General features: G+C 40.0%; 3 protein-coding genes and 3 pseudogenes across 3 annotated transcripts in view; 2 read left to right on the top strand and 4 right to left on the bottom strand.

Moving 5' to 3' along the window:
• Positions 1–31,702: 31,702 nt before the first annotated feature.
• On the top strand, positions 31,703–32,368 carry LOC119528737 (HIG1 domain family member 1A, mitochondrial-like). The gene has a single exon (XM_037829017.1). It carries the CDS (start codon positions 31,751–31,753, stop codon positions 32,030–32,032), a length of 282 nt encoding a protein of 93 aa, XP_037684945.1. The 5' UTR covers positions 31,703–31,750; the 3' UTR covers positions 32,033–32,368.
• A 37,037-nt stretch (positions 32,369–69,405) lies between these two features.
• Positions 69,406–246,123, top strand: TSPAN5 (tetraspanin 5). Its single transcript, XM_037830297.1, has 8 exons — positions 69,406–69,873; positions 206,047–206,097; positions 232,440–232,586; positions 237,474–237,644; positions 239,909–240,034; positions 241,913–241,960; positions 242,075–242,191; positions 243,936–246,123. The coding sequence occupies exons 1-8, from the start codon at positions 69,793–69,795 to the stop codon at positions 243,999–244,001; spliced, it is 807 nt and encodes a 268-aa protein (XP_037686225.1). The 5' UTR covers positions 69,406–69,792; the 3' UTR covers positions 244,002–246,123.
• LOC119529068 lies at positions 99,548–100,184 on the bottom strand (annotated as a pseudogene).
• Positions 169,969–170,553, bottom strand: LOC119529067 (annotated as a pseudogene).
• A 14,882-nt stretch (positions 246,124–261,005) lies between the features above and the next one.
• On the bottom strand, positions 261,006–261,575 carry LOC119528736 (annotated as a pseudogene).
• Positions 261,576–278,810: 17,235 nt separating this feature from the next.
• The window catches only part of RAP1GDS1 (Rap1 GTPase-GDP dissociation stimulator 1), a 205,973-nt gene continuing 196,425 nt past the window's right edge, over positions 278,811–288,358 (bottom strand). Inside the window, exons 15-16 of the mRNA XM_037831460.1 lie at positions 285,930–286,058; positions 278,811–280,708 (exon numbers count right to left, since the gene is read on the bottom strand). Of these exons, the coding sequence (XP_037687388.1) occupies positions 280,581–280,708; positions 285,930–286,058 (257 nt within the window). The 3' untranslated portion in view covers positions 278,811–280,580. The remainder of the gene's footprint in view (positions 280,709–285,929; positions 286,059–288,358) is intronic.

Genomic DNA, 288,358 nt, shown 5'->3' with positions numbered 1-288,358 from the left:
TGAGGGCCTGTTACATTCCTGGTCTTGTGCTAGATGAAAGGAGTAAAATGTTGAGATCACTGCCCTGGTTTTCAAGGAGCAACAATGCAAATATAACCAATTATAACACAATGTGATGAGAGAAGCATGGATAAGATATCATACAGAGGCACAGAGAAAGGGCATCCAACCAAGATTGGGGAAGGACATTTACAGAAGGTCCCTAAAGCAAGCGATAACTGAGCCAAGTCTTATAGAATGAGTTGAGGGAGGTGAAGGACATCTAAGCAAAAGAGGAGACCACATAAGTGAAAGCAAGGAGACAAGAAGTAGCATAGATAGAGTGTGCGAGGAGAACAAGATGCAGTTCAGGAATGCTAGGGCATTAAGTGTGGGGAGAGATGGCTGGAGAGACAGCTAGATCACAGAGGGCTTTGTAAAATAGGTTAAGGAACTTCAAGTTTACCCCCAAGGCAATGGTGAGCCACTAGAAGATTTCTAACAGTGGAATGCTCTATTCGAATATGAGTTTTAGATAGTGTATTCCATTGCATACATGGAAAATGTACGTAACTGGGAACTGAGTGAAAGAAAGGGTAATAGGTAGGAGGCAATCGCAGTAAACCAGGCAAGGAAGAGACAGTGTGAGTGTGAATTAGGACATTAGATGTAAGGATGGAGAAGATGAGGGAGATTTAAAAAATACATTTAGGAAATTAAATTGGCAGGAAATGGTGAGTTATGGGATGTGGAAGTGGTAAAGAATAGAGAGGAGACAAGGATGATTAGAATTATTAACTTGGGTGCCTGGGTGGATGGCAGTTACAGAAACCAGGAGGAGAGCTTGTAGTGGATGCTATGGTGCACAGCCTTTAAGACAGAAGCCTTCATTTCTCCAGCCTTCAGGAATGATGGCTGCTAACAGTTCAGAGCTGACTCATCTTTAGGACTTGTCCTTGGCCTAAGAGAAATGCTTTGCTTAAGGTTATGCCCCCTCACCAGGGGCAGCCCACATTCAGTAGCTGGTCAATGCAGGGGTACAAAGGCCAGACACCCTTTCCTCAGTTCAAGACACCTTTGAAGAGCCATTCCAACCACAGAGATCCCTGAGGAACTGTCTGAGGCTTATACTGTAGCTGCATCACAGTTCAACTTCTCATTCTTCTCAGTTCTGCTTTGTCTACTCTCTTCCTGGTTGTTCTAGTTTGCTAATGCTGCTGGAGTGCAAAACACCAGAAATGGATTGGCTTTTATAAAAAGGGGTTTATTTGGTTACAGAGTTACACTCTTAAGGCCATAAAGTGTCCATCAACAAAGGGTACCTTCACTGGAGGATGGCCAATGGCATCAGGAAAATCTCTGTTAGCTGCGAAGGCATGTGGCTGGCGTCTGCTTGATCCCAGGTTGCGTTTCAAAATGGCTTTCTCCCAGGACGTTCCTCTCTAGACTGCAGTTCCTCAAAAATGTCACTCTTAGTTGCCCTTGGGGCGTTTTTCCTCTCTTAGCTTCTCCAGAGCAAAAGTCTGCTTTCAAAGAACATCTCCAAAATGCCTCTCATCTGCAGCTACTCTATCAGCTTCCATGTATTCTTCAAAGTGTCCCTCTTGGCTGTAACAAGCTTGCTCCTTCTGTCTGAGTTTTTATAGGGCTCCAGTGAAACTAATCAAGGCCCATGCTGAAAGGGTGGGGCCATGCCTCCATGGAAATTATCTAATCAGAGTTGCATGGGTCACATCTCCATGGAAACACTCAAAGAATTACAATCTAATCAACACTGATAGGTCTGCCCATACAAGATTGCATCAAAGATAATGGCATATAGGGGGACATAATACATCCAAACCAGTGCACTGGTGGTGTTCTTGAGAGCCCTCCCCAGTAAATCTCTTGCACATAAATCTATTTCTCAGGAAATCAGACCTTAGAGAGAAAGACGTTCAGTTTTGGATGAGTTGAGCTTGATGTGTAAGACATCCAGGTGGAGATATCTAGCAGGCTTTTCAATATCAAAACCTATAGCTCCAAGGAAAACTGTGACTTGGGAGTTATCAGCATATCTGTGGTACCGATCTACAATTTCTTGCCTGCAAGTTCTAAATTCAAAAAGCACAATAAACAAAAACCTTTTAAAAAACAAAAATTTTTCAAAACTCATTTGGTGCCAACCTGACTTGATCTGAGATTTTATGACACCAAAACCTGACCTGAACTTACATGAGAACTATTGATAGTCTTTTTTTATCCTACTTAGTGTGAACATTTCTGTTTTGCTCAGAAATACTCATGTGTTTGAAGACAAGATGCTGTCCCAGGCTCATATCCAGTAATGCTTCTTATTACCTATTTAAACTCAGAAAAATCCTGAATTCTGAAGCAATCTGGCCCCAAGGGTTTCAAATAGGGGATAAGGAGCATGAAAGGGGGATAAGATCACCTAAGGAGACCAGTGTAGACAGAAAGGAAGCAATAAGCAGGGAAACAGCCATATTCAAGACTAAACAAAGGACCAATAACCAACAAAAGAGACAGAAGGAAGGTCACTCAGGAGAATGCAGAGTCACAAAGTCCAAGGGAGCAGAGAGCTTTAAGAAAGTGGAGAGTGATCTGCAGACTCAAATGCAGAAGTATAAGAGCTGGGAACTAAAACTTATCATCCAGATTTGGCAACTGGTGGTCAATTGATAACCTTTTGTGAGAACAGTTTCAGAAGACTGGTGTGGCCGAAGCTTAAATGCAAATGGAAAGTGAGGAGATTATGCAATTGCTAGATGGGTAAGGGCATGTTATTTTAGGCTGAAGAACGCCTTGGGCATGTTTACAGGGAGGTGGAGAGGAGCACAAAGTGAGTGAGAGGTTGAAGGTGTGTGTGCGTGTGTGTGTGTGTGTGTGTGTGTGTGTGCGTGTGTGTGTGTGTGTGTGTGTGTGTGTGCGTATGAGAGAGAGAGAGATGAACTGATGGAAAAAAGTTTAGGAGTAGCCAGGAAGAACTCAGGTGGAGTTTGTATATAGATAGAGAAGAGGGAGGCTGAGGATTGGTCTTGAATTGGAGGATGGATTCTCCATCTTCTGACATTAGAAGAAAGAAAAAGGAATTAGACGCAAAAAAATGGGTAGGTAGGAAAGAACAAAGTTGAGGGAGATCAACTTTGATAACTACCATTTTCTCATTGAAGCAGATTAGGTCATCTGCTGAGAGTAAATGGGCTGCAATTGAAAAGGGGTCTTGGTGAGAGAGGTTAAAAATTTGGTGTAATGAAAGGGAGGTGACCAAAGAAAATTAGAAAGTTCAAGACCATGTGGTGACATCCACTGACGTAATGATGTGTTTTTTTTCCTAGCCCTAACTTTTATGCACAAAGATGTTAATTAAACAAAACAAAACAAAAAATATTCGTGTAACTGTTAAAAATATGTCACAAAGAATATTTAATGACAAGAAAAATTGCTAAAGATGTATTGTACCAGATACTGTTGGTACCTTCCACAGATTGCTTGAGCTTTCATCTCTATACAAGGTCTCTTTTCCTGAAAGGCTGCGTGCTGTGAACACCTGAGACTCTGCCATAGGGCTTTCCTCTGGCCAAGGAGCATGCTCAGAAATCCACGTCAGAAGTCCTAAGAGAATTTGTGCTCCACCTCCCTAGTAGCCCTAAGCAATTGCAGGTGATGTGAAATTGATGGTGACATATATTAACACTCTCAGCCTTCCCTGGGGACACTTCTGAGATGTTTTCTACACTGTCTCCAAGAATTCTCTAGCAGAACTGAGTTCTAAGTGCCTATGGTGCCAAATGGGTTAGCATACAATTCATTGGCTCCTTTCTGTGGTGATTTTTTTTAAGGTCACAAGTTCTTTGGCACTATTCCCATCCGGTGCTGACGTCCCTGGAATCTGGGAGGGTATGTGATTGCTTTGACTAAAAGAGTATGGCAGAACTTAGCAAGTGAAATCACTGCCCTTCCTCCTATGTGGGATCTGACACCCAGGGGTGTAAATCTCCCTGGCAACACAGGATATGACTCCCGGGGAGGAATCTAGACCCGGCATCATGGGATGGAGAACATTTTCTTGACCAAAAGGGGGATATGAAAGGAAACAAAAGAAGCTTCAGAGGCAGAGAGATTCCAAAGGGAGCTGAGAGGTCACTCTGGTGGGCACTCTTACGCACAATATAGACAACTCTTTTCGGGTTCTAATGAATTGGAATAGCTAGCAGTAAATACCTCACACTATCAAACTACAACCCACAACCCATGAATCTTCAAGACGATTGTATAAAAATGTAGTTTATGAGGGGTGATAGTGTGATTGGGAAAGCCATATGGACCATACTCCCCTTTGTCCAGCCAGTGTATGGATGAATGAGTAGAAATGGAGGCAAAAAAAAAAAAAAAAAAAAAAAAAAGCATCCAGTACTCTTTTTTACTTTAATTGTTCTTTTTCACTTTAATTTTTATTCTTATTATTTTTGTGTGTGTGGTAATGAAAATGTTCAAAAATTAATTTTGGTGATGAATGCACAACTATATAATCGTACTGTGAACAATTGAATATACACTTTGTATGACTGCATAGTATGTGAATATATCTCAATAAAAATGAATCAAAAGAAAAAAAAGAGTATAGCAGAGGTCATACTCTAGGGTTTCCAAGGTTAGACCATAAAAGGCCATCAGCTTTGGTTTGGTTTTCTTGTATATCCACTCTTGTGGAAACCAGTGTGTGCTGGTTTGAAGCTGTTATGTACCCCAGAAAAGGCAATGTTCTTTTAATCCATCCTGTGGGTGTAGACCTATTGTGGGTGGGATCTTTTGGTTAGGTTGTTTCAATTTAGATGTGGGTCTTAATCCTTTACTGGAGTCCCTTATGAGAGGATAAAGGACAAAAAAGAGCCACCAATGCTCAGACAGAAACACCAACAGAAGCCAAAAGAACCACTGAAGCCAGAACATGAAAGCAACGAAACCAGGGAGGGAAGGACCAGCAGACGCCAGCCATGTGCCTTTCCATATGACAGAGGTGTCCCAGATACCAGCAGCCTTTCTTCAGAGAAGTTATCCTCTTGTTGACACATTAATTTGGACATTTTCAGAGCCTTAGAATTGTAAAATTGTAAGCTAGAAAACCCCCTTTGTAAAAGCCATAAATTGCATTTCGGCAGCTTTAGCAAACAAAACACCATATAAGCAGTCTGACCACACTGAATTCCTATGCCAGAGATACCACATGCAGATGCTCTGATCTACAGCCCCAGCTGACCCGCAGCATCAACTTCCAGTCATGTAAATGGGCCAGCTTCAGCACCCGGTCCTGTCACACATTCAAATGCATGCAGCCCCAGCTGACTTCTAACAGCTTAGCTCTTGCTGAATTCCTGATGTACAAAACTGTGAGCAAAATAAAATGGTTGTTATTTTACATCACTTTGTTACACAGCAATAGTAACCAAGATATTTCCCTTCCCTGCAACTCTTCCCCTCCTTTCTACTAGTGTTTCCTGGGATCACCTTCCAGATAAATTAAGTGCTCTTGAATTCTTGTTTCAGAATTTGTTCCTGGAGAACTCAAATCAAGAAAAACTACGTTACAAAATATTAACTATAATAAAACCTCAACCATGAAAAAATAATATAGAAATGTTAATCAGGTTAATCTTTAAGAGGCAAAATTGAAGTTGATTTTTCTAATATTCCTGTCATATGTTTTTCAAAAGTAACATGAGAAAATGTGTAATGTATCATGAAAATATTTTTCTATGAAAATTAAAATTTAAAAGTTTTCATAGTTAGAGGATAATTTATTTTCTGAAAAATTTTATTTATACAAGAACTCCTCCTTCTATCTTCATGGGTCCTACCCAGATCCCTTACACAGAGTGATTCCAGTATCATGTGACTCACACTCACCCATCATAGCAGACTGGAGCAGGGATGGTCATATCTGACCCCAAAAAAACCAATCCATAATAGGGCCTAATTTCAGTCAGCTTCTCTCTAGAATTTGTCTGAAGAAATGCAGTGCTTGTAGTCACATGGTGGTAGGAATTGGGACATTTAACATTCAGGAATTAGGACCAGAGTTGGCTCACAGGAACCTAATGCCGTGTGCAAGCTGAAATTGTATGTAGGGGCAGAAAGCATGAGAAAGACAGGAAGCTGATCTGCTGGGTGGAGAGTGGAGTAAATTGCAAAGAGAAAAACCAAGATGAAAATCACTCTCCCCCTCTCTCTCCCTCTCTCTCTTTCTCTCTCTCTCTTCCTGTCTGTGTAGAGAGAAACATAAAAAGAGAAATGACCTTCCAGTTTCCATGAGGCGAGGCTGTATTCTCCACACTACATTTCCCTGAGATTTTCTCAAATTTCTTCATAATTCCCTTTACTTGACCTTGTTTGATTGGTTTCGCTTCTTTGTAACCAGTAGAACTTGATCTGAATAAATTCATTTCCCGAAACCAAAGGGCTGAAACCATACTAAAGCTGATGGTAATACACACGAATTGCTTAACAAGGAAGTGTTATTCATATCCACATTTTACATATGAGGCAGGCTGTGGTATATGGACACCCAGCAAAGCCCAAGGTTCATGGCTAGCTGGTGGCACAGCAGGACTCAAGAATGGACAGTCTGGTCCACTCCCACATCCCTGTGGCTCTGCACCCTCTAGGTTAGGGGTCTGAGGTATGGCTCTTCATTAACGACTCATTACAGGGTTCTGAAGAGCTGAAGCTCCCAAAACTTTGTGGCGAGTTGGAGGCTGCCTTAGGGTCTTACATGCAAACAATGAAATTATTAGAAAAACAGCCTGAGCTGGCATTTCATATTCCAACCCCCACCCCCAAATTTACACTTTTCCACAGTGATTTTTCATTTTGTACCCATGATCTAACTGGCAAACACAAAATCACTCAACAATATTGAGATGAAGAGGGAATTGCACACTGTAAAATATCCTGGGCTGAGAGAAGGGCAGTCACCACCAGTTTAAACCTCGGGTCGGCTGAGGTGAACTTACTGCTTCTAGTTTAAGGGAGCTAGACGGGTTGAATCAGTGCTTTCAGTAGCATTCTTTCATTTGACCCTTACTACAATCCTGTGAGGTGAAAAGCACTAAACTCATTTTAGGGGTGAGCAAAATGAAGGCCAGAGAAGCTAAGTTATCTGTCAAAGGGTTTACGGTGAATAATGGCAGAGCTGAGATTCTAAATCCAGTGTAGTTTCCATTTCAGGACACGGGCTCTTCACCTGGTCTAATCTACCTTTGATTTTTCTCTATCTCTTCACCCTCAGATGAACAGCTTTGTGAGCTGAAACAGCAAATATGACCCTAACTGTATTAAAGCTCAGGTAGTTTGTTTCACTATGATCCTCAAATTATGCCAATTGCCTCACTCACTAACATATGAGGCTAACTTTGATCAGTTTCTTGCCTAAGAACATATTTTCTGAACGTAACTGCTATCAAATTTTAAATTTGTAAATTGAAAGCCACAGCTAACCAGATCAGATGTAACACAGCTTCATACTCGCTTCATGATTTATCCCCATGTACTGATTCCTACATACAGATACACGGACACCCCATAAAAGGACATTCTAGGCAAAGAGGTTGGTAAATTCATATCTGATAACACCTATTCTGTAACTAGTTAAAACGGTTCATTTTTTCTCAGGGTATCCATAATGCTCTTTCTGGGAGATCTATTTTTTTTTGAAAAGTATCAGAAATAGAGTGCCAAAAATATGTAACATTAAAGGGTGAGGGTGGAAATTCCTCTCCAAGTTTATAATGAGGCAATGGATAATCCACATAAATGATGAGCCCAGCATTTCTATAGACTGAAATGAGGTCAGTCATTTGTAAAAGATATGTCATTTCACATGTTGGCAGCTCTCTGGGACTTTAAAAATGCAGCACACGGCCATGAGTTGATGCTTGTACAGGACTGTACATCTTTTAATCCAGCCTGAAAGTCAGCTCTGAAAGCAGTGCATTTAGCAGGGGACATCAGTGGCTCATGAATGTTCAGGAAAAGAAGAGAAACTGCTGACATGAATGTTCAGGGAAAAAGGAGAATGCAAAAAGAGTTTTTCTAACTTTTGTTTTTGCAAACAAGGACAATAAAGGGAAAAGACAGGACAGAGGAATGATGGGGGAAGGGTGTCACCAGCACCTCAGAATATGGTTTCCACACTTCACTAGCTCCAATATGTTTTTTTTTTTTTTAATCATCATTTTATTGAGATATATTCACATACCACGCAGTCATACAAAACAAATTGTACTTTCGATTGTTTACAGTACCATTACATAGTTGTACATTCATCACCTAAATCAATCCCTGACACCTTCATTAGCACACACACAAAAATAACAAGAATAATAATTAGAGTGAAAAAGAGCAATTGAAGTAAAAAAGAACACTGGGTACCTTTGTCTGTTTGTTTCCTTCCCCTACTTTTCTACACATCCATCCATAAACTAGACAAAGTGGAGTTTGGTCCTTATGGCTTTCCCAATCCCATTGTCACCCCTCATAAGCTACATTTTTATACAACTGTCTTCGAGATTCATGGGTTCTGGGTTGTAGTTTGATAGTTTTAGGTATCCACCACCAGCTACCCCAATTCTTTAGAACCTAAAAAGGGTTGTCTAAAGTGTGCGTAAGAGTGCCCACCAGAGTGATCTCTCGGCTCCTTTTGGAATCTCTCTGCCACTGAAGCTTATTTCATTTCCTTTCACATCCCCCTTTTGGTCAAGAAGATGTTCTCCGTCCCACGATGCCGGGTCTACATTCCTCCCCGGGAGTCATATTCCACGTTGCCAGGGAGATTCACTCCCCTGGGTGTCTGATCCTACGTAGGGGGGAGGGCAGTGATTTCACCTTTCAAGTTGGCTTAGCCAGAGAGAGAGGGCCACATCTGAGCAACAAAGAGGCATTCAGGAGGAGACTCTTAGGCACAAATATAGGGAGGCCTAGCCTCTCCTTTGCAGCAACCGTCTTCCCAAGGGTAAAACTTATGGTAGAGGGCTCAACCCATCCAACCACCAGTCCCCTATGTCTGTGGTCATGTTAGCAACCATGGAGGTGGGGTAGGCGAATACCCCTGCATTCTCCACAGGCTCCTCAAGGGGGCACTACATCTTTTTTTTTTTTCCTTGTTTTTCTTTTTTTCTTTTTTTTTTTTTTTTTTAACTTTCCCTTCTTTTTTAAATCAACTGTATGAAAAAAAAAGTTAAAAACAAAACAAGCATACAATAAAAGAACATTTCAAAGAGACCATAACAAGGGAGTAAGAAAAAGACAACTAACCTAAGATAACTGCTTAACTTCCAACATGTTCCTACTTTACCCCAAGAAAGTTACATAATATAGCAACATTTCTGTGAACTTGTTCCTACTATATCCATCAGAAATTAACAGACCATAGTCATTTCTGGGCATCCCCAGAACATTAAATAGCTTATCTGTTCTTCTTGGATTATTGTTCCCCCTTCCTTAATTGCTCTCTACTGCTAGTTCCCCTACATTCTACATTATAAACCATTTGTTTTACATTTTTCAAAGTTCACATTAGTGGTAGCATATAATATTTCTCTTTTTGTGCCTGGCTTATTTCGCTCAGCATTATGTCTTCAAGGTTCATCCATGTTGTCATATGTTTCACCAGATCGTTCCTTCTTACTGCCGCGTAGTATTCCATCGTGTGTATATACCACATTTTATTTATCCACTCATCTGTTGAAGGACATTTGGGTTGTTTCCATCTCTTGGCAATTGTGAATAATGCTGCTATGAACATTGGCGTGCAGATATCTGTTCGTGTCACTGCTTTCCGATCTTCTGGGTATATACTGAGAAGTGCAATCGCTGGATCGAATGGTAGCTCTATATCTAGTTTTCTAAGGAACTGCCAGACTTACTTCCAGAGTGGCTGAACCATTCTACAGTCCCACCAACAATGAATAAGAGTTCCAATTTCTCCACAACCCCTCCAGCATTTGTAGTTTCCTGTTTGTTTAATGGCAGCCATTCTAACCGGTGTTAGATGGTATCACATTGTGGTCTTAATTTGCATCTCTCTAATAGCTAGTGAAGCTGAACATTTTTTCATGTGTTTCTTGGCCATTTGTATTTCCTCTTCAGAGAACTGTCTTTTCATATCTTTTGCCCATTTTATAATTGGGCTGCCTGTACTATTGTCATTGAGTTGTAGGATTTCTTTGTATATGCAAGATATCAGTCTTTTGTCAGATACATGGTTTCCAAAAATTTTTTCCCATTGAGTTGGCTGCCTCTTTACCTTTTTGAGAAATTCCTTTGAGGTGCAGAAACTTCTAAGCTTGAGGAGTTCCCATTTATCTATTTTCTCTTTTGTTGCTTGTGCTTTGGGTGTAAAGTCTAGGAAGTGGCCGCCTAATACAAGGTCTTGAAGATGTTTTCCTACATTATCTTCTAGGAGTTTTATGGTACTTTCTTTTATATTGAGATCTTTGGTCCATTTTGAGTTAATTTTTGTGTAGGGGGTGAGGTAGGGGTCCTCTTTCATTCTTTTGGATATGGATATCCAACTCTCCCAGCCCCATTTGTTGAAAAGACCATTATGGCTCAGTTCGGTGACTTTGGGGGCCTTATCAAAGACCAGTCGGCCATAGATCTGAGGGTCTATCTCTGAATTCTCAATTCGATTCCATTGATCTATATGTCTATCTTTGTGCCAGTACCATGCTGTTTTGGCAACTGTGGCTTTATAATAAGCTTCAAAGTCAGGGAGTGTAAGTCCTCCCACTTCGCTTTTCTTTTTTAGAGTGTCTTTAGCAATTCGAGGCATCTTCCCTTTCCAAATAAATTTGATAACTAGCTTTTCCAAGTCTGCAAAGTAGGTTGTTGGAATTTTGATTGGGATAGCATTGAATCTGTAGATGAGTTTGGGTAGAATTGACATCTTAATGACATTTAGCCTTCCTATCCATGAACATGGAATATTTTTCCATCTTTTAAGGTCCCCTTCTATTTCTTTTAGTAGAGTTATGTAGTTTTCTCTGTATAGGTCTTTTACATCTTTGGTTAAGTTTATTCCTAGGTACTTGATTTTTTAGTTGCTATTGAAAATGGTATCTTTTTCTTGAGTGTCTCTTCAGTTTGTTCATTTCTAGCGTATAGAAACATTACTGACTTATGTGCATTAATCTTGTATCCCGCTACTTTGCTAAATTTGTTTATTAGCTCTAGTAGGTGTATCGTTGATTTCTCAGGGTTTTCTAGATACAAGATCATATCATCTGCAAACAATGACAGTTTTACTTCTTCTTTTCCAATTTGGATGCCTTTTATTTCTTTGTCTTGCCGGACTTCCCTGGCTAGCACTTCCAGCACAATGTTGAATAACAGTGGTGACAGCGGGCATCCTTGTCTTGTTCCTGATCTTAGAGGGAAGGCTTTCAGTCTCTCACCATTGAGTACTATGCTGGCTGTGGGTTTTTCATATATGCTCTTTATCATGTTGAGGAAGTTTCCTTCAATTCCTACCTTTTGAAGTGTTTTTATCAAAAAGGGATGTTGGATTTTGTCAAATGCATTTTCAGCATCTATTGAGATGATCAATTGATTTTTCCCTTTCGAGTTTTTAATGTGTTGTAATACATTGATTGTTTTTCTTATGTTGAACCATCCTTGCATGCCTGGAATGAACCCCACTTGGTCACGGTGTATGATTTTTTTAATGTGTCTTTGGATTCGATTTGCAAGTATTTTGTTGAGGATTTTTGCATCTATATTCATTAGGGAGATTGGCCGGTAGTTTTCTTTTTTTGTAGCATCTTTGCCTGGTTTTGGTATTAGATTGATGTTAGCTTCATAAAATGAGTTAGGTAGTGTTCCATTTTTTTCAATGTTTTGAAAGATTTTGAGTAAGATTGGTGTCAGTTCTTTCTGGAAAGTTTGGTAGAATTCCCCTGTGAAGCCATCTGGCCCTGGGCATTTATTTGTGGGAAGATTTTTGATGACTGATTGGATCTCTTTGCTTGTGATGGGTTGGTTGAGGTCTTCTATTTCTTCTCTGGTCAGTCTAGGTTGTTCATATGTTTCCAGGAAATTGTCCATTTCTTCTACATTATCCAGTTTGTTGCCATACAGTTGTTCATAATATCCTCTTATAATTTTTTTAATTTCTTCAGGATCTGCAGTTATGTCACCTTTTTCATTCATTATTTTGTTTATATGGGTCTTCTCTCTTTTTGATTTTGTCAGTCTAGATAGGGGCTTGTCAATCTTGTTGATCTTCTCAAAGAACCAACTTTTGGTGATATTTATCCTCTCTATTGTTTTTTTGTTCTCTATGTCATTTATTTCTGCTTTAATCCTTGTTATTTCTTTTCTTGTACTTGGTTTAGGATTGGTTTGCTGTTCATTTTCTAGCTTCTTCAGTTGATCCATTAGTTCTTTGATTTTGGCTCTTTCTTCCTTTTTAATATATGCGTTTAGTGCTATAAATTTCCCCCTTAGCACTGCTTTTGCTGCATCCCATAGGTTTTGGTATGTTGTGTTCTCATTTTCATTCGTCTCTATATATTTAGCAATTTCTCTTGCTATTTCTTCTTTAACCCACTGATTGTTTAGGAGTGTGTTGTTTAACCTCCAGGTATTTGTGAATTTTCTAAGTCTCTGATGGTTATTGACTTCTAATTGTATTCCATTGTGGTCAGAGAATGTGCTTTGAATAATTTCAATCTTTTTAAATTTATTGAAGCTTGTTTTATGTCCCAGCATATGATCTATTCTGGAGAAAGTTCCATGAGCACTAGAAAAGTATGTGTATCCTGGTGATTTGGGATGTAATGTCCTGTATATGTCTGTTAAATCTAATTCATTTATCAGATTGTTTAGGTTTTCAATTTCCTTATTGGTCTTCTGTCTGGTTGATCTATCTATAGGAGAGAGTGATGTGTTGAAGTCTCCCACAATTATTGCGGAAACATCAATTGCTTCCTTTAGTTTTGCCAGTGTTTGTCTCATGTATTTTGTGGCACCTTGATTGGGTGCATAGACATTTACGATTGTTATTTCTTCTTGCTGAATTGCCCCTTTTATTAGTATGTAGTGGCCTTCTTTGTCTCTCAAAACATCCCTGCATTTGAAGTCTATTTTATCTGAGATTAATATTGCTACACCTGCTTTCTTTTGGCTGTAGCTCGCATGAAATATTTTTTTCCATCCTTTCACTTTCAGTTTCTTTGTGTCCCTGTGTCTAAGATGAGTCTCTTGTATGCAACATATTGATGGTTCATTTTTTTTGATCCATTCTGCGAATCTATATCTTTTAATTGGGGAGTTTAATCCATTTACATTCAATGTTAAAACCGTGAAGGCATTTCTTGAATTGGCCATCTTATCCTTTGGTTTATGTTTGCCATATTTTTCCCTCTCTCTATTAATATCCTTTATTGTACCCATACCGAATCTCTTTAGTACTGAACCTTTCTCCAAGTCTCTCTGTCCTTTCTTTGTTTCTCTGTGTGTAGGGCTCCCTTTAGTATCTCCAGTAGGGCAGGTCTCTTGTTAGCAAATTCTCTCAGCATTTGTTTGCCTGTGAAAAATTTAAGCTCTCCCTCAAATTTGAAGGAGAGCTTTGCTGGATAAAGTATTCTTGGCTGGAAATTTTTCTCACTCAGAAGTTTAAATATATCATGCCACTGCCTTCTTGCCTCCATGGTGGCTGCTGAGTAGTCACTACTTAGTCTTATGCTGTTTCCTTTGTATGTGGTGAATTGCTTTTCTCTTGCTGCTTTCAGAACTTGCTCCTTCTCTTCCGTGTTTGACAGTGTGATCAGTATATGTCTCGGAGTGGGTTTATTTGGATTTATTCTATTTGGAGTTCGCTGAGCATTTATGATTTGTGTATTTATGTTGTTTAGAAGATTTGGGAAGTTTTCCCCAACAATTTCTTTGAATACTCTTCCTAGACCTTTACCCTTTTCTTCCCCTTCTGGGACACCAATGAGTCTTATATTTGGACGTTTCATATTATCTATCATATCCCTGAGGTCCATTTTGATTTTTTCAATTTTTTTCCCCATTCTTTCTTTTATGCTTTCATTTTCCATTCTGTCATCTTCCAGGTCACTGATTCGTTGTTCAACTTCCTCTAGTCTTGTACTATGAGTGTCCAGAATCTTTTTAATTTGGTCAACAGTTTCTTTAATTTCCATAAGATCATCCATTTTTTTATTTAGTCTTGCAATGTCTTCTTTATGCTCTTCTAGAGTCTTCTTGATTTCCTTCATATCCCGTACTATGGTCTCATTGTTCATCTTTAGTTCTTTGAGTAGCTGCTCTAGGTGCTGTGTCTCTTCTGATCTTTTGATTTGGGTGCTTGGGCTTGGGTTATCCATATCGTCTGGTTTTTTCATATGCTTTATAATTTTCTGTTGTTTTTGGCCTCGTGGCATTTGCTGAACTTGATAGGGTTCTTTTAGGGTTTGTAGACCTATTGAAGTCCTTATCTCTAATTTATCAGATCTACAGGTTCGTGGAGTACACTTTCTCTAACTAACCAGCAGGTGGTGTCCACGAACCACCTGTTCTCCACAAGCCAGTTCTCCCCTGCTTAGCCTTTTTGGTGAGTGGGGGAGTGAGTCTTGTGGGGTCCAATTGGTGTACCAAGCTTGTGTGTGTAGTTGGTGTTGCCTGCCCTCTATGTGGGGCGTGTTTCTGGGCAGTCGGGGAGGGGTGGTGGCCCTAACAATCAAATCTCCCTGATGATCCTAGAGTTTTAAAGCTGCTGCAATAGTCTAATCCTTCAGTTCAGTCCTGCCACAGTTTGTCTCTGCCACTGACCCACAAGTCTTTGGTATTGGCGTATGGCTCCTGAGACTTGCAAGTGGGCCCCTCTTCCAGGCTGTGCACCCCGGGTCCTCTGTTGAGGGATGACTGTGCTATGTCACAGGTGAGTGCCGTCCCCCCAGGGCAGTTCTGGGCTGCTGGGCTGTGTAGGGAGGCTCCCAGTCTGCTCAAATGATGACTGAATGGGGCTTTGTTAATTCACACTGCTCCACCTTCCCAGCTCTGGGACAATCAGCTGAGGTTGCAGGGAAGGCTAATGTCCACGCCCAGTTTTGTGGTGTGTGCCTGTTATTTGAAGCACTTCCGTCACACTGGGTTGTCTGGGGCAGCTCTGGGCTATGGGGCTGGCGATGGGCAGGAGTGTTTCCTGTCCACCAGGATGGTGGCTGTGAGCGGACACCCCCCTTTTCTTGGGAAGTTGTGGTGTTTAGTGAATTTTCTCAGCCAGTGGATTATTGCCTTTTGTCTCAGAGCTCTCTTAGTTCTGCTCTTGACTTGACGTGCCCAAATTGCAATTCTTTGAAGCTTTCTGTATTGGGCTTCTTCGAGTAATTGTTTTAAAAAAAGAAAAAAGGCTTAAAAAAAAAAAAAAAAAAAAAAGGGCCCTCCTCAGAGATCTAATGGGTTATTGAAATGCTAATAGACAAAGCAACCAGGGCCATTAAGGAAAGGTCCACAGGGCAGAGAGATCAGCTTTTCTTCGGGATTTGCATATGCGCCTCAAGGCCTGAGCTCCGCCCTTCCCCTTTCTGTGTTCATCAGAACTCCAAAAATCCTCTGCTTTTATTTTGGAGTTTTTCGTGTTATTTTTTTTTTCTATGCCTGTCTCCTCTCTTCTGGGCTGGCAGCTCTCAGATTCTCTGGTGTCTGGTCTCCGTCTATCTGTGGTTGGAGTTTGGATCAGCAGAATGAGTTTCCGATAAGGGCTGCCACTGCAGTTCTCCCTTCTCCTTCCTGGAGCTGACAGCCCCTCCTCCCACGGGACTGAGCCTGGCAGGGAGGGGCGCGGGTCCCCTGGCCGCAAAAACTTACAGATTTCGCTGATCTCAGCAGTTCGACATTTTCATGAGTGTTGTATGAAGTATGCCCAAAGACAGATTGCTCTGTGGTGTCCAGTCCACGCAGTTCCTGGCTTTTTACCTACTTTCCTGGAGGAGTAACTAAAACTTACAGCTCACCAGTCCTCCATCTTGCCCCGCCTCCTCTCATGTACTTTTAAATCTTTGAATTTATACTCTATAGTTGGGGTTTTCTCAGTCAGTAATGATTTGGGGGTCTTCAGATCCCAGTGGATATGAAAGAGTGGTTTGGGGATGTTTTAGTGGCTTTTGGCTGAAGCACAGCTTCTCACCATAAGCACATCTTAGAAGACTCTTCTTCCTCACCGCTCCAATATGTTTTAAGACTAAAGAACTGAAGTTCTCTGAGGTCTGCAGTCAGTCCACATTTTGGCCCTGGGTAATGCAGCCCTGACCTCTGAACCCTGATTGGTCCTGAGGGGCACTCGAGATTGCTCCTCAGAATTCTAACAATATCGAGAAGTCTCCTGGGAAGGGGAAATTGTGCGGAGCAAGTACAAAATAGTGGAGAGACCATGGACTTAGCTCCAGAGAGACTTACATTTAAATCCTGAATGTACAACTTACCAGCTATGTGGTGGTGGGTAGGTCATTTAAACTCTCTGAGCCTCAGTATCCTCATCTATAAAATTCACTCAACAAATATTTATTTATACCCACTCTGTGCCACTATGAGCCACTCTAGGTTCTGGGGAGATGGCCCTGACCCCGTGGAGTGTCCCTCGTGATCTCAAATCCTCACAGGGAAGTTTCTTTGAAGAATTGTTGTGAGGATCTGAGCTGATGGGGTGGAGCCCAGGAGGCTAATATAGACAGCTCACAAAATGGCAGTCAACTTCCTTCCAGAACGAGCAGAGAGAAAAAGAGAACAAGATGGAAGTCAATCTTTTTGTAACCTAATCTCAGAAGTAACATCCTGTCTTTGTCACTGTATTCTATTCATCAGAAGTGTGTCAGGTCCAGCCCACATGCACAAGGAGGAAATTTCACAACCCCATGCACATCAGAAGGCAGGGGACCTTCCTAGGGGCTGCACTGTGGCATTTACTTTGTGCAAACATTGTCCAGTGTTGTTAAGGCCTGATTTTTCAATAAAATCTAGAAATCTAAATTTCTATGTGAAATTTTTCAATTAATATTGGCTATTGGTCAAAAATTTTTTTAATCCTATGGTTGAATAAAACATATCTGTCAAGCATGACTCATGGGACACCATTCTGAAACCTCCAGTATCAAGACCACAGTAGAAGGAGCAGGACTGGAGAGGAGTGGGTAGAAGTTAGGATGTGTCTCTCCTTTTATTCCAGAAAGGGGAGAAAACCAAGTCATTGTTAAAATGGTGGGAACTTGAGAGGCACAAATGTCAATCATTTGATCCAGATAACTGTATTCATATAAATTCTAAAGTCATATTGGTAAAAAATGACTTGTTTTCATTACTGGCAAGGCTTTGACCCCTGGTCTGACAGCTGCACATCTATATAAAATGAGACACTTTGACATCCAAAAGCTCTGATCTCAATTGGACAGGTGGTTTCCCACACACTAATGGAACAGAGGACAAGTGAGCATTATTAGACAGGAGAGAATGTTCTCACACACAGGAAAACAGCTTTTTCCTTTGAAAAAAACATAATAAAGAACAGAAAATGGCTGACATAATCAGAGCTTCCCAAATGTCAGAAGAGCTGTTTCAGTTATACTCTGGGTTCTGTTAAGGAAGATTAGGATAGTTTTTAGACAAGTATTGAACATACCTTAGTGTTAGCTGACTCAGAGAGGAATTTGCTAGTAAAAGAAGCCCATTCTTGGAGAGTGTCAAAGCACTAACATACAACTTAGGTTTTTTGTAGTAAAACAAAGCAAACACCTTGGTGAAGCCCAATTTATATACATTCACTGAAAAATTTAGTAAGCAGGAAAACTTCTGAGTGTAAAAACCTTCCTTGCTCCTTCCTTTAACAGATACTTATGGAGTGCACACATGCTAGATGCTGGGACACTGTGAGAAAAGACAGCTGTGGTCACTTTGCCCCAGCACTTTACAGAGTAGAGGACAGTATAGATATTAATCTAGTAACCATAATAAACTCTGACGCACATTGTGGTGGAGGAAGTTGGGGTGCTATGGGAGCTTCACCCCAAGGTGAGCTGAAGCCAGTGACTCAGGGAAGGCACTCAGGGAACCAAAAGATAAGTAAGAGTTTTCCAGTTCAAGGAAGTGGAATGGGGGGAGACTTTGGGCTGTTTATGATTTAAGTGGTAATATAGGAAATATTTTTCACAAATTTCATATCCAGCATAGGCTTTTTCCTTCATGAACCAAATTAGTATGCTGGGGAAAAACTAAAAAAACGTCAGCTCTCATTTGTAGTAGAACCACAAAGGAGAAAATAAGCATTTCTTAGAATACTAATAATAGTAGATTCTTTTTTCTGAAAAGCAACTCCTATATTTCATCTCACTTCTTTTGCCACATAGAAGAAGCTATCTGAAAAGAAAAGAAAGGAGCACATGACAGATGAGGATGTGGAGAAATTGGGACCCTCATGAACTTCTTGTGGAATGTAAAATGGTGCAGCCATCTTGGAAAACAGTCTGGCAGTTTCTCAGACTGTACTATATGACTCAGTAATTTCGTTTCTAGGTCCATTTCCAAGAGAAATGAAAACACAAGTCTGCACAAAAACTTGCAAATGAATGTTTATAATAGCATCATTCTTAGTAGCCAAAATGTGGAAACAATGGACAAATGGATAAACAAAATCGATATAATGGAATATTCCACGAATCCTGAATGAAACTTGAAAAGATTATGCTAAGTGAAAGTAGCCAGACACAAAAGAACACATATTGTATGATGCCATTTATATGAAATAGTCAGAATAAGCAAATCTATAGAGACGGAAAGTAGATTAGTGATTGCTTATCACCTTAAGGGTGACAGCTAAAGGGTGATTTTTTTTTTTTTGAGGTGATGAAAATGTTCTAAAATTTACTGCAAATGTACTAAGAACCATTGAATTGTACACTTTAACTGGGTGACTTTTATGGTATGTGAACTATATCTCAATAAAGTTCTTAGAAATAAAGAAAGGAAGGAAGGAAGGAAGGAAGGGAGGGAGGGAAAGAAAGAAGGGAGAGAGGGAGGGAAGGGAAGGGAAGGGAGGGGGAGGGGAGGAGACAGAAGGAAAAGAGCACATGACATGTACCCAGTTCTCCCTCACTGGGTGTCACAGGCAGCCCAAAGAGAATGGATGGAGATTCGGCTCATGATGAGGGGCAGGGTACTGCTCTTTCCAGTGAAATCTTTTTGTCCTTTGCCTTGTTTTTCTTCCATTCACTTTTTTCTTCTTCAATAAGCACCAGGAATACTTAAAGTATCAGCTTTTCTTCCTTTTAAATCTTTGTCCGCTAACCTCTGGTAATGCATGAGAAGTGCAATATCTTCGATTTGGTTTGGAATTTTGATGCCTTAACCTAGGATCATCATTTTCAAATTTCTGCCAACATTATTAACCATCTCCATGTATTTACATTTCGGCCTTTTCTCCATGGCTTTAGCCTTGCCATGTCTCCATTCATCTACAGAGCTCAGCTTCCTGGAGTGGCTGAAGTAAGACATGACTGATCTTTTGATCCCAACCAAGTCAGTGACAGCAAACATTTTAGATGTTTGAAAAGCTGTTGGATGAAAATTAAAATTGATATTTATATGTAGGCATGTGTGATTGTTTGGAGGTTTTATGGACCCCAGGAGACCATGTTCTTAAGTCTAATCCAGTCTTGTGGGTGTAGACCTATTGTGGGTGGGACCTTTTGATTAGGATATTTCAGTTCAGTCATGCCCCAGGTGAGTCTTAATCCTCTTACTGGAGTCCTTTATAAGAGATGAAATTCAGAGAAGCTGAGAGAGAAGCACAAGAAGACAGAGAGGACACAGAAGCTGAGAGAGAAGGACACATACAGAAGCTCAGAAAGAAAGCCACAGATGTAGAAGCCAGAAGCTGAAAGCAACGAAGCACGGGAGAGAAGGGAGAGACCAGCAGACCTGCCATGTGCCTTGCCATGTGACAGAGGAGTCCCGGAGGCCAGCAACCTGTCTTCAGAGCCCAGGTATCATTTTGATGATGCCTTGATTTGGACATTTTCATGGCCTCAGAACTGTAAACTTGTAAGTTAATAAACCCCCATTGTTAAAAGTTAACCCATATTTGGTATATTGCATTTTTGGCAACTTTAGCAAACTAAAACAACATGATCTAAGAGTTTAAGTTAAAAAAAAATAAAAATTTACAGAACCACACAATTATTTGGCCAGGCTATCCTATACCTCTGATTAATACAATGAAATTAAAATGTTTACATCTGGCTTATTCAGCAATCTTGGCAAGTAACTGCAAGTTAGAGAATCCAAATATTGATGAATGTTTGGTTTTTCAAATGTTTCCCATGTGTGACCACAGATTTACCTTCCTACTAATGTAATATATAACGTAATATTAAATGTTGGCATTCTAAAAACACACACAAGGTTGGTGGTGAGACGTCAGCCAAGAGTAAGCTAGGAGTTCATGGGAAAATCTGCTTAGTTTCAAAAATTTGCTGGAGCTAATATGCAAAGAGAATAGTCCCCATGTAGCTTATTAAAGTTTAGCTGTGCAATCCCTAAAGAGCAAAATATCAGTTAATGATTCCTATTAAGAGGAAGAGATTTACTGCCTGTTTCTATGTGTCAGGAATTTTATGTATATTATCTCAAATTCTTATGATACACTTGCAAGGTAGGTATTATTATCCACATTTTCTAGACTTGGAAACTGAGGTCCAGAAAAGCTAAGGGATGTGTCCAAAGCCACATAGGTATTAGTAAAGGAGCCAAGACTGGATAATCATGGGCTTATCTACCATACAACATTGTCTCACTTGTTCATTCATTCATTTATTCAATTATTATTGTAGTGTATAAAGAACTGCCTTGAGTGTGGGACAGTATCGAGGGGTAATAATTAACAAGACAATTCAAAGGAAGAACAGGTTAGAAGTTAGTGTTTTTATAGTACACAAGGTTAATGGAAAAACATAAAAGGAAAGGATTATGTAGTAGAGGCTGACATCTATAAAAAAACAGTAATTTTCTGAGATCAAGGATCTCCAGTCAATAGGTGATAGTCTGCTAGATCTCTGTTGGGTTTCCAAGTCATTTGCAGCTGTGACATCTCTCTCTCTCCAGGCATGCTGAGCTGCTTTAGAAGTAAGTCTAAAAAAGAGTGATTTCTCTTTGATATGTAAAGTTCAAAGGAACTTTGTTAGACTAGAGTTTACTTATCTACAAGATGAATAATAACATGCCGTTGAAAAGAATTCTGGGTTGACTGGTAAGCTGTGGTCCCCATCCAAATTTTGCAAATATTTGGGCAAAATCAGGAAAGCAAAAAATGGCACAATAACTTTGAAGGGAAATGGGCTGTCCAGGAATCTGGAAATGAACTTTGATGCTCTGGTTTTATTGTATAATCAGAAGTTTAAATCAAGCCAAGACAAATAATAACCAAAGTAGTATTATTTTATCTTTCAGTCTTATGTGCAGTCTAGATAGCCATTCAACTCATGTAAAATATAGCCCTCAGGGTTCTTCTTAAGAGTAGTGATTTCCCCAATACTTATAATTATTATTATTATTATTAATTGTTTAGGAGAAGAGCCATTCCCATCTACCCCATTTTTTTAAATTCATTTTTATTGAGATATATCCACATACCATGTAGTCATACAAAGCATCCATTCAATTGTTCACAGTACCATTATATAGTTGTGGGTTAATCATCAAAATTAATTTTTGAACATTTTCATTACCACACACACAAAAATAATAAGAATAAACATTAAAGGGAAAAAGAATAATTAAAGTAAAAAAGAACACTGGGTGCCTTTTTTTTTTTGCCCCCATTTTTCTACTCATCCATCCATAAACTAGACAAAGGGGAGTGTGGTCCATATGGCTTTCCCAATCACACTGTCACCCCTCATAAGCTACATTTTTATACAATCATCTTCAAGATTCATGGGTTCTGGGTTGTAGTTTGATAGTTTCAGGTATTTACTGAGAGCTATTCCAGTTCATTAGAACCTAAAAAGCGTTGTCTGTATTGTGCGTAAGAGTGCCCACCAGCATGACCTCTCAGATCCTTTTGGAATCTCTCTGCCACTGAAGCTTATTTCATTTCCTTTCACATCCCCCTTTTGGTCAAGAAGATGTTCTCCATCCCACGATGCCGGGTCTACATTCCTCCCAGGGAGTCATATTCCACATTGCCAGGGAGATTCACTCTCCTGTCTACCCCACTCTTATACCACAATCTTGGAAAACCTCTTGCTCTGGAGGGTTAAGAATGGGAATATTCAGCAAAAAGTCCTTTGCAGTAGTGTACGGAAGAACTGGGAAGGCTGCTGACCCCCACACTGTTCATTTGGATCTGGGGAAATGTGGTAGGCAGAATACTGGCCCCCCAAAATGTCCACATTTTAATCTTCAGAATCAGTAAATATGTTATTTTAATAGCAAAAGGGACTTTACAGATATGATTAAGTTAAGGGCCTTGAGATAGGGAGATTATCTTGAATTACCCAGGTGGGCCCATTCTAATCTCACGAGTACTTAAAAGTGGAGAACCTTTCCTAGATGTGGTCAGAAAGAGATATGACGATGGAAGAAGGATGAAAGAGATGCTACATCGTTGGCTTTGAAGATGGAGCAAAGGGACTATAAGCCAAGGAATGCAAGAGACCTCTAGAAGCTGGAAAAGTTAAGGGAACAGATTCTTTCTAGTGCCTCCAAAAAGGAACACGATTTTTGCCAGTGAGACCTGTGTTAGACTTCTGACCTACACAACTATAAGAGAGTATATTTGTGTCATTTATTCCAAGTTTATGATAATTTCTTATGGCAGCAATAGAAAACTAGCACAGGGAAGAAGAGAGCAAGGCAGTTAAAGGGAACCTGATCTCTTTTGTCAGCATGTCCTTCCACCATATTGCTCCACAGTTAAACCAGGAGCAAGACACTTCTTGTTTAGGAAGAACACACACATAATCTATAGCTTCTTAGCTGAAGTCAAAGCCTGTTAAAGTCTTGTTCCTTTTATTGTTCTCTTAGGTTATTTCTTTATTTTTAAACTCTCTAAAAGTTGGATTGCATTTTAGTGCCTTTACTTTGCCTTTACTCTATCTGAAGACAGGTAGCACAATTTAATTGTTAATTAAAAGAACACTCCCTTTATTATAAGGAAATCGCCAATGGCTACTCTTATACCATCACTGTTGGTTTCAGTTGAACCAAATAATACAAAACTATGCAGGATTCAGTGGACCCCACTAATATTATTATCATCACTATGACTAAATCTGGACATTTTCCAATTTATAATCACAATTACTAATAACAAACCTTGTGCATATGCATTTTTAAACATGTTTAGGAAAAGCATTTGGTCTTCAGTACATATGAAAAAGATAAACAGTAATAATTCAAATTAGCTTTCAGTGGCTAGGTCCTCATATTACAGAATCTCTGGATTGAACAAAACCAAGTTCACTGACTCTGTCTGTCTCTGGTTAAATAAATCAGGCTGACATCATACTGTCATTAAAGACCTTTTTGTTCTCCTTTATAAGAGAAGTAGAAGAGACAGAGAAAATGCTTATATTTTGCATTTATTACCTATTATTTCCATCAGTTACTAAATTCCAACTCTGCTAACCATTCCTTTCTTATTTATCTACTCTGTTTTCAACTCATTACAGCCTCCCCTTGCTCACCATAAGGATTGTCTAAACTTTATTCCCTACTGTCAAAGTCTACATGTTCAAAAATTAAATATATAAAGGACTATCTATGATGGAACTTCAGATCATTCATTTAACACCATAAGACGCAGGCATGCATGGGCTATAGATTTTTGTAAACTTTGCAAAAATAAAATATTTAATTGCAATTGGTTAAGACCATCATCATCTTTGACTTCCATCTATCACACTGCAGGCTGGTGGTATCACATGGACATGAACATTTAGGGGATCTGGTTAAGGGTAGTTGAGTTGGTTTCATTAAGTTTCATTTCAGTGGTATGTATTTCTGAGGTTTACAGTCACTTCCTTACATAGTAGAGCTATTACTAGTTGCGTTGGAATAAGAACCATTTCTGGATACAAATCCTACTCTTGAGTCAGTTCACTGGCATCATGACATGAAGAACCAGGGTCAGAGGTCCTATTAGGATGGGAATGCTTCCTGTTCCACCTAACACTGGAAGTATGTGGGAGTAGAGGAAAAACAAGGTTTCCAGTGTTTGGAGCCAGAAACAAGTCTATGGAAAATTCCTCCAAGCATCAGATGTGTCAAATTGTAAGCAGAGGATTCAGTTCTCATCAATGCCTCATCAGGACAGAAATTCTCTCCTATCAGAAATATAATTAATACATTGTATATAATTATAAATCTATAGTACATTTTTATGAGAATCATCTAAAATAGATTTTATTAGAATTCCTGAGTGTCTGGCACAGAATTCCACAACAGTGAGTACATCTATGGGTGAAATTGTAGGTTTCATGCATCTCATCTATCAATAATAAAACAAAAATCTTGACCAGTTTTACTAGAGGATGACAATTTTCTTTTCTCTCTATAGAAAGCCATGGTACAAACTTGGCATCATATGAAAATGTAATCAAAAGATATGTAGCCAAAAAATGTAGGAAAACAGTATTATCCAAGGAAGTCACCATAATTAAAAAGCAAAAATACATATTATTAGATATAAGGATGTTTGTAGTGTTCATCATATTTCTAAAATTTGAATTTGTTTTAATTTTTTTATTCTAAATAAATGTTTACTTTTGTATTTAATTTTGTATTTATAATTTTATGATCTTTCACTTAAAGAGAATAGTAAATAAATTTCAGGCCCCACATAACCTAAATCCACTCCCTATCTACTTCTAATCACTGATTACTCAAATTTGGCAATCCATGGTGGAGACCTTTATTGCCCATTGAAACCTTTAGTTTGCTTGGTTCTCTTTTGTAACTCAACCCACTGGGAAAATAAGAAAAAATAAACAAACACAACATTTTATACATCTGAAAGCAAGGTTTACATCCTGAGTGCAACTGTCAAACAATCACTAAATAGCTGTGCAGTCTTGGACAAGTTTCTTATCCTCTTCAAAAGTCAGGCTCCTCATGGGTAAAAGCATTGATACAAATCTCTGAGGGCAAGAAATGTGTACCATAGCTCATGACACTTGAAAATTAAAAATAAATAAAAATAACAATCCAGTAAGCAAATGTGTTGCAGAGCCTCACTACATACCCTAAGAGGTTGGCCCTAGGTTCTAATTGTCCAAAAAGAACAGATTTGTGTTGTTAAGTGAGGATGATTTGAAATGCTTCATTTCCAGAGGAAAAAAAAGATAACTGTTTTAAATTTTCTGCTTCTTGAGAGCTAAAATCAGTCTGTAGCTACTGGTGGTGTTTATTTTTTAAGAAGTTTTATTGAGATATATTCACACAGCATACAGTCCATCCAAATTGTACAATTACTGGTACTCAGTATAACCACAAAGTTATGCATTCATTACCACAGTCAATTTTAGAACATTGTCATTACTCCAAAAAGAAAAACCTCATGTCCCTTACATCCCCCTATTATTGACACTAAGCATTGGTGTGGAACCTTTTTTACAACTGATGACAAAATATTAAAGTATTACTGTTAACTATAGCCCATAGTTTGCTTTAGATGTATTTTTCCCATATACCACCTGTTCTAGTTTGCTAATGCTGCCAGAATGCAAAACACCAGAAATGGATTGGCTTTTATTAAAGAGGGTTTATTTGATTACACAGTTATAGTCTTAAGGCCATAAAGTGCCCAAGGTAATGCATCAGCAATCGGGTACCTTCACTGGAGGATGGCCAACGGAGTCCAGAAAACCTCTGTTAGCTGGGAAGGCACATGGCTGGTGTCTGCTCCAAAGTTCTGGTTTCAAAATGGCTTTCTCCCAGGACATTCCTTTCTAGGCTGCAGTTCCTCAAAAATGTCACTCTCAGTTGCTCTTGGGATGTTTATCTCTCTTAGCTTCTCTGGGGCAAGAGTCTGCTTTCAACGGCCATCTTCAAACTGTCCCTGTAAGCTGAGCTCCTCTCTGAGTTCCAGTCTGCAACAAAACATTCATCATTTCTGCTCAAGCCCTCATCAGAAGTGTCTTTAGAGTCCATATTTCCACAAATAGTCTCTTCAAAGCAGTTTAGGCCTTTTCTATCAAGCGCCTCACAATTCTTCCAGAATCTTCCCCTTATCCATTTAAAAAGCTGCTCCAACATGTTTGGTATTTGCAAACACAGCAGCATCCCACTTCTCTGGTACCAAAATCTATTCTAGTTTGCTAATGCTGCCAGAATGCAAAACACCAGAAATGGATTGGCTTTTATAAAAGGGGGTTTATTTGGTTACACAGTTAGTCTTAAGGCCATAAAGTGTCCAAGGTAACCCATCAGCAATCGGGTACCTTCACTGGAGGATGGCCAATGGTGTCCAGAAAACCTCTGTTAGCTGACAAAGCACATGGCTTATGTCTGCTCCAAAGTTCTTGGTTCAAAATGGCTTTCTCCCAGGATGTTCCTCTCTAGCTGCAGTTCCTCAAAAATGTCACTCTCAGCTGCTCTTGGGCATCTGTCCTCTCTTAGCTTCTCCAGAGCAAGAGTCTGCTTTCAACAGCTGTCTTCAAACTGTCTCTCAGGAACTAAGATGGAGGCTAGCTGAGACAGGGCGAAAAAAATGCCTCCATGAAAAACACTAGCTAAAAACCAGAAAGTGACCTATAATACTGGTTACAGTGATGCACCAACTGGATGAGGGCTCCTAGCTCCAGAGGGGCCGTATACTTGGTGAAACCGGGAGTCGGCATTCTGAAACAAGTGAGTAAGCTGGCTGGAAGACCCGCAGCCACGTGGCGGGCTGGGGAAGCCAGGGTTCAGCGTATGGAGACCAGCTGGCTGTTTAAAAAAAAAAAAAAAAAAAAGGAGCGGCTCCAGTAGCAATTGTGGGAACCACGCAGTAAAACACAGCAAGAGGGGGCTGGGCTGGCCTCTTGCTGTCTGGCCAGGAAGATAGCCCGCAGCAGATACCATTGGGTTCAGGGGAACGGAGGGGAGAGCCGGAAGCAGAAAGAAACCCCACGGCTAGCAGCTGGCCCCCAGAGGGCTGGATAAACTCCTGCCCGGGGCCGTGCCCACAGCCCAAAGCCCTGCCGGTTGTCCTGGAGCTGGGAAGGAGGAACAGTGCGAGGAGGAGGGGTCTGAGATGCCCCGCTCGGCCATTTTTGCTTCGGGCTGGGAGTGCACCGCGGCACGGCCCGGTGGCCCGGGGCTTCCCTTGTGGGACAGCGCGCACTGATGACGTAGCACAGCCTTCCCTTGGCTGAGCTACTGGAGGAGCGTGGCTGGGAGGGGGGATCCGCTCAGAGAACCCAGGGACGCTACACCAAGTCCAGTGGTTTATGGATCAGCGAGAGAGAGAGAGGCTGGGGCTGAACTGAAATGAAGGCTTAGACTTTTGCGGCGGCCTTGAATCTCCTGGATCCTGGGGATTTGAACATTAGAACTGCCCTTCCTCCCTGGTTACCCGTACACACGCCCCACATTCAGGGCGGACAGCTCCAGCAACACACCCAAACTGAGTTCTCCAACTGAACCCACAAGAATCATTTCCCCACACAAAGCGGAAAAAAGGTTGAGAACTGATTCGAGGGATATAGGTGACTCGCAGACGCCATCTGCTGGTTAGTTAGAGAAAGGGTACATCACTTAACTGTGTTCCTGAAAAATTAGATGGATATCCCTTTTTCTTTACAACTTGAAAGAGCCCTGTGAAGCAAAACAAATGCTAAGAGGCCGAAAACAACAGAAAATCTTAATGCGTATGATAAAACCAGAAGATATGGAGAATCCAACTCCAAACACACAAACCAAAATATTGGAAGATACAGTATACCTCGCAAAATTAATCAAAGATCTACAATCGAGGAACAAAAACATGGCAAAGGATTTAAAGGACATCAAGAAGACCATGGCCCAGGATATAAGCTACATAAAGAAGACCCTAGAAGAGCATAAAGAAGACATAGCAAGAGTAAATAAAAAAATGGAAGATCTTATGGAAATAAAAGAAACTGTTGGCCAAATTAAAAAGACTCTGGAAATTCACAATACAAGACTAGAGGAAGCTGAACAACATCTCAGTGTCCTAGATGCCCACAGAACAGAAAATGAAAGAACAAAAGAAAGAATGGAGAAAAAAAATCGAAATGGATCTCAGGGATACGATAGATAAAATAAAACATCCAAACTTAAGACTCATTGGTGTCCCAGAAGGGGAAGAGAAGGGTAAAGGTCTAGAAAGAGTATTCAAAGAAATTGTTGGGGAAAACTTCCCCAACCTTCTACACAATATAAATACACAAAGCATAAATGCCCAGTGAACTCCAAATAGAATAAATCTAAATAAACCCACTCCAAGACATATTCTGATCAGATTCTCAAATACTGAAGAGAAGGAGCAAGTTCTGAAAGCAGCAAGAGAAAAGCAATTCACCACATACAAAGGAAACAACATAAGATTAAGTAGTGACTACTCAGCAGCAAACATGGAGGCGAGAAGGCAGTGGCATGACATATTTAAAACTCTGAGAGAGAAAAATTTCCAACCAAGAATACTTTATCCAGCAAAACTCTCCTTCAAATTTGAGGGAGAGCTTAAATTTTTCACAGACAAACAAATGCTGAGAGACTTTGCCAATCAAAGACCTGCCCTACTTCAGATTCTGAGGGGAGCCCTGCTGGAGGAGAGACAGGGGAAGGAGAAAGAGATAGAGAGAATTTTAACAGACATATATAGTACCTTACATCCCAAATCACCAGGACACTCACTTTTCTCTAGTGATCACAGATCTTTCTCGAGAAGGGACTATAAGCTGGGACATAAAACAAGCCTCAAGAAATTAAAAAAAAAAAAAACATTGAATATACTCAAAGCACATTCTCCAACCACAATGGAATACAAATAGAAGTCAATTTTTGAACTGGAATTCCACTAGTCACTTCCTACATGATATAAAATACACAAACTCTAAGGACAAATCAGTGGTTTTGAGCTCAATGTAAAATATGTAATTTTAGACAACTATATAAAGGTGGGGGAATGAAGGAGTATAGGAACATAGTTTATGTGTCCTACTGAAGTGAAGGTGGTATCAAAGAAAAACAAGATTGATATGGATTTAAGAGGTTAATTTTAAGCCCCACAGTAAACACAAAGAAATTATCAGAGAATATAACCATAGAGATGAAAAGTAGAGTTTGGGTTAAGAGAAATGGGGGAAGGGGCAATGGGAAGTTAAGAAATGAGTGTAGGGTTGCTGTTTGAGATGAAGGGAAATTTCTAGTAATGGATGGTGGGAAAGAGCATTACAACATTCTAAACGTGATTAATCCCACTAATGAAAGGCTAGGGAGGGAGTGGAATGGGAAGATTAAGGCTGTATATATGTTTCCACAACTGAAAAAAAAAAAAAGTCAGTCTAACTAGATGACAATTGAATACTAAGGATGAACTTGGATGGGACAGGAGGATAGAGGACAAGTGGCTCAAAGGGACAAAGTTGAGACATAAGGAAAAGGAAATATAGAATGTAGGCTTTTTATCATTGTTGAATCTATTGTACTTCTTAGCTGCGCTTAATGGGATTGCATGAAAGAATGTTCTTGTTCATGGGAAGTGTATACTTGAATTATAGCAAATGCTCAAGGATGTGTGCAGCTAACTCTCATATGTTCAGACGACAGAGCAATAGATGATGGATGATAGGGAGAGAGGGAGGGATGGAGGGAAGGAAAGAAACAGCAATGTGACAGCAAGTTAAAGTTGGTGGATTGAGCTACCGGGGGAGGGGGGGTCAGGGTATGATGGAATTCTGTGTATGGGGCTAGTATTGCTTTTGCAATTGTTCATATAACTTTGAATTTATTTCAAAAAAATAAAAAAAAACACAAGCCAATTAAAAAAAAAAAAAAACTGTCTCTCCTCTGCAGTTACTCTCTCAGCTTCTGTGCATTCTTCAAATTGTCCCTCTTGGCTGTAGCAAGTCTGCTCCTTCTGTCTGAGCTTATATAGTGCTCCAGTATTTTAATTCAGACCCACCCTGAATGAGTGGGGCAACATCTCCATGGAAATTATCCAATCAGAGTTATCACCCATAGTTGGGTGGGGTGAATTTCCATGGAAACAACCTAATCCAAATGTCCCAGCTTAATCCCCACTAATATATCTGCCCCCACAAGATTGCATCAGAGAACATGGCTTTTTCTGGGGGACATAATATATACAAACTGGTACACCACCCTATTATTAACACCTTGTAATAGTGACATATATTTGTTCTAGTTCATGAAAGATCATTCTTAGAATTGTGCCATTAACCAAAGTCACCATCCACAACAGTGTTCACTGTGTTATATAGTCCCATGTTTAATCCTTCAGCTTTCCTTCTAGTGACATATAGGACCCTAAAGTTCCCCTTTCAACCTCGATCACACCCAAAATTCAGTGCAGTTAATTGCACTCATAATAATGAGCTACCTTCACCTCTATCCATTTCCAAACATTTACAATCAACCAAATTAAAAATTTTGCACAAAATAAGCATCAGCTCCCCATTCTCTACCCTCATTCTATCATTCTATCACCTGGTAACTTATATTCTAGATTCTAACTCTACAAGTTGCTTATTATAATTAGTTCATATTAGTGAGATCATACAATATTTGTCCTTGTGTGTCTCATTTATTTCACTCAACTTAATGTCCTCAGTGTTCATCTATGTTGTCACATGCATCAGGACTTCATTTCTTCTTATAGCTGAATAATATTCCATCTTATGTATATACCACATTTTGTTTTGTCCATTCATCAGTTGATGGACACTTGGGTTGCTTCCGTCTTTGGGCAATTGTGAATGATGCTATGAACATCAGTGTTTCAGTTTGCTAAAGCTGCTGAAATGCAATATACCAGAAAAGTGTTGGTTTTTAACAATGGGGATTTATTAACATTCAAGTTACAAGTCTAAGGCTGTAAAAATGTCCAAATTAAGGCAACAATAGGAAGATACCTTCTCTGAAGAAAGACTGCTGGCATCTGTGAAACCTCTCTAACATGGGAAAGCACATGGCTGGCTTCTGTTGGTCTTTCTCTCCTGAGTTTCACTGCCTTCAACTTCTGGTTTCAGTGGCTTCATCTCTCAGTGTGCCAGTTTGGACTTATTATGCCCCCCCAAAAGCCATATTCTTTAATGCAATCTTGTAGGGGCAGACATATTAGTGTTGATTAGGTTGGAAACATTTGATTAAATTATTTCCATGGAGATAATGGGCACTGCCCATTCAGGATGGGTCTTAATTTAACCCTGCTGTTTGGGGTACAATGATATATCTACTGGGTCTAGTTCATTCATCATGTTATTCAAGTTCTCTGTTTCCTTATTGATATTCAGTCTAGATGTTCTATCTATTGATGAGAGTGGTGTATTGAAGTCTCCAATTATTATTGTAGAGATGTATTATTCCCTTCAGTTTTGCCAGTACTTGTCTTATATATTTTAGGGCACCCTGGTTAGGTGCATAAATATTTATCATTATTATTGCTTCTTGGTGGATTGCCCCTTTTATTAAAATATAGTGTCCTGGGAAGCTCAAGACGTGTCTTCGGTAGTGGAAGATTCTTCAACCAGTCATGTCAACCGATACAGATGTTTCTCTGTCTTCATATGATGAAGATCAGGGATCTAAACTTATCCGAAAAGCTAAAGAGGCACCATTTGTCCCGATTGGGATGGCAGGTTTTGCAGCAATTGTTGCATATGGATTATACAAATTGAAGAGCAGGGGAAATACTAAAATGTCCGTTCACCTGATTCACACACGTGTGGCAGCCCAAGGCTTTGTTGTGGGAGCAATGACTCTTGGTATGGGCTATTCCTTGTATCGGGAATACTGGGCAAAACCTAAACTTTAGAAGAAGAGGTGCTGTCGTGCTATCTTGGTGTTGATGGTATTTGTTTTATTTAAACACCTCAAATTAAGGTTACACATATTTGCTGAAAATAAAACATTTGAGTAGGTTCAGATAACAACATGGTATTTTGAATATTGGCTTCCTTTCTTTCGGGCTTGATTTGCCTGGTGACCAAATTATTGGTGACAAGTTTACTAACTAGGTCATTCAGGGAAGTCAAGTTAGCACAAAAGAAACATGTCATCCAAATTCTCTTGATAATGGTAAAATGTCCACATTCTTAAAGTCTCATGATGAAATTAGTTCTAAAAAGTACCCTGAAGTACTTCGAGTTGCTGCTGGTTGTTATGTGCTATTTACCCCAATCAATTTTTTTCTGCCCACCTTCTAAACTTGTCTAGTGTCTTGGTGTATAGGGCTGGTTTAGTCTCAAAGAACTCAGAAAAGTGCATGGACTATAACATTGTAATGCCTCCTACAACTGAAAATGTGTGTGTGTGTGTGTATGTGTTTAAGCTAAACCTAAAAACCTGGTAACAGCTGCTTACAAGTAGTATTTGTTGTAGAATCGTATTTATAAATAAACATGAGGATAACTTAATTATGGATTCTAGTTTAGTTCTGTAAGATTCAAAAATGTTAAACAAAATATATTACCGGTGTTTCGTATTTATGAGCAAATTGGCTTGGCCAGGCATTATACACAAACGTGACATACTACAGAATGCTTTGTTGCACTTGTGAAATTCTCTTGTCTGACTTTACATTCCATGGTGATAACATGGTAAACATATTGTTATTAAAGTGAGTAAACCCCCCCCCCAAAAAAATATATATATAGTGTCCTTCTTTGTCTCATAGTATATTTGCATTTGCATTTAAAGTCTATTTTGTCTGGTATTAGTATAGCTACCCTTGTTCTTTTTTGGTTACAATTTGTATGGAATACCTTTTTCCAACCTTTCTCTTTCAACCTGCTTGTGCCCTTGGGTTTAACCTTGTAGACAGTGTATAGATGAAGCATACTTTTTTACCCATTCTGCCAATCTATGTCTTTTGATTGGGAGTTTAAGGCATTAACATTCAGTGTTATTACTGAAATAAGCAGTACTTACTTCAACCATTTTATCCTTTGGTTTCTATATGTTGTATCTTATTTTTGTCTTTCTTTTTACTCTTTTAGTCCCTTACTTATAGTCTTCATTTCTACATTCATTTGAAAACCTCTCCTCCTGTCTTTTCTTTTCAGCCTGCAGAATTCCCTTTAGTATTTCTTGTAGGGCAGATCTCTTGTTAATGAACTCTCTCAGTTTCTGTTTATCTGTGAATATGTTCAACTCTCCCTAATTTTTGATGGACAGTTTTGTCAGATAAAGAATTCAAGGATGGCAGTTTTTCTCTTTCAATACCTTAAATATATCATACCACTTCCTTCTCACCTCCATGGTTTCTGATAAGAAATCAGTACTTAATGTTTTTGCTGTTCCATTATATGTGATGGTTCGCTTTTCTCTTACTGCTTTCAGAATTCTTTCTGTATCTTTGGCATTTAACAGTGATTAGTATGTGTCTCAGAGTGGGTCCATTAAGATTTATTCTGTTTGGAGTATGTTGCTCTTCTTGGGCATGTATATTTATGTCTTTCATAAGAGTTGGGAAATTTTCAGCCTTTGTTTCCTCAAATATTTTTTTCTGCCCCTTTTCCCTTCTCTTCTCCTCTGGAACACCTGTGGCATGTATGTTTGTGTGCTTCTTGCTGTCATTCAGTTCCCTGATACCCTGCTCAATTTTTTTTCCATTCTTTTCTCTATCTGTTCTTCTGTCTGTAATATTTCACATGTCCTATCTTCTAATTCACCTATTCTTTCTTCTGCCTTTCAAATCTGCTGTTGTATGCCTCCAGTGTATTTTTAATCTCTTCTATTTTGCCTTTTATCCCCCAAATTTCTGTTATTTTCTTTTCACACTTTCAAATTCTTCTTTATGTTCACCCAGTGTCTTCTTAATATACTTATCTCTTCAGCCATATTTTCCTTCATTTTCTTGAATTGATTTAGGAGTTTTGTGTGTACATCTTTGATTAGTTGTTCCAAATTCTGTGTCTCCTCTGACTTTTTAATTTGTTCTTTTCACTGGACCATGTCTTCTTGTTTCTTAGTATGATTTGTAATTTTTTGCTGATGTGTAGGCATCTGATTATCTTGATGAGTGTACTCTGAAGGTCAGTTTCTCTCTTTTATTTATGGTTTTTTTTTTTTGTTAATTGGCTTTGCATTAAGGCTCTTCTCTTTGACACTTTGTTCAGCTCATTCTAGACCTTTAGAATTTCCCGTGTTTAACTATCCAGATATATTTAACTCTTCTACAACTGATTCTTGCCCTGGGTATGTAGTACAATTTTTAAAATTGCTCTGTTGGTGCAGTGGTTTCATCTCCAGGGGAAAGATTTCTGTCCTCTGCCCCTTCTCTGGGAATCCTGATATTTTTTTTTTTGCCTTTATTTATATTTTTTTAACTCTCCTTTCACTATCTCTAGCTGTTTTTGCCTGGAGGACAAATTCTGGGAAGAGGGTCACCCCGGAGGGGACTTCTCAAGTCATTATTTCCCAACCAAAACATGGCCAGAAACCCACAAAGGGCCCTGGGGAGAAGGTCAGGAAAGGGGCCCAAAAGTCTTTTTGTTGGCTCCCTAAGACTGTGCTTTCCTGGCCTGCCCAGCAGACGGTGCTCTTTGGCAGACTATTCTCCACAGCCCTAAGTAGGCCAAAGTAACCTCCCTTGGCTCCACCCTATCAGGAGCAGAGTTGAAACAATGGCCACTGTGGATCCTGTCCAGGGCAGGCTAAAAACACAGTTCAGGGCTGGGACCCAACAGTCTAAATTCACTGATCAATAGATGTGATCAGTACTTGACCATGCTCCCTCCCCCACCCCATTCTTGGGGAGGAGGACTTTCATGTCCCTCTTTGTCTACAGCAGCCAGCCAGGGACCAGATCCAAAGCAGTCGCCTCCATGGTATGGGATGAGCACTGGCTGCCACCTCGGAGTGAGTCACTCACAGTTTTTTGCCACAGTTTCTCAGTCTCTTCATTCCTCTTTTCCCTGGATGCTAACAATGCTCACCTGGCCTCCAGAGCCCCAAACAGTTGTTTCACCCAGTTTCTGCCTGCCCACCATCTGTTCTTGGAAGAGAGTGACCCCTGTAGCTTCCTACTCCACCTTCTCCCCAGAAGTCCAGGAGGACATTTTAGAGATTTGTACTTAATATTCATTCAAAATATTTTTTGAAATTTCACCTAAATATCACAATGCCAACATAGCTATTCTAATATTTTTATATTCCCTTCCAATCTCTCTACAGAAGAAGATTTTGCCTAATACAATTCTATTATGCTATACATTTCTTCAGTAAACCTTTCAATTTAAGTCAATAAATGTATCAGCTCCCACCACATCCTAGGCACTGGACACACAAATATAAATGAGACACAATCCTTGTCCTTAAGGAGCTCACAGTCCCACAGTGTAGTTGGGGAGGCAAACAGAAACTGCCACATCATGTGTAAGTGCTAGGACAGGCGAGAGTACCAGGGCCACTGGGAGCTGGCAAGAAGGGCAGAAAATTGATCCTAAAGGTTAAAATCTGGCTTGTAGAGTCAGACACTCTGTATTCCTGCCCTGGTTCTGTCACTTATTATCTGTGTGGTATCAAAACAGTTATTGAAACTCTTTGAGCCTGCATTTCTGCCTCTAGAAGATGGGTGTAGCAATAAAGACCAGCTCATAGGATTGTTTTGCTGATTAAATGAGACAGTACATTTTTAACATTTACCATCTTGTTTAGCTTAATAAATCATCCAATAAGCACTTAAAATGGAATTTTTTTTAAAATGTGAGAACCAAGGAAGGCTTTTTGGAAAAAGTGACTTCTAAAGTGACATTTGGAAAAATGAGTTGGGACTAAACAGGTGAAAGTGGGAGGCTTCAGAAAGGAGAGTCTTTCAGACAGAAAAGAATAAAAGCAAAAGAGAAAGAACATTATTAAACAAAATTTTCTCTGTTTTTAACATAGGGTTCATTTTTAATCATTTTAATGACTACATAATATACCCTTATATTGATATGCTACAGCACAGTGGTTGCCAAAGTGGGGTTCCTGGGGACTTGTGAAAAATGCAAGTTATTGGGCCTCACCTCAGATCTACTGATCAGAAACTCTGGGCATGGGATCCAGCAAACTTGATTTAACAACCCCTCAGGTGACTGTGGTAGACACTAACTTTGAGAAGCACCCTACTCCATGTTCCTGTGTCCCACTGTGGATTTCAGCAGCAGCCGTGTTGGACAATTCCAGGTACCCGACAGCATCCCAACTCAGAGATCCGCTGCGTGTCTTCTTGCTGCCTCAGGACCTCGGTAGAAGGGTCTAGAAGTGTGGAGGAATTAATACTCTTGGGGGTAGCTTCCAACCAATGGGGTTTGGAAATTGGTGGATAAACATCTTAGTCCCCTATCTTTTGGAGGGAAAATTCTCAGCTGTATTCTACCTGACCCCTTGGAAAAGCCCTAGTGAGACTGAGCCCCAGGTGCCCACAGTGGTAACCAGTTCCACAGTGTGTCTATTAGCTATTTCCCCTTCCCCAGAGTTACTTGCTCCTCTCCCTTATTCTTGTTTCCTGGGACAAACTCCAAGAAAAAAACTCTGCACCCAAGTCCTTTTCTTAATCACTGCTTTCAGGAGAACACAAATTAAAAAGCACATCCAAATTTTTTGTACTTTTTTTTTCATTAGAAAAGCAATGATAATACCCAATGCTGATGAGAATAAAGGCAAGTGCAGAGAAGCAGTCACTCCTGTATATTGCTATTGGGAATGTCAACTGGAAAATTTTAATTTTCTAAACTCTAGTTTACATTCTAGACAGGACCTGATATTTCTTGTTTTCCACTGTAGCCCCAGCTGCAAAAAACAGAGTTTAGCACACAATAGGCACTCTATGCAAACTTGTTTTGAATGAGTGACTTATCTTGAAAGCCTATATAAAGCTGTAAGAGTTAAAATATCCAGGCAGAAATAAGCACTGCTAAATACCAGAATCTTGACTAAATTGATGGAAGAGTTCACCCAGCCTGAGTATCTTCCAAAAGAATAATTTAGGTCTTTATAAAAATTATTGAATTTGCTCATTATCATGGAATTCATATAATGGAATAAAAACTATAACTATACTTAAGTTTGATGTATAAAAATATATGCATATTCTATATGTAGTAAACCACAAATAATTTAGTTTCCAATTCTTTCCCCACTGAGAAATTGGTAAAGATCCTTACAGTAGTTAAATCTTTTTCATCTTTCAAATTTCATTGAAAATTCAAGTCTCAAAAACCCCAAGAAAGGATTCTCTGAGCCTCTGACTTATGTTATGTTCTCCTGTCAATCACTCTCACAGTAGTCCAAACTTCCATTTGTGTTATTTTTTTTTTTGAGGCCTAGCTTTGCCACTATTATACTTTCTACAAAAGCAGACCTTCTTTGTCTTTTTCACTAAGGTAACCCCAATACTTGCTTAGTGCCTGGCATATATTTGCTGATCAATAAATATTTGCTGAATCAACTAATTAATTAGCAAAAGAATGAATGAATCTATTCCTGAGTTGTAATGGTTATTTCTAAATTCTGAGATGCTGAGCTCTTTGTGTATAACCTGGCCAGTCCCTGGAACTTTGGGTATATGTGTGACTCCTGCAACTCAGAGCTAGAGTTTGGCAGCTAATAATGTCAGCATTACCCCCATACAACAAATGTAAAAGAGGCTGAAAAAGAGATCAGACTTCAATTAGGGAAATGAATGAAATGGGCTTGATTAGGACTAAGGTAAACCAGATAAAAGGTAAAGGATAATGTTGGCAGTGTTTTAAAACTTCAACTTCTGTGTGACATCAAAGGAAGAGATGTTTATTCAGTGCAAAATCTATATCTATACAATTTAACTGGCCTGGTCATTTGGTTCAAACGCCATAATTACATGGAACTTTGAATAGGGAGTGAGATCTGCTTGGTTTGTACAGGTTAGTGTCAAGCCCCAAAACATGCTAGAGTAATTTGGGAAGAGAATAAAAATGTATTCACAAAGCCCCCTTGAGGGGCTGGGGAAAAAGGTGGAAATAGCACCCCCACACACACACCTCAGGAATTACTGATATTCTCATAAGCATTGGGGACTACCAATTTAAAAGGCCGAGCCCTTGATCTTGGGGCTTGCCCTTATAACTCTTATTACTGCAAAAGAGAGGCTAAGCCTACTTATAATTGTGCCTAAGAGTAACCTCCAGAGAACCTCTTTTGTTGCTCAGATGTGGCCTCTCTGTTTAAGCCAACTCAGCAGGTAAACTCACTGCCTTCCCCCCTATGTGGGACATGACTCCCAGGGGTATAAATCTCCCTGGCAACATGGGACATGACTCCTGGGGATGAGCCTGGACCTGGCATCATGGGATTGAGAAAGCCTTCTTGAATCAAAAGGGGGAAGTGAAATGAAACAAAATAAATTCAGTGGCTGAGAGGTTTCAAATGGAGTTGAGAGGTCATCCTGGCAGTTATTCTTATATAGTATATATATAACCCTTTGTAGTTTTTAGTGTATGGGAATAGCTAGAAGAAAATACCTGAAACTGTTGAACTGAAACCCTGTAGCCTGAGTCTTGAAGATGTTTGTATAATTATATAGCTTACACATTGTGACCATGTGATTGTGAAAACCTTGTGGCTCATACTCCCTTTTTCCAGTGTATGGACAGATGAATAAAAAAATGGGGACAAAACTTAAATGGACAATGAGGGTGGTGAAGAGTGGATGTAAAAAAATAGAGTGAATGTGTGAATTAATGAATGTATTCACAGAAGTGTGATGGAGTGAACAGTCTGTCTTATCATGTGGACCAGATTCCTCTACTTTGGACTTTACCTGCATTCTGCTGATGATCATCTTCTCATAATAGCCTTGTCCTATGCCAGTCTATACAGGAATGTCATTTTCTTTTATTGTGGCCATTATTTATCTGCACAAATTCCATCTTTGTTTTTGAGGTGCTCAAAAATTGGTAAAGAATAGCAGTCTTTATCAATTTTATTGCAAAGGAGTCTTTTATTTCTTCAATAAGCTCTATGAAAATGCCCATTGCTGCTTATTTATTATCAGAGGAAGCCTCCCTTTCTACATGCATGACCCTGTAGCTTTCTATCCATCTGGGTTCTCTGTGTTCCAGCAGCCTCTGTGTTCTGCCCACGTTGTGTGGATGGAAGCTAAATTCTTCTCTTTTAGTGGACAGAGTAATTTATTGATTGGGGTCAGAGCTATAATGGTATCCCCACTGGGCAAAAATGTGCACACTATGAAACTTCCTCTGTAACTTTATTAAGAATTCTTTCTGGCTGCAACAGGGAAGGCTTTTTTCTAATTTAACCATTTCAGGTCTACTGTATGTGCATAACTTTTAAGAGTCTTTCCATATGCAGCTATTATAAATAATGGCATATTGAAATACTTTGTAAAATGCTTTTCCCATGCAAGAATTATTTCTTTAAGATAGCCTAGAAGTGGAGATGCTGGGTTATCAATTGAGTATGGATATCTTTATGGATGTTGATACAAATCTATATTACTTTTCTAAATTTATGCCATGAGGATAAAAGAGGGCCCTCCTTACAGAACCCTTCCCAAGACTGTATATTCTGATTTTTAAAAATGAATCTTTAGTAATAGTATTAGTGAAGAATAATGACAACTTTTATGCTCTTTCTTTGATTATTATCAAGAATCAACATGCTTACATATCTGCTTTTCCATTTTAATATTTACCTTATAGATTTTTGTGCTTAGTATTTTTCATTTTTGTGTATTCAAATCTACTGATCTTTTGTTTGATAATTTCCTATTATTTCAAAGCCTAGGAAATATTCCCCTGATAGAAGTTTTTAAATAAATGTTGCCTGTATTTCTTTCAACTGTTTCTATAGTTAGAACTTTAAATATTTAAATTTTTAATCAAACTAGTATTTACTTTGGTGTGAGGAGTGAAGTGAGAAATCAACTTTGCTTTCATATTTTTAGACACTTGTCCTAACACCATTTATTGAGTAATTCTTCCCTGTCCAATGATTTTATATACTTTCTTATGCCATAATAGATTCTTATATAAAATATAATAAGGTCAATCTATGAGTGTCAAAAATAAAATTTCTTAAAAATTTTTCTCGAGCACATGCTACAGTTTATTAACTTGCTATAAGGACATCAGAAAGGTGACCAGAATAAATGTGCCAAAATGGAGGGCTTATATAGTGGGAAATGGAGTGCTTACATAAGCAGATAGTTTTTCTTTTTTCTTTTTAAAGTAAGAAGGATTTCATTTTCACTTTGCAATGTCATAAAAATATCATATCCATATCAGTTGTTATGAACAAAGTCTGTGGCAAGATGGTCCATTATTCTAGGTGTGCTTTATGTTTTTCTGATACATTTTAGAATCATTTTGTTAGTTAATAAAAATAATCCACTGGTACTTTGGGGGTTTTATTAATCCACTTACATGGTTTCTGCAACTCTCCTGGGTTTTCTCCTGTTTTATTAGGGGTCTCTGTTCTAGTTTGCTAATGCTGCCAGAATGCAAAACACCAGAGATGGATTGGCTTTTATAAAAGGGGGTTTATTTGGTTACACAGTTACAGTCTTATGGCCATCAAGTGTCCAAGGGAGCACATCAGCAATTGGGTACCTTCACTGGAGATGGCCAATGGTGTCTGGAAAACCTCTGTTAGCTGGGAAGGCATGTGGCTGGCGTCTGCTCCAAAGTTCTGGTTTCAAAATGGCTTTCTCCCAGGACGTTCCTCTCTAGGCTGCAGTTCCTCAAAAATGTCACTCTTAGTTGCACTTGGGATATTGGTCCTCTCTCAGCTTCTCCAGAGCAAGTCTGCTTTCAACAGCCGTGTTCAAACTGTCTCTCATCTGCAGCTCCTGTGTTTTCTTCAAAGTGTCCCTCTTGGCTGTAGCTCCTCTTCAAAATGTCACTCACAGCTGCACTGAGTTCTCTCTGCCTGTCAGCTCATTTATATAGCTCCACTGATCAAGGCCCACCCTGAGTGTGTGGGGCCACACCTCCATGGAAATATCTAATCAGAGTTATCACCTATAGTTGGGGTGGGGCACATTCCATGGAAACACTCAAAGAATTCCAATCCAATCAGCACTAAAATGTCTGCCCCACAAGATTGCATCAAAGATAATGGCATTTGGGGGACATAACACATTCAAACTAGCACAGTCTCCTTTAGTCTTCTCAGCTGGATCTTCTTCCTTGTCCCAAAACTTTAAATGTTGGTGAGTCCCAGGCATCCTCAGGCTACTTCTCTCTGTGCATTCCCTCCATCCATAATCTCATCTCACCTGCTGATGACCCCAGCAGTTTCCCCTGAATTTTAGACTCTTTTAGCAACTACCTACCCAATATTTCTAATTGGAGTCTAAGAGACCTTTCAAACTGAGTAGATTCAAAACACAACTTGGCTGCAATCCCCAGCTCCTGCCCTTTTCCCAGTCTCCCCCATCTCAATATATAGCACTAAGAGTCAACCAGTTCCTTCAAGACAAAGTCCTGGGGGCCAACCTTGATTCTCCTCTTTCTCTCTTCAGCAAATCTATGTCCACCTCCAAAATATATCTGAAATCTACTTCTGATTCTTTCCACCCTATTATCCTAGTACAACCCACCTTTTTCTATAGCCTGGATTACTGAAATAGCCTGCTAACTTCTTTTCCTGTTGTTCTAGTTTGCTAATGTTGCCAGAACACAAAACACCAGAAATGGATGGGCTTTTATAAAAGGAGGTTTATTTTGTTACACAGTTACAGTCTTAAGGCCATAAAGGGTCCAAGGTAACGCATCAACAAATGGGTACCATCACTAGAGGATGGCCAATGGCATCCAGAAAACCTCTGTTAACTGGGAAGGCACGTGGCTGGCATCTGCTCTGGAGTTCTGCCTTCAAAATGGCTTTCTTCTAGGATGTTCCTCTGTAGGCTTCAGCATCTCAAAAATGTCACTCTTAGTTGCTGTTGGGGTGTTTGTCCTCTCTTAGCTTCTTTGGAGCAAAAGTCTGCTTTCAAAAGCTGTCTCCAAAATGTCCCTGTAAGCTGAAGCTCCTCTCTCAGTTCCAGTGTGTTCTTCAAAAGCATTCCTCTTGGCTATAGCAAGCATGCTCCTTCTGTCTGAGCTTATATAGTGCTCCAGTAATTTAATTCAGACCAACCATGAATGGGTGGGCCAACACCTCCATGGAAATCATCCAACCAAAGGTCTTGTCCATAGTTGATTGAATCACATCTCCATGGAAACACCCAAAGGATTCCAACATCTAATCAACACTAATATGTCTGTCCACACAAGATTGCATCAAAGATAATGGCATTTGAGGGGACATAATATATTGAACTGGCACAACTGTTTTCACTCTTTCTCCCTTGTACTCCTTCTTATTCTATCCTTGGCAATAAGGCCTTACAAATCCTTTAAAAATATAGTTAGATCACATCCCTCACCTGGTTCCAACCTTCCAAGAGCTACCATCAGACTCAGGGCAAAACCCAAACCCAAAGTCCCTATCATGATCTATAAGGCCCTACATAATCTGTCCCATGTTACTTCTGGCCTTGCCTTCTACCAGTCTTATCTCACTCACTCTGTTCCAGGAACAACACTGGATCCCCTCATTGCTCCAAGGATACATCAAGTATAGTTCCACATCTGGGTCTTTGCCTTTACTGTTTTTTCTGAAGGAAACAGTGCTCTCCCAGAGAGTCATGTGGCTCTTTATTCCACTTTATTCAAATATTTGTTCAAATGTTACTTCCTTAGAGACATTGCCAAACACTCTATTCTAAACAGCACCCCTTTCCTGTCATTTTATTCAACAGACATATCACTACCTGAAATAATATACTAAGGTAGTGATATATTGACATACAAATATGTTGTCTCAACTCCACAAGAATCTAAGCACCATGAGGGCAGAGTGTATGTGTTGTTCACCACTGTACTCCCAGGATTTAGAATTTTGCTTGGCACATAATAGGTGTTCAATAATTACTTGTTCAACATCTTTATTAAACCTATATTATTTTGGAAATATTTAAGTATGTATAACAACATCTTCCAGCTCAGGAACTTAGTATTTTTTTTTTCATTTTCTCAACTTTAATAAATGTATCTCAATAAAATTTTGTTCTTTTTTTCAAATAGATCAAAGACATCACACATTAAGGTTACCTCTAGAAATCATATATATTTTTATTGCTACTCTGTATGGGCTCTCTGTTTTCATTTTTTTTTCTATTATCTCCAATGCTTTTTAGAAAAGGTGAACTGTACATAAATATATATAAATTAAAAATTTCTAGCTGATTATTACAACTATATTGGAATGCTATTGATTTCTGTCTGCTTTTCTTATATTTAGCCCTTATATTTAAATCTAATCAATTTTCAAATGATTTCTTTGGGTTTATAGTTGTACAATCACTTGTATCAAAATAAATATCCTTTATCTCTTCTTTATTAATAGCATATCTTTAATTTTGTGTCATCTTATTGCATTGGCCAATTTTTGGAAAAATATTAAACAATATTCCTTGTTTTGTGCCTATTTTTAATATGAACATCACTAATATTTTAATATTAAAAATAATGATGGCTGTTGGTTTTAATATGATACCTTTTCTTATATTAAAGAAATATTCTTCCTGTTACTCCTCTTATAATAATGTTATTAGGGATTGATGTTGAATCTTATCAAATCCATTTAAGCATCTGTAGAAGCAATTCTAATTTTTTGTACTTGATTTATTGATTTGATGTATTATATTAGATTTCCTATTAATGATTTCTACCTCCCTGAAATCAACTAGCTGTCTATGGTGGATTACTCTTTTACATACTGTATAATGCAACTAGACAATATTTATTTTGAAAAAGTTGTGAGCATTTTATATCTCTTGGTGATACTGCCAGATACTTTCATTCGGAGTTTCCTTGCTGCTCTTTTTTCCCCTTCCTGTCTGCCTGCCATTTCACTATTACTGCCAACTGTTATTGCCACTGGCCAATAGATAGTAGGGGGGGAAGTTATTAGTTCTCTCCTTCAGAGTCATGTCTCAAAAATAAAGATAGCCCTGTAAGTTTCTGATGAGTAAAAGGAGCAGATGGTGAATATCCATAGGAGATAATTCTATCAAGCTGGTTTACTAGGATGTCACCTTCTATTATAAATAAAAGCTTGTCAAGCTTCTATTTGACATTCAACAATGGAAACTGTTTGTTGAGACCACTTTATATGTCAGGCACCTTACCTGCAATATCTCACTCAGATTTTATACTAATCCTAGGAACTGGATATTCATGTTCCCATTTTATAGATCGGGAAACTAAGGAAATAATTTGAACCAACTGTCAGGTGGCAAAGCTAGAATTTAAATATAGGGTTTTCTGGCTCCACAGCCTACTTTCTTTCCATACAGCAACAAGACTCACAGATCTGGAGAGCCCTCGGGAAGGAAATGGCACAGAATGGGAGGAGAGTGTTTTAGGCCAAGGAGCAGTAAAGGGTAAAGGGGCCAGTGCCAGTTTGTATGTATTGTGTCCCCCAGAAAAAGCCATGTTCTTTGGTGCAGTCTTGTGGGGGCAGATGTATTGGTGTTGATTAGGTTGGAACCTTTGGATTGGGTTGTTTCCATGGAGATGCACCCACCTAACTGTGGGTGATAACTCTGGTTGGATGGTTTCCATGGAGGTGTGGCCCCACCCATTCAGTGTGGGCTTTGATTGGTTTATTAAAGCACTATATAAGCTCCGACAGAAGGAGTGAGTTTGCTACCGCCAAGAGGGACACTTTAAAGAATACACAGGAGCAGAGAGAGAGAAGCTGTAGCTGAGACAGACATTTTGAAGACTGCCATTGGAAGCTGATGCAGACATTTTGGAGAACGCCATTTTGAAACACAATCTGGGAGCAAGCAGATGCCAGCCATGTGCCTTCCCAGCTAAGAGAGGTTTTCCAGATGCCACTGGCCATCCTCCAGTGAAGGTACCCAATTGTTGATGCATTACCTTGGACATTTTATGACCTTAAGACTGTAACTGTGTAACCAAAAAAAAACCCCTTTTATAAAAGCCTATTCATTTCTGGTGTTGTGCATTCTGGCAGCATTAGCAAACCAGAACAGGGCCTACTTGGGAAAGCCTAAGACACCTTTACAAACCAAAGAACAATGCCTTTTGGTTGGTGGATTGTGTCCATGCTGTTGTGTAATCAGAGGTGAAACTGAAGCTTAGATTAGATTCCTATTGTGGAATCTAAAGGATAGATGAAGGGGATTATTTTTAAAGGGGAGTCAGTAGGGAGCCCTTGTAGCTATACAAACAAGGAGCTAACAAGGTTAGAGTAGCATGGATAATGGGGATAATAATGGGAGAATGAGAACCCCATTTGATGGCTGTAAACAGTATCGGCAAAAAATATAGGGAGCCTGGTATGATGAGTGGCAGTAGGAATGGAAAGCTGGGAGCTGATTTAGGATCAAATACAGGGGTAGATTTATTAAAGTTGGTGTAAATGGGATGTTGGAAGCAAAGGGAATAGCAGTCAAGGATACCTTCAAGTCACTGGGAGCCTGAGTCACTGTGGGCTGTACTGCTAACAGATAGGATGATATTGGAAGTCAAGGCTGGTTAGTGAGTGAAGAGCTGGTGAGACACTCAGATGGAGGGTGCTAGTGTCTAGAGATTTAGATTTGGAGTCATCTGCCTAAGAATGATAACTGATATTCTGGAAAGTCATTAATGTGTTTTAGGAGAGCAGTCTCAGTAAAGGTAGGATAGCTGAGGCTAAGCAGAGATTCTTGATCCTTGTTGCACATCCAACTATGCAGCTTAAAAAAATGGAAATAGCTGGAAAACCTCCATCCCCACATCTATGGAATCAGAATCCCCAGAGATTGAGCCCAGACCTCTATATTACTTAAAAGATTTAGAGGTGAATCTCTTGGGCAGCCAGAGTTGAGAGCCACTGGGTAAGGTATAGAAGTTTGTTGTGAGAGGGGAGGAAGTGATACAGCCCTTCTTTCTAGCTTAAAAGAGAGATGCACAATCTGGGTTTCTTAAGTTTCCTCTTTCACATCCTTCGAGTACCCCTTTATTTTTTTGGATTCTACCCATATCTCATTAATACTTTAGCAGGCATTGATCTCCTCTCATCATTGAATATTAAAGAATCAGAGGATATGAGTTGTGGAAGGAAACAATCATTTTATTCCAGGGGTTTGCAAACTTTCTTTAGAATCAGATACCTTTTGACAAATCTCATATGAAACCTCAGTGTATAAACAAAGAAAAGCAGAACTGTTTTGAGAGAACCACAGCCCAGAACCCACTTACTTCCGCCTTGCTCTAAGCGGGGACTTGGCAGGGTTCTTCCAGCTCCCAAGGGCTCTAACACCCAGGGACAGTCCAACTTCCTCTCTTTTAGGTAAGGAAACTATGGTTTCTGAGTTGTGAAGTAATTGATCTAAGGTGGCATAATTAGTTAGATTAAACATCCTAAATCTATACACAGTTTTCTTTCCTTCATAGGGTGTCTAACATTTCCCTAAAATCTACTTTCCATTCCAACAGAGAAAGGTGGACAGGGAATCAAATTACCCACGGCAGCTTTGGAACAAGGTTAAGTGAGGGAAGAGGCTGCAATTCCTGACTGCCCTGAATTATGTGGGTTATCTACAGGGATCTCGTTTATTTGTTCTGCTCCAATTTCAGCTCTCTCTGGTAATTCTGAGTGGCCTGTAAAATCGTTATCTGGCCAACTCAGGGAGATAAAAAGCCTTGTTAGTTTTAAAGAGAAAGTTTCAGTGATTGAAATTTTATCAGCAGGATGGGCATGGAAAAACTTTTTTTCTTATACATATCTGATGAAAAAGTAATATGATCTAAGGAATTATAATTGAAAATGAGAATTGTTAAGCTTCGTCAGCATATATTATGCGACCATCAAAGGAAGCTACTTTGAGGTATATTTGGCATCTCAAATGAGGTACTTTTGGCAACTAATATTCTCTCTAACTATCCCTAGCCATCTCCTGGCTGCAACCCACCTCCTTGGGAATGTTTGTCACATACAAAATACGCTAAAATAATTTTCTGACTTGAGGAGAGTTAACTTTGAATTCTTAACTCTTTTAAATTTATTCATAAACTTGAAGGATTCTCCCCAAACAATTACATCCAGGAGATTTAACTGCTGTAGTCATTCATGCTATTTAGCTGTACAACATATCTTTGCTAAACTGAGTTTCTATTTGGCTATATAGTCATGGGTCTAGATGAAATCATAAAAAGTCAGTCTGTTTCCCTATTACTATGCAGGAACATATTCAATCATAGAAAACTGAATTCATTTTTTTTTAGGGAGACTTGAAGCAAGGTTTTCTTTTCCTTAATGCCAGATGTTTCTGCAGGCTACTGTTTAATTCACATCTTGTTCAGGCCTCAAAGAGTGGGTGATTGTCATCTATAAGACATCTCCCAGTATCCTGCAAGTGATTTCCTTCATTTCTGGCATCATTGCAAGGTTTTCTTTGTCAGTATTGTAGGGAAGGGCCTGCTATTTGGGTCCATGCAGGAGACCACACTCTAACCACATCCATCTTTAATTTATGGTAAGTCAGCAGCAAAATTGCCAGCATGGGAAACTTTCCCCAGCTGTGGCAACCTCATGTGGGTGGGTACAACTCACAGGTACATCAGTTTGTGTGGCAGCCCAACATGCAGGTGCTTATGTTAGTACCTAGCTGTGTCTCAGAACCAAACACAGACCCATTTGCATAAGAGTGCTAAACAATAAAATTTGAAGTTCAACAAATGAATAATTCAGCTGATGTACTCAGTCTTAAATGTGTGAAGTTTCATATTTAACAGAGGTTTGAATTTACCCAGCTGTTTGCATTCTCTCCCTGCACCTCCTTCCTTCTTCCTTTGATTTATATCGGCAGCCAAACAGCTGTGGATTGAAATACATATGTAATAATTTCCAGATTCTCATTGCTCCAAACTGTTCCTCCCTCTCTCTTCTGCCTTTGGCCATTCCTCTTCTTCCCCATCTCCCAGGGTCTCAGGTACTGTGGCTGGTAACTTAGCCCTGAGTGGTGAGAACAGGCTCACCCTGGCTATACTTGAAGAATCATGATGATGACAGCATGCCTTGGATTTACATTGACTTCCCAGTGGACAAAGTGTGTTTGCCTTCATCATCTCAGTAGATGTCGGGGCTTGACTCCACGCAGGTCAACTCCCTACTATGGGGAGACTCAGGGTAGCACTCTGAAGAGACTTGGACCCAGTATTTTCCACCATCCCCTGGTGAAGGAAATCACCTGGGCACTTGCTAAAAACTCAGATTCCTAGATCCCAAACTAGACTCACAAAATCTGAATATCTAGGGGAAAGGTGTGGGAATTCATATTTATATCCACAACTCTAGATGACTGTTATCATGAGACAAGGCTAGAAAACACCGCTCTAGCAAGCCCCCTTTTGTTCTAGGCTCAATGCCTGCCTCCCTGAGAGCACCCAGAGACTAAAATGCTAGGCAGCTTAGGGTGTCAGGTTTATGCAACCAGAGGAGTGTCAATGACAGGGTGCAGGGGAAGGCCAGGAGCTAGAGATTCCACCCAAGTTACATCCTTGCTTCTAAGGAAGTACTCTGGTAGTAGCAAATCCTGAGGGACTAAGAGTTAAAAGGAAAGGACAAGAGTGTTTCTTAGTAATAGAGGTACAGTTGAACCCCCTGTTTATTGTCTTGACCCAGACCTGGTTTTGTAGTCTGATCTAGGTTTGCAGTTTGGCTGTGTTCTTCCTCCGAGGACTGTTGCCTGGTCCATGACTGTAACAGTATATTGGGTGACTCTTCTACCTCATAGTGGATTTTCCCTGCGCTGCATGGGGTCTTGGAGGTAAGAAGGGGGTGATGGATCAGCAGGCCGAAGAGGGGCAGGCAGGTAGAAGCTGAAGCTAAAGAAACCACGATTTGGAAGTTTGCACATTTCTGGTGTCATATAAGAGAGCATGGTGCTAAGGTTCAACATATAGTGCTTTCTTTAATCCTAATGCATTATACTGAAGGATAATAGTTCTCATGCTGCACCACCAATTTTAGTTTCCCATGGTGAATTTTGATATTAATAGAGCAAATCTGAACATAAAATTTTAGATTTTCAGGGTTCTTAAGGTTTTTTTTATTTTTAGAAGATACACGAACATTGAATTAAAATAAAACAAAAGTTAGCTTTTAGTTATAAATCATTACTGAGCATTTTATGCCTAATAACTTACTTACGTCACTCTAGAATTGAATTCATGAAGAAACATGGAAAATTACTTTGGCTATGGCTTGAATCTGGTGATGGGAAGATGGGAAGATATTTATGTATGCTAATTTGATTCATATGCAAGTCAAAACACGCATATTTTTAATCAGCAGATGGTTTAATATGCTTTCCACAGTTGTAAAAAATGAAAAGAACTGTGAGCTATGTTTTGCCTTGTCATTCACTCTCTCAACAGTATTTATTGGGAACTTAGTAAATGTGGTGCATTTGGGTACAAGGCAGTGTTAAAAATGTGGTAGAAAATATCTTCCCCTTTTATAGGGGAAAGTAGAATAAACTTAAACAAATTTTCCCAACTTTATGCTTTGTTTATGCAATGAGAAGTGTTTCTCTAAGGCTGTGCTGTCAATTGACTTTATGACTCAAGAGGGTTTCCTATATGTTAGAAATTCAGACCTGCTTTATAACCATTTCCGTTTGACCTTTCATCACTATTTTTTTCTTTATTAGAGAAGTTGTGGGTTTTCAGAACAATCACACATAAAATAAGGGATTCCCATATACTACCCTATTATTATCATCTTTTATTGGTATGGAACATTTGTTACAATTGATGATAGCACATTTTTATAATTGTACTATTAATTAAATCCGTGATTTAACTTGGGGTTCAGTTGTGTAGTTTAGTTCCATGGATTAAAAAAATTTTTTTTATTCTGTTACCATATATACAATCTATTTCCCCTTTTAATCACATTCAGATATGTGTATTTCAGTGCTGCTAATTGCATTCACAATGTCGTGCTACCATCATCAGTATCCATTACCAAAATACTTTGATCATTCCAAATAGGAACTCTGTGCATTTTAAGCCTTAACTTCCCATTCCCTATCCCACCCTGGTAACCCATATTCTAGATTCTATTCTATGAGTTTGCTTATTCTAATTGTTTTAAAGAAGAGAGATCACACAATATTTGTCCTTTTGCATCTGGCTTATTTCACTCAATGTGAGGACTTCAGGGTTCATCCATGTTGTCCCATGTATCGTGATTTCATTCCTTTTTACAGCTCAATAATATCCATTGTGTGTATGTACCACATTTTAGTTATAAATTTATCATTTAATGGACCCTTGGGTTGCTACCATCTTTTGGCAATTGTGAATAATGCCTCTATGAACCTCGGTGTGCAAATATCTGTTCAAATCTCTGCTTTCAGTTCTTTTGGGTATATACCTGGTAGTGGGATTGCCAAGTTATATGGTAGTTCTATACTTAGCTCTCTGATAATCTGCCAAGATGTCTTTGACAGGACTGCACTATTTTACGTTGCCAAAAGCAATGAATGAGTGTCCCTGTTTCTCTGCATTTTCAGCAACACTTGTTATTTTCTGTTTTTTAATGGCAGCCATTCTAATGGGTGTGAAATGGTATCATCTCATTGTGGTTTTCATTTGCATTTTCTTGATGACTAAGGATGGTGAGCATCTTTTCATGGACTTTCTGGCCATTTGTAGAATTTCTTTGGAGAGATGACTTTTGCCCATTTTTTAATTGGTTTGTTCATCTTTCTGTTGTTAAGTTGAAGGATTTCTTTATATATTCTGGATATTAAACCTTTATCAGATACATGGTTTCCAAACATTTTCTCCCATTGTGTAGGTTGTTATCTGACTTTTGTGGTAAAGTCCTTTGAGGCTAAAAAGTATTTAACTTTTATGAAGTCCCATTTATCTATTTTTTCTTTTGTTGCTTGTGCTTTTGATGTAAAGTCTAAGAAACCAATGCCTAACACAGGTCCTGAAAATGCTTCCCTGTGTTATCTTCCAGGAGTTTTATACTCCTGGCTCTTATATTTAGGTGTTTGATTCATTTTGAGTTGACATTTTTATAAGATGTGAGGTAAGGGCCCTCCTTCTTTTTTACAAATGGAGATCCAGTTTTCCCAATACCATTTTTGAAGAGATGATTCTTTCCCAATTTAGTGGTCTTTGCCACCTTGCCAGAAATCAGTTGGCCATAAACGTTAGGGTTGATTTCTGCATTCTCAATCTGATTCTGTTGATTTTTATGTCTGTTCCTGTGCCACTCCCACACTGTTTTGATAACTGTGTCTTTAGAATAAGTTTAAAGATTTGGAAGTGTGAGTCCTCTAATTTCTTTTTTATTTTTCAAGATGGCTTAAGCTATTTGGGTCCCCTTACCTTTCCATATCAGTTTGATGATTGTTTTGTCCATCAATGCAAAGAAGGTTGTTGGAACTTTGATTGGGATAGCATTGAATCTACAAGTTGCTTTGGGTAGTATTGACATCTGAATGATATTTAGTCTTTCAAGCCATGAATATGAATGTCCTTCCATTTATTTAGGTCTCCTTTAATTTCTTTTAACAATGTTTTGTAGTTTTCTGTATACAGGTCCTTTACATCTTTGGTTAGATTTATTCCTAGATATTTGATTCTTTTAGTTGCTATTGTGAATGGATTTTTTTTCTTGATTATTTCTTCCAGTTGTTCATTGCTTGTGTATATAAAACACTATTGATTTGGGGGTGTTGATCTTGTACCCCACCTCTTTGCTAATTCATTTATTAGCTCTAGGAAATTTGATGTGGATTTTTCAGGATTTTCTGAATATAGGATCATGTCATCTGCAAATAGGGAAAGTTTTACTTCTTCCTTTCCAATTTGGATGCCTTTTATTTCTTTTTCTTATGTAATTCCTCTGGTGAGAACATCCAGTACAATGTTGAGTAACAGTGGTAACAATGGCCATCCTTGACTTGTTCCTGAAATTAGAGGTGATGCTTTCAGTCTATCACCATAAAATAGAATGTTAGCTGTGGGTTTTTCATATATGCTCTTTATTATGTTGAGGAAGTTCCCTTCTATTCCTATCTTTCAAAGTGTTTTTATCAAGAAAGGATGCTGGATTTTGTCAAATGCCTTTTCTGTATCCATTGAGATGATCATGGGGTTTTTTTCCTTCATTATGTTAATGAGTTATAAATACATTAATTGCTTTTCTTATGTTGAAACAACCTTGAATACCAGTGGTGGGATAAATCCCACTTGATCGTGGTGTATAATTCTTTGATATGTTGTTAGATTTAGTTTGCTAGTATTTTGGTGAGGACTTTTTCATATATAATCATGAGAGATATTCGACTGTAGTTTTCCTTTCTTGCAGTTTCTTTGTCTGACTTTGGTATGAGGGTGATGTTGGCCTCATAGAATGAATTAGGCAATGTTCCCTCCTCTTCAATTTTTTTGGAAAAAGTGTGAGCAGAATTGGAGTTAAGTCTTCTTGTAATGTTTCGTAGAATTTCCCTGTGAAGCCTTCTGGTCCTGGGTTTTTCTTAGTTTGGAGGTTTTTGATTACTGATTCAATCTCTACTAGCAATTAGTTGAGATCTTCTACTTCTTGACTCAGTGTATGTACTTTGTGTGTTTCTAAGAATGTGTCCACTCCATTTGGCTATTTATTTTATTGGCATGTAATTGTTCATAGTACCCTTTTACAGTCCTTTATATTTCAGCAGGGTTGGTAATAATTGTCCCACTTTTCAATTTTGATTTTTTGTATTTGCATCCTCTTTTTTTCTTTATCAATCTGATGATAAGCTTATCAATTTTATTAATTTTTTCAAGGAACCAACTTTTGGTTTTGTTTATTCGCTTTTTTTTTTTTTTTTTTTTTGGTGTTTCATTTATCTCTACATAAATCTTTGTTATTTCCTTCCTTCTTATTTCTTTGGATTTAGTTTGCTCTTCTTTTTCTAGTGCTTCCAGTTTTGAGGTTAGTCCTCTGATTTGAAAACTTCCTTCTTTTCTAATTTAAGCATTTAGTGCTATAAATTTCCCTCTCAGCACTGCCTTTGCAACATCCCATAGGTTTTGGTATGTTGTATTTTCATTTCAATTTGTTTCAAGATACTTCCTAATTTTACTTCTGATTTTTTCTTTAACCCATTGGTTGTTTAAGAGTATGTTGCTTAATTTCCACATATTTGTAAAAGTTCCATTTCTCCCTCTTTCTAGCTTCATTCTTTGTGGTCTGAGAATACACACTGTATGATTTCAATATATTTGACCATATTGCATCATGTTTTGTGACATAACATCTGGTCTACCCTGGGAATGATCCATGAGCACTTAAGAAGATTGTGTAGTCTGTTTTTGTTGGGTGAAGTGTTCTAAATATATGTCTATTAGGTCTAGTTGTTCCAGCCTATCATTGAAGTCTTGCATTTCCTTATTGATCTTCTGACTAGATGTTCTAATCATTATTGAAAGTGGTTAAAGCCTCCAACAATTAATCTAGAACCATCTATTTCTCCCTTCCAGTGTGTCAGTAATTGTTCCCTATATTTGGGGCTCTGCTGTTAGGTGCATATATATTGATAATTGCTAAATTTTCTTGCTGAATTGTCTTCTTTATCAATATATAATGACCATTTTGTCCCTTTTAACTGTTTTTGACTTTAAGTATATTTTACTGATATTAGTTTAGCTATTCCAGCTCTCCATTGGTTACGACTTGCATGGTATATATTTTTTCCATCCTTTCACCCTCAACCTTCTATTATCTTTGAATTTAAGGTGATTCTCTTCCAGCAGCATATAGTTTGGTCCATATTTTTTCTCCATTCTGCCAGTCTCTGCCTTTTGACTGTAGAGTTCAGTTCATTTACATTTAGAGTCACTACTGGTAATGCAGGACTTTCTTCTGCCATATTAATATTTAGACTTCGTCCTTCTTTTTTGTCCCTCAATTCTTCCATTAACGACTACTTCTTTTATTTATTTGATTTTTTGTTTGTTTGTTTTATACTGTATTGAGTGTCTTCTCTTTTCTATCTGGATACATTTTTCATCTGTTTTCCTTATGGTTATCATGCGTTAAAATTTAACATCCTAAATATATAACAATTATATTTGATTTGATACCAGCTTAACTCCAATAGCATATGTATATCATTTTCCTTTAACCTTCTGCCCCCACCTTTTTTTGTACTTGTACCACTTAAATTTTTGTACATTGTATGTTGTAAACTATAGATTTATCATTATTTTTTTGTGCAGTTGCATTTTAGCACCTATAGGAAGTAAGAAGTGGAGTTACATACCACACAATACACTACAGTAATACTGGCATTTATAATTACCCAGATGGTTACCTTTACTGTAGGACTTTATTTATGCTGCTTTGAACCACTGTCTAGTGTCCTTTCCTTTCATTCTGAAAAACTCTCTTAAGCATTTGCTTGTAGGGCAGATCTAATGGTGATGAACTCCCTCAGCTTTTGTTTATTTGGAAATGTTTTAATCTCTCCCTCATTTATGAAAGGAAGTTTCTCTGGATACAAAATTCTTGGTTGGCAATTGTTTTTTTAGCACTTTAGATATTTCAACCCACTGCCTTCCTGCATCCATGGTTTCTGATGAGAAATCAGCATTCAATCTAACTGGGACTCCCTTGTACCTTTCACTTTGTTTTTTACTTGCAGCTTTCAGAACTCTCTCCTCCTTTGCATCCAACAGAATATTTGACAGGGTATGCCAGTTCAGAACTATTATGTCCCCCATAAAAGCCATGTTCTTTAATGCAATCTTGTGGGGGCAGACTTACTAATCTTTTTGATTAGGTTTTTTCCATGGAGACGCTACTCACCCAACTGTAGCTGAGACATTTTGATTTGATTATTTCCATGGAGGTGTGGCCCCGCCTATTCAAGATGGGTCTTGATTAGTTCACTGGAGTACTTAAGAGAACTCAAGAGCTGACACAGATGCTGACACTTGGAGATGCTTGGAAATGCAGACAGAAGGATGTTTGGAGATGCTAAGCTAAGATATGAAGCCTAGAGTTTGCCCTGAAAAAGCTAAGAAAGGACTCCCAGATGCTTAGAGAGAAATGCCCTGGGAGAAAGAAGCAAGGATGCATAGGAGCTGAGAGAGAGGAATGAAGACAGAAGCCCAGAGACATTTTGGAGAAAGCCATTTTGAAACACAACCCAGGAGCAAAGGACTAGCAGATGCCAGTCATGTGACTTCCCAGCTGACAGAGGTGTTCTGGACGCCATCGGCTATTCTTCAGTGAAGGTATCCTCTTGTTGATGCCTTAGTTTGGACACTTTTATGGCCTTAGAACTGTAAATGTGTAACTGAATAAATTCCCTTTATAAAAGTCAATCCATTTCTGGTATTTTGCATAATGGCAGCTCTAGCAAACTGGAACACAGGGAGTATTTTTCTTCTAGTTCATCCTGTTTGGTGTTCTCTGGGCTTCTTGAATGTCCAAAGTCACAACTTTTGCTAAGTTTGTGAAGTAAGTCTCTGTCATTATTTCCTTGAATATTCCTTCTGCCTGTTTCTCTCTTTCTTCTTTGCCTGGGATTCCTATGTTGCATATATTGGTATACTTAATGGTACCAATATATGCAACAGAGGAGTCTTAGGCTATTTTTGCTGTTTATAATTCTTTTTTTTTTTTTCCTCAGCCTGACTCATATCCAGTGTCTTCTTTTTGAGTTCACTGATTCTATTTTTTGCCACCTCCAATCTTCTCTTGAAATCCTTCTGGGGATTATTCTTTTCAGTTGTTACAGTCTTCAACTCCAGTTGTTCTGTTTGGTTCCTTTGTAAAAATTTCTATTTCTTTACTAAGATTCTAATATTGCTCATTCATTGTTTTCCTGATATCATTTAGTTCTTTCTCTGTATTTTAATTCATCTCCTTGAGCATTTTTAAGATCACTTTTCTTAAAGGCTTTGTTTGGTATGTTTATGTTCTGGTCTTTTTCATTGGTGTTTTCTGGACTTTAATCCTCTGCTTTTGAATGGGCCATTATTTCCTGTTTCTTTCTTTGTCTCTTGATCTTCTGTTGCATACTGTACATTTAAAAATGTTAACTCTGGGATTTATTTCCTGAGATGTCTGTTTCTTGATTTTTTAACCACCTGATGATAAGACAGAGATTCTCTTGAGCTTCTGCCCCCCTATCAGGAAGGTCTGCCCAAGATGAATTCAGTGTGCAGGGTTTTCTCTGTCTTCCTATATCTTGTCCTAGGCTTTTGCCTGTTAGTTGTTTTGAAGTTCCCATTGTTTATAGGAGTTTGTTGTCCCCTCTGTTTCCCAGGAGACAGACCTCCCTCACCTGACTGTTTGAAGCTGGCAATACTTGGCCACAGATTGCCCACAACTATAATTTCTTATACTTCGGTTTTCTCAGTTTTGGAAAGGGTCACACTGGGGAGGCATTTCCTAAGTCAGTCTTTCCCAGCCAAAGCAGGGCCAGGAACCCATGAAGGAGGTGCAGACTGGCTCCAAAGTGCCCTAGGGAGGGGACCAGGAAGGACTCTAAGAGCTTCTTCCACAGCTCCCCAAAGCTGATTCTCTTGGCCTGCCAAGCAAATGCAGCCCTTCAACTAACTGTCCCCTGAAACCTGAGAAAGCACTGCATCGTTACATCTTCATGACCTCTGCCCTTGTCTGGGGAGGGTTGAAAACATGGCTGCCACCTTTGTCAGGTGCGGGTTGAAACAATAGCCTCCCTCAGAGCCAGGACCCCAGTGATCTGAAGTCACGCATCAGAAGCTGTGATAAATGATTAGCCATGCCTACCTCTAGTTTTGGGGAAGAGGATTTTTATGTCTCTTTCTGTCTCCAGTGAGCTAGCCAGGGGCTGGACTCCAAAGTGGGTGTGAGAGATGGGCATCAGTAGCTGCTGCATGGAGTGAACAATTTACTGTTTTTTTTAACAAAATTTATTAGCCACTTCCTCCCACTCTTCCCTGGATGCTGTACAGTGTTCTTCTGGCCTCCACAGTTTCAAAAGAGTTGTTTCAGACCATCCTTCCTATTTAATAGTTGTTCTGATGGAAGGACTGAGTTCTGGAGCTTGCTATGTTGGCATTTTCCCACAATCCTCCCATCATTGCTATTTTTGATCGAAGTTATTAATTTATTCATTCATTCACTTATTCAGTAAATATTATCCACCGAACATGTGTGAATTTGCAAGCCAACACACTACAATGTAAACCCAGTCTCTGTCCTCAAGGAGTTTACAGTCTACTTGAAAAGGTAGGTGAGCTGCTGAAATTAAAACATATGTTATCAGCTTGGAAGTTTACTAATCTCTCACCACAACATCCCAATTCACTTCAGATGTGTAGGACTTCTTGTCAAAGGCACAAGAGTGGCCAGAGCCCACAGTAGGAGAGAAGCAGAGGAAATTGACTTTCTGTGGGAGCTTGGGTGTTAGGGAGGAAGCTCTGGTTGGACCTGCTCTAGAGCTTCTTGATATCTCCTTCCAGTGAATGTTTCTGCTCTCAAGAGCCTTTGTGGGGTTGTTAATGATCAGTTAGTCAACAATTAAATTTACTAGAGAAAATTTCTGCCTAAAGGAATGCTGTAAAACAGAGGATCTTTATATGGGGTAGGGGGGTAGAATCTTGGCTGAAACCACAGACTGGGAATTAGGACTGACATTGCTTCTAGACTGTTGGGCACTTTATCTGAACTAGTTTCTGGCATGGTGAATGAAAGCTCTAATAGGTTTAGGTTTTTCTCTGAAGAATGAGATCAATCATAAAAAAAGTTTATTAATGAAAAACTACCTTTAAATTTATTTTTACAATCTCTGTTTAGATTTCTAAAAGTGAAGACATGACTACTCATAACCCTAAAATGGATACATCTGACAGTTAATTTAAATCATAGACTTGTGAGATTAACTTGTCATTCCTATATTTTGAGCTATTCTTCAATTTGTCATTCATTATAAGTGTATATTATAAAATTTATTCTTTCAGAGTCTTGATCTCATTCAAACAATTGATTCAGTTTTGAGGCATTTAATCTTGATTAATTTAACCAGTTTTTGGTTCTAGTTATTGCACCTTAATGCTATTACTACAGAAATGAATAAAAAAGAAATTAAAAATAGTAGAATCAGAGGAGGCAACTTTTTTCAGGATTCCATTCTGATCATTCTCATACTATTATTGCACTTTGTTGCAATTGTAGCACTTAATCCATTCTGACCCATGTATTAATCTCTGTTTGTCTTTTTGTTTCAGTGCAGTCTTGGGACAAGAATCGTGAACAGGTTGTACTTTAAGAGGAGATTTACTCAATAAATATTTTTTGTTGAATCAATTCTGCATAACAAAACAAAAATGGATATCTGATGAATCTGCTAATATCCGTGTTTCTGGGCATTAAGTTCAATGTTCTACCAATCATAGTTCCATTGGAAAGGCAGACAAGCAAAGGTTTTAGAAGGTAAAAGAAACCAAATGGGTGAACAAGTGGATTATGGGATACGATTAGCACGCCTAGTGTTAAATGGGGCAGATTCATAAGGAGTTGAATGTGCTTCACTTTACAAAATAATTTGATTTGGTGATGGATGGAAGGGTAGAGTTTGTGGGGTGGGGATTTTTGGGAGGTGAGAGTGAAGTAGGAATGAGCATGCATTCACATTTGCCTTATAAGAATGGAAACACAGATGGGTTGTGAAAAAAGAAGACAGTAAAGGGCTAGAGATATAGGGCAGGGGGTTTATAATCTTCACTGAAACCACAGACTGGAAATTGAGATTAATATTGCTTCTATTCTGATGGGCATTTTATCTGAACTAGTTTCTGACACTGGTGAATGGAAGTATTTTCTCTACAGAATGAGATCAATCATAAAAAAGTTTATTGATGAAAAAATAACCCAAATATTGACAATAGTTTTCTCTGGTGAATGTTACCATGGGTGATTCTTTAAAAATATTTTCTGTGTTTTCTAAATATTGTATAATAAAAATATCTTACTTTTGAAATCAGGAAAAAAGTTAACATTTTTCTCTGAAAAGTACAGTTTTAAAAGTTCATAGAGTAGTGATTAGGATGTTTGGCTCTAAGTCATTGAAATAGGCTTTGTCTTATTTAAATAAAAAGGAAATTCACTGGAAAGAAATGGGATAGTTTATGGGGTCAGAGGGAGGGCTGAACAACCAGGAGTTTCCCCAGGATCTCCAGTTGAACTCCAGTTGGTTTTGGTCTTTCCTCTACTCTGCTCAAAATTCAAATATCAAGGAGGCAACTTCTGATTGCTGAACTCTGTCATGTGCCTGCCCCATTGAAAGGTAAGGCAGGGCGTGGCCCCTTGATTTGCAGGCCTAGCAGAGTATTTCCAAAGTGGGAGGAAAATGAGGTGCTATTACCAAAAGAAGGTGGAATGGGAGAGCTAAAAAAGGAAAAATCAGTGGCTGCTCTGTCATATTTTGTAAAGATAGAATACAGTTTATTGCACAAGCATTTATAATTGTTTCATAGTCTCTAGTTTGCATTGATTGTATTCCCCCCAATACCTCCCTATTTTTAACACCTGGCAAGGTTGACATTCATTTGTTCTGCCTCATGAAAAAACATACTTGTACATTTTATCACAATTGTTGAGTGCCCTAGATTTCACTGAGTTAAACAGTCCCAGTCTTTATCTTTACTCTTTCCTTCTGGTGTCCCACATGCTCTAAATCTTCCTCTTTCAACCATACTCACAGTCATCTTTGTTCAGTGTACTTACGTTGCTGTGCTACCATCACCCAAAATTGTGTTCCAAACCTCTCATTCCTGTCTTTTCCTATCTGTCTATAGTGCTCCCTTCAGTATTTCCTGTAGAGCAGGTATCTTGTTCACAAACTCTGTCATTGTCTGTTTGTCAGAGAATATTTTAAACTCTCCCTCATATTTGAGGGACAGTTTTGCCAGATATAGGATTCTTGGTTGGCAGTTTTTCTCTTCCTGTATCTTAAATATATCACCTCACTTCCTTCTTGCCTCCATGGTTTCTGCTGAGAGATCCACACATAGTGTTATCAAGCTTCCTTTTTATGTGATGGATCGCTTTTCTCTTGCTGCTTTCAGGATTCTCTCTTTGTCTTCGATGTTTGATAATCTGATTATTAAGTGTCTTGGCATAGGCCTATTCAGATCTATTCTGTTTGGGGTATGCTGTACTTTTTGGATCTGTAATTTTATGTCTTTCATAAAAGATGGGAAATTTCCATTGATTACTTCCTCTATTATTGCTTCTGCCCCCTTTCTCTTCTCTTCTCCTTCTGGGACGCCCATGGCACATACATTCATGCATTTCATGTTGTCATTCAGTTCCCTGAGATGTTGCTCATATTTTTCCATCTTTTCTCTATCTGTTCTTTTGTGTGTAGGATTTCAGGTGTCTTGTTCTCCTGTTCCTGAGTGTTTTCTTCTGCCTCTTGAGATCTGCTGTTGTATGTCGCCATTGTGTCTTTCATCTCTTTTGTTGTGCCTTTCATTTCCATAGATTCTGCCAGTTGTTTTTTCAAACTTTCGATTTCTACCTTACGTATGCCCAGTGTTTTCTTTATAGCCTTCATCTCTTTTACCATATCTTCCCTAAACTTTTTGAATTGATTTAGCATTAGTTGTTTCAGTTCCTGTATTCAGTTGAAGTGTAAGTTTGTTCCTTTGACTGGGCCATAACTTCATTTTTCTTAGTGTAGGTTGTAGTTTTCTGTTGTCTAGGCATCTGGTTTCCTTGGTTACCCCAATCAGATTTTCCCAGACCAGAACAGGCTCAGGTCCCAGAAGGAGGAAATATTCAGTATTAGGTTTCCCTGTGGATGTATCTTAGAAGATTGACACATGGTGCCAGATTGAATGTATTATGTCCCCCTAGATGCCGTTATCTTTGATGTAATCTTGTGTGGGCAGACATATCAGTGTTAATTAGATTTTAATTCTTTGCGCCCCACCCAACTGTGGGTGATGACTCTGATTGGATAATTTCCATGGAGGTGTTGGCCCGCCCATTCAGGGTGGGTCTGAATTAAATTACTAGAGCACTATATAAGATCAGACAGAAGGGGCAAGCTGCTATAGCCAAGAGGGACACTTTGAAGAAAGCATAGGAGCTGCAGATGAGAGATAGTTTGAAGATGGCTGTTGAAAGCAGACTCTTGCTCCGGAGAAGCTGAGAGAGGACAAATACCCCAAGAGCAACTAAGACTGACATTTTTGAGGAACTGCAGCCCAGCCTAGAGAGGAATGTCCTGGGAGAAAGCCATTTTGAAACCAGATCTTTGGAGCAGACACCAGCCACATGCTTTGAGCTATCAGAGGTTTTCTGGACACCACTGGCCACCCTCCAGTGAAGGTATCCAATTGCTGATTGTGTTAACTTGGACACTTTATGGCCTTGAGACTATAACTGTGTAACCAAATAAACCCCCTTTTATAAAGTCAGTCCATTTCTGGGGTTTTGCATTCCAGCAGCATTAGCAAACTAGAACACACACCCTGTGAGGCTTCAAGCTGCTGTGCTTTTTCTAACCTGCCCAGCAGGTGGTGCCTGTCAGCCTGTAGCTCCTGACTGGTGTAAGGACATGTGGCCCATGGCTGTTTTCCCCCAGGTTCTGGTGTCTGGTTCTGAATGGAAGACAGGTAGTAGAGCTTGGAACTACCTCTTTCCTCTTAGGGAAGATACACTCCTAGGGAGTTTTCATGTGCATTTAGATGGGTTCTTTGTCTCCCTGACTGTAGTATCTCCACCCTTGTCTGGGTCAGAGTGCTGCAAACTGAATATAGCTGAGGATTCCTCCACTGCAGAGTGCTGCAAAATGAAAATGGCTGAAGCTTTCTCCACTGAGCTGCTCAGGTTGAGAGAGAGAAAAAGGGACAGAAAGCACCCTTTCAGGGCCAGTCCATGGCCCCCAGTTTCACCCACCAGCCAGAGACAGCACCTGGTCCTCTGGGCTCCCCCTCCCAGCACAGAGAAATCCCCTGGCTCTTCAAGGTCAGTCATCACTAAAAGCCTCTGTCTGCTTGTTGGGGATTTGAAGCTTGCAGTGAGCAGTCCATGTTTGCCAATTAAAACCCTAGTTGGAGCTGGACTGAAGAATATTTGCTTGTTCAGAGAGTGCTATTCTTTATCACAGCAAGGCTTTGTAGTTTGAGCTGCCATGGGGGGAGGGGGCTCCTGGCTCATGTCCACAGTCTCTACTCATAGATTCCAAGCTGCGATCTCTGGCATTCCTCCCAATCCAGGTTGGTGTACAATGTGTGGACAGTCATGGTTGTCCCCCAGCAGTTATTCCAGATCATTTACTAGTTTTTTCTGGTTGTTTATTAGTTGCTCTGGGGGGGACTAACTAACTTCCACTCCTCTCTATGCCACCATTTTCTTCCATCCCTCTATAATTGGTTTTTTTTTTTATCTTCATTTTATTGAGATATATTCACATACCACGCAGTCATACAAAACAAATCATACATTCGATTGTTCACAGTACCATTAGATAGTTGTACATTCATCACCTAAATCAATCCCTGATACCTTTATTAGCACACACACAAAAATAACAAGAATAATAATTAGAGTGAAAAAGAGCAATTGAAGTAAAAAAGAACACTGGGTACCTTTGTCTGTTTGTTTCCTTCCCCTATTTTTCTACTCATCCATCCATAAACTAGACAAAGTGGAGTGTGGTCCTTATGGCTTTCCCAATCCCATTGTCACCCCTCATAAGCTACATTTTTATACAATTGTCTTCGAGATTCATGGGTTCTGGGTTGTAGTTTGATAGTTTCAGGTATCTACCACCAGCTACCCCAATTCTTTATAACCTAAAAAGGGTTGTCTAAAGTGTGCATAAGAGTGCCCACCAGAGTGATCTCTCGGCTCGTTTTGGAATCTCTCTGCCACTGAAGCTTATTTCATTTCCTTTCACATCCCCCTTTTGGTCAAGAAGATGTTCTCCGTCCCACGATGCCAGGTCTACATTCCTCCCCGGGAGTCATATTCCACGTTGCCAGGGAGATTCACTCCCCTGGGTGTCTGATCCCACGTAGGGGGGAAGGCAGTGATTTCACCTTTCAAGTTGGCTTAGCTAGAGAGAGAGGGCCACATCTGAGTAACAAAGAGGCATTCGGGAGGGGGCTCTTAGGCACAATTATAGGGAGGCCTAGCCTCTCTTTTACAGCAACTGTCTTCCCAAGGGCAAGTCCCATAGTAGAGGGCTCAGCCCATCAAACCACCAGTCCCCTATTGCAAGACAGCCCTTTAAAAGTAAAATAACTGTCTTTTACATATGCTTGTTCAATGATATTTATCAGACAGAATGTTCTCTTTTTTTGTTCTTCCTGGGGCCTTGGTCTTCTTTAATGGGTATGTGTAGCATGGGGCAAGAGGGGCCTGGGGGATGGTACTCATTGTGGGAGGTATCAATTAATTATTTTATAGAGAACTATAACATTTCATTTACTCAATTTTCAACTGAACAATAGAAGACATACTATTTAACTCATTAAATACAATAAGAATACACTTTAATTTTATATCATGTCTTGTTAACAAAATATTTTAAGTTGGTCTCATTTCACAAATAACTTGAGGTGGGATTACCAGTTGTTTTAACCAAAGCGCTTTGATTTGCAAATTTGCTACTTCAGTTTGGAGTAGCTAGAGCCAAAATGGAATGTGATAGAAGGATTCTATCTAAAAATCTCTAAACATCAAGGTCGGGGGCCTCTTGAAGAAATCCAGAAGTAGAAAGCCTTTTGCAGGGCTGGAAGCCTTTCAGAGTACAAAATACACAACCACTCCCTGCAGAGGCTTTCAGACACTGTTTCTCTCTGTGTTTAGGCTTCCTTCCTCTTTCTGCAAAGGGAGAGTGTTGGCTTCCTCCTGGTCATGCAGGCCCCCCAGCTCCTCTGTAATTATCTCCTCCATTTCAGCCACAGGAAGAGATTCCTTGTGACTGAACCACAATTGGAGAAAGACTCTAAGGTTGGCTCAGGTTGGATGTATCCTGGCCTGGTTAACTGTGAAGTACAAACGTGGTTGGGGGTGAGGGGAGCAACACCTGGTTGAGAATGTCTGAGAGAAAGGGGTGGATATTAGCCAACACCCCACAAGGTTTCCCCTGTATTGTTTAAGAGAGGCAAGAACAGGTGTGAAGAAAGGAGGGAAAAGTAGGAAAAGGATGGTAGTGTGAGAAAGATAGAAACACTTGTAGTGAGGAGACAGTTAAGGAAGAGGGAAACTACCTCAAAAGGAGAGTATTTAAATAAGGATACTTTCAGCCCTATAAAAATGAAAACCCCTTTCAAAGTGGCTTAATCAAGAAAGTTATCTCATCTGAAAAGAAGTCATGAGGTAGGATGAGCTTCAATTAAGTCAACCACGAAAACTATGTCCTGAAGTTCCAGGATCTTTTCATCTTTTCATTCCACCATCCTTGGTATGACTTTTGTCTTCAGGCTGTGCAGGATTAGGGAGTCACTTCCAAACACAACAAAGTCTGAGGGCAAAAAGAGACCCTCTCTTTGATGTAAGGAAACCCCAGCAGATTCCCCTCTTAACCCATTGGCCAGAATTGTGCCACACGCCTATTCCTGAACCAAGCACTGGCAAGAGGAATGGGCCACCAGGTTTGGCTTGGATCAGGACTTACACCCCGGAGCCAGGCTGGGGCTGGCTTTCCCAAAGCCTAGGGCTGTTTAAAGGAGGGAGAACACCGAATGGCCTCAGGGTTCCAAGAAAGAGGGAGTGGGGGTGGGTAGGCAACCAGCAGTGCTGGCTACAGAGAGAAGGAAAAGGAAAATACAGCAACAGAAGAGCAGAGAGATGGACAGTGAGAGAAAGGACGGAGACCAAGCATGGGTGGGAAGAGGGAAACACTTACAGACAGACAAGCTTGTTAAATTTGGTGTCTTGGGTTAAAATGCTGCTGTCATATCTTGCTGTCCAGCTAGGCAACTATTAGAACATGCTTTACCTGTTTTTACTTCCATTTGAAAGGTAGATTAACTTTGCAGTATCAACATTAACCATTATTTAAACCTCAGAATTATAACGAAGATGGTCATAGCAGACTCTGGGGAGAAAATTACTCTCCTTTTCTTTTAAAATAGACCAGAATTGTTACCTCTGCTTAAAAAAAGAGAAAAGAAAGAATAGACCAGAATTTATTGTGTCATGAAATGATTACTTAGTTTCCTGTTGATGACTTTATTTATAATTTTATCTTAATTGTAAAAGCAATAAAACCTCATTAAAAAATTGGAAACTAGAAACATGTAAACAAAATCACCCACAATCTAATATAAAAACTGCTATTATTTGGCAAAAATTAGCTCCTAATTTTTTTCTCATATAATGGCACACAATTTTGTAGAGTGCTTTATTTTTAAAAATAGGTATGTCATGTATGTAGCACAAATTTCAAAAACAAACAAGAGTTAAAAAGAAAAAGCAGGTCTCCTTCCTGCTAATGTCCTTTATCCTTCAGTCTGCCCCCTTCCCCTTCCCTAAACCACTGATATCAATTACTTTTATTTTCTTCTGGAGATAGCCTACCCATTAACAAAGAAATATGCTATATATATATATATATAATATATATATAATACTCCACTCTTCTTTGCCAACACACACTTTAATTTTTTTGCAAAAATGGTAGCTTACTGTATAAACTGTTTTGCACCTTCCTTTTTGTCATTTATCAATATTACTTGGAAATAATTTCAAATATAGTGCCTTTAAAATTTAACATTATACTGTGTTTGCACATTGCTACATACTCTTTATAATCATCGTCCTTAATGGTTGCAAAAGCTTTTGAATAAATGATTCATCCACTCCTTTAATACATATTTATCAAGCATCTCCCACATCTGCAGGGTGCTGGTGATCCCAGAATTAAAGAGATGGACCACACCCTTGAGGGAGTCACAGAAGAGTAGAGAAGAAAGGCAGGTAAACAAGTAATTACAGCAATTACAGGTATTCTCAAAGCACCAAAATAGAAGAATGTAGGAGATGTTGAGGGAACAAAGGAGGGGAGCCTTGTAGACAATGAGCTAAGTTAGACAAGGGGCAGAGACCTCACTCCCCCACCCACCACCCCTCAGCAACACCCCCATGACATGCACTAAGGCAGAAAAGTGCTAAGGGACTTTATGGTCCACGTGGCTACAAAGAGTAAGGTGAAGGTCCCAACTCCTGGATCTTTCAGTTGTGTCCAGGTCTTCAATAAAATAATGCTATGATATACAACTTCAGAATATAACTTTTTCCATATTTTGGAGTACTTCTTTGGCTGGATTCCCAGAAGTAGGATTGTTGAATCAAAATGTAGGAGCATGTTGTCCTGCTATATACACCCAAAATACTTTCCAAGTGGACTGTGCCATTTCATAAAGACACCAGCAATGTTTGTGCAAACCTGTGTCCATATCTTTACATATTCATCATTACTTTGGTTTACTGTATATTTCTTTGATTACTAGTAAGTTCAATTTTTCTCTGTATTTGTTACTATTTCAATTTCTTTTTGCACTCAATCGAGATTCTTAATTTTACTTTAGCTGTATGAGCTTTACTTATAATACAGATATTCAGAGTTTTTCTATTATGTTTGCTGCTAATATTTTTTTACGGCTTAGGTTGCCTTTTTTAAAAAAATGTTTGACACATAGAAATTTTAAGAGATTAACTAGTCGTAACTGTTAGGTTTCTCAGTCAAGAAGAGAAGAGACGAAAACTCGATCAAAAGGAGTTTTATTGTCCGGCTGTGCGCAGGCAGGCTGAAGCCTAAGAAAATGGTGACCGCCCCGAGCCAAGAGAATAGTACGGCTTATAAAGGATGGTTGGCGGGAAGTTCTTTGCTCAGGGAAGGGGAGGTGGGCAGGCCTAGGTATCAGTTTCTCAATGGCTACTTTGGAGAAAGGGGGTAGCTGGCAAGTATCCATTGGCCGGTTTGGAAGCGGGAAAGTTTAAAATTTTAACGTTCAGGATTCCCAAGGTGGGGGCGGAGGCCCACTGCAGACCTGCAGGGTTCCTAGGGCAGGGAGAGGCGGTGGCTCTATCGCAAAATTCCTAAGGGCAGGGGTGGGGTGGGGGCCCAGTACCTAAACCTAACAATAACCATTGGTCATTTTCTTCTTAGTTGAAAAATACTTCTATCCATAGGTTTAACATATATTCTATTTTCTTATGATTTCTTTTAAAATGATTTAAATCCTCCTAAAACTTACTTTTGATAAATTAAATAAGATGCATTCAACTAGTTTTCCCCCCTCTCCAAATTACTAATGGGTTAACTGAACTTTTTCTTCTCCATTGATTTTTATTTCAAAGGTAAATCATGGTTAGGGATCAACTCAGCTGACAATTGGATCTAATGCCTCCTTCTTTTCTGAAATGTGTCAGAACAACTTAAGAAACCTTTGGTCTGATTTATCCAGTATCCCTGCAGCAACTGTTCTATTTATATATAGAAAGAATAACAACATAGCACAAATAGGCTTAGGTGAAGCTTGTCACTGTCTCCTAGCTTATAGGGAAACGTGCTGCTGAAAGACCTTGCCTTTGAACTCTATCAGATTGGTGGTAGTATAGTGTGTGTTTTGGGTGGGTGGAGGACACTTTTGAGGGAAATGGTGATTTTATCCCAAGGGATGAAGTCACTGTTAACCAATGTCATGGCACCTGTGGTGTTGAATGGGTAGGATCTCCTGGCCCTTTCACCTTTGTGGTTCTCTGGCTCATACCTGTGACCTCAATATGTCCTCAGCCTTGCTGAAGACTAGATCTATCTCAATGTAGGTTTGTGTATTTTGTAGGAAAAAGCAGCCTCTTCCCCTCCAGAGCTGGAGACTCCAGGTTGTCAAATAGCTAGCCAATTTTTGAGACAAGCCAGAAGAGGTTAATTAGGGAAACCCTATTCCAGTGGTTCTCAAAATTCACCTGGCAAATTTATAAACAAGCCGATTTCTTTGCCCCAGCATATGGATACACAGGGTGGTGCTGTAACGTTTTCCCGATCTCATTTCTTTTAAAAAAAATTCCCATAGACATTTACATACAATTCTGAGCGGTTCTTCCTTCTATGAGACACTGGTACCTGCTTAGCCAGCACCTTCAGGAGGAAGGCAGATAAGCAACTAATGGGCACACCTCAGGGATGGCTCTAAAGCAATTTCCAGCCACACGTTCTGCAAAAGTCCGTTTGATCTTAATAGTTCGTGATCTATAAACCCAATTCGGATACCCTGAAAGACCGTCGTGGAACCCTAGAGTTAGGAACCACCCCGTCTGGAAGGCCTTTGCTGGCTCCAGTTCATATCGCTGCACACAGGCCTTATGGTAAGTCTCGTGCCCCGGGTCAGGACACCTTTTACCGTTTCTCCTCTCTTGTCCCCATTTCTAGGATGAAATTCGTTGGGAAGTCTCGGGGGATGCTACACGGGAATTCGACTTTCCTTTGCAAGCATCCCCATATCCCCGTCGCTCTTTCCCCACTCCTCGGCAAAGTCCACAGTTTCCTCTCGGCTCGATAGCACGGCGTTTTCTCTTGCAATATAACCGAGTGGTGGAAGAGGGGGCATGAGTTTGGTTACATCGGAAGGGGGCTCGTCCGTGCGTGGAAGGCTCGAAGGTTCCCACTCACCTCCCGCCCCAGAGCGATCTTCTCCCTTGCGTCCCTTCAGAAGCCGTCTGATGCTGTCGGTGGCAGAGGGACCCGCTGCTCATCAATCCCGGCCACTCCTCCAGGATGCTCCCAATCGGCGTGTCCTCCGCCTCCCTTCCGCCTGCGGTCCTCCCTAGCTAACCCGCTGCAGCGCCACGGGGCCCGCGGCGCTCGGGACAGGATTTAGAAGGGGAGGAGGAAAAGGGAGCGGGAAGAGCGGAGGCTAAGAGGCGGCCGTAGAGACTACGTGGTGCCAAAGCCGCTCGGGAGCTCCTGAGCCTGTGCGCGCGGGCGCCTAGCACCCGCTCAGGCTGCAGGCGCAGAGACGGCGGGAGGAGTTGCAGAAAAAGAAGGCGGAGCGGGCGGAGGAGCAGCCCGCGAGCGGCGGGCGGAGCGAGCGGTGGGCGGAGCAAGTGGTGGGAGGGTGCGCGCCAGCGAGCCGCGTCTTCGCCAGCATCTGCCGCCGCCGCGTTTTTGCGAAGCCCAGGGACGGACCCACGGACCGCCTGGCGGACGGACGAGGGCACTCGCTTTGTGCTCAGGTCCAGCTTCAGCGAGGCTCCGGGCTTGCAGCGCGCGGCTACCCTGCCCGCCTGCGGCCACCCGGCTCCGGCGGCCTCGGCACGCGTGGGGCTAGAGGTGCGGGAGCCGCTCTCTGCCGGTGGGTCCCCCGCACCGCTGAACCCGGGCCGCCGGCGCTGCGGCCCCGAGGGCTCTGCGAGCCCCCGCTCCCCGCCGGGCCGCTCCGAGCAACGGTGCTCCTGGGCTCCAAACTCGGGCTGCCGGGGCAAGTGTCTTCATGAACCCAGAGGATGTCCGGGAAGCACTACAAGGGTCCTGAAGTCAGTTGTTGCATCAAATATTTCATATTTGGCTTCAATGTCATATTTTGGGTAAGTTGGAGCGCTTCTGGGATTTCAACTATTGTGGCTGATCGATTCACGACGATTTCCCCACGTTGCTCGCTGCCTTTACTTTTCGCAGCCCCTGAGGCGCTTGCGGGAGCTGGGAGACGCATTTGCCTGCCGCTTTTCTAGCTTGTGCGTTGGAGAGATAAACATTTAATCCTTTCCAGGAATGAGAAGAGGCAAAAGAAAAAATGAGCTGGAAAGGTGGCACCCAGGCCTTGGGGTGTCTCTTTAAGGGGCGAATAGCAGGGATACAGATGAAAGGGTTCGGCAGTTTGAGAAATGAGCAACCACACGAATTCGATTTGCCTCCGGTGGGATATGGATACTGGGCAGAGCGTGGTGTCATAATAAGGAAGGCTAATCGGGCAGAGCCGACCCTGAGGTCCACCTTATAACAAGGATCTGATTGGACGAGGGCTTGCCTCCGTGTTGCCGCGGCTGGTCTGTGCCATGCACAGCGTGTATCTTCTTGCACCATCTCGGGCTTTGTGTAGGATGCAGATGCAGTGGTATATGGTTTTGTAATGTGCACGTAAATAACGCTTCCTGCACTCTCTTCCCTTTCAGCTGGAAAGTGCTCCTTTTGCATAACGGACTGGGGTGGAAGGATTTATTTCTTTATATATCGTTGTAAGGGTAAGAAGAAGTCAGCATTAACATATATTTCAATAGTATGTTCATGCCTCACGTCCTTTAAGACGTGACATAGAGTGGGTCGTTTTGGGGAAAAGCCTGGCGAAATGCAAAGGAGAAAGGTGTGCGAGACATGTTTTTATTGGAACCGAGACAGCAAATACTTGAACACAAGAGTCAAACCATGCTCTCCGGACGCTACGATGAACTGGGCATTTATTCTAATTAGGTTGGGACGCCTACTCTTTTGTTTTGTTTAGATTCTTTTTCTTGATCTTGCAGAGGTGTTCAGCAATCAGACAAAGAGTTCACCAGGACGAGGGGGAAACGTGAGCTCGGAGATCATGTAATTTTTTCCTCCCCATCCCATCCTACCCCCTTCTTCACTGGCCCCCCCCCCCCCACTCACTCCCTCCTATCCCTGCGAAAGTAAAGATGGTGGCTCTCTGGGAGAGGGTGTTTCTCCAAGTTGCTGTTCAGTGTGTAGGTTCATTGTAGGTTCAGTGTGAGGTAAACAGTGATCCAACTGCAGGATCAATAGTAATCCAGGGCAGCCCAAACATAGGGTGTATTTATTTTGAATCTCTTTTAGTATTGGCCATTTGCCGTAAATATACGTATCTGTGAGAATAGTTGTCAGTACAGCTCTTTGTATTCTTTTTTTCCACTACACATTTACTGGACTATTTTATTTTTATTGGTTCCCCCATTTTCTATGTGTGTCTTGCATTGGTCATTCATAATTTGCAAAAGGACCTGAAAGGGATTGGAGACCACTTTCTGTGTCCTCATGTCATCTGTCTTCAGGACTGATAATGTGGGGGGACACGTGAATAAATATCACATCCAGTCAATTACAGGCTTTTGTTTTTCTGCCATTGATTGTACATGTATCCCTAGTCACGACCTTCCAACCCCCAATCAAAAACTACCACATACAGGGGAGGAAGAAATTATTTTCTTTCTGTGCTTGTTTTTTTCCCCCTGCTGGAAATGTCTGAAACTGGTCACATTTCTGAGCGAGGTATTTTGATTTTATTGGAACTTGAAACTTTGTGACTTTGAGAGGCAGGGACTACAGTTCAGAATGGCCCTTGTTGGGGCAGTCTAGGCCTCTTGATTCTAATTGAACACTTCCAGAAGTTGCACATTTCAGCTACCAGGCAACAAAAAGCACCTATGGGCTTTCTCTGCTGTTTCATAGCAGGGACTGGAAAGGAAATAAAGGGATTTGCATCTGTTTCCCTGACAGTTTAGTGTAATTTCATGAATTTAACCCTTTCTGTGGATTAGGTTGCAACAAAACCCCCAGAATTGGGAGAGACCTTCCAAGAACTGAGGAATATTTTCAAAGAGTTCTAGAATAGAGCCATTTATTTTCTGATTTTGGAGGTCTTCATCTCTGGGGGGAGTTTTATGGGAAACCTGAAAGCAGATCTAGACTGGAACTAAACCAGCCACTGTGGGAAAAAATTAAGTACATGCCTTTGTTTTGACGGTTCTTCTCTTAGCCTGCTTTGTGCACACCCTCCTCCCTCCTTTCTATGCCCACAACCTTTCACTCAGATAAGCTCTTGCCACTTTCCTTTCCTGCTTCATGCTCCCAAGTAACGTCTGATTTAAACCTCCCAGTTTATCAGGACCATGGCCTCCTGTGAGGATCAACAGGAAGGCAACCATGTTATTTGACTAAAGTAATTTAGACTAAGATGTTAGTGACTAAAGAATTGGGGTCTGTAACTTGGCAGCCTGCTTCTGAGAAGTTGCAACCCTCTGTTCTCTACAGAGTCACCAACCTGTCTGTGATGGCCAGAAACAGCAGACTCGGTGCTATTCCTGTAAATAATGAAGGAGATGTTGATAACAGAGTGCATGGTTTCCCAATCTTTCATTTCACACTTGAAACCATGAGAATAAATGTGAAATAAATTACAGACACTTGGAGGTATATTTCTGATCAAATAAAATTGGACATATGGTAGCAACAGCACAGAGAATTTGTTTCTCCTATTAACCAACTGTTTGACTCCTTGCAAGTTAGTTGCCTCAGTTTCTCAGCTGTTAAAATGAAGGAGTTATATGAATTGTGAGATTTTTTTCTAGTTCTGACATAGAATGAGTCTATTGAGTTCCAATATGCTGGGGAATAAAAATACAAAAAATGGGTACTATGTAATGGAAATAGCATATATTGGCACACATGTTAAATTATAGATTTTTTTCTCACTGAAACATGTCTTAAGACCAATTTTATTACCTTCATTTCTTCCTCAAAGATCCTTTCTTTAAAGAAATAGCTTTCACTGTTTTTCTTCTTGGTTTGTTCAGTTATTAATATTGAATGCATGTTTTCCTTTACCCACCATGAATCACAAATGTAATCCTGAGTCATTAAATATATTTTCATTAGAGTTATAGTTTCATGTGTGAAAAATGAATCCTTTTATAAGACAGTTGTAATAGTATTCTGAGTAACAAAGTCAACATCTTGTACAGATTCTTTTCTCATTAGTTATCACAGGGTGGTGGTGAAAATCTTGTTTTCCCTATTTCATATTGGAAGAACTCAAGACAGAAGGGAATTGATATTATTGAGGGTGTCACCATACTTGGACTTTTCTTGGATATCCATGACGGGCTGCTGTGTCGCAGGGACATAGAGGAGAGGGGAGAAAAGGGAGAGTTTTTTAAAGTCACTTCTTTTGGGGATTGAAACCATACATCCCATTACCCACCATTAAGAGATGTTTTGTTCTGGACCCTTTTGGATTCTGGTGCTGATTCTTAACTGCTCTGTGTTCCTAGGCAAGTTCATGGATCTGAGTATTCTGGTTATCTATTGGTACCTAACGTAAAACCCCAAAACTTAGTGGTTTAAAACAAAACTTTATTATTGTATCTCACAGTTCTGTGATTCGACCTGGTTCTAGTGGGCAGTTCTCACTGGGCTCTTTTATGTAGTTACAGTCAAATGTGGCCGGGGAGGGAATTTTGTGAAGGTACAATGGAGCCAGGCGTCTGAAGTGGCTCGCTCGTGTGACAGGCAGTTGATGGTCATTGAGAGCTCAGCTAGGGCTGTTGACTGGAGCTCCTATGCATGACTTGGGAAGAGGAAGGTTCCAGCCAGTTAAGACCACACCCAGAACCAGCACGGTGTCCCTTCCACCTATCCATTGGTTAAAGCATGCAGAGAGCCTGCTCAGTTTCAAGGGAGTGAAGAAATAGACTCCACCTCTTGACAGGGGAGTGTCAAGGTCTCACTGAAGGAGGTCATGTTGAGGCCATCTTTAGAGAATAGGGTCTGTAGCACTGAGCTCTAATTTCTTGCTTATAACAGAAAGATAACATTATCTAATGGAGTTGTGGTTTCAGGGATTAATGAGACAATATATTACCCAGCGTAATACCTGAATATTCAACAAATGGTGAATGTTATTATTGGTACTGTCTCCAAATTTGATACTGGTTCTATCCTGGGCTACAGAAACTCTAGGATATCTTAGCCTAATAACCTTGGCATTATCACTACCAGATAAGGATACCCTTACAACCTGCCCAGTAGATTTTATTGCCCTTTATTAGGAAAAAGAAATCATGAGACCTGTGGAAGCTTTGAATGACTTGGGAGAACCAAGTCATTTTTCTTTTCTCTTTGCAGTACAAGGATTAAAACAGCCTTGGATACTGGGCAACATTTCTCTTTTGATGTACTTTCAAATATTACATTGTGATTTTAAGTGGAGGTTTATCCTGGTTTGATAGCAGAGTGTTGCATCTAATTTGTTTCCACAGGCCTTAAACTCAGAGAGGAGAGAGATTTAGGGAACCTTGGTGGGGGTTGTCAAGTAGGGAGCCTTACCTATGATTCACTGTAAATCCCAAGATGTTCTGGAATGATGATGCATCAGCATTTTATATGTCATAATTTTTGTTTTAATTTGCTAGACATCTGTTAGTTTCGATGGCAACCATATGGGAGTCTAAATTGCCTTCTGAATTACAGGGAGATGGTAGGAAGAAAGCTAAATATAATTTTGAAAGTGTCATATGGGAAAGTGTCATATGGGAAAAGGGTAAGAAAGGTATACAGACCTCTGTGGGGAAAGTAATTGACTACTGACTTGTTCGGTCAGGATGCTCACCCCGTGGGTCAACAAGAAGGTGCAGAAGCATTCTCACTTGATGATATGCTCTGAAGATTGAGATGAAACCAAGGGGAAAAGTTAGAAAACCAAATAATGTTCCACTCACCATAAAATTGCCAGGTGCGCTGTTTAGACTGATCATTCTGTCTTAACATGTCCACAGTAATAATCCCTAGCAAAAGGTGAGAGAAAGCAACTTGCATTTTTAACAGGGCTTTACAATTATGTCTTTCTTCCATGCATCTCAAAGCATTTTACCAGCATATTATGTTATCTTTGTGACAGAGAAAGAAATTGAAGTACAGAGGTGTGGAGTGACTTTTGAGGTCTTGAAGTGCATGTCAGGGTTCACTTCAGGAGTGTTAAGTGTCTTTCAGGAACTACCGTCCTAGCTTCTTGGTTTGAAACTTACTTTAGAAGATGCTTGTTAGTCTAAAAACATCTAATAAGTCATTTACATCTGTTCATAATTGAAAAGTGATAAAGTTTTTGTATATGCCTCCAATAACACCACCCACCAGCACAGAAAAACTTAGGTTGAAATGTTATGATATTTCTTATGCAGTCTATTGAAAATTTGTAAATGAAAATTGGGTATTAAAGACAGTGTCTCATGCTTCTTTCTACAGGTCATACTGATAACTTGTCTTTCAAATATTTGACTTCAGACTTCTGTCCAAAATCATCATATTTCAATGGACTGTAAGGGTCTCAAGTGTGGGAACTGGCTCAGTCATTTTCATAAACCCAGTGTTTAGCACATTGTCTGAAACATGGTAGGTGTTTAACAAATGTTTGTTGAATGAATGAATTATGAAATCATTGGAAGGTACATAGGAGTCATCTCTTCTAACCTCATATTCAGTGAAAATTTTCCTTTATAATACCCTGCCAATCCTTCTAAGGATGGATCTGTTTTTGGCCCACTTTCATCATTAAGAGAGTTTCATCTGTACTCAAAGTGGATGTAATCTGTCTCCCTATAACTTCAGTCATCCTAATGTAATGTACTTTATTTTTTATTTTTATTTTGAAGCAATCTCAAATTTACAGAATGATTGCAAGTAGTTCAAAGAGCTTGTTTTGTTACTGAGCCATTTGAGAATAAGTTGTCGGTATGAGGCCTATCACCCAGACACTTTTGGGGTGTATTTCCTGCAAACTAGAGTAGTCTACTAGATAACTACAGCTCAACCATTAAATTCAGGAAATTACCATTGATCCATTACTACCATGTAATCCTTTGCTCATTCAAGTTTTCCATTTGTTCCAACAATGTATTTTAAAGCAAAAGGTTCCAGTTCAGAACCACACATTGTATTTAATTATGTCATTTTATTCTCTTTCAGTCTTTCACAGCATGATTTTGACACTTTTGAAGATTATAAACCAGTTATTTTGCAGAATGTCCCTCTATTTGGGTTTGTCTGATGTTTCCTAATGCTTAGATTCAGGTTGTTCAACTTTGACAAGAATATGTTCTTCTCTTTGTATCCCATCAGGTGACAGTGATTTCTGTTTGTCCCGTTTCTGATAATGTTCACCTGATTGTCAAGGTGTTGTCTGCCAGGTGTCTCTACCATAAAGTTACTCTTTTCTCTTTTGTGGTTTATAAATATTTGGGGTCAAGTTACTTTGAAGCTACGTAAATAGCCCATTCTTCATCAGCTATTCAATCCATTAATTAATTTGTATTAGTAAGAACTTATGGTTTCCCATTTTGTTGTATGTTTTAATCTGTTACTCTCATTACACGTTTTGATTCTCTAATTGATCCCAGATTGGGCCAGTGCCCATCCCTTCGTGCTGGCTCCTGTGTCCTTTTACTCCCATCATCCTTTGAGCACGTCCTTGCTTTCTGGCAGAACCAGAGATGTTCATCTTATAATTCACCCGCATCATCTTTTGTATCAACCGTTTCTCCAAAGAGCCCTGGTTTCTTTGAGTTGAGAATAGTATTTAGAAGCCAAAATCTGGGTCCTAAGTGTGCTCATTGCTATTAGGTGGGTTCTCTCAGTGGGCAGAACTATGGAGAGAGTGTGTGTGCACACACACACATTTTCATCTCTGTTTATTTCTATGTTTTGAAAACCATGAGTTCATATCAATGCCTCACATTCCTGTTCAACACCATGGGGTTTATTCCAGTTTTCTCCTTTCTCAAATATAACTGTCTTCTTTGACAATGAGACCTGGCTCCCATTACTCTTACTATGTTTGATATTTGATAAATTTCTCTGTATGTAATCAATCCCCTGTTGCTGCCACCACCCCCTCACGTGGTTGCCCTCATTGCCTGTTGGTGCTCTAACATCCCATGCCACCCACCCTCTCCTGCCCTGTGAAGACCTCTCTTACCCCCTCAGGCTCTGATACCCTGGAGAGCTTCTGCAGCCAGCTTCTGCAATATCCCTCCACATGCCTGCCCCTGCCCAAGTGCATACTTTGTTTGGTCCCATTTAATAGCTTTGGGGCTGAATTTTTCAGAAAGGAGAAGGGGAAGCACTTAGGTTACTACTCTTGGGTGATACAAAGTAAGTCACCTCTCCCCCTCCCTGAGGCACTTCATTATTTAAAATGGCCATTATGTAATTTGTAAACCTTCTGTTTTCCACCTTTAAAAGCTCCTAGTCCCTCCATGTGTTCTTCATATGCTATTTCCAGATTTTTCCTTGCCCTGGTCATGGTGTTCTGCCTGTGGTCCCGTTTGAACACGTGTCTGTTAATGAAGCCACCAGAATGGAACACATTTTTCACACACTGTCCCAACCATCACGAGAGCAGTGAGCTCTTACTCTCAACCTGTCCCTTAAATTTCTAAGCAGTGCTGGACCTGGATTTGCCTTTAGGTTACTCTCACGAAATTATTTCCTCAGTTGCTCATCTAAAAAATGGGGAAAATAATTCTAATAGCTTAAAGAGAAGTTGTTTGGTATTAAATGGGACCATACATATGAACGTGCTTTATAAAAGGTAAGTCTCTCAGTACAAATATTAGTCAACACAGAGCAAATAGTATATGCTATTCCTGACAGTTCAGGGAGCATTGTTGGCTGAAGTTGAATGTCTAATGAAGTAAAACCTTCCCATTTTTTCCAGCCTATCCCCTTGGGCTAAGTCTAACCTAAAACCTAACCCACCAGTTAATTATTTGAATTTAGATCTAGTCCTTATTCTAGTTTGCTAATGCTGCCAGAATGCAAAACACCAGAGATGGATTGGCTTTTATAAAAGGGGGTTTATTTGGTTACAAAGTTACAGTCTTAAGGCCATAAAGTGTCCAAGGTAAGTCATCAACAATAGGGTACCTTCACTGGAGGATGGGCAGTGGTGTCAGGAAAAACTCTGTTACCTGGAAAGTCATGTGGCTAGTGTCTGCTCCAGAGTTCTGGTTTCAAAATGGCTTTCTCCCAGGACGTTCCTCTCTAGGCTGCAGCTTCTCTCCAAAATGTCACTCAGTTGCTCTTGGGGCATCTGTCCTCTCTTAGCTTCAGAGCAAAAGTCTGCTTTCAACGGCTGTCTTCAAACTGTCTCTCATCTGCAGCTCCTCTCTCAGCTCCTGTGCATTCTTCAAAGTGTCCCTCTTGGCTGTAGCTCCTCTTCAGAATGTCCCTCCTAGCTGCACTGAGTTCCCTCTGCCCGTCAGCTCATTTATATGGCTCCACTGATCAAGGCCCACCCTGAATGGGTGGGGCCATGCCTCCATGGAAATATCTCATCAGAGTTATCACCTACAGTTGGGTGGGGTGCATTTCCATGCAAATCTAATCAGCACCAAAATGTCTGCCCCACGAGACTGCATCAAAGAATATAGCTTTTTCTGGGGGACATAATACATTCAAACCGGCACAGTCCTGTATATTTATTGTATTTAAATTTCTTACTCTGGCCCAGAGGTTTTCAAACCATACTCCCTGCAGCCCTAGGGTTCATTGAGTTGTGCCATGGGTGTTGCTAGCTGACTGGGAGCATTTCTGACTTCTCTTTTCCCCATGAAGCTTGGCCATTTTGTTGGATATTTTGGGGTATCGTGAAAAAAGGGTCCACTGCTTAAAAGAAAAATGAAGACCACCTGTGCCAGTTTGAATGTATTATGTCCCCCGAAATGCCGTTATCTTTGATGCAATCTTGTGTGGGCAGATGTATCAGTGTTAATTAGATTGTAATTCTTTGAGTGTTTCCATGGAGATGCGACCCACCCAACTGTGGGTGATAACTCTGACTGGATAATTTCCATGGAGGTGTGGCCCTTCCCTTTCAGCATGGGCCTTGATTAGTTTACTGGAGCACTATATAAGCTCAGACAGAAGGAATGAGCTTGCTACAGCCGAGAGGGACACTTCGAAGAATGCACAGAAGCTGAGAGAGGAGCTGGAACATAACCCAGGATCAGCAGATGCCGGCCAATGCCTTCTCAGCTAACAGACGTTTTCCGGACACCATTGGCCTTCCTTCAGTGAAGGTATACTTATTGATGCCATAGCTTGAACACTTATATGGCCTTAAGACTATAACTTTGTAACCAAATAAACCCCCTTTATAAAAGCCAGTCCATTTCTGATATTTCCATAACAGGTAGCATTAGCAAATCGGAACACCACCCTTCTAGCCTTCGAATGTTTTTGAATCTTGATTGTCAAAGTATGTTTTAAAAGTATACATTCCTTGTATAGGTTTTTACCTCTAATTGTAGGTCCGAATCTCTTTATGCATTGGAAGTCCCTCTCACTAGCTAGGGGTGACTTCTGTAGGATTAGTTGATAACTCTCCCCCCTTTATAGATGTAGCAGCCTGATTACTAAGTTGTTAGTCAGAAAATTTCAGTCTCCCCACCAGGGTATCTGATTCAGTATGTTTGGGATGAGGCCCTGGAATTGGTTGTTTTTTTTAAGCCCTGCGGGTGATTCTGATGCACAGCTGAGGTTGAGAAGCTCTGGCTTATTTTTATTGGCAAGATGTGGCTTCTCCTTCCCATTGCTCTCTGGAGACGGGCGTGGGGGAGCTGGGAGTGGGTGGTGTAGAGTGTGACCAAAGGGTGACTGATTTCACCAGCACATGAAGCTAGTGGTTTCTCCTGATCAGAAAAAAAAAGTCTGGCTTATTTTATCCCTCATGGAATTTTTCATTAATCCTAAAATTGCCAGTTTATTTTTAAAACTGAAAGCCCTAAAAATAAAATGAGAAAAATCTCAGTTAAAGAGAACCTCTTATGCTGGAATTAGTATACTAAAAATTAGTGTCATATAGGGATAGAAGCAAGTTAGTTATTCTCCATTAACAATGCAGAAATAGACTTTTCGTTCTTTTGCTCTGGTAGTCTTGGAGTGCTGTGCATACTTCCAAGTCAGTGGACTTGATCTGATTATAGATGCTGTACTTAATTATAGCAAACCATCCTTTCCTTCCAAAATCAGACCCCCTGTCCACGGTTGTTCTGTTTTCCTGGACTTCCTTCTTTGCCTCTAGCCCTAGGTTTGGGCAGGAAGGAGGAGTTGCTTTCTATATCTAGGTCTGTACAGCTTAATCTATTTAGTTATCAAATTGACTCTGCTGTAATGCTGTGGAAAGGCCATTTCTTCTCCCATATCCAAATTTGCAGCACCATCACCAAGATGGTTGATACTAAAGCAAACACAGGAGACCTAAATATGATATTGTCAGCTTTCTCTAGATAGAAAAGTTAATTTTTTTAGAAGAATAGTTGTAAGTTTACAGAAAAGTCATGCAGAAGCTACAGGGTTTTTATATTATCCCCCTCCTCCAGTTTTCCCTATTATTAACATTTTGTATTAGTGTGGTACCTTTGTTACAATTGATGAAATGATGTTATTATAATGATATTATTAACTATAGTCCATAGTTTACATTAGGGTCTCATTCTTTGTGTTAAACAGTTCTATGGATTTTTAAAAATGTTTTTATTCTGGTAACATATATATAACCTAGAATTAATCATAAAACCACTTTTAAGTATACAATTCAGTGGCATTAAAATACATTCACAGTGTGGTGCTATCATTACCACTATCCATTACCAAACCTTTTCCATAACCCCAAACAAAACCTCTGTACAAATTAAGCATTAATTCCCCATTAGAAAGAAAAGTTTAAAAAGAGACTGTCCAGAGTGTGGATAATGGGTTTCTCCATTATTTTCTTGATTTCTTTCCGTCCCTGCCCCAACCCTTTTTAAAATGTAGGTATTTGACTGTGGCTGGGTCTGTAAAGTGGAAATCTTTTTAAATAAGTGAATAAGTAAAATTTTGAATAAAAATTGAATTGTTTCCCTGAGTGTTATCATCACTTCCACAAAATGTATATGAACCCTATGGTTAATATTGTGATATTAACTGTATGTACATAAAGGATTGCAATTCTGAAATGTATGGCACAACTTTTAAGTAATGTTATCACCAAGCTCAGTAACAAAATAGTATTTGAAAGTGGATGGCAAAACATTTTGCTTCCCTCATTGAAAAGGCATAGTGATGTTCTATACCTCTTCCAGCTACTATTTACTATTTAGATAAGTCTTGCAAGACATAGGGCTGTTTTTCCTTGTTGAAATTGTTTTCTAAATTATGCTTGGCATGAAGGCTAGAATTTCTAAAAATCTGGAGGGAACAGCTGTTGCTCTAATAAATATTCAGGCCAGCCATTTTAATGTTTTGTACTTAATTAAGTAGTCCCAATAAAAGAGGAATAGTTGACTTAAGCATTTCTTAAAGTATAGTTTTGCTTCCAACAAAAATTTGCCCCAACTGTTAATATTTCTCTCCAAGCATCCTTAAAACTTAGTTCTGCCAAATAAGTATTTCTAATTACGATGATGTGTTTAATGGCACAAGTTTAGTCTTCTGTTTGAAGGTACAGTCATGTCAGTAATGGCCCTGCCCTCTAACTGGTGAGGACTCCACCATTCATTGACCTCTTAGAAAAATTCTTTATATGGCATGATATTGGAGAGTGATTAAAGGTTTGTCCTGACTTGGGCTTTGGAAGGCAGGCAGAATAGTCCGATGCTAAGGGGTTTCGGCTTGGAGTCATACGTCTGGGTTTTCATTCAGCTTCAGACCTTCATTAACTTCCCTACCCGCCCTATGGTCAGGTTTCCTCCTCAACTGCAAAATGTCATTTTTAGTAGTTTTACTAATTGTTAGTAGCGTTGAGATCATCTGTCTCGGAGTCCTAGGATTAAAGGAACACTCTGCTTGGAATACTTAATAAATATTAGCAATTACTTTTTTTTCCTCTATACCCATAATTTCTTTTGGTGGTTTTTCTTCTTTTAGAACCATTTAAATAATCTTACATTGTAACATACATTTTTTGTTCTCAGTAGTGTTCTGCCCACATAAGTGCATTCTCAAAATAACTAAAGGAAAAAAGAGCTAACAAATAAATGTTCAGAATGTTCTTTTTATTGTAATGAATGGCATGCATTTCTTATTGTGGATATCAGACCATAAATTCACACTATTATTTATCGTAAATTTTCCTGTTTTTCTTTGTTCAATCAGATTCACTCTTTACTTTCTTTGCAAAACCGAACTGCCTCTTATTACTGTTTTATATTGGGAACTTGACTTTCTGTGTTTAGTTCTGGTGTTAAGACTAACACCTGGGGAGAAATAAAAACATTTTATTAGCATCTGCTAGAATCTGGATATTCTGGAAGTATCTAGATGGCTATAACTGTACACTTTTAGCTTTTATGCTGCATATGTTGTTCACTGTTTTACTCTGTATATTTCAGACACATTCTTGAGGTTGTGAAGACAGTACCCGAGTCGTGGTGCAGATAACTCAGGTTTTCCCCTTGTGTGTCCTCATAATTGACGCAGAGCTGGAATTCTGGCCTGAACCGTGTGGACATGGGCTAAATGGGCCACCCGTTTTGGGGAATGAGTGACCTATTGGCTTTTCCTCTAGGGGATAAATCGGATGCACTGGGAGCTTGTACTCTTTTGCTCCCAGAACTGTCACCTGACATGGAAGACACAGGCTTTGTACTTCCAAGCATCATCTTCCCTCTAACTGATTAATATCCAGGGAGGAAAAGGCAGGGGATGCCAAATGAGTAGGTGAAAGGAGCCTTGTCACTCATTTCCATCCAGAAGGTGTGCAGCAAACCTCAGTGCTTGGAAGGGGAAGGGGAGGGGGTGGGAGGGGGTTAAGTAGAATTTTTACTATAGTATTTGTTGGTTAAAAAAAAAAAAAGAATGATTTTATATAGCATGACAGGATTTTATAGAAGCATATTTAAAATAATTTGTGGCTTTCCAAAAACATTGCCCAAACTGCTAGTTTATGTTCATTTGTTCATCTCACAGTCCATTCATTGATGGGTTGTGACTCACCCTTGGGAAAACAGGAAAGTCACCTCCTTGACCTCTTGACCTCCACTAGGAATGTCAGGAAGATAGTCACCAGGTTATTTAAAGCCGCAATCCCAAAGTTCAGTCATTTGCAAACTGCCTGCATGATTCTTGACAAAATCTTGTGGCAACCCAACTGAGAGTTTCTCAGATTTTAATGTGCGTACAGTTCACGTGGGGAACTTGTTTAAAATGCAGATTCTGGTGGTTCAGGAGGTCTGAGAGGGGCCTGAGATAAGAAATCTTTAACAAGCTCTGTTGATGTCTATGGTCCTGATTCCACTGACATCTCACTTTGAGGACCTAAGGCAGTTTCAAACTTACTCTTTCTTTTAAGTTGTCTCAGTTTTAAACCTTAAATACATTTATTTAGAAGGGAAACTGAAAAAAAAAAAAAAAACAATCACTATTCGAATGAATACAAGGAAAATAATAAGGCTATTAACTTCTAGGTAGCTATTGGCGCCTGCTGGCAGGCTTGAATTGGAGGCTTATTTTCTTTTGTTGTGGTGGAGGTTAATAAGTGTAAAAAGTGTTTGGCATCCTGGGATCACATGGAGACTTTCTCCTGACTGGACCACAGTATTAAAAGTGAGTTGAAAAGCAAATGACTTTCTCATTCAAGGTTATTTAATGCTGTATTCTAAAATTGTCTCCTCTGGCACCTGGGATCACTGGGGAATCACACTTTGGGAAACACAGCTTCTAAGTAATTCACAGGAAGGCATGCATTTATAAGCTGAAGCCCATTAGCAAGATGTATGACTCTCTAGGGGTAAATAGTTGGGGGATGTGTTTAAAGATTTGGCTACCCCATGTTTTGTTTCCTATTAGGAAAAATACAGGGGCATCCCTCATTTCTGAAAAGTTGCTAACCCCAGGCCCAGTGAATAGTTATATTTTAGGTATCAAAAGGAAAACACTTTAGATTTGTATCTCAGGCTAACAGGAAGTCAACTTTAAATACTTTGGAAATCTGTCTTGCTGGGTTTCTCCTAGTCCAACTCCTCCTCCTCCAAGTTAATGCCAGTGCTTATGCTCAATTTTGGAATGAGTCCATTTATTTGATGCATATTTTAGAATAGGGCACTTCCTTTATGCTTTTCTATTGTAAAAACAACACAGCAACATTAATATACTTTTTTTTAAGAGAAAGAAATGTACCACAATCCTAATAATACTTCCGTTTGTTTCAACTATATTAAAAGTGGAGACTCTTAGTTAGATGCTCTGGGAGCAGCAAACACACACCAAAAATTAAAAAAAAAAAACATGAACTATTTTAGAGTTTAATTTTAGTCACCTATAAGGATTTGAATTTAGCAAACCTCAATTAACTTTGTACTTTTATACCACAAGCTTTTTAAAGCATTTCCTCTAATTTTTCTCCCCAGGATAACATTTAGAATAAGTGTTTTCAACATCTAGAACCAAATACCTTGTTAATAAACATTAATTTCACACAGCTAGAAAAAAAATAAAATCAATAAGTCTCCTTTAGGCATTTGAAAAACCGTGTACTTTTAAAGGAAAGAATCAGTGTTAAAACACTGAAAAACAAAAGCAAACTCAGAAAATCAGCTCTTAGCTTAAATGTTTTTCAACATGAGCTTTCTGTAGGCAGAAAACTGTAGCTGGGAACTTTTGAGCACCTGTTTTATTGTTGATGCCCTGCTTATCTTTGTTTGGGCAACAACTGCCCACATAACAACTCATGAGAAATGCTTCTTGGTATTTATTTTTTTAATCTCATAACTGGGATTCAGGAAAATATTGTGTGTTTTTTTTTGGTACTAGTTCTTTGAGTTCTTTTGTTTAGTAGTTTTCAAAGAATAAATTGAATAAAGAGATGGTTCGATGGTATAAGTAAAGGTGGCATTCTCAATTTTTTCCTGATTTTGTTAGGTTTAATAATCCCTAATATTTTCACTGCATGCTTTTGACAGTTTTAAAGTTGCTATATAGCAAGTATTTGAACCAATTGCATCAAAGTTTGAATAGATTGTTTTACTCATCTTTTTTTAAGACGCAAAATCAATGTTTTAGAAGTGAGGGCCCAGGGTTCACTAAAAAGAGGACTGAAATAGTTTTTCTATTTTGTGATACATACATTTTCCATTTAAATATTAGATATTTCATTGGAGTTTTATATACTATCAATATATATCAACATATCCTTGATGAGTATTAAATATTGATGTAAACCCTTAGATAGTTTTGTAAGTAGTCATGTGTTCTCTGTTTGGAGAAAAAAAATGAGAAACTACCTAAATGCCCATATGACTTCTAAACATTTTCATTTATAATACAAAACTAAAATTTCCTTATCACCACATACTGTAAATACACAAACTAAATGAAACATTGTTTTAAAGTTAAATATAAAAATCAGGGACCAGTTTTAGGATCTAAGACATAAGCAGAAAAAAAAGACCGTTATTATATTTTTGGTTCTTAGATGAAGAATAAAAAAGAAATTCTTTGAACTATGAAATTACTAAATCTTAGTTGGAGGCACTAACAGATCATTTGTCATTACTATGAACCTTTCAAAATGTATTTTTTTATTTTATTTTAAGTGTCCTTTCTGTTGAATTTCCCCCACCCCCTTATCCCTGTGATTTTAATTTCAGAATTGAGAAGACAGAGCTTTTTGCTTTTAGGGAAACTAAATCTCTTTCTCACTCTTTAAAAAAGGTTAACCTACTGAGAAAGGCCAGAAGGTTGAAATTATCTTGAACTGGAACGGCTGTCAAATATTTAATTCAATGTTCTTTTTTTTAGCACCTGAGTGTTTGGAGCTATCCTTTAAATGGCCTTTTGCAGTCCTGGCTGTATAATCTTTGGGATTATATGTAGAAAGAGACCTTAAAAATCATTTAGACCTCTAGTTGTTAACACTCTAACCTACCTTTTTTTTCCATTTTAGTGGTGGAATCCTTTGTTTTTCAGCAAAGTCTTAAGCAAAAGCCCCTGATTTATAAAAGTTGTTCTGGGAACTTGGCATTCTGGTGGGCTTTGACATTCTCTGCCTCAGTGTGCAGAGGGGACGGTGGGAACCCTTGCAGATTTTATCCATGAGTCATGTGTTTGCTGAGAGGGTGATAGAGAAGGCATCTGTTTACCATTTACACTGGAACCCAGATGAAGTCGGTGTTTGGCCTGTGCTTTTCATAGGATATGTGCATGCTGATCTCCCAAGTTTCCAAGTCAGAGTGCTTTGACTGCATTTGGTTCTACTAAGCAGTTTTGGCTCAGTCATCTTGATTAACATCAACTTTGCTTATGTTAAGTAAGCACTCAGGGTATTTATTATATTACTCTTGTGCTTTGGAATGAACAGACTCAAAAACTCGTGCTTCATATGGATTCCATATGTGGCTTTAAATTAGGAGAAAACACAAAGTCTTCCAATTAATTTGCACATAAAAGTGCATATTGAATAGATTAAGCTTGGTGGCATAGGTGTTATTTGAAATTCTTTGTCATCTCTAATATTGTTCATATTTCATTGAAACAAGCTATTAGGTGTTTGAAATTCTGTAGTGATGATCTCGATGTACAGATTCACATATGTGCTGTTTGTTTTTTCATTACTCAATGCAGATACCATGGAATTTATTTTGTTTGTTTTACACTGATGAGCTTCAGATAGTAAGAGATACAGGTTTTTTTTTAAAGTGGACATTTGCTCTTTATGTCTGTAATTAAATTTTTCCCCCCTTTTTCCTAATGCCAGGCAGAGAATATTGCAATGCTTAAGACAGTGGTTAAGAGTGAGACTGCTTGCATTCAAATGTAGGCCTTAGCACTTCCAAGCTGTGTGACCATCGACAATTACTGTATCACTCTAGATTGATCCTTTTAGGTCAGAAGGGGCTAATAAACCTACCCTTAGGATAATCATAAAAATTCAATGAGATGATGTACCCATAGGCTAGAACACAGTGCCCAACATGGGTGACCACTAGTGAAGGCTGGCACTGTAATAAGGTGCCAAATAGATGCCTCTTCAGGGCAGATGCAAGCTTTTAGTTCATTGTCACCTGGAAAAGGTGTTGTCAGTGTCCAGGAACCTCAGCTTTTCTTGTTTGGGAAGTGTACCCTGTATCATACAACTTTTCACTAATGGCAAGCTTTGTTTTCACTAATGGCAAGCTTTGTTTGTTTCCTTTTGTCTTCACCCACTGGTGGAGTTCCCATCTCCATGCTTTCCTTTGGCAACTGGATCTATATGAGCAATTTCGAGCCAGGGCAGCTGCTACTTCTCCTCCCTGCTGGACCCTAGTTTCTTCTCACATTTAGCTGCAGCTGTCCATGTCCATTCCTGGCATCGCTTTCTGTTTCTACTCCACAAGTGCCAGCATTTCTTATGTTTTACCTAGAGGGTCATTTTGAGGCCATGGACTTACCTGGGCATTTTTCTTTTTTTTGAAAAATGGTAATATATACAGAACATTATAGCTCCAGTAAAATAACATGTATATATATATATACATATATATATATATATATATATATATATATATATATATATATATATATACCTAGGAAACTACCTAAATATAGTAGGTATTCAATAATTGTTAATTGAAATAAGTTAGTTGAATGTAAAGTAATTTTGTTAGCGTAGGAACAAAATTAGCTTTCATTTGGGCCCCTCAGCAAAAATTCTGTAGGTATGTTTGTGAAACTATTTACTTTATTAATATATGATTTACTCTAATGGTAATTACAAATTTTCTAATTGAATTTATATTTACATGCTTATCATTTTTGTTACAAATGGTGTTTATGGGCTGCTGAAATTAAGGAATCTCATTTTAAATTATTTTTCATTGTATGAGAAGTAAATATTTAAGTCTAAATAATCATTGATGTTATAGTAGAAGAAAACTGTCCTCATCCCTGAAGATAGTGCCTTTTAGAGTGTGAGCATTTGCCAAGTGGAGTTTTATAAGATCATTTTCATTTTATGTGCTAGAATCAGTGATTTCTATTCTTTCAACTATACAGATGAAGAATCTGAAACTAAAGTTTATCCCAGATTGAGACCATCTTATATCCTATTCACTATTAGTTTATTTTTAAATTTCTTTTTCATTTCTAAACATAGATAAGTTTCCAAAGGTGGCAGAGTCTGAAGCCGGAAGGAGAAAGAGAAGCAAAGGCCGGTTTGGGCTACCCTATTGCGGGAAAGATATGTTTGGGGGATTACAAGACTGTGCTATTGGACTAAACACTTAAGTTATGGGATATTTCAAAGTACCTTTCTAATGAGGATTGTGTTGCCTTGGAATGTACCCCAGAAAAACGTGTTCTTAATCTTAACCCATTCCTGTGGGTATGAACCCATTAGATATAGAATCTTTTGATGAGGTTACTCAGTTAAGGTGTGGCTCAACTGAATCAGGATGGAGCTTAATCCTATTAGCGAAGGCCTTATGAAGAAAGCCACAGAGAGAGAAGCCATGGAGAGCAGCAAGAAGTTAACGGAACCTGGAAGAGATAGGAGAGTACCCCACCATGTGCAATTCCATGTGATGGAAAAGCCAAGGAATCCCAAAGATTGCTGGCCAGCCAGAAGCTACTGACCCTGGAGGAAGCAAGCCTTCTAACCTCTGAAACCATGAACCAGTAGATTCCTATTGTTAGGCCAGGAGACTCAAACAAGGATCATAGGTTGTTGCTTTTGTAATCCATGACATGAAGAGTATAGTAGAGGTTCATGTGGAGGAGATTTTGGGACCCTGAACTCCATAAGGATAGTATCTGAATTTAGGAATATTCGTAAGTTGTTGGGAGATACTCCTCCATGGGTCTTTCTTGCTGGTCATGCAAAGAATGCTCTTTACCCCCACCATTTCCCAGTGTTGTGTTTGTAGCAAGCAACCGTGAGGGCTGCGGTAATGCCTCTCTGGGACAAAGAGCGATCTTGCTTCCTGCTTACTACAAAGTGGCAGGTTCCCTAAGCTAAGTGTTCCTCAGCTGTGATGCACATCCCACTACATGTACCACTTCCATCCAGGCTCTTGCACACCACCACTATGGACTTTGGCAGCTAGTCCTATGGCAGAACTGACACAAGCTTGATGCTCTTACTGCCTGCCGTGCCGTGCTGTGGATAATAAAGTCCTTTGTCTCTGACCCAGAAGTCTCTTGTCTTCCTCCAGCTTCCATGAAACAGTAAGAAGCTAACTTATTGGTTCTTAAGTAAGGTAAAGGCAAGTCCAAAACTTGATACTGGTGTATTAATAGTTGATGTATCTGGTTAAATGTGTTCAGATGTGTCCTGTTTATGGTGGGCGGCTCCTCAGGCATATCAGATCTGTAGCCATTGGCCATGTGTCTCCAGGGGACCAAGGGAGACAAAGGATCTTTACAAAAAACTGTTGTATCCTGATAAGCCAGGTAAACTGGATAATCCGGGTATGGTTTAGCCAGGTAAACTGTAAAACTGTGATACATGTGAACACTTGATCTTACGGAAGCAGGACAATGCACCCCAGTATGATTGGTGGCAGGGGTGGGGCAGTACACAATGTCAGGAACCAAGGCAGCCCCAGGAGGCGCGAACTTTAGCTGGTTCAGGGGCAAGGGCAAGACGCAGAGATTGTCAGACATCTTGGCCTTGAAAGAAAATACAGTGATGGGAAAGTGCAGGCCAAGACATTGGGCCGAAGCTAAGAAGGGGCAGGGAGAGCCCCTGTCAGAAATGACCAGGTTTTGTTGAAATTGGACTGGTGAAGATAATTTTTAAGTTTGCTTTTTGATATTTGTGCAATGAATTGTTTTCAAGCAGTTAGCCAGCCTGTTAGAGAATGACACTGAGCTCACCTCTGAGCTGATTTAGGCAATTTAGAGCAGCATTTATAATTAACAGTTGTGCACCTTTGAAAGTAAAGAACATTTGTTTAGGACCTCATTTTAGGTGCTTTGTAATATGTCTTTATTTGTTTTCTACATGCCATAGGTTTTTGCTTCTTTCTCCATCAAAAGAATATTATGTCTATATGGTAATTAGACCTGAAATTAAGATTCTAGATGGAGAGAGGACTCCCAGGGCTCAAATCTATGAATTAAGATGTTGAAACTCTATTTCTGTTGTGTCTAAGGTGGATCTTTTTGACATTTAGTCAGAACCAAATTCTAAATAATATTTTTCATTCCTTTAATAGTATGTGAACATTACTGACTGCCAGCAGCCATCAATTGATGGCTGCCAGAATGTAGGGGATTCATGGATTAAGTAAAACATTCATGGATCTGGACGTGACTTGTAATGGGGAATTCTCTGTGCGGAGTGCATGAACTCTGATTTCCCTATCCTTGAGGGCTGCTGCATATGATTACACAGGTTGTGAACTACACAGCTCCCTAGGATATGCCTGGTGCTCCCTTGGAGTTGTGCAGTGTGTCAGCTCTGCATGCATTGGGGTGGGGCAAAGGCAGTCATTCAAAGGTTTAAGTAAGTGGCATATGATTGGGTGGACCTGTTAAGTTTTATGGGCTCAGATAGTTCTGTTAGGATAAGTACCATCCATACCTTTTACTCATAAAAAGAGGAACTTGATGGCATAGAAGTGGGATGGGGTGGAGTGAGGGGTTCTGTTGGGAGCTGGGGAGCTCCTGGCTGAAGAGATTGGGTTCCTCAGTCTGCTGAGGGCTGCTCAGATGCCTTGGGACCCTGCAGAGTGGGCCGAGAAACCTCAGACCAGAGTCCACTCTCGGCTGATCCCCATAGGCCCAGGGAGAACAAGAGAACAGCAGTTGCCTAACCTGTGTACTGTATTCTTGAAGCCAAGTAAGAATTTTTTTTTTCTGCTTATGATAATGAATGAATAAGCTTGATCATTCACATTCAAAACAATTAACCCTTGTTTATGAGGTAATAGTCTATCTTGACGCCAGTATATTTGTGTCAGAATGAAGAGTCTGCCAACCAATTTTTTTTTCCGTTTAATAGTTTTTAAATTAAAACTAGAGTAAATTCTCTTTTCAAATTTATATCTGAGAAGTGTTAGCAAGTTTAAAAACACAGATTAACAGATAATTTTTATATGTAAAGTTATTTTTATTGCATATTTCTGCAAGTAATTTTAGAGTTTAAAGACTGGGAATTAACATAAAAACTTCACCATTCTGAATTCATTCTCCTGTAAAACTTAACATTTTGCTGGTGGTTTAGGAAGGGACTAGTAGACAACTTGGGGTGAAGTCCTCCCCCCTGACCCCACCCCCCCATACAGATATACCACTGTTGCTTTCTAACAAAGCCTAGCTCTGTTTTACCATTCAATTTTTGAAACATACAGCACAAGAAGTTGTTCCACTATCTTTATAGCTAGGCTGAGTTACCAGCGTCTAGTATGTGCCTGGTTCCTTACCCAGGTGGGCCTGGCCAGACAAACTCTAGGAAAGGCTGGAGGAACTATGTATTATCATCCCCCTACCCCTGTACCATCAGCAGGAGTCACTATGATTTATGTATTGAAAAATAGTGGAAGGCACAGGGACCTGGCATCTAGAAGGTGTGGGTTTGAATCCCCCTTCTGTTACTTTCTAGCTATGCAACCTATGCTTCCTTGACTCATTTTAAGCTGTTGACCCTTAGTTCCCTCACAGGAAAAGTGAGTATGTTGGGAGATAGTTATCTAGGTCTCTCCTATTTCTGTGTGTCTTGCAAGCTGAGGTGTGGACTGTCTTTTTTCTGGACTGTCTTTTGAGCGATGTTTATATAGCCAAAAGCTTGGGAGATAGACATCCATTAAAAAGTACCCAGGTTCCCTAAGTTCAGAGGTACCTTCTTCAAGTTCGGACCTTCTTTGCTCTGTCCTGTGGAAATTGGATCTGCGGGAACTGGTGCAAATGCTGCTACTTGTTAGAAACAAGCATTATACCTTAAAAACACTCACCCGGTTGTGGAGGAGAAAAGAATTTATTCACAATCTTGCAAGAACGGACGCACAGCCAGACACATGGCAGGCATGCCAGAAAAAGAACATGGCGATAGTTATATCCTACCCAATACGCAGGTCCCTCCCGTTTCTCCATTGGCTGGGTTCTCCAGAGGTTATAGCCTATCCGAGAGAGCTAAGTAGCCTGCCTTCAAGATTTTGAATTGTACAGCCTATCCAAGTGAGCTCATCCAGTTTAAATTTCCTGCTGAGAGTTCCTGCCTTTGATTATAGCTAGCACCAACTCTGGGCTTACATCAGGGGCTCTCTCCTTCCCTTTAACCACGGAGCCTGTTTGAGCCAGTCTTTAGTTTCCATTTTCCCTACTCCAGGTTGCCTTTATGTGAAAGCTAAACTTAACCCTTCCTTACACTACTGCAGCTACTGCTATTGCTGTGAGTAATAAACTGTCCTTTGTCTCTGAGCCAGGAATCTCATGTCTTTGCCAGCATCCTTGAAACTGGTAGGCTAACTTAGCTAGCATGTAGGGTAAAAATCTCAGACCATGCCCAGTACTTGACAAATATAATAAAACTTGCTCAATCTTTACTTGGTTGGTGTGCTTTCTAATTCTCTTTTCCTCTACCTTTCCCTACCTTGGTTCAGGTCATTACCATTTCTCACTTGTATTATTGCAGTACTTCCCTTCCTTCTCTAATACTCCATTTTCCCACTCAACTGCAGGGAGATTTCTCTAGTGGTAAATCTGATCTTTTTGCAGTCCCCTGCTTTAATTATTTAAATGACTCTTAATTTGGACAGGATTACTTCACTATATGGACCGTGCCTATTTCTCACCTTTCATGCCCCAACATCCATATTTTGTGCCCCAGCTATACCCGCATGGAGCAAAGAGATAGGCATATATAATAAGCATTAATAAAATATTCAGGTCGCTCAAGATAGGGGTCCTGTCCTGTAATGCAGTTTACTGTGTATATGGGTGTCACCTGGTCCTCTTCCCATTGTCCTGTGGAAATTGGGGCTTGGGGAATTGGCTAACCCTGAATTTGTCTCCTGACTGTACCTTTGTGCATACAACTCCCTCTGCTTTTCAATTACTTTTCTACCTTTTCTGTCTACTCTCTACCAAAGGGCAGTATCTACTGTAGAAAGTTGTAAAGAATAAAGAGGTCATGAGTACAAAGCACTTATCTCAGGGCCTGGTTAGTTGCTGCTTCTGCTGTTGTTATTCTTTCAAGATATGGTTCCAGATTACAAGCTTTGGGAATTCTTTCCTAACATTCCTCAACCCCCCACCCCCACCCCATAATTTAGATATACCCCATTTAGCCTTTCAGTTCTTTAGTGTATATTTCTTATAGCTCTTTTTCAGAAATATTTTTTAATTAGCAAAAACATACCTACATCCACTGGAAACTGAAGAGAAGGAGTTTATATGTTTGCCTCCTGGCCAGTTGGATGACATATAGAAAGAGCACTGTAGCTTGCTCTTAGCTAAAGAGTGCCAGCCCTTTTCAGTTTGAGTGGCTCTGGGCAATCTGTTGTGTTTTTTTTTTTTTGTTTTTTTTTTTTACGGTCTCTTTTTCTTCTTCCCCTATTAACACTCGGTTTTCCACTCGATGGTGTTTGATTCACAGCAAATGGTTTTCCAAAGGATACACCAAAATGGGTTTAAATGGTTAAAATACAAGCCAGCTATTAAATTGTGAGTTTTACAAGTTGTCAAGTCTTGTGTGAAGGGTTGTGTTCGTCTAGCTAGGTCCACTCTTAGAGCCCATTGTAAACAACGGTGAGAAGATAAAGACCTCATCAATAAATCCCTGCCTCACATGTAGGGATTATGTTGTGATTGCACCTCTCCATATAGCCACTACCACAATAATCCCCTTCAATGCTGATTTGCTTAGGAGGCCTATTTCCAGGGAAGCTGTTTTTTCCCACTGGTCTTTTAGCTCCTTGTGGGACAGGACCTGAATGGGGTTTCATCCTGGGTCTTGACAGGGCCTGGCTCTTGAAAGGCATTCCATAAATTGTTTTGAATGCATGAATAACTAAATAAGAAAATGTGAGGGTGCTTATTTAACTGCAAAGCATTGATCAAATGTAAATTAGTATTTTTTTCCCTCGCTAATGGAAAGATGTGTTAGTGCAGGAATGAGGTGTTGAAAGTGGAGATTTGGGGCAGTGGAAAATGCCTGTTAAAGTTGGCTTTCTGTCTGCTTGTACTTCTGTCCTGTCCCCGCTCTCTTCCTGCAAGGCTGCAAGCCTCGTTGTGGAGGACTCCAAGTCCTAAATAGGCACCATCACGACTTCTGGGATCCATTTCCGTTCAAACCTAAAGGGGTTTCCAACATAAGGCATCTTTTATCTCATTCTCAGTCCCTCCAGTTGAGTTTATAGACCCTTTAATCATTTAATTATCTCCACCTGATTCTAACCTTTTCTGTTCTCCTGTTTATCTGTAGAGATTTATCTCTGTCACCGTTTTGCATATCCAAGGTGATATCTTTTCTCCCAGAGCCACAGATTCATCCTTTGTGTTTCCTGGATACTTTCTGGGATTCTCTTTTTGAGGGAGTTGGGTGTGTCTGGTAAGATGAGAGGGTGGAGACTATATATTTTTAAAAATTCAAAATGGAACAAAGCATCTAACAGGACTTTTTTTTTCCTACTTGCAGACTTATATAAAATGCTTTATAATAGCAAACAAATTAAACCACCTTTAGTGAATTGAATCTATTGAAAATAATAGTTACCTAAAAAGGTAGAAACAAAAACAGTTTGCTGTGAATCAAACACCATACATATCAGTTTATAGTGTTTGAATATGTGAAATGGAAACTTAGAAAATCTGAGTTGGTGTGATCTCAGGTAGAGAAACTTTATGTACTATAATCCAGGCTTTGGTCCCAGGTAGTTTTCCTTTGTGGTCATATGTAGGGTAAGGTAAAGGCCCCTTGTACACATCTGTCATAGAGACAGCACTCACTAATAGTCACTCACTAACAGTGGAGTCCTTTTGGCAGCTCTGGATACCCCTGTGTGTATTTGCCTGCTTGTGTTGTCAAGGTCACTGAAAAGTGTCAGTGCTTTTGAACCAGAGTATATGATACAAAGAGTTGTTAGTAATTTTTACTGTGGTTGATCATTTTACTTAAGTGCATGGAAATTCTTGGCTTGTCATGTAAAAGAGGCTGGACAGAGTTCCTTTTTCTATTTGTGATATATTTCATAAAAATTCAGTCTTTGAGGTAGTGTTACTGGGTGGTGTAGCCGTTGTAACCTAAACAATTCCTTTCTATTTATTAATTATATTGTCTCAAAGGGTGACTACCAATCATTTTGAATTCTGTTTAAAAACAAAATTGTTCACTGAAGAGATAGAATAATTGGGGACCTGATACGATTTTATAGATTTTCAGTCCTAGAAAGGATTTGAGATTTGGATATAGTCTCTGAAGATGAAAGGCAAACATCTTGTATCACTCAGAAGTCTAATAACCCCATCTTCAAATGTATTATTGAGTGACATATCTGAACAGGTCTCTACAAACACCGAGAATTGAGCTGTTTAGATGAATCTGCCTTGTTTAGATTGTTCAAAGATTCATTGGTTTGCAAGTGAGGGAAAACTGTGGTAGGGTACTCTTAGTGTTTGCATTTCTTTTTAAAATTATGTTGCTAGTGATTTTTGAGGTTGCATGAACAAAATTTTACAGAACATTTTAGGGCTGTATAAGGAAACAGCTTAGCTGTCTTTGAATCTTGTCACTTTTCACCCATCACCAAGGCCCATGGATGTGACCTTGCATCTCCCTCTCATCTTATCTCTTTATTCCATCTACATCATTGCCCTGGTCCAAGCCTCCATCCTCCCAACTGCTCTGGCCTCCTACTTTCCTTCCAATCCACTCTTCACCCTGTGCCAGAATGGTCTTGTCCCGTCTGTCTGATCATGATGCTGTCATGCTGCGAGTGACCCCCATGGCTTCCTCCTGCCCTTGGTATAACCTAAAACCCTCCCCGTCTGCTTCTCCCCCACCAGCTGGCCTGCGTCTTCCTCGCAGCCTCACTTTCTTCCTACTCTCCCACCCAAGACTTCTGGCCTTCTCTTCCTGGAATTTCTCCCCACTTCAGAGACTTTATGTATGCTGTTCTCTGAGCTGGGAAGACTATCTGTCCCTCCCTGTCCCAGTCCCCGCATCAGGTTAACCCTTGGAATATTTTGTCCTGCCACTCAAGACATTTCCTTCAGAGCACACATCATAATTAAATTAGATCGTTTTACTACACTTGGGTGACTCTTGTCTGTTTTCTGCACTAGACCATCAGCTTCAAGAGGGTAGGGACTCTCCACTTAACACAGCCTTGCTTGTAACTGCAGCACCCAGGGCAGTGTCTGTATTTTGCTTGTTTGGTCTTGGTCCGCCCATGACAGTATAGGTTTACACCTGCAGTCCCCATGTAATTATTAATAATAAATTTTCAAAGATACTCAAGTTGCCTGGAAGCAGTATATGGATATCTCATTTAAAACCCGAGGATGATAAGTCATTCAGGTAAAGGGTTCCATTGTCAGGCTCCTAGAGCAAGAGAATCAGGGGTGGTTGGGAGGAGGTTTGCAACATTCTGATTCTGGCTGAAGAGGAGTTATGTTCTTGCAACTCTGGAAGCATGGTTTTTTTGTTTTTGTTTTTGTTTTTTTTAAGTTTTAAGGCACTCTTTTTATGGGGTGCGTGTGTGTTTCTTTGCATAAGCATTTTACTTTCTTGAGCATTTTGTTTTTTTTCCTCCCATTTTTCTACTCATCCATCCCTACACTGGACAAAGGGGAGTGTGGTCCTTATGGCTTTCCCAATCCCATTGTCACCCCTCATAAGCTACATTTTTATACAACTGTCTTCGAGATTCATGGGTTCTGGGTTGTAGTTTGATAGTTCCAGGTACCCACCACCAGCTACCCCAATTCTTTAGAACCTAAAAAGGGTTGTCTGTATTGTGTGTAAGAGTGCCCACCAGAGTGACCTCTAGGCTCCTTTTGGAATCTCTCTGCCACTGAAGCTTACTTCATTTCCTTTCACATCCCCCTTTTGGTCAAGAAGATGTTCTCCATCCCATGATGCTAGGTCTACATTCCTCCCTGGGAGTCATATTCCACGTTGCCAGGGAGATTCACTCCCCTGGGTGTCTGATCCCATGTAGGGGGGAGGGCAGTGATTTTACCTGCCAAGCTGAGGCCTGCATGTTTTTAACATTCGGAAGAGGGAAGTACATTCCCTGAGTGCCTGGAGTGTTGGAATACTATAGTGGGAAGCATCAAGGCTGTTAGAGAGTGGAAAATAAACCCAGGGTGGCCGAGGGTAGGTTCCTCTTCCAGTCAAAACTGGCAGCCCTTTGATTGGAAGGGCTTGAGGATGCAAACATGGCCCTTGCTGTTCTCCTTATAGGGTAAGCTCGTCTCCAGTCAGCAGGGGACCGTGTGGAAGGTGCGCCAATGGGCCTTACTTCAATTTCTCTGTGCATCAAAGAGGGTGGTGCTGAGAATGCCAGGGTAATCTTGTTTAATAAAAAACAAAATAAAAGTCTTCAAAGGCAGCATGAGGCCCTGATTTCTAAGGCTTATGACAGCCCAGGCCCCTAAAGACTCACTGCCCTCCTCTGTGCCTTGGACACTTGCCTGCCTCAGGGAAAGGCTCTGAAGAATGGAGGGAGAACATGCTTTGCAGGCACTTTCAAATAGCTGGGTGCCGTCAGGGGAAAAGAACGTTTTTCTGACACTAGTCTGAAGATTTTTATCAGATTCCATAGCCTGAGGTCTCAAAACAGAACAACTCTTAAAATCCCGTCTCTGACCTGGCTTCTCTGCAGCAGGTGGACCAGACCTTGGTGTGGTAGCTTCCTTCATGTGGGCCCGGCAGTGTCTGGCATCTGCAGATGTCTCCAGGGGGCCCACATGGTCATGAAAGATGCCAGGCAATGGAGAGAGAAACACGGACGGGAGGACCATGATTGCACATGTGCAGGTGTGTTCAGTTCATGGGTTTAGGCACACATCCCAGGGTCAGGGATAGATGCATGTCTGAGGCTATGTGCTTCTGGGACATTAGGCTGGACTTACAGAATGCACTGATGGGCTCAGAGGAGTTGTCATAAAGCCCTCCTCACTTTCCGGCACCTTCAGATGAAGATTTTATGCAAGGGTCACTCTCTGTTTGCTGTGGCTTAGTCTAGTGCTGTGGAGAGCAGAGCCAGAACATTAGCATGTGGGAAACTCACAGGCCCCAACGAGGTTTTGCCAGCCAAATGATTCAGCAAAGGATTTGCAAGGTTTCTTTAACAGTTAAGTATCGACAACAAGCTGAGTGTGGATTGGCTGAAGAGAAGGGTGAAACGAGGTCACCGGAATTACGTGATTTTTTAAATATCCGGGAATCTTGTGTTCTCTCCCAACCAGAAATATTCTAGCAGAACCGTGATAATGCTTTTCATCTGCTAAGCCTTCCAGGTGGCAGTTTCTCAGCCAGTGAGCAAAAGAGGGAGTGTGTGAGATTTATGAGTTAAGTTAATTCCCTTCCTTGGTATGACCCAGTGAACCAGCTCTGCTAAGCATCACTGGTGCACCATCCTGAAATCCTTAGCTCTGAGTGCCTTTAAAAACCACTATGCCTCATTTTAAGGAGAGGAGGTCTTAGAATTCCCAGTAATAACTGTCTAAATAGAGCACTTAAAATGCTTTCTCAGAAAACTTTTTGCTCTCTAAGTGGATTCCAAGTTTCTTGAGGAAAGAGGCTCTCCTTTCTGCTGGGAAATACCAGTGTGTAGGGAAGCTTGGGGGTGGGTTCTAGGGGCTCTGCCATTTCTAGTTGTTGCACTACAGTCTCAGTTTCCTCAGCTGTATATAGAGACTCCTTCCCCTGGCTCAAGAGTCCTACCCAACACGCATTCAATCCTGGGATGCTTATTGAGTGCACCTGTGCCTGGGACTATGGTAAAAAAGGGTTTAAGATGATTCCCATACTTGGGGAGCTTTCAGCCCAGTGAAGGAAAGCCATATAAATAATTTTTTTTTTTTTTTTTTTTTTTTTTGGCTTTAACAACAGGAATTTATTGTCTCACAGTTCTGGAGGCTAGATATCTGAAATCAAGGTATTGGCAGGCCATGCTTTCTCAGAAATCTACTGTTTTCTGATGGTGGCTCATGTACCTCTGTCACATGGTGATCTTTTTTCATCTCCTACTGGGGCTTCTACTTTCATATCCAAATATCCTTTGCTTATAAAAACTCCAGTTGTATAGGATTAAGGCCCGCCCTGATTTAATTTGACCTTATCTTAATAGAATATTTGAAGATCCTATTCACAGATGAGTTCACACCCACAGGACCAGGGATTAGGATTTGAAAAGGTCTTTTAAGGGACATGATTCAATTCCCAACAGGCTGAATACCATGTGATATGTGGTCTTTTTAAAAAAATTATATTGTGGATCTATCCTAGGCTTAGTATCCTGAAAGCAGAGCTTGAGGATGAACTTTCTATTTGGGGATAATTTTTGATTTACAGGAAAGTTAAAATGCTGTTTAAGTTCTTTGTAGAGATGAAGAGACAAAAGAATTAGAATCTAAGCCTGGGGGAAGAATTTGGGATTCCAAAATGGGATAGAGGCAGTTTAGGGTAGGAATTTGGCAGCAGTCAAAATGGGCTATTTTGTGGCGAACGAAATAGTCTGTGTGTGCTCTAAAGTTGGGACATATGCTGGGTTGGAATGAGACTGAATTGTCTGTATAAACTAAGGAGACAGGACAAGCACCCTTAGGGGGTCTGTGTTGGAGTGTCCATACTTCTCTTAGAAGGACTGGTCTTAGCTCTGTCCTCAGGTAATTGCTGTTGTTGAGCTTCTTGTTGTTTTTGCTGAATATGCTTGTATTTTGCTTACAAGTGTTTTGCTCTGTGGTTCTTGAACCAAACTTGCAGTACTGCTGGAGGTATACCCATTTTAAAGACCATTTCTTTCTGAAGACTCAGGTTTTGTTAGCGGGTTCTTATTGAACAAGATCTTCAAATCCTCGAGTTGTTTTTTCAGTGAACATAGTTCGTTTCCTTTGTGGATGCCTCTGGTGCTTGCCTTTACAATGCCAAGATCTGGCAGTCAACACTTCGACTGAGTTAGGTTTAAAGTAGCATTACTGGCATCACCAGCAGGGAGATACCTGGCATGGTGCACCCCTTGATGTGATGGGAGAGGAGCACCTTTTGGAAGATCCTGAGTCCATCATCGTTACTCTTGGTCTATTCTGGTGTTCAGATCCAGTGACAAGACTCTCTTAGTTTTTTCTGTGAGGGTAGGGGCTTCATGAAGCACAAATGCAATCAGCACATAAGGCAAGCACATAGTGAAGGCTTTTTGCTTAGTCAAGTATTTTTATAGGTCATTATGACCTGATTATGTAAGTATGATGAGACAGTTCAGCAATGACTCTTACATATAAGCAGAATGTCTGCTTTTTCTGGAAAGCCCTAGTTTGTGGTCAGCAGGATGTTACCCATTTGATATTCATTCATCTGTTTATTCTTTCATTTATTCTTTCCCTAACAGACTCGATCTTTGAGAATAATACCAGTCTTTTCCCACATTGAGCTTTTTTAAATAATTTTTTTTATTAGAGAAATTGTGGGTTTACAGAAAAAGCATGCAGAAAATAGGGTTCCCTTGAACATATTGATAATCAGTTTTTAAAAGTCTTTGTCTGGCATGTCTGAAGTGTGGTCTTTGTTAATGTGCTCTGGATTTTTATCTTGTTCCTTTGGATGGGTCTTCATTTCCTGTTTCTTTATTTGTCGTGTAATCTTTTGTTGCACACTGTAAATTTTAATATTTTGAAGTATTAACTCTGGGATTTAATCCCTGAGCAGTCTCTTCCTTAAGTTTGCATCCAGCTGGTGATACAATAGGGCTTTCATTGTGCCCGATGCTAGCAAAGCAAACAAACTAATGCCCCACACACCTTTTTCAGTCTTTCCAATTGGCACTGTGTTGACTAGTGCTCTCCTTCAGAGTTTAGCACTCTTATCAAGAAGGTTATCCTGAGGTGAATGGGGGGTACTGAGTCCTCTCATTCTTTTCTGAGCCTATGTTTTATCCTGGATTTGTGCTTTCTTGTGGTGTTAGGAATTTGAATGCCCCCTCTACTCCCTATGAAATAGACTCCCTCTCCTGGATGCTTTATTGTATTGCTTAAAGCAGGGAATTCCTTGCCTCAGTTCACTTTGACTTAATAATTTCTGACACTGCTTGAGTGTCTGTGCGCTGTCTGTCTGCAGGACAGGTTCTGGGAGGCTGAGCCAGAGATGTGTTTTCAGGTTCGGTCTTTCACATGGGGTTGCTATGCTCCCTGGGGAACAAGGCCAGGGACCCACCAGGGAAATGCAGGCTGGCTCCACACTGCATCAGGGAGGGGATGGAGGAGGCGCCAGCAAGGGCTCTGTGAGCTTCTCTTACCTTTTTTTAAAGTGCTACGGTTATCCCTTCCACATTGCAGGGGTTAGGGGTGCGGCACCCCCACGATCTGGAAAATCCGTGCAAAATTTTTTGCCCCTTCCTTTGTACCAGAGAAGAAGTCTGAATTTTTCCCTTTTCTTTTATGGGGTGCTTACAGTACCTTATTGGTATTAAATATTACAGTATGTTGATATTATACAATACTATACATATATTTTATGTATTTCTTACTTTCTAAACTTTTCCTATGTCATCTGCTGGCCTTTGCATGTCGTCTGCAGCTTCCGCAAAACTCCCCCCAAATTCCCATTTAATTTCTTATGCTGCCCTGTGATATATCAAAACCATGATGTGGAAGGGATAACTGTATTTTCTTGATGTGGCACTTGCCCAGTTAGCGCAACCCTTGTTTTCTGGAATTTTGAAGAGGATGAAGCTGCTAGATTTTTCCTAATTGTTCAGTGATTCTGATGGGGACGGCACCCTGGAGTTTCTTAGGCTTCCAACTTGGCTTACTGGACGTCCCCACATTGACCTTTTTTGGATGCTGCATTTTTACTGCTCCAGAGATTTCATTCTTGAAACTTCATAATTGTTTTGATAAGTCTCTGTTACTTAGATACTGGGTTGGAGCTAATTGTTTATAATTAAGTACCTCTTTTAGTAGTTGGCCATAAACCATTTGAGAACTCATAGAATTTTATTAATAACTTTTGAGATTTAGCAGCAAGTTAGATTGATAATAATGGAATATTATTTGGGTAGAAGATGGTAAGACCAACAGGTTTTTGCTCTGCAAACCAGGGCCAGAGATGAGGATGTTTTAGTCACAAGAACTAATTAATCAGTAATTTAGGTCAGTGTACCAAATAATACAAGGCTTGGCGGTAGTGTTCATTTCTTTTTAATTCATGTATGGCATTTCTGACATGGTGGGCAATGTTCTATGCACTGCCTGTGTATTAGCCCATCATTTCTCTCAGTGACCCCATGATTTATAGGTGACATTATTCTTCTTCACATTGTACACATGAGGATACTGAGGCACAGACAGACTTGGTGATTTGCCCATGGTCATGGTCATCTGATCAAAAGCACCTAGTCCTTCTGGTTTTATATAATATCGTATGTAACTCAAAGATTGTGAAATAATAAGAAACAAAGTGTAATATTTATTTCTTTGTCAGTTTAGGGCAATACACTTGTTAATTATTTACATTACAGGATAATGTATGTGTGTTAATGTTGGTGAGGTTTGAACTCGTTTTAGGTTTCCAAAACAAATAACTTCACATTTTGATAAAGTAAGACACTTTAAAGCATATCAGTTTCCACAGCAAAGTGTTTTCAATTTAAGATTCTATACTTTACCTCTTTATCAGTGATTCTAGTGAGAATTGCCATTTGGAAAAATGTTAGTGTAATTTATCTTAATATTAACTTTCCCTCTTATGTCTTATTAGAGAAGAATGCATAAAATACGGCTCAGCTCTGGTATCCTACACATTGCTTTTATATTTGTTTCTTGTTTTTTTTTTTGCTTTAAAAGTAGAGTTGCGGATATCTGTGCTTACAGGGGCAAGGCAGAAAACAAGCCATGTGTGTTGGTGCTGGGAAGGTAATTAAGTGTCAGAGAGTGTGGACGCTGCTGTCCTCCACTGGCTGTGTGGACCAGTGTTGTCAGATCTAATGGTTTTCCAGAAGAAGCTGGAATTCCACAATTTTTAAATGAAAAATTTCTCAGCTTGAATATGCTGGAAGAAAGTTCAAATGAAAACAAAATCAGTAGGGACTAGGGAGATGCACTGCATCTATCCTTCGTTGTTTTCTGGAGTCTCATTGACGACATGCGTGCTTTCAGTTGCCTATTGACATTTTTTGTTGTACAGTATATAGATGAATTCCAGTAAAATTGCATGATAATTAATTTTGTTTCCCTTCTGTACTTTTTGAATAGTCTCGTGCTTTATGGGAGGTCAGGAAACTTCGGATGAATCCTTTGGTACAGTGAATAATCAGTGTATTTGGTTTGCATGTCCGTACTTTTATGTTTAAAGTGGGGAACACTGTTGACTGTTGAATATTACTTGAGATAAGGAGGTCATGAAGGAGGCACATTTTGGGTTATCCAGAGATTCTTATTGTTGTGGTATTTGTTGTAATGATCTTTGACCTGTCAGGGGAGCTGTACATGCTTGCAAGACTGTTTGGTTCTGAATACTGGTATCTGAATTCCAGGCATGTTGCCTGTAACTTCCAGTTTCAAAAAATCTATGTCAATCTGTTTCTTTATAACTCCATACCATTGCTTCCCTCCACCCCTCTTGTTTTATATTTAATCATTCTCTTTGGCTTACAACAGCAATCCAGCCAAAAGATTTACTTTTTCTATTTTCAAACTCATCATTATTTTTATGTAAAAAGTATGCTTTGAGTTATAGCAATTCATGGGGATCAGGTGTCTACTCCGTAGGGGAAAGAGAGACGTGATTTACTACAGATTTTGTATAGACAAATGTTCTGCTGAATGCTGCATTTCCACTGTAATCCAGGGGAGTTATTTGTACTACATTTAAGGAAAAATGACTGTGTTAGGCTGATTCTAAGCCAAGATATAGTCCCAAAGTTTTTCTTGAAGGAATGGGAGCAAGAGGAATAGAAACATTTGGAAGAAATAGTCCTCCCCCCCTCCCCATTTATTCATTGGGTGTTTTATTCACAGATTATTTGATGTATTACATTTGCTCCTAGTATTCAAGGTTCTTTTGTATTTTCCAGATCCTTCCTTTTCTTTTTCTCTTGAAACAATTTCAAACTTACAGAAAAGTTGCAAGAATACTAAAAAAGATCTCGCATATATCTTTACCTGTAGACTCCATTCAAATTTCTCCATTTATCCCAATAATGTTCTTTAGAGCAAAAGGATACAGTTCAGGATCACACATCACACCCAGTTGTCACATCTCTCTAGTCTCCATCAGTCTGGAAGAGTTCCTGGGTCATTCTTTGTCTCTTGTGACTTTGACATATTTGAAGATTATAGGCCAGTTGTTAGGTAGAATATCCCTCCATTTGGGTTTGTCTGATTGTTTTTCATGTTTAGACCCAGAGTATCAATTCTTGGTTGTACAGTCACACAAGCGACACTGTGATCTTCTCAGTGAATCCCATTGGGTAGCACATGATGTCGATTTTCGCCATCCCTAGCAGTGTGAACTTTTATCATATAATTAAGATAACTGCCAGGTTCCTCCAGTATAAAGTTACCATTTTCCCCCTTTGTAATTAATTAATATTGTATAGAGAGATACAAAAACATGAAGTTTTCTCACCCCGGTTTCACCTCCTAGTTTTGTATCTATTGAGGTGTTTTGCTTGAAGTTACCAAAAGTTGATTTTTAAAATTCTAGTATTCCTTCTACCTTTATTAGTTGTTGCTGTACTGTAAGAAAGGACTTTCTCCTCATTCATATATTCATTTATGTTTATGTTAGCATGGCTTCATGGATTCAATCAGGTTATAATCCATTTCTATCATTATTTATTTTGATGCTAAAATTATTTCAGTTTGGCCAGTGAAAGTCCCTTTAAACTCTCTTGTGTTTGCTTTTGACATCTCTATCATTCTTTGATATTTCCTTACTTTCTGGCACAGTAAGATGTTCCAGGCTCATCTTGTACATTTCTTGTCTGTGCCTTGAGATCAGCTATTTCTCCAGAAGCCAAGATCTGGATGCTGGGTGTGCTCATTCCTATCATGGTTTCAGTAGATAAAATTGTGAACTGTGTGTCTGTATATGTATGTGAGTGTGTATATGTGTGTATGTATATAAATATTTATGTAATACACATATATACCATATTTACATTTATATTTATTTGTGTGTCTATCTATATCTATATTGAAAGCCAGGGGTTTACACTGATACCTCCATTTCAATCCAGCACCACAGGTTTCCTGGATTTCTCCTTTCTTCTTCCACAGCGGGAAACCTGGCTGCCACTTTTCTCTGTCTGTTTACTTATTTGCTCATTTTCTCTATAGTTGGCCAAGTTTTCTACCCCATTTTGCTGCTGTCCCACTGTCTTTTTGCCCTGCTCTAATGTCCTTCTCATTGGGTCCAGGGCTGCCACCACCTAGCCCCCTTTTAGATAATAATATGGGATTTTATTTCCAAATAATGCTTTTGAATTCTTGATAAGAATATTTGAAGGGACTGAAAAATCCTGTTTACTTAAAATGAAAAGAAAACCCCTCAATTCCTAATTATAGTATTTGTGACATTTATGCATTCATTCAGCCAGCAAATATTTTTTTGCGCTTTTGTGTGCCAAGTGGGCTACATTTACAAACAAAACAGACACCCCTCAAAAAAGAAAAACAACCTCTGTTGTCATGGGGCTTACATTTAGTGGGGTAACAGACCATCAACAAGATAAATAAGTAAACTGGTGAGTATGTTAGATATGAGAAGTACTACAGAGGCTAAAATGAGGCAGAAAGGAGATGGGGATGGTGGTTCTTGGTAGGGTGGCCAGGGAAAGCCCCCCTGTTAAGGTGATTCTGGAGCAAGTCCCCCTACAAAATGCGGTAATGCACCTTTCAGATGTTTAGTGAAGAGTGGTCCTGGCAGAAGAAACCTAGAGCAAAAGCACTAAGGGAGGAGGCCCACGTGTGTGGAGGAGAGCAGGGCAGCCTGGTGGCTGGAACAGAGGGGAGACACGAGTGGTAGGAGGTGAGTCGGAAACATGGATGGGGGAGAACATTCAGGGCCTGCAGAGAGTTTTGAGCCAAGGAGGGACAAGATCTGACTTACACTTTTACAAGGATCCTTCTGCTGTTGTTGACAATATCAGGATGTGGGGGTGAGGGCCAGGGAGAAGCAGGGAGCCGGATTAAGGGGCTGTGATAAGCTCTTGCCACACTGTCCTACTTTGCACATAAAAGGGACTCAGTTAGTGGTTCTCAAACATTAGGATACATAAGATTTATATCTGGGCTTTTTGTGAATGAGGTGGATTTCCTCCCTCGGAGGACTGAGAAGGGCCTGGGGATATGAATTCACCAGGTGATTCTCATGTGGATGGTCCTTGAACCATATGTTGATAAATACAATGACAAGTGATTTTGGAATGAGTGAGTAATTGGTCTATGGAAGATCCTTTAGAGATACTTAGATCTGAAGGATTGTCACTCTTACTGCTTTATTTCTTATAAACAATATTATTCAACTTTTTGGTAGTATAAATTTTCTCTTAAAGCATGACTAGTACATAACTGAGGCAATTTATTTATTTTTCATGAGAAGAGTGTATTTTATGAAATAAACACAGTACTCTGACATCCTATTTTTCTGCCTGTGAACCTGTGGGTTTCAGAAGGAATGAATAAATGCTAATAGGATTCATTCACAAAGAAGCTATTAAATATATTCAAGAGGAAATTGGATTCAGGAGGTAGGTTGGATGAAGTCATTAAAAATAGGTAATAGCAAAGTGAGTAATCCAGAGCTGTAGTGGACCAGATCTGGCTTTGCATTTTATTGCACCAGAGATCCATAGGACATGGGTGAGGAGGAGTTTTGGCCCTCTGAGTGCAGATATGGGGTGCAGAGCAAAGCTTTCTGTGCTTCAGGGTCCTCGTAAGAGGGAAATAATAATACCTGTTTCACAAGCTCCTTGTGAAGCTTGAGTTAATGTCCAAATGGTGTCTGCATATTGTTGAGTAAATACTTAATTAACCTTTTCTCCCTCCTCCTCCTTCACCTTCTTCCTCTTCCTCTTCTTCTCCTCCTTTTCCTTTTTCTTCTATTTTGATGCTTTCGAATCATATCTTGCCTTTTGCAAATTTTCAATAACTGTCTTTTGGGGTTGAGTGCCATTATTGGTTGTGTCTAAATATATGCTCATTAATGCCTCTGCATGTACAAGGAATTGAAAGCTCTTAGTATACTCTTAGTCCTTTATATTTATGCTTAACACTTTTTGGAAGTAGGTTGCCATCACTTAGGTAACATAGGCTTTTTTTTTTTTTTTAATCTGTAAAAGAAGGATGCTCATACTTACTTCAGGAACATGTGATGAGAATTAATAAGTTAATGCTTGTGGCTCTACCCCCTTGAAGTACTATCATCAGTTACTGCTCTTATATTCTCTTCCAGCACTGGCATCAAATGATTCTCTGAACCAGGGGCATTGAGAAGACTTTTTCTAATGGACCTTGGGAAACAGCGTTTTGTAAACCATTTGCTGTTGCTTTAACTACATGAATATCACTCGCCATATCTAAACTTTTTATATCTCCCCAACTAAAAAGCTAAAAAAAAGTCAAAAAACAACTTTTGTAGAATTCTTAGTAACAATGTTATTTATTTTAATGGATAAATATTTTCCTACCATTTTTATTTTTTACTTTATTTTCTTACCGTACCTAACAATAGCATTTTGAAAATTCCCGTAACAGATCTGTGAAGGCATTGTGTGGTAGAGACATTTCCAGTATTGCGGTTTAAAAAAAAAAAAGTTTGTTTTCTAATTCTGTGTACTCACAGGCAAGATTTGGAGCTTCTGCACCTCAGGACCTTTGTAAACTGGGATAATAATATTTATCTTTTAGGGTACCAAGGAAAATTGGATTTCTGTCTGATGTAGATGTACCTTAAACATCTTAATTTCTTAACTTACTCTGGAAGGATACTTCTGTCAATTGGTAAAATTAAATTTTTCAAAGATTGTGAATATACAGTAAATATGGGATTGTGTATGTGTGTGTGTGTGTTATTCAAGTAAAATAATTCAGTGTAGTGTATTTTGCATTTCGCAATTTTGTATTAGTGTTGTATAGGCAAACCTAGGAATGAGTCTGTATTCAAAGAAGGCCAAGGGCCCTGGGCTAGGGTGGTTTCTGTACTCTTTTAAAGGCAATGTTTATTTAACCCTGATCGTCCTTTGTTCACATAATTACAAAGTTAAAATTCAGTTCCTTGAAAGGTAGGCCTGAAAGGATTAGCCACCCTCTTGATTGATATGTAAAGAGAGTTTTATAATCTCTACAACTATGGCTTTTGAGGAACAAGATAATCTAAACTGTAATTTTGAAATGGGACAAGAAGACATTATTATAGGTTTATTGTTAGGATTCTCATCTTTTGATTTGACTCTGTAATTAAATACCTACTTGTCAGAAGGTGTGGGGGGTAAACGTTATTCTCCATTGCCTGCTTTAATTGCTGTTCATTTTTCGTGATACTTTGAAGTCCAGCTGTCTTCTCCAGCTTTCGAATGCCTTGATGAAAAAATAGAAACTTGTGAAGTATATAACCAGTTTTTCACTCAGTTCTCTTAGGGGAGATCTATTTTAAGTTAGATATGTTTGCTGTCCAGACAGTGAGAGTCATTTAATCATCAGTTCTGATAAAAGGTCAAGTAGTTTAACCTCTTACACATAGGACTGAAGAAATGAAAACCATTCCTCCCCACGGCCTCTCCCCCACCCCCAAAAAGGGAAGAAAACAAAAAAGAAAAATGTAGAAAGAAGTAAAATGGGCCTTATCTTTTTTGTTTAAGTATCAGATGTGAGGCCTTTATCAGACCTCCTGTTTCTTATTATAATTTGGTGAATCTCTTTTGTCTTTGCTTAGTCTCCGTCCTCTTTCTTAATCCACTGATTTTGTAATTTTGTTAAATTCTAATTTACCACCTTTTTTTTTTTGCTCAAATGTGCAATGCAGATATATTCTCCATTTTACAGATGAGAAAACTGAGGCTCAGAGACATTAAATAACCTGACTAGAGCTATTCAGTACCACTCTCCTTTCTGCTGACTGATTTTTCTCTACCCCACCATTCAGTTTTGTAGCTCCTAAAAGTTCAGACCAAGCCTCTCTTTTTCTACACTGTGTACTGTCTCTTGAGGGAATCTCTTACATACCCATTTGAGGCTGCCGAGTCTCAGAGAGCCAACCTCTTTTCTAAGCCCCAAACTAACTGTCCTGACATTCCCACTTGGATGTTGTTTTTTTTTTTTAAATTCCATTTTATAGAGATATATTCACATATCATACAGTCATCTGTGGTGTACAATCAACTGTTCACAGTACCATCATATAGTTGTGCATTCATCTTCCCAATCTATTTTTTGAACATTTTCCTTATACCTGAAAAAGTAAAAATAAGAATAAAAAATAAAAGGAAAAAAGAACACCCAAATCACCCCTCCCACACACACCTTCTTTTTCATTTAGTTTTTGTCCTGATTTTCTACTCATCTATCCATACACCGGATAAAGGGAGTGTGATCCACAAGGCTTTCACAGTCACACTGTCACCCCTTGTAAGCTACATTGCTATACAATGGTCTTCAAGAGTCAAGACTACTGGGTTGCAGTTTAATAGTTTCAGGTATTTACTTCTAGCTATTCCAATGCATTAAAACCTAAAAAGGGTTATCTATATAGTGCATAAGAATGCCCACCAGAGTGGCCTCTCGACTCTGTTTGGAATCTCTCAGCCACTGAAGCTTTATTTCGTTTCATTTCGCATCTCCCTGTTGGTCAAGAAGATGTTCTCAATCCCACAATGTCAGGCCCAGAGTCATCCCCGGAGTCACATCCTGTGTTGCCAGGTAGATTCACACCCCTCGGAATCAGGTCGAATGTAGTGGGGAGGGCAGTGAGTTCACCTGCCGAGTTTGCTTAGTTAGAGAGACAAGGTCACATCTGAGCAACAAAGAGGCACTCAGGAGGAGACACTTAGGCACAGTTATAAGCAGGTTTAGCCTCTCCTTTGTGGTAATGAGCTTCATAAGGGCAGGTCCCAAGATAGAGGGCTCGGCAATGTTTGTCCCACTTGAATGTTTTAAAAGGCATGTCAAAGCCATCAATCCAAAACAGAACTCATGCACTTTCACAAAAAGCTGGTTCCTATGATTTTTTTTTTCAAAGTACAATTGCCATGTTTACCCCATTTGCTTGAAACCCTCCAGGGAACTCTCATGCATTGCTGGCGGGAATGTAAACTAGTGCAGCTGCTATGGCAAACAGTTTGGTGGCTCCGCAAGAAGTTAAACACAGAGTTACCGTATGACCCAACAATCCCACTTGTAGGTATATACCCACTTGAAAACCAGGGGTCAGAGAAAAACTTGTATGTGAATGTTCATAGCGACACTATTCATCATAACTAAAAGGAAGGGAAACAACCCAAATGTTGGTAAACAGAATGTGGTCTACCCATTAGAAGAAATAAAAAGGAACAAAGTACTGAAATGTTCTATAACATAGAGGTACTTTGAAGACGTTATGCTGGGTGAAAGAAGTCAGCCACAAAAGTCCACATATTCGACGATTCCATTTATATTAAATGGTCAGAATAGGTAAATCCATTGATACTGAAAGCAGATAGTGATTACCAAGGGCTGGGGGTGGAGGTGGGGTTAGGAGAGAATGGGAAGTGACTGCTGAATAGGTATGGAATTTCTTTTTGGGATGATGAAAATGTTTTGGAATTTGATAGTGTCAGTGGTTGTACAACGTTGTGAATGTAGTAAAAGCCACTTTAAATTGGTTAAAATGGTGAATTTTAGGTATGTGAATTTTACCTAGAACAACAATAACAAAAACTTCCAGGGCCTTCTAACTGCTCTCAAATAAGAGACCAAAGTCCCAAACATGGTCTGGCCCCTGCCTACTTCGTCAACGTTTTTACTCCTCTCACCTACACTCTGGCCAAGCTGGTTTTTATTCTGTGCCAGCCATTCTCCCTCTGACCACAGGGCTTGTGCCTACAACCTACTTAGGCTTGTTTGTTTATTTGTTTGTTTTGCTGCTTCCTTACCCTTCTGTTTGATGGAAGCCTTTTCATATTTCATACGTCAGCTCCAATGTTCATACAGAGAGGGCTTGCATGACTCTCCAGTGTAAACAGCTTCTTTATTGGATACAGTACCTTTGTTCTGGTTATCTACTGCTGTGTAACAAAACATCCCAGAACCTTGTGCTGTTAAATAGCAACCATTTTATTATGCTCATGCATTCTGTGGGTCAGGACTTTAGAAAGGGCAGAGTGAAGTGCCTGCTTCTGCTCCAGTGATGTCGAAAACTAGGGGCTGGAATCATCCCCCTGGCTCCTTCAGTCACGTGTTGGGTGCTTGGAGTGGGAGGACTCAGCATGCTCAGCTGAGACTGCTGACTGGAGTACTTGCCAGCTGAGTGGTTTCAGTATAGTTGGACTTGTTTTCAGAGCAGCTCAGGGCTCCAAGAGCCAGTATTCTGGCAAATATAAGGAAACAAGAAGCTGTATGTGACCTAGCTTTGGAAGTTAATAGCATCATTTCCACATACCCCATTGGTTGAAGCTGTCAAAAAATCCACCTGAATTCACATTGAAATTACAGAAACCTCACCTCTCAATGTGCAGAGAATCAGAATTTGTGGCCATGTTTAAAAACTGCTGTAATAAACTCTTTGTTCTTTCACAATTCTCCTTGGTCAATCACTCACTCCTTTGTGCCATAATTTGATTAATGTCTTTCTTCCTGACTAGACAGTAAGCTAGTTTTTGCTCACCATGTAATTCCCATGATCTAGCCCAGTGGCTGACACGTAGTAGGTGCTTGGTAAGAATCTATTAAATGACTATTGACTGAAGCATTAGAAGGGGTAGAGCAAGGAAATTCATTTGCTCATGTTGTAGACATCACAAGCTTGTGCAGCTGATCCAAGCATGATCAACAGAGAGTGTGCCCAGTGACTCGTGGCTTTATTATTTCATTCTCGTGATCTCAGTTATTCAGCAGTAGATATGCGGCTGCCCTGTGAACATTGGTGTTGTGCGAGACGTCTGAGAGCTTCAACCCGGGTCAGTCATTGATGCCTGCGATGAAACATAGCAACCTGGGTGGGTGTAAGTGAAGCCAAATGTTAGCTGAATGAATTTCCCAAAAGAGAATAACAAATTAAAAATTTAAGATTTAAATAGGGACATATTAATCAAGTTTGTGTGTGTGCTCATGGATTTCTGTGCTTCTTGGGTAAAGAAAGGAGGGTAGTAAAGGGTGCAATTTTTTATATCTTAATTTTGACAGACTTTATCAGAGCTGTATGAGGTTTGATCGTGTTTATTTACCACCCCCCTGTAGAATTTAGAATGAGAGTCTCCTGCCTTCCCATCCCCACAGCTCCTCATTTCTTTAAGAAATCGCAAGTCTTAGACCAACACACATAAGACACAATTCACTTGTTCCTTCTGCCCCCTGCACAGCTGCTTGACATCTGTGTTACAGACTGGTTAGATCAGCATCAGTTTCCCTTCCTTGACTATAAATTTTCAGGACATTTACACAGAACCTCTTAAAATGCAGGTCAAAGCAGTTCTAATAAATTAAAATGCAGTTTTAGTTTTTGCTCCTACACACTAGAGATAGCAAGCAGTGTAGTGTAATGTTAAGAACACTGGCTTGATGTCACATTGACCTCAGTTTGAACCCTGACCCTACATTTTTGATTGAGGTGACTTTAGGCAAGTTAATCTCCAGATGCCTCCTTTGCTGAAAAAAAAGGAAAGGATAATAATGAAGCTGTTAGGAGAATTCAGTGAGATAATACATACAAAGGCCCTAGTACAGTTTGGCACATAGTAAATGCTCAATTAATGTTTGGAGGCTAACGTCAAAGAGGACAGCTAAGCCTCTGCCACAAAACATTGCTTATTGCTCCATAGAAGCCACACCACTGGGCTGGTCAGCGTGACCTGGAGAGTATATACCTCTTTGTATCCCACATTCACACATTTCCATCCACATCAAAGGTGGCACAAGTCCTCCAAGGCACAGAAGCTGACACCCCTTTGAAAACAGGCCAACAGCTCCAAAGTGGTTTCATCCTTCTCAGTCTCAGGCTCAGTTTCCCACCTCACTGTTGTCACTGAACCACACACAATCGCCTTGCCAGACCACAGGAAGCCAATGCTACTGATTCCAGCCCACCAGCTGAGTGGCAGCAGCTGCCCCAAAGACATCACCCTAGGACCTCACTTCCTGTTCTGGCAGTGAAGCCTGTATCCGTGCCAGTGCAGGGTCTGGCCCATGGTTTGCAAAGCTCTGAGCTGGAGAAGCCCCAGATATCCAAGAAACCATCTGTTACAGAATCCTCTCTCCTCCAACTTCGCAACAGACCACAGCGTCTGCCAGTATCCCTGGTTACGTAAGCAAGTAGGAACCAACAAGAGCCTTCTGTCCCAGAATATGGACCGCATTCTGATCCTGCCTGGAAAGAGGAGAGCTAACAGCTTTAAATCAGACATCCTGAAACAAACATCCTGAAACATGTCTATCTGGCAGCATTAGCTACAGTAGATCTTAGAAAAATGTGAAAAGTACTCTCAATTTCTCCCTTTCAATTTATATTTATTTTTTATTAGACACTTTTTAAAGCAAAAGTCACAAATATGAAACAAAGACAAAGTAGGAAAAATGGGACTAATATACTAATATCCCCAACCTAAAGTGGCATAAACTAACTTTTCAATTAACTGCAAAACCAGAACAAGATTGAACATTCTTTCAAAGCCACTGCCTTATCACTATACTTAAATTCTAAGTAAACCCCAAACAATTACATTTTATAATAATAATCATAATAAACTCTTAGGAGCTTATCCCAGACTTTGCTAACACCCCTCTGATACCTTTTGGGAATAATTCAGTCCGTCTTGACTGGGTTCTAATATTTGGCCTGCCGCCGACTAGCTGGATGGCAAATCACTAAATCTCTCTACGCCTAACTTTCCTTATCTATAAAATGAAGAGGCCAGACCAGATGATGATGTCATAGGTATGAGATGATCTTTCATGTCAAACTCTGATTAAGTAATTTTTATGACTCTATTCATATATTTTCGTACTTGCTTCTTTGAATAGTGGCTTCCACAGATTTGCTTCTGTGTAAAGTGAGACATACTCCCTTTTTTTTATTCTTTCTTAAAGAATTTTCTTAAAGTTTCAAGTGGTGCTTCCCCATATCTGTAGAGTTTGGTAATTAGACTCTGTATTATTGTTTTATGGAGAGAGAGGGAGACCCAGATTTTATCTGCCTCTACTGCGTGCAAATGATCTTGTCCCATTTACTGGTGGAGAAGTGAAGTATGGAAACATGGAACAGAATTATAGGAGCATATTGTTGCAATGGCAGTGGAGGCCATCTGGTCAAACCCCTTTATGCTTAGGGGAGATTGAGACCCAGAGAGGTTTGACAATGTACCTGAGGCTGTGCATTGTAGACGCCTTAAAGGCCAAGGCTGTGCTTAGCTCATCTTGACCTCCACAGTGCCTCTTTAGCCTCAGACCCAGTATTTTTTTATCAACACTTGTCAGAATGACCTTAGGTAGAGATCTCAATCATGAACTCTCCCCCGTGACCCGTTAGGTGCTGAAATGCCAACTCCCCCATGTTCTGAAGAATAATTTCAAGACAGAACAAACTCTTAGAGCCTTGGGTTTACTCTTCAGAATAGATGTGTTGAAACATGAGCTGTTTCTCAGGAGCTGAGCCCAGGCCCTGGAAGTTTTCTTCATGGGAGGTCACTTACATGTATCCTCTCCAACGATTCCTTTTTGTCTGAGGTTTTTAATTTGCAAGAGGGAAATAAAGATACGATTTTGAGGAGTGTTACAGATTCTTTGGCATGTAAGGGAACCTAGCCTGAGTGGGTTGGGTTATTATGGGGCTAGAAAACTGTAGCAAGGGAAAAGTGCAACAAGAAAGGCTTTGCAAAGCTACCTGGTATATGGATAAGGTTCTTCTGCAGAGCTCTAGGAAACTGGAGGTTGTATGTGTGTTGTCTGAAATGAGTTCTAGCATCTTTGTTAACTTTTTTTTAAAATTCAGTTTTATTGAGATGTATTCACATACCATACAATCATCTGTGGCGTACAATCAGTTGTTCACAGTACGATCATACAGTTGTGCATTTGTCACCACAATCTATTTTTGAACATTTTCCTTACACCAGAAAGAATAAAAGTAAGAATAAAAGAAAAGTAAAAAGAACACCCAGATGATTCCCCCACATCCCACCCTATTTTTCATTTAGTTCTTATCCCCATTTTTCTACTTGTCTTGTTAACTTTCGATTCTTACTTGTTCTGTTTTTTACCTTGCTGTGGTTGCCACATGTCCTGTAAGATGTTTCCTAGGACTTTGCTGCCAGCCAGATTTGGCCTTTTCTGCTTAAATGCCACCTTTTCTCCTTACATTGTAAATGACACGCTTGGCTTATTTTCTTTGTTCTAAAACGTTAGCTTTTTAAAGCATGCCTGAAACTAGTGTGAGTCTGAGAATCAGTGTGTATATTTAATGTAGTGGTTTTCTTTTCCCCCAAACACTGTTATGAAATCTCTGCATCTAAGAATCCAGAAATAACAATAGTCAAATGCTGAGCTTTCTTAATAAAGAAAGAAGCTGAGGGATTAAGAGGAGAACAATTATAAAGAAAGGTCAATGAAAATCTAAACAGTGGGAACAATTTGCTAAGTCGGATAAAAAAGAATTATATTCCATTTGCTCCCTTAAGTTTTCAGGCTTCTATAAATTTTGTACAGGGGGACATCTCCCCCAAAATTGTCAGGGAAGTTGAGGCATTTGACTCTCCTGGTTCCAAGGCACAAAAACTGTGTAGCAGGGGTTAACATAGCAGGTTACATGGGGCAAGGGAGATGAGAATCTTGAGTATATGTGAGATACCAATTGTGTCCCTGTCCAGGCCTGCCATGTACGGATTGACAGCTTGTACTAGACCCAAGGCAGCATTTGGGGATGTCAGCAGCAGGAGTTTGTAACTACTTTTTCCGCCTTGAAATTCCGATGAGTCTGATGGGTCTAGCCAATCACCATCATTTCTATTAAGTAGAACTTTTGATTAAATACTCTGTCCTATGTCATGGGACAACAGAGCCGTGTGTGTGTGTGGTTGGGGAGGTTGCTGGAGGTGGTTGGCAACAAGTCCATTTAGCTTGTGCCTCACGTTCATGAAGGGCCTCAAATTTATTCTTTCAGTGTTATCTCCACATACGTGCAAACATTTGGTCACCAAGGCAAACTAGTAGGATTGAAAGAAGATGGCTTTCATCATCCAAATTTAAATTTGTTTGCCTGTAGTGCACTATGAATTAATGTTTTATAAATCCTGTAACTGTCTTATGAATAGCATAATTATCCGTTTGGGTATTAGAAATGTTAATTTGTTCGATGTAGGCACTAAAATATTTTGTCATTTCCTTTTTCTTTTTTAGCGTATCTGGGAGCCTTAAAAGATAAGTGGCTTAAGCCTCTTGACCTCTGAATGACCTCACCGAACTGTCTGCATTGGCTGTCTTAGGTCACATGATCACATCTGGTCCAATCAGTTGGGATTGGGGTGTGTCACATGACATGGAAGCCATTTCCCCGCTTGGTACAGGGAACAAACAGTCCTTGGCCTTTTTCTTCAGAAAGTGCTGTGGGTGTGGCAGGCCTGGGACTGAACTGAAAACGGGGAACCTGGGAGTCTGATTTAAAAGAGTAATGCCCTAAACAATAATCATGGGATTTCTAAAGTTTTAGGTGGCTCAGTTCATTTCTCTGCATCTACTCTTGTGAATGACAGATGAATGACACCGTTGATGTTTGAGAACTGTGAAACTCATTTGTGCTTTGGAATATCAAGCCACTGTTAAAGATAATTAGTTAAAAATGAAATAATTGTTTAGGCAGTTGCAGTTGTTTTGGTAAAAATTCAGAGGAAACAGCTCTATGAGAAAAACAGTCCCAGAACTAAGAAGAAGATAAAGAGATGCAAGAGGCCGTTTAGTCCACTAGATGAAAGCTGGAATTGATTTTTGGTTGTTCTTAGGGAGGGATAAAATTGCAATGTAAATGTGCAGGTTGAGTCATTTTTGGGGGGACCTTTGAAATGAAAAACCTGGTATTTAGTAGTAACAGTGAATGTGCATTTTAAATTCATAAACCTACCTCCCCACTCCCCCAATTTCTCTTCATCAACCTGCTGTAATTTATGCTGCAACTGCCATCAACAGATTATATGTCACCATTTTTGTTGTTTAGCCAAAGCTTTGTCTGCAGTAGGGACCAGACAATTTTCTGTGGGAAAGAATGGCACATTAACAGACATTGAAATAAGTAGTCAGGACCCCGTTGTGCTATGAGGGGAGGGATTTGGACCATTGTGTTTTGCAGAGGCCACGTTTGCATGATTGGAGAGCATGGAATCATTGTTAAAATGGTCGCAACTGGCAGATATTAATTGTTGTTCATCCACAAAGTACCTTTTCTTTGTGCTTGTTGAAGCTATAATAGCCTGGGTAGACTTTATTATAATCTTTTATGGTACAGAAAACATATCTGAAAATACTATAGGATAGTGTTTGCAAGCCTGCTTCTTTATGGAGAGACTGTGCTTATCAGAAATTGTAGCAATACTATAAATATTTCTTCAGACTTATTTCATGGAGAGAGACTTATTTGGTATTTCAGTATATTATTTTGCCAGGAAAATGTCAAGATAGTGCTCTACTTAATAGATCACTGAGCATCCAAATCACCTGTGGAACTTAAAAAAAACATAACAAAACCAAACCAAATGGATCTTGGGCTCAGCCTAGGGCTGGGGCCTGGGCACTGCACTTTTGATTGTAACGTCTCTTCCACCCTCCTTCCGTTCCTTCAATAAATACATACTGAACTTGGTAACTGTCCTTGTGCTGGGCATAAAATGGAACACACACAGTTCTTGACCTCTTGGTGTTTATATCTATGAAGGAACCAGGTAATAAATACATCAATACTGCAGGAAAAACACATAATTATAAATTGTAATAATTATAAGTTCTGTGGAGAAAACAGTAAAGCATAATGTGCAAATAAAGAGAATTACAGGAAGAGTCCAATTATGATGGGCAGGAAGGCATCTCTGAAGAAGTGATATTGAAGCTGAGAACTGAGGAATGGAAAGAGGAGTTAACCATGTGAGCCAAGAGTATTTCTGGCAAGAGGGGACAACATGGTGGAAGGTCCTGAAATGGGAAAGGTCTTATTGAGTTTAAAGAGCTTCAGTGAGAGATAACTGTGCTCCTGGAAGAGATGGCAGGGGTCAGAGCTGTGTCTATTCTGCATTCTCTTAGTATTGTTTATGAAATGACTTGCCTAAATGCCTTGTTAAAGGCAAAGGGGTCCTTGCCAGTTACAGCGATGTCACTGTTTAGGTCTGCTAAGCAAATTCTAGGGTGTGCGTCAGCTTTGTTTTCGGAGTTGTAAATGGTTTTCACTTGAGAACATTACAGGAACTGAAAGATTAGTTTGAGCAAAAGAATTTAATTGAAGCATGCATCACTGTTCTTGCAAATCCCTTGATGTTTGGCCATTGTCTTCTGGCCTTTTCATTCACTTTTCACTGTCAGCTGCTTGGGCTCCAGGTGCTGGGCTGTAAGTCTTTACCACCAACCTGTCTTTTTGTAATGCTTGGGGCTTTCCTTTTTTTCTTTCTTTTGATTAATTATTTGTTTATTTATTATTATTATTTTTTTTTTTGAGAGCATGGAAGGGAGGTGGGAAAGTTTATATAGGTGTTCTTTGGAATGGAATATACTTCAGTTTTTATGAAGGAATTTTGGTGGATATACTGATAGGTGGTGATTTTTCTCCAGAATTAGGACTCCTAGGTAACATTAGGTCCAACCACATTATTGATGATAGTGCCTGTATGTGTTTTAAATCTTGGACAGGGTCCTGTGTATATATTAGTATAGGTTGTTCCCTGCACAAGGGCCATTGGCTGAACAGCAAATAAGGACTGAATCCACAGAAGTGCAGCCCACTCTCTCCCCTCCAGGGTCCATGTCCTTGGCGTGTAGCTGAGTCAGCCCAGAGGAAGGGGGTGTCTTTGTTTCAGTTTCTCATGAAAGCAGCTATAATGGTTTAGAGCAGTAAGTACTCCAGAAAGACGTGTTCTTAACTTAATGCATTCCTGTGGGTGTGAACCCATTATAAGTAAGACCTATTGATGAGATTACTTCAGTTAAGGTGTTGCCCACCTCAGTCAGGATGGGTCTTAATCTTCTTCCTTGAGTCCTTTATAAGCAGAATGAAATTCAGACACAGAGAGAAAGCTACCAAGGGAACAACCAGCAGCTGAAAGTCAACAGAACCTGGAAGAGAAAGTAGAGGGCAGGAGAGGCCACCATGTGCATTATCACGTGTCAGAGGAGCCCAGGACCAAGGATCACCTGCAGCCAGCCCCAGAATGCCAGTCTTTGGGAGGAAGGTATCACCTTGATGATACCTTGATTTGGACTTTCCCTAGCCTCAAAACTGTGAGCCAATAAATTCCCATTGTTTAAGCCAAACCATTGCATGGTATTTTGCTTGAGCAGTCAAGGAAGCTAAAGCAGCAGCTCACCAAGCCACGCTCATTTCCAAAGGTGCCATGAGAGCTGGCAGTGGTCCAGCCTGGGAGTCACCTCAATGGGTCTTGGATCCAGCCTTGTAACCCAGGCATATCCTGCTCTCTAATGGGAAGACCATGGCTAGAACTGTGGTTTAATGCTCTTTACACCACAGTGGGCTGCCTCACTTTTTGTTTTCCTAGTGTATTACTAGTTTTAATGGTCATATTAGTACGGTAAGGACATGGAAATCTTATTTGTAAGCATTTGATATTTTTAAATATTTCTGTCGCCATACTTAACATTTAGTTTATCAAAAACAGTATTCTAAAGACAAATATATGATCTCACTGATAGGAAATAATTAGAATAAGCAAATTCTTAGAGTCAGAAACTAGAGTACAGGATACTGGGGGCTGGGGTAGATGTACGGAATGGGGATATAATGCTTAATTGGTACAGAGTTTCTGTTTGTGGTGATGGAAAAGTTTTAGTAATGGATGGTGGTGATGGTACAACAGCATTGTGAATGTAATTAACACCACTGAATTATATATTTGAATGTGGTTAAAAAGGGGAATTTGAGGTTGTATGTATGTTACTGGAATTAAAAAAATAATAGGACTGTACCACACAAACAGTGGGTGGAAGCTATGGACTATAGTTAATAGTACAATTATAAAAATGTTCTTTCATGAATTGTGTAACAATGCATCACACTAATGCAAAGTGTTAATAATAGGGTGGGGTAGGAGGGTTATTATGTATTTCCTGCATGATTTTTCTGTAAACCTACAACTTCTCTATTAAAAAATAAAGGCTTAAGTCGTATTCTGGTATAACTTAGATTTAGGCAAACTCAGATTCCTCTGCTGCAATAATTCCCACCAGTGTGTAGTGCCCAGATTATAGTTACATTTTCATTCATTCATAGAGGCTGCCATATGCAGCTTTTCAAAGCATTTTTATGCTATTTTACTTGATTTCTATTAATAAGATTGAGCAGTACTTTCATCCCTAATATATAAAGGAGGAGACTGAAGAATAGGGTGGTTAAGTGACTTGCCCTAAACAAATTAGAGGTTAAGTAACTTCCCCTAAACAAATTAGGAGTTGGGCTAGAAAACAGGTTCTTTGCTTCCTTCTTGAATTAGGGGATGGATTCTTCTCTTGTGATAAGGACACTCCGAGTACAGTGGCTCCTCAGACCATAGTCCAAGGGTGAGTGTCAGGGCTGGAGGGGCAGCTCCACCTTCCTCTACACCTGGCTGCCCAGGTGGCTCCATCTGTCACCATGTCTTAGCCAGTGGTGGAAGTGACTTTGTCTTTAAGAAGAGGACCCCAAAGTTGGACATATCACTTCAAGTCATATAACTTAGAGTTAATGACTTATGGTTTCACAGTTAAAACTGGGGGATATTAGTACTAAAAGGAGCAACAGAAGGATACTGGGGGCTGTACTTTTTTTTACCCATTTATTAGGGTTGGGTGAGTAATAAGGATGTATAATGAAGGGTTGCAACATAACATTTTATGATGTTTCCACTGTAGCTATAAGTTAATCAGATGGCTTTTCATACATACACTTGATTATGCTTCTGGATCCAGTACATTTGCTTGCCAAATACGTGCTGTGTGCTCTCTCTCAGCGCTGTGTAGTACAGGAATGGATGGCCTGGCCTGGTCCTGCTTACTAGGAAGGGCCTACTTTTGTAGTTAATTTCAAACCCATACGAGAAGGATGCTGGTTTACCTGTCATCAAGTTTTGAAAGACTTTTGCTACTTACTGGGGCTGAGTAGAGCTCAAAATGTAGAGAGAACCGTCTAGGCCAGGGGCATATTCTGTACAGCAGCTGGACTCTGCAAATGATATTAGCCTGTTTGTGTTGAATGAGATGCCCTCCTGCTTGTTACATGAAGACAAGATGCTGATGAAACCTTTGTGCTCCCCTTTTCTGCTCAAAACCCTTTAGCTCGAGCTGATTTTCAGGCTAACTTTCCCTTGAGCTCCTCTGTTCTCTCCCAAACCTGTGTTTCTGGGGGAGGAGACCTTCCTGCCCCTTTCAGTAAGAGGTAAATTCTGCCTTGACCATCCAGGGAAGGGGAGTTTGGGGATTAGGAATCCTCCGAACTGAGAGGCAGTCGTGATGGTAAACATACTGCTAGAAGCTTTGTCCTTTAACGCATCCATGAATCAAAGGAAAATGTGCACAGAGTAAATCTGCAAGAAGGTGGGGACTGGATTGTTGGCAGGGCTCACAGGGGCATTGCTTCCCCCAACCCAGCTATATGGGCTGCTGGCTCTGCCCACTGTTGCTCAGAGAATGGGTTCCAGCAAACGCCTGATGATCATGGGTGATCGTGTCTCACTGGGAGGACCAGAAAAAAGGGACACACGGAGGCCACATCTGATTTTCCCCCAGCATTCCAGCCACTACCTCTGCCTTCTCCCTTGTACCCCCCCAGCCCTCCGTTTCCCTCAGCAATTGGTCTGGGTTGGGGGTTTTTCCATTCCGGTTGCCCAGTGGTATAAGAGGGGAGCTCTTTAAAAAAGAAGTACCCAGCTCAGATCCCACTCCCAGCAATTCTGATTTAGTTAGTCCTGGGTGGGGCTTGGGCAGCAGTATTATTTTTGAGTTTTCTAGTTGAATTTAGTGTATGGCTGAAATTTAAAATCCTTTCCTAGGGAGACTACTTAGTGTTATTTTGCATCTTTCCCTGCTACCACCCCCTGGACCACTGTGGTTTCCTAGTTTAATCCTAATTTGCTGTTTAAAACCCACTAAATTTAAGTCTTATACAAGAGAGTAAGTCTTGGTTTATATTAAGTGATACCTACTTGGTAAACAGAAATAACTGCCGTTTGTTTGTTGATAACTGCAGTTTTTACCTTGAACAATGGGAAAGCACTTAATGGGAGGGGTGGGGAGGAGAAGAAATGGACATCTGTCTTGGAGGCTTGAGTACTAAGGTTTTGGACTTAGTGAAATAAAAGTCCTCCCAAAACAGAAAAATTCAAATCAAAGTGAAATGTTGGGGGAAGAAATACATGAAGGAAGCACTGTGTCAATTTTTTGTGTGGTTAAAAATAATACGCTACATTTATATAATGTTTCCTCTGCAACAGTGGTAAAGTGTAGATTTTTTTTCCTGGAGAGAAACATTTTGCCATCTAACAGTAGAGAAGAAAATCATGACCGATAATTAGAATATGCAAATTCATGGAGTGAGAAACTAGAATACAGATTACTAGGGACTGGGGTAGAGGTTGGGAATAGGGAGTTAATGCTTAACTGGTGCAGGGTTTCTGTTTTGGTAATAGATGGTGGTGGTGGTAGCACAACATTGTGAATGTAATTAACATCAGTGAATCGTGTATTTGAAAACAGTTAAAGGGGAAATTTAAGTTGTATATTTGTCACTAGCATAAAAAAATAAAAAAATCCTTAGAATTGTACAACACAGTGATCCCTAATGTAAACTATGGTCTATAGTTACTAGTATAATTATAATAATATTCTTTCATCATTTGTGACAAAGGTACCACACTAATGCAAAATGTTAATAATAGGGAAAACCGTGTGTGTGTGTTTGTATGTGTGTGTGTGTGTCAGGGTTGGTATATGGGAACTCTGTACTTTGTGCATGATTTTTCTGTAAACCCACAATTGCTCTAATAAAAAAAAAAGAGAAAAAGAAAAAAAATCATGACCAAGTTGTCATTGAGGGCAGGAGACCTGGGCCTCCATCCTTTCACTGTCATTTGCCAGCGTTGTGACCCTGTCACAGATGCCTGGCCCTCTCAGCGACAAGTCACCAGGTGTAGAAAAAGGGCGTTAGGAATTTGTAGCTCCATGTGGAGCTCCGGAAATGGGCATGTTGGACCTGAGAAGAGTCCATGTGGCTGAGCCAGTGGAGACTTGTCATCTTACTTGGCATTTCTGTAGGCAGAGGAAATCTAGGATAAGCTCAGGGCATCTGCAGATGTCCTGAAATTATATGTCAAATATGTGTGTATGTGTGGGAGCGCATGTACACATGTTCCTGGGTGAGAAGGTCCATGGCTTTTTAAATCAGAGCCCTAAAGGAATCCAGTGACTAGAAGAGGAAGTGAAAGATTCCCGTCCTAGGTGTGTCTGTGATGATGGAGGGGGGTGTCTATATAATATATAGAATCTTGTGAATTCAAACAAATTTTTTTCTTGTGCATTCACACTGTAGCATTTCATGTCTAGCACATTCTGCTGTAATGAATAGGGTTCCAAAATTAAACTTATTTTTTGAGAAATTTTTCAGAAGAAGCTGCCATTTTATGAATAGGTACAGTGTATATACATTGTATTTCAGGTGCCACAGATGTTTTCTGTTTTTAAACTGTGTACTCTAAGAAGTATTTAAGGAAGGTTGTAAATGTATCTATAGATAATAGGACTGACAAAATACAAATATATGATTGAAATGATGAAAAAATACTAAAAACCACATAGAAGAAGGGGGACGTACTTATCCCAATAACTTAGGGTAGTGAAGTAATAGCAAATGAGCATTACATTTAAACCTTGGCTTCCTGGAAGCCAAGGGAAAAAGAGAAACATGGTAGGTGTTAGAATTCTTTCTTAATTAAAAAAAGCAAATTATTTCATTAGGTAAAACACTTTCTGGGGTTAATGTCTAAGATTTCATAGCATGAATGTGTTGTCACCCTTAGCACTTTTACCAAACATATAGAAATGCTTTTCTTATGACTGCTTTTCACTTTACCAGTTTGTGTTTAGTGAAAGTATTTGTGTGAGACCCTTAGTTCATGGGATCCTCAAGGTATGGTTCTTGGATGAGTCCTATCCCCATCTTTCTGGGAACTCGCTTGTCTTAGCTGTCAAGAATTGTAATAACTGACAATTCAAGATTATGCTCTTTGGATTTGCCCAGAACATGGATGAGGAGGAGGGTGATAGTGTGCTTTCCTTCAGGATCTGCAAGCTTCCATGATGGTTTCTGCCGTGGAAATTCAGGATCCTGGCTAGAATGTCTGCTGGGATGGAGGATCTTCCCACTTCAGGGAGCTGAGCTGAGGGGAGGCCCTTTGTGTGGAATAGTTGGCAAATCATGTACCTTGCCACTTTCTGAAGTACTATTTCTCTAACCCCCTTGCAAAGCACATTCACTTTGTGACTATTCATAAATGCCTCATAAAGGTGAAAATGTAGTTTTTAATTTGGAATGAGAATTGCAGTAAAGCTGTTTTAGAACCAAACTATGATTCTCTACCAAACTGCAGGGTTTCCATTTTCTGCTCCTTTTTCTTAAAAAAAAAAAATCACAAAAACTTGGGGGAAAAAAGCCTAATTTTTATTCAAGTCCTCATTTCTTTCCATGTGTGTTCAATAATTGTATAAATGCTCTCACTTGGGCTGCCACTAATTACACTTTTTCTTTGAAACTAAAAACAAGTATCCCAATACATAAATACTTCAGAATGTTTTTTCTTAATAATAACATTTGCAGTGTTTGATCTGGGATGAGAGTTATAGGGTGGGGAGTGGAAAATACTTAGAAACTCACGTGATTTGTTTTTAGGAATCATCTATCTGTCTTTCCTATTTATATCTCCATTGTGATTTTTCCAGAAATGGTATATGGTACAGAATGATGTTTCCTTATCTTCCTGGAGTAGCTCATGAAGAGAACCTGATAATGCTTTGGAAGGTTTTGTGGTCTGTGTGCTTTGTGTTTGTCCTGTTCTCTTTTGAAAAGTGGAAATGTTGAGCATTAACTTACAGAACAGGGTCAAGCCAGAATTGAACATGATGAGTTGCTTTTTGTAGCAAAGAATGTTCCAAGGGTGCAGGCAATCTTGAAATAAAATAAAGCCTCTTTTGGTTTGCTTATGCCCACATCACATGAAAATGGCCAGGTAGATTTTTCACTCGATTTGCAGGATATGTCCAATGTGGTCCAGTTTAACCTGTAGGCTGCTTTGACGTGTGGGATGTTGGACGGTCCTGATTGCCCAGAGACTGCTGTTCAAAGAGAGACGTGTTTGACTGCCCTAGGGAGAAGAAGCATGCCATATGCATTAATGTGCCATAAACAGAAATAACAAACAGTGGGTGGTTTTAACATGAGACCCACATCAGGTAACCAGAGCAGACTCTGGATTACAGGGACAGAGTTGCAGCTGAGCTCCTTCTTTTTTTTTTTTTTTTTTTTTAAATCATCATTTTATTGAGATATATTCACATACCACGCAGTCATACAAAACAAATCGTACTTTCGATTGTTTACAGTACCATTACATAGTTGTACATTCATCACCTAAATCAATCCCTGACACCTTCATTAGCACACACACAAAAATAACAAGAATAATAATTAGAGTGAAAAAGAGCAATTGAAGTAAAAAAGAACACTGGGTACCTTTGTCTGTTTGTTTCCTTCCTCTATTTTTCTACTCATCCATCCATAAACTAGACAAAGTGGAGTGTGGTCCTTATGGCTTTCCCAATCCCATTGACACCCCTCATAAGCTACATTTTTATACAACTGTCTTCGAGATTCATGGGTTCTGGGTTGTAGTTTGATAGTTTCAGGTATCCACCACCAGCTACCCCAATTCTTTAGAACCTAAAAAGGGTTGTCTAAAGTGTGCGTAAGAGTGCCCACCAGAGTGACCTCTCGGCTCCTTTTGGAATCTCTCTGCCACTGAAGCTTATTTCATTTCCTTTCACATCCCCCTTTTGGTCAAGAAGATGTTCTCCGTCCCACGATGCCGGGTCTACATTCCTCCCCGGGAGTCATATTCCACGTTGCCAGGGAGATTCACTGCCCTGGGTGTCTGATCCCACGTAGGGGGGAGGGCAGTGATTTCACCTTTCAAGTTGGCTTAGCCAGAGAGAGAGGGCCACATCTGAGCAACAAAGAGGCATTCAGGAGGAGACTCTTAGGCACAAATCTAGGGAGGCCTAGCCTCTCCTTTGCAGCAACCGTCTTCCCAAGGGTAAAACTTATGGTAGAGGTGAGCTCCTTCTTACATGGAGTTTCAAGGGCAACTCCATGAAGCCCATACCACAGAGCGTAGCATCAGGGAGGTATTTATGTTATACTGGTCCATGATTTTCTGGAACAGTCCTGGATATACAGCTAAGAAGTAGTGTTAAAAATACACATTAACTGTAAATGGGTAAATTTTAAATAGCTACATGTGTGTCTCCATTTTTAGACTATTTAGAAGCTATAAGAAATTGGTTTTCCCTGTGCTTATTCACAGGGATGAGATAGATATACAGAAAGATTGAGTTTGGGGCTGAGCTATTTAAAAGGCTGTATTAACAAAGCTATTTTAAAATAGCTTTATAAGTGAATTTTGATATCCTGCAGAATCCTTTGCCTACAAATTGTGTGCTTGTTGTCTTCTGGGCTTTCTTTGAGTCAAAGGCTCAAGGGATTCATGTAGGATATGATGGTGAGTAGCAACTGTAGAATTAGGAAGTAGGACGGGACAGAGATACATTTCTAGTCTTACCCATTCAGCTGTGCGTTGGTGGCACTGACCACAGAGCAGTCCTGGCGCCTATTTTTGGAAGGGTGACACAACATTATTTTCAGTGAATGAATTAGCGCCCCTGGAATTGAATTTTAACGAAGTTGTTTGTTGATAATTTGGCATATCATTTTTTTTTTGACAGGCTGATAATCCAGCTATTGCTTCAAAGTTACATTAGAAGGTTTATTAAACTCTCTTCAACCTAAAGGTTTATGATGATGTCAGGAGACCACCAGACTTTACCAAATAGTTGTTTTAAACAAAGCTGGGAATAGAGGGGTGAGGGAGAGAAAAGGAAGCATGTGCTTCTCTCTATAATTCCTACTATTAATGGATTGTTAAGCCTTCATGAACTGCCTTTTTTTAATGGAAATATTTATTTTAAATGTGGACAAAATGGGAAGGGAATTCAGTTTTGGGTCTGCTGAATTTGAGGTGCCTGAAGAGCTGCCTGGTAGCAGATGGATATCTTAAGACTGAATCTGAGTGGGAGAGAAAGGTTGAGGAATCTTAGCAGGTTAATGTCTTTGAGCCTCAGTTTCTACGACTGTACAAATGGCATAAGATCTGCTTTTTAGGGTTGTGTAAAAGATTAAATGGAGATGTATAAAGAGTACTAAGAACATAATAGTACATACTCAATATTCCCTTTTCCATTTCCCTTCTTTTGGGTTTTGAGGACAGCCGTAAAACTCTTCTACACATTTGGGAACACAGACTTTCTCTAAATATAAGCCTCCTGGGCTTGTTCCAGTTTGTTCACACACTGAAAATTGGAATCTCAGACTACACATTGTATTTGAGTAAAAATCTCACTACTGCCTGGATTTTGAGGAGGGAGGTTATTTCACAGCATTGCATGTGTTATCCCTGTCAATACAGCTCATGTCATGTTAGCTATTTTATAAGGCGATTCGTGGCTGATTTATCTCAGCTCTTCGGTTCCAGAACGGCTTGGTGTCAGAGATGCAGTGGCTCTGTCATTTTGATGAGATGTTAGAATAGTTTCAGTGTAAGAATCTGCTTAGCATTACAAAGCATTCATTTTTGTGGAAAGAAAAGAAATATTCGTGAAGCCCAGGAATTGACTAAAGTAACCATTTTTTGTTGTTGTTGTTTGGTATCAAGAATAGAGCTTATTTGAAGCTTGGGTGATTGGTGATGAGAAGAGTTATTATATGAACTGAATTTTGGCCTCATTTCCCGGAGTGATAATAATGAGTTTGCCTGGTGCTGCGGCACCATGAAATCACAGTGTATCAAGACTTCACTGCAAGGCTTGATGATTGAAAGTACTAGTATTTTTTTTTTTCCCATCCTGGTTCAACCCATTTTCATACAGCTCCAAAGGCTAAGTAAGCAAGCATCAGTCAAAGAAAAGGAAGTGGCAAATGGAGTGGCAGTTCAGAATGACCAAAGTAATTCCAGAAATTCAAGAAAGTAATTGTTTCTCAAGTGCCTAGTAAGATTGGGCTACCTTAGACTCTGCACAACTTGGAAGTGATTACAGTGTTTCTGTGAGCTTTTGTATTCTTTGATGCCTGGAGCTGGTTTCAAGCTCCAGAATAAGTAAGCAGGCATGTAAAGATAAATGATACAGAACCAAAGTGGGCACCAATTTTGTTTTTCTTTTTGAAGTAGAGCCAGCCATCTCTGTAACCTGCAATAGGATCAACCCACCAAATTAAGTTGAACTCTTGCAGTATGTTAATTTATATTGTTTAATTGAACCATGTCTGACCCATTCACTTGAAAGGGTTTGTCCCAGTAGAACTCTAAGATGGTTGCATAAACCAGAAGTGGTTTGTCCATTTTTTGGCTGATATGTAAATTCTGTATGTAATTTTATTCATGAGAGTTGAAATAGCAGAAGACAAAACCCCCAGTGACATTAGTGTATCAATAGTGTTGATTTTGTTCTTCCATGTCTTACTGCAAGCTGGCCAACTAATCATGGTTTTAGGCTCAAAATCTGTTGACAATAGCTTTGTTCTGAAAGCACTATTGCTTTGATGTTGAGTTTCTGAAATGTGATCTCTTACTAGAGGCCCGAGGCGAATGTCCTTTAACAACGTCAGGAAAACGTGATGTTAATGATACAGCTGATGTGTTCTTTAGGCAACTTGTGTATGTATTTGTTCCTACGGTTGAGAATTCTATATAGCAAAGTACCTGGTAGAGGGAAGTCTAAAGGAACTAGCAGGTAAAGTTATTATTAAGGATCTTATCCTAGTACAGATATAACATCCAGCTTACAAATGACATACCCTTGCCACCACCATGCTCCATTACTCTGGGTTCTACTGTTAAAAGAACCTAAGACTTTCTGAGGATCTTTGAGTTCAGATTTAGAAGGAAAGAAACTGTGAAAAGTGGAAATAACTTTGGGGGACAGTGTATATAACTAGGCAGCTCCAGCCCCAAACACAGTGAACTTCCTAAAGTAAAATGATAAAATAAATCTTTCCTGCCTTACCTCATATGCACATCTCCCATTTTTTTTCACTTCATTTTATTGCATTTCTATATGTCATACATGTTAGGGACTCATTTTAAATAGGAACCAGATTGTAGAATTTTAGAGCCAGCCACTCCCATCTCTTTAACCTTTGTTCAAGCATCTTCACTTAAAGAGGTTACCGGACCTTCCACAAAGGTCCATTTAATCAGATTGCCTTCCTAATCCCTGCACATGAGCATTTAAACAGAGGCAGAAGTTTTGATTTGTAGAAGAGGAAGGAAAGGAGAACAATTAGCTTTGGAAAATGGAGCAGTGTGACTGAGAGGAGGGTCGAGTTTTGTAGCTTCATTCACAGATTTAGAGGAGTTAGTATGAGGGCTCTGAGTACCCAGGCATTGAAGGAGACGGGGGAGTGAGAGAGAAGTCCATAAATAGGGTTTGTAAAAAAGAAATTTGAAATGGGCAAAGTGTTTCTAGTTTTGCCAACATCAAAATGGGGAGAAAATTCTTCCCAGAAACCCTTTCCTATCATGGTCCTCTTTACCAGACCAGTGGTGGTAGTATCAGACGCACCGCAAAGTAAAATACAATGTACATTTTGGAAAACCATTCAGCAGTTCCTTACAGATTTATATCTACACTAACCATATAACCCAGAATTTCACACCTAGCTGTTTACTCAAGATAAATTAAAACATGTCTACAAAAAGACATGTATGTGAATGTTCATAGCAACATTATTCATAATAGCCCCAAACTGGAAACAACATAGGTTTCTCATCACCTTGTGAATGGTGAGACAAATTGTATTATATCCATATAATGGAATACTACTCAGCAACAAAAAGGAACAAACTGCTGCTGTACACAACAATGTACATTCATCTCAGAAACATTGTGCTGAGTCAAAGAAGTGAGATACAAAGAGTACTTGCTATATAAATCCATTTATATGAAGTCTTAAAATAGGCAAAAACTAGTTGACAGTTACAGAAAGCAAAATAAGTGGTTGTTTGGGGCTGGACGTTAGAGATTTGACTACTAAGAAACACAAGGAAACTTTTAGGGTTGGTGGAAATGTTCTGTATATTGATCATGGTGATGGTTACATGGGTGTATACATTTGTCAAAATACTGTACATGCAAAATGACTATTTTAAGTAAATTGTACCTGGGTTGATTTTTTTTTTTTTAATTCCTGTTAAAAAAGTAAAGACATTTGTGACATTGCTTATAAACTTTGCTATTAACTAAAACCTTGTTTCCATAGACAAATATCACTTTCTGAGTTTCATAAAGCCAGTTTAAAAATGATTTTTTTAGATCTAATCTATATGAAATTGGGAAAAACACACTTTTCTATCATTAGTCCATTTTGATTCTTTCTAAACAGTTTTCTAGATTGTGTGCTGTTTTCAGAATGCTTTGGAAGACTTTGTTTTGTTTTGTTTTAATTTTTATTTATTTTGTTTTTGTGGGGGAGACTTTTTAAAATGTGTGTTTTAACAGGATTTTCCTGTAGATCTTTGGCAAACTTTGCACTTTTATTGTTTGAGTGTGAATAACAATGGAACAGAATTATTTTCTGGCACATTTTCCTCTTGTCCTGTTTCTTTTGTGTTAAATAATTCAATTCCTGTTGCTCCTGCCTTTGAACTTAGAAAAACAGACTTTCATATACGTGAAATTAGGCAAAACCACATAAAATACAGGAGAAGACTGATAAGTCAACCTTGCTGGTTTGTCATGGGCTGTGATTGAGGGCAAAGAACTGGGAAAGTTGATTTTTCTAACTGATACAGACACAGATATTTGAGGTTTAGTGAATTACCCAAAAATGTGCATTCCTGCCCCTGCTTTTTCAGGTTCCTGCATCTATAGGTGACTATTTGGAGAGTCAGGTATTTGAGGAACTCATGGTTTAAGATCTTGAAGTTTCAGAGCTATTATCTTGCCAATTGTTGAAACCCAAATTAAAGAGAATTGAGTGTCTGGAGAAATCAGTATCTGGAATGGAAAACATGAGCTGAAATGGTTCAGGTTAGGTTGTTGAATGAAGGGGATATAGTATGTTGTAGTTAGTCCAAGACCAGGTCCAACTGCCTTGCTAGACTGTTCGTGCCCAGAATTGTCCAGTCCTGAACAGAAGCAGATTTGATCACGGACAAATCTAAGCTTCTTCAAGATCAGCTTCTTAATGCTGGTACCTAGGCTAAAGGAGCCACCTTGCTTTTGATGTCATGGTTTAGGTAATGAGTGGACATTGCACTAGACTTGGAGTTCAGCTGACCTGTGTTCAAATCATGGCACGGGTCAGCACTATGATCTTGGGCAAATTACTTAATCTCTTGAGCCTCTGTTTCCTCATCTGTCAAATGGGGATATCCACTTTGTAGGGTGTTCTGGGAAATTAGAGGAGATGGAATATGTGTCAGTGATTAGCGTTGTGTCCAGCACATAGTGGCTGTTGGTAAACCTGGTCCAAGTCCTTCCTTAGCTGGGTGGTCTCCTGCCTGGTTCATAGCACATGTAACTGCATGTTCAACAGCACCACATTCATTTTATAAAATGCTTGGCTGATGAGAATGAGACCATGTGCTAAATTTTTGTTACTGTGTAGTACCTTTGAAATGGAGGTGGTGCATCTTTGCTTTCTGGTCTGTGTTGTGTACCTTGTCTTCACAATATGTAGCGATGTGACTGAATTGCATACAGTGTGCTGGGATGCCAGGAATAGATCTGATCACTGGAGGCTCGTTACCTACGACTGCAGCACAGGAAAGAGGAAGTGTGACTGTGTAAATGGAGCTTGACGTGCTATTGAAATAACTCAGCAGATTCTGTAGAGAAATAAAAAAGGAAAGAGATTTAAAAAAAACCCTTCTGTGGTGGCATTTCCATGATATGTTTCTTCTGACACTGCAACTCCAGATAAAAGAGGCAGTTTATTTTGCTCCATTGTTTTACACTTTGGTCGGAGAAAACACTCTTATTTAACAAGAGGTAATGAGAAATGTTGAGCACTGGTATAGTGCTTACAAAAAGCTTAATTGTGTATATTGATGTTTCAGTTTTGAGTCTAATTCTGGTTGTCTGTATGTGGATTGCAGGTCAGTCCCTAGTTGAGGGTCTAGGCTATTGGAGGATGGAAGCAATTATTCAGCTAATGTAGAGGCCGTCCTGCTAAGGAGGAAAGAAGGGCCCCCCTTTACCGTCTCGTCAATTATGCCAAATTGGTGTTTATAGGGAATTAAATTCCCTGTAACTGCTCTCTCTCTCTCTCTTTCCTTGTCTGTTAGAGCCATCATCGGAGACTTTAAGTGAAAGCCCTAGGAGTATTTCCGGCTGCTTCTCCAAGTCAGGCTAGCAACTTGGCCACATTTCAGGGGTTCTCCACAGTGCTTCCAGGCCAGGATTTAGTTAACGTGTAAGAAATAGTATTCAGAAATATTCCTGCTCCTGTTTCCTGCCCAGTGCTTGCTGTCCAGAAATTCACAATGTGGTGGTATACAGCTCTCTGCTATGAAAGATAATGTACATCTCATTTCCAGCATGGACCAGTCCAAGGTGAATTTAGAGAGCATTGAAGAGGGAGGTGTTGCAGAATGAGCACTGGATCTGGGGTTAGGGGTGTGGGGTCTAGTGCCATTGCTGCCTGCCACCTTCTAGCTGTGTGTCATCTTCTAGGCCTCTGACCTGGTCTGAGCCTCAGTTTTCTCATATGGAGAATGTGATCGTAATGGCTTATTTTCCAGCCAATCTTCTAGGGTTTTTTTGTTTCAAAAACATAAAATGACATATAAACGAAGATAGTTTAAAAAACAAAGCAGTTGACAAATGTAAGACGTTATTAAATGTAAACTCAGTGACATTGTTTTAATGTTCAATTTAGAGAAATAACATTTGAAGTCTTCTGCTAACACTAATAATTGTAGAGCTTAAATTGCCCTTTGGTGAAGCTCTTTTAGAACAGATAAATATTACTGCAGCTCAAGCTTATCTCTTTGAATATCTTAACTGGATTTTCTTTGGCTTCCTTTTTCCAGGTTTAATCTTATTATCTTTGCCCTTCATTTTCAAGCATTTGGAATGATGGGGAAAGTGAAAGACTTTTACAAAAAGTACATGGAAATAAGTCTAAGAACCTGTGAGAAGAGAAAAGAAATTATGGTGAATGTAGTCAAAGCAAGGGAAGAGAGGACATTCTTTAAAAACTAGACAATGATAATTTAAAACATTTTTTTTTTCAGAAGTGACAGACTCAGGAATAGAAAAGTGGGGCTGTTAATTTTTTTTGTCCTAAATTGAAGTTAACACCCGATGCTGCCCTTTCTTTACTTAGCAAGACGTATGGTAGAAACAGTTCCCCGTGAGCTTCTGCAGTCTCTGTTTCAAGTCACCCCATTCATGTGACATTGGCACAGTTGGCTTATTTAAAAGGCTCAGTGGAAGCCTAATGCCTCTTTATTTTACTTTTTATCCCTCAGGCCATGATGAAGTTATTTCCTTTTTAACTTTCTGAGACATGACCACTTTTACAAAAGGGGAAAATGAAAGGACTCTCAAAAGTACAACAAACAGAATATTCAGTTTGCAGGATAGATAGTACAAGCTTGTGCTCAGTAGGGGGTGGTTGGAGATGTGTTTCATTTAAGACCTCAAAGTAAAAGGACTGGGAGGAAAGTCTTGGGAAGGCCTTCAGGAAAACGGGAAAGAGACCAATTATTTGGAAAAAACTTGGAAAGGAACAGGCCACGTGGAACTGGGTCTGTACACCATCGTCATTATGGAGGTGGCGTGTGTACCTTGCCTCACTGAGGTCTGGATGGAAAGAATTCCCATTTACTGTCTTGCTGTTTTCTTCCCCACCTCTCCCCTGCCTTCTTTCCAGTATATGTAATATATGGAATGTAGGTTTACTCTTCAGGATCTGAGACACAGGCAGACAGGCAAGGAGGAGACTAATAATTAGGTCTTTTTGGAAGGTGTGAGACAAATTGGCAGCATGGCTGCCCAGGAAAGCACAATGGGCCTTTGTTTGCAACTAAGAAAGCAAGGAATCATTGTGCCAGGGTGCTCCAAGGTTCTTTAGCTGTTTGAAGCCTCCCCTTCCCCGTGCCAAGCAGGGTTCTCTAATTGGCCCGTTGGTACATACAAATGTTTCTTCATCATCTCTGCCCTTATCCTCCCAAAGCATCTATTTGTTTTTGTTACTGCAGTGTTATGAGTTGACCTACCCCCCTCCTCCCCCTTATTTGGCTCCTTCCACTTTTCATGGAGGAAGGCTGGGAAGCGGCCGTTGGCTTGTGCGAAGGCAGCACTGCATGCTGCCATAAGAGGATATCAGTCAAAGGAAAAGCTGCCTTCCCTCAGCCCCTCACCCTTGGCTTTTGGCCCCCTGTCTCCCAACTGCCAGTGCATTCAATCCCCTGTCCAAGGGGCAGGACAGAGCACTACCTCTTTGGCTCCCTGTTTCCATTTGGAAGCCGAAGTCACTCCCCCAACTTGGGAACTGTGAGTTTCTTGTGTTTGCCCCTGGCTTGGTGGGCAGATCAGAATGGGAATTCTCACTGTTTGTTGTGTGTGAAGAGTTGGCAAGGATGCATGTGCTCTGCCATTGTTCTTTTTATCTATAAGAGAACTGCAAAAACAAGTGTCTGGAATTAGATCCAGTGCTTCAGGACCCCCTTTCCTTTCTCCTTTTGGTCTTTTTCAGCAGAAGCTGCTTTTCTCTTGATTAACTGCCCAAATTCTCTTTGGAGTTTTGTAGTTTGGAAACCACATGGCCAAAGGAGAATCATTCTGTCTGTTGTAAAAGCCATAAACAAATTCCTCTTAGTGTAAATGGAGAAGAAAAAATAGAAAGGTTTAATCTATCTTCTTGTCTATTAGTGAAATACTACTTAGTGACAAGTTCATCTATATATTAAATGTGCTAGACCTATCTGCCCCCCCACCCCCTTTATTGATTGATTGATTGATTGATCTATTTATGACTCGTTAACTTGGAAATGATGCCCTGGCTTAGTAATTGCCTGAGGCCTGCAGCGAATCTACAGCCTAGTTTTTTCACACTGAGAAGGCAGTTAATGGAGAGAGGTTGGGTTTTGTTCAAAATGTCTCCATTGGTTAGTAGAAAAGAGAGGGGAAGGAGAAAAAGTTAGAGAGATTTGTTCTTTTGCTAACACTTTTCAAAATGCTACTTTAAAATTGATTGGAAGCAGTTTTATCTAGATTTTAGAAAAATACGATGGCCTCTTACAATTTCAGACTGCTTTTAAAGAAGAACTTTTCCCGATGCATTTGGCAGTACTGGCATAAGAAGATTCAGCTACCAACTGAGACTGAATTCCAAACCTGCCATTAGGGAATCTTGACTCTCACTGCTTTGCTTAATAGCACTGGTTCTTCCAGATTGTTTGGCTGTGTCTTATTTTCTCAGGCCAACTTTTCAGGAGACTGCGAAGCAAGTTTTAAAAATAGAATTTAGTCAGCATCCAGGGAACAAAATTGGCCCATTTTCCAACTTGAATATCACAGAATATGGAGCAAGGAGCCTTAGTGATCATCTCATCCAACATCTTCATTTCACACTTGAGGTGATTGGTACCCAGAGAGATGAAGTACATTGCCCAGGGCACACATCTGGTTTGCTGCAGAGTCTGGTCTAGAAAACAGGTTTCTTGACTCCACGTCTAGTGCTCTTTCAACATTAGTTCTGTCCCAATTAATCACTTGCTCTGAGTTCTCTTAGGGTTAAAGTTGGGTAAGGAAGCATGAGAAGAATGCTAGTCTCTTCACGCCAACTACCAACTTGCTTGAGAAAAGTGTGGAAGGAGGAGATAGTATCTTCAAACTTTTAAAATTCCTCTGTCTGATAATTTATTGCTGATTGAAGAAATAAGATTGAGTCTGGAGCCTTGGGTGCTACTAGGAAAAATGGACAAAAATGTACCTTGCTGTTCAAGGCACGTTCAATTCTCTTGGAAATTACTTCTTTTCCAAAGTTCCTTTTACCATGCTTTTCAGTGACCATACACCTCTAGCATGAGGAGACAAAATGTCCTTTTGGCTTTTTCCTCTTGAAAACTTGGGGCAGGGACAAGTTAGCCTGAGGCAATCGTAGCATCTCTGAAAATAAATTTTGAACCTGAAAATATTTTCAGTATGGTACAGGGTTCTGAACTTGACTTGGAATTGTAAAGTCTACTGTAAGACTGTATATCCTTGTAAGAACTCTTGTGTATTCATTCCTCATCAATAAAAATGTTTTCTTACCTGTTGGGTCAAGCACTGACAGTGTATTTGTTTGTTCGTTCACTCAACAGTTACTGAGTTAGTTCCCACCATATACTAGGCACTGTGGAGGGTACTTGGCAAGCAGAGCTAAGTATTATATCCAGTGTCTGGCCTCAGTGATTTCATGCCCCTAAATATGTGAGCATGTATTTAGCAAAAATGCTTGTGCAGTAACTGGAAAATTTTTAGTAAAAAGAGATGAGCATTTTGAATGCTTACATTTAATGTGAATTATTACATCATTTTTTTCTTAAGTTCTAATATCCTTATTATTGTAGGAGTAATTCAGAAAGTCTCTGTAAGGTCTCACCTCTCTTCTTCATCAAAACAAGCTCTGGTGCCAGAGGTTATGGTGGGGTTCCATGGCCTTTGACACAGGAGGTTATTTAAGACTGGAAGGTGGGAGTGGGGGCAAGGAAGGAACCCAGGGGTAAGCAGGGCAGAGTTCCTGAGTCTGGGTGTGTGTGTAAATACACAAAAGCTATTGGCTTTGCATTGGAGGTCAGGTGGGAAAGGGGAGTGGTGAAGAATTTCACAATAATATTAGCAGGTAGAATTTCCTAAACACCTGCCCAGCTCCAGGCTCCCGACTAGGTGCTTTATATGTATCATCTCACTCCTTCCTCTTTTTTTTTTTTTTTTTTTTGAACTTTATTTATTGAAAAGTTAAAACAAACAACAAAAAAACACATTTCAAACAAAACAAAGGATTAAGAAAAACAATCTAAAATAACTACTTTGCTTCCTATCATACTTCCTACATGTTCCTACCATAACCCCAAGAAAATTAACAAACCATAACCAAATAATGGAATAAGAAAAACAAATAATCTAAAATAACTGCATTGCTTCCAACATATTCCTACCATACCCCAAGAAAATTAACAAACCATTCATACAACTCTTAAGTGATGCAGCAGGGATTTAATCCTGGCTCTTTCTGCTGTGGGAGCCCACCTACTTTGGCCTTCACACAGCATTCCCTCTTCTTTTATCAAGTTAAAAATTTGTTGGAACCAATGGGACTAATTTTCTTTCTCCTTTAATCACTAAAATCTTATCTCTGTTTTGCCCCTTCTTAAGAGGTTTCTGATATAAGAAAGCCTTCAGGTAAGTGGGCCCTAATGAATGGATAAAAATTATGCTGGAATTTCAAGGATAGAAGCGAAAATCTAGGACTAAACTGGTAAAGTGAAGAAGAAATTAAAGGAATGATACACACACAGGTTTGATTTCCATCTTACTTTGCTTTAAGTTCTTTGAGGTGACAAGTTGAACTTGGGTTAGAGTAGAAAGGATGGTGAGGGAAAGGAGGTGAGTGATTTCTGGATAAATACAACATCCGTTTTGTAAGTGTTAGTAGGTCTCTCTCCCACTCCTATTTTTATGGTATCAGTGAATGTGTTTTGCTTTCATCTCACACAGGGAATTCACAACTAACACTAGTTACTTTACATATTTTTGTGGGTACCGTGCTTCTATGCACACTTTTATTTGTTTAAGACATCTGAATGCCCACTCTGCCAGATGCTGTACAAGTGTACAGTGCTGTGGTGTAATAAAGTCAAAATAATTCCTGCCTTCAGGGAGCTTGCAGTTTAATGAAGGGGGCACATGTGCTTACACTGCAGAGTGATTAGTGCTAGGGAGGCATAGATGAAGAACATAGTGTGGATTCAGTGTTGGCATTCTCTGAACTTTAGTGATGTGGAAAATAAGATACTGGAAAGTGTTTTGGACTTCGTCTTACCAGCAGCCTGAGGAATTCCTCAAAAAAATTGTTTTGCAAAACTGCTTGCCTCGAGACTTGTGATTTTATGCTTATTGTTGAGATCACAGTGAGTTTCTTATGGATGAGACTTCTGTTCACATCTGTGGCAAGTCAACATGTGGCAAATACCTTGCTGCACTTACTATGAAAACTGAAAGCAAATCTCTTCTGCAAGGCCTTTCCATCTCATTTTCTTTATTAGTGCATACGTAGTATGGCATTTACCTTCCTTGCAGATTTGTAGGAATTTAGTCCTAGACAGCATCACAATTTGAATCAAATTACCAGAGGTTAGGGCTAGACATTCTTCCCAGCACCTGAGTTTCATTCCACTGGGTTTATAAGTGACCTCAACTTCTAGTCAGTCTTGTAAAGAATACTATAATTTGGTTTCATGCAGTGGGTCTTTTAGACAAAATCACATATATAGTCAAATTACTGGCTGCACAAGTAATTTTGAAGTATTTATAATGCTTTAAAAAAATCATAAAGTCCATTAAGCTGAAGACAAAGGGAAAGAATTGCCTGTTTCTTTTTAATGTGCAGCAGAATATGCACTAATGATGCAATTACAGTATATTAATTTGTTAATACAATAAATAAAAAGTTAATCTATTTTGGACTTTATTGTATTGTGTTGTCCTTGTTTGTGGAATAATGTAACGTGACACAGTAATTAATTAATACCCTACAATAGGATTAGCTATCTAGATTGAGATAAAAGAACAAGGAGAAAGGAACAGAGTTGCCCAGAAGATGGGGGAGTTTAGAATGTGCTGAGATACACAGTTTCCTTAGGGTGATTTTTGGCATTCTTGACTCTTATTATATAGTTCATATCTACTAGTGATAAGGAACTGGATTATACAGGTAAAGTGTGTCAGAAATGACGGCCTTCCGAGATGGGTAAGCTTTTTCTCTGTTAGCAGTTTGAGAGTTAGAATGATATTCCAAACAAGCCACGGGCTGTGATTTGGGGCTTTGCTATGTGCTCAAAAAGATTTTATCTGTGTCTCTGTAATTTATATATTTTTGTTATTTTGTCATTAAGAGATCTTTTTGGCTATCAACTGTTCCACCCAAATCTTTGAAAAGGAAAGCCAACTAAGGAGTTCCCCCACCAAACATGTACTTGTTTTTATATCAGAGCATGATGAGCCTCTCAGTACCAACAAATTGTTCTGGTAACTTTCTTGCCCCTCTTATTAGCTCTGAGGTTTCTAATGGTCAGCCTGTGCTTCCAGATTAAAGTCACTAACTTTTATCAAAATAGGAGGGATTTGGGAATATGAAGAGGCAGAGGAGGGGAGAAAGAGGACATCTAGCCAGAATCTCTGGTTTTCCTCAGAAATTAGAGTTGGAGAAACCATGGGAACCAGGATGTGTCAGCCTTGTCCTCTTCACAGCCTCTGCCCAGGTAGCAGTAGGGGGAAATTCCCTTTTTCTGTACCTGCCTCCTCCTGGCTGGCATTGTAAATATTTTCTCATCTTTGAAGTAAAGAAACAGACTTTTAATATTAAATTACTAAAAAGTTTGTGGTTTGGTTTTTTAAAAAAATAATTCCGCTTATTTACAAATGAATAAAATGTTGTTTCTAATTTCTTTATTTTGTCCTCCAGTGTGGTTCTTCTTTGCTTTTGCATTCTGATGTCTGTTCTTTTCTCCTTACTTTTCTCTGGACAGGCTTCTTCAGGTTGGTTTGTTCCTCTCACTCCAGTGTCCCCGTGAAAGAAGATCAAAGCAACTGTACACAGGGCCTCCAGCTTGCCCTGGAGGTCTGAGCCCAGGGTACTTTTGCTCTCATAGTCTTTCCACAGAATATACTAAAGGCCAGCGGGAGAGCTTGGCCTCGCTGGAACCGAGCAGTCTGGGTCAGAGGATGCTTCCGTGAACTCTTTGTTGGGTCAGTGGCTGGGTTAGTACACACCATCAGCTTCTGTGCTAGCCTGATAACAGTGGGTGGCCACAACCCAGAAGAGTTTCTCAGAGACCTTTTGCGTGTAAAACCCACATATAAACATGTGCATGTTTATAATTGTGATCTCCCTCTGGGCAGGGGCTTATTTTTTTTTTTTTTTAAGAGGGTAATGGAAACTTTTGTTTAAACTAACATTTCTATTTTCTCTAGACAAGTATTAAATTTTTTTTTTCTTCCCCCTACACAAAAACCTAGAGAGACTTGTTAATGGGGGGAAATGCTATTGTATACTGTTAAAATGTCACAAAGCAGGTGTTATCGACTACCTAATCATCGTATATGCATCTATGCATATCTTGATTCTTTTAAAGAATGATTTAAACATTCTTTTGGATCTAGAGTTATTTTTTTCTTAACCTTTGAAAATTTTCATTATTTAAAAAAAAAAAAACGATAAAAATACAGGTAAAGGACACCCAAAACATCCTGTGCCCCCATCCTCCCTATTACTAATTTAATTTTCGTCCCCATTTTTCTACTCATCTGTCCATACACTGGATAAAGGGAGTGTGAGCCACAAGGTTTTCACAATCGCACAGTCACACTGAGTAAGCTCCATAGTTACACAGTTGTCATCATCAAAAATCAAGGCTACTGGGTTGCAGTTCAACAGTTTCAGGTATTTCCCTCTTGCTATTGGATCTACAGATTTTAAAAAAATCTTTATTTGACATCAGATACATACGTGGAGAAATTTTCACATAAAGTTTCACATAATTGGGAATAAATTATTTGCTAATTTACGTCTGACCTTCACATTGTTTGTGAAGATCTGACCAGAATAAACATAAGCTGGAAGCTTGTGCCTTCCGTAGATAAGCCTAAATGCAGCTCTGATGCTGCAAATGATAGGTAGGATTAGAGACCCTTTTGAAAAGCAACATTGGTAATGGGGAGTGATGCCTGTGTGTGAAAGCTTTCATGCTGAATTATGTTCTTGTAATGCAATTTTCTTGTCCTCCTTGTTATCTTCCATTTTTAGCAGGAAAACTATTAACAATGTTATTTCAAAGAAGTGGTTAAAAAATAATCAAATTTAACAGAAAATGGAGCTCTGGCCTTTTTCACTTAGCTCTTAGAACCTTTTTTTTTTAATAAAAAAAAAAAACAGAACTATGAAACCTTTCTGTATAGTAGCATGGGTTGGTATTAACTCTTACATAGCTTGAGTTACTCAGTGTCCAGGGCTGCAGAAATTTAACATGCTCCTGATCACGTGTGAAACGCTGCCCTTGGGGATAAGGTTGTGGAGGTTGAGGATTTTTTTTCTGACCCCAGTCGAGTGTATAATGGTCTGATAAAGGAAGAGGAGCATGTGTGAGGACACTGGAGAATGCCAATATGAAGTTGGGAGCATGGATGGGGCCGAGGCCAGTTTGGGTTGCCTGGGAATGGGGTATGGTTACAGATGTTTTGCTGCATGTGCCAGTGCCCTTTCTGGGGAGCTGGGGGCCGGCAGCTGTTCTGAATTTGCAGCTTTGTGTGGAGGAAAGCTGTCTCCACACTCCCTCTCCCCCCTTTCTACCCAACAGATGTCTTCAGATGTTTCCTTGAACATTAGTAATAGCATCAGGGTATTGTTTACGTATTAAAAGAATTACAGGATAATTTGTTTGATGTTGGGCATACTCAGATGAAAAGTAGACCAAAATTATCCCCAAGAAGCTTTGAGCTTGAGTGGGGCCTGGAAGGAAGGAGGGTGGAACTAACACCTGAGAAACAGTCCTGGAGACACTTTGCTATTTCTTCCATGGTCAAGTGGGTGCATAAAAAAGGTGACTCAATGGGAAGAATGGGGGCAAATGTCAGGTATGGGGGTAGGAGGGGGGAATGTATAGTTTTGTTTATTCCTTTCGATGCAGTATATAAGGAGGAACCTTCTGTCAGTGCCTGATTCATTACTATAGCTCAGCAGTTCTACCTACTGTACACTACGCAATATTTCTCTGTAGTGAATTTTTTTTTTAATTCAGTTTTATTGAAATACATTCACATACCATACAGTCATCCATGGTATACAATCAACTGTTCACAGTACAATCATATAGTTATGCATTCATCATCTGTAGTGAATTTTTAAAATCTCAAATCCAGTGGGTATTAGGTTTTCTAAATAAAGGGGAAACTATTACCAGTTTTCAAAAAGGGAAGGGTCTGTGACTATTTTGCTTGCATTTTATTCTCAAAGCCCAGCACAGGATCTGGCATATAATAAATGCTAATAAATACTTATTGAAAGAAGGGAAAAAGTCCAGTGGTTATTATTTGGGAAAGAGCTGAGAGGGGAATTAATCTTTGAGTGGATAAACTGAATATCTTTCCAGGATTTTCCTGTTCAAGTATACATATCTGGGGGTACCATAAATGATCTCCTTCCCGGCTCTGTTGGCTCTGTAGGGATAAAGGTGATGGGGTCTCCAGCTCAGGTTGCAAGCTCATGTCTCAGGGGGAAGTCAGTGAGACTTCAGGGCTGCCTCCTGACCACACAGCTTTGCATAATTGATTAACTCTGCATAACTGTTTGTGTTCCTGTACTAAAATAAATTACACTTTCTAATTAACTCTCCAGAATTAATAAGTGTCAAAAAACAGGATGGGTGTTGAATCTTGTGGTCTGATGTGATGCAACTGGCTCCTAGAAAAGGTATAATGAATCATTGTGACTCTTACAGAGCATTATCAGTTCCTGAGTTTGTAAACAGTTCTAAAAATAATTAATATTTATTGCATGCTTACTATGTGCCTGGCACTGTGCTGAGAATTCCGCACAGTTACTTCCTTTGATTTTCTGTTATCACGAACACCCTGAGGACTAATGCTATGAGTATCTCCATTCCTAGATGTGGGAACTGATTCTCAGAGGGGTGAGGTCACCTCACCAAAGTGGATACAGCCGGTAAATAGGAGAACTGGAGTTGAGCGGAAACAGTCGGACTCCGGAGCCAGTGCTCCTAAAAGCCAGGCAATGTTACTCCTCGGTTCTTTCTCTTGGGCTTTCCCTTTTCTTTAATGCTTTGTTGTTTCTGCTCAGTATCATCCGGGTGTTTGTGTAACACTCTGTAGGGCCTTGCCGTTTCATATTCTCTTGTCGAATGTGATAAACAGCATAAGTGGTACAGTACAGCTCTCGGTGAATGGAGCCTGATGTCGTTACATGGATTAAGAAAGTTTTTGGCAAATCACATTACTTGCATAATGGTAGTTGGTGAACATTTAATGCATTGAAGATTAATTTTGGAGAGAGATTATGAGTGAAACGTGCAATTTATGTCAGCTGACATCTTTGGGCTGGGAGAAAGTGATACGGAGGGGGCCTTTGGATTCTTGGGGAAAAACTAAGGATTCAGGTTGACAAGTTTTGGAAATTTTTAAGGGCAGTAAGTGTTTTAAATTCAATGCATCAGTAACTCTGCATGAGAAGTACCAGGTACTTTGTAAGACTTAAATGAAATATGTGAGCATTTGGTTGATAAGCAAGAACGATGCCTCTTCTCAATGCTTCTGTGTTAATAGAAACATGAAAAAGACAAGTATGAAGAATTTTTTTTCAAATTGAATTTTACATTTTGGTTTTTATTTTTAAGCAGGATATAAAACAATTATTTTCTAGCTCCATGAAGACCAGGATAGAAGACTTAATAGAAAGCAGAAACTAGGCTTATGTTAAAAAATAAATCATCTTTATTCAGGACATGTTTTGAATCATGCTGTTCAGATGATCAAAGATAATCGAAGTATCAAGATAATCTAATTTGTTTGATGTGCAACTATTATAACTTTTCCTTTCTTTAAAAAGGCAATTTTTGTGGATATTGTAGACTTGGCAATAAAACTTTAAACAAATTTTGTGGCATTAACCAAAACAAATTTTTGTAGCGTTGCTTTTGAGTTAATGGAATAATTTGAAATTTTAGTAACATTGGGAAAGTGGATACATACATTTAAAATTCAGGGAGAAAGAGAAAACTAGTACTGTTTGATGTTTTTTTTAATAGTCTTGTAAATAATGTGGATAACCAGAAAGCTAGCTATGGAATACCCTAGGCCTTCAGAAATAGAAAAAGGAAATAAAATAACTCTTTTTCTTCCTTTTAGGACACATGGATGGGGATGGCATTAGATAAAATATTCAAGATATTGTAATTTCTATTGAAAGGAAAAAGTTCCCAGAATATTGTGTGAATATTGTGCGAGGTACTGATTATTTAAGAAAAAAAATTTTTAACCATAAGTATTTTTTGTTAATTGAGATACATAGAAGAGCTTGGATACTATTCTCTGCCCTCCTTTTCAATATGAGGAAAAGAAATTTATGGATTCACCCAAATGGCTCTTGCTGGTAAAATCACCTAGTAAGAAATGACAGACACCAAATGAGCAGAAATAGTTGTAAGGAAAGTAAGTAGAAAGAGACCAGGAATAATGTTCACTGAGGGCTTACAAATGGCTTAGGTCATATTTATGTGGAAGAGCTTAGACCTGAAAGATTAGCATTTATATTGTCTCATTGGGAAGGAATCTGGCAGCACTGTGGGCTCTTCCTTCTCTAAAAACAAACTCTTCCCGCCTCCCCAGTTATAGATATATGGTATGTGCAAATCATTCTTAAAAATTTAGGAGGCCTGTATATAAATATGTGTGTGTGTGTGCAGTGATCATCCCTGGGGTTTGCATATTTTTAAGAAAATGATTTTCTATATATTTTTTGGATTTTCCAAATGCACATATCTCCATATTTAGTTGAAACTTTATGTTTTTAAATTAACCACTACAAAGTGAGCTTTTCCTTGTGTCCTTGGATACTTGTTGCAGGTGAGATTTGTAAGAGCCCCCCAGCTCTGCGTTTCTGGTGCACCCTGATTCTTCCACCTCCATGTGGTGCTCTCTGCTCTAGAAACTGCCCTGCTTGCCCTCACAGTTCCTGGCTCCTTGTGCTGTTCCTGGGGTCCGGCAGGTTCCACCTCCCACCTGCTTCTCTGCCTAACTCTTTACACCATCATGGTGCCCTTTATTTACATAGATTTAAATGCAACAGAAATTGGACAAGGACCCTTCTTACCGGATTACAGAAAAAGTAGGTTTCATGGGCAGAATGGTCTCCAACTTCATCAGTATTGCTATTAGTTATCGTGTCCCTGTTGGGACCCAGGCGCCTTAACAAGCACTGTTCATGCTGTCACATAATATTTGCTGTTCCCCTGGCCGGCAGGTAGCAACCCCCATTTGGAAAAGATGAACCCAGGGCTGGGAGTAAGGTACCAGGCAGAGCCAGGACTGGTAGCTGTGCCCATCACTGTGTCATTCTATCACTCTACTGCTTCTTTTCATCGTGACTCAGAAGAAGGAGAGAAATCTCAGTAGGCACTGGGGTGAACAACTACAGCTCATGCCGAAGATTAAAAGGGCCATCAACTGGAAAGACTCACAAGATGATCCTAGTTCTAAAATGCTTTTAAGTCAAAGAAGTTTCTGGGAGAATGTTCAAGATCTCTGAGGGTAAACTGTTAAAAATTCCACAGGAATGAGTCTTAAATTACATGTTTGTAAGAAAGGTAAGGAAGGGAAAAATTAACCTTTAACAAAATCTCTGCTTTGTGAAGAGGAACCCTGCTGATTGTTAATAGTTGGTAAGTTTAGAAGAAATAAAGAAATTTGACTCAAGTTCATTAAGTAGGTGAAATATGTGCTGGACTTTAAAGGCTTGAGAGGTTGGTTACTTTGGTGACAAGGATTAATTTAAAGATTAATGAGTTAAAAGATCTGGAAGGTTGAAACTTCTCTTCTCTACACCACTTGATCCAGTTCAACAGATACTTTCCCAGGCCAAATGGAATCATTAGCCTTGTAGGAAACTCTTGGCCTTCTCTAAGTGACATTGTAGCCGGTTTTGTAAATATAATTTGTGCTTGCATTGGTAGATCGGGGTCAGATTAATTTTGCAATGCCTAAGGGAAGTCAGATGGTGGAGAACTGGTTTCTCTGCATCTAACAGCAGTGTTAATGACCTACTTCTACCATGAGATTGTAATGTTTTTGAGTTATCTAAATATTTCAGTGTTCCCTGAAATGTAATTCTAAACCGTGGGCACATTTTTTTTGATAATTTTTACTTGTATTTTGCGTAAAAAATAAACTAAACCAAACTCAAATCTAGAACATTTTGTGCTGCTGTTTCTTATTAAGATAGTTTAGTCATTGGTGGATGATAAGAGAAGAACAGTATTTAACAGTTTGAGAGTTCTTTTTATCATAAATCAAAATAGTATTATATGACAGTTTTTGTATTGTTTCAGATGATTTAAATTCATTTGTAGTTGTTATCCTTTAGAGAGAGTTACTTTGATAATAAAACATTATATTTGATGATGTGAAGTTTTAAAATACACTAGATGATATATAGGGAAAATGATTTGTAAGATATATTTGCCTGTGTGCTTTGTGTGCATTTCTCTTCATATCACTAGTTCAAACCATGGAGGAGAACTAAAATTCTGGGTCTCTAGGGCTGTTCACCCAGTGTCTCCCAGAAGAGACTCTTCAGAAATACCTAGAAATTATTAGAAATTAGGTTGGTAGCCATGACAAGAGCAGTGCATATAACCACAGAACAACAACAACAAAAAAATTGAAAATAAAAAGAAATGTGGTAGTAAATGAGAAGTGTCTTGTCCCCCCAGTGGGAAAAATGTGTTTGTAGCATTTTTCGTGGAGAATTGTGTGTGCTACTGTAGCTTGGCCATTGATGAAAATAACATATGGTTAGTTTTATGAGGACTAAGAGACAGATGGTGACCTATAGGCTAATTATACAGTGGGCAAGATTCTCTAAAAAAATCACTGTGATTGTTACTTGGCTTTCTCATGAGTTAGTCTGGACTGTTTATTGTCACACTAGGTAAACACATTCCAGGTGAATGAGGAAAAGGTGCGACATGAGGCAAGTCTATTTACAGCATCTTTTCATCTCCATATTCATTTTAGTGGCTAAAGGAAAAAGAGGACATCAAAAATTAAAAGAGTACAATAAGACCTCAGCTCATTCTAGGATTGCATTCTTTTGGACAGCTTTCTACATAGCTGAGGATTGTCCTCATTAAACATTTTTCTTTTAATCATTTTGAATGGGATTCTTTGTGAAGTTATCTTTGCCTCTTGAAACATAATATCCAGAACACAAGCAAGCTTTTTAGATGAATGTACCAGGCAGGCTGCCACCTCAGAGCTTTTCGCTTGTTTTTCACTCTACCTGGAAGTGCTTGCTTCCCAGATGGTCCTTGGTTCATTCCTTTGCCCAGCTCAGGTCATGAAAATTTCACCCCCTTCCTGGCATTTCCTCTTCCTCTCTCTGACTAGATTTTTCTTCTTCACACTTTTGAACTGTCTGACATATTGTGGTGGATTGAATTGTGTACCCCAGTTTGGACACATTCTTGGTCTTGATCCACTTTCTAGTATGCACAGACCTCTTATAAATCAGACCTCTTGAAGATGTTATTTCAGTTAAGGTGTCGCCCAATTGAATCACATTGGGCTTTATTTAGTTCAGAGTACTGGAGTCCTTTATAACCAGAGTGAAATTCAGACAGAGAAAGTCAAGGGAAGAAGCTGGAATTCAGCAGAACCCAGAGGAGAAAGGAGAAGATATTGCTATGTACATTGTCATGTGACAGAAAAGCCAAGGACTAAGGATCATCAGCTGCCAGGCCCAGAATGCTACAGTCTTAGGGGAGAAAGCATGGCCTTGCTGATACCTCGAATTTGAACTACTCCTAGCCTCAAAACCCTGGGCCGATACATTCCCATTGTTTAAGCCAACCCATTGCATGGTACAGTGTTTGTTTTAGCAGCTAAGATACTAATTCACACATATTTTTTATTATCTGTCTATTATTTCATCCCAACTTCTTCCCCCACCACAACCCATATGGAAGCTTCACCAAGCCAGGGGTCTTAGTCTGCTTTCTGCTGTGACACCAGCCCCTGAAACAGTGGCAGCACATAGAACCATTTAAATATTTGCCAATTTAGTAATTAATTAAAGTTCTTTTAATCTTCACAACTGTGCTGTACCATAGGCATTGTTCACCCTAGTTTGTAGACTGACTTAGATGTCCTTCACATGCATTGCTCCTATGTTTTGTGTTCTAGTGCTTATCTCCCTATATCCTGATTGCCTTTTTTTTGACTGTCTCCCCCACTGGACTATTCACACACATGACAGCAGAAATTTTGGAGGTTTCCCATTATGTATACAATGTCTGGTTATGCTTTTTGGTATTTGTTTATTGAATATATGAACAAACTTATTCATCAGAAGAAATAGTCACCATCCTGGGCTATTTTCTTTACAAAAGTCTATGAGGATCAAAACAGTGAGGTACTGGCATAAGGACGGACCTATAGACCAATGGAATCAAATTGAGAGGTCAGAAATTAACTCTCACATCTTTGGCCAATTGCTTTTTGACAAGGGAGCCAAGTCCACTCAGTGGGGAAAAAAATAGTGTCTTCTACAAATGGTGTTGGGAAAACTGAATATCCATACACGAAAGAATGAAAGTGAACCCTTGTGTGCCAGTTTAGATGTATTATGTCCCCCAAAACGCCATGTTCTTCAATGCAGTCTTGTGGGGAGAGATGTATTAGTGTTGATTAAGTTGGATTCTTGAATTAGGTTGTTTCCATGGAGAGGTGACCCACCCAACTGTGGGTAATACCTTTGATTAGATTACTTCCATGAAGACATGGACCCCTGCGCATTCAGGGTGGGCCTTAACTAAATCACTGGAATCCTATAAAAGCATTCACAGACAGAAGGAGCTCAGAGCAGCTGCAGCTTAGAGAGACATTTTGGAGGTGGCCGTTGAAAGCACTTTTGCTGAGGCTTCGGAGATGATAGCCTAGAGTTTGTTCTGAAGAAGCTAAGAGAGGACAAAACACCCCAAGAGCAACATTTTGAGGAAAGCACAGGAACTGAGAGAGGAGCAGAACACAACCTGGGATTAGAAGATGCCAGCCACGTGCCTTCCCACCTCAGAGATTTTCTGGATGCCATTGGCCTTCTTTCGGTGAAGGTATACTCAAGTTGATGCCTTAATTTGGAAATTTTTGTGGCCTTCAGACTATAAATTTGTAACCAAATAAGCCCCCCTTATTAAAGCCAATCCATTTCTGGTATTTTGCATGATGGCAGCATTAGCAAACCAGAACACCTTGCCTCACACTGTTTATAAAAATTTACTCAAAATGGATCAATGACCTAAAAATAAGAGCTGAAACTATCAAACTCTTAGAAGAAAACAGGAAAATATGTGAAGGACCCTGTATTAGGCAATGAATTCTTAGACTTTACACCAAAAATATGAACAACGAAAGAAAAAAATACATACATGGAGTTCATCAAAATTTAAAACTTTTGTACATCAAAGGACACTATGAAGAAAGTGAAAAGACAATCTACAGAATGGAAGAAAATATTTGGAAAACATTTATCTGATGAAATTTAGTATCCAGAATATATAAAGAACAAAATAGACATATAGCCCAATTAAAAATGGGCAAAAGACTTGAATAGACATTTCTCCAAAGAAGATATACAAATGGCCAATAAGCACATGAAAAAATGCTCAACATCATTAGTCATTAGAGAAATGTAAACTAAATCCACAATGAGATGCCACCTCAGGCCCAACTGAGTGGCTATTGTTTAAATAATGGAAAATAATAAGTCTTGGTGAGGATGTAGAGAAACAGGAGCCCTTTTACATTGTTGGTGGGAACGTAAAATAGTGCAGCCACTGTTTAAAACAGTTTTGTGGTTCCTCGGAAAAAATTAAGTATGGAATTACCGTATGGCCCAGCAATCCCCCTTCTAGATGTATATGCCAAAGAGTTGAAAGCCAGGGACTTGAAAGGATATTTTTATGCCAACGTTCATAGGAGCATTATTCATAGTAGCTGAAAGACGGAGCAAGTGTCGTCAGTAGAGGAATGGATAAACAAAATGTGGTATATATCTAAAATGGAATATTATTCATCTGTAAAAAGGAATGAAGTTCTGATATATGCTATTACGTGGGTGAACGTTGATGACATCACGTTGAGTGAAATAGCCACACACAAAAAGACAGATATTGTATATAAAATATATACTTATATATTTTATATAAGTTATTTTATATAACTTATATAAAATATTGATGCAAATTCATAGAGGCATAAAGTAGAATACAGGTTATGGGCAGAGTTAGAGGGAGTGGGGAGTTAATGTATTATGAGTCCAGGGTTTCTGTTTCGATGATAGAAAAGTTTTGGTAATGTTTGGTGGTGATGGTAGCACAACATTGTGAATGTGATTAACGCTACTGAATTGTATGCTTAGAAGTGGTTGAGATGGGAAAGTTTATGTTGTATATCTGTTACCACAATAAAGAAAAGACAGATTGACTATAGAAACAATGCCAATTAAATTCAATACATGATCCTGGGTCTAATAATGGAGGAGAAAATGCCCAAAGGATGTTATTGAGACAACTGAAAAAAATGAAATATAGACTGTATGCTTTATTATTAATGGTAAATTTCTTGAACTTGATAACTGTACTTAATGTGGTTACATAGTGAATATTCTTATTTTAGGGAATGTATGTGGCAGTATTAAGTGTTAAAACAGTGTGATATATGCACCTACACTCAAATGTTTAGAAAATAGAGTGATCAATCATAGATAAATAGATGGATACATATATACAAAGATAGAACGATATAACAAATATAGCACAGTGTTAAAAATTGGCAAATCTGGGTATCTGAGTAGAGGTTACATTGGAGTTGTCTCATTTTTTGTATTCTTTTTATAACTTGTCTATAAGTTTGAAATTATTTCAAAATAAAAACTTAAAGACAACAGCCACCTTATGATGTAGGTGATTTCACGCCCATTTTACAGATGTTCAGCTGAGAGAAACAGCCATGATTTGAAGCCAGATTTGTCCAGCTGCAAGGCACATCTTCCGGTATATGGTGCGTTCCCAGCCTTTTCAAGCACAGGGACCCCCTTTCCAGTGTCAGAGTTCCCAAACCTCCATGCAACGTAGTAGATGTTTTTTTTTACTTATCTGATTGAGAAACTGTGTAACAAAAATGCTACCATAGGTTTAGTCATGCTTTTAATTAGTGTTCTTATTGATTATGCTAACATCTGTAAATTTGAAAAACATTCGAAACTGTACGTGGGTGGTCTGTCTGTGCCAGTGCTGAGTGCTTGCTGGGGTTTGCCAGCCCCGTGCAGTAACTCTGTGGCCCACTGGTGGCCCTGGGCCCGCTTGGCAGCCACCCCTGCACACACCCACCCCCACCCCCCCGCCATACAGAGGCCTCCCCTCTGTGAATGGCCGCAGACCTCTAAGTTGTCTTAGTTTTTCAAACTGCCCTTTGCGATGTTACGTGGCCTCCTTCGCTGTCACTTTTAACTTTTGTCAGTATAACTTGTAGCCGGTCCCTTTCCCCACTTCTAATTTGCTGCTTTGTAATAAGCCTTGGGTTTGAAAGCCAAATAATCAAGCCTGCTAGAACTTGCTAAAGTGAGTAAAATGAACAGGTGGGCTCCGAGTAAGCTGCAGGAACTAATACTACATGGGATTTGTTTCGTTGGGTTTGCTGCAGGCCCTGAGAGGCCTGATTCTCTGGCTTTCTCAGGGTAGGTAAGATGTCAGCCTGCTGCCAGGTGAGGCTCTCACACTTGTTATATACAAGCCAGTTTTGCTTGCTCAATTCTGTAGGAGGTGGGTGGTGGACTAATGGAGGAGAAGGGGCGGGACAGAAGAGTCGAGAGGAAGAAGGGAAACGTGAAATGAAAGAACATTGATCTCATCAAGGGAATAGGTAAGCATCCAATACTCAAGGGCAAAGTCTGATTCATGTTGATACTTCCTCAAATCCTCCCTCTGTTAATTTCCCTCCATAGACCTAAGCTCCCTTGGTTCTGAGCTGTTTCAGACACTGCCTTGTCCCTTTTCATGTACCTATTTTTTTTTTCCCTTTTCCCCTGCTAAGGGGATTTAAATATGCCCTTATACAAAGCAAGTTTGTTTTGTTTTGTTTTGTCACAAATCACAGCTAGGACTGCTGTTAATGCAGAAGTCTATAGTCTCAAGCCTAGATGTTCCAAGTCTTACTTAGCATATCTCCAAACCATTTGCCACCATTTTTGCCTTTTTTCTGTGATTTGGTTGAAAAGTCACCACAGAAATGTGTGCTCTCCACCCATCCATCAGACCAGTCATCCATGTCAATCACTTCATCCCCTACCTTTTCCAAAATTGTATTAGATATGGCTTACAGTATTACATATAGAGCTTAAAGAGTCACATGAGGGAGGAGGTAAGAGGTTAGGCCCCAGTGTCAAACTGCCTAATAAACATTCAGTTAAGGTTTGTTGTTAATATTAGCATTACCATTACAATCTTATTGTTGTCTTTAAATACATTAGGAGAATGTGTGAAGGTAAAACAAGGGCAAAGGAGTGATTTACACTGGGAGGAGGCTGAACTTGCCTAAGGTGAACTGCAAATATGCTCTGAGCTTCCTGTTAGCCGGTGCAAAAAGGGAGGCATGCTCAGGTTTGTGTTAACAAAATACATGATACTGCTTACAAAAAATTAAAGGGCCTTATAAAATGGATACTAGATGATAAAGTGGGAAACGTCTTTAGCAAATCCCTATGTTAAATACAATAAAGAATTTTTAGAGCATTTTTCTATCATGTTCTTCAGTGTTGGCCAACGGGAAAATTAAAAAATGCATGTCAACAAGAGCAGTCTACCAGGGGCAAAGGAGTTTTGAGGCTATGTCTACAGAATGTGTAATGGAAATCCCAAATCTTCCAGTCTTACTCTTCTGCAAACTCAGCTAGTATGTTATATTAACACTGGGGTGGAGAGTGGGGATGGGGAAGAAAAAAATGTTGGCAGGAAGTAGGGGCTTTAACCAACGCTGTCTTCATTTCAGCTTTTTGAGATCTTTCTCTGCATTTTTATGTCTGTCATTCAGCACTCTCAACTCTGTTGTGATTGAGGAAGATCCTATGTCTTTCCAGAATTCTCAATTCCTGGTGGCACAAAAACATTTTCTTTGGTTTGTATACTTAACATTACTGTGTTGGAGATAACAATATCCTGGAATTGTCATGATTTCTAATTTTGCTTTTGTTATTCGCTCTGAGACTTTAGATTTCTTAAATTTTCACTGAATGGAAAATTGAATTGTTAATATGAGTCGCATACTGGAAACTTTGTTCCAGATGATGAAGCTAGATGAGCTTGTGGTTCTTTAAGTACGCAGTGCCTTTACAGGTTTGGGATTTGCCTGGGTATTAGATGTTTGCCTTTTCATGGGCTGTCACAGGTCTGGTATTTGTCTTAATTTTATCATCGGGAGTTTCTCCACATGTTGCTGCAGTCTTTCGGATAAGGCCATTATTTTCCTGTCCTCTTGTTGATTTACCACTTGTAGGATGAAAGGAAGTAAAATTAGGTATGGTGTGATGGCTGACTTAAAAAGCAGCATTTCCATGGACTTGTTGGTCAAGAAGGTGAAAAAAATAACACTGATTCTTCTCTTTAAAAATGATTGCTCTCTTTTGGCTGAAAAATTTGGTCCTCTCCTCTGTGGTATTGATTATCTGAGATGTTCCCGTTGTGCTTATGCAAACCCCTTGAAAGCCCCTGCTGTATTTACTAGAGTAGATAATTGACCTGCCTGTCAACACCACTTAGTGTAAGGTAAGCTCTTTGAAGGCAGGGATCTTTGACTTTATATCCCTGGTGCATAGTAGAGTAACGTCTGGCACAGTGTAAACAATAAATCTTTGTGGAAGGAATGGATTATCAAGCTACAGAATGAATACCTTTGTGGTCCCAACCAGTCATTGGATTGGACATTGCTACTCATCTCAGCTCAGATGAATATATCTCAAACCAAATCAGGTTCAGCAAGTCATCTTTGTCTTCAGCGCTGGAGGCCTGTTTTAGTTTGCTAAAGCTGATGAAATGCAATATACCAGAAATGGTTGACTTTTACAATGGGGATTTATTAACTTATAAGTTTACAATTCCGAGGCCATGAAAATGTCCAAATCAGGGCATCAGCAGGCAATGCTTTCTCCCTGAAGACCGGTTACCGGTGATCCTCAAGGCACTTGGCGACGTCTGCTTGTCTCTCCCTTCTCTCCCGGGTTTCGTTGCTTCCAGCTTCTGGCTTCATTGCCTTCCTCTCTGTTTCTGTGGTTTGGCTCTATTTTCTGTTGTGTCCTCTCTCAGCTTCCCTGGCTTTTCTCTCTGAGCTTCTCTCTCTCTCTTAGCTTCTCTGGGGCTTTTTTCTGTCATCTTTTATCCTCTTATATAGGACTCCAGTAAGAGAATTAAGATCCACCTTGAATGAGATGGGTCACATCTTAATTTAAATTCAGATTTTACTCACAATGGGTCCACACCCATGGGAATGGATTAGCTTTAAGAACATGATCTTTTCGGGGGTAAGCTTCAAACCATCGCAAGGCCCCCTCGGTCAAAGAACATCTTTGAATATTCTTTGCTTCTCTTTTACCCCCTTAAGTCTCTCTCGTATTTCCTTTTCTTTTCCATTCTTACTGCCTCACCTCTAGTTTGCACTGGCAGTCACCTTACATTTGTGGCCTACGAGCTAGCCTTGCTGACTCATGCCTCCCTTGACTTCCCAGCCACCGCGTATACTCTGCTGCAGCTAGACCAGCCTTCCTGAAGCTTCCTTCCATTAGGCCATTCCTGTAGATGGTCAAGTGGATTTTCCCAAGAAGTTCTGCAGGGCCATGTAACCTCTCAGTGAACATCCTTGGTCGCTTGGTGACGTTCAGCCCTGTAGCCTCAGAGACTGATTTTATGAGCATTAGCTAATCTTTCCATCGTGTTAACCCGGTTCAGGAAGTGGATATATAAAACCAGATTGTCAGCTTACTGACTTAAAATAAGAATAGAGCTGTTTCTATTTCCATTCTATGGGCTGGGATTCTAGTGTGGGAACAATCAGTATGCATTCTCTTCGCGTAGGCAGGCCTGCGTGGGAAGCCAAATCATAATCAGATGCTTACTTGGCCAGTATGGAATTAAAACAAAGAGCAGTTAAGTGTCAAATGGCATCAGATTAAGTCTGAGGCATCCTTTTCCCGGTAAGGAGGCCTGCCAGTGGGAGTACCCAAAGAGAGTTGGCTTCTGCTGCCTGTGCTCTTCTCCACCTGGGCAGACTTTGCCAGTAACCCTGGACCCTCCAAGGACTAAGGATGCTGCCAAGGCCTCTGTCCCCCATACGTTGCTCTGTGAATGTGCTGGTCTCTCGAATCTCTGCTTTTCTCTGCTGCTTGACATTCTTTCCCCTAGATTTGTTAATACTTTCAATTTTACAGGCCTTGGAGCTATCTCCCTAGAATGGCTTTGCATATCTTGGCTTTTAAAGTTTTCTGAGAACAATATTATTTCCCTAATTTCAGAGCCTCAACACAGCCCCCTATCCCCACTGACAATATCTTCTTTACTCAAAAATCTTTTAAGATCCCTAAGTCCTGCTGCCAGATGCCTAAATCCCACTACTTAGTCTTTGAGGTTCTACCAGGCTTATTTTTGCCTCTGCCACCTGGTAGTAAGAGGCCCAGACCAAAAGCCCCAGTGTAAGTCATCTCTGGGCTGGAGTGTCCTGAGCACTAACAACTTGTCTCATAGACAAGAGAGAGCCAAATAAAGTGATGTGTGTTCATTTATTTATCAGTGCAGGATTTCACATAGGTGAGATAACTTCTTTTTTGCATATTGTTCCGGTTGCTAATGCTGCCGTTAAGAGAAATGCCAGAAATGGATTGGCTTTTATAAAGGGGGTTTATTTGGTCACAAAGTTACCGTCTTAAGGCCATAGAGTGTCCAAGGTAAGATATCAGCAATCCAGTACCTTCACTGGAGAAAGGCTATTGGCATCCAGAAAACCTCTGTTAGCTGGGAAGGCACGTGGCTGGCGTCTTCTTGCTCCCAGGTTGTGTTTCAAAATGGCATTCTTCAAAATGTCAGTGTCAGCTTCTAATGGCCATCTTCAAAAGGTGTCTGTCTCAGCTGCAGCTCCTCTTCAAAATGTGACTCTTGGTTGCTCTGAGTTCCTTTTGTTTGCCAGCTTTTTATATGGCTCCAGTGATTTAATTCAACCCACCCTGAATGGGTAGGGTAACACCTCCAATCACAGATCTTGCTCATAGTTGATTGAGTCACATCTCCATGGAAACACTCCATCAAAGAATTACAATCTAATCAACACTAATACAACTGCCCACACAAGATTTCATCAAAGATAATGGCATTTTGGGGGACATAATACATTCAAACTGGCAAACTTATCATATATTGAGCACAAGTACTTTATATATATTATTTCACATAATCCTTCTGAAGTAAGTACTGTTGTTATCTCTTTTATTGATGAGGTGAGGCTCAAATAAATTAGCCTTTGTGCCTGAAGTCACAGGACTGATAGGGCTGCCTGGGTCTGGCCAGCTCCTTTAGTCTGCTCTGAACTTCCAGTTACCCTCTGCTATGTTGAGCTGGACTCTTTGACTGATTCCCAAACCAGCCCAGCTCATTTGTTCATTTCTGCTCGTCTGCCCCAGCCTAGTCCTACCTGTCTTTCCAAGCCCATTTCCAATTATACCTTGTGTCTGATTGCCTCCCTCTCCTCTCCAGTCCATTTTGCTCACCATCATCTTTGAACTCCTGTAGTATTCAAGGATGTACCATCTCGGATTAAGTCTCGGCTCTGCTGTGCTGCTTTGGACAAGTCAGTTAACCTGTCTGAATTCCTGAGAAAACAAGCATAATTATGACTGCCTCATGGGCTTTTCTGGATGATTTAATAAAACAGAATGTGTGAAAGTTCTTTGTAAATGGTCAAATGTTACTAGTTTTCTCTACTTTGAAAACAGGGAATGTTACTGTTTTCAGCTACTTTAAAACTTTGTACTTTGCCCCACAGTAAGAAATATATTTTAACATTGTGATTTGTTGGCTGTGGGCCCACACATTGGAATCAAAAGTTCTGCAAGGTCTTTTCTCTTCTACTTTTTATGTGTTGAAAACAATGCTGATATTGTATCATTTAATTGATTTTTGCTATCCACAATGGGAGGCTACCCGCAGTTAAACAAACAAACAAAAACTGGCCTGGATGACAAGAAGCTCCTTGAGGGCAGGGAGTGTATTTCATACCTCTGCATCCACACAGCCCTCACAGATTATGGAGATGCTCAGTCAGTTCTTTTTGATGGATTATCGGCTGGAGGCTGGGGAGGTGAGAGAGGGGGAGATTTATGTCAATTATACCATCTTATACTGAGTGCCTCTTTGCATGAGTTGGCCAGTGAGGCGTTCAGGGTTGGGGGCAGCTTGGTTTCTGCCCCTCTCAGGAAGGAGCCTGCACCCTCTTGAAGACATCACGCCTTTCCTGCACTTGGCTGGGTAGGCTGCAGTACAGCTGTTTCTGTGACAATAGACTACAGTATTTGATTCCTCCTCTCAAGGCCAAGGCATGTTTGTTGGCCCGGAGGATGTGCTGTGCTGGGTTTTGGATCTTCCATTCTGTGTGCTCTGCTTCTGCCCAGGGCCATGCACCCACATGTCTCAGAGGCCGGCATTTCTGTTTGCCTCATGTTTCCCCTGCTGTGCTGATGGAGACGCATCTTGCAGCTTCACAGTAAAGCTCGACTGCATATATGCCACCCGCCTGCCTCCCCAGCATCCGCCCGTCCAGTGTAAAAGCCTCTTACATCCTCGGACGCCAGGAAAACAAGCCTGCCGCTTGTGGAGTCTTAGCACCAATTTGTCACCCACTTCACTCTGCTCTGGCTCTCTGGGTCTCCTCTGTATGGTATCTTTCTTTCCCATCGCTGCTCCAGCTGGGCCCTGGCCTGACATTGGAATCACATGTTTTGGCTTTAGTCTTTAGTATTATTCTCCATGTTGTCAGCGTACATCCCCACTGCCATCTTTTTCCCATGCAAAGGTCTTTTCATTAATAGATTTTTTTTTCCCTATGAGACTAGTTTGGGCTGATGCTTTTCCCTGTAAGGCTTTCACATGCCAAGTGCAAGTCTTGATTTCCAACCACTTTCAGTAGAATGTTCAGTCTTTATTTTGTGTCAGCACGGATAACTCTTCTCTTTCAGTTATGTTAAATATCACTTGCTTCTCCCTGACTTAGAAAGCATTTATAATTATAAGCCAAAGTAAGGGAAACTCATTTTTTTCTTCTTCTAACCATTCCCTAAACCAGACGTAACAGTTATTGCCTCTCCTCTCTTTCATTTCCCTTCCAAATATATGCACGATGCTGTCTGCCTATTTCTTTCCCCTCTCATTAAAACCAAAGAACTTTCTCTTGCATTTTCTTTGGGTTTCTAATTGTTCATTCAGCTTTTTATCCAAGCTTGCTTTAAATTGCTTCATGATTTTGTGCCTGGAGAGCCTTTGGCATTACACCACTCACAGGGAAGTGCTTTTTGTGATTGGACCGCTTCACTGCAGCAGCTGTTGATGTCTGAGTGGGGCATGCAGGTGAGGTGGGTGCTCTGGGCCAGGGGGAAAGAAGAGAACACAGGTACTCAGGCTGATGTTGGCAGCTGTGATTTGCTCAACAGAAATGCTGCTTGTGTGACTTTCAAAGAGTCCCCGGAATCTTCCAGTGCTTTGTGATAAAAGCTGTAAAATTCCAGGCAACTTTTCAGTCCCTCTAAGAACTACGCATAATTCCCATTTTAAAGCATGTTAAACATAATACAGAGCAATGGAGTTAGATGTATAAAGATGACATCACATCAGCAGCAGTTTCTTTAATCATTATTCTTTTCAACAATTTAGTTTCAAGAGGATTAAGTGAATTTAGGAAATTCATGTATGGGAAAAAACTTCTCAACCAGTACATGTGATATCTACTGTGTGTCTGTTTACTACTCAGTCCTTTAAGAGTCCCCAAATGGGATAAAGAGTCACTTGAAAGTCCTCATGCAAAATAAGAGCAGGTGATCTGATCTATATGGAGATATGTTGGGAAGAGAGCAAACAAGCTTCCTAAAATCTCATTAAAATGCTTACCAGTTATATGAAAAATGCAAGTACGTAAGTATTTTAAGATTTAATTGACCTGGAGGAATTGGATGTTCCTGAGATTTCAAAACAAAAAATTCACTGCACCAAGGGGGAAAAAAGTGTCAAAAGGAAAATTGCCCTCTATCTACTCATGCAGACAGTCCCCTTGTTCATAGCTGTCGCAGAGGCCATGATGAGCCATATTGTGCAGGGTGCAAGGTTCATGAGAAGCAGATTTGTAAGTGGCAGGTAGTGGGAATGTGATTTATGTTCCATGAAAATCCATTCAGCTATTGTAGCGCTTCCAGGGCATCTGATGCTTAAGGGAGCCATTGTCTGTAACATTCAGGGTGAAGACAAAAAAGCTTCAGCTACTGAAAGGTGCTGGTTTGGGATAGTGATATGCTGTCTCCATTTCCAATAAGGGCAGGAATATGATTGCCTAGGGCTTTTTGTTTTTGTTTTTTTAAAGAAAAGTCTTTTTTCTTTTTTCATTTAGTTCCAGTGAAAATTAAAGTAGAACTTTAAAATTAGGAATACTGTCAATTTTAGTGTCAGGACCAAAGCAAATGATGGAAGTTAAATCGGATCCCTCATTTAAAAAATGTGTGAAAGTCATTTACTCTCATTTGAATTTTGAGAAAACAAATTCAGAATGGCTATTGAGGTAAGGTGTGGGAAGCAGTAATTAGTAATGAGATAAAAGAACTCAGAGTGAGATTAGCTTAGATCACTTATATTTAGCTTTTAATTTTATTTCATTCTGTTTGGTTTTCATCTTAATTAACTGCCAAAATTGCAGGTACCAAAATGTAGGAGAACAGTGATCAAGAAGTGTTTTGTTTGTGGTTTCATTATTACTGGTGTTGATTATTATTTGTGTGACCCTTGGAAAAGAATAGGATTTTATACAAGAAGACATGTTTATGGTTTTCAAATATTTTATTCATTTGGGGCAGAAATTTAGTGTATTACTCAAGAATTTGATAGAAATTATAGAATTTGCCTTATGAAAAAGTTGTATATTGAATTATATATCTCATTCAGGTTTCTAATGCCTGTTATTGACTTTCATGTAATTTGAATTCGGAGTCTTAGAAGGCAGTGATATCACAAGGAAGACAATAAGTGTAATTGTTGCCCATTTCTTCAATATAGTGTGATAACTGTCTTCCATTTATTTTAGTCTTATCTGCTCTATGCCAAGAAGTTCTTCCTGGCTCTACGTCTCAAGAAGCTTATAGTTTAACACAGATTTTCTCAACCTTGACCCTGTTTACATTTTGGGCCAGATAATTAATTCTTTGTTGTGGGGGGCTGTCTTGTGTATTGTAGCACGTTTGGCAGCACCCCTGGCCTCTACACACTAGATACCAGTAGCATCTCTCTTCAGCTGTGACAACCAGTAATGTTTCCAGATATAGTTAAATGTCCCTTGGGGAGCAAAGTTGCTCCCAGTTGAGAACCACTGGCTTGGCACAGTACAACTTGCTGTACCTAAATATTGTAGAAAGAAACTCAGGATCCATCTGTGCCATTATAGGTATTGTTCAATTATTTAGATTTATTTCTAGTTTTAGGAAAGCATTTGAAAATTCCCAAAGTGATTTTTATTCTAACCTCATAATTCTTGCAAACAAGATTTGGGAGGCAGAGGAGAATTGTTAACTGTGTACACGTGAGTGTGCATTTGTACAGGTGTTTTCATCACTGTCATCATTTTACTAAGAAAATGGAGCCCCCGAATCTGTGAGCCAAAGGAAGAACATTGAGATCTCTGCAAGAGAACAAGGAGCAGTCTGTTTTCAGTAGACTCCTGATATTCCATATATTAACAGAATCTGTTGAAACCCTGAAAGCTTTAGGGGTTAATAAAATTGTTGAGATCTTAAATGTAGAGGATATAAGATTTTTTACAGTTTAACTCGTTTAAAATGAAGCCAAAGTGAAAATGGAATTGCCATGTCCCTCTTCTCCCCTACCTGCCTTCTTCCTTTCTCTCCTCTTTTCTTCCCCTCACCTGTGCTTGCTCTGCAGCAGTTCTTTTGGCAAACCTTTTGCTCACCTATAAAATGCCTTTGGTGAATTAGAAAAAGCCATCCCATTCTCAAGATACTTTACAGTCATCTACTAGAAAATTGCTGTATAATTGTACAAGACTACAGTGATCTGGCAACTGGAACCCCTCAGAGATGAACAGTGCACAACTTGTATAGCAATGAATAGTGGCCAGGCATGGGTAGTTTCCTTTGTTTCCATGACATTAGCTGTCAGCTAGATGCTGCTTAAATTTCTGACTCCAGATCAGACCTCCTCCTGAAGCATCCCTCCTGCAAGTCCAGCTGCCTTCTGGACATTTCCTCTTGGATCCCAAATGGGCTATCTGTTTTCCCCAGATACCCCATTTCACCAAATACTCCATAGTGTTGTTTTCTGCAAACCTGCATTTCCTTAAATTTAGGAGTTATCCTAGACTCGCCTTATTTATATATACTTAAAAACAAAGCAGGCCCTGTGAAATCTGCCCTCCTACATAGTTCCTAAATTCTTTGATTTTCGTTCCACCCCCTCCTGCCTCCTGTTGTCTTATTTCACATCTTGTCTTCTCTCCTCTGGAGTGATCTTGTAAAATGCAAATCTGATCTCATTGTTCCCATCAGGGTTCTCTGATTCCTTCTGGGATCCCATCCATGCCTCCTAGTTTTTAGCTTTATTTCTAAGAACCCCATCCAAATCTTTAGTCATTCGACATCTGATAAATGCAGGCACTGTTTTAGGCACTGGAGATAAAGCAGTGAATAAAACAAAGTCTTTGCCCTCATGGAGCTGACTTACCAGAGGCAGCACCGTTCGCAGTTCCGTAAACTTAAACATGTGTATCATACCTTTTCTCATCTTTTTCTCACTCATAGCTCCCAGTAGAATGGCCACAGCCCCTCTTCATTTCTGGTTACTTCAAGATTCCTTTCTATCAGGGTCTGGCCTTACCAGGCTTTGTACTTCCAGCACCTACATAGAGCCCTGCACATAGTAGCTGCTTAATGAATGAATGTTGAATGGCAAGTACACAAGCTTGGAAACGTTTTTGGATCAGTGTCCCTCAAATGCATTGTGTATTTCCCTTCACTCTTTGCTCATGCTCTTTCCTCTACCAAGAATATCCACCCCCTGCACTCTACCTGTTCTTCATAAGCCACTCATCCTGTTAATTCTTAAAATGTCCCTATTGCAAACACTTGCCTGACCCCACCTTCCATTTCCTCAACTACCTTTTAACCAGAACTCGCTGCTATTTTTACCAATTCCGTAGCATTTGTTCAATAAATACTGAAAATGTTCAGCTTCACTAGCTATTAGAGAGATGCAAATTAAGACCACAATGAGATACCATCTAACACCGGTTAGAATGGCTGCCATTAAACAAACAGGAAACTACAAATGCTGGAGGGGATGTGGAGAAATTGGAACTCTTATTCATTGTTGGTGGGACTGTATAATGGTTCAGCCACTCTGGAAGTCAGTCTGGCAGTTCCTTAGAAAACTAGATATAGAGCTACCATTCGATCCAGCGATTGCACTTCTCGGTATATACCCGGAAGATCGGAAAGCAGTGACACGAACAGATATCTGCACGCCAATGTTCATAGCAGCATTATTCACAATTGCCAAGAGATGGAAACAACCCAAATGTCCTTCAACAGATGAGTGGATAAATAAAATGTGGTATATACACACGATGGAATACTACGCGGCAGTAAGAAGGAACGATCTGGTGAAACATATGACAACATGGATGAACCTTGAAGACATAATGCTGAGCGAAATAAGCCAGGCACAAAAAGAGAAATATTATATGCTACCACTAATGTGAACTTTGAAAAATGTAAAACAAATGGTTTATAATGTAGAATGTAGGGGAACTAGCAGTAGAGAGCAATTAAGGAAGGGGGAACAATAATCCAAGAAGAACAGATAAGCTATTTAACGTTCTGGGGATGCCCAGAAATGACTATGGTCTGTTAATTTCTGATGGATGTAGTAGGAACAAGTTCACTGAAATGTTGCTATATTATGTAACTTTCTTGGGGTAAAGTAGGAACATGTTGGAAGTTAAGCAGTTATCTTAGGTTAGTTGTCTTTTTCTTACTCCCTTGTTATGGTCTCTTTGAAATGTTCTTTTATTGTATGTTTGTTTTCTTTTTAACTTTTTTTTTCATACAGTTGATTTAAAAAAGAAGGGAAAGTTAAAAAAAAAAAAAAAAAAGAAAAAAGACAAACAAGGAAAAAAAAAAAAAAAAGTTGTAGTGCCCCCTTGAGGAGCCTGTGGAGAATGCAGGGGTATTCGCCTACCCCACCTCCATGGTTGCTAACATGACCACAGACATAGGGGACTGGTGGTTTGATGGGTTGAGCCCTCTACCATAAGTTTTACCCTTGGGAAGACGGTTGCTGCAAAGGAGAGGCTAGGCCTCCCTAGATTTGTGCCTAAGAGTCTCCTCCTGAATGCCTCTTTGTTGCTCAGATGTGGCCCTCTCTCTCTGGCTAAGCCAACTTGAAAGGTGAAATCACTGCCCTCCCCCCTACGTGGGATCAGACACCCAGGGAAGTGAATCTCCCTGGCAACGTGGAATATGACTCCCGGGGAGGAATGTAGACCCGGCATCGTGGGACGGAGAACATCTTCTTGACCAAAAGGGGGATGTGAAAGGAAATGAAATAAGCTTCAGTGGCAGAGAGATTCCAAAACGAGCCGAAAGATCACTCTGGTGGGCACTCTTACGCACACTTTAGACAACCTTTTTTAGGTTCTAAAGAATTGGGGTAGCTGGTGGTGGATACCTGAAACTATTGAACTACAACCCAGAACCCATGAATCTCGAAGACAGTTGTATAAAAATGTAGCTTATGAGGGGTGACAATGGGATTGGGAATGCCATAAGGACCAAACTCCACTTTGTCTAGTTTATGGATGGATGTGTAGAAAAGTAGGGGAAGGAAACAAACAGACAAAGGTACCCAGTGTTCTTTTTTACTTCAATTGCTCTTTTTCACTCTAATTATTATTCTTGTTATTTTTGTGTGTGTGCTAATGAAGGTGTCAGGGATTGATTTAGGTGATGAATGTACAACTATGTAATGGTACTGTAAACAATCGAAAGTACAATTTGTTTTGTATGACTGCGTGGTATGTGAATATATCTCAATAAAATGATGATTTAAAAAAAAAAAAAAAATACTGAGTACCTGCCATGTGTCAGGAGCCGTGTGCCACATTCTAGGGTTGTGAAGATGAAAAAGACATGATCATTGCCCTCAAGGAACACACAGTGTAATAGAGGAGAGCATTTTGTCCATAACCATGGTCTCTTGGTGGGTGGCTGTCTTCTATGCAGTGATGAGAGACCCAGGCCCCTTCCACATTGTGACTCTGATGCCTATTTTGCTCTGCATATGTGGAAAGGGAAGAAGAGAGCATGGAGTGGGCATACATGCCCCTTAAAACCTTGCCCCTTGTATTTCCTTGGCAAGGACAAGTCACAAGACCACCTTGAACTGCAAGGGAGGCTGAGACTTGCGGTCTAACTAGGTGCCCAGGAGTAAGTTTGGATGAACAGCAAGCAAAACTGTGCCACATATCTCATTATACTAGTTGCAGATTGTATCATCAGTTGCCTGCATATTAGCTAGTGCCCTCTGCTTGGAACACTTTCCACTAACATAGTTACAAGGCTTGATGCCTCACTTCTTTTGAGTCTCGGCTCAAATGTTGTCTCATCTGAAAGTTCTTCCAAGTGTATGGGCATCCTATCCAGAAAAGCTCACTCCCCTGACTCTTAACACTGCTTTCTTGTTTCTTTAGAGCCCCTGCTATTCATATTGTATTATATATATAATTAAAGTTTGTTTCCTCTCTGATCCTCACTAGAGGGCCCAAGGTTTGTTTTGCTCACTGCTGTATCCCCCAAGCCTAGACCAGTGCATGGCACTTGTCTTTGAGGTTTACAAACTCCTTGAAGGCAGGGATTTGTCATTCACATTTCAGCAAGTATTTGACAAGCAGTGCCTTGTGCTAGGCAGGCCTTGGAAAGGCACGTGGTGGACAAGATAGGCCCCTGCCCTCCTGGAAGGTATTTAATTATTTAATTTAATATTTAATTAAACTTTATTTTTCTGTGTGTAGCATTTAGAAGCAATTAAATATATGTTTATGAAATGAAAATGAATTGACAGCATACTTAAAACGTCTCCCTATAGTTTTAGGAAATCACAATGATCCAAAAAGTATTTTGCAGATCATGGGAAATACTTGAGGGATGAAAATCTACCCTGCTCTGCTTTACCCTTTGAAAAAAAAAGCCTGCTTACAAGTCACTCTCTTCATTGCTAATAATAACACCAGTGAGGAAAACTTGAAGAAAGAGGCGTTTGTCACCAAATGTTAAGTTAGCAGCATGTCTTGTTTTCTGAGTTGGAACATGTAGTTTATTAAGTGGCATTTGGACTAAATCTGATTAGGATTTAGAATTTGGGAACAGATAGAAATATGTTTCTGTTTAGAAACATTGCTTTTTCTGCTTTAAAATGTTTGATATTAGGAAAAGCTTCAAATTAATTTTAAGGGAATGCCTGTCTTTTGAAAAGATTAGTTTTATGTTGGTGGAAATTCTTCAGGGAAGTGACATCCCAGGAGGGGAGATACTAAACAGCTCAATTCAGTCAGTCAATTCATTCTACATTGAAGAAAAAATACCTGAAACTGGTTGTTGGTTTTCTGTAGGCCGTGACAGTCAGATAAGTCGCACCTGAATGTTCAGATTCTCTCTGAGGATTCAGGGGCTAAAAAATGTAACTATGGCAAGATTTTGGAGCCTACTTAACATGTTTTGAAGTATTTTCAATGAGTGATTATTAAAATAATCCCAGCAAAATCAGTATCTCATGATAGTAAAAAAAGCTGCCTTAAAATAGTTTTCAAGAAAATTGTGTGTATGTAATATTTTATTGTAAAGACCTAAGCTCTCTTGTGTCCTACTTGCCAATTTCTCTATTATCCTATTTTATTTGTATTTATAAATTCCCTTTCCCTTCCAGATCAGGACATACATAAAGATCTTTTTTCCCTCAGTATAACATCTCCCCATTAGACTGTTAATGCCAGAGATATTCATTTTGAATTTCTGGCCATGTTTAGCCATCTGTATTTTGTTTAAAGATGTTCTTTATCATTTCTGAATTTGGAGACTGGGAGGAGTTATCCTTGCCTGCTGGAAATTTTATTCAAAAAAGCGATGCCATTTTTCCCATAGAAAACATGGAGGGACTCTGTCTTACCTGATGCCCTTCCAGTCCTTGAAGGGCTAGTTTCCATCTGTGTGTTACTGCATCACATTCAGAGGAGGCAACATGTAAGCCCGAAAGAGTACAGGTTTGGGGCAGAGAGCCCTGGGTTAGATTTCTGCTCTGCCAGCCCTGGAGAAAGTTCCATTGCTGAGTCAGCTTCTTCATTTTAAAAATGAGGACAATAACAATTGTTACCCCATGGCATGATGTAAAAAGAAAACATGATGAGGACCCAGCCCAAGGGTCGGCAGTGACTTTCATACTGCTTATGCCATGCTGCTAAAGAAAAGGAATTAAAGTTTTCAGTTTATTATCGAATTGGCAGTCTGAAAAACCTAGCTGTCTCTCAGTTAGAGTCTGTTCTGTTCACTTCTGATCAGCTTGCCCACGTTGGTTTCCCATCACTCTGCTCTGCTCTGCAGCGCAGCGCATGTGGACGGGTGATCATGGATGTAGAAGGCTGAAGCAGAAGCTAGAAAACGCTGAAACTGAGTACAGAATTCGAAAACTACCCTTCTGGAGTGTTCACCTAATAGAAAAAGGGCTTTAGAGATACATTGAAACACTCTACATTATATTAATTGAGAGCCTCAAAAGCAGCAGATCTGGCAGAGAAAAGCCACTCTCCACACATTAAAATCCCTCATGAGGACTGTGGGCACTAGCTAGCAGCTGTGCACAAATCATTTACCTCTCATTTCTCTGAAACTTTTTAAACTTTGTGCTTAATAATCTCAGTTCTGGATTCAGTCTGGACTCACTTTTTGCCAGCCCCCAGAATTGAGATACAGGGGCAACATCATACATAGGTTTGAATTGCTAATTTCTTTAAAAATTACTTGTTTCAATCCTCATTTTTAATTTTTTTTCTTTTTGGAGCTTTACCCTTTTCTAATCTTATCTCAGTAAAAATTTGAAATGATTCTGATTTTTCAATAGCTTTTTAAAGATTACTGTATTCTATTAGCATGAAATTTTAGAGAAACTATTTTTTTTTACTTTAAATTTGGTATGCTCAGCTCTGTGAAACAACATACTTCTTATTTTTGTCAAATTTCTATCAAACTGCTATTTTTTCTACAAATTTTTATTTTAAAATAATTTCAAACTTATAGGACAGTTGTGAAAATAATACAAACCCCATACAGAGAACTCCAGCAAACCCCCACTTCCTCAGATACCCATCTACCAACCTTAACATTTTGCCACATTTGCCATATCATTCTGTCTATCCATCCATCTATCAATCCATCATCTATCTATCTTGTCTTCCTGTCTGTTTTCTGAATTATTGGGATCAGGTTACATAAATCATGCTCCTGGAACACATAATTATAATACTTCCATGCGCATTTCTTCAGAACAAGGATATTTACTATGTAACCTCCTTAAGTAGTTCCCAAGATCAAGAAATTTGATGTTTATATAAAGCTTATAGTCTATATTCCAGTTTTTTCCTGTGTCCCAATAATGTCTCCTGGCACCCCCCCAATTCATTATTTATTTGGATGTTTAAGCTCTCACACTAGGGTTTTACAAGCTGGTGAACAATGACAAAGTATTTCTCCTCAAGAACTATAACCATGCATTTACAGACAGTATAAATATATAGTTGAATTAACATTAACATACATCACCAAATAATGTCTTTGTGAGCTTTTATTTTCCACCATTATTAGATCCTATCCAGGATCACGTTTCATTTAATTGTCGTTGTTTCTTTAGTTGTTCTTTCTTTTTTTTTTAATTGAATTGTGGAAACATAAATACAACATAAGTGTTCCCATCCCAGCCACTCCCAAGCATATCATTCAGTGGGATTAATCACATTCACAGTGTGGCAGTACCCTACCACCAACTGAGACTAGAACTTTCCTTTACCCCAAACAGAAACCCTACACCCATTATGCATTAACTCCCTGCTCCCCTGCCCTCTCTGCCCTTTAACCTCCCTGCCTCCCGCAACCTGTGCTCTGTTTTCCATCTCTCTGAGTTAGCATATTCTCCTGTATTTTCTTTGTGTTTACTATAGGGCTTTAATTTAACATCCTAAATCTGTTAACAGTCTCACTTGGTTTGATACCAACTTAACTTCAATAGCAGACACAAAGTATGTTCTTACACCCCTCCATCCCCACATCCTTTTGTAGTTCTTGTCACAAATTACGTCTTTACACATTGAGTCCCAGAACATTGGTTTATTATTACATTTTATGCATTTGCCTTTTAGATCCTGTAGAAAGTAAATAGTAGAGTTACAGACCAAAAATACAGTAGTACTGGCATTTATCTTTATCCATGTCATCACCTTACCAGAGATCTTTATATCTTCATGTGGCTTCAATCTATTGTCCTGTGTGCTTTGCCTTTCAACCTGCAGAACTCCCTTTAGCATTTCTTGTAGGGCTGGTCTAGTGTGACAAACTCCCTTAACTTTTGATTATCTGGGAATTTCTTAGTCTCTCCTTTTTTTTTGTTTTTTGTTTTTTGTTTTTTGAGAATGATACTTTATTTAGTCATTTTGGCTTATGATTGAAACCGTGGAAATTCAAAATTACCATCCTTGCCAGTGAATTTCTTATACACACCAGCAAAAGTTTCAACCTTGTGTTCTACATTGTTCTGCTGTGCTTTGTCCAAACAAACCTTCATAAGCTGGCTGCCTTCCAGTTTTACATGGATTCTCCTGCCCACAATGTCACTTGGGAATACCAAGTCTTCAAGGATTGCATTGTGTACAGCTGTCAGAGTAAGGCTCCTAGGACACTTTTGCTTAATTTTTGTACTGCTTTTTTGAGCTGGCTTAGGCAGAATTCTCTTCTGAGCAGTAAAGACAATGTGCTTTCCACTGAACTTTTTCTCCAGTCTATGTACTAGCTGGACTTGGATTTTCTGGAAAGACTTCAGTTGAGGAATGGAAACAAAGATTGTAAGAGCTTTCTGACCACCACCAACTTCAATTTACTTGGCTGCTGTTATATTCAGCTCCCTTAACTGAGCCTTTAGGTCTGAGTCCATCTCCATCTCAAGAAGAGCCTGAAAAATGCCAGACTCGAATTCATCAGGCTTTTTGCCATTGGGCTTCACAATCTTTATGCTCGAACTGAACATGGCCTTTTTTACTTCTTGCATGCCGGCCTAGGAAGAGTCCCTCTCCTTCATTTCTGAAAGACAGTTTTGCCAGATATAGAATTCTTGGTTGGCAATTTTTGACTCTCAGCACTTTAAATATGTCATTTTCCTGCCTCCTTGCCCCCATGGTTTCCAATGAAAACATTGATACTTGGTCTTATTGAAGCTCCCCTATATGTGATGTGTTGCTTCTCTTGCGACTTTTAGAATTCTCTTTTTATCTTCAGCATTTGACTGCTTGATCATAATTTACCACAATATAGGTCTATCTGGATTTATCCTGTTTGGAGTTCATTGAGCATCTTGAATATGTATATTCATGTTTTTCATTAAATTGTTGAAGTTTTCAGCCATTATTTCTTTGAATAGTCTCTTTGCCCCTTTCTTTCTTCTCCTTTGGAAACTATCACAGTATATATATTGGTCCACTTGATGGTGTCTCACAGGTTCCTCAGGCTCTGTTCACTTCTCCTTCATTCTTTTTTCTTTCTGCTTCTCGGGTTGAATGATTTCAATTGCCTCATCTTTAAATTCAGTGATTCTTTTTTCTGTCAGCTACAATCTGTGGTTGAACCCCTCTGGAGAATTTTTTTTTCAGTTACCATGCTCTTCAGCTCTGTTTGGTTGCTTTTCATAATTTCTCTTTATTGATACTCTCTTTGTATTCACCTGTCATTTTACTGATGTCCTTTAGTTATTTGTCCATGTTTTCCTTTAGCTCTTTAATCATATTTTGGACCATTTTTTAAAAGTATTTGTCTGATATGTTACTGGTCTGGTCCTCCTTGTTGAAGGTTTCTAATGCTTTAATATTCTCCTTTGTATGGGCCATCATTTCCTGTTTATTTATAAGTTTTTGTAATCTTTTGTTTGAACCTGGAAATTTTGATATTTTATTGAATTATCACTAATATTTAGACTCTGAGCCAATCTGTTCCTTAAGCTTGTATCCAGCTAGTATTATGACAGAGATTACTTTAAATGCCAGGAGATAACCAAAAAAAAAAAAAAAAAAGAAAGAAAGAAAGAAGAAGAAGGAAAAAAGAAACCTTTCCCCATGCTGTGTCATCCTTGGTCCTTTTTGTACATGCATCTTGCCTTATGCATGTGCACTGGGCCCTAGGATTTCCTCTGTCTACCAAGATGTAAATGTCCAAGATATAAATGTCCCTAGGAAACAGCATTTCCTCATGATTCTGAGCACTGCATTGTGTGTCCCACAGGCAGCAATCTCTTGCCCCAGGCAGCCACTACTTGGCTGCCCTCCCAAAGCATTCTGGAGGAGAGTTCTGTGAGCTGCTTCTAACATGCAGGGCAAGTTCTGGGATGGTGAGCTCACAACAAATGTCTGCGTTCAGTCCCTCAGACCACCACCAAAGAGAATGGGCCAGACATACATGCTCCCGGTATTTGTACCAGGGAGCTCCCTCTGGAACCAGGACCAGGTACCCACGCTGGATGCATGGGCTGGCTCCATGCTGAGCTGGTGAGGTGATGGGGAAAGGGCCGGTAAGGGTGCCACAAGGTTTTCCCACCATTTTTATGTTACCTTTTTCTTGATTCGGCTCGTGTCCTGTTATTGCAATACCTGCTTTCTAGAGCTTTGAGAAAGATGTTTCTGCCAATTCTTGCTTGTTGTTCAAAGCTTCCATGGGGGGATGGAGCCCTGGAGTGTTTCACTGCCCCATCATGATTGGGTCAAACAGCTATGTATTAAGGCAAGAATTTGTTTGAATAATCAGTAAAATAGCCTCATCCTCAAAGAGGACTCCATGTAGGTCTCTGAGTTCTATTTAAGGACTTTGCCTGCAGAAAAGTTTGGTAAATAAACTCCCTAATTCTTTAGTCATGTTAGATAGCTGACATATTACAGTATATCTACTACATTATGACTAGGGCTACACTTTTTAGGAATTTGAATTTTCCTTTCATTTATTCAATTAAATCTAATTAATATTTTGGACTGCCAGGCAAGCCTCATGATTGTATACTTACTTGTTTTTAAAAATAAAATTGTTCTATTTTGTCTAGTGAAGAAACTAAGTAAAGAAGAATTAGTAGATTTAAACGGAAGAATTTTAGTTTCACTGTGTACCACAGTTCACACCTCTACAGCTGTTCTTAAGTCATCAGAGTGTCAACGCAGAAGGGAACTGCAGGTTCTGCGAGCCTGCTGAAGCCGATTCTCTTCTTATTTGAAGTCACATTCTGTAGTTTCTGAAGAAATATACCCAAAGTACTGTAGCTCTTCCTTCCAACTGAAACGCCATAATCATGTCTGCAGGGGAAGCGTAGCAATGAGAGTATATGTTGTTTGTAAATTTCTCTTCCAAGCAGATAAAAGCTCTTCATAACCTCCCCCCTTTAGCTTTTAAATTGTGAGCTCATAGAAATCCTCGTGTTTCATCTGTAAATAACTAAAAAGAATACACGGTAGGGTGGTGAGTACTGTGGTATTGATAGATTCAAAGTGTCATGAGAGATGATAATCCTGGGCATTCCTGGGTGCCATGGTGGTGGTGGTGGTGGTGGTGGTTGTGGGTTGCCAGAGAAGGCTGTATAGAGGAGCGGACACCTCACCTGCTTCTGGTTGCTTGACCCTGCTGCATTAAGAGATTGTTTCCCACAGTTGTTAACCTGGAACCCAGTTCCTGGAGATATGCTCCATTTTGCACCCGGAAAGTTTTATGGGCACGTAAGTTCGGAGAACTGCTTAAATTTTACTGTGCATGTTTGCATTAAAGACACTAGGAAGTTCATCAGTAAAGGAACTTATTTTATCCTGGTTTTACAAAGTTTCGCAAGATTGCAACCACAGAAATTGACCAGCTCGCATATCCTTTATTTTTTTCTGTAATGGGTCTGTGGAACTGGCAGTCCACAGAAAACACTTTGAGGAATTTTCTGAGGGGCCCTGGTTTTAAACTGTATGGTGGTAAGGAGATGGCAGACAAATTTTTTTTGAGTTTTTTTTTTTTTTAACTTCATTTATTGAAAAATTAAAACAAGCACACAAATAACAAAAAATACGACGTTTCAAACAAAACAAAGCAAAGGATTAAGAAAAACAACCTAAAATAACTACTTTGCTTCCAACATGTTCCTGCCATACCACAGGAAAATTAATAAACCATTTCCAAATAAATAAGAAAGAAATAAGAAAAACAGTCTAAAATAACTACATTGCTTCCAACATGTTCCTGTCATACCCCAAGAAAATTAACAAACCGTAATCAAAGGTATAAAAAAAACAAATAACCTACAATAACTACATTGAAGCCAATTTTTAATGTAATACCTTTTTTTCTTTATCAAAAAATTAAAAAAAAAAATTGAAACAAACAAAACAAAGGATTAAGAAAAACAAATAACCTAAAATAACTGTTGCTTCCAACATGTCCCTACCATACCCCAAGAAAATTAACAAACCCTAGCAAAACAAAGGAATAAGAAAAACAAACAACCTAAAATAACTACATTGCTTCCAGCATGATCCTGCCATACCCAAGAAAGTTTGCAAACCATATCATTCCTGAGCATTCCCATAACACTGAGATTACCAATGGCTTATCTGTTCTTATTAGATCATCATCCCCCCTTCACTAGTTGCTGTCTCTATGTCACCTACATTCTGAAATATAAAATATTTATTTTACATTTTTCACAGTGTTCACATTAGTGGTAACATAATGTCTCACTTTTTGTGTCTGGCTTATTTCACTCAGTGTTATGTCTTCAAGGTTCATCCCTCTTGTCATGTTTTGGGACCTCATTCCTTCGTAGGCAGACAAATTTAATAGTGTAAGGGGAGTGGACATGAATGAGCTCATCTTTAGACTTCCTTTTTTGGATGATTTTATTATCTCTTGTTTTAATTCGTCATAGAACAACAACAATGAAAACAAATTTTAAAGATGGACAAAACCCTCTCTGATACATTTCTACCTTGTCTTTGGCTATGAAAACTGAAACAACCAAACTCAATGTTTTAAAATAAACTGCATTTTAAAAAAGAGTTACATAGTCACAGAAAAATTGCAAAGATAGTACAGAGAGTTCTTATGTACCCATGCCCAGTTTCCCCTATTATTGACAGTTTACACTAGTGTGGTACATTTGCTATAATTAATGAGCCAATGTTGATACATTATTATTAACTAAAGTCCATATACTTTATTCAGATTTCCTTAGTTTTTACTTAATGTGTTTTTCTATTCTAGATCCCATCCATGATTACATTTAACTCTCATGCTTTTTGCCATAACTAGTTTCTCAGACTTCCCTTGTTTTCTATGACCTTGACAGTTTTGAGGAATACTAGTCAGGTATTTTGTAGAATGTCCCTCAGTTAGGATTTGGCTGATATTTTTCTCATGATGAGACTGGTATTATGGTTTTAGGGTAGGGGAGAGGCAGGAAGACTGAGTTAAAGAGCCGTTTTTGTCACATCAAGGGTAGATACTGTATCAGTGTGACTTGCCACTATTGATGTTGACCTTGGTCACTGGCTGTGGTGGTGTTTGCCAGGTTTCTCCACTGTAAAGCCACTCTCTTTTCCCCTTTCCACCCTGTGCTCTTTGGAAAGAGCACAGCAGCCCACACTTAGGGCTCCTTGAGCCTAGAGTATCTACATGAATTTATTTGGTATTCTCAATCATATTTTTAAGGTGTGATTTTAAAAACTACCTGTATGGTAGAACAGTTACTGTTGTATTTATTACAATTAGCTACACATTTTTTTCTGATGGACATTTTATTCTAATTAAAAGAAAAAAACAGCTTCCCAAAATGCAGCTACCTAGCCTTGATCAAAGAGTATATAATTTGTATCTCTGCCAGTGTTTATTTTTAGTGGCACACCAGAAGTTCCAGATGCTGCCCTCTCTTTTCTGTGTGTCAAGATTTAATAGTGTTTGTGCATTTTCTTTCCGCTTCAGTTGGTTTAGTATCACTTTGGAGATCACAGACCTGTTTGTACCTCCCATTTTATTGTACTGTGTATACATGGTTTAAAAAAAAATGCTAGTATGATAAAATTTCTTTTTTAAGTATCTTTATTTCAAGAGCAGCATTATCAAAGATATCCTTCCACGTCTGTTGATTGGCTTTGACTTTGTCATTCCCGATAACAGTATATAATGAAAGATTTTTCTGTGCAGTCAACTTTTTGAAAGCGTTTTTATGTTTAACATTTGTGTGAATATTATAATATAGAGTGGCTGTGGGGATTGTTTTGCTTCTTGGTTCTTTCAAAATTTTGGTATAATTTTTAACACATTTATCATTTAAAAATAACCATTTTCACTGAGCCTTTGGTTGCTTCCTGAGACAGGAAGGCATGGGGCATTCTAATGTCGTGTAATAATCATCTGTATATCCTTTTGCAGGAAGGATGGAATTGGCCTTCCCACCCACAAATTTGGCATAAAATTTCTCTTTGGCTCAGGCCAAGAGTCTTTATAAGGAGTGTGAGGTTCCCAGTGGGTTGTAGGTGGAGATACCAGTCTGGGGCTGGAAAGCCTTTCCTGCCGGGGATGTGGTGGGAGGGTAGAGTGATGTAGCAGGGGACATAGTGGCAGCCTTGGGTGTGTGCCTGGAGTGGTTTTCCAGACTTTTTGCAGAAAGAAGAAAGAATTAATAGCAATGCTTTTTCTAATAACAACTTAACAGTGTATGGTAGATCTTTTTATTTAAATGGGTGGGTTGGATTACAGGGACTCTGGTAGTTTAATTTATCGTTTTGACATTAGCGTTGTGATACAGCTGCTGATGGTGGTGGTGGGTAAAAGAGAGGAAAGTGATAGCAGTCTAAGAATATAATTTTGATTCTATCTCAGTTCAAACTCAATCTTAATTTTAAACTTCTTGTACTGTTTACTTATTTATTTTTATATTTGCCTTTAGTAGAATACTGGGTTTTTTTTTTTTTTTTACTGTAGCATCTATTCATTCATCCAGTTTTTACGATGTGCAAGGCCCTATAGAGGAAACATGGATGAATAAGGTGGACATGGTTTCCATCCTCATGAGCCATACGTTCTATAGGAGGAGACAGCCAGTAAACAACCGCAAATATAATTTAAAAAGATGATTTCAGGATGTGGCAAGTGGTAAGAATGGGAAATAAACAGGTCCTGTAGTGAAGACTAGCAAGGGAGGCCAGAGAAGACTTCTGAGGAGTTGTCATCTGAAGGGAACCCTGAAGGGTGAGACTGGGCCATCCTGACCAAGAGAAGGAAGACATTCAGTTAGCGCGAAGGTTCTGAGCTGGGAAATGGCTTGGCACAGTCGAGTACTACTAAGCTCGGAGGACTGGAAAGGGGGATGTGAAGTGAAATTGCAGAGGGGGTGGGAGGGAGACGGGAGAACAAAGTACTCATATCGATGGATTTTCAGAAACTGAACAAACCTGTGCACCCATAGTAAGAAACTGAACATTTCTTGAAATATTGGGAGCATTTGTTTGTGTGTGTGTGTGGGGGGGTGCTGCTGAAAGCTATAACTCACCCCATTTTTATGTCTTTGTGTATATGATCCAGCCAGGCTTCAGGGACTTGCCTTGGGGACACTTGTGCTTTCTCACGCTGTTTTATAGCCATCTAATGCCTGACACTTCAACAGCACACGTGGTATGTCATAACAATCTCCCCTCATCCCCCTGTTCTGCACCATGAACATGAACATGTGCATGGAGTTATTTGAATGTAAAGATAGGACATAAATATAGGATGTATATTTGTTTTCCCAAAGTCTCTTCTTTAGAAAGCAAAAATTGTCCCTTCAGAGAGTTCTTTCTCACGGTATTTGTAGATCTGTCGTTGAGGTCTAAGCTGAAACTTTTGTTTTCTTTCAGAATTTATGCATGTTTTAATGGAGTTTATATTTTTACTGATAATGGAATATTTTAGTATTTATTGCCTCATTATATTTAGATTCTTATATAAAAAACCTGCGGGGGCACTTAACCAAATTTAAGCTAGAAATAAATTAAAGATAATATAGTAATTTCAAACAGCTTTGTGTTCAAGATGAGAATTTGAAGTTATTACTTCCACAGTGAATTTTAATGATGATTGTTGTGTACAGTGGCATTTATGGGTATGTAATAACCAAATGAATATGATTAATACCTTAGATTATGGATTTGTATTGTGAAATGGAAACTTTTTAATAAGCTTTCTCCATAATGGTTCATGCTGTGAACATACAAAGTATGAGGAGCTGAGTGCCACTAAGTCATAGCAGGACTTTTGTAATTAGTAGGCTCATGTTTCAAATCAAGATGAGTTTCAGAATTTTAAAAACACAGCTGCAAAGTTAAAAAAGGCAGTTATGTAACCAAAGAGCGTATATCCTTTTGGAGAATTGGGACAAGGTGTTTCTTTTTATAATGCAAGGAAGATTTTACTTTTGAAGGGATCAAGTATAAAATGAAATTGAGGTTACGCTTTGAGAAAAACTTGTTGATTGTAAGAACTCCTTAGGATTTAACGCATCACCAGTGCTTTTGACGTTTTCTTTGGGAGACTCTTGGAGAAGAGCTAGCAAAGATTTGATATTTGGGTTGACGTGGTCTTGCTCAAGTTAGGATTTGGTCATTGTGACCCTCTGTTCTGGCAATCCCCAGAAACATTCTAAAAACATGCCTGAAAGCACAGAAATGCCTATTTCACCATTTAAAGGTTCTTTCAGTAAAAACATATGAATCTGTTTTTACGGAGTGAGTTCATTCTTATCAAGTTTTAAAGAAGAACATATTATTATTTTTAATCTGTATGATTATCTTGCCTTTTGTTTTAAAAAGCTAAATTTTTCCCATTATCAAAATCACATAAGCTAGATGGACAAAGGACATTGATTCTTTTTGTTCTGATTTTCTGTAATACCATTAGCAAAGATAATTTTTAAACTTTCTGATAGTTATTATATTGTTTTCACTTCCTTTAAGGTGCAATCAGTGTTTTAACTTTGGACTTTAATATTTTTTCCTCTTGGTGATTTAGATTGGTGCTAAAATGCGACCACATTGTTCTAGGAAAATTTTATCCAGCTTTACTTGATTTAATACCATTAGACGATAAATCAGATAATTTTATGCTAATGGTGTTATCTAGCAATATGTTTTACTTATTGTTCCATTGTAAGATGTTAGCTCACAAAAAATTAACAGATGTATATTAAATAAAATTGAAAATATATGCCTTTAAATGAAGACCATTGTTTTGCTAAGTAGCATTGTAGTGGCAGAAAATGGGTCATTCCTAGTAACACTAAATGGATCATTAACCATTTTAAATCTTTCACATTATTTGGCAACTTAGTAAATTCCAGGTACCCTTTGAAAGGTGAACCTAGTTGTCAAGAAGGGGTGGAAAAGTACAAATTTGAACCTACAGTGATGATTGATGTAGTATGTGAGGGTGAGGCTTACTAGCTCATGTGCTTGAAGAGAGCTTCAGCCAGGCATCTATTCAAAGGTCAGACCACGCGGAAAAGTCTAGCTCCAACACTTAAATTTCGAGTCTGTTTTCAGCAATGTCTAGAGGAGGAAGAAATATTATGTTCTGGGGGAATAAGCCTTGTTAAGTTGGTTGGTCTTTGAAATAGAGGCGCTTTTTTTTTTTTTTTTTTTTTTAACTTTTACAAAAAGTGATAGAAGGGGAAGTTATTAGCTCGTTTATTTGAAAAGAGCTCCATCCACGGCTGTATCCAGTGATCAAACCGTACCATAAGGACTCTCTCCATTGCTTGGCTTTGCTAGCTCTTGGTTGGCTTCATTCTCACCATGGTATCCCCATATGGTTTCAAGGTGGCCACCAGCAGCTCTGGCAACTTTCCTTCCAGCTTAATAACTTGCTAGCAAATGAGAGTTTCTCTTTCCAAATACTTGAGTAAAAGTTCTAGGTTTGACTCTCATTGGACTGACTATCTTTAAGGACTTTGTATTCCCAAAGCAATCATTGTGGCAAGGTAGCTGGAATGCTATGCTTACTACCAGGGTTTGGTCACATCCTACTCTAGAGTACCAGTGTAGAGCTCAGAGAAAGATCAGGATGTAACCAGAAGAGGGGAAACAGATTCTAAGTAGGCAGCAAAGCTCCTGGATGTCCGCTGAAAAGATAAATGAAGAATGAAATCTAATTCCTATTGCACCTTTAACTGGTGCTATACAATTTAACATATAGCTGTGTATGGACTTTTCTTTTCATCATTGCTTTATTGCATTGGTTTTGTTAAGATGAAGGATTGAGTCTTTTACTTTTTTGACACTCTCAGGAAATAACTATGGTCCTAAATATCTGTACCCAAATACTTAACTGATTGACTTTCTGAAATATAATAGAGATAAGTAGGAAATGTTAGCATCAATGTTTCTTTCATTTGTTTAGTTTAGTTTAGTTTTGTTTTGTTTTGTTTTGTTTTGTTTTTTGTTTTTTGTTTTTGGTGTATTTAAGGGAAAACACCCAGTTCCCTAAATGGGCTTTGTTTTGTTTGTTTGTTTCCTAAAAATATGTTTAATGCTATAGAAGGTGATACAAAGAATTGGTCTTAATCGGGAATTCATATACTTTCTAAGAGACCAAGAAGGGGTTTTGGGCTGTCTGTGAAATCCTATGCAAAATTGTGTATGTGCATGTGTGTGAATCCACACATCTACACACCTGTGTGCATTTTTTTTTTTCTGAGAGAGACTTCATAGCTTTATTTAGATGCTCAGAGGGGATCCCTAACCCACAAAAGGTTCAGAACCACTGATGAAAAATATTGACTACTGACAGGAAATAGTTCTTGACTTTAGGAAGTTAAACAACTTATTGTGTGTGGGAAAGCTAAGAGTGATGCAATTTAAGAGAAGCACAAAGGATTTTAAGCTTTGGGCTGAATTATTAACCTAAGTTAATGAATTCAGTCCATACAAGCTCCAAATAAAATATATTATGCATGAGCCTATAATAAAATGGGCTTCCTCAGCCCTGCCAGCTCAATGGTTAATGACTAGAAATTTGCTGCCAGCTGATTTTGGCTCAGGGTTTTGAGGCCAGCACAGGCCCACCTCCCGCCATTTGGAATAAAGGGAAAGTGACAAAATATGTTACTCTGCATGCAGGAGCAATTTATGACAACAGTTTAGTAAAATTTTAAGGAATATCCTTTCCCTGGGAGATGAAGGGAGCCAGGACGCATCAGTGGGAGTTAGGTTTGGAGTCCGGTTTCAAGGCACTTGGCATCTCCCTGTGCTGCCTTACACTGGTGGCTACACAGGAAAAGAGTGAGGGAGAGTGAGCCTGGTCTTTCTTTAACCCAGTCAGGCTGCACTGTGCTTGTCTGTTTTTTTAACCCCGAAACTCACATTGTCCCAGTGAGTTTAAACGTCAGCCTTATGCCCACAGTGCTGCCTACAGCTTTCACTCCTGGTGTTGTCCGCCGTGCGGGTCACATTCGTTTAAGCACAGCACATTCTGTTTTACTATCGCTGGCATCACCCTTTTAAGTTTTGAATTACTATGTAAACATCAGATATTGAGGGTTTGGTGAAAGGATTCTCAGCCGCTACTATTTAGTTCAGGAAAAAAGTTCTCTTAGGGAATCAAATGGATTAGCATGAAGGCTTTTCTCATGAAAATGTATTGAAGCGTGGATTGGTTTTAATTTTCCTCAATCTCTTGGGACTATTTGATTTTATCTTCCACCTCTCTGTATATCCCTGACCTGTGATTCGTGCTTCAGGTGACTTGACAAACAGTGTTCACAGTACTTTTGCTCTTAAAAATATGGGCCTTAAAATGATTTTGGCAATCAAGGACAGTAAGGCATATATTGTATTTCATGACCCAGTACACACACACACGCCCGCACACACATGCATGTGTGGATATAACATAAGAAGTTCCACAAAACAATACTTACCCTTAAAACGTACAGAATATTTTGATATTTCCTGTTCTAGTCCATCAGAGAAAATATTGCTGGTCTTGACTCATCAAATCAGTTCCATGACCCACTGATAATTGCAACCTGCAGTTGGAAACCCACCTCTCTAAAAGATACTTTGTGGGATAATGCTTTCTGTGTCCCTGTGGTGAGGGATGGCTCAGGGTACCAGGGAGTGGCACACAGCAGAACTGTGATCTTCTAGAGTAGAGAATAGGGGTTAATAGCAAATGTTCTAGTTAGTGTGCTCAATTCAGTCCTGGCTTTACAATTTGGCAAGCTTCTTAACTTCTCTGAGTCCCATATTTAAAATTGAGATCATAAGAATACTTACCTTATTAAAAAGTTATGAGGTTTGAGTTATATAAAACATAGGCACAGTGATGAATGCATAACTATATGATCGTACTGTGAACAGTTGGTTATATACCATGGATGATTAGATGGTACGTGAATATATTTCAATAAAACTGAATTTAAAAAAAAAACAAAACATAGGCACATAAAGTCTAACAAATGTTGGCTATTATTAATACTGGATCTTAATATTTACATGTATCACGAGCTGGATTGCATTTTCCTTTTGCCCTTTGGAGTAACTTATATTGAACCCATTTGGACTTGGTGGCTTATGTGTAAGGATAAGCTCTATTGTCTGAAGTATGGTCTGTAAGGCAGTATAGTTAAATGAAAACAACATATTGCAGCCAGACATTTACACCTTGAATTAGAATGTTTTCAGTTACAAGCAACTGAAACCCCAATCAAACTGGGTCAAAAATGGGAATTTGTTGATTGACATAATGGCAAAGTCTAGGGGTGTTGCTTTAGGCATTGGGCATATCTAGCTGCTCAGATGATATCAGAAATCTTTCTCTTCATTTCTTGCTCTGCCATTCCCTGTTGGCTTCATTTGCAGGCAGCCTTGCCCCAAGCGTGGTGTAAACAGCCACCAGCTGTTTTACATCCCACTAGCGGAAAGAGAAAGCTGCTTTTTGGTAGTTTCAGCCTAGTCCTGCATCTGATAGCCATTGACTCTGTTGGGCTTGACTCAAATCTGCCCTCCCGACTCTCTGCCACCCTCAGTCACTGAGCTAAGAGAAGTTCCGGTCATTGAATGATCTGGGTCATGTACCTATTACTTGGGCTCAGCCCTACTCAGACAGCATGGTCTGAATCCGGGAGAGCTGCTCCAAAGGGAAGAAAGATCAGATGTCCTACACACCCATTTCTTCTCTGCACATAAGACTTCTGCATAATATATGTTTTATCAGAATCATCCAACTTAGCATAGACTTAACCCTTAGGTACTTCTTATTCCAAAAGATACCTCATTTCTACTCTTCATTTATAATGGAGTGGGGGTTCAAAAAGGTGCCATTCCTTAGATCTGTACACTGCCTAAAAGGTTCTTTTCAGCCACCCCATCTTTGTGTTGCCACAAAGTAATCTTTTCCTTCTATTTCATTTTATGCCTCCCTCTCTAGACTGCTTTCCCAAGCTTTGTGCACTTGTTGCTCTCATTGTAAACAACAAAATATGGAGATGTGACACCCCACCTTGTCAGCAGGCGTTCTCTTTCATTTTGCAGTCTAGCCAGCCAGAGGGTCAGAACCACACTCTGCAGGGCCTCTTTCTTCCTCTGGCTATGAATGAGGATCAATGATTTACTAGACTACATGGGGTTGGGTCTCTGTAACAAAACAGGACAGTCCATGGCTTCGCCTGTACACACAGACACACAAACACACACACATTCATGCACACAGATGCAGATGGTACTATAGACAATGGACACTTTGGTTTCAGTAGGGGCTCCAGATGGTGAATTGTGTCTGCCAGGGAGTCTAATAAATGTGGGTCTGGAGACAGTGAAGTTGGGGGCACTCCCAGAGTCTTTCATCTGCCACATGTAAGATATATTTAGTCCACTAATTAAAATTAGAAACAAGGTAAGCACTTCTTTACCTTTAAGCTCAGTATTGTGCTTTCTTATTTTATAACTGTATAGGATAAATAAACCAAATGGTTTATGAAGTCTGTGTATAGATACAGTATGGATTCAAGTAGTCTCCAAGTATGTATTATTTTGGGGGGAAATTAGGAAATTTCCTAAATACATTTAAAAATTATTTTCAGAGTCTCAGAATTTTATGTGTACATTTATAAATGTGTGGATATACATATATGTTATAATCACGTATTAAGAAATGCCATGGCAAGCAAGGTCCAGGTGTGGTTTACGTATATTATCTAATGGGACCTTTGTAACACTGAGGCACATGTCTTTGTGTGCAAGCACATGTACACACCAAGTTCAAGCCCTGTAGTCTAACTAAATTGGGATTGCCAGTTGGTCAGTTAATCCAGAATCAGTTAAAATGAGGATATATAATTAATGACCCATAGCTTAAACATTTTATTATTAATGAAAATGTAATTTTTAAGCAACATGTTGATCTGCAAATTGTTTTCTCCTTGCTAATGCTGTGTACATGGACACCCTAATATTTTTCTCCCAATGGTCTGTCACTTGCCATAAAACTTTTAACAATTGTTGGTAAACAATTGTTTTGATGTAGGCCCAATGCCTTTTCCCCTGGTAAGGGTCCTCTCTGACTGAAGTATCTTTCTTGTATAAGCCTCACCCATGATTTATCAGCTACAACTTCCATTTCCATTTCTTTCAGTTTGAAAGTAATCTGGTTCAGGATCCTTCCAAATTTTTTTCTAGTCTTTGAAACTGTCTCTCCCACACCTAATTCAACACCAGACTTTTTTTGTGTGTTTGTGGTTTACCTTTACTGAGTCTTCACACGGCCTTTAACTTAGTTTTTATAGAAACAACTCTTTTTTGACATTCATATTTAATTGCTTTTACATAATGCTTGCATAGCGTGAATGCAAAGCAAGAACAATTGGCACCTCTCTCCCATGTGGGACATGACTCCCGGGGTAGAAATCTCCCTGGCAAAGTGGGACATGACTCACACAGAGGAACCTGGACCCAGCATCGTGGAATTGAGAAAATCCTCTTGACCAAAAAGGGGAAGTGAAATGAAAAAAAATAAAGTTTCAGTGGCTGAGAGATTTCAAGTGGAGTCGAGAGGTCATTCTGGAGGTTATTCTTATGCATTATATAGCTATCCCTCTTTAGTTTTTAGTGTACTGAAATAGCTAGAAGGAAATACCTGAAACTGTTGAACTGCAACCCAGTAGCCTTGATTCTTTTTTTTTAATCAATTTTATTGAGATATGTTCATATAACGTACAGTCATCCAAAGTGTACAATCAGTTATTCACAGTATCATCATATAGCTGTGCATTCATCACCACAAACAATCTTTGAATGTTTTCATTACTCCAAAAAATAAAATGAAAATGAACACCCAAAACACCCCATTCTCCTCTCCCCCTTTGTTCATTTACTTATTTAATACAGTTTTTTTTGAGATATATTCACATACCCTACATCCACAGTGTACAATAAATTATTCACAGTACCATCGTATAGTTGTGCGTTCATCACTAGAATCAATTTTTGAACCTTTTCCTTATTCCAAAATAAAAATAAAAGCAAAAAAGAACACCCAAAACTTTCCATCCTCTCCATCTCACCCTATTCTTCATCTAATTTTTGTCCCCATTTTTCCACTTATCTGTCCATACACTGGAGAAAGGGAGTGTGAGCCACAAGGTTTTCACAATCACACAGTCACACTCTGCAAGAGTAGCCTTGATTCATGAAGACAGTTGTATTAACTATGTGGCTTACATGGTGTGACTGTGCAATTGTGTTCTCCAGGATGGAGCTTTTTAAAATGTTTATTTAGATTTCTTTTCTGTTTACCAGAGCATTTCATTTCCATAATAGAAATTTTGATAACTGAATTAAAGCTCTTTGGTGGCTTGAGTTACGTAGCTCAAATTTAGATGTGTTCCTAGTCTTAATCCTCATTCCTGTGGGTATGAGCCCAATGTAAATAGGACTTCTTGAAGATGTTAGTTTTAGTTAAGATGTGGCCCAACTGAATGAGGGTAAGTCTCAATCCAGATTACTGGAGTCCTCTATAAGCAGAAGGAATGCAGACATAGAGAAAGGAAAGCCACAGGGAGGAACCAGAAGCCAGCAGTCTGTGGGAACCCTGAAGAGGAAGGAAGGAGAGAACATGGTCATGTGACAGGAAAGCCAAGGAATCTTTAGGATTGCTGACCCACCGGAATGATACTGACTCCTGGAGGAAGCAAGTCTTCCAGCCTCCAAAGTCGTGAGACAATAAATTCCTGTTGTATAAGCTGACCCAGTGTGTGGTATTTGTCATAGCAGCCTGGAAATCAAGACAAGCTCAAAGAAGAATATGAAAATAGGTGTGTTTTGATTATCTGCTGCTGTGTAACAAATTACTCTGGAATTTAGGAGCTTAGAACAATAAACCTTCATTTTCTCACATACAGATTCTGAGAGTCAAATCCGGGAATGGCATTTCTTCGTGGTTCTGTCATGAAAAGATCTGCTTCCAAATTCATGTGGATATTGGCAAGAGGCTTCAGTTTTTGCCACATGAGCTGCTCCATAGAGCTACTTACAATATGGCTTCCCCCAGAGCCATGATGATCTGAGAGAGAAAGAGCCACATGCGCAAGAGCAAGTACATGACCAAGACAGAAGCCAGAATCTTGTACAGCCTTATCTTAGAAATAGTATTCCATCACATCTGCTGTATTCTGTTGCTCACATAGACCAGCCAACCCAGGTATAATGTGGACTACACGAGGGTGCACAAGGAAACTGGAATCATTGGAGGCCCTCTTGAAAGCAGCCTGCCACAGTGTACAAATTAAAATTTTGTTACAATAAATTATATAATTTTCCCCCATATAAATAAAATAAATTACAAAAAATTATGTTTTACTTGCCTAATACCTTTGATTTATCTTTTTAAAAAAGCATTATAAAATGCAAAAAAAACACCAGAAAAGAAAATCTGAGGGGAACCTAGGGCTGAGTGAATGCCCTGTTGAATTTTTTTTCTTGCTGTCTTATCAAGGAGGATCTTCCTGATTTTATTCCAAGTCTGGCATATCAAGATGCATGTGATTGGTGAAGAGAGGAGTAATGGCAATAGGATAGAGGGAGGGATTTGGATGCACCTTGGTCCTGAGGTTGTCTGAGTTTGGGGGAACCAGCCAAAGCTCTGCTGCCCTGAGATGGGATAAGGAGTTTAAGTTCAGTCCAGACTGAAACTTGGGAGAGGCTCATGGCTTCTGGACCACCTCATCCTGCTGTTTTGCCTGCAGTATAAGAAGCAGAGATTTGTAAGATATATTCCAATTTTTTACAAATAGTTAGCTGAGGAAAAATAAGTACTTTAATCATAACTATATTGAAAGTGACTTAAAAGTGTTTTCTTGGGGGAAAGCATTTTGTTTATGTAAATATAGTTTACTGAGATCCCGTAGGAAATCATAATATCTGGATAAGAAATAATAGCTTATGAAACACCCCTGCCAAATATTAAATCTTATAGTATACGAACCACATGGGGACATAGTAGTAACACAACAACACATTTATAGGTAGGTGACATTTTATATCACCCATGCAGAGCTTTAAAAGAAAAAAAAGCACACATACCTGTATGGTATTTTTGTGAATAATGGTAATACAATAACAAACCATAATATCAAGTAAATTTTGAATGAATTCTTTTATAGTACATATAGTCACAGGAAGTATATCAGTAAAAACTGATACAAAATAAATAGCAAAATGGAATATATTTGAATAAATTCCTGCACAGGCATTCACAGTAAGTGTTAATAAATATTTCAGCATAAACTGATAAAAAGTATAACGTACAATATTGATTTCAAGTAATTCTTATGTCATATATTCAATAAAAGCTAATATTTCACTGAATAGTGCTACGTACCAAGCAACAGAGGAAAAAACTGATTAATTTTAGCAAGGTGGCTTGAACCTGTTGTTATGTCAGTGTCTGCTGACTTCAAGCGGTACAGATATGTCCAAGATGGCGTGAATAGCCCAGCCCCTGCCTCTGGTCAGCTGTGTGGTCCTGGCCTCTTCCCCTGCCCATTGCATGACATTTCTGGCAGACTCCAGAGCTAACACAGTATACTGCTGTCTGGATGCTTGGGGGCCTCCTGGGCCCTGCCTCCCTCAGCCAGAGAGGACCCAGGAAATTCTCCATCCCAGCCAGACCTATTGATGGTCAAGGGTGGGGAGCAGGCAGGATGGCCACAAAGTAACTGTTCCTTGTGCTTCGCTGGACACTGAAAAGACAAAGTATCCAAAGTCCTTGCTTGTTTTTAAAATGCAGCAACTTCATGACCAACAGTTGACTTCCGGAGCCTTTACACATCCTCCCTTTCAGGCCTTGAGCTCTGTGGCCTCGGAACAGTCTGTTTCCTATTCTGGATCCTGATGCTGGGCCGCTCCGTGAGTGTGAACTCGTGCCTTCCCATAACCGGGTTTTCCCGTTCCTGCTGATGCAGGAAAAGCTGTGCCAGGCAGTGACACGATCCAGCGTCTTGGGTGCCAGGGTCCCCCGGCCCTGATCTTGTGGCACCTGGCCCAGCCCTCTCGGGCAGCACACAGCCCCCTTTGTCCTGCTATCAGCTGGAATCCAGCCAACCCAGCTCAGCGCATGGGAGAAGGTAAACCCAACCTCTCTCCATGGGAGCAGCGCCTCGGATAACAGTGCCACAGAGGAAATGGAGCAAAACATGGGTGACCCTGCCAGCCTTTCATTGTGGGATGAATGCATTTAGGTGCAGAGGGGTGTGGAGAGGAGCCTTAGCTCTGCTCGTCAGAGACCTCCTTGCCCCTTCCTGAATATCTGCTGGCTGGGAGGATGGCGAGGCGCGTGTCAAGACTGTAGGCTTTGGCAGCAGGAAGATCTTCAATAAGTTACTTTAACCTCCTTATGCCTTAGATTCCTCATGAGAATCATAAAAGTATTTGCCTAGTCGGGTTGTGAAAATTAGTTAATGTATAGAAAGAAACTAGCACCATTTCTGGATATAATAAGGCTTTAGTAGATATGAGTTAGAACAAAAAAAGGGTCAGTAATCTGTTATGAATCTAAGACTCTCTCTAGTTTAATCTGTAAATGAGAAAAATAGACATGCTCTAAAATCTTCGTCAGTTCTAAAACGCCTCTGTTTCATATCAGTACCCATTCCTTGCTTCCAAAGTCCAACACCCATCTCATCTGCATGTTTCAGTTTCTGATAGCACGAGTGTGGATAGATTGTACAACTCAGGAGTATACCCACTGCTGATAACCACTTTTAGCTCCTCAGTAACCATTAGAATGAGAAAGTTTGCTTATTTGTATTGGCTTTTGTGCTAAAACTCTGTGAGTACATGCAGCTGTGTGATTATAATGGATGGTTAATGCAAAAGTGATTGTTTAGTTTGGAATATAAATTATTTATCTTTGTTCAACCCGAAACTCCACTGATATAATGAAAGACAGTATTGGTTTGTATCAGTTAATAGCATGTTCATATTCTAAGACTATGTTCACAAGAGCCAAAAGGTGGAAACGACTCCTGTCCACCAACAGATGAATGGATAGACAAAATGTGATGTGGACACACGATGGAATATTATTCAGCTGTAAAAAAAAGGAATGAAGTTCTAATGTGTGCTACAACATGGATGAGCCTTGAAATCATTACATTAGGTGAAATAAGATAGCTACAAAAGAACAAATATTGTGCAGTTCCACTTACATGAAATATCTAGAATAGGAAGATTCATAAAGCGTCAGAAAGTAGACTGGAGGTGACCAGGGGCTGTGGTCGCCTGTGGGAAAGGGGAAATGGAAGTCATAGTTTAGTAAGTGCAAAGTTTTTGTTTGGGTAATGAGAAGATTTTGGTAATGGATGGTGGTGATGGTAGCACAACATTGTGAATATAATTAATACCACTGTATTGTACACTTAATAGTGGTTGAGATGGGAAATTTTATGTTGTATATATATTTGCTACCATAATAAAATTTAAAAAAAAATTACTTAGCATTTATTGAACCAAACAGTGAAATCTAGTAAAAGTTTGTGATGCACAATTTTTATAATGACTTTCTTTTTGAAAAGACTAATGGACCTCTAAGATTCTTATAGTGAGTCTGTTCATCCATAAGCAAATTTTGTTTTTTAAATTTCTGGAGCATCAAACACTTATAGGGACTCATGAAGTGAGTTCAGTTTAATTCTTTGCTCAGATGATTTGCCAACAAGTGTCCTTATTTAGATTCATGTGCATCAGAGGAAGCAGGATTTGTCTTACAAGAGATTTGGAGAAAATCTTCTTTAAATATTTTAAGTGCTTGACAAAGTCATGTTCACATGGAAGTCAGTTTTGAGAGAAGGAAGCTAAAATCAGGTGACTTATTTTACATTGCTTACTGAAAGCCCAACTGATAGGATTGACGTAGAACACTAATTAATCACCCAGGGTCTCCTCATTCACTAATCACATTGCATGAAACTTCCCTGCTGGCTGATGCTCAAGGGCAAACTGTGGGCTTCCAGCCAGCTTATTTTTCCTAAGCATTATGCTACCACTATAAATTAACGTGAAGCCAAAATATACCATCAACGGTTTACTTTCCCATGGTGACCTTCTTAGGTTAAACAGCTTTAAATAAAATCTTATGTTGAGAATGAAAAGAAGTTTATTGCAAAGGGTAAAAAAGAAAGATTTAAAATCCTCTTTGCATTCTGTTTGCCCACAGTATATACTATTTTGGTCCTGATAAAAATCTGCTAGATTGATTGAATAATGCACCAAAGACATTCTAATTACTTTCCATTATCTGAAAAGTGGGCCTGTAGTATGCTTAAAGAAGATATTATTTCCATTACCTTTTTAATTGCAATAATAGTGTGTTTATTGAGGGCCCACTATACACGAAGCATGTACCTTAATTCATTTAATTCTCACATGAGTCCTATGTGGAAGATACTACTGTATCCATTTACAAGGGAAAAAATTGAGACTTAAGGTTTGTCAAATAACCTGCCCAGGATCACATCTAATAAATAGTAGGGCCCAGATTTGAACCAATATTTGTACCAAAAGCCCTGTTCCTGTTACTGTGTTACTATTCATGATTCATATGGTCCCTCTACATTATCACTTTCTTATCTCACTGATGAAATAATTAGAATAAGCAAATTAATGGATTCAGTAACCAAAATAAAGGTTACCTGGGGCAAGGGTGGGGGTAGGGAATGGGGAGTTAATCCTTAATTGGTGCAGAATTTCTATTTGGGATGGTGGAAAAGTTTTTGTAATGGATGGTAGTGATGGTAACACAACATTGTGACTGTAATTAATAGCACTGAATTATATATTTGAATGTAGTTAAAAGGGGAAATTTTAGGTTGGATGTATGTTACTAGAATATAAATTTTAAAAAAAATCAAAACCATAGGACTGGATAACAGAAACAGTGAACCCTAATGTCAGCTATGGGCTCCAGTTAGTAAAATTATAATAACATTCTTTCTTCAATTGTAACAAAAGCACCACACTATTGCAAGGTGCTAATACTAAGAGGGGTATTTGGGAACTCTGTATTTTCTGCATGATTTTTCTGTAAACCTACAACTTCTCTAATAAAAAAAAAATCTTTAAAAAATCTAATTCCTGTTCCATCTTGATTTTCCACACTCATCTGAAAATCCTTTGAGAAGCATGTTGATCTCTAGCACATTGTTGTATATCTTCAAACTGTTTTAATATAATGCTGCTTTTGTCCAGAGAACAAAAAGTTGCAAGTATCTTTAAATGAGAGGAAATCAGTGAGGCTTATTCAAATCATTCACGCTGTTGTTCATCATGAGACTCTTCCAAACAATTCTAATGGAAAAGGAAAATTCCAGAGTGCACATACATGGATAGTTTCCAAGGCACTGCTTGTTGGCTTTTGTCGAGAAACTGGCGTTCCATCCTGAAGCTGTGAATGGTTTGGCTACAGCTTGTCCTATATATATATATATTAATTTCCAAGAGTCTATGTAATAGAGTCTTACATGAAAGAAGATATAAAAGAGTAATTTGTCAAAACCCATTTCCCCTCTTAAAACTACGTAACCTAGAGTGAGCAGGTTGATATTTAGTGGTTTATGTGGGTTCTGTGTTAAGCCAACACTTTCCTTGTTAGTATGCACGGCTGATGCTCTTGGTTGAAAAGAATCCATTCCATTTCTTTTTATAGTGTCATGAAAAGTTGGAAAGAGGAAAAACTGAGCTGAACATACAGAATAAATAACTAAATGGTGCCGTCAGGCTGCCCTTTTGTTTTCAGACAAACCCGTCAACCCCCCTCCTTTGTGAGTCATAGAGCTGGTGAGATGGATCAAAGATGCCTCAGTGTATAGAAAATTTTATGTGGAGGTTATTTGTCATCCACAACAAAGGACTAATTGCTCGTAGGCCTTCTTTCACATTATAATCAATGGATTTGTATCTCCTGGGTATGCACCATGTCCCCTGCATTCATTTCTCTAGAAATTTTTAAGTTTTGATTGAACTTAAACTTTGAATATAAAGACGATGTCAATCTCTTGAAAACATTAAGAGAATTTTAAACTTGAGTATTGAATGGTAAAAAATAAAACCTGAAATGCAGGCATCTACCGTCATTCTTTTGGCTATTGTTTGATTTGATCAGAGTTATAACTTCTGTGACAGATAATTAAGACTACGTGGCATTTTTAGGATGCTGCATGTTTCTCTTAGGATTTAGCATTTGAAAAGGCCTGCAGGGAGGAAAAGTTTCAATTCCTGTTTTAATATGAACTTGAGGTTCTCAAAGATGATTTTCTGGATGCATTTGTTACTAATGTTATGAGTAAGATTTCATTTTAAAGAAACATTCTGAGTTCTAACAAGAAGTCTGAATATAGTTTTCTCTAGTGACTTTGCTTAAGTGTGTATGTGTCTGTTTTTTGGAAAAGGGGGCAGGTGGCTTAGGCAAACACTGTTCAACTCATTCTATATACTGTCTGAAGAATTCAAATTATGTTCTGCTGGTATTCTTAGTAAAATGTTTGCTGAGATTTACCTGAAACATGCAGTTATTTCTTAGGAGTATTTTTAATATTTACAGTTAAGTGAGAACACTGTAAAATGACTATAGCACAGACATCTGTTTAGTAACTCAGTCACTTTTTCTTTGTAAATGCTTAAATGTTATGCTTCCTAGAAAAGAAAGTAGATTTAATCAGCAAATCAAACAAATAAAAAACACACAGACAAAACAAAAACACAGATACATAAGAAAGCAGAGAGCATTTGTGTTAGGTTTAAAAAAAAAAAAAAGTACCAGAAATAGCTAGTACTGAGCATCTCCTCAGCCTTCTCAGCTCAGCTCTGGCTGCTCTGATTTCCCACAAGCATGACAGAGCAAGCCATGGGTGCTGGAGAACAGTCTGTTAGGAGAGAGGGAAACACCGGACCTTCTTACATGTGATGGCACATCGACATATATGTGGAACTTGCCCATCTGCATCTCTTTTAAAATTGTCAGTGCTGATCTGGCTCTCCTAAGAATTGGCATCCTAAATGCCCAGTGCTCTGTTCAAGCACCCTTGAAATAGGGGAAAGAAGTAGAACACTCTGGGAAATTGTGTGTTCTGTATATTGGAGATTATTTTTCTACAAGTGATTATTGTCTCTGGACCCTTGAGTTAGAAATAAGCTTTTATAAATATACTAGTCATCAGAAGTTTCTTTAATTCTTGAGGTTGGTCACATTTCTCCTTTAATAGTTTTTCCTTTAAAATTCTTATCACTGTTGAATGTTAAAGGTAATTTATTTTAAAAAGAATACTTATGAACAACTACTGTTTGCCAGGCCTTATATTAGATGTCATGAAGGACTGTATGAGATGGAATGTAAATTCTGTAGAACAATAAAGTGTCAAGGACTGTGAAGGGTCTGATTTTTACCCTACTTGCCAGCTAATGAGTTACCTTGATCCAGTTTTATGGATGTTCACAGAGATACTAGACAGCTAGGGCAGAGACAGGGGACTTTATTCATCTCAGCAGCAACAGTAGCCAGAGTATCAGTAATTTCATGCCTTTTCCTGAGCCCTGGTTCCCACAGGGTAATGCTGGAGGGCAGGTGACACCTGCCTTCCTTGTGGGTTGTGTTATAGGAGAGGAACCCTGACTTAGAGAACCCACATCATTTATAAGTGTCGGTGAACCTGCCTGTCCCTTTGCTCTGAAGGGAAACATTCTATCTTCCAAGGCTGTCCACTGTACAAATTCCTTTGAAAAGACAATGTATTACAGAGTACTCACTTGTAATTCCAGTCAGTTCCTTGCCCATAAGACACGTAGAAACACCAGGAATTGTCTCCCAACACAACATTCTCAGGAAACAGACACCAAGTAAGCACCGATTCTGTGAACAACTAAGCTGCGCTGATTTTTAAGGGTAGCATATGTCAGATGATATATCCTGCAGTTACAGCATATAGCTCACTCTGTTATTTTAACAGATGGATAAAATGGGATGTTTTAATTACATCAACTATCTTTCTAGCATAGCTTTTTCTAAATGTCTTCCCTTCACTTGTGTATGATCTTCACAATCCTGTGTAGCTGAGGCAGGTGCTATTTCCCATTTACACTGGAGGAAATGATGGTTCAGTGACTTGTCAGAGGTCACACCACCAGTTAATGGTGGCATTGCTGCTACAGCCTGGGCTTCCTGACACTCCACTGGTGTTCGTAGCTCTGCCTCCCTTTTATCATCTATATAAGGCAAAGAATATAATTGGCCATTATAGGGGTGACCCCAGTTGAGTCCCTGAGTTCGTTTTTGACAGTTGTCATCCCTCTTCAACTAATCTTGGGTCTTGCCTAGCCACACTGGAGTCCGGGACTAGTTTGAATTAAGGGGAAGTTACTTTCTTTAATAGTTTCTCATTTTAAATTCAATTTAACTGAACATAAGCTCTCTCCACCAGTTCAATCCCTTTGCTTAGTAGAGTCAGCCCCAGTCTCTCCCTAACTTAATGCACACTAACAGGTGTATAAGTATGACTTAGGTGACCTCTCTTTCCTGGTTTCCTGCTGCCTCTTTATCTACTTTTTCTCACTCTCCTCTTCAGCCCCCCTCCAAATCTCAATGTTTCCAGGACAAAGCCTTTCCCTCTTCTTCTCTCTACAGTATATGTGACCTTAATGATAACCACAATAAGACTATTTTTTGAGCATTCTTGGAGCATATACTGTGTGCCAGGCACTTTACTTTGCATGTGAGATGCATTGTCTCATTCAATCCTTTTCAGCAACCCCTTGAGTGAGGTACTACTATCCTCCATATTTTATGAAGGGAGAAATGAGGGCTCAGAGATTAAATTATTGGTCCAAGATTACCCAGCCAGGAAGTGGTAGAGCCTGGGTTCTAACCCAAGTCTGACTCAGGAGCCACCTTGCTGTCCACCCTCCTGGCCCTCATGTGAATGTGCTAGGACATTTCCGTTGAGTGGCTGACATCCGTCTCGATGGGTAACATATCTAAAACCTATCTTTCTCCTAAAATGGCCTCCCCTCCAAGATTCCTAGCTTTGTAAATGATGCCACTGCCAACCAAGTTGCTTAGGCTAAAAACCTGGGAATTTTAGATTTCCTCTCTCTTCCTTATCTCCCACAAGTAATTCGCTCACTCATTAACAAGTATTTGATTAGGACTCACTGTGAGCCACACTGTTTTAAGTTTTGGGAATATGGAATGAACTTATCAGATAAAGATCTCTTCTCTTGGAGCTTTGTTCTTGTAGAAATTGATACGTCCATTTTACAGATTTGGAAACTGAGGAATAGGGAGGGTAAGTGACTTACCCGAGGTCACATATTTAGAATTCGAACCCAGGCATGCTGGTTCAAGAGCCCAAGGTCTTTACCTCACACCCTTCTGCTTCCAGCCATCAAGTTCCATAGATCCTCTTTCTTCATAGTCTCATCTGTCTTTGTTTTCTTTCCACAGCCCTTGCCTTGATTTGGTTGTTTTCCTTCTCCACTGCAGTAGCCCTCAGCTTGTCTCACTGCCTGCACACTAGCCTCCTTTCAGTTCATTCTCCATACTGTACTGGAATGATTTCTCTAAAATGCAAATCTGACCCTATCACTTTTTGCTTGTAATGTTTGGTTGGCTTCTCATAGCTTGGCGGCACCTGGGAACTGCAGCATACACAGCCCTTGGTGATGAGGCTCCTGCTCTTCCTTCTAGCCCAAGGATTCTCAAACCTTACCACCCATCAGAAGAGTCACCCTGAGGGCTTATTAAAACAGAAACCTTCCAGGGTTTCTGGCCACCTGAGAATTTGCATTTGTAACAAGTTTCCAGGGGATGCTACTACTTACTGCTGGTGCAGGCACTGCACTGGGAGGACCACCGCTTGCTTGATGCTTTGCCTGGCTCTCTCTGCTCCAGCCATTGGAACCATTTGCTGGTTCCTGAAGGAACATGCTGTTTCATGCTTGATCCTTTTGCATAAGCTGTTTCCTCTGTGGAAGAGGGTCTTCCTCTCTCCTTCTCTTTAAAATAGAGTCAAGTGTTGCTTCCTAGGATGCTTCCTCTGACCCCGCAGTGATCTCACAGCCTCGCCTCTGTGTTTCTATGGTAACCGGTGCATGTCCGTGGGAAGGCTCCATTCCCTGTGCTTGAGTTGTGGCTTTACTTGTTTGTCTCCCACCCACTCCTCCCAGACACTGGCACCTAGCACAGTGCCCCATATATATTGAAGATGCTCATTAAATGAGTTGAATTATATAATTCTACTTGTGCTTTTTAAATCCTGTTTTGGTTTTTATTTTCATTAACTCTTGAATCTTGCCTAAGAGGTTTTTAAAAACATTATTGAGATGTTTCAACACAAAAACAGCGTACGTCTGAGACTATTCAACTTTCAAAGCTGTAGTTCGCGTGAGCCGCACCTCTTGGCTGTTTAAGGGGACCAGCAGGAGCTTATTCCCACAATGGCTGATGTTGGTCTCTGGATAATTTACTTCTCGTGCCTCTGGTTTGAAATACTGGAGTTATCTTCAGTCCTCCTCAGCCTCCAGAGCCGCTCTCTGGTATGGTTTCAGCCTGGGGTTTATCTAATCAGAGAATTACAGATGGAATAGCCCAGGCAGAGTAAGCCTTCCTTTTACTGAGACAAGCAAAGATTAGTGGGCTGTAACCTTGCCGCCTCCGTGTTTCCATCCAGACGTGGAGAGCTGTAATCCTTCAGGCTCCTTTCTGTGTGCCTGCATTGCCTGAGTAATCTCCAAGAAGAATACAGGGTGGTTTTTGTTTTTTGTTTTTTGTTTTGCCTGCACAGTGCTCCCCTCTTCTCTCCCTTTCCATCTCAGGTTGCTAGTTCTTGCCAAAATGTTAGGCCCTAAGACTTTAAAAAGAGTTTCTGAACCAGATGGTGCCTTGTAGACATTTCTTTAAGATGTGCCCTGGATATCTCCTGGTGTAGGGCAAGTTCAAAGGCAGCGAGCCCTTTTGTGCACTCCTGTCCTCTCTGGGGACAGAATGTTTGGGTGCCACCAAATAATTCTCCTCCCCTGCTCCCCCTCCCCCCAGTCCCAGGCTCAGCTGCTGCTTCTGTAACCGTTTCTTGGATTCCAGCTGTACCACTCTGCCGCCCAAATACAACAAGCAGGCAGGGCACAGCTCTTTTCCTTCAGATGGAAGCATGGCTGAATTACGGGTTTCTTCACATACCAAGTTACGACATTACCCAGCACTTCAAAACAACCATTGTTTCTGCTCAGTTATTTGGCAAGGAACAACTCCGTTTGCCAGATCATTATTAGCTTCTGGAGCATCATTGTTCTCTTGCCTGTTTTGCCCCTTTTGTAGGTAACCGTGAGCTTGTCACAGGAGTAATTAATTGAATTTTAATTAATTGAATTTTAATTAATTGAAATTAAATGGAAGGAATTAATCTGATCTCTTATGTCTTAAGACCCTCTTGTTTGCAAGTAACAGAAAGTCCCCAAGGTAGCTTGAGCTAAAAATTGGAGAGGGGATACTTATAATAGGAATCCAAGAGTATTACTTGGAACTCAGGATTAGGAAGTGCAGCCAGGCCTCCTGGGGATAAGTTGCAGGAAGCAGTGACGAAGAGAAGTTACTCTTGACTCTCTTCTGCCTTCTACATCTGCATACTCCCTTGTTCTCTCTGTAGGGGATAGTGTATACAGCACACACACTCTGTTCTAGTGTAGGGGAGACTGAGGCTGACAGAATGTACCACGTCCAGGTCCAGATTCCTGGGGAAGAATCTGACCTACCCTAGTATCTAAGGGCTCGGCTCTTCCTGCGTCACTTGACCTACCTTAATCAAATCATCTGTGCAGGGTGCAGCGTGGGGAGTGGGCCTTCTTTTATGAACATGGCTGCAGGGGCCCACCCTTGAGGGTGGGGGTCAGTTTCCAGAAAGGAGGGGGTGTAGATTGAAATGCTACCTCCAAACAATGTTGGTTATAATTTATATCTCATACAGAAACATGGACCTAATGAGACCAGAACCTATTCACATGGGATATAATACAAAAACAAGTTGTGTTATGGTTAGGGAGAGGGAAGATAATAGGTCAAGAAGCCCTGGATGGGGAGAAACTTACTTTAACGTGGGCTTTCAAAACAAGTGGATTTTTAAGGCCTGGGACTGATCACAACCAGAATTCATGAACCAGATTGTTAACATAAGAAAGAAAAAAGAATTGAAATTAAACTGGATCTCAGTATTCTGACTGGAGTTCGTTAGTTTCCTTTAAATAATAGGAAAGCTCGTAGACAGTTTCTGGAAGGATATGCAAGCTGGTGACGGGAGGAAGATCATTAGCCCAAGGGCAGGAGCTGCCACCCCTTAAGCACGGTCCCCACGTCTCCTGTTTCTGATTCCTGGGCACTTCACTCCTTTATAATTGTGTGTGTTGGGGGGTGAGGGGTGTTAAATAAGGGTACATGCAGCGAGCGGCACAGAAGTTCAGGAGAGAGAGTGCCTCTGCTCACTGCGGTCTAGGGTGTTTTCTCATACTTGGAGGAGGCGGGACTTGATCACAGTTTCATATTGACCATTTGTGTGTCGGGGGGGTCTGGTAGAGAATGTATGAGGAAGGGGGAGGGAACTAATATTTATGAAGCATCTACTAAACTAGGCACCATGATGGGCTCTGGGAATCCCATTCAGTCCTCACATTATCAGGCTGATCTGCACAATTGCTTTGGGCAGTTTATTCCTGCCCTTAGTATCTGCGTTTGACAGGTGGGGCTATAGGAAGGTAAGAAGCCCTCCTATGATCCTTTCGTTCTCAGGGGAGAAACCATAATCCTTGAAAGGAATAGCACCCTTTGCCAGATCTTTCTTTACCTTGCCATGGCCTTCCAAGTCTGACACAGTCGGCTCCTGTTACCTCTGTCCTCTGCACTCCAGCTCCTGGGACCTGCTGTTCCTCCAGCGTGCCTGCCCGCTCTGCCTCAGGGCCTAGCCAGGCCATTTCCTTTGCCTGGAACATGATTTCCTGACATCCCCTGCTTGGTTAACTTTCACCTCCTTCGTGTGTTTGCCTATGCCTAGCTTTCATAGTGGAAACTTATCTTCACCATGCTGTTTTAATATTGCAACTCTTCCTGCCCTCTGCCACACTTTCAGTCCCCTTTCCACAGCACTTCTCACCTATTAAAATGGTACATAATCTCCTTACTTACATTTATTTTTATTGTCTTTTTCTCCCCGCACATCCCAACTAGGATGTCAGCTCCCCAAGAGCAGGCATTTTTGTCTGTTTTGTTCCCCAATTCATCCACAGCCTCTACGTGCTTGCCAGGCACATCGCGGATGCAGTAAATACATATTTGTTGTGTGAATGAAAAACCTTCGCTGAGATCACGGAACCCTGAAGCTCTGGGCCAGAGTGCTCAGGTCATATGGAGGAGGCCATTCAGATGGAAGTGAAGTGAGAGAATTTGACACTGGCACAAGTGGGGAACGTCCTGCTTACACCTTTGGGTCTTACCTGCCATGCCATCTCATTGGAGGATTCCTGACAGTTTGAACGTACAGTTACCCGTTTGCCCGCTTGAAGTCGCGCAGAGACCCCGTGGCAAAACTGGGATCGACTTTCAGTGTATTGAATTTTCCATCAGCCCACTCTTACTCCTTTGACATGGCGAAAAGGATGCCTAGGGGCTTTTTATTTCTGATAGTAAACCCCAGCTCTATAAAGACAACATTTGTTTTGTTAACATAGGTATTTGGTACACTCATGTGGACTGGGCCACCCCACCCACCCCCACCAGAACTGGAGTGTTGTTCAGACTAAAGTGTCAGAAAATATCTAATAAAAAGTACATGTGTTGCTGCTTCAGGAAGAGACGTTTTCCTAATGGCCCTTTTTCTCTTTCCTCCCTTTGTGCCAAACGTTTTAATGCATCTCTCTTGTTTATCCAGGCAGAGCTTAAAAATCTTTAGAACTTCATCGGGACACTTGTTTTCTTCCCCTCCATTGTTATTTAAGATAATATTTTTGAGGCTCCAATTTAGGTGAGAAGATTGACCTGATTTTTATTTTCTGCTGTCATGTTTACCCTGCTGCATTGTTATTTTGAGTCTGTTCTTGGATGCTGGGCAGATGCTATTGACGTAACTGCTATTTTTTAAGCAAAGAGGATTGACTATGTCAATTTAAGGGTTGCCTATGAACCTGCAAGTAGATGCTCACCATATACATAACTGTTTCATTTTTATGAATCAAAGTAGCTGGGGGGAAATACATACAGATCTTTAAATAATTTATTTTTTTAAAGGTATACAAGTTTACTTTGCTTCAGAGAGAATTCAGGTAGCAGCCAAAATATCCATAAAAGAAAATTGTCCTTTCAGAAATGCCACTGGATCTCAAGCTAGTTATGAAATTGGTATCTGAGAGTTATTTCTGTCAGAGGACATAAGATGGAATTTTGAAAAGCCACATTCTCCATATAGAAAATGCCAGAAACTAGGCATTATCCTTAACACCTCCCTCTCCTTCATCCTTGCATATGCCCCCCACCCCCCATATTCAGCCATCACTGAAAATGTCATTTTTACTTCTAAATAGCTCATAGGTCCCAGTTCCATCTACTTCTCTGAGATACCATCGGGTCCTGCCTGGATGACCAGGGTTGCCTTCTATTGGTCCCCGTGCAGCCACTTTGGACTCCGTCTAATCTTTTCGGCAATCCAGGTCAATGTTTTCCAAAACCCAAATCTGCTAACGACCTACCTGCCTACCTCACCTCTGCCCGCCACATAGAGTCTGCCCTTGAATGGCTTCCTGTTGCTCTTAGGGTAATTACTGGATTCCTTACATACATACAAACATACATACGTATGTCCTGTTGGTTCTGTTTCTTTGGAGAGCCCTAACTAATACGCCGCGCTTATAAGACCATGCATGGGCTGGTCCATGCTTGCTTCTCTAATTGCAGACCTACCGTATCAGTCCTCCCCTGCCCAATTTTCTGAACTCCAAGCACTCCAGTCACCTTTTAGACCCTTTTTCTTGCCATGTTGCTCTCACCACAGAGCCTTTGCACATTCTCTTTCCTCTGCTCTCCTTCCGTGACCTGTTAACCCCTCTGCATCCTTCAGACCCAGTTCATGCATCTCTTGCTCAGGGAAGCCTTCCCTGACTGCTCTTTTGGTAAAATCCCCCTCTTGTAGGCTCTCTTGGGTCTTGTGTATTTCTCCTTCGTAGCACCATCAGGGGTGATTTTATCTTGTAATCTGTGATTATCTGATTAATGGCTGTCTCTCTTACTGGACAGTAAGCTCAGTGGAGACAGGGACTGTATCTCTTTTCTTATCTCCACTTATCAAGAGAATAATAGTCTCCAGCACACAGTAGAAACTCTAGAATACTTGTGGATGGATGGATGGATGAGTAGCTTCTTGAAGTATCTTTTGGTACCGGTTAGGATGGGGCACTTGACCATTTCCAAGGTGTTGAAGGTCAGCAGGGGCCAAAGCAGCCAGAGGAAGAGATCTTCCAGTGATAGGCCTCAGAGGAAAGGGGGCAGGTGAGCCCCTCTCAACAGAGATGCCCAGTCATCCCTGTCACCTCCCAGGGTTGTGGCCTCTCAGCTTCTCCTGATATCACCTCTCCTGGCTCTTACTCCACCAAGCCTGGCAGGCTTCCCACCGTGTGTCGCTCTCACAATTTCGACCTATGGCCTTTCTTGCTCCCAGACAGGAAAATGTACCTTTGGCTTATATAGAAATGAAAGGAACAATGGTTGAGTCTCAGGGCAAGAGTTTGAGTACATTTCTCTGTCCCTGGTATGACTCTCTGGACAAACATTTAATCACCTTAGAAAGTTACTCTAATAGTTAGGAGCTTGGGCTGAGGAGTCAGATTTCCTGAGCAACACAGCTTAGCCACTTCTCTGTGATCTTGGGAGAATTAAAGTTTCTAAGTCTCAATTTCCTTAACTTTAAAATGGGGATAATGCAATACCTACTGCATGAGATTGTCGTGGGATACTTTAGACCGGTGTTGTCCTATAGAAATGTAGCTTGAGCCAACTTAGATGATTTAAATTTTTCAGTAGCTATGTTGAAAAAGGTAAAGAGAAACCATTGAAATTAATTTTAATACTATATTTTATTTAACCCAATATATCCAAAATATTATTTCAACGTGGAATCACTAATAAAAGAATTATGGATGAGATATTTTACTTTTTCTTGCATTAAGTCTTTGAAATCCAGTGTATATTTTACATTTACAGCACATTTCAGTTTGAACTAGCTCAGTATCAAGGCTCAATAGCTAGTAACAATTGTATTGGACAGAACTGTTTTAGTCAATCTATATAAACACAGCACCTAGCTCCTACTTAGCATTCAACAAATGTTGGCAAAATTATTATTAATTTTAAGATACCTAAAATTGGGTGGACAAACATTTGTACTGTGTGTTTGCCTAGACTGCCATGTGGGAAGAAGCCTCAGGTTTGGTTTTGTTTCCATTTCAAAGGAATAGAGTCGATTCTCAGTGTTCCTGGCCGTTCTTGGCCTCTTTGGGTTGTAGGATGAGGTCAGCTTGGTGGTTTATGGTCTTTTTTTTTTCCCTTCGGGAGGTAGAGAAGGGGAAAACACATGTGCCTCAAGTGCTGCGTGCCCATCTCTGGTTTTTGGCTCTTCCCTGTTTAATTATTTGGACCCGGAACAATGTGATTTTAAAGCAAAACATATGGGCTGAGAGTAATTGGGAGGACATTTGCTGGTGATGTAGCGCAGAAGGTATGTGTCAAGTTGAGGCCCCCGGCCCTGCACTACTCACTTGCTTTGGTATCGAGTGTTTTCCTTAACTTCAAATTCAGTGTTCTTTCTCCAAATTCTTAAAGGCTTCTTAGGAAAGAGACAGTTAAGAGGGGGGAATATTGGAGCAAGCATATAAAAGAAATTTCCTGTATGTCTTCTTTAAATTCCTTTTTTTCCTCTTTCCTCTTCATGGAAAACCATTGGTTTCCAATCTGTTTATTTGGTTCATGAAAGAAAAAGTTTTTTTGTTGTTGTTGTTCCAAAGTGCCCAGAAGAGAGAGGAGAACATCATTCAGAGAGGAGAAGCTTGACCCATCCCTGAATTTCTCTGTTCTTCTGCTTCTACTCTGTTGACACCAGCACAGGGAATTTCAGCTTTAACTTCTTCAACTCCCTTTGTTCCCTGGAAGAGGCATGTGGGATACTCTTACCATATCTCGTGTAATTCTAACCTGGATACCTCAACTCTCTGTCTTATGGGAGAAAAAAATGGAAATTTATGAGACCAATAAAAACATTTTCTTTGCTAGTGGACTTCTGTTGATTCAAATCTTTGCCACTCAACTTAGAAGCTGTGTGTGTGCCTTTGAGCTGGTTATCTGAACCTTCTAAGCCTCATTTCTTAAAATGGGGGTGATGCTAAAACAGCTCTGTGCAATACACTTGTCACTAGCTATTGAGCACTCAGTATTGAGCTAGTTCAAACTGAAATGTGCTATAAATGTAAAATATACACTGGATTTCAAAGACTTAATACAAGAAAAAGTAAAATATCTCATGAATAATTCTTTTATTAATGAGTCCATGTTGAAATAATATTTTGGATAGATTGGGTTAAATAAAATGTATTATTAAAATTAATTTCAATGGTTTCTTTTTACCTTTTTCAATGCAGCTACCAAAAAATTTCTTAAAATGGGGGTAATGCTAGCACACATTTTTTAAAAAAAGCTGTTGTAAGGCTTAAGAAAGATACCACCTCCAAGCATTAAGCACAGAGTCTAGCAAATAATAAAGACTTAAACAAATGAGAGCAGTCAGGCAGAGGCCCTCAACAGTATCAAGTCCACCTTCTTCATTAGCAAGAGGGACAGCTGACCACAGTGTCCCCTGCCAGAGAATCCCACCCATGGCTTGTGGTGACACTGTGACTAAATACTGTGTCAGGGGAAATAATCAGGCATTTGTCCATGAAGTGCTTTAGAATTAGAAAGTCCAGCATTTCACTGGGATGAGTTTGATGTCATATATGTGAAGTCACAGCCTCAGCTCTGTGCTTCTGTGCTTTCTAGGACCCATTAATATGAGAGTCACATGCTGAATTGTTTTGTTTTTATGCTGCAGACTCCCAAGTACCTTTAAGTCATTTGGGGGACTGGATCATTTGTTGTTTTGGATCTGAAACATACAGTGAAATTGCACCCTGACCAGGACAGTAGAGGGGAGTGACCACAGTTTTTCTATTGGGGTGTTGAAAACAAGAAATATTTCTAAATGCTTCTCAAACAGCTCCCCCATAAGGGAAAGGGTAGGAAAAAAGGGTATTCTGTTTTTTGCCAAATCCAGGATATGCTGAAGGTTTTCTGTATAGCAGCTGTGTATCGCATATTATCTTATTACAGCGTCAAATAATTGTCGGGAGCTTTGGAAAGTTGTACTTTAAAAAAACATGACCACATTTTCCTTTCTGTGTCATTTGTTTTTCATTCTTCAGTCCCCTCTTTTCCCTCTACTCCTGCTAATTTCCCAGTGCCTTTTGGATATTTATCCATTGGGTAGTATTCGGATATGTTGTAGTACCTCCCTGCTGTGAATGGCAAGGACCTCGCCAGGTGGAAGTTTCTCAGATTTCCCTGAAATTGTAAAGAATAACCACCTCACTCTCATTTTCTCTGCACACCCCTCTCAGTAGACAGCTCTTCTGACATTTAACTTAATCAAGATGTTAGTAAGCAGTGTGCACTGCTACCTTGGGACTGAAACTGCTTGCCAACCTGCCCACTTTCCTTTCACTTCGCTGTTTGGAAAGGAAACTCAGAATTGCTACTGATAATAAAGATAAAGAATAAGATACATCTTTCTTATGGCCAGTTACACCCAGGCCTGATCATTGAGCTTTTTGTGGTGAACAGCCCCGTACAATGTGTCATCAAATCTCTGACACCCCAATTATAAGTTACACTCTTGATTTGGGAACAATCTAGGAAAAAAGCCACCAATTAAATTATGAGATACCATTGTTTTTAAGACATATCCCAATTTCAGAGAAGTTAAAATGTGAAATAAAATATGTATATCTTAGAACAGATGGAATACAGTGAGAACTAATTAAAATGGAAAGTCCTCCTGGGTACCAACTGCTCCCCCAGTCGCGCCATACTCAACACAGCTAATTGACAGAACTGCGAGGTGCGTGGCTGTAGATGAGATGCCACCTCTGCACCAGGTTAAATGCTTCCTTGTGTTCTCCTTTAACTCAGTCCTGTGTGTTACATTTGTGTGCTGCAGGTTATACATGAAGTTATACTGAGTTGAGTTCAGAAAGAGTTCGGAAGCCCTCTGAATTGCAATTTACATAATTTAAGTTTCTGCAGAACAGAAGAAACTAGGAATTTTCTTTGGGTCACATTGGAATTGATAAGACTCACTTTATCTCTTAAAGAAGCGATAATGAGCTTGTTGAGGGGCAGAGGGGCCTTGCATACCCTCTGTAACCTGGCCCATGTATAATGGTGTGATGATGAAAGGAGAATCATGACATTGGGATACTGGGCTCTTCTAAATTCGTGCCCCTGGTTACCCATTTCCTGTTGAACAGTGGATGGCCTCAGATTCATGGGGGGACTCGCTGCTCCCTCTCCTACCCAAAAAGGCAGCATTAAACATTGTTGATAACTTTCATTGTATTCAAGTTCTACTTAATTTTTATTCTTCATAAATCTGAGTAACTTCTAAGTAAGTGTTTGCAACCCTTTATACTGTAATAATTTTAGGTAAGGAGGTTATGGTATTTCTATTCTCAGTAAAGATGGTTTACTTAGATTTTAGATAAAGCAATTTTCCTGTCTGGTAAGGTGACAGAAGAATTGAATGATAACTTTCTTATTTGTATTTGTATTAATGAAAACATGGCATTCACCCTTACACTTACACTGCTTTCTTTCTTTATTTCAGTTTTTGGGAATAGCATTTCTTGGAATTGGACTGTGGGCATGGAATGAAAAAGTAAGTTGAATATAATGAAATTGCACACATTTGGTTGTTGGAGGCCACTCATTATATTATATGTTGTCTCCTTTTCCTCTTTGATAACTGCAAAGTATAAAGAAACATGAATCTTTAATGAAAGTGTTCTTAGAAGATAATGTCATACTCTTAAGACTGTTTGGGAACAGAGCCTGAATTGATTACTGAATCAAAATAATTACAGAAGTAACCATACACATGCAAAACAGAGGATGTGCTTTGGATTTTTAACAGTTAGCCAGAGATACATATTCCAATGAAACATTTCCTCAGTCTGGCACAAGAACTTCAGTAATGCTCAGAAATATCATTAAACCACCTGTTCCTTTTCTCTCTTTTACTTTTATTTTTTAAAACCTTTGGAAGATTACCTAGGCCATAAAAATTGCTTCTTAGTTTGAGCATTATGTGAGAAACTGTTAGCCTATTAAATGAGGGAAGCTGGGTATAATTCTTGTTTGAGTAGGAAATAAACTCATTAATGCCAAAAAATGTGAATGCTTGGCTGCTGATTTCAAGTACTAAAGAAATACTCAAAATTTATGACCAAATACTGAATAGTCAAGGAACAGGAAAAATCTGGAAAGATGGAGTAGCATGTTCTAGGTTGTAGTGGAGAGCCAATCTTCTGGGCAGTTTAAACTGCTCTAAACAACAGACTCATTACAGCTCTGACCTGTTTCCTCTCTTCCAACTTTACTTCCCAGCTGCACCTTTTAATTTTGACTCTGCAGCTTCTTTGAAGTCAAGCATTGGAATTCAAAAATAAAGACAAACGTTTTTCTTCCTTCTTTGGAAGTGAAATAATATGCAGAATGTTAATCTATCCTAGCATTTGACTGCACCATAAAGCTTTGTCATCTCCCACCTTGAGAGAGTGAGGGGTGTGTACAGATTGGTTAGAAGTTATTGTAAACTAAGAGATTAGCTTAAATTTTTCTGGAAGACCATGTTCCTATCTTTCTGGTATTTGCCCTCCAGGGCTGAGCTTGACCACAGCCTGTAGCCAAGATCCTTTGAAGTGCTTCATGTATTAATAGAGGAGAGAAAAACTAAGAAGGCCCAGCAAAGAAAAGCCCCTCAGATGCCAGTGGGAATTTCCACAACCAAAGCAATGTTTACATAAAATGTATTAAACAAAACTCAAAAGTAAATCCTGAGTTTTGAAAATGAACCGCCTTCTATTTATTTAAAAAATGCTTTTACGGAAGGTTAAGCGGTTTTTACAGAAAACGAACCACATGCCAGCAACTGGGTAACATTATGCTACAAGGCAGTGATTACATGTGAAGTGAAACATATTAAATCCCCAAAACAGGGGTAATTTTATCTCCAGAAACTTTCATGTTGAATATTGGTCTTCTTTTAGATACACTTCTGCCTCAATCCCTTGGTAGGCTTGGAGATTTATATTGGGGGGATCTCAGAAATACCATTTTTAGAAGCTCTGTGGTTGGGTAAATGCCACATTGCATAGTTTTTTTATAAATCCTTTAATAAGAGTCCATTTCTATCTGCTTTGAACAGATGCTGGAAAGCATTAAGTGAACTAATTGTCTATTCTAGCAATAATAGACAATTGGTTGTTTTGAAGTGTTTTTTTTTCTTGTTATGAACTATAATTATCTTTTCGTTTCATCAGTTGCCCCCAAATATCTCTGCTCTGATAAAATCACAAATTTCTAAAATTGGCAGTGTCACCCAGCTGTCAGAGCAAAGGGGTGATGTAGTCTTAAGGGAGGGATGAAATACCAGTCCCTTCTTTGTCAGGGCCACTTTCAGTACATGGGAACCTTCTCTCATGAGCTGAAATTACTTGTCTGAGGTCACGCAGCTACTATGCAGCAGAACTCTTGAGCTGGGTCCGAGTGGAGGCAGCAGAGGGTAAAGGATGGGTAAAGGAATAGTCATGCATCCGTTCATCCAGTTGGTCAGTATTGGCCATGTGTCAGGCACTGGCATGGTGCTGGGCATTCAGCAGTAAATAATGCATAGTCCCTGCTCAGTGGAGCTTGCATTCTAGTGGGAAACTGGTGACCAGCAATTACCTAGCCAAGTGTATACATCCAGGTACTGGTGAACACTGGGAAACAGAAAATAAGTGTAAGGTAAGGGTTAGAGGGTAAAGGGAGAAGGGGTCTCTTTTAGATAGAGCACTTGGGAACAGCCTCCCTGGGGAGGTGGCATTTGAGCAGACACCTGAAAGGAGTAAGAGGGATCTGCTGAGCATGGGGGGAAGAGCATTCCAAGCAGAGGGAATAGCAAATGTGGTGGCCTTGAGGCAAGGGCATGGATTCCAAGGTACAGAAAGAAGGCCAGTAGGGCTGGAAGGGGAAGAACAAAGCAAGAAGAGGTAGGGGATGTGGTGAGAGAGGCAGGCAGAGGCCAGCCCAGGCAGGCTACTGCGGAAGTTTCCATGTATTCTAGCTGTGAGAGGAAACCATTGAAGCATTTTTAAAATTTTAATTAATTAATTTGTTTGTTTATGTATTTATTTTAAATCAAAGAATTTTGATAAGGGGAATGACCTGATCTGGCTTTTAAGATCACTCTGGCTGCTGTGTGGATACAGAGCACAGCTTTGTGACTGAACAGACCTGAGTTCAGTCCTGGCTCCTCTATTTACCATCTCTGTGACTTTGGACAGCTGAGTTAACTTCTCTGAGATGCCCTTTGCTTGTTTGCACAATGGGGACCCTAACATTCCACCTCACAGGATTGTTGTGAGGATTAAATGAGATTGCCAGCACGGGGCTTATGCCTCCAGCACAGTGTCTGATATAAGCTAAAGGCTCACTAGATGCATGACTCCCTTCCCTTGAGACGTGGCTATAGCATGCCCACCCCTGCATGGGGGCAAGAGCAGAGTGGTTGCTTTGAAAGCTGTCTCATTTTAGGAGAGTTCAGGCTCTGCTCCGTGGAGCAGAGAATTGGTTTTGTCTTGGGGGTTTCCTAAAGGCAATGTGATGTGCATTGATTGCCTTGGTAACTGCAGAGGCTGCTTTGTCAAAGCCCTTTGCATTAACGTCTAAGCTGGACAAAGCCTCTGGCAAGATGGCGGGAATGGCATTTGGGGGGGACCACACCATTGGCGAGCGGTGGGCAGTTTGCACCTGCTGAGACCATAACAGGCAGCTTGTGAATCAGTAAATCCCGCTGATGGCGATGTGGTGACATTTACTTTAAAGGAGGCCTAGAGGGTAAATCCCCGAAGTAGGTCATAGCTGGAAGGATCAGGTTTCCTTAATAGGTGGGGCTTTAAATATTTTTTGGTGGAGAACAGAAAGAAGCATTAGAGACTGTGCCGGTTTGGATATATTACGTCCCCCAAAAAGCCATGTTCTTTATTGCAGTCTTATGGGGGCATATTTATTAGTCTTTTGATTAGGGTGGAACCTTTTGATTGAGTGTTTCCATGGAGATGTGACTCACCCAACTGTGGTTGATACTTTTGATTAGATTATTTCCATGGAGGTATAGCGCTGAACATTCAGGGTGGGTCTGGATTAGTTCACTGGAGTATTTAAGAGAGAAGCTAAGAGCAGACATGGACCCAGATGCTTGCTGATGCTTGGAAATGTTTGGAGATGCGGACAGAAGGACGTTTAGCTAAGAGATGAAGCCCAGAGTTTGCATTGGAGAAGCTAAGAGAGGACCCCCAGACACTTAGAGAGAAACGTCCTGGGAGAAAGAAGGAAGGTCCCACAGGAGATGAGAGAAAGGAGTGAAGACAGAAGCCCAGAAACATTTTGGAGAAAGCCATTTTGAAACACAAACTGGGAGCAAAGGACCAACAGACGCCAGCCATGTGCCTTCTCAGCTGACAAAGGTGTTCTGGATGCCATTGGCCTTTCTTGAGTGAAGGTATCCTCTTGTTGATGCCTTAGTCTGGACAATTCTATGGACTTAGAAATGTAGCTTTGTAATCTAATAAATCCACTTTATAAAAGCCAGTCTGTTTCTGGTATTTTTCATAATGGCAGCATTAGCAAACCAGAACAGAGACAAAAAGTGTTATCTCTCATACTTAGTTAATACTGGGCTGAGTTTTACACCTATGGCTGATATTACAGTTGAATATTCTGTATAATAATTAAACAAGTAATTTTATCTAAGTTCCATATTGATTTTGAAGGCACCACAGATGACTGTGTCTCCGTGGGAAACTGGCTTATTTGCAGTTTTTCAGAAATCATAGGATTTGCTGTTTTGGAAGGCACATTAATAAGTATGTAGTATGAATCACTTCTACATAGTATGGCTCAACATTGGCCACTTCTAGCCATGATCAACTCATTCATTCAAATAACATTTATTGAGCATCCAGCATGAGACGGTGCTTGAGCTACTGAAGATAAAGAGACCTGGTTTCTCTCTTCAGGGAATTTACATTTCAGGAAGGGTGTGCATATGTCCATAAAATAATACATAGTATAAATGCCAATTTTGAGTGTGATACATGTTTTAACAACTCCCACGGCAAAGTTTTCACCATTTCTGTCTTTTTGGGTATTGTTGGAAAGGCCTTCCTTCCACCAAATTGTAATCATGTCCCAAAAGTTTTCACTCATTGATTCTGTTTTCTTGTTTTTTAATTTTATTGAGTATTAAGTCAATACAAAAGAATATTTTAAATATATGCAAAGTGTGACAGTTTGAATGTGTTATGTCCCCCCAAACGCCATTATCTTTGATGTAATCTTGTGTGGGCAGACCTATCCGTGTTAATTAGATTGTAATTCTTTGAGTGTTTCCATGGAGGTGCACCCCCATCCGACTGTGGGTGATGACTCTGGATAATTTCCATGGAGGTATTGGCTCGCCCATTGAGGGTGGGTCTGAATTAAATTACTAGAGCACTGTATAAGATCAGACAGAAGGAGCAAGCTGCTACAGCCAAGAGGGACACTTTGAAGAAAGCACAGGAGCTGCAGATGAAAGACATTTTGAAGACGGCCATTGAAAGCAGACTCTTGCTCCGGAGAAGCTAAGAGAGGACAAACACCCCAAGAGCAACTATGAGTGACATTTTTGAGGAACTGCAGCCTAGAGAGGAACGTCCTGGGAGAAAGCCATTTTGAAACCAGAACTTTGGAGCAGATGCCAGCCACGTGCCTTTCCAGCTAACAGAGGTTTTCCGGAAGCCATGGTCATCCTCCAGTGAAGGTACCCGATTGCTAATGTGTTACCTTGGACACTTTCTGGCTTAAGACTGTGACTGTGTAACCAAATAAACCCCCTTTTATAAAAGCCAATCCGTTTCTGGTGTTTTGCATTCTGGCAGCTTTAGCAAACTAGAACGCAAAGGATAAAGAATAATGGTACAATGAATACCTGTTTACGCAGTAACTCAGAATAAGTAGAGAATGTAACCATTTCCTTTTAAAATCCTTGAACTCCCCCTCTAATCCCATCCCCTTTTCATCCTGAATTTTTAATTAGCAGCCCCTTTTTTTATTTTTAATAATATAATTTATTTCACCCAATATTTCTAAAATATCGATTTAATATATGATGACTATATATAAGAAGTTTTTGTTGAGATATTTCATATTCTTTTATGTATTAAGCCTTTGAAATCTGGTATGCCATTTTTTTAAAAAAAAAAATTATTTTCATAACATATATACAAGCTAAAATTTCCCCTTCTAGCCACATTCATATGTATAATTCAGTGATGTTAATTACATTCACAATATTATGTAACCATCACCATCATCCATTACCACATCTTTTCCATCACCTCCAACAGAAATTTTCTATCAAGCTTTAACTCACCTTTTTCCTAAGCCCTACCCAGCCCTTGAAAACCTGCTTTCTAGTTACTGGCTATGAATTTGCTTGTTCTGATTCTTTCATATTAATGAGATACTACAATATTTGTCCTTTTGTGTCTGCCTTATTTCACTCAAAATGATGTCTTCAAGGTTCATCCATGTTCAACAGCCTTTTTATAGCTGAATAATATTCCATTGTATGTATTTAATGTATTTTGCTTGTCCATTCATCTGTTGATGGACACTTGGGCTGCTTCCACCTTTTGGCAATTGTGAACAATGCTACTATGAACATCAGTGTGCAAATATTGGTTCAAATCCCTGCTTTCAATTTTTTTTGAGTATGGACCTAGAAGTGGGATTGTCAATGTCATATGGTAATTCCGTACTTAACTTTCTGAGGAACTTTCTTTTCCACAATGTCTGTACCACTTTACATTCCTACCAACAATAAATGAGTATTCCCATTTCTCCACATCCTCTCCAACACTTATTTTTCATTTTTTTTTATTTTGAAATAAATTCAAAGTTATAGGAACAGTTGCAAAAACAATACTAACCCCATACACAGAATTCTATCATACCCTGACCCTCCTCCCCCGATAGCTCAATCCACCAAATTTAACATGCTGTCACATCACTTTCTTTCCCTCCCTCCCTCCCTCCCTATCGATCATCCATCATATATTTCTCTGTCTTCTGAGCATATGAGAGTTAGCTGCACACATCCTTGAACATACACTATAATTCACGTATGTACTTCTCATGAACAAGAACATTCTTTTATGTAATTCCATTAAGCACAGCTAAGAAGTATAAGAGATTCAACAATGATACAATGCTTACATTCTATATTTCCTTTTCCTTTATGTCCTCTATCCTCCAATCCCATCCAAGTTCATCCTTGGCATTCAATTGTCATCTGTTTAGACGGTCTTTGTTTTTTTTTTTTTTTCAATTGTGGAGACATATATACAGCCTAAATCTTCCCACTCCACCCCCTCCCTAGCCTTCCATTAGTGGGATTAATCACATTTAGAATGTTGTAATGCTCTTTCCCATCATCCATTACTAGAAATTTCCCTTCACCTCAAACAGCAACCCTACACTCATTTCTTAACTCCCCATTGCCCCTTCCCCCATTTCTCTTAACCCAAACTCTACTTTTCATCTCTATGGTTATATTCTCTGATAATTTCTTTGTGTTTACTGTGGGGATTAAAATTAACCTCTTAAATCCATATCCATCTTGTTTTTCTTCGATACCACCTTCACTTCAATAGGACATATAAACTATGTTCCTGTACTCCTCCATTCCCCCACCTGTATATAGTTGTCTAAAATTACATATTTTACATTGAGTTCAAAACCACTGATTTGTCATTAGAGTTTGTGTATTTTATATCATGCGGAAGTAAATAGTGGAGTTACAATTCAAAAATTATTGACTTCTATTTGTATTCCATTGTGGTTGGAGAATGTGCTTTGAGTATATTCAATTTTTTTTTTTTTTTTAATTTCTTGAGGCTTGTTTTATGTCCCAGCTTATGGTCCCTTCTGGAGAAAGATCCGTGATCACTAGAGAAAAATGAGTGTCCTGGTGATTTGGGATGTAAGGTACTATATATGTCTGTTAAAATTCTCTATATCTCTTTCTCCTTTCTTTGTTTCTCTGTTGGTAGGGCTCCCTTTAGAATCTGAAGTAGGGCAGGTCTTTTATTGGCAAAGTCTTTCAGCATTTGTTTGTGAAAAATTTAAGCTCTCCCTCAAATTTGAAGGAGAGTTTTGCTGGATAAAGTATTCTTGGTTGGAAATTTTTCTCTCTCAGAATTTTAAATGTGTCATGCCACTGCCTTCTTGCCTCCATGGTGGTCGCTGAGTAGTCACAACTTAGCCTTATGTTGTTTCCTTTGTATGTGGTGAATTGCTTTTCTCTTGCTGCTTTCAGAACTTGCTCCTTCTCTTCAGTATTTGACAGTCTGATCAGAATATGTCTCGGAGTGGGTTTATTTGGATTTATTCTCTTTGGAGTTCTCTGGGCATTTATGCTTTGTGTATTTATATTGTGTAGAAGGTTGGGGAAGTTTTCCCCAACAATTTCTTTGAATACTCTTTCTAGAACTTTACCCTTCTCTTCCCCTTCTGGGACACCAATGAGTCTTAAGTTTGGACGTTTTATTTTTTCTATCGTATCCCTGAGATCCATTGCGATTTTTTTTATTTTTTTCTCCATTCTTTCTTTTGTTCTTTCATTTTCTGTTCTGTGGACTTCTAGGTCACTGAGACGTTGTTCAACTTCCTCTAATCTTGTATTGTGAATATCCAGAGTCTTTTTAATTTGGCCAACGGTTTCTTTTGTTTCCATAAGATCTTCTGTTTTTTTATTTACTCTTGCAATGTCTTCTTTATGCTCTTCTAGGGTCTTCTTTATGTCACTTATATCCTGGGCCATGGTCTTCTTGATGTCCTTTAAATCCTTTGCCATGTTTTCATTCCTCAATTGTAGTTCTTTGATTAATTCTGCCAAGTACGGAGTCTCTTCTGATATCTTGATTTGTGTGTTTGGAGTTGGATTCTCCATATCGTCTGGTTTTATCATATGCATTAAGATTTTCTGTTGTTTTTGGCCTCTTGGCATTTGCTTTGCTTGACAGGGTTCTTTCAAGTTGTAAAAAAGAAGATAGCAATCTAATTTTTCAGAAACACAGTTTGGTGACGTATACTTTCTCTAACCAACCAGCAGATGGCATCTGTGAGTCACCTATACCCCTCAAGTCAGTTCTCAACCTTGTTCCCACAGTGTGTGGGGAAATGATTCTTGTGGGGTTCATTTGGAGAACTCAGATTGGGTGTGTTGCTGGAGCCATCCGCCCTGGATGTGGGGCGTGTGTATGGGTGGCCAGGGAGGAAGGGCAGCTTTGATACTCAAATCTCCCAGGATCCCGGAGATTCAAGGCCACCACAGGAGTCTAGGCCTTCATTACATTTCAGCCCCAGACCTTCTTTCTTGCTGTCCCACAAGCCACTGGACTTGGCGTAGTGTCCCTGGGTTCTCCGAGCGGGTCCCCCCTCCCAGCCGCGATCCTCCAGGAGGTCTGCCGAGGGAATGCCATGCTACGTCACAAGTGTGCGCCATCCGTCAAGGGAAGCCCCAGGCCGCTGGGCTGTGCAGCGGCGCTCTCTGCCTGATGCAAAGATGGCCGAACCGGGTGTCTCAACGCCCCCCTCCTTGCACAGTTCCTCCTTCCCAGCTCCGGGACAACTGGCGGGGCTCTGGGCTGTGGGCACGGCCCTGGGCAGGAGTTTATCCAGCCCTCTGGGGAGCCAGGTGCAAGCCATGGGGTTCCTTTCTGCTTCTGGCTCTCACCTCCATTCCCCGGCCCCGAGGGTATCTGCAGCAGACTATCCTCCAGGCCAGACACCGAGAGGCCAGCCTAGCCCCCTCTTGCTATGTTTTACTGCGTGGTTCCCACTCCTGCAACTGCAGCTGCTCCTGGGTTTTTCCCCCATTTTTATTTTTTTTTTAAAGGAGCCATTCGGTCTCCAAATGCCTAGCCCTGGCTTCCCTGCACCGCTGCGCGACTGCAGGTCTTCCAGCCAGCTTACTCACTTGTTTCAGAATGCAGACTCCCGGTTTCACCATGTATACGGCCCCTGTGATACTAGCAGACCTCGTCCAGCTGGCACATCGCTGTAACCGGTATTCTAGGTCACTTTCTGGTTTTTATCTAGTGTTTTTCATGGAGGTGTATTTTTCCCCTGTCTCACCTAGCCGCCGTCTTAGTTTCTCTCTATTTTTCATTTTTTAAGTAGCCATTGTGGGTGTGAAATGGTATTCCATTGTTGTTGTGTTTTTTTTTTTTCCCTAAGAAAAAGTTGGGTTCTTTTTTTTAAGCGAATAATAAAAAAGATGATAAAAAGGAAAATAAGTGTAAGGACAGAAAACACCACCACTATCAAGAATCCCATATCCCTCCCCTATATCCATTTTGGTTTTGATTTGCAATTCCCTGTTGACTAATCATCTTAAGCATCTTTTCATGTGCTTTTTGGCCATTTGTATGTCTTTTGGGGAGAAATGTCTATTCAATACTGTTGACCATATTTTGATTGGGTTGTTTGTGTTTTTGTTGTTGAGCCATGGGATTTCTTTATAAATTCTGGAAATTAAACCCTTATCAAATATACAGTTTCCAAATATTTTCTCCCATTCTGGAGGTTGTTTTTCTAACTTTCTTGATGAGTCTTTTGATGTGCAAGTTTTTTATTTTAATGAGATCCCATTAATCCATTTTTTCTATTATTGCTCTTGCTATTGGTGTGAGCTCTAAGAAACCATTGCCTAACACAAGGCCCTGAAGGTGCTTCCTGATGTTTTCTTCTAGGAGTTTTATGGACCTGGCTATTATATTTAGGTCTTTGAATCATTTTTTTTTAATAAATATAAATTTATTTAGACTGCTCAACACCTGTTTCATTTACTCTGTGTTAATTTTTTCTTTTTTAATGCAGTTTTATTGAGATATATTCACATACCATACAAGCCATCCAAAGTATAAAATCGGTGGCTTACAGTGTCCTCACATAGTTGTGTATTCATGATCACAATCAATTTTAGAACACTTTCATTACTGCAGGAAAAAAAAAAGAGACAAACCAGAACATTCCATAACCCTTATCCCCTGCTTCCATCATTGATTCCCTAATATTGATGAAAGATATTAAGATATTACTGTTAACTGTAGTCCATAGTTTGCAATAGGTGCATTTCCCCAATAGATTCGTACCTTTGCTGTAGTTCATGGAGGAAATTTTTGTATTTGTACTATTAATCACAATCATTGTCCACCACAAGATATACTGACCTTCACAGTTCCAGGTTTTAACTTCTGGCTTTCCTTCTGGTGACTCTAAACTCTAAACTTTCTAAACTTTTCTAAACTTTTTATCTTTGGTTAGCATTGAATCTGAATTCCAGGATTGTGCAGCCAGTAACCTATCCATCCAACATTTCCACTTTGATACCTAACAGGATCCTGAAACTTAACACATCCAAAACAATAATCCCAATTGCCCCCCTCGCTAACTACCTCTTCCCAATTGCAGTAAATGGCAACTCTATCCTTCCACTTGCTTGGGTATCCTTGACACCCTTCTTTTGTTTCTCCTCGTACCACATTCAAGCCATCACAAATACTGTCAAATTTACCTTGCAACTGTATTGAGAATCTGATTTCTTCTCACCACCTTTGCTATTACATCCTGGTCTAAGCTGCCTCCACAGCTTGCCTGAAGTAGTGCAGAAGCCTTCTAATTATTTCCCTGTCTTTGCTCTTGCATCCTGGGCTGCCTAACGAGGTACCACAAACTTGATATTTTAAAACAGCAGAAATGTGTTCTCTTGCAGTTCTGGAGGCTAGAAGTCCAAAATCAAGGTGTCAAAAGAGTTGGTTCCTTCTGGGAGGTAGGAAGGCAAATCCATTCCACTAGTCTCTCCTAGCTCCTGGTGGTTGCCAGCAACCCTTGGTGTCTCTTGGCTTGTAGGCACATCGCTCCAATCTATCTCGGCCTCTTTTATCACATGGGGTTCTCCCTGTGTGTTTGTCATGGAGTCTCTTGTTTTCTCTTTTTAAAGGACACCAGTCATTGAGTTAGAGCCCACCCTAATCCAGTATGACCTCACCTTAACTAATTCATCTGCCAAGATTCTGTTTCCAAATAAGGTCACATTTTGAGGTTCCAGTCAACATGGATTTTGGGGAGTGTGCCGGTTTGTATATTTTTGCCCCCCAGAAAAAGCCATATTCTTTAATGCATTCTTGTTTGATTAGGTCGGAACTTATTGGTTCAGTGTCCATGGAGATATGACCCACCCAACTGTAGGTGATAACTCCAATTGGATAATTTCCATGGAGGTGTGGCCCCGCCCATTCAGCATGGGCCTTGTTTAGTTTACTGGAGTGCTATATACACTCAGACAGAAGGAGCTCACAGCTAGCAGGAGCTGAGACAGACATTTTGAAGATGGCCATTGGAAGCTGATGCAGACATTTTGGAGAACGCCATTTTAAAACACAACCTAGGAACAAGCAGACACCAGCCAGGTGCCTTCCCAGCTAACAGAGGTTTTCCAGATGCCAATGGCCTTTCTCCAGTGAAGATACCCTTTGTTGATGGACACTTTGTGGCCTTAAGATGGTAACTGTGTAACCAAATAAACCCCATTTTATAAAAGCCAGTCCATTTCTGGTGTTTTGCATTCCGGCAGCATTAGCAGACTAGAACAGGGAGACAGTATTCAACCAAGTACACATTACTACTCACACCCAGTAGCCAGAGTGATTCTTTTAGAGTATAAGTCAGATCCCATCACATCTCTTCTCCAAACCCTCCAATGGGCTTATCACTTCACTCAGAATAGAAGCTGTAGATGGGTACCCTGTTACCGCTGCAATCTTATCTCCAACACCATTCCCTCCTTCACTGCATTCTAGCCCCCACTGGTCACCTTGCTATTCTGCTGACTTCCCAAGCCTGCACCTCCCCCCCACAACACCTCAACACACCCCAGGGCCTTTGCACCTGCCCCTCCCCTGCCTGGTCCACTCTCCTCCACATCTCCACATTGGCGCTTTCCTTTACTTCCAGGTCTCTGCTCAAATATCTTTTTTGTTCCTAGGCCTTCCTGGCCTTTTGAAAGTAGAAACCCTCACTTCACCCATTCCTTTCTTCCCCCTTCTCTGTGTTTTATCCCTCAGAGGACTTATCACTTATGGTCTAACAGGTCTATCGTTTTTCTCTCTCTCTGCAAAAGTAATCTCTCTGCAGGCAGGAACTTTTCGTTTACTGCTAACTTTCAGCACCTAGTGTATTAATTGGCTGTAGTAGGTATTCAGGAAACATTGTTTGTGAAAGTACAATGGAGTGAATGAATGATGAAAGCATTCTTTAAACTCTGGCCATTTTGTGTCCTGTATCATTCAGTTACAGAATTCACTGTTAGTCTCAGATCTCTTGTAAGCATACTGTATTAACAATTGTTACAGCATAACAGTAGGTAAAAGTACATGTGGTTTCTGATGTCTGATTGGATAGTGATGAACATACAGTGTTAAGAACAGTGAATCCATAAGTTCTGAATTCAGGAAAGAACGAACCACATATTTCTCTCATAATGAGAGTCTATATATGATTATCTCCTTTTGTGGAAAAATTAAGGTCACCTTTCCTTTTCCTTGGAAGACTTATTTTTCATTTTGTTTAACTTTTGTCTTTATTACTTTGGACTTGAATGGAGCTGAGAGGGAGAGTGATAGTAATATATTTGTATGTATTAGTAGTATCTTAGTAATATAACAATTGCAAATGAGGGTGTCACAGTAGAGTTGTGGGGGTGGGAAGGACCCTTTTTTTCAGAGTAGGAAAAATGCCCATCCCTGCTCCCCAGTGTGAGTTCGAGGCCCTGGTGCTCCCCCAGCCACTGTAACACCCCACCCCACTGGGCAGGAGTGCGCGACTGGCCTATCTGGCCTGCAGATACCTTGAGGACGGGACCTGTCTTCTCTGCTTTTCTATGCTCAGTTCCTAGTGCAGTACCTCCTACACCATGGATGCCAGAAGGTGTTTGTGGAATAAATAATGGAGACTATGCAAAAGAGCTCAACACATTGTAAAATGCTGCACAGGAAAAAATAGCACTTGGTAAATGGATTTCCTTTTCATTTGCCTGATTTCTGTTTCTCCTCAGCTTAAACTTTAGGAGAAGGGTGATGTTCTGTTTCAGAGGTGGGGAAACTGAGGCCCAGAGAAGTTACACTGAGGTCTGGTCCTCCCCCTCCCACTCCCCTCTCCAGTCCTCTGGTATTCTCCTTGTGCTCACTCGGGTTTTGTATGGGCTGGGTTAGGACGGGGGATGGTACATAATACTGATTCCATTAGGAGGATGGGAAATTAGAAGAACTAGCCCCCATGTTGCTTTTGCTTGGTTTTCCTTTAGATGATTTGTGTTCCAGAGGCTTTTTCCATGACCATTGTCTGTAACCATAAATCTCATTTCGGTACCTGCCAGTTACTTCCTGTAAAAATCATACAATAGATTTACCTTGGAAAAACTTTCCCTATTTTCCCATAAAGGAAAATTAGAGAAAATGAGATTCAATTTAGGCAGTTCCTAGTAGTAGAGGTCAAGTTTCTGTAGCCAGAGGGAGGCCAATGGAGCAAATGGATACCCAGGTAATTTGAACAGAAAAATAGATACTTTAAGGAGACGTTTCTAAGATGCTGAAAATACTTCTTTGATGAATTCATTTCATTGACTGAAATGTCGTAAGTTGATCTGTATCTCTCAATTATCAATTAACCCCCTCAAGTTCCTCATTGTATCTAAAAAGCTGGAAGCTGAACAGCTCTTGCTTAGTGCCTAGATCTGAAATGTTATAACCAGTAGGTTCAACAAACCTATGAAAGATGTTGGAAAAAATTGTCCCTTTAAACTTTATGCAGAGAGATTTCTCAGGGATAAAAAGTCATGTAAGACAAAAATTCAGTGATTTGCTGGTTCACTGTCAGGTGTCACAGTCCTACTCTCACTTTGCAGCACAAATCCAGGCCCAATTTAGTCATTAGAATGCCCAGCTTTGTATAATAATCAAAACTCCAAACTTAACTTCACATTAAAATCTTCTTCCTTGCCTGGGTCGATCTGCCTTGGCCCCTGAGGACAAGGTGAGGAGTGGGCCGTCACCCTTTGGACCTGGCAGGTGAAGAGGTTGATGACCTCTTGGGCTTTTTGGAGCGTCCCTGCTGAGTCCCTGTATCCAGCCCTTCCTTGAGCTCAGCGGGATCTCCATTCTGGGTGACCACTGGGACACTTGCTCGGATCTGGCTGTCTTCCTCAGTCTGAGCATCCCTGAACTCTGCCTGTGGAGGTCTCTTCTCAGCCAGGCCACCTTCCGCTCGAAGTCCAGGATGACCGCAAGCCACCTCCCTCCCCTCTGCTGCCCTCGCCTTTCGTCCTGGACACACTCCTGTGGGAGTGAGGCCCTTCCACCAGAGCAACCCTCGCCTGCTCTACCTGCGTGCGATTTCCTGGGCAGGAGCCAGACCTCAGCCCACTGCCCCTTCCAGGGCACGAGGCAGGCCCTGAGCACTGTGTCTCTCAGCTGCAGAGAACCATCTCAGCGCTCCCCCGTCACCCCCTGGAAGCCCCTCACTGGATCTAGGGAGAGAAGGAAGCTGACCCCACAGAAGGCTGGTGGTGCTGCACAGCAGCCACTTCCTCCAGAGGAATCTTCACTCCATCCTCCCTTCTGACTGCAGAAAGCCTGATTTCACCAAGAATACAAGAGAAAGAAGTTTCTTCTTTGCTTGTGGTGGGTGGGTGTGTGGGCACGGGGTGTCTCGTCTCCTACTCACTTTGGTTTCCAGATAGTGATCATTCATATTGGAGGCAAGAATCCTAACACCGTGTTGCATACTTTACTTAAAATTTTAGGAACAGACATACGATGTTAAGTTGGAAATAAGATTCTGGTCACCTGTTGCTACTCACTCTCTTAAGGCAGTCGGGCATAATGGTGAAAACACAGCTCTGGGGTCAGGCTGCCTGGCTCAAATCCCTGCCTTGTCACTTCCTACCTGGGCAAGTTACTCAATCCCTCTATGTCTGTTTCCTTTTCCTCTGTAAAAGGAGCAAAATAGTGCCTACCTAGTTGGTTCATCACAAGGCTGCCATAATCAGGTAACCTGATGCCTGCAGAGAAGAAGTGTTCAATCTTGTAGCTCTTAGGCCACTTTGTTCAGGCTCTGCACGTCCCACCTGATCACCATGGAGCCTCCGAGCTGCAGCCGTCTCACCTTCCTGCTGCCCCATTGAGCTTTCTCAGTGTCAACCTGACCTGGCTCTTCCTCTGCCCCGCCAGCCTTTTTTTTTCTTAATGCAATTTTATTGAGATATATTCACATACCATACATACATCCAAAGCGTACAATCAGTTGTTCGCAGTATCATCATATATTGTGCATTCATTGTGACAATCGAATTTTTGACATTCTCATCACTCCAAAAATTAAAAATAAAAAGTAGAAAAGAAACCCCCAAAACATCCCTTCTCCTTTCTCTCCCCCTATTATTCATTCACTTTCTAGTCCCCATTTGTCTACTCATCTGTCCATACACTGGATAAAGGGAGTGTGAGCCACAAGGTTTTCACAATCACACCATCACACCGTGTAAGCTACATTGTTATACAATCGTCTTCAAGAATCAAGGCTACTGGGTTGCAGTTCAACAGTTTCAGCTATTTCCTTCTAACTATTCCAATACACTAAAAACTAAAAAGACGTATCTATATAATGCTTAAGAATAACCTCCTGAATATCCTCTCAACTCCATTTGAAATCTCTCAGCCACTGAAATTTTAGTTTGTTTCATTTCTCCTCCCCTTTTGGTCCTTTCTCAATCCCACGATGCTGGGTCCAGCCTCATCCTCAGAATCAGGTCCCACGTTGCCAGGGAGATTTACTCCCCTGGGAGTCATGTCCCACGTACCTGCCAGTCTTTTAGTCTCCTCTCACCACTTGTCACACTCACACATAGACCCCTTGTTGGGCCAGGTTGGGCCACTTTGTCTCTGCACCTGCTGACATGAACTTCTGCCCTCCTAGGTCTGGTACTACGAGCATCACCCAGGCAGAAAGCCGGAATTAGCTGTGCCTCCCCACTGTGCTCCTACAACACACAGTACCAACAGCTCTGCCTCAGCATACCCTCTGCACAATTGGTCTCCCCCTCTAGGCTCAACTCCTGACACTGTCATCATATCTGTCACCGTAAATATCTCACGATGGTCCCCCTCCCCATAAAAGTATTTGCTCAAGAAATGAATGCATTGTCTATATCTGAAGACCCAAAATACAGTCATCACTTGCCACTAGGCTAGACTTAGCTTCTTTTCACTTTAGTTGCAGGGCGCCATGATCAGAACTTCTAGTAACTATTTCAGTTTAAACTTCACGCTTGGGAATGACCACGGCTCTGTCTCCTGTCCTCTGATTGCGCAAATTGAAATATCTGAAGAGTGGCCAGGGACATGTCTGAAATGTGACGCTCTTGCATGGCTGTTTCCCCATGCTTTTAGAGGCCGTCACACACGCTGGGGTGTGCCATGATGGTGGTTTCCCTGCCTGTGAGTGGGCCCAGCTGAGGGAACTTGGTGCAGCTGGCCTCCCAACATCTGCTCAGTTGCAGGGTTTTATCAATACTCCACCTCATCCTCCTCTCCTAAAAGGCAGATCATGGCCGTTTTTAATCTGCAAGGAAGGATTAGTTGAGTCGTACTAATGACCATTTGACAAAAAAAAAAAAGGAGGGGAAACCATGTGCCTTTAACTCAGTGAGTCTTCTTTAAATGTGCCTCTTTTCAGCTGCCCATGGGTTGTGCTGCCATCCTCTCCCTGGACTGTTCAGGTCCAAGCAACTCCTAGTCGTCTTTCTGGCCTCTGCAGCAATTCCTTTGCAGGGTGGTTTTGCCCTGTAACTTTCTCTGAGGGTCTTTGCTGAGTTTTCATAGGGGCAGATTTCCCTGTGGGCCTGTGGGTCCCAACTTGGTTTTCTTGTGGCTGTAGTTTGAAACCACGGTTCCCGCTTCCCAAGATACCCCTCTCTGAGCTGCGTTTTCTATAACGCGTCCTATCCTGTCACCCCTTTTGGGGCTGTCTCAAGTAGAGGAAGGTTTCTCTCCCTCTTGCTCTAGGAGCCCTGCTGCCAGGTCCACCCGAGTAGGGTCTAGATTAGACGGGTGGGTGAGTCAGGACCCAGTCCCGCAGACCTCAAAGGCGTGCATCTGGCCCGGCTCTGGAGGCACATTTCATATGCCTGTCTGTTTCTCATCCAGCATTGGGAAGGAATGTGCTTGTATATGCAAAAGCAGAAGAGTCCCAGACCTCGGGGGCCTATTAATGCTATTTTTGCATTTCTTTTCTGTGTGGGTTGAGAGAGAAGACACTGAAGCTTGCCAGGTGGCACACAGAGGACAGTCTGTGCTGGTGGTGACAAAAAACACAGACACTCCTGAAGTTTATTGCTTTGAAACCCTCTGGAACTTTGTTTGCCTTTTCATTTCTGCACTTGGGTAGAAAGTTATTCCAAGAAGAGACTCATTCAGAACATATTCCCTTATTACAGAACCATGGTGTGTGTGTGTGTGTGTGTGTGTAGCTGCTTAAATTCCAGACATAGCTGAATGAGGTGCTAATGAGGAGATGGGTCTGCGGGAAGCTAATGAGGAGATGGAGGTCGGAGAGAAAGTTGGCTGATTTTTCACATACTTACTAGACATACTATGTTCATCAAACCATTGACCACCCAGGTGTCACAGGGCATAGGTCGTGGTTCAGCAACAGGGCAAGTGCCAGATCAGTCAGAAATAGTGAATCTTCAGCATCTGGCGTAGCCAGCAGCTCCTCAGCAGTAGAGGCATCCTTGCCCCTAGTTGATGCTCCACCATCGTTGTGACTGAGGTGCTCATTGCTCCAGCAGGCTGAGCACTGCTGACAACCCCTCTCTTCTCCTTTCTGCACTGCACCACTTCCGTGTACTCTTACGTCTACCTAGTCATGGCCTCTGCCTATTCTTAGCTTTTGCTTACTTGCAGTTTTCCCCCTCTGCCTTTTCTCTGTGCGTCTTTCAGATCATTTCCAATTCCCCAAGAAAGACCATCTATTAGTTAAGTCAGTTAACTGCCAACTCTGTTGGGCAAGATCATCAGGTGTGACAAGGCTTCCCTTAGAAGGGGCTCAGGCAGGGCAAGGGCCCAGAACAAATTAGATTCCTCTCCAATACAGTTGGATTAGACCCCCTTCCTGTGTGCTTCTGTAGCCTCCACTGTCTCCATCTTGTTTTAATAGTAATGATGATGATGGTGATAGACTTTTATTGAATGCTTGTTATGTGCCAAGCACTTAGCAAGTGCTTGAATTTACTTGGATTGTTTTCTGTAGCCTCATAATAACCTTATGACATAGTGTTCCATTTCACAGATGTGGAACATGGAGGCTTAGGCAAGTTAGGTAGTAAGTAATAGAACTTGGACTCAAGACAAGGTTGTCTGCATTGTAGTATCCTGTCTGTGTGTCTGTCCCCCGCATCTAGGCATTGTCCACCCTACCCCACTTTCTGTGTTTCAGGGTGCCAGGAGAAATTGTAGCTGAACCACATGGACTGGAGAACTGTGCAGAAGGGGTTGACCCCGGGTTGCTCTCTGCCCCACTCTAGAGCAGGCTTTCCTAACTGACTGGAATATCAGTCTTCCTTGTACTGTGACAGGTGCACATCAATACATTCTTGTTCATTAGCTCTTCAAACTTCTGTCATAACGATATTGCTTCAGACGTGCTCCATTAATGTGTCTTATTTCTTTTTAGACACGTTAGTCTCCTTGCTAAGTTTTGAGAGTTAGTGTCTACACAGTGGATAATGGAAATCTCCAATTTACATTGGAGAATCATCTTTTAAAGGCTCCAAATTGGTATGCCAAATGCTAGTTGTCCAAAAGCCAATTTGTGGAATGGCCAGTTTGTGGAATATACTGGTTTCTTTTAACTTTTAAAATTGAGTAGTATTCATTTTGTCTTTATGGCACTTCATGGTCTGTTCCATTTGTTTTTGCCTCTGATGCACCTGCTGTAGCAACAGCTATTGACTTTGAGCAGAGAGAGGGGGAAAAGGTATGCTTATTTTGAATATGAACTCTTATGACTATCTTCATTTATATGATGTCTTTATTAATATAATCTTAATAATAAATTAAGATATATAAAAAGTGCCTACAGAATCGGAGAAAATATTTGCAAATCACACATCTGATAAGAGTTTAATATCCAGTATATCTTAAGAACTCCCAAAACTCAGTTTAAAAATGGGAAAAGGACTTGAAGAGACATTTCACCAAAGACAGTATATAAATGTCCAATAAGCAATGAACAGATACTCAACATCATAGTAATTAGGGAAATGCAGTCAAAACTACAATGAGATACCCCGTCACACTCACTATGATTGCTGTTATAAAAAAAAAAGGATTGGAAGCCTCATGCATTGCTGGTAGGTATGTAAAATGATCGACCCACTGTGGAAAACAGTTCGGCAATTCCCCCAGAAAGTTAAACATAGAATTCCTTAGATTCTGCAATTCCGCTTCTAGGTATATACCCCAAAGAAATGAAAACAGGGATTCAAACACACACTTGTACATAGCAGCATTATTCACAATAGCCAAAAGATGGAAACAAGCCAAGTGTCCGCCAACAGATGCAAGGATCAACAAAATATGCTGTATACATGCAGTGGAATACTATTAAGCTGTAAAAAGGAATTTTGTTGAGATATATTCACACACCATACAATCCATTCAAAGTATACAATCAGTGGTTCAAAGTATCATCACATAGTTGTGCATTCATCACCATGATCAATTTTAGAACATTTGCATTACTCCAGAAAAAGAAATAAAAAGAAAAAAGAAAACCCCAAATATCCTATACCCCTTCCCCCCCCACCCCTAATTGACCCCTAGTATTGCTCTCTACCCAGTTTTAAGACTTAAAATAAAGGTTAGTTAACTAAGACAGTGTAGTATTGTCAGAGATGGATGTATAGATCAGTGGAACAGAATAAAACAGCCAGAAGTAGATCCATATAAACATAGGCACCTGACAATTTTTTTTTCTATATGGCTATACAATCATTATCAAAGATCAGGGCTACAGGATTACAGCTCAGTAATTTTTGTTATTTTCTAGCCATTGTAATACACTAGTAACTAAAAAGAAATATCTGTGAGTCAGTAGTCATAATCATTTATTAAATCCTAATTTCTCAGTTACACCTCCTCCCTCCTATTTAATCATACTCTCAATCTTCAGGGATATCTCAGTAATGGCCATTTTTACTTCCTCATGCTGGAAAGGGGTGTTGACCTTATGGGGTAGAAGCATGAAACTGGTTGATGTTCTTGGAGAAACTGGTACCTCTGGGTTTCAGGGCTTATCTGGTATAGGAACAATCTGGAGGCCCTAAGTTTCTGAAAAAAATAAACTTACTAAGTAAAGCTTTTACAGAGTCTTAGATAGAGCCCAGGGTATTCCTTAGGGTTTTCAGGAATACTGATGATTGGGGCTTGACATACTGTGGCAATTTTTAATATCTGGCTGAAGCTTGCATAAGAATAACCTCCAGAATGACCTCTCGACTCTATTTGAAATCTCTTGGCCACTGAAACTTCATTTTGTTCGATTTATTTTCCCCCTTTTGGTCAAGAAGACATTCTCAATCCCACAGTGACAGGACCAGGATCCTGCCTGGGAGCCATGTCCCTTGTTGTCAGGGAGACTTACACTCCTAGGAGTCATGTCCCATGTAGCGGGGAGGGTAGTGCATTTATTTGCCAAATTGGCTGAGAGAAAGAGGCCACATCTGAGCAACAAAAGAGGTTCCCTGGGGGTGACTCTTAGGCATAGTTATGAGTAGAGATAAGTTTCATAAGAGCAAGCCTCAAGATTGATGGCTTGGCTTATTAAATTGGAAGTCCCTAATGCTTGAGAGAATAGCAGGAATTCCTCAGGTGGAGAAGTTAATTTCCACATTTTTCCCCAGTCCCTCAAGGGGACTTTGCAAATACTTTTTTATTGTCTTCTCCAAATGCTCTGGAATGTATTGGGGTATTACCTTAACCTGTAAGGGATAATAAGATCTCAAGGAAGGAAGTTTTGATACATGCTACAACATGGATGAACCTTGAAAACACTATGCTGAGTAAAATAAACCAGACCCCAAAGGACAAATATTGTATGATTCTACTTAAATGAAATATGCAGACTCATAGAGGCAGAAAGTGGATTGAGGTTACCAGAGGCTGGAGCTTGGGGAAATGGGGAGTTACTATTAATGGGTACAGAGTTTCTCTTTGGGGTGATAAAAAAGTTTTGAAAATAGATAGTGGTGATGGTTGTACATTGTGTATATAATTAATGCCACAGAATTGTACAGTTAAAAATGGTTAAAATGACAAATTTCATGTTATGTATATCTTGCCATCATAAATTCTTTTTAAAAAAGAATTCATAAGTTTATGAATTCCTCCCATATTCTTGAATATGTACTTCCGAATATATTTTTCTGGTGACTTGCAATCTTGGTCTCTGGCTCTCTCTTATTCACGTTCTCTTTCTGTCTCTCCTGCTATAGCTCAGAATCCCACCTCAGGTCAACCAAAACTGAATGGTGAAAGGAAATAAGGACATGTGGCTAATTATTCTGCTTGACCTTTGAAGAGGGGCACTTTGCATCCATTTATCCTCATTCCTATTACATCCAGCTTCATAGGATGACATTTTCTGATGTTATCCTCAAAGTCCAGTACCCTTGCCATCTTAACCTCAGGGCTTTGCCTGTAGGATTCAGGTGGGAGACGGGTAAGCACTTACTTCTGGGAAACAAATACCAGGCCCTGTGTGTGCACTTCTCTAGCCTAAGCAGCATTTCTGGGTACAGAAGAGACTAGCCATGTGACATTTTGGATTTATTTTCTTCTGTATGTTTGGGTTTTTTAAAATTGGTATTTAAATCCAAGGGCTGAGCATTCAGGTTCACATGGAGAACTGGAGCTTTAGTTGGGGTCACTTTTTTAACACATGCACCTGCAGCACCAAGGCATAGTTTACTCACAGCTTTCTGTTTGTTGTGCGGGACTCCTTGGGTTCAAATGCAGACCCACATAAAATCAAACTTGGGATTCCATTTCCAAGCTTATGGCATCAAGGGAATCCATTATAAGGATCCTGGAGTGACTCACAGAATTCAAGGACAGGCCTCAGGAACAGCTGGAATGGGGCATCAGAATGCTACCAGAATTTCCCTCTATTACCCTTGCTCTTTGTTTCTTCCTAAGCGCCGACTTTCTACTTCTCACTGCAGACTGACTTTCTCCACCTGGAGAAAAACACGCTGCACAGAGCTCCTGAGGTTGGCATTTTACCAGCTTCAGCCACTAGAGAGAGATACCTTTTCTGATCCTGGAATCCCAGGAAGGGAATTCAGGCTTCTCAGCTATCACGAGGGCAGTGGAGCCATGTAAGAATCTGGCAGCTCTGAGGGGTCGTGGAGTGGGTGGTGGGGAGAGGGATCCTTAAAGAAAGGAGGTGTTGCTGTCCCCAGAAGGAGAGGGGTGGTGCCCGCAGCTTCCCAAAGGATAGGTGTCCCCCAGCGGTGTTCTTGCACATTCCCGAGGATTCACCACAAATCTTAGTGCCTATTTAAAATCACTCGGCAGACTTAACTGTAATCTTAGATTTTTTTTTTGCTTCTGGCTTCTTGTCAACTAGAAGCTTTAATTATAATTATTTTACAGCAGGCATTTCCAGTGCTTCTTACTCATTTGTCGAATTGAACTTAACAGAATTAAAAAGTCCAGTGAGAGACCCTATCCTTAAGGAAATAGAAGACTGAACTGTCAGCTCCCCATCTTTTTTGTAATCCAGAATCATTGTTTCCAGCCTAGCGTTCAGCTACCCTTTACTCTCTGTGTAATTAACAACAGCCAGGAGGTTGCTCTTCAGTGAATAGCTGGAAATGTCACACAGGTGAAAGTGTAAGTCCTTTTTTGGTCTCCATCTTGGTAAAGTCAACCTAATCCCAAGTGAAAGAAGACTGGTCCATGGCCTCACTTTGTGCTTCAAGATTTGAATTCATTTTCAGCTGATAACTACCTAGGTGCATTCTGAATATGTTACGAATAAAGTTCTTGCTAGTCTTTTCTATGCTTTGCAGTGTCTGTCTCCAGCCTTGTCTTTTGCCAGAATTTAGGATTAAATGAGTGGAATCTTCAGTCCAGTTAGGCCCCCAAATGATTGTTGTTTCCATGGAAACAGTTGAAGGCCTCTCAATTAAAACTGCCCCTGCAGGCTGGGGAGAGTAAGTATTCAGATGAGTTTGTCTGAAAAGGCAAATTCTCATCCTCCAAATTAATTTGTTCAGAGAGAGCAATCAATCCAGAAATCTACCGACCATTGGAAGCAAACTCTTTTGCCATTTGTGGGAGCGATTGTCTGGATATTTCAGGCACAGGTATGTTTGTTTTCTTGCTTGCTTTGCCCAAGTTGTCTGGATAATTGTCCTTCTTACCCACTGAGCTCTTTGTGCACAACCTTGGATCGGGGAAGAATGTTTGGGAAAAATGTGATCTTTGCTCAGACTTGAATGTGAGTCACAAATAAAAAGTCCATTAAAAATGGGTGATATCATGGAACAGTCTTCAAGTTGGAAGGAACCTAAAGGTCATTAGGTCCCAACTTTGCTCGCAATTTGGGAATGCCTCTCAGAGCACTGCTGACAAATAAGTGGTCCCACTTCAGCACTTCTGTGAGGGCAAGCCGTGTTTCTCAGGGCAGCCTTCTCAGTCCGTTGCTGGTGTTCACAATGCCTCTTTATGATGGAACAAACGTCTCATGTCCACCTCTGCTGCCTCTTCTTTCTGATGCCAAGCAAATTGAGTCTACTCTCCCATAATTAAGGTTACCACGAACCTCTAAATTCTTCTCTTCTCCTAGCTGAGCAGGTCCAAACCAGTGAGCCTTTCGGTATCTCACGCACGAAATACCGGCATTCTGAGGGGAGGGGTTGATTTCCTTCCAACCCTGGCCCCTTACCATGGTTGCTTGGATTTTGTCTGACCTCTTTGGCATTTTTTCTCTCAGCATCATGTGTGTGCTTGCAGAATTGGTTACAGTATTTCTGTATTTTCCTTCAACCTTTTTCTCCCCAGAATAAGTATTCATGGTTCAGAGCTTGGAAACCTAAGATACACAAAAGTGTGTCAAACCGTTGGCCTTGGAAGTACCATGAAGGGTATGCTCCCTTCCGTGCGGTCACCTCGGAAGTTAGTGAACACACCCTGATTCCTCACTGCTAATAACCTCCCAGCCATTCATCTGTGAATCTATTTAAACCCTTGACTTTTTTTTTTTAAGTGTAAGCTGTACATTTTAAGAGTCCTTTAACTTTTCTTCATATGTCTTCTAGTATTAAAATCCTGTTATTGTTCTTAAGGCAATGCCCCCACCAAAAAAACAAACAGAAGAGCTAACAAGTAAATAAAATATTTCTCTCCAAATGTTCCTACAGCCTTAAAATGGGGAAACTTAAAACTCAGGTGTTGATTCATATTTACTGGGAAGAATTTTACCCTGGCTTCCACTTGGTAGGGGAAAAGTACTGAAATAGAGACCTTATTCGGGTTCCAAAAATTAATAGCTGTGTGACCTTCAGCAAGTGACGAAACCTGAGTGCCGTTTCCTCAAGTATAAAATCAGATGAATACTCGTTATTCTGCTGGGTTGTTGGGAGTGATGTTTTTAAAAATATTAAGTTATTACCACAAACAATGCCATGATATTCTGGGGTATTCTAGATTTAAAAAAATTTAATAAGATAGAAATTATTTCTATGTCCTATGTATCTTGAAAATTATTGGTTATACGTTTTATAAATTTATTAAAGACTCCCATGCCTTCACAGTTCCAGAATAACTGTAGGCAACCTCCATCTGAATGAATAACAAATATGTACCTTGCCTTTTAGAGAAAAAAAATTCTTTTAAATTTCTAACATGGGTTCTGGGTGGTAATTGATGTGGTATCTCACTTGGGAGAAAGGATTATGGTAAAGAAGAGGCATTTTTTTTGTGGAGTAATGAAATCTGTTTGGTTTTCTTTGGCAGAGACTTGAGGAAAGAGAAAATGAGGAAGTAAACTTTGATTTGTAAATCATTTAAAACCCCAATTCTTGAAAAAAGATGATAAGGAAATAGCCCTGGTAACTAACTGTAGACCAGCCAACAGCACAAACCATTTAAATGGGCCTTTGGGATCTGGGCCTAATAGCGTCTCACGTGAAGCTCAAGGTTGGATGCTGAGGTACAGTTTTTCTGTGTAAAACTTTTAGGTGCTTGTGGCTGGACTGGCCACTGTGTTAGCTTTCAGCTCCTAGCTCCACTCTTGTTTTCTGAGAAATGCCAAAGAGCTTTGAGGCAGGCTGTTGTCTAACATCTACGTTCCCTGAGGACTTAAAGATGATGCCCCCTTCCTGGGTCTCATGAAGTGTGTTTTTCTTACACACCTGTTTTTCACTCAAGACCACTTATATTTGGGGACATAGAAAGCCAAGGTAACAATGTAACATTCAGGTCTTATCCATGCAGGGCCTGATGGCAGTTTCTTGGGGTTAATTTTTTGCTTTATGTAGTTTCACCAAAAGTGTGAACACATCCAGAACTTGGAATGAAAGCAATTTTTTTTTTCTTTGTGTATGGTTTTTTTCTTTTTTTTTTTCAATGTCTTGATGTCTTTCAAGTATTCATTTCACCAGGTAATCAGATTGCCTCTGAAGTTTTTCTTTGGGAGGGGGCAAAAAGACAAGTGCAATAATATTCTCCTGTTGGAAAATTGACTCCACATCCTGTTGCCTTCTTGTGTGTTCTTTTCCACTCCCAGGGCGTTCTGTCCAACATCTCTTCCATCACCGACCTCGGCGGCTTTGACCCAGTTTGGCTGTTCCTTGTGGTGGGAGGAGTGATGTTCATTTTGGGATTCGCAGGGTGCATTGGAGCTCTACGGGAAAACACTTTCCTTCTCAAGTTTGTAAGTATCAGACTCTGCTCTTAGAGAGCCAAACTCTTAGCTTCTATCAGGAGGCCACCATTATCTATAGGCAAGACAGTGAACTGTACCAAAGGTACTGGCAAAGCTATGGCCAAGGAGATGCTTTTCTTTTAGCAGGGCTCTCCAGACCACCTCCTATCCCTTCTGCCCTGAATGCCTCCTTGATAATATAAATATCACCCCCACCTCCCAGCCCCACCCTAGTGCCGTCCATGTAGGTTTTGTACATGTATATCACATATTCGCATTCCGGTCTCGAAATTACTTTTAGGACAGAGGTAAGTAAATACATATTTTTCTCTCTTAAGTGATTTTTCCCCCTCTTTTAGGCAGATAGTGAGGAGAGAGCTGTTCAGGTTCTCTGCTGAGGCACAAGCCTGGTGCTGTGGCCTGTCCAGATGAAAATCTGCTAAACATTGGGCTTTGGTAAACATGGGGAAGTAGTAAAAGACAGTACAAAGTTCTCATTTGTATGACCAGCATAATTTTTAGATGCTTTGCAGGGTGTCTGGTGTGATCACTGTTAGCAGGGATAGTTGTGGAGGGGGGATTTTTTTTTTAATACAGTTTTATTGAGGTATATTCACATACCATGTAATCCATCCAAAGTATGCAATCAGTGGCTCACTGTATTATCATATAGTTGTATATTCATTGCCACAATCAATTTTAGAACATTTTCATTACTCCAAAATAAAAATAAATAAATAAATAAATAAATAAACACCCAAAACATCCCATGCCTCTTATCCCATGCTGTTATTTATATATATATTTTTTCTTTATTTTATTACTCGTCTGCCCATACACTGGATAGGAGTATCAGTCACAACGTTTTCACAATCACACAGTCCCATGATAAAAGCCATATAGTTATACAGTCATCATCAAGAATCAAGTCTAGTGGATTACACATTAACAGATTCAGGTATTTCCTTCCAGCTATTCTAATCCACTAGAAACTTAAAGGAATATCTGTATAATGCAGAAGCGTAACCTCCAGAATGACCCCTTGACTCTATTTGAAATCTCTTAGCCACTGAGACTTTATTTTGTTTCATTTCTTTTCTCCTTTTTGGTCAAGAAGGCATTCTCAGTCCCACGATGCTGGGACCAGGCTCATCCCCAGGAGTCCTGTCCCCCATTGTCAGGAGATTTACACCGCTGGGAGTCGTGCCCCACAGAGTGGGGAGGGAAGTGAGTTAATTTGCAGAGTTGGCTGAGAGAAAGAGGCCACATCAAAGCAACAGAAGAGGTTTGTGGAAGAGAGATTTTAATGGGGGGTACTATAAGGATTAAAAGTAAAAAGTGCATTGTGGAATAATGAAAATGCTCTAAAATTGTTCATGGGGATGTGTACACAACTATGGGATGATACTGGGAGCCACTGATTTTATATTTCAGATGGTTTGTGTGGTGTATGAATATATCTCAATAAAATTACATTTTAAAAAAAGTTAAAAGTACAGAATAAACACTGAAAGGCTTTCCTTGGGTGATTCCTTCCAAAGGAGAACAAAATGGCGTGTGTGCACATCTTTGTATCTTAAATATTCCATTTGACATGTTTGTTAAGTGTAGACCAAGGTTGGCTGAATGTGCCTGTGAGTGTAGAGCTTGCATTCTGACAGGCGTCTATACCACAGCCCTGTGTCCATTCTCCTTTCCATCAATAAGGAAGAGGATCGAAAAGCACACCTTCCTGTAGTGTGTCACCTGATACATATCCTTAGAATCCTCCCAAACCCTGGTTGACACAACCTCCAAGGACATTTTCATTAAAACAGCAGGAAGTCGTAGGACTAGTCCCAACAGTCATGTGCTTACGTGAGTCTCCTCCCCAGCATTTCTTCCACATCATCCTCTGGCATCTTTTCTTGAGCATCTCTGAGAAGAGCCTACTTGCCATATTCTACTCAGGGGAGCCCACTCCATATGTGGGCAGCTCTGGCTCAGAGAAGGTTTGGAAGGCTGTTTGACCTGAAGGTTTGTGTGACTCCTGCTAACAAGGAAAACCTAAGGAAGCTTGATCTTATGCACGATTTAAGGAGCAGTGGGTTCTCTTTTCTTTGTACCTAGGGCTGTGGTGAGAGTAGCTACTTTCCTGCCTTATCACACAGTTTCCCCTTTTCCACATTTATTACCAAACCTTCCTCTTTACCTAGTCAGAGACCTGTGGCATCACTGGGGAGCTTTGTCCCCAGCCAGCTTGCCGGTCTCCAGGGCATAAGGTTCACCTCCAAATGCTGCACCCACACCCGGCCTTTCTGTAGCCTGTTGGGCCCCAGATCATACTTACCTATTGCCACTCTTTCATCATTTTTTAAAGGACCTCTATGCCCAAAAGTGTGGGATCCCTTTTAATATTGTTTACTCGAGTAAAGTCCCTTTAATGTAGTTTTTTTTTTTTTTGTAGTTGAAGATGCCAGGATGAATGGAACAGGCAGAAATAAATACATATATTTCTCTAAATCAGCACCTTAACTGATGAAATCCCATGTGGGAAATAAAGAGGACTGTGTTATTTCTTGGCTTTTCTAACTCTTGGAGAATATTTCAAATGGCCCAAGCCTCCTTCTGAATACAAACAATAAAAACTGATCGAGAATATATTTTGACCTAGAAAATTTGAGATAACTAGGAAGCCAGTGTCTGCATGACTTCAACCTGCCTTGATGATCTGATGCCTTAAGGTTTGGGGAAGTAGAGGGAAAATCCCAGAGCTAAGATACTATGAGATAGACATGGAGCTTCCTCCTTGACTGAAGCCCGAGGACAAAGCCTGTGAGTCAGTCTCTGCACCTTTGGAAACGAGAAATTAATTCACAGTGCCTGGGGCATGTAGCTTTCTGCCAAATATTTGAGATGAATTGAATTTGGACTCAATTCCTGATATGTATATATTATGTAACATTATGAGAAAATTTACCAGGGGAACTGGAAAATGAACTAACCCAGCCTTTATGGAGGTAAGAAGGAAAATCTAATTAAAGTCTTTGGATGACTTCTGTCTTGGTGTTTTGGGGGGGGGGGTGTGCACAGGTGCTGCATATGATTGTGTTGTTTCTATAGTATGAGTGTGATACTGTCATATTTACATGCTTAGGGTAGTACCTAATAAAGGGGAGGAAAGTTTTATAGTCTGGGATAGGCATTGAGAAAAGTGATGTGATTAGGTTTTATTTTATTTTATTTTTTTCCCCTGTCCTTCCTTTTTTTTCTGGATCAAGGAAAGTTTAATTTGAAATTATTGGTACCCCTGATGATAATTTTATTTCTAGTGAGTTCATCAAGTACAGTTAACAAGGAGCTCTAGGGAAACCTGAGGACTTAGCTGGAGGGGGTAGAATTTGGGCCCAAACCTTGGGGTCCTGTGAATTTGCCAGGCACTTATTTTCTTTCTTCCTTCCATCCCTCTCCCACCCCTGTGCTCCCAGAATGCACTTGAAGCCCTGGTCAAACACTGTCACGTGTATCAGCATCTACGGTGAAATACTCCTTCCCCAGCTGCCCCCTCCAATCCCCCAATTGCACAGGGCTGTGAGGTCTTTGAAGGCAGGGATTTGGCCTTTCTACTCAGCCTTACCACTGCAAAGCCCACCTAGCCCAGGGCCTGACCCCTAGTGGGTCACTCAGATGTTTGCTGAAAGAATGAACATTTTTTGCCTTTTCTAATTTTTAAGAAGTAATTGTTTTATTTCCTTTGCATCCCTCCCCCAGTACATTCTCCTCTTGGCAGGCTGCTTGATGTCTGCTTGCTGAATATAAAAACAGCAGACAGCCTCACCCTTTCTGCCTTCCAGCCCCTCACTCGCTCGCAGCCCTTGGGGGCTCTGTGGAGCGTGTGTGGCCCCAGGTCACCCATTCTGCCCCTGTCACCAGAAGACTTGTCCTGCACGTTACCCTTCACAGCTCCATTTCCCAGAATCTGTTTTGGCAAAACAAAACTTTCAAAAAGGGTAAGACTGTGGGGGTGGTAGGAGGTGGAAAGAATAATGAGGTAAAAGGGTATGTTGATATGACTAAGATGGGGCCCTTCTGAATATTCTAGATGGAAGTGAAGCGTCTTCAAATTTACCGGCAGTTATCATATTGCCTTACGATTTCTAGCCTTTTTAAATTTTTGCTTTCTACATTAGTGAGAAGTCTTCCTTGGGCTGCAGTTTGATGTTATTTAAAATGTTTCCTGAGACTGTTGTTTCACAAAGGAAGGATAGCACAGCTAGTATTTCTGAGGAAGCCCTCAACCCAGTGGCTTCATTTTGTTTTCATGATGGGAAATTATTTTAATGTCACAGTCACCTCACTACCTCTTTGAGTTCTTCATCTAAAATTAACACGTCTGCTCTTTCACCCTGTACAGCCAGTGCAAAGGGGAATTAAAACAGTGCCTGGATCCATAAAAGGAATATAGTGTATACAGAATCAAGGCCACAGTAACAAATGACAGGCGATCTTAAAATATTGGCTTAACCTAGCTTTCACCATTGCAGAAGCTTACTAGAAGTGGAGCAGGTCATTGCTCAAGCGTCTGGCAGTACATTAATCACAAGAAATTCATTAGGCCTTAATGTGAGTCTAATGAGAAATTCCTATTATCCATGTTTGCTTATGGGCTTTGTTGGTTAATTACCAGATGGAACACCAGAGCCCCTAAAATGTGATTATGAAGTGATTTTTTAAAATCCTTTCTTGGAGTGTAATTTTCTGTTAATGAATCTCAAGAAACTGAAGATTATCTGCTGTGGAGATGCCTAACAATCCAATATAATTACAAAACCTTTTTAGAGAGGAGCCGTTTAACTCAATGTGGTCAAAATATAGCCCTTATAACTGTTCTCTGTGTATGTGTCTTTTTTGTCGTAGTTTTCTGTGTTCCTGGGAATTATTTTCTTCCTGGAGCTCACTGCTGGGGTCCTGGCGTTTGTTTTCAAAGACTGGATCAAAGACCAGCTGTATTTCTTTATAAACAACAACATCAGAGCGTACAGGGATGATATTGATTTGCAAAACCTCATAGACTTCACCCAGGAATATGTAAGTTTCAGTTTGGTTTATTTTAAGTGGGGAGCCTTCTTGGAATGGTGACCCCAGTGAATACTCACTCCTGGTTTCTCTCACCTGCCAACTGGAATCTCCCTCTGACTTGACTGCACGGTTTTTTTTGTTTGTTTGCTTGTTTATTGTTTTCTCACTTGCTCTGGGATGTAAGGAATTTGTACCTTAAAAATAAGTACCCTGTTTTCACTTAAGTCAGAGGAGCAACAAGGAAAACTCTGGAGGGAAAATGAAGAACGTTTTGCTATAGATTTAAAGTTTTGTTAGGTAATTAAATACAGATTCTTTCTTGTCCCGCCCCCCTCCCAGTTTTCATAATCCTCCATACTTCACAGAACATAATAATAAACTTTTCAATAGCATATTTGTCTGCAAAGTTCCTAAAATATGCCTATCTAAATATTATGATAAATGCAGTTAAAACTAAACATTCAGAAATTTCTGAGCCCTAGTGGTTTCTAGCAAGTGAAGAATTCTGTGCCGTTTAGAACCACCAGCCCAGGCCTCTGAGTCTTAGAATGTGTTGACTCCTGATAGTTTGTCATAGTCTAGGGACAAGCCACAAGGCAGCAGATGCCCTGTTTCACTTGAAATGCAAAACGGTATACAGGGGTCAAAAGACAGCAGATTCTAGTGCTGAATCTGATTAGCTGAGTTACCCTGGGCATGTCCATTTTTCCTCAATAGTAAAGTGGCTATAACAATAGCTACTGTCTAACTCACAGGGATATTATCATACTCTAACAAGATGTGCGTAGTTTTATAGGAGGCTTAAGGTGTTATTACCCTGAAGACTGACAAGTCTTTATTTGCATGAATTGAAGAATTGGGATAAATCCAGCTGATCTGGAAGGCTGGGCCGGTGACACTGAAGTGTATAGGTGAGCCTGGAGGGCAAACATTAGCCCACAGACCAGTGGCCCTCAGCTTGGTTGGACGGTTTTACAGGTCTTGCTGGACTTTTCTTTTGATAGAGGAAGGAAGTGGCTGTCTCTCGCCATGCATGAGGCCGCCCTCTCTCATTAGGCCTCAGAACCAAGCTGCAAGCTGCGTTGGGTGGTTTTTGTTCAGCGTCAGCAACAGTTGCCACTGGGTGAACTGTACCTCCAATGTGAAATTAAGCCCTGTTTCATCTCCTCAGCATACTCCCTGGTTTTGTTAGGTCATAATGGATGCAAGCTCACATCTCCCCAACTCTTTTCCCTGACTAAGTTGCATGACAAATCGGAGGGAGCTTTGTAGCCCAATCTGGAGGTGCACAACCCAAGCCCTCAGGAGGACCAGATGCATTAGAAGAACATGCGTCTACAAGTTCTCCTGAAATGCTGTCTGCTTTATATGGGAATACTGTTATTTCATGTGATTTTATTTTTCTATCATGGAGTTTAATGTTTTGAAGTAGCTGTTGGCCCTGAAAGCCTTGAAGTTTTCAAGGGTTGATACTTATTTAACTCAGAGAAGGTGGAGAATAGTCCAGGGGGAGTTGAGGAAGGGGCTTTTGGGGCAACCCTGTGACAGGTCCTATTCAAGATCCACTGAATTAAACAGCTTGTTAGTTTACATTTTAATTAGATGGTTTAATTATTTTAATTGAAAATGTAAAGACATGCTCTTGGTTAAAAAAATTTGAAGACTAGAAACAGATATATAATGAAAAGAAAGCCTCTTCTTTTGGGGACAGTGTATATTTTCATTTTCTTGATTATAGTAATCTTTGAGCATGTGCATGTGTCAAAAATATACAAAGTTTATTCGATGTCAATAATACCTCAATATAAATGATTTTTGAAATGAGATTCAAATGCAGAGATGAAAATTTTTAAAAAGTAAGGTTCTGGATATCCCACTTACAATCTGAGTTGCCTCCTCCAGATGCTACCATGTTATTAGTGTCACTTTTGTCCTTCTAGAATTTTCCAGTGGGTACCCAAGCCAAATAGAGCTTTTTCTAACATAGTCCCGCTGCATAGCTGCTGTTCTGCCTATGCCTTGGGTAGGAGAGTCTGCAACTTTCTCATCAGTTGTTTAAATCACATGCCAACACACCTTTACAAACCTTCAGCCTTAATTATTTAGGAAGCTTTCAGATGGGCCCTTTAGATTCAGTTTGGCTTAAAAATAAATTCCGAGGCAGAAGAGAAGGTTGGAGCTGGCAGGAGCTGGGTGTCGTTTTGGCGGGTGTGAGTGTAGGCGCCTGGTCGCCTCCAAGTCGAGATGTTCTAATTCTCTCCTGTTTGCTCTAGTGGCAGTGCTGTGGGGCTTTTGGAGCTGATGATTGGAACCTAAATATTTACTTCAATTGCACAGATTCCAACGCAAGTCGAGAGCGATGCGGCGTGCCGTTCTCCTGCTGTACTAAAGATCCTGCAGTAAGTAAATGTCAGCAGAGGCTGTGGGATGGGCAGGGTGATTGTTTTCGCGAAGCTGCTTCTTATATGCTCATTCCTAATTGTAGCTCCTGTAGGGGTATGGTGCTCAGATCTTCCCAGAAGGAATAATAATCGTTAACATTAATTTAGCAGTAGGTACTGGTTTCTGTTCTAAGCCTTTATGGGCATTGACTCCTTTAAGCCCAGAATGTTCCTCCCAGTGGATACCACCAGTATCCCCCTTTTACAGGTGAAGAAACCAGGGTGCACAGAGTTTAAGTAACTTTTCTAAGCTCACACTGCTAGCAAGTGATGGAGCTGAGTGAGTTTCAAACTCAGGCAGGCTGCCTGTATTGCTCCTTCTTTTCGAGAAGGATGGGCTTGTTGGTGGACTCTCTGCATTGGTTTGGAGTTATAACCCTTTTCTTCCTGGCTTGGCTTTTGGGGAAGTATTGGGAATAGGAGAACAGTATGAGACAAGATGAGGCCAGACAACTATATCTGCAGAAGACCCCAGCTGCCCAGACTCTTGGGAGTTGTAATGATAACAACTGCAGTTTATATTTTATTTTTAAAAAGTTTTAACCTATTCACAATGCACTTCCTTTTACCACAGGTTTGATTGTATTTTGGGTCAAATCATGTGCTTGATATATAGAATGATGCAAAATGTAGCTTCCTTATTGTAATTTAAAAGCCAGAGCTGAGTGTTGGAATGAAAACTGTGAGAAGTTGCTCCTACTACACTCGTCCCTGCATGCTTTTATCCCGCGGCCCTTCTGGGGACTCTTTAGCCTCTCCCTGCCCCTGCACTCACCAAGTGGCCCTTCCCCTCAAGATCTCCCCCACCCTCTGATGAGTCAAGGAGTGGTGCTCTGGGGGTGGGAAGCAGAACTTCCCTGCAGGCCTCTGCAGCTGGCTGCCCTTCTGGGAGCTTGGCCTGGGCTCTTTCTCACGGTGTGAAGCAGGAGATTGAATCACTAAGGGCTGTGCTACCCAGGCTCTGAGACTCTTGCCGGGTCTCACAAAGGAACAGCCTGCCCCTCCTCTAGCTTCTCTGTCAGACTGAGGGGGGCTGACAGGAGGGAGGGTCCCAGGCTGGGGCCCGGGGTGCCCCCTCCAGGCTGCCTTGCCACTGGTCAGCAAATACTGAACTGTGCCCTCTCGGTCTCCAGTTCCTGCCCCATGTTAACATTTCCATCAGAAGAATTCTGAAGATTGTCAGGAGGCGTTATGCCTCTCCTTTCAACAACAGATTCTCTACATAGAGTTCCCATTCCATAAGCTAAAATCTACGCCATAGCCCACAGTGGGGAAAAATTAGCAAAACCCCAAAAGTGGAACCCACATTTCTGATCAGGCCCTATGAGACAATATCAAGTCTGTCTATGGGATATGTGGTTGAACAGCATTGTGTTTTTAAGTTATTAATGGAAAGCATTCTCATTGAGGAAACACTTAATACAGAAGTGTATAGATTAAAAAATGGGCATTCCCTAAAAAGATCATTAATGAAGACATTATTTTGCCCTTTGACTCTGGTGGTTATCTGTGTCTCCAGTTCCCTAAACCCCATAAGCTTCGTGAGATTATTAACTTTGAGTCTTGAGCCTCTCGTGTAATGGACTTGCTATTCTTTCTGATATCCCTGAGCATCAGCTTTCCTCATTTGTAAAATGGAGTTTAAATTTTAAAACCTACTTAAGAGTATTGCTTTAATAATTACATGGGATAATGCATGTAAAGTATCTTTCCTGGTGACTGTGACATATATATGCTCATTTTATTACTGACCCTTGACGGGGTTCTCCGCTAACTTGCAGGTGGGCTTTCTCTCTAACAAGTGAATTTCACTTTGCGGTTTTCTTTCTCCACTAGGAAGATGTAATCAACACTCAGTGTGGCTATGATGCCAGGCAAAAGCCAGTAAGTGGAATCTCGTTTTGTGGCTTAGCACAAAGGGTGTTTGGAAGAGCTTTTGAGAATGCATGGTGCTGTGGCAGTATCTGTGACACTGTGCTCTCCTCTTCCCTTGTGAAGGAAGTTGATCAGCAGATTGTAATCTACACAAAAGGCTGTGTGCCCCAGTTTGAGAAGTGGCTGCAGGACAATTTAACTATCGTGGCTGGTATTTTCATAGGCATTGCTTTGCTGCAGGTAAGACAAGGGTCTTTTATGGATACCACAGAAAAATGCCCTGAGACAGCCCTCGCCAAGACAGGAGCTTCAGTTGACCACCTCATTGTCACGGTTTTTACAGACACATTGGAGAGCTGAGGAATAGATGTAAAACTATTTGGTTTGCATTTTATTAAAGTTCTGGTTTGAGATGCTACTGTCCCGAAACACTTGAGGAAACAAGTTAGGAGTACTCACACTTCTCAATGCAAAACGTACAACAAAGTTCCAGTAATCAAGATAGTATGTACTGGCATAAGGTTAGGCTTATAAATCAGTTGAATAGAACTGAAAGTCCAGAAGTAAAGCCATATGTCTATTAGTTGATTTTTGACAAGGATTTCAAGACCCTTCAATGAGTAAAGAATAGTCTTTTCAAAAAATGGTGCTGGGACAAATGGATATCTATATGCAAAAGAATGTATTTGGGCCCCTGACTCACACCATATACAAAAATTAATTCAAAATGGATTAAAGACCTAAATGTAAGAGCTAAAGCTCTAAAACTCTTAGAAGAAAATAGAGGTGTAAATCTTCATGACCTTAGATTAGGCAATGGTTTCTTAGATGTGACACCAAAAGCACAGATGACAAAAGAAAAGAAAAATAAATTGGGTTTCATCAGCAAAACTTACGTGCTGAAAACGATACCACCACCAAGAAACTAAAAAGGCAACCCATAGAATGGGAAGAATTTATTATTTGCAAATCATATATCTGATAAGGCTCTAATATCCAGAATATACAAAGAACTTGTACAACTTAACAATAAAGAGAAAAATAACCCACTTTAAAAATGGGCAAAGAATTTGAATGAACATTTCTCCAAAGATATATAAATGGCCAATAAGCATGTGAAAAGATGCTGAACATCATTAGTCATTAGGGAAATGCAATACAAAACCACAATGAGGTACCACTTCTCACCCACTAGGATGGCTATAATTAAAAAAATAAAAAAAAGAAAAGAACACGTGTTGGCAAGGATGTGGAGAAATTGACATTGCTGGTTAGAATGTAAATTGACACAACCACTGTGGGAAACAGTTTGGCAGTTCCTCAAAAAGTTAAACATAGACTTACCAAATGCTCCAGTAATTCTGCTCCTAGGTATATATATACACACACAAATATTGAAAACCTATGTTCACACAAAAACTTATACCTGAACGTTCATAGCAGCATTATTCACAATAGCCCCAAAGTGAAAACTACATAAATGTCCATCAACTGATGATTGGATAAACAAAATGTGATATATCTGTACAATGGACTATTATCCAGCCATAAAAAGGAATGAAAGCTGATACATGCTAGACACAGATGACCCTTGAAAACATGAAAGAAGGCAGACAAAAAAGGTCACATGTCATTTATATTAAATGTCCAGATGGACAAACCTATAAAGATGGAAAATAAATGAGTGGTTGCCAGGGGTTGGGGGAAGGAAGGAGTGGGAATGAGATTGCTCGTGGATGTGGGGTTTCTTTTGGGTGCGATAAAAATGTTCTGGAATTAGACAGTAGAGATGGTTGTATGTTCTTGTGAATATGCTAAAAACCACTAATTGTACATGTTAAGAGGGTGAATTTTATGGTACATGAATTGTATCTCAATTTTTAAAAACTTGATTAAAAGAAAAAAAGGACATGGCGGCCAAGGAAAAGGACCCTAATGAAGTTAGAGTTTTGCTGTTTGACTCTCTTTTTCCTTCCTTTCTCAGATTTTTGGGATATGCCTGGCCCAGAATTTGGTTAGTGACATTGAAGCTGTCAGGGCTAGCTGGTAAAGCCCCTGCAACAGCTGCTGCAAGACACTGGACAGACCCTTGCCTTCCTGCTCGTCCAGCATGCTGAGCTGACATCCAAGCTGCAGGGACCCTGGTCACAGAGGCATCCTGCCATCCCACCTGGCTGAGCTGCAAAGAACTTGTGTTTTTTTTGTTTGTTTGTTTTTTGTTTTTGGGGGGAGGGGGGATAAAACTGGGAAATGCTGCTGCTCACTGACGAATTTAAAAAGAAAAATAACCATTATGAAAGTCATTGCACCGTGAATCTACTGTAGCCATGGATTTATGGAACGTTGGAAACTTACCCAAAAAAAAAGGGTGGGGGACGCTGATGTGCTTACATGGAAACAGAATACCCTTGGATTTGTAGGAAATACCATGTTCTCTACCTGTGCAATTGGAGGGCTGACAGAAGTCACAACTTGAAGGGACTGGCTTCTGTGCCGCAGCCTGAGGAAGTACATCTTTTCTAAAACTCAGTCTCTTAACTGGGAGCGTGTTTGGGGACCTCCCTCCACAATGTGATTCAAGCAGCTGTTACAACTGTCATCCCAAGAAGAAACCAGCTTGTCTTTGAGTTCATATTTTGAGGTAATCGCATTGAATAAGTAACTTGTAAAGGGCACACTTGGTCTACTCTGGAGTGTCTCCTTGTAAGGGACGTTGTGTATTCCATGTGCACTGAGCCAGGGTGTTGAAACACTTCCTCATGCTGTATTTTAGCAGGACCTTTTTCTAAGCAGACCTGAGCTTTATCAATGAAATGCAAGGAGAAAAAAAATGAGGTATTAGCCAACCCCCTTCTTACCCCCCCAACTGGTTGTCGGATTCTTTGGAAACTCTGGAATACTCTGTGTTGGGGTTTTTGTTTCTTGTAGGTTTTGTTTTGTCTCCCAAAGGTGAAAGCTATGATTCAGTTTCTCTTATATTTTAAAATGTTCTCGTACTCAGCTCGACTGTTTTTCTTTTGTGTAATCCTACCTGCATGCCCTGTGAATCAATCCACCATCTCCCTTTCCTGCCATCCTTCCTACGAACATTTGAAAATGTTTTTGGTCAGCATTTATTTCCTGGGCTCATGGCCTTTATGCGGTCGTGGCAGGAAGAGACCAGCTGTGCCATCGCAAATGCTTCCATGAACTCAACAGACTTGTTACAGGGCTGAGCCTCGTGGCCTCCTGCACCCTCTCCCTCTTTCTCTTTGAATGGAACTAAACCCAATTCCAAAGCAGTGTTGACACAATCAAAAAGCTTCCTTTTTTTTTCCTTTCCTGTTTTAGTTTGCCTTTATTAAAAGAACGCATGACCCCAGCTCCTTCTGTTCTCTTATTGTAGACTAACCATCAGAGTAGTTAACAAAGCACAAACACTTTGGAGGGGAGTACATTAAGCTGGGGCAAATGTCTGTGACACAAAGTGGGAAACCACTTGCCTGGCACTGGTGCTGCTGCCCCTGCCCCTGCTCCACTAAGTGGGGCAAGATTTGCCCCCAGATTTTCCTCCAACTGGTATCCCCTGAATATGTCCACCAGATATTGCTCTCCTGGGGAGCAGATACTAGTCTGTGGAATGCTGGGAAAACCACAGGCATATTTTACAGCACATAACTGGGCAGCTAGCTAGCATGCTTGGTGGAAATTTAGCAAGGTTTTCCATTTCAGCCCCATGTGGCCTCACTGCAGCTGATGGCTGTGTCATTGTGCTCAGATACAGGACAACAATTCTTTTAAAATCTAGTCTCCACAGTTTGGGTGTGTGTCTGACTGTGCACGTGTGCTTGTGTGTCTGTATAGTTAGAGATGTTTAATCCATATCCCAGCTGTACGATTATCTCATTTCATCTCTTCCCACACCACAGTTGTTTTGTAATTTCATGCCATCATGGAGAAGACTTGAGCTCTCCAATAGGCATGTTTGTCTTTTTTTGTTTATTACCTCATTCTCCGGTGAACTCCACTTGACCAGTTAATTCAGAATCAGACGATATCCCCACCCTTAGGCACATCCAGTGAAAGGCCAAACACCAAGTCCAAGTGAATTATAAATTTTAATCACCCTTTATTTTTTACACTTGAGAGTGGTTGTCATAAAGGCTGTCATTAATAAACTTGGTTCTACCTTACATGGAGTTGTGTGTTTCTTCATCACTTCTCTGTTTGTGAAATTCCCAAATCCAGTGGTTCTCCAGCTTTAGGGTACATCAGGATCCCCGGGAGGGCTTGTTAAAACACAGATTGCTGGGCCCCATTCCTAGAGGTTCTGGTTTAATAGATCTGGGGTAAAGCTTGAGAATATCCATTTCTCACAAGTTCCCCGGGGATGCTGATGCCATTGGTCTTTGAGAACCAGGAAGGGGAGGAGACAGGAAAGATTTTGCAGCTGGAGAGGGAACAGTCCCTTTGTGCTCCTGGCCTCAGACTGATGAGGGACAAGGGTCAGAATGGGATGTGTAGGAAATCCTTGTCCCTGCAGCCAGTCATTGCTGACCAGAGTCACCTGGGGACCCCTTAAAATACAGATCCCAGGCCTTGCCTCTTGCCTTCTGGAGTTGGGAGCCCAGAGTCCATATTTTTTAAAAGTTCCCATGAGAATTTAATACACAGATGGAGGACTTATGGGACCTGGATAAGTGTTGAGAATATTCGTACCCTTTGTAAAAGAAAATAATTTCTAATAGTTCCTTAGAACAGGAATCTTAAAAACTCATTTGAGAAATGCCAACTTTTAAATGTCTTTTCATGGTGAATTACCAGGGCAGAAGAAAACTTATGTGTCTAAAACTAGTTGAACTTCTTTTTTTAAAGAGCAAATGGAAATGTGAAAATTTAACATTGTGTACTCTCAGTCCCAAGACTGCGAGAGAACATTTTGCCTCAGTTCCCTGGATATTTGAAACAAAAATATTGTTCTGACTTAAAGGAAATGTATTAGTGGTGAGATTAGAAACCAATCCCTGTGTCCTGACTTTTCTTAGCTATGCTGTAGAGATTATCTGTGTTAGGTAATTGGCCCTCCTTGCATACTCTAGACCAACAAGGGAAAAAAGAAAATACTGCTCAGAAATAAAAATGCTTTGTCTACAAAACTGAAAACATGCAAGAAGTTTTTTCTTCAGTGTTTTAAAAGATAAGTTATGATGAATAGGTAAAGCACAAGGGATTTTTAGGGCAGTGAAATTCAATATAATACTGTGATCATGGACGCATAACTACACATTTGTCAAAACCTTTTCAAAAAACATGGATTTGGGGAGATCTATTATTTGACCTGTTACCACAAACACTGTTTCTTCCATAATTTAAAAATATCTAGCACAGTTTTTAAAAATGAACTCAGGAATGAAAAATTAGAAAAGAATTTGTACCACAAAGAACTTGAAAAAGCAGTGCATGTATTTAGTTTTCTTTTCCTGTTTTTTTTTTTTTTTTACCAGGGAATAAACCTCTACTTTTCTTCCTGCTTTCTCCATGTTGGAGGTCCCAGTCATCTTTTCCCCAACAGGATTCTGAAAAGTGTCTTTTGTCTCTTTCTTAATATGCAAAATGTCTTATCACTCATGCCCCTGTTTTGTGTGGGCAGGAACGGAATAATTTTGCAATTTTATGCAGTTCCTCTCAGAGTCTGTTTCCGGCTCTCTTGGGCAGGAGCCCTGGAAGCTGGTGGGCTGGACAATGAGGGGACAGAGCCCACTGACCTGGCAGACCTTCCCTAGTGCTCTTCATCATTTATTCCGTGAAGCCCTGCTTCTCTAGGGAAATCCTTTGTAGACCTCCAAAGAAGAACTGGGAACCTCTCCATAAATGTTGGCCAACAGGGTTTTTTGGCCAGCTCCCTTCAGTGAGGCCGGAGGGGCTGTTTCTAAACATTTCCCTGGTCTGCTAGTGAGAAGCTGTCTTTAAACCAGAGGGGAAATGCAGTGTCTGCCTGGAAATAGCTAACCTTGGCCTTATCCTGGTGATACAGTAAAATCTACAAAGTCTCTGTATGACAACAGGTGTGTTTGGTGGTGGGAGTGGGGAGCAGGGAAGGAAAGTCAAACTCTGGACAGGGACCAAAACCATTTTTAGATTGGCCTGAGTCCTCCCCACACCCCCCTGTTTGGGAGGAGTTTTCTACAAAGGTCAGTTTTGAGGACTTCTTTAATTTGAGGAATTAAGTACAGCTTCATTTGGATTGTTCCTATTGAGTAGTCTTGTAAGCTTGTGAGCGGATGGCCGGTTTAGTTCACACCTGTATCCAGTAACCCAAACCAAACTCCTCCGGAACTACACCAGCCAGTGCAAGCCATCCCTCCACTTCAGGAACCCACAACTCAAGTAAATATAAAGGAAAAGCAGGATGGTTTGTGGGCTTGACACTGTAAATACACTCAGAAAAGAAAACAGTAGCATGCAGATAAGATAGTGCTTCCCATTTTGTTGCTCTTCGTTGAATGTGCACTTGAATATTATGTGTGGGGGAAAATCAATTAGAAAGAAGTTACCTTTTGAATCGAGCATCATGATCCTGCCTTAGCTTTTGCAGAGCAATTGATTTGAACAGGAACGTTTTAATAGCCTGCCCTCTAGTGTCCACCGTGTAAAACAACTGCTTCGGGAATGAAAATGATGTCTATTCACAAGTATTTGAACTTTGCGGAAACTTTAGGGTATGCAGCTCTGTGTTGGTTGCTTAGGGTGGGCAGATGTTTCATTCCTTTTGCTCTGTAGTTAGGGAACAGGGTACTTTGCTCCCTTCACTCTCTTTGTCCCGATCTTGCTGCTGGGACTTCGTTAGGTTTCGGCAAGCAGGGTGCACACAAGTCAAAGCTGAGCAGTGTTCTCATGCCAAGTCTGCACCATTTATAGAAGATGCAGATCTACAGTTGCTTATCTGTCAGGCATCCATAAAGATGCTCATCCCTGGAAGTGGAGGGAAGTGCGTTTCCTCAACACGCGCAGTCTACCTTGTACCTCCCAGTGCACGCCCTGAGCCGCCGCCCTCAAGGGAAACTGGAGAGATTTGTGTAAGTGATCCTAGGCCCCAGTGTCCTGATTTTCATCTCCATTAAAACAAACGACTCCCCTGAAGCAATGAATAGAACATTTCTTGTATTTCCTCTAAAAACACCAACGTGGATTCCCTGGAGTTTGCTTTTATCGGGGAAATTGCCAATCAATTTGCCCTTGATTCTAAAGGCCACAAATACTGGTAGTGTATTGGGGTGGTGATAACTTTAAAAATGTTCACAATCATAGCAGTTTGACCATCTGTTGGTGGGTTTTGGCCTGGAAAAGGTAGGACTGCTCCAAGGTTCCTATGCAGTTACTTTTTCCTGGGAGGATGATGAGTATGTTTTCCTTTTTATTCAAACAGATGCACCTAACCCTGGCATGGGGCATGCTCTTTTATTTGCTTTAAGCTCCTGCAAACACCCTTGACACATTTCTGTGGGACTTTTTAGTAATAAGGAATGCTTGATTACATTCTGGTTTAAAATGGTGGTGCTACATTCTGTATTTATTTGCTGTAAACTATTTAAATACAACTTGTTAGAGTGATTAAAGTTTTTTAAATAAAATAGTCATATTTCCATCATATATGCTTTCTTTAGTCTTGTTACTCTGGCTGTAGCCCACTAGTTCACTGACTCTGTTACGAGCTGGGTACTAGGGATGAATGAATTATCTGTCCCTTGAAATAACAGGTTCCATTTACTGAAAGTTTATCATGTTCCAGGCACTGTGCTATAAAGCACAGTCTAGTTGTACTTTCTGAGGAAATGTAAACTGATGGAGGGAAAACACACACACATGGAAAATTCAGCTTTCAGCAAGAGCTCAACCGACATCCTCAGAGGAGGTGCTGGCTTCAGGATGGCAGTGAGGGCTGAGACGTGGGAAGGCCACCGGGGTAATGGAAGGAGGCCTCAGGGAGAAGAGAGGCCAGATCTGGGCTTCAGAGGAAAAGCAGAGAAGACTCCAGGGCAGGCAGTAATATGGTGTCCTCCACTGGGGAGCACAAGGAGGCCCCAGGTCCTCTTGCCTGGAAGACTGGGGAAGAGGCTGATGAGTAAGATGGCTGAGTAGAGAGAGTCTGGGAATTGTGGCCCAGTCCCTGGCACATGTCAGGCACTCAAAAACCTGTCAGTGAAAGGAGTTGGAATTGAGATGATTGGTAACCACTTCAATTCTGGAAATGAGATGACTGGTAACCACTTCAGTTCTGGAAATGAGATGACTGAGGTAAAAGAGAGTTTTTAGTAAAGTTGGACAGTATCCGTTGTACAAGAACTGTGCTATTTGACAGGAATATTTTTAAAATTATTCCAAAATATTTGCCAGAATCATCTATCAAAACATTATGGTGGGAAGTGCCAAGATGGTGGCTAGGTGAGACAGGGCAAAAAAACATCTCTGAAAAATACTAGATAAAAGCAGAAAGTGACCCAGAACACCAGTTCCAGCAATGCACAAGCCGGACAAGGTCTGCTAAATCCACAGGGACCATGCATTTGGTGAAACCAGGAGTCTGCATTCTGAAATGAGTGAGTGAGCCAGCTGAAAGTCTGGTGGCCATGCTGTGATGTGGGAAAACTGTGGGTTGGTGTTTGGAGACGGACTAGTTCTTTTTAAAAAACACCTGGGAGCGGCTGCAGATACAGCGGTGAGAACTGTGCAGTGAAACACGCAAGGAGCAGGCTGTGCCAATGCCCCAATATCTGGCATGGAGGATAGCCCTTCCCACACCTGTTGCTGATTGTCTCGAGGCCAGGGGAGCAGAGGGGAGCCAAAAGGAGAAAGAAACCATGCCCCTTGCAGCCATCTTCCTGGCGGGCTGGGGATGCTCCTGCCCGGGCCGGAGCCATAGCCCAGAGCCGTGCCAAGGGTCCCAGTGTGACAGGGAGTGTTTCCTGCAGCACTGCGCACACATCACAGTATCGGCTGTGGACATTGGCCTTTAGTGCACCCACAGCTAATTGTTCCGGAGCTGGGAAGGCAGAGCTGTGCAAAAGAGGGAAATTAACATGCCCCAGTCAACCATCTTTAAAGCAAGCTGGGAATGCCCCTGCACGGCCCAGCGGCCCAGGGCTTCCCTGGAGGGCTGGCATGCACTTGTGATGTGGCACAGCCTTCCCTCAGCAGAGGTCCTGGAAGAACACAGCTGAGAAGGGGGACCCGCTTGGAAATCCCAGGGACCCTATGCCAGTACCAAGGACTTGTGGGTTAGCAGCAGAGACAATCTGTGGCAAGAATGAAATGAAGGCTTAGACTCTTGCAACAGCCTTAAATCTCCGGGAACACCTAGGAGGTTTGATTATTAAAGCTGCCCTGCCTTCCTAACCGCTCAGAAACACACCCCACATTCAAGATGGACAGCACTGACAACACTCCCAAACTTAGTGCACCAATTGAACCCCACAAGAATCAGACCCCCCACACACCACAAAGACAAAGTTGGGGAGAACTGACTTGAGGGGAATAGGTGACTCGTGGATGCCATCTGCTGGTTAGTTAGAGAAAGTGTATGCCATCAAGCTGTAGATCTGACAAATTAGAGATTGGTATTTGTGCCAGTTTGAATATATTGTGTCCCCCAAACGCCATTATCTTTGATATAATCTTGTGTGGGCAGACGTTATTAGTGTTGATTAGATTGTAATTCTTTGACTGTTTCTGTGGAGATGTGCCCCACCCAACTGTGGGTGATGACTCTAATTGGATAATTTCCATGGAGTGTTGGCCTGCCCATTGGGTGGGCCTTGATCAGTGGAGCCATATAAATGAGCTGATGGGCAGAGGGAACTCAGTGCATCTGTGAGTGATGTTTTGAAGAGGAGCTACAGCCAAGCTGCAGATGAGAGACCATTTGAAGATGGCCATTGAAAGCAGACTCTTGCTCTGGAGAAGCTAAGAGAGGACAAATATCCCAAGTGCAACTAAGAGTGACATTTTTGAGAAACTGCAGCCTAGAGAGAAACGTCCTGGGTGAAAGCCATTCTGAAACCAGAACTTTGAAGCAGACGCCAGCCACATGCCTTGCCAGCTAACAGAGGTTTTCCAGACACCATTGGCCATCCTCCAGTGAAGGTACCCAATTGCTGAAGGTACCTTGGACACTTTATGGCCTTAAGACTGTGACTGCGTAACCAAATAAACCCCCTTTTATAAAAGCCAATCCATATCTGGTGTTTGCATTCTGGCAGCATTAGCAAACTAGAACAGTATTTTTCATATCATGAAAGAACCCTATCAAGTAAAGCAAAGGCCAAAAACAACAGAAAATTTTAAAGCATATGATAAAACAAGATGATATGGAGAACCCAAGCCCAAACACCCAAATCAAAATATCAGAAGAGACACAATACTTGGCACATTTAATCAAAGAACTAAACACAAACAATGAAAGCATGGCACATGATATAAAGGACATGAAGAAGAGCATGGCACAGGATATAAAGGATATGAAGAAGACCCTAGAAGAGCATAAAGCAGAAATTGCAAGAGTAAATAGAAAAATAAATGATCTTACAGAAATAAAAGAAACTGTTGGCCAAATTAAAAAGAGTCTGGATAGTCACAGTACAAGATGAGAGGAAGCTGAATAATGACTCAGCATCCTCGAGGACCACAGAACGGAAAATGAAAGAACAAAAGAAAGAATGGGAAAAAAATTGAAACGGATCTCATGGATATGATAGAGAATATAAAACATCAAAATTTAAGACTCACTAGTGTCCCAGAAGGGGAAGAGAAGGGTAAAGGTCTAGAAAGAGTATATAAAGAAATTATTGGGGAAAATTTCCCAAACATTCTACACAATATGAATACACAAAGCATAAATGCCCAGAGAACTCCAAATAGAATAAATCCAAATAAACCTACTCCAAGACATATTCTGATCAGACCATCAAATACCAAAGAGAAGGAGCAAGTTCTGAAAACAGCAAGAGAGAAGCAATTCACCAAATACAAAGAAAACAACGTAAGACTAAGTAGTGACTACTCAGCAGCCACCATGGAGGTGAGAAGACAGTGATGTGACATATTTAAAATTCTGAGAGAGAAAAATTTCCAACCAAGAATAGTTTATCCAGCAAAACTCTCCTTCAAATTTGAGGGAGAGCTTAAATTTTTCACAAACAAATGTTGAGAAATTTTGCTAATAAAAGACCTGCCCTGCTTCAGATACTAAAGGGAGCCCTACCAACAGAGAAACAAAGAAAGGAGAGAGAGATAGAGAGAAATTTAACAGACATATATAGAACATTACATCCCAGATCACCAGGACACACATTCTTCTCTAGTGATCACGGATCTTTCTCCAGAATAGAGACCATATGCTGGGACATAAAACAAGCCTCAATAAATTTTTAAAAAATTGAATTTATTCAAAGCACATTCTCTGACCACAGTGGAATACAAATAGAAGTCAATAACCATCAGAGACTTAGAAAATTCACAAACACCTGGAGGTTAAAAATGGGAGGGAGATGAAAACATCCTCGGATAATCAAAAGCTGAGGGACTTCATCACCAGTACATCAGATCTATAAGAAATGCTAAAGGGAATTGTGCAGGCTGAAAGGAAGGGACATTAAACAATCGACTGAAACCACATGAAGAAATAAAGATTTCCAGTAAAGATCACATGGTAAATATAAATACCAATACTACTGTATTTTTGACTTGTAACTCCACTATTTACTTCTTACAGAATCTAAAATACATAAACTGTAATGATAAATCAGTGGTTTTGGACTCAATGAAAAATATGTAATTTTTGACAAGAACTACATAAAGGTGGGGGAATGGAGGAGTATAGGAACATAGTTTATGCGTCCTATTCAAGTTAAGTTGGTATCAAAGAAAAACAAGATTGTTATAGATTTAGGAGGTTAAATTTAAGCCCCACGGTAAACACAAAGAAAGTATCAGAGAATATGACCATAGAGATTATAAGTAGAGTATGGATTACGAGAAGTGGGGGAAGGGGCAATGGGGAGTTAAGAAATGAGTGTAGGGTTTTGTTTGGGGTGAACGGAAATTTCTAGTAATGGCTGATGGGAAGGTGATGGCATTGCAACATTCTAAATGTGATTAATCCCACTAATGGAATGCTAGGGAGGGGGTGGAATGGGAAGATTTAGGCTGTATATATGTTTCCACAATTGAAATTAAAAAAAAAAAAGACAGTCTAAATAGATAATGACAATTAAATGCCAAGGGTGATCCTGGATGGGATCTGAGGATGGAGGAGTGGAGGCTCAAAGGGACACAGTTGGGACATAAGAAAAAAAAACAAAAAGGAAATATAGAATGTAAGCTTTGTATCAATGTTGAAGTTCTTGAACTTCTTAGCTGCACTTAATGGGATTGCACAAAGGAATGTTCTTGTTCATGGGAAATGTATATGTGAATTATATTGTTTGTTCAAGGATGTGTGCAGCTTGCTCTCATACGTTCAGAAGACAGAGTGATAGATGATAGATGAAAGATAGGGAGGGAGGGAGAGAGGGAGGGAAAGAGAAATGGTGGTGTGACAGGATGTTAAAGTTGGTGGATCAGGGTATCGGGGGAGGGGTTCAGGGTATGCTGGAATTCTGTGTATGAGGTTTGTATTGTTTTTGCAACTGTTCCTGTAAGTTTGAATTTATTTCAAAATAAAATTTTTTAAAAAATGAGCAAAATACTTGAATAGACATCTCTCCAAAGAAGATATGCAAATAGCCAGAAAGCACATGAAAAGATGCTCAGCATCATTAGCCATCAGGGAAACACAAATCAAAACTACAATGAAATACCATTTCATACCCATTAGAATGGCTGCTATTAAAAAATGGAAAATAACAAGCATTGGAAAGGATGTGAAAAAATAAGAGCACTCATTAATTGTTTCTGGGAATGTAAAATGGTGTAGCTGCTATGGAAGACAGTTTGGTGGTTCCCCAGAAAGCTAAGGATAGAAATGTCATATGACCTGGTAATCCCATTACTAAGCATATACCCAAAATAACTGACAGCAGGGACTCAAGCCAAGTATTTACACACCGATGTTCATAGTGGCATTATTCACAATTGCCAAAAGATGGAGGCAACCCAAGTGTCCATCAACTGATGAATGGGTAAGCAAAATGTGGTATATACACACAATGGAATATTATTCAACAATAAAAAGGAATGAGGCTCTGATACCTGCGACAACATGGACAAACACTGAAGACCTCATGTTGAGGGAACTAATCCAGGTACAAAAAGACAAATATTGTATGATAGCACTATTTTGAAACAATGAGAATAAACGTACTCGTAGAATCAGAATCTACAATATAGATTACCAGGGTACAGAGTGGGAATAGGGAAAGGGAAGTTAAGCCTTAAAATGAATAAGGTTCCTATTTGGAATGATGGGAATGTTTTAGTAAAGGATGGTGGTGATGGTAACACAACACTATGAATTTCATATCTGAATATGATTAAAAGGGAAAATGTTAGATTGTATATATGTAACAGAATAAAAATTTTTAAAAGAAATCCATGGAGCTACATTACACAAACTGTGAATCCTAAGTTAAACCAAAGATTTTAATTTATAGTAAAATTATTAAAATGTGCTATCATTAATTGTAACAAATGTTCTGCATCAGTGCAAGGTGTTGGTGGTTGGGTGTTATATGCATGATTCTGTATTTTATTCGTGATTTCTCTAATAAAGGAAACTTCTCTAATAAAGGAAAAATAAATGGGGAAAAAAAAACAAACATTATGGCAGGCAAATAAAGTAACAAAAGCAAGACCCCATACCTTCTCAATGAGAAGTCACTGTAAATTTACAAACCTCCAAATCAACTATCCTTAGAGCTCTGCAGGGCTAGTTCTTCAATTCTTTGTTCTTCAATTATTGGAGATATAAGAGAAGCAAGCTGTTTCCTCCATCTAGTTCCACTGTCCCCATGAAATTTCCATGACCTGATTGCTGGCAAGGAGGTCACAAGCATTTTTCAACACCAGAAATTGCATTGAAGCCGGTGGTAGTTGGAGGTGACTAATATTCTTTTTCAGGTTGGAACCAGGCCCTTGCATTAGAGCAGTAGTTGTCAGCTCTGGATGCACATTAGAATCACCTAGAAGCATTAAAAAATATCTATGCAGCCCTCTCCCACCCTTTTTTAAGCTCCCCAGGTCCTTAGAGTTTGCAGCCTGAGTTTGCCAAATTCTAATGTCCATACCATTCACCCAGGAATCACTCAGGATTCAGGTTCTGAGTCAGCAGGTCTGAGTGGGGCTGGAGAATCTGCATTTTGAGCCTGCCCCTGGGTGACCCGCTGCTGCTGGACTGCAGATCACATTTTGAGGTGCAAGGACGGAGACCTCAGTAGGCGACACTTTCCCTAAAGCCACTAGGCTGAGATTTTCAGATCTGGGAAGGAAAATACTGGGTGGCCATAAATAGACACTATGTATGTCTTAAATGCATTTTATTCTAATTATGAAAGAAAGCCTGCTTAATACAGAAAACTCAGAAAACCAGAGAAAGAGAAATAATTTACCTGTGTTTCTACCACCTACAGGTTTATACTGGTAATATTTTAGAATATAACTTTCCAGTCCTTTTTTGCTTGTTTATTAAAATTGTATAATTAACAAACATACTGTGTGGTCTGTTGTTTTCAAGTCGGAACATTTTCAATGTCAGTAAGTATTTCATACAATATAAAGTTTCATGGCCATGGTATTCTATTGTATAGATCAGTAGTTCTCAATGTGTGGTCCAGGTAACTTTTGGGGTTCCCTAATGTGATGTTATCACTAACAACTAATGGAATGTTTGTTCGTGGATTTCCATATTTTAAACATTTCTCAGTTTTAATTTCTTTTATTCTATAAAATACAACTACCTCTACTTACCAGTAACATGGTTTCTTCAAAGATGAACTGACCCTGGCAACTGTCAGCCAATGTTGGATAAGCTGAGGCTGTGTCCTGAGTACAACAAATGCCTAATCTTCCCAGGATATCTCCCCTCCCCCAACCCTGTTTAAGCATCTGCAGATGACGTCAATAACGTCTGATCTCCAACGACAGTACAGTCCTGAACTGTCCTGAACTGCCCTCACTCAGACACCAGCCGCAAGCTCAAAGGTCCCCAGGGCCACCCTCGTTTCTGACCACCTAGCTACAAATTTGGGGTTCACACCACCCCTCAGTCTTGATAATTTGCTAGAACGACACAGAACTCACTGAAAATGCTACACTTAATGATTATCTTCTGTTCTAGTTTGCTAATGCTGCTGGAATGCAAAACACCAGAAATGGATTGGCTTTTATAAAGGGGGTTTATTTGGTTACACAGTTACAGTCTTAAGGCCATAAAGTGTCCAAGGTAACACATCAGCAGTCGGGTACCTTCTCTGGAGGATGGCCAGTGGTGTCTGGAAAACCTGTTAGCTGGAAAGGCACGTGGCTGGTGTCTGCTCCAAACTTCTGGTTTCAAAACGGCTTTCTCCCAGGATGTTCATCTCTAGGCTGCAGTTCCTCAAAAATGTCACTCTTAGTTGGACTTGGGATATTTGTCCTCTCAGCTTCTCCGGAGCAAGAGTCAGCTTTCAACGGCCGTCTTCAAAACTGTCTCTCATCTGCTGCTCCTGTGCTTTCTTCAAAATGTCCCTCTTGGCTGTGGCTCCTCTTCAAAATGTCACTCACAGCCGCACTGAGTTCCCTCTGTCCGTCAGCTCATTTATATGGCTCCAGTGAGTTAACTCAGACCCACCCCGAATGGGCGGAGCAACACCTCCATGGAAATTATCCAATCAGAGTCATCACCCACAGCTGGGTGGGGCACATTCCAAAGAAACACTCAAAGAATTACAATCTAATCAACACTGATAACGTCTGCCCATGCAAGATTACGTCAAAGATAATGGCATTTGGGGGACACAATATGTTCAAACTGGCACATCATCTTTTCATAGTGAAAGGATACAAATAAGAAACCAAAAGAGATGCCTAGGCCAGGTCTGGGAGGGTCACAAATGCAAAGCTTCCCGTGTTTGCTTCACATGGCATCAGAATGTGTCACCTCCCAGTATGTAGAGGTGGATATTACCAATCAGTGAAGCACTCTGGAGCTTCAGTGCCTCCAAAGTTTTTATTGGAGCTTAATTACATAGGCACGATTGATGGGATTAATGCTCCCAGGGTTGAACTCAATCTCCAACCCCCACTCCTTCCTGGAAGATCAGGCTAATAAGATCTCCCTCAAAGCTCCAACACCTTTCTGGTCTGCCTGGTGTGGTCAGCTCCCCATCCTAAGATTATGGTGTCTGGCCCCTTCCTGTCATTTTTTTTTTTTTTTGTAATTAAGTATGATATTTTATTACCAAGTAACATTCTATAATAAGCTTTGAGTAAAACAGCACTTAACAGATTAACAGATTAGTTATGGTAGCCTTTAGATAAACAGAACATCTTAATTTTACTCTGAAATTTGCAACCTTAAAAAAAAAAATACATGAAAGAATATGTAATTTATGACAGCTGGCCAGGCACTTAACTTGGGGAAACAGATTTTCAGATTTTGAGGTAACCTAACATTGTTTTCAGTAATCACAAACATATTCAAAACACCACATTTTATATACCACACTAACTGAAGTTATTCAGCTGTTTTTTAAACTATAGTTTTGTCACACTATTGTGCCAAAACTCATACCTAAGCTCAACTTAAGATGATAATAGAAGAACATTTTCAAGTCTGACTTTTGGCCCTATGTAGATACTTCTGTGCTTAGAACATACTTTAGAAAACTGTAAGGAGATAAGGGCACAAGAGCCTGAAATGAATAACTATCTCTTTCTCCTTAATTTAACATTAAATTTAATAGACTTTTTAAGAAGAGTCAAGCTAACAGTCATATAGACACTTTAAAAAAGATCGGTTGAGTTTGTAAGCCTCAACCAAGCCTCAAGAAAACATCAGAGCAATGCTCCAAAAGGAGAAAAAAGAGAGAGCTTCTGTTTACAGGCGATAATGGTGCTATGAAAGCTCCCAGAATCAGCACTAAGGAACACAACTCTCCGGGTTTATTATTCTCTGGGCACAGTATGTTTCTTCTCCTCTTCTTAATTCCTTTCAAGGTAATATCAAGTTTGCTTATCAAATGAAGATTCAAACTAGATGGAGGACCTTAGTGAGTATTTAGAATTAGAAGATTATAGAACAGAGAGTGGCCATTTGGAATTATCCTTTTATCAAAAGTTATCCAAGTCTATTTTGTAATTTATTCCTTTCTCAAACAGCAATTTCAATTCAAAGACTCCTTATTTGGAACAAACTCATCAGCTTTGGATATCTGGTATGCATAGACTAATCAAAATATGTTTTAAATCCTTCAGAGGACATTATGTATAAAGAAAAACTTTTTAGTTTTGATTTGAGGCATTCTCATTCTCAAAAAAATATTTAACACGAAAAAACCACTGGCTTAATTTAGAATTTCTACATGGCTTAAAAAAATGTCTAAATACTTTATTCATAAAGAATTCTAAACTGAGCTTCCTTAGTATACCAAGTCATGGTGAAGGATTTGTGCTAAGTGACCTCTTTCCTTGCAAGGGCCTACAGCATGCATCTGGCAGAACTGCTACCTGGAATTACTGGTGCAATGTGCTAATGTGGAAGAATTTCTCTCTCTGTGATGCTAACTGGCTTGTTCAAGTTTTGAAACTGTGACCCTGGTTCATCAGCACCATACTTTACCCAAATGTAATAACTAATCAAGTACCCGTTGATGTGGGGTGAGGGGCACAGGGTGGGATGAGAAGGAGATTGAGGGCAATAGTTATATACATCATCAAGATACCATGATATGCAGTAAAAATGTAACTTGTCTGTTAATATATTGCATTTGAGGCTTGAAAAGAATTGATCACAGATATTAAACAAAACTGCACCCAACTTTTTTACAATATCTGAACACCTGCAAATTTAGAGCTCTCTGGTGTGACCCAAATTTGATATATAAGTGGAAGTTCATCGAACATAGGTTTATCAGTAAACTAGAAGAAACAAATAATGTACAATTTATAGGTAGTAGCCTACAAAAAAATGTGGAGATTAGGTAAAAATTAAGTGAGATTATTCATAATTGTTTCCAGTTTCCACTTTCTCCTTGGAGAGTCCAAAAACAGGCCAACTTAATACATGTAAGGAATGGCATCTGCTACCATATAGATGTAACTTTCTTTCAAAGAACAGACTGAACATAAATATATTTCAGACATTCATTTTCATAATGTTTTTTGAGACATCAACTCCACTGAAGTACTATAAAGGAAGTCTACTGTAAAGAAAGTCTTCTGGGAAAAAGGCACTTTGTTGTCAAAGTTGTATTTAATTATATGAAGTTGACAAGACTAGGATAGACTCAAAAGTCAGTATTCACTTTTGTATTTATGAATACAGAGCAGATGCCAGTTTAGAGAATGTAGCCGAGAGCATTATAAACACACCAAACAGCAACATTAACTATATTATCTGCAAAACAGTAAGTAATTTATGACATTTCTTCAAAAACCAACACAGTTCCAAGTTCAACAGTAAAAAGAAAAAAAAGTCACCAGCAGTTGCTACTTTAGAGCTCAAGACACTGTTTCCAACAGAATTTCATGTCTACAGTTTGGTTCTCTGTTTCGAAGCATGAATTGCTTTTCAGATGAAAAACCTGGGGTGGTGCAGGGAGGGGGTGGGTTGGGGGGAAGGAGGACACCCAAGGCAGAAAATACTGGGGAGTAACAAGAGGTGCATTTCTCTGGTCAGACAACCAAGTGAGGAGGTAGTTATTCTGAGAACTTCTCAAATGAAGAATATTGTACTGATCTACTGAGAGCTGGGGAAGTAGCAGGAGCTTCTCTGTGAGACTGAAGATAGCAACAGGAATACTTCTCCTCTAGGGAAGTCAGGACCAGGTGTCAGTGCAGCTTGAAAGTGGCTCTTTTCTGATGATAGAACTATCTGAGTATCTTGTTACATCACCACACATGGCAACCCCATACAACCTTGAGTCCCATCATCACTGCTGTTGAGTTTTTTCATTTGGTATTGACGTATTTCTCTTACCAGTGTGTAAAAGGCATCTTCAACACCCTGTCTGGTCTTGGCTGAGGTTTCAATGAATGGAATCCCATAACTCTTGGCCAATTCATGGGCTTGTTTTGTGTCAGCTGTCCTTGTTGGCAAATCACACTTGTTTCCTACCAGCACCATAGGTACATCATCTGAATCTTTAACTCGCTTTCTCTGCTCCCTTTAGAGGTTAATATCTGCAAATGACTTGCTATTATTGATGGCAAACACACAAAGGAAGCCTTCGCCTGTCCTCATGTATTGGTCTCTCATGGCACTGTACTCCTCTTGTCCAGCTGTATCCAGTATATCCAACAGACAGTTTTCACCATCTATAACCACCTGTTTTCGGTAAGAATCCTCTATGGTGGGATCATACTCATCTACAAAGTCGTTCTGGATTAGCTGGATTGTCACTGTGCTTTTCCCAACACCACCTGCTCCAACCACCACCAGTTTGTACTCAGTCATTTCACACGAGCAATAATCTCAAGCTCCGCTGCCTCCGTTTCGGACAGATTCAGGTCTACAACCAGGAAAAATGCTGGAGACCCCGGAACCGCCATGAACAGCCCCCACCAGGGAGCGGCACTCTCCTGTCATCTTTTTTTTTTTTTTTTTTTTATCTTCATTTTATTGAGATATATTCACATACCACGCAGTCATACAAAACAAATCGTACTTTCGATTGTTTACAGTACCATTACATAGTTGTACATTCATCACCTAAATCAATCCCTGACACCTTCATTAGCACACACACAAAAATAACAAGAATAATAATTAGAGTGAAAAAGAGCAATTGAAGTAAAAAAGAACACTGGGTACCTTTGTCTGTTTGTTTCCTTCCCCTACTTTTCTACACATCCATCCATAAACTAGACAAAGTGGAGTGTGGTCCTTATGGCTTTCCCAATCCCATTGTCACCCCTCATAAGCTACATTTTTATACAACTGTCTTCGAAATTCATGGGTTCTGGGTTGTAGTTTGATAGTTTCAGGTATCCACCACCAGCTACCCCAATTCTTTAGAACCTAAAAAGGGTTGTCTAAAGTGTGCGTAAGAGTGCCCACCAGAGTGACTTCTCGGCTCCTTTTGGAATCTCTCTGCCACTGAAGCTTATTTCATTTCCTTTCACATCCCCCTTTTGGTCAAGAAGATGTTCTCCGTCCCACGATGCCGGGTCTACATTCCTCCCCGGGAGTCATATTCCACATTGCCAGGGAGATTCACTCCCCTGGGTGTCTGATCCCACGTAGGGGGGAGGGCAGTGATTTCACCTTTCAAGTTGGCTTAGCCAGAGAGAGAGGGCAACATCTGAGCAACAAAGAGGCATTCGGGAGGAGGCTCTTAGGCACAACCATAGGGAGGCCTAGCCTCTCCTTTGCAGCAACTGTCTTCCCAAGGGTAAAACTTGTGGTAGAGGGCTCAACCCATCAAACCACCAGTCCCCTATGTCTGTGGTCATGTTAGCAACCATGGAGGTGAGGTAGGCGAATACCCCTGCATTCTCCACAGGCTCCTCAAGGGGGCACTACATCTTTTTTTTTTCCTTGTTTTTCTTTTTTTTTTTTTAACTTTCCCTTCTTTTTTAAATCAACTGTGTGAAAGAAAAGTTAAAAAGAAAACAAACATACAATAAAAGAACATTTCAAAGAGACCATAACAAGGGAGTAAGAAAAAGACAACTAACCTAAGATAACTACTTAACTTCCAACATGTTCCTACTTTACCCCAAGAAAGTTACCTAATATAGCAATATTTCTGTGAACTTGTTCCTACTATATCCATCAGAAATTAACAGACCATAGTCATTCCTGGGCATCCCCAGAACGTTAAATAGCTTATCTGTTCTTCTTGGATTATTGTTCCCCCTTCCTTAATTGCTCTCTACTGCTAGTTCCCCTACATTCTACATTATAAACCATTTGTTTTACATTTTTCAAAGTTCACATTAGTGGTAGCATATAATATTTCTCTTTTTGTGCCTGGCTTATTTTGCTCAGCATTATGTCTTCAAGGTTCATCCATGTTGTCATATGTTTCACGAGATCGTTCCTTCTTACTGCCGCGTAGTATTCCATCGTGTGTATATACCACCTTTTATTTATCCCCTCATCTGTTGAAGGACATTTGGGTTGTTTCCATCTCTTGGCAATTGTGAATAATGCTGCTATGAACATTGGCGTGCAGATATCTGTTCGTGTCACTGCTTTCCGATCTTCCGGGTATATACCGAGAAGTGCAATCGCTGGATCGAATGGTAACTCTATATCTAGTTTTCTAAGGAACTGCCAGACTGACTTCCAGAGTGGCTGAACCATTATACAGTCCCACCAAGAGTGAATAAGAGTTCCAATTTCTCCACATCCCCTCCAGCATTTGTAGTTTCCTGTTTGTTTAATGGCAGCCATTCTAACCGGTGTTAGATGGTATCTCATTGTGGTCTTAATTTGCATCTCTCTAATAGCTAGTGAAGCTGAACATTTTTTCATGTGTTTCTTGGCCATTTGTATTTCCTCTTCAGAGAACTGTCTTTTCATATCTTTTGCCCATTTTATAATTGGGCTGTCTGTACTATTGTCATTGAGTTGTAGGATTTCTTTATATATGCAAGATATCAGTCTTTTGTCAGATACATGGTTTCCAAAAATTTTTTCCCATTGAGTTGGCTGCCTCTTTACCTTTTTGAGAAATTCCTTTGAGGTGCAGAAACTTCTAAGCTTGAGGAGTTCCCATTTATCTATTTTCTCTTTTGTTGCTTGTGCTTTGGGTGTAAAGTCTAGGAAGTGGCCGCCTAATACAAGGTCTTGAAGATGTTTTCCTATGTTATCTTCTAGGAATTTTATGGTACTTTCTTTTATATTGAGATCTTTGGTCCATTTTGAGTTAATTTTTGTGTAGCGGGTGAGGTAGGGGTCCTCTTTCATTCTTTTGGATATGGATATCCAACTCTCCCAGCCCCATTTGTTAAAAAGACCATTATGACTCAGTTCAGTGAGTTTGGGGGCCTTATCAAAGATCAGTCGGCCATAGATCTGAGGGTCTATCTCTGAATTCTCAATTCGATTCCATTGATCTATATGTCTATCTTTGTGCCAGTACCATGCTGTTTTGGCAACTGTGGCTTTATAATAAGCTTCAAAGTCAGGGAGTGTAAGTCCTCCCACTTCGTTTTTCTTTTTTAGAGTGTCTTTAGCAATTCGAGGCATCTTCCCTTTCCAAATAAATTTGATAACTAGCTTTTCCAAGTCTGCAAAGTAGGTTGTTGGAATTTTGATTGGGATTGCATTGAATCTGTAGATGAGTTTGGGTAGAATTGACATCTTAATGACATTTAGCCTTCCTATCCATGAACATGGAATATTTTTCCATCTTTTAAGGTCCCCTTCTATTTCTTTTAGTAGAGTTATGTAGTTTTCTTTGTATAGGTCTTTTACATCTTTGGTTAAGTTTATTCCTAGGTACTTGATTTTTTTAGTTGCTATTGAAAATGGTATCTTTTTCTTGAGTGTCTCTTCAGTTTGTTCATTTCTAGCATATAGAAACATTACTGACTTATGTGCATTAACCTTGTATCCCACTACTTTGCTAAATTTGTTTATTAGCTCTAGTAGCTGTATCGTCGATTTCTCAGGGTTTTCTAGATACAAGATCATATCATCTGCAAACAATGACAGTTTTACTTCTTCTTTTCCAATTTGGATGCCTTTTATTTCTTTGTCTTGCCGGATTGCCCTGGCTAGCACTTCCAGCACAATGTTGAATAACAGTGGTGACAGCGGGCATCCTTGTCTTGTTCCTGATCTTAGAGGGAAGGCTTTCAGTCTCTCACCATTGAGTACTATGCTGGCTGTGGGTTTTTCATATATGCTCTTTATCATGTTGAGGAAGTTTCCTTCAATTCCTACCTTTTGAAGTGTTTTTATCAAAAAGGGATGTTGGATTTTGTCAAATGCTTTTTCAGCATCTATTGAGATGGTCAATTGATTTTTCCCTTTTGACTTGTTAATGTGTTGTAATACATTGATTGATTTTCTTATGTTGAACCATCCTTGCATGCCTGGAATGAACCCCACTTGGTCATGGTGTATGATTTTTTTAATGTGTCTTTGGATTCGATTTGCAAGTATTTTGTTGAGGATTTTTGCATCTATATTCATTAGGGAGATAGCCGATAGTTTTCCTTTTTTGTAGCATCTTTGCCTGGTTTTGGTATTAGATTGATGTTAGCTTCATAAAATGAGTTAGGTAGTGTTCCATTTTCTTCAATGTTTTGAAAGAGTTTGAGTAAGATTGGTGTCAGTTCTTTCTGGAAAATTTGGTAGAATTCCCCTGTGAAGCCATCTGGCCCTGAGCATTTATTTGTGGGAAGATTTTTGATGACCGATTGGATCTCTTTGCTTGTGATGGGTTGGTTGAGGTCTTCTGTTTCTTCTCTGGTCAGTCTAGGTTGTTCATATGTTTCCAGGAAATTGTCCATTTCTTCTACGTTATCCAGTTTGTTGCCATACAGTTGTTCATAATATCCTCTTATAATTTTTTTAATTTCTTCAGGATCTGCAGTTATGTCACCTTTTTCATTCATTATTTTGTTTATATGGGTCTTCTCTCTTTTTGATTTTGTCAGTCTAGCTAGGGGCTTGTCAATCTTGTTGATCTTCTCAAAGAACCAACTTTTGGTGATATTTATCCTCTCTATTGTTTTTTGTTCTCTATGTCATTTATTTCTGCTTTAATCCTTGTGATTTCTTTTCTTCTACTTGGTTTCAGATTGGTTTGCTGTTCATTTTCTAGCTTCTTCAATTGATCCATTAGTTCTTTGATTTTGGCTCTTTCTTCCTTTTTAATATATGCGTTTAGTGCTATAAATTTCCCCCTTAGCACTGCTTTTGCTGCATCCCATAGGTTTTGGTATGTTGTGTTCTCATTTTCATTCCTCTCTATATACTTAGCAATTTCTCTTGCTATTTCTTCTTTAACCCACTGATTGTTTAGGAGTGTGTTGTTTAACCTCCAGGTATTTGTGAATTTTCTAAGTCTCTGATGGTTATTGACTTCCAATTGTATTCCACTGTGGTCAGAGAATGTGCTTTGAATAATTTCAATCTTTTTAAATTTATTGAGACTTGTTTTATGTCCCAGCATATGATCTATTCTGGAGAAAGTTCCGTGAGCACTAGAAAAGTATGTGTATCCTGGTGATTTGGGATGCAATGTCCTGTATATGTCTGTTAAATCTAATTCATTTATCAGATTGTTTAGGTTTTCAATGTCCTTATTGGTCTTCTGTCTGGTTGATCTATCTGTAGGAGAGAGTGATGTGTTGAAGTCTCCCACAATTATTGTGGAAACATCAATTGCTTCCTTTAGTTTTGCCAGTGTGTCTCTCATGTATTTTGTGACACCTTGATTGGGTACATAGACATTTACGATTGTTATTTCTTCTTGTTGAATTGCCCCTTTTATTAGTATGTAGTGGCCTTCTTTGTCTCTCAAAACATCCCTGCATTTGAAGTCTATTTTATCTGAGATTAATATTGCTACACCTGCTTTCTTTTGGCTGTAGCTTGCATGAAATATTTTTTTCCATCCTTTCACTTTCAGTTTCTTTGTGTCCCTGTGTCTAAGATGAGTCTCTTGTATGCACCATATTGATGGTTCATTTTTTTTTTTGATCCATTCAGTGAATCTATATCTTTTAATTGGGGAGTTTAATCCATTTACATTCAACGTTATAACCGTGAAGGCATTTCTTGAATCAGCCATCTTATCCTTTGGTTTATGTTTGTCATATTTTTCCCCTCTGTCTATTAATATCCTTTATTGTACCCATACCGAATCTCTTTAGTACTGAACCTTTCTCCAAGTCTCTCTGTCCTTTCTTTGTTTCTCTGTCTGTAGGGCTTCCTTTAGTATCTCCAATAGGGCAGGTCTCTTGTTAGCAAATTCTCTCAGCATTTGTTTGTCTGTGAAAAATTTAAGCTCTCCCTCAAATTTGAAGGAGAGCTTTGCTGGATAAAGTATTCTTGGCTGGAAATTTTTCTCACTCAGAATTTTAAATATATCGTGCCACTGCCTTCTCGCCTCCATGGTGGCTGCTGAGTAGTCACTACTTAGTCTTATGCTGTTTCCTTTGTATGTGGTGAATTGCTTTCCTCTTGCTGCTTTCAGAACTTGCTCCTTCTCTTCTGTGTTTGACAGTGTGATCAGTATATGTCTCGGAGTGGGTTTATTTGGATTTATTCTATTTGGAGTTCGCTGAGCATTTATGATTTGTGTATTTATGTTGTTTAGAAGATTTGGGAAGTTTTCCCCAACAATTTCTTTGAATACTCTTCCTAGACCTTTACCCTTTTCTTCCCCTTCTGGGACACCAATGAGTCTTATATTCGGATGTTTCATATTATCTATCATATCCCTGAGGTCCATTTCGATTTTTTCAATTTTTTCCCCATTCTTTCTTTTATGCTTTCATTTTCCATTCTGTCATCTTCCAGGTCACTGATTCGTTGTTCAACTTCCTCTAGTCTTGTACTATGAGTGTCCAGAATCTTTTTAATTTGGTCAACAGTTTCTTTAATTTCCATAAGATCATCCATTTTTTTATTTAGTCTTGCAATGTCTTCTTTATGCTCTTCTAGGGTCTTCTTGATTCCTTTGTATCCCGTACTATGGTCTCATTGTTCATCTTTAGTTCTTTGAGTAGCTGCTCTAGGTGCTGTGTCTCTTCTGGTCTTTTGATTTGGGTGCTTGGGCTTGGGTTATCCATATCGTCTGGTTTTTTCATATGCTTTATAATTTTCTGTTGTTTTTGGCCTCATGGCATTTGCTGAACTTGATAGGGTTCTTTTGGGATTTGTAGACCAATTGAAGTCCTTATCTCTAATTTATCAGATCTATAGCTTCGTGGAGTACACTTTCTCTAACTAACCAGCAGGTGGCGTCCACGAGCCACCTGTTCTCCACAAGCCAGTTCTCCCCTGCTTAGCCTTTTTGGTGAGTGGGGGAGTGAGTCTTGTGGGGTCCAATTGGTGTACCAAGCTTGCGTGTGTAGTTGGTGTTGCCTGCCCTGTATATGGGGCGTGTTTCTGGGCAGTCAGGGAGGGGGGGTGGCCCTAACAATCAAATCTCCCTGGTGATCCTAGAGTTTTAAAGCTGCTGCAATAGTCTAATCCTTCAGTTCAGTCCTGCCACAGTTTGTCTCTGCCACTGACCCACAAGTCCTTGGTATTGGCGTATGGCTCCTGAGACTTGCAAGTGGGCCCCTCTTCCAGGCTGTGCACCCCGGGTCCTCTGTTGAGGGATGACTGTGCTATGTCACAGGTGAGTGCCGTCCCCCCAGGGCAGTTCTGGGCTGCTGGGCTGTGTAGGGAGGCTCCCAGTCTGCTGAAATGATGGCTGAATGGGGCTTTGTTAATTCACACTGCTCTACCTTCCCAACTCTGGGACAATCAGCTGAGGTTGCAGGGAAGGCTAATGTCCACGCCCAGTTTTGTGGTGTGTGCCTGTTATTTGAAGCACTTCCATCACACTGGGTTGTCTGGGACAGCTCTGGGCTATGGGCTGGCGATGGGCAGGAGTGTTTCCTGTCCACCAGGATGATGGCTGTGAGCGGACACCCCCCTTTTCTTGGGAAGTTGTGGTGTTTAGTGAAATTTCTCAGCCACTGGATTATTGCCTTTTGTCTCAGAGGTCTCTTAGTTCTGCTCTTGACTTGACCTGCCCAAATAGCAAGTCTTTGAAGCTTTCTGTATTGGGCTTCTTAGAGTAATTGTTTTAGAAAAAGAAAAAAGGATTTAAAAAAAAAAAAAAAAAAAAAAGGGGGCCCTCCTCAGAGATCTAATGGGTTATTGAAATGCTAAGAGACAAAGCAAACAGGGCCATTAAGGAAAGGTCCACAGGGCAGAGAGATCAGCTTTTCTTTGGGATTTGCATATGCGCCTCAGGGCCTGAGCTCTGCCCTTCCCCTTTCTATGTTCACCAGAACTCCAAAAATCCTCCGCTTTTATTTTGGAGTTTTTCGTGTTGTTTTTTTCTATGCCTGTCTCCTCTCTGCTGGGCTGGCTGCTCTCAGATTCTCTGGTGTCTGGTCTCAGTCTATCTATGGTTGGAGTTTGGATCAGTAGAATATGTTTATGATAAGGGCTGCCACTGCAGTTCTCCCTTCTCCTTCCCGGAGCTGACAGCCCCCCCTCCCACGGGACTGAGCGTGGCAGGGAGGGGCGCGGGTCCCCTGGCTGCAAAAACTTACAGGTTTCGCTGATCTCAGCAGTTCCACGTTTTCATGAGTGTTGTATGAAGTATGCCCAAAGTCACATTGCTCTGTAGTGTCGAGTCCACACAGTTCCTGGCTTTCTACCTACTTTCCTGGAGGAGTGACTAAAACATACAGCTCACCAGTCCGCCATCTTGCCCCGCCTCCTCTCTCCTGTCATCTTGTTAGCAGGTGTTCCATAGCCCACTATGAATAACCAAAGACACTCCTATCATGGGAAAATCTAAGGATTTAAAGGATATTTCCCAGGAAGTGGGGACAAAACCCAGCCAAGTTCTTTATTATACAGCATCAAATACAAAAGGCAAATGTAGGTAGGGAATCAGCCTTTGGGGAAATTATCTTGCTAGTAAATTCTGAGTTTCTCCCAGGCTTGAAGGATTTCTCAACCAGCTAGTTTTTGCAATAATTATGTTACCAGGAAGTAAAATCAAGATTAAACTGAGAAAGACTCTTGTGTTATTGCTTGATTGAATTGAGTTTCTATAGGGAGTTAGGTTCAAACAGCAGTAAGAGTGAATGTGCTGGACTAGGTTGCTACCCTTCAGATGTCCTGCAGGAGGAAGTCATGTGTCAAAAAAAAATGGAAAGACTCCTGTAGAGAGGAAGGCTAAGAGCTTATTGGGGCACACCACTCCCTCTGCTTCTCTATGACTTCAAGGTCCCAACTATCAGCAAGAGGGTTCTGCAGTCTGGCAGAACATGGCTCTACGTCAGGGTGACATGAAGTAGGATGGGGTTGGGGGTGGTTGTGTCTAGGTTTGTGCCTAATAAGACTGAGCAGGCATGAGGGTATCCAGATGATTTCTCCAGGGGGTGTCTCAAACAGACTCAAGGTGGCATAGTGGTTGGCATAGTGGTTATGTGCCACTCTGAGAGCCTTCTGGGAGATGATGGCTGCCTTAGACTAGCACTTGGAGCTGGGTGGCTCAGGAGGTCTGCTTGCTCTAAGTGCAGTGCTTTCTTGGCAGGTGATAGTTGGTCCCTAGGTCAGAATTCTGTGGTCTCAAAAAGGAAGAAGGTTGAATAATAGTCCTGAGGTACTGCTGCAGTAAATGCTCATCTGCCTGTTCAATAGGATAACCCTGTTTGCTGGGGTAGGTTGTCTCTGAGGACTTTAAGGAAAGTATGATTGCCCATGGTCCTAATAGAGAGCAATGCTGTTCCAATCCAGCTACACATCAGAATCATTTCTTGAGCTTTAAAAAATTAACATGCCTAGATTCCAGTCCCAGAGATTTGATTCCCTAAGTTTTGGGTAAAGCAATCCTGGTTTGCTGTTTTTTTGTTTTTTGTTTGTTTTGTTTTAATTTTGCTGTTGTTGTTGTTGTTAAAGTGGCCTTTTGTTGATATCTCCTAGGGACCCTGAAAGAAGCACAAGGGCTAATGGGCTGTTTGTTTATGGAGCATCTCCTGCAGTTACGGTTCCGCTGGAATAAGGACCTGCCCACTGGACATCTCCTCATGGTCCTTTAGGCACATCAAGCCCAATGTGTCAAAGGTGGTGCAATGTTCTCTTATAGAAACCTCTATGTTATGCTTCTTCTCTCATTTAATGCCACCAGCTTCTGCCCATTTGACTCAGACACTTCAGAATCATCTCTAATTCTAACCTCCCTCCTACAAATGTGTCCCAGACGTTTCCTTTCCATCTAGGCCTAGTTCAGGCAGCAAGAACTGTGAAGAGTCTGGGATTTTACCCTGCTTGCCAGCTGACAAGTTAGTGGGTCACGGTTTCATGGATACTGCAAGAAGTCATGAGATTCCTGGGTAAGAGACAGAGATTTATTAACACCGCAGGCAGCATACATCTCGTGTTGCCTTGGTCCCCCTTGCCCTCCAAGGGCCACAGTGGACAGTGGCCCACATGGCTACTAGACACACACAGGGGTCTGTGCTCCAATTGAGGAACACTGAGCTTCGGAAACCCCCAATTGTATAAAGGGACTGTACACAATTTTGTCCAACCTTTACCCCGAAAGAGGTACTATTATTCAGTACAGTAAAGAAATCTGCCTTCTGCCCCAGAGAGAGACACTATCTTCCAAGGCTGTTACACAAACATACTTGAAAAGATAGTCTGGGACAAAAGCTGCCAATGCATAAGAAGTGCAGAAACACCAAAACATCAATGGAGAATTGTCTCCTAACATTAGAAATGCATCACATTTACTAGCAGTCTCCCTACTACTAGTTTTTCTCTCCCCTATTGGCAACAATTCTGGTTCTAGAATAAAACATAGGGCAAGTATGCCAATCCTCTTTAAAAATTTTGGTTTTTCCATTACATAATAAAAAGTTAAAATGTCTAAGGAAGGATCTCTCCCCATCTAGTCTGTTCTATTTTTCCAGTGTTATCTTTTATTTCCACCCTTTTCCATATGTACCCTCTGCCCCAGAATGTCCAGAGAGCTGAGTCATCCTTCTACAGAAGACCTATAATTCTGTTTATACTTTGGTTAAAGCCCTTACTCATTTGCTTAATATTCAGGTTTATGTGTTTCTCATCCTTTCCCGCAACGGATCATGTCTATTTTATCTTCCATCCACAGCATCAATTTAGTAGCTGATGTAGTCAAGTGTTATAGAAATCATATACTAAGAAAGGCTGTTAGGTGAGCTCTAGAAAGTCAGGCTGTTATGGGTTTTCCTGACCTTTGAAGGGTGAAGCTTGTCACCCCGGTTGTTTTAGTCCTTTGGGCTTAGTTTTCATGAGATCTGTGCTATAGCCTAAAAGCTTTAATGATTAGCCTTGTGACTGAGTGAAGATTTCATTCAGCTGCAAATAACAGAAACCCTGCTATAGCAGCATTAACAGCCAGGTGTTGTCTCATGCGATATGTCTCAGTAGAGGCTGGTATACCATTTCCCTGATGTTTCTGAGGATCCAGGCTCTTTTCACCTTTCTGCTCCACCATCCTTAATGTATAGGCCTACACCCTCATGTCTGTCACCTCATGGTTGCAAAAGTGCTGCTGTATGTATGGGGTCCACATCAACATTTGGCACTGGAAAAAAAGGGGAAAAAAGTTGAAGGGGCAAAGGGCCTTTCCTAGCAAGTCTTTGACTTTTTATTCACTAAGGGATACCCTTCCTAGAGACTTCTACAAAAGTGTATCACTTTGGTATGTTATCCTTTTGTACAAAATTGGTTCTGTGACTAAGGAAGAAGGGGTAGCTGGTAGCTCACTATGCTACAAAGACATTTCAATTCTCTTACTCATACTATATTATTCTTCAAATATGGCAGAAATACAGGGAGCTCTGGCATTTTTATTTTTTATTTATTTACTTATTTTTGGTCTTGGGCTAGCCATTCCTAGAGGAAACAGGTTTGGCAGCTGTTCCTCTACTATTGCTGTATTTTATCTCTTGACTTACACAGTCCTTGGTAGCCTGAGGCATGGAGAATTACATGGCCCGATGGGGATTAATTCTTCTGGGGTCCATGGAGAGCAGACTCTCCTTTGGTATATGACAAAATTGAAATTTTTAGAAGCAGAGTGTTTCTCTTCATGAGGGTCTTGCCAAGAGTGGACTGGAACTGGAACTTCTAAGTCATGAGCCTTTTTAAATTAGGACACTCATTTATACGGGTTTGGCTCTCAAGAGAAAAATATGGTTGATCAGATTATCCTGGAAGGTTTGCAGGCACAGTCTATGTTAGGAATTCTCCAAAGGGAGACCTTCTCAAAAAGCAGAGTGTAATAAACTTGGGTAGGCAAGTTCCCATATCGTGTTACTCCTAATTAGTGGGAGAAAGGGGATGGTGAGGTTGCCTTTGGCCTCTGGAGAAGGGTTGCATTCCTAACTTAGCTAAGAAGGGACTCTCTAAATTACTGCAGTCACGACAGGGTGCTGCCAGCCATGTGAGGGGACAGGAAGCAGATCAGCACCAACTCTATCCTGTTCATAGAGTGGGGCAGGTCCAGGCTTGGGCATGGCTTGAAGCTGTCTATGCTTCTATGTCCTGCCACTTGTCAGACTGCAGCTGTCACTGATCCTCATAATGTCTAGTCTTTTCTCTAAGGGGATAAAAACAGTGCAAGCTTGCTCATGTCATAAAAATGTCTTTGTGTCAATTATTTGGATCTCTGTTAGACATGGACTTCCCTGTAAAGTTGCTTCTGTCCCTTTAAAAGTCCACTCTCGAGGGCAGGGCAAGATGGCAGTGTGGTTAGGTGTGGAATTTAGTAACTCCTTTAGCACAGCTGGTAAATAGCCAAGAACTCTCTGAAACAACTGTCTGGGGGACTTCTGTGACCAGACACACACCATACACCAGTCTGGAACAGGTGGAATGGCTGAGATAGCAGTGAAGCTCTAAATGGAAATGTCCTCATATAGATTGTGGGTGAATGCATAACTATGTGATTATACCGGTAACCACTGATTGTTTACTTGGGATGGATTGCATAGTGTGTGAATAAAACTGTTTAAAAATAAACAGAGGGATACAAGTGCTGGAGAAAATGTGGAGAGAGGGATGTACCTATTCACTGTTGGTGGGGAAGTAGAATGGTGCAGCCCATCTGGAGGGCAGTGTGGTGGTTCCACAGGAAGCTAAGTGTGGGGTTGCCATATGGTCCTGTAACCCTGTTTTGGGGTACATACTTGGAAGAACCGACTGCAGGGACATGAATGGACATTTGCACACTGGTGTTTATGATGGCAGTATTCACAATTCACAATGGATGGAGGTGGCCTAAGTGTATATCAACTGATGAATGGAATGAGGAACTGTGGTGTATGCATACAATGGAATATTGAGTGGCTACAAGAAAGAATGAAGTTGCGAGGTATGCAACTAAGTGAATAGACCTTGAGGACAGTATGTTGAGTGAAGTCTGAAATGAAAAGACAAACATTATAATGCCTCACTAATATGGACTAACTATAATGTACAAACTCTTGAGAATTGAGTCTGAGAGCATAGGTTATCAAGGGAAGGCTTATTGTAAAGGTCCCTAGATTGTAAGCTCTTACAGCAGTCACATCTATCCCTGAATTTTAATGGTTATTTCTAAATTCTGAGATGCTGAGCTCTTTGTGCATAACCTGGTTGGGCCCTGGAACTTTAGGTATCTGTGTGACAGCTGAGACTCAGAGCCAGAGTTTGGCAGCTATGAATGTCAGCATTACCCCATACAGTAAATGTTAAAGAAGCTGAAAAAAGATCAGACTTGAATTAGAGATATGAATGAAATGGACTAGGTTAGGGCTAAGGTAAATCAGACTGAAGGGTAAAGGACAATATTGATGGTATTTTAAAACTTCAACTTGTGACACCAAAGGAAGAAATGTTTATTTGGTGCAAAATCTGTATTTTCTGTAGCACACTATATAATTTAACTCATATGGTCAGTTTATTCAAACACCATAGTTACATGGAACTTATATAGGGAGTGAGATCTGGTTGGATGTAAAGAGTAGTGTGAAGCCCCGATACATTTCAGAGTAATTTGGGCAGAGAATAAAAATGTATTTGCAAAGTCCCCTTGAGGCACTGGGGAAAAATGTGGAAATATTAAACTTCCCTACTTGGGGAATTACTCATATTCTCACAAGCATTGGTGTCTACCAATTTAGAAGGTCGAGCTCTTGATCTTGGGGCTTGCTCTTATGAAGCTTGTTATTGCAAAGAAGAGGCTAAGCCTACTTATAATTTGCCCAAGAATCATCCCCAGAGAACCTCTTTTGGTGCTCAGATGAGGCTAAGTCAGCTCTGCAGGTAAACTCACTAATCTCCCCTCCTAGTGGGACATGACTCCCAGTGACGAGCCTGGCCCTGGCATCGTGGGATTGAGAAAGCCTTCTTGACCAAAGGTGGGAACAGAAATGAAACAAAGTTTCAGTGGCTGAGAGATTTCAAATGGAGTTAAGAGGTCATTCTGGAGGTTATTCTTATATGTTATATAGATATCCCTTTTTAGTTTTTAGGGTATTGGAATAGCTAGAATATCTGAAAATATTGAACTGCAATCCAGTATCCTTGCTTCATGAAGACGATCATTTAACTATATAGCTTACACAGTGTGAACATTCGATTGTGAAAAACTTGTGGTTCTCACTCCTTTTATGCTGTGTATGGACAGATGAGTAGAAAAATTGGGACAAAAATTAAACGAATAATGGAGAGGAATGGGGGGGGATGGGATGTTTGGGTGTTCTTTTTAACTTTTTATTCTTTAAAAAAATTTCTTTGGAGTAATGAAAATGTTCAAAAATTGACTGTGGTGATGAATACACAATTGTATGATGATACTGTGAACAACTGACTGTACACTTTGGATGACTGTATGGTATGTGAATGGATCTCAATGAAAATGAATAATAATAATAATGAAAGTCCAGTCTCCTTACTCCTGAAGCAGAGAGCCTGCACATTAAATTTCCACGGAATCACTGACATGGATGCTTCCAGGGGCAATGCAGTTTAGGTGAATGAGCGAGGTGGGTGAAGGGGTGGGGACTCATAGGCTGCAGAAGCAAGCCCTGTCCAAAAGGGGCTGAGGCTACCAGCTGGTCTCCAGGAATGCAGAGAACTTGGGTTGTTAGAACTCCTATTTTAAAGAAGAAAAGTCAGATAACTATATTTTTCTGTAAAATCCTCAAAATTTGAAATGTTTACAGCTATCCACTTTTTTTCTCCTTTCTTTTTTTTAAAAAGGGCAAACAAAACATGTCTGAGAGTGCCACAGTTCGCCATCTCTGGTCTATAGAGGAAGAAATAGGTTAGCCAGGTCATAGAATCCTGAAGAGTGTTAAATGATGACCTTGAAAAGAGAGGCTCTCCACCCCCTCTCCTTTCTCCATGGGAGTGGTGCCTGTAGAGTGTTCGTTAGAACATGTCAGAGTGATGATTCACAGGCTTGGTAAAAGGTACAAAAGTGCTGGTAGCAGTTGATGAGTGCTAAGAGGCAATTAGACTCCAATTAGCTATACACCAGCTCTAGTGAGTCCCTGAAGGTGTGCTCCATTCCTCTTTTTAGGACACCAGCTATGATACATTTGGTAAGGGCGTGGTGGGAATGGTAAGGAGGTCTAACTGATTTAAAATCTAGATATGAAGGGAGGTGCTGCCCTCTCCCCAGCCTCACCTCCTCTCCCTGCTCCTCATTGTGGTTCACCTTAGGAGAGTGAGGAGGGCTTGACAGTAAGTGACAAAGGGTGGGTGGATCAGGTAGGGTATGAAAAGGCTGGGGGAATTCTGCTACATTGAGAAACCGATGTCCGGAGACAAAAAGGAACAGGGCTTCTGATTTAGGATTAGGGTCAGAGAGTAGAGGGGCTGACAGGTCAGATAGTTTTTAGTTCAGAAACCACCAAAGCATCTGAGAATGTTCATGACTTACACCTTTGGGGTTTGTTTTTTTAAAACTCAAAATACGTCAGATGCCCAGATGTGAGAAAATGGCTGTGCCGGTTTGAGTGTATTGTGTCCCTCAAATGCCATTATCTTTGTAGTCTTGTGTGGGGCAGAAGTTTTGGTGATGGTTGGATTTGCTTGGAATGTGCCCCACCCAGCTGTGGGCAATGATTCTGATGAGCTGTTCCCATGGAGGTGTGGCCCCGCCCATTCAGGGTGGGCCCTTATCGGTGGAGCTATATAAATGAGCTGACTCCGGGGGAAGAAAGAGAGTGCAGCTGGGAGTAATGTTTTGAAGAGAAGCAAGCTTGCTAGAAAGGAACGTCCTGGGAGAAAGAAGTTTTGAGGCCGGAGCTTTGCAGCAGACGCCAGCTGCCTTCCTAGCTAACAGAGGTTTTCCGGACACCGCTGGCCGTCCTCCGGTGAAGGTACCGAATTGCTGAGGTGTTACTTTGGATGCTTTGTGGCCTTAAGACTGTAATTGTTTAGTGAAATAAACCCCTGTTTTATAAAAGCCTATCCATCTCTGGTGTTTTGCATTCTCCAGCATTAGCAAACTAAGACAATGGCCAAGTAAACTATGGTACATCCATAAAACTGAAGAATATCAGCCATTAAAAGTGATATGTAACAGAACCAGGATGTGACTACAGATTAGACGGATCCAAAGACCATACTCTTTTCACTATATCTTACTTCTAAAGGATGGTTATCACATTTCAGTCATACACACCTACAAAGCATACACTGATGAAGCTACATGGCATATAATTACGTGTGTATGAAAGTAAATTTAGAGATGTCATCTGTGGGGGAAAAACCCCTCAATTTTCCTGGCTACAGGTATGAAGATTCACCAAAAGATAGATATTTTAATAGAAACTTTTATTTAGCTTTTTAATAGAAACTTGTGTAATTCAAATGTTGTAGCTTCTTAGAGTTAAGAAGTGGCTTTTAAACTTACCAATTCTAGTAATACCTGGATACAAATGGTAATGCTCACCTATGGGCTTCAACATCTAGGTATGTTAAGCAGAATTAGAAAATAGGTCTTTTAATGATATCAAAGAGTATTTCTTTTTTTAAATCTTCTCATGCAAGGTTTCTAAGAACACCTCACACTAATGCTTGCATACAAGAGCTTGCATTCTGTTCCATTCAAGAAGTAATTTTAGAACTGAAACAACTTATCCATATCTCTATTGCTATCAGATAGTATGCTCAAAACATATTTTATCAAGGAAAACACGAGATTATGGGCCAATGTTTGATCAAGTTTGCTTTCAGCACAAGGTGGTTACAATCTGGGTAGGTGGTTAGCAAGATTCCAAAGAGCTGATGGGGGGTGGGAGGTGGGGTGGACAGAGAGGACACACTTTAATGCATTTCACTCAGGTGTCTTCTTCCCTCTAATTCCTAACCATTTTGTTTTTCTTCTATGCTCTAGTTCTGGCATTAGATGATAGTTAAAGCTTTACATGCTGCGATTCCCATCTTGAGATTCATTCTTGGAGCCAGAGATTTGAGAGCAATGGGGACTTTCCATTCTCTCTCCTAAGACTTAGTCTTAGTTAGTAGCAAACTAATTTAAATGGTGGCCTTTAAAACTAATTTGGTGGACCTCTGTCATCATAAGAGCAGAGCCTCTGGTCTTTCTGTATTACAACTGGTAATTTAAATTGCACTTTGTTTCACTGGAGGCTGGGAGTTCCTAGTATAACAGCAAATTAATGGCTGGCAGCTAGCCCAGATGGTGGTTTCTCTCAAATTTATTCTATGATTTTTGTTGCCTCTGTTCTGAGGTTTTCTGAGTAATGCTTTTTAACAGGACAGAGTGCCTATGATTAAAAAAATATATTCTTCTAAAGTCAAACAAACTACCTAAATCTCAATTTCTCTGTCAATCAATCAGTTTATATAGAATTAATTCAGGCAGTCTGGAAGCTTCATGGAATTCATCTATTCATCAAATACTTATGGAGCATCAACAATGAACAAGCACTGTTCTAGGAGCTGGAAATACAGGTAAAATACACAAACAAACCAATGATGCCATTATAGTTTGATATACTATTTATTTAGTTCGTTATTAATATGGACAGTCTATTATGTAACATTACAGATGTCTTTCAAAACCTATAATAAATATAGCCCACTATCCAGCCTAGGAGAAGACAATAAACAAGATCATTCTTACAGTAACTGTAGCATATGTACCCACAGAATTCCCTTTCTTGGACATCAAAGGGAACGATCAGTCAAAAGGTTCACCTCCACCGGAGTTTTAACTTTCTCAAATTACAGCTGTTTCATAGTCAAAAATCCACTTAGAGCACCCCATAGAGACGCGCAGCATCTCATGTTGGAGAAGAAGGAGTTTGTCACTCCTTGGTAGCCCATTCTACTGCCCTGCAGTTGTTCCATACTGGATCCCATCTTGCCTTTTAAGCCAGTTGTCAAACTTGGGCAGGGGGAGAAGGCAGGTGTGTCACTGGGATGTTTTGATTAATTTACAAAGATTGTGTTTCAGAACTGTAAAAACTCATTGGGTGGTGGTAGTAGCAGGGAAAAATAAACTATATTTCACCAAAGGGGTTTCCTCCATCTCTTGAGCCTTGGCCCTGTCACCTTTTTAATGGCCTTTAAGATCTATGGTAGTTCTCCATGGGAAAGGAGAGGCAGAAATCTCTATCAGTTACTGGTAAGTGGCCATCTTCAGAATGAACTGGACTGGCTACTATGGCTTTTATAACCTGCCTTCCTCGCTTTAGTCTAGACAAACATCTCTTAATCTTTCCTCCTCTGTCCTGCTAATGCTAATAGATCTTTTTAATCTTTTCACAGTCCTTTTTAGACTATGAAAGATGAAACATTTCCCTTTCAATCTGAATAATGAAAAAAATGGCAAAAAAAACACAAAACAAAAACAAAAAACAAAACCATTCTCCATTCTCCAATGAACTATACTCAATTTCCTCAGTTGAAAACTGGTGCCAAGTGACTTTTAAAGACACGAGTTGGACAATGCTGATTAATTGATAGAAGAAGTTCTGAGGTAAAAATGCACATATTTCAGAATCTAAAACATAAATAAGAAACACTAGTGTAATAGGGTTTCTTCAACCCCTTAGTTTCACACTGAAAACTACAAATGTTTTCATTATTGGGCTACTGACGGCAGTCAATTAAATATGGAATTAAAAACTTCAGAAAGTCTTGCCAAGTTTGTGGCAGTTTCAATATTCTATGCAATAAAGATAAAGGAGAAGCCATAGGGTTATGAGTGAGAGCATTGGAATTTTATTTAACTCTAGGTACCACGGGTTTGACATTAGTAGGTAAGACTAATGAATGAGCAGCCATACAGTTTTTTGGTCACTATGCTTCCCAAGCACCAAAAATGGGGCTATTTTTCCTATTCAATTCCATCTTTAATAAGCTAAACAGATCCTGCTGCATTCCTCTTTGTTTCTAATTTACCAGAACATTATTATGCAGTTTACTGAGTATGAGGAGCAAGTCATTATGTAGTACCAAGTTTACATCATCATAGGACTACAACATGCACATTCTACTTAATGTAGCTCAAGCAACAGGAATACAAGAGAACAGTTATGAGTGGAGACTTGTTTTTGATAAATTCATGTTCACACTATGGGTTTAGCAATCTTATTCGGCAGATACCTACAGCAGTTCTTCAATTGGTATCAGAACATTACATGCATGCACAAGTGATATGGTAGAGAATGAAGCAGAAGAGGCAGCTGCATGGAGGACAAAGGGGAAATCAGAGATGGGAGGATGTTGTTTATCAGGAAGGGGCAGTTCTCAGCTTTCCACAGTAAGTCTCTGCTCTGTGAGAGAGGCCTGTTGAGCGACACTTTTGTTCTCATGACTGCGAAGTTTTGATACAACATCTAGAAAAGCCAAATCCTGTACTTCCTTGTGTAGAGCTTCTGGAAAACAAAAATAAAATGGTAGATAGGCTTCTGTTGGTTATTCTATTTTACTGTACAATCTATCAAAAACATATACATGATGTTTATTTTGATGACACTGAGTTATAAAATTAGGAACAATTCTGGAAAAAGATAGCAGTACCCTAGCAATACCTTTTTTAGGGGTGTAGTGTCATAAAAACAATCATAGAACCTTTTCTTGTTATATTTATATATAAAGATAAATTTAATGTCAAGTTCTGCAGTCTAAGGTTGATTAGAGTAAAGAGTTATAATTAATCATAGCTCCTTGTGGGATGTCAAGGTTCAGTTGTACAACACTTAAACCTATCACTAGTTCAAATATGAAGTCCCATGACTTACAGAAAAATCTCAGGATCTGTTCCAAATGAATTTTGTGGCAAATGAAAAGTTCATACTTCATATTCTTTCAACAAATTTTTGAGACATTGAGTTCCCTTTTAGATTTCCTATCTTCATGTTTCTGTCTTTCTTGCTCTATTTAACCTTAATTACAGGAAAGTAAAGAACTGTTAAGACTTTGAGAACTGCTAAACGGGAAGACTGAGGTCACGTTCAATTCAAACAGCAATCCCCAAACTGACATGTTTATTTTAATAAGACCGAGTTACAAAACATAAAACTAGGGCCAAATCTTAGGTGACAATGTCTTTTTCTGAAGTCATGATGTAACAAATTCTCTCCTTCCTTTCACATCAGCCAAGTGGCAAGAACGCTTACCTCTCGCCATGTGCTCTTGTGCATTTCCTGATTCTTGGACATTTACACCCTGCATTATTCTCATTCTTTATCTTCTTAACATATGAACTAATTTCTAACCAAGAGTATATTTGGTTAGTAGAAATGCAGCTTGGGCTTATGATTTTGCTGGCTGCCCAAAGGAAAAGGCTGAGTCCAGTTATTCCAGATAATTTTATCAATGTAACTGGTTTCTGAAAGCAAACTCAAATATCATAATTGGACTTTTCATGTCTCCCAACTGAAGGAGTAGCTACATCAGTAACTGAAAACTAACGAAGCAAGAGGCACGTGTTAGGCTATTATCTGTTTATCTGTGTGAGTACCCTAGACTTCACCTCTCTCCCCCACCCCCACGACACTGCCTTCGTCTGGTGACAATTCCTTTAGCAGGGATTAGGGATCAGCCCACACCAATAATAGGGGGAATGTCACTGGTCAAAACATATTTTCAATTAATTTTTATTTAATCAAAATAATACTTGGATATGAAGTCAAATAGTATTTAAGATTTTACAATGAGAATCAGCGGTATTCTGTTCTATGACAGCCTACTCTAAGTTCTCCTTCCCAGAGCAACCACTTTTAACTATTTCTGATATTTATCTTCTTGTTTATAAGTAACATGCTATTATTTCTTTATCCATTTTTGCTATTATCCACTGATACCTAACTATGGTAGATGAAAATTCAGTTTCTTTGTGCATTATCCCTCAACCTCCTCTTTTCCTATTTTTCCAAAACAATTATATCACAATTTTTAATTAAATATTCATTGCATACATTACTATGACTATAACTTTTTGTTCTCAGTTGAATTACACAGTATATTATTACTACATTTTCTTTCTTATATAAATAATTTTTTCTAAAGCAAATAATTCTTTTTTACTGGTCTGCTTAATTTTTTACATACTTATCATTAAGTCTTCCCTAAATGACAGAAATCTAAAACTCTTTGCATTGTCAAACTATCAGATAATTTAACTTTTTAAAAACATTCTTTCTGAGCCAGTCTAATTTAGATTGGTTGCTTTGTAGGCTGGCTGCACATTAATCTATAATTCTTAAATCTGGACTTGGAAATACTTTCTTTACCAAAGGAGGTCTAATGAACATGGTTATTTTAAGAGAAGCATTCACTACTTGCCAGGAAACTGTGATGACATCATTGTCACTTCTTTTAAAGCACTTACCATCTAGAAGGTAGAATACTGAAAGAGGGAGTCTGGGGTCCTAGTTGATGACCGTTGTGAATGTGAATATTGAATCTATCAGTGTCTCCCTGCACAAGTTTCCTCAGCATTCCTGAGTGTTTGCCCTTGGGTAAGAGGGCCAGATATCTTTATAAGGAAGATCTGGGTAATGACGATAAATGAGTTATATGAACTAATGGTATGCCAATGACATAGAAGATGAAATGGACTACTTTTCCCTATTCCTCCCACTGAGTACAACTAAAAATTCCAGACACTATACACAAAAATAAACAGAGACTCTGGAAGGTGGAAAAAAGGTAGGCATACCGGCTACAGACACTGGGACCCAAGGAATGACATGGTGGTAAGTATCCTGGGTTTTCTTTTTGTCTCATATAACCCATATTTGAACTGAAGAAGCCAGAAATGCCAGTAGATACAGACAAAAAGCTTCACCATAAGCCTGCTCTCTCTAGCCAAAGGATGAGTTTCTTAAAGACAGAAAACTTTCAGACAATAACTGCTGTGTTCTAGCCAAATACCAGAGAAGAAATTGTGGTCTCACCAGCACCCATGCCAGGAAGGGCCGACTGGGGAGCCTAGACTTCTGCACTTGCCAGGCTATAACAATGTGCTCCAACCTGCTGCACTAAGGTGGTATCAGAGAAGGGCGAGTGGGAAGCCAGGACTTTGATCTCTGCCAGGCAGTAATGAGGCCCCCACCAATGCAGTCAACAGAGACCATGTGGGGTGCCTAGACTTCTATCTCCATCCGCAGTAATAGGCACCTCCGACCTTCCTCAAAGAGGTGGTGTCAGAGGAGACCTACTGCAGAGCTGGGACTCTCACCTACATCCAGCAATAATAAAGAGCACCCAAGTTGGGTGTTGACAAAGACTGAGGGGGGAATCTGGACCTCTTACCCCCCAACCTGACAGCGAGGAGGCTGGTACTCCCAGCCCTCTTCCCCTGACTGAATGATATTAGAGATCACCAACTAAAATAGAAGGTTAAAACAAATCCAGAGACTCATAATACCCACAATGTCCATTTTAAAAGAAAATCACTCATCATACCAAGAGCCAAGAAGATATAAACTGAATGAAAAAGATAATCAACAGACACCAACACTGAGATGACAGAGAAGTTAGAATTATCTGACAAGGATTTCAAAGCAGCCATGACAAAAATGCTTTAATGACAATTATGAATGTGCTTTAAACAAACGAAAAAAAAAAAAAAGAGTAGGTACTCAATCTGAATGACACAGAGAAAACAGACTGAAAGAAAAAATGAACAAAGCCTCAGAGGCCTGTGGGACTATAACTAAAGATCTAACATTCATGTCACTGCGGTCTGTGAAAGAGAGGAGAAATAGGGTGGGGATGAAAAAGTAGTTGAAGAAATAATGGTTGAAAACGTCCCAAAGTTAGCAAAAGACATGAACCTACAGGTTCAAGAAGCTGAGCAAACCTCAGATAAGTCCAAATAATCCATATACCATAATTCAAATTTCTGAAAACTGAAGACAAAGAAAAACATCTTAAAAATTGTGAGAGAGAAACGACACCCTACTTATAGGGGAAAAGCAATTAGAAAGACAGGATTTCTCATCAGAAATCATGGAGGACAAAGGGAAGTGGTACAATATTTTTCAAGTGCTGAAAGAAAAGTGCTATCAACCTTGAATCCTACACCCAGGTAAATATTTTTTATGAATGAAGAAGAAATCAAGATATCCTCCGATGAAGGAAAACTAAGAGAATCAGTCACTAGCAGTCCTACAGTAAAAAATGCTAAAGGGAGTTCTCTAAATAGAAAGAAAATGATTTTAAAAAATGGAATTCTGGAACATCAGGAAGATCTCACATAAAAATGTGGTTATATACAACAGACTTTTCTTCTCCTCTTGAGTTTTCTGAATTATGGTTGATGTTGGAAACAAAAAATAACAGTCGGATGTGGTTCTAAATTACATAGAGGAAACATTTAAGACAAATAATACTACAAATAAGGGAGGTAAAGGGACATAAAGAGCAAGGTTTCTACATTTCATTTGAACTTGTAAAATGATGACACCAGTAGACTGTGTAAGGTATGTATATATAGTGTAAGGTATGTGTATACATATGTATATATAATGTAAGGCACGTGTATACATATGTATATAAAATGTAAGGTATGTGTATACATATGTGAATATAACAAATATTGAGTACAACCACTAAAAAGGCTATTACGAAGAAGGATGCTCAAAAACACTATATATAAAACAAAATGGAATTCTAAAAGTCGTTTAAGCAACCCATGGAAGTCAAAAAAGAGAAACAGAGAAACAAAAAATAGAACAAACTGAAAACAAAAAATGAAACTGCAACCTTAAACCATACCATAGCAATTGTTATATTACATGTAATTGGTTTAAATACACCAATAAACAGAGATTGGCAGAGCAAATTTAAAAACACGACCCAACTACATGCTGTCTACAGGTTGAAACCTAAAATATTAGCATGATATATCCTGCAAACATTAATCAAAAGAAAGCATGATTTAGCTATACGAAAATCAGGTAAGGGAGACCAGAGCAAAGAAAATGACCAGAGACAGAGAGGAACATCACTTAATGATAAAAGGGTCAATCTACCAAGAAGGCACAGCAATCCTAAATGTGTAATTAACCTAATAAAAGAGCTGCAAACTAAGGGAAGCAAAAACTGATAGAACTGAAAGCAGAAATGGACAAACCTACAATTATAGTTTGAGACTTCGACATTCCTCTCTCAACAATTGGTAAAACAAATTAGTCAGAAAATCAACAAAGACACAGAAGATCTCAACACTACCACCAACCAACGGGGTCTATTACCATTTATTTACCACTCCACCCAACAATGCACATTCTTTTCAAGTACTCATGGAACATACACCAAGGTATGCCAATTATTTCTAGACCAAATTCCTTAGCTAATGTCATGGCAAACAAAATCAGAACTGTTCTAGATATAAAATAACATTTCAGGGTTAATGAAACTTTTAGATATTAATTTCTAACAATTTTGCCTATATTTGCTGTTGATGATATTTTTTATTCTTATAGTATCTTTTGGGAATTTTTTAGTGGAAAAGTAAACCTACATCCTCCATTAACTAATTTCCAATGCTTTTTAAACCCAAAGCCACAATTTACTATTATTTTATATTTAGTATTTAGTGTCAATGATGTGTTAATGGACATCAACTGATAGAAGAATACTTACCAGATCCCATGAGAGCACAGATCAAGACCATGGAATTATATTTGATTTCAGGGGCACTTCTCTCATCTGCCAGCAGTTTGTATAAAATCTGAACAAGCTTAGCACTTTCTAAATCTTTCTCAGCAGTGCCTGAAATATGAAACAATTGAAGCATATTTATTGTGCATGAACCTCATACAATCGGGCTAAACACTGCTTCCCTTTCTATAAAGTGAACCTGTGAATCCTTCCAAAAGGGACTGATGAACAATAATGACCTAGATATAGAATATTAAACTCAGATTTTGTGAAAAGAGCTAGATTTCAACAGACATTTTAGAAGTTTCAGCTTAGCATTCAATATTAAAACGTCTCTTTAACATAAGGCAGTTGTGGTGGCTTGGAGCTATGTACCCCAGAAAAAAAAACAGGTTCTTAAACTTAACCCATTCCTATGGGTGTGAACTCTTGTAATATAAATAGAGGACCTTCTGATGAGGTTATTTCAGTTATGGTGTGACCCAGATGAATCAGGATGGGTCTTAATCCTATTAGTGAAGGCCTACAGGGAAGGTCACACACAGAGAGAAAGCCCCAGAGGAAGGAGCTAGAAGCTGAACATCAAGGGCATCTGGAAGAGAAGGGAGAAGCCAGGAGAGGCTACCACGTGCATTAACACATGATAGAAAAGCCAAGGACCAAGGATTCCCGGCAGCCAGCCCCAGAACTCCACAGTCTTCTGGGGGAAAGCACTGCCTTGATGATGCCTTGATTTTGGACTTCTCCTGGCTCAAAACTGTAAGCCAATAAATTCCTGTTGTTTAAGCCAAACCGTTGCATGGTATTTCATTTAATGACCAGGAAACTAAAACAGCAGTTAAATAATTATTTACTATGAAAAATGTTAAACCTAGACAAAATAGAAAAGATGGTATAATGATATCTTGGTACCTATCACCATCTTCAAAAATAATGGCTATTCTTGTTTCATCCATCTCTACTCTTTCACCCACTCTCATCCACCCCAAATTATTTGCGGTAAATTCTCCAAATCCCATAATTTCATCTACGAATACTTCAGTATGTATCTTTAAAGCATAAAGACTCAATGCAATTCTTATCAAAATCCAAGCAAGGTTTTCTATAGATACAGACAAGCTTATTCTATAATTTATATGGAAACACAGAGGTTCTAGAAGAGCTGAAACAATTTTGATAAAGGTGAATAAAGTGGGAGGAATTCCTCTACCCCAAATTAAGGTTTTTTTATACAGCTACAGTAATCAAGACAGTGTATTATCGGTGGAGGGATAGACACATACATCAGTGGAATAGAATGGAGCACCCAGAAACAGACCCAAATAAATAAACTCAACTGATTACTGACAAAGGTGGAAAACAATTAAAGGAAGAAAAGACAGATTTTCAACAAATGGCACTGGAGCAATGTTTAATCCATAGGCAAAAAAAACTAACCTTGACCTACACCTCATAACTTAAACAAAAATTAACTCAAAATGGATCACAGAGTTAAAGGTAAAATGTAAAACCATAAAATTTATGCTGGTGAGGATGCAGAGAAAACCGAAACAATCATTCAGTTCTGGTGGGAATGTAAAATGGGGTACAGTCACTCTGGGAAACACTGACAGTTTCTTAAAACACCAAACATGTAACTACCTTACAACCCAGTAATTACACTGGGCATTTATTCCAGAGAAATAAAAACTTATATTCACACAAAAACCTGAACACAAAAGATCACAGCAGCTTTATGTTTAAAAGCCCTAAACTGGAATCAGTCCAGGTGTCCTTCAAAAGGTAAATGGTTAAACAAATTGGCATATATATATATACTACTCCACAATAAAAAGAAATGATACAAGGAACCTGGATAACTCTCTAGAGAATTATGGTGATTGAAAAAGCAATCCCCAAATTACCTATCATATCATTACATTTATGTAATATTTTTGAAATGACAACATTTTAGAAATGGAGAGCAGATTAATGGTTGCCAGGGTTAGAGACAAGGTAGGTTAATGTGATTACAAAAAGGCAAGATGAAAGATCTTTGTGGTTTTGGAACTGTTCAGTATCTTGATTGTGGTGGTGTTTACACAAACCTACCCAGGTGATTAAACTATACAGAGCTTAACACACTTACAAGTGAGTACAAGTAAAACTGGGGAAATCTGAATAAGATGGGTGGAATGTCTCAATGGCTATATTTTGTTTTGCAAAATGTTACCACTGAGGGAAACGAGATAAAGCGTACAAGGGATTTCTCTGTATTATCTTACAAGTGCATGTGAAGCTACAATTACCATAAAAAGACTCTTAGAAATGTTCCTATAATATTACCACATAAAAAATTTATAATGAGAATTCCTTAATAATATTAAATTGCCTGTAAGTATACAAAGCTGCAGAAATACAGTTTTCAAAGT

The sequence above is a fragment of the Choloepus didactylus genome, chromosome 3, assembly GCF_015220235.1.
Source record: "Choloepus didactylus isolate mChoDid1 chromosome 3, mChoDid1.pri, whole genome shotgun sequence".
NCBI classification, from domain to species: Eukaryota; Metazoa; Chordata; class Mammalia; order Pilosa; family Megalonychidae; genus Choloepus; species Choloepus didactylus.
This window is presented reverse-complemented; position numbering and strand designations above follow the sequence as displayed.

What these genes read in the sequence shown, in the direction of transcription:
- TSPAN5 (XM_037830297.1), top strand. Translation starts at nt 69,793, where the DNA reads ATGTCCGGGAAGCACTACAAGGGTCCTGAAGTCAGTTGTTGCATCAAA. An exon ending in GCTTCAATGTCATATTTTGG is followed by an intron (nt 69,874 to 206,046) that starts GTAAGTTGGAGC and finishes TCTTTATTTCAG; the next exon opens with TTTTTGGGAATAGCATTTCT. An exon ending in TGTGGGCATGGAATGAAAAA is followed by an intron (nt 206,098 to 232,439) that starts GTAAGTTGAATA and finishes TTCCACTCCCAG; the next exon opens with GGCGTTCTGTCCAACATCTC.
- LOC119528737 (XM_037829017.1), top strand. Translation starts at nt 31,751, where the DNA reads ATGTCAACCGATACAGATGTTTCTCTGTCTTCATATGATGAAGATCAG.